The sequence below is a fragment of the Heterocephalus glaber genome, unplaced genomic scaffold, assembly GCF_053883595.1.
Source record: "Heterocephalus glaber isolate CG9 unplaced genomic scaffold, H.glaber_assembly_v1.0 deba00001689, whole genome shotgun sequence".
NCBI lineage: Eukaryota > Metazoa > Chordata > Mammalia > Rodentia > Bathyergidae > Heterocephalus > Heterocephalus glaber.
This window is the reverse complement of record NW_028258414.1, coordinates 1,081,821-1,370,178: the sequence shown is the minus strand read 5'-3', so window position 1 is coordinate 1,370,178 and position 288,358 is coordinate 1,081,821. Positions and strand designations below refer to the sequence as shown.

The window sequence follows — 288,358 nt, the reverse complement described above, 5'->3', positions numbered from 1 at the left end:
CCCAGTGTCCATAAAAAGATGAATGGGTAGACAAATTGTGGTATGTCCATACATATAATATGATACATGTAACAACTCTAATGAATTTCAGTTATACTGAGAAAAAGTACATGCTATAGAATTTCACTTATATAAAATTGTAAAACCACAAACCTATAGTGACAGAATGACATCGGGGTAACAGGGGGAGGCTGGGGGAAGGATGACAAAGGAACAGGAGGAAACAAAGGTGACCAATATGGCCATTACCTTGATTGCAGTGATAGTTATATTCATTTGATAAGTCAAAATGTCATACTGTACACTTTCAATATGTCCAGTGAATAGCATGTCAGTTATGTCCCATTGAAGCTCATAGTTTTTCTAGCTTCCACCTCCCTTCTTCTAGAGATAAGTTTCCTAAAATAACTGTCTGCACTCTGTGACTCCATTTCTTCAGCATTCTCGCCAATGTCACAAATCACCTCCTGGCTCTCAGATTCCTGGAACACGTTTTACTCTTTCTCCTTCTCACTGGATCTGACCCTATTGATTACTTCATCCTTCTTAAAACTCCTACTGTAAATTTCAAGGCTCCAGGCTTGAAATGTCAAATCTCCCCAGGCTTTTTAACCCAAGAATCTGTTGGGTTTTTCTCTGGGGCTAGAATTAGAATCAGGGTAAAAACCTTGCCACCTGGATTTCTCAGCAGTCTCTTAGGTCCAGCTTGTTCAAAACTGAACTTATCTTTCCCTCTCCCAACCCAGTCTCCTGTTTTAAATTCCCACTTTTCAAATGACAACACCATCCACCTAGTTGCCCAAGCCAGAAACTAAGTATTTGTACCTGGATATTTTTTACCCTCAAGCCAATTGGTCATGAAATCCTACAATATAAATACCTCCCACACCTTTCCTTTTCTCTACATACATCCTCATCCTGCACCCTTCAGCATCTCCCTATCACATACCCATCACTTCTGCTATTGCCTTTGTTGAAGTCCTTGAGTGAACCATTACTGTAGTCCCCCATGGCTTCCCCACCTGTAGCCTGTGTTTTTCCCCTTCTCTGAACTTCCAACAGCATTTTTCTCTAAGAAATCTAATTTTGCTTCCTCTACTTGGTTTACTAATGCAGGAAAAACCAATGTCAATATAGCAAAGACTAAAAATGTTTAATTACATTCCTGTTGGGCCTCCCAGGACATAGAGTTGGCCTTGTCTCCACAAGTTATTCCTGGAGGGTAGGGGCCATGAGAATGCCACAGAGGGACATGCAGAAATGTGCCCAGCCTCTGTGCCCTGACATAGTCATAGTGGCAGTGGGCCAAGTGGCAGGAACATGACCAATGAGTGATGAGTGGAGACGGGGGGAGCAGGGAAGAGGGTCTTGATATGACAAGAGGACTGAGAGCCAGAGACTTTGACCAGATGATGTCACTGTGATAATGGTCACCAGGAAGGACACCCAGCAACATCATTCTGTTCGCAAACCAAGACTTGCTTGGTGGCCAGAATTTAGGGTTAAAGAGATGATGGAGCAGGGGGAAACCTAGCTGTTTTGTCCCTACTGTGTAATAGACCCTTTAATTACATTTTATTAATCTCATGTAATTTTCATAACAAATACACCAGTGGAACAGAATAGAGAATATCAAAATAGACCCAGGCATATGTGAAAACTTAATATTAGAAATAAAATTCAAGATTAATGAGGAAAGAGTTTTTATAAATAATGCTGGGGGAATGGTGCACTGCATGGAGAAAAGAATGGTTTCCCACTTCCAACACATGTGAGAATTAATTCCAGGTAGATTGGCAAACTACTGTTCAAAACTGAAAAAAAAGAGCATACAGAAAAATAGTTTAATAATTTAGTTAGGAAAGTTTCTTTAAGACATAAACTCTATACTAAATAACTTGTAAATTCAAATGCATAAGGACAAAAACTTCATAGTACAGGCCAGGGATATAGCTCAGCAGCACAGTGTCTTCCTGGCAAGCACGAAGCTCTGGGTTCAATTCACAGTAACAAAAAACAAAAAAACTTCATAGTACAAAAGAGAAAAAGCTACTGTGGGTATAATCAGCAAAGTAGTATACCTGAATATAAAAAGAACTCAAACAACTCAATAAGCAAAACAAGTAGGCACCAAAGAAACTAAGAATATGCAAAGGTCAGAGGAAGCCAGAAAAGCCAGAAAATATAAAAACAACAACAACAACAAAAACCCTCAATATCAGTTAAGTGCAAAGTAAGCAAAATTCTTAAAAGTTTTAGTTGTCTGATTGGAGAAATGAGAACAGAAGTATTCTAGATGGGGCACTGAGTTGGTAATAACACTTTGGCAAATCTGGCCAAATCTAGTAAATTGGAAGAGGTGCCCACCTTATAATCCAGCACACAGCATCTACATATGCTGCGCTCCGAAAGATTCTGTGTGTGTACTAAAGAAGATGGGTCAAAACAGCCATTGCTGCAGTGTTTGTAGCAGTTGTAAAAATGGGAAACCATATCAATTAAAATGAAAGAAATAGGTCCATAGATATCAACAACGTTGAATTTCCAAAGCTTAAGTTAAAAAAAAAAGCAAGTTGCAGAATAATACCATTTATTTAAAAATGAATAGCATACAAAATATTTTATGTTAGTACTTTTTAAAGATTCATGGAGATCTAATTTACATACAGTAAAATTCATCCCTTTTAGGGTAGAAGTCTGAGTTTTGACAAACGTGTAGTAGCCCTGAAATGACTTCCACAGTCAAGACGTAAAACAGTTCCATCATTCCCCCAAAATGTAGCCACCTACTCCACTCACACCAGCCCTTGGCAACTGCTGTCTTGGGTCCCTAGTTTTGCCTTTTCTGGAATGTCATGTAAATGGAATCATTCAGTAGCCTTTTGCATCTTGCTTTGTTCATGCTCAGCATGATGGCTTTAGGATTCATCTATGCTCTTGCGTGTATGAATGATTTATTCCTTCTTACTGCTATGTATTATTTCATTGTGTGGATTTATTTATGCATTTAACAGTTGAAAGATGTTGTTTTCAGTTAACAGTTAAAAGATGAGTTGTTTTCAGTTATTGGTTATGATGAGTTTTCAGTTTCAACATTTAACAGTTGAAAGATGAGTTGTTTTCATTTATTGGTTATGAATCAAATCACTATAAACATTTATGTATAGGTTTTTGTGTGATCATAAGCTTTCATTTCTCTTAGGAGTGGGACTATTGAGTCATATGGTAAATGAATGTTTAACTTTGTAAAAAAAAAAGAAACTGCCAAATTGTTTCCAAGGTGTCTGCTCATTTTTCACCTCACAGGCAATGTCTGAGAGTTCCAGTTGTTCCATGTCCTCATTGTCACTCGGTTTTAATTTTGTTTTGTTTTCTTAAATTTTAGCCACCATCCTTCTTGTCCAAGTGCCCTGCCTTAGACATTTAAGAAAAATGATGGAACTCTCAGCAAACATTTTTATGGTATCAATTATGTTTTAAAAGGGATATGAAGAACATTTTCACCACAAACAAATGACATGATCCATGATGGTAGGGAAGGAAGTGCTGGGACCAAAGTACCCAAGGGTCATAAAAAAGCATGAGGCAAATTCTATTTTCTTGCATGATTTTTTACAAGCATCCATTTGGGAATGGAACATGCTGGATTTTCAAACAAACCAAAACAGTCATAGCTAATGAAAAATTAATTAACAGTGGTACACTGAAAACTTTGTTGAAGCATAGTGGCTGACATGTGTGTACCATTTTACAAAACTTTTCCTTCCAGTCAGACCCCAGGCTACTGTCTCCGAGTTTATGTAAGGAAAGACAAGGGCCAGGACCTCCTCACTTCTCCTGTGGGCCACTGTCACCCTGCTGCTGGTGTGCCTCTCTGCAGAGCCTCCCATGTACCTGACAAAAGCCTGGCTGTAGGAAAGAGAAAGTAAGGGAGGGAATAGAGAACTGTAATTGGGGTCTGACAAAAATAGAATGAAAACAGGAAAGAGAAAAGAACTGGCAGAGAGGGAGACAAAAATGTGGAAAGGATAGTACAAGAAATATTATTTCTCTGCACAGAAATCAGATACATAAAGCTCCATAAATCCCCAGGAATTTACAGATCGATTCTTCATTTCCCCTTCAGCTCTAAAACCATATACTTCTACAGAATGTCACATTTCCCTGTTATATGTCACTATGACCCCACTGCAGCAAAAGGTTTTCCTCAACCACCCAAGGGCTTAGGTTGTAAAGTGCATGCACTCCATACTGAAAGTACATTCTTGCATTAGTTATCCAAATTGTTTGAAATGAGGAACCAAATTTTCAGCTCCTATCTCCCTTTTTATCAGCAAATAGTAATTTAAAGCCATTTGCCAGGGCTATGGTTCCCGGGTGACAGACTATAGCCTATTAAAATTAATCCTGTCAGAAGATCCTTCTGCTCTCTCCAGTCCCACTTGGGCCTTGGTTTATGAATAGGATGAACAGGCGGCCCTTCCCACAGGGGTCTAGGGAGGAAACACATTAAAATGGCTGCCTGCATCTTTGTTTGCTCAGCTGCCTGGGAAAACCAGGACTAAGGGAAATGGGATTAATCAAGGGGACAGTTGCCCATAGGAAAAAAGAAATACAGACTCTGGTGAGAAAATCTCGGCCCAAAAAGGTTCAAGTTAAAAGAAAGAACTCTTTCTCTTCACACTTATATACATGGTTGAATGTTGTTTAGTAACAAATCTCCCAGTTCATGCCACTGCTGTGCATTATAATCATGATAGCGTGGGAAGAGATCATTTAGAAAAAAAATTACCAAATGTGTAGTTCTCTGAAATTTCATGTAATTTTTCTTTTTAATTAGCAAACTTAATGAAGAGTCTCAGTTAAATATGTGACTAATAATGATTGAATAATAAACTTTTGTAAGATTTTTTATATGAATAAACTCATAAACCAGAAATTTAAAAGTCCTTAAAAGAACTCATGTATTGATCTTTGGTACAGAATATATAACTATTGTAGCTAAGGTCCCATTTCTCAGTTTAGGTTATAAACTATTAAGATTTAAAGTATCTTCCCCTCTCCTCAGCTTATTTTATTTTCTCTTTACATGTTGGCTGAAATTCCACCAATAAAAAGATTGTTTGGTTAGAGATGGTTTTTTTTTAGGTACTGGGGATTGAACTCAGGTCCTTGCGCTTGCGCAGCAGGCAGCAAAACCACTGAGCTAAATCCCTGGCCCCCAGATTTTTTTTTTTTTTTTGAGGCCTTCAGTCTTTCCAGAAGGCTGGTGGTCTGTCAGTTGTTTACATATGGGCATGTATTAGTTCCAAATGTTTTTCTCATAAAAGCCCAGCTGAAGTAGGACCTACAGGAGAAGAGTAGAATTTAATAGGAGGAAAGGTGAGAAAATGGAGAGAATTTTGAGCAACCTAAGAAGAACAAAACAGAGAGACTATTACAACAGTGAGTTTGGAGTAGTAGGAAGACCACAGAGGAGTACATTTCCAGGATATGGAGAATATTTAGGGCAGGTGAAAAGGAAAGCAGGAGGATATCCAACCTTTGCTTAGGGTTGGTTCAGATTCCATGCTGGAGGGCACAGCATCCTCTATTTAAAAGGCCTAATCAGGGTTTTTTTTTTTTTTCATAAAATATCTAGTACATTGTACAGTACAGGGGTATCTCAGTTCATGAACTTGATTCTTTCCATGATTCTGGTTGCAAACCAAGTTGAACAAGAACTGAATCAAATTCAATGGTTAGGTTCCATGTTGACCTTATGGGGAAATCTGATTCACTTCTCATCCGATTCAGTTTGCAACCAAAACTGTGGAGAGAATTGTGTTTGAGAAACCAAGGTACCACACTGTATATCAAAAGTCTAGCTATGAAAATGATTTAATGAACAAAATGTGATCAGTTAAACTGTGTTTACGCTTTGTTTTGTGCTGGAGGAAAGTTTGCACATTTATGAGAAAATAGTAAAGGAGTGATATAAGTAATTTGCAAAGTCACTGTAATATGAGATTTCATAATACTCTTTCCTTTCAGGCTTTACTGGGAAGGAGCTGTCCAGTTCATCGAGGGAAAGAAGAAGCAGGTCTCCATGACACTGGCAGCATACCACTGTGCTTACTCACTGGGGTCTGCATACATCAGAGCTCACAAACTAAAGAAATAGGTGATCTGCAACAGACTAGTGCAGGAAAAAACTGGCTACAGCTGTCCTCTCACCAGACCTGGCCAGGATCAAGTATCTGGTCACCTTTCATTTCTGTCTTGCATTAAAAAGAACCAGATCAACAAGAGGCAGAAGGAGGACAGGAGAAGGGATGCCCATGGAATGGACAGTCAGGAGAATTATTCAGGGAAAAAAAAGTCCTCCTTGAATATCCTTCCCCCTGATTTGGGGGAGATGCTGGTTAACCACTGTATAGGAGCAATAAAGGTCATACAGCGTAAGGAGTGAAAGTAGTGATGGTAAAACTTGTCACCCCAGTTCACACAGCACTGACTTTGTGGTATGTGAGCAAACTTCTCTGGGCCTCAATTTCCTCCCACTGAAAATGAGCGTATTGAACCAGACAAACACCTAGAAGCCTTTCAACACCTAAATGATCCGATTCTAAGATGACTAATATTATAATACATGCTCGGGCAACATCTGCATCTATTTAAGCTCATAAATGATAAGAAGAAATATTTGGTATGCAGTAAACCCAGGAAGCAGGTGGCTTCCTTTAAGTAAATTCTCATCCGGCACTAAGGTTCCAGGTTTATCAGCCTTCACCTACTCTCTCGGTTGCCCATCTCTGTGACACTAGATAATGTTTTCCATCATCTAGAATTCTTGGGCTTAATTTAATTTTTATATCTAGGGAATGACAGCTCTGAGTACTTTAAAATTGTTTATAAGGTTTGAAAAACTCCCTGAATTTGTCAAAAAAACAGAAGACAAGCCAGCTATGATAAATGATGTGGGAAGCGCACCACTTCAAGCAGACGGAAGAAAAGGTAGCTCAAAGAAGAAATATTTTCTTGATAACACATAGAAAGCAAAACATTAGCTAATACAAGCCAAGGGTTGCAAAGGAGGGTCTTTGTCCATATCCAGTCTCCAGATAGATTTGTTCAGAGCATAATGTTTTTCAAAAGTATGATTTTGAATGACTCGGGGTACACAATTATTCACAGCCGATGGACCTTCTTCCGGGCCCCCACAAACCACTCTACCCCCTTGTCCTGCCCTCCTCGCCTCTGTGCACACTTGCTGGTATAAATGAAAAGTTTGACCCAACCTTCTTTCCTGGGAGGCTACTAGTAATACCATGGAAATTTCTCGATCACTAGTACAAGATTTATTCTTATTACAGGAAAATGATCTTTACCCCTAAACCTCACAAATTTCTTAGATAATTCATGGAATTAATATTCCTTCCGAATGTAAAATTTATCCAGATTACAAGGTCAAAATTGAATTTTAATTTACTTTCTACCTTAGCAGGACTCAGACTTCCATGGGGAGAACCAGTCTGTTTGTTTTGTAAATCAGACTGATAATTGCTCTGCTCCAAGAATAATCTTGCCACTTTGAACAATTCCTAAAGAATTATTTGCAACCAGCTCAAGCAACATATAGACGTTATTTACAAAGCTTGATTAATCATTTCTGTCTACAATAAAAGTCATTTCTAAAGGTCAAAGAAAATTATGAATCGTTATGATCACTTTGAAAACATTAACATCTTTACAACTTCATTTTATACTTTAAATTTCATACTAGGGATTTTGTGACAAAGAAAAGGTCAACTTGAGACAGCTCTAATTTCCTTTCCCCCAGCCCTCCAAGAAATGTTTAAATAAATCCGTGGGTACCATAAAGATATTTTATTTTAGGGTTGGCCTGCAAAGTGACTAGTGTAAGTTGTTTTCAGCCTGAGTGTGTTTTGTTTAGGAGGTGACAAATTAAGAGGAAAGAGGAGAATTAAAATATTTGCAAGATGTCATTAATCTCCAGCAAGAGCCTAGACTTGGGCCTCCCCCTACCTCCAGTTCAGAACTAATCCAGCTTTCTGTTATTTGGCTCAGAAAAGTCTTAAATCTGTAACAAGAGAGTAACTTCCTGTTCTCAAGAGCGTGGCTGCCAAAGAAAACATTTACAAGAAAAGTCCCAGGGCCAAAAAATTGCCTACTAATTATTTCTCAACCCTGCTCCCACCCCAATTCAGGAAGGTGAATACTGTAAATGCTATATGTTAAAACCCTAAAGTATGTGTTGAAAAATTAAAAGAAAACCCTTAAGAACTGTTTGCCATTTGTATATCTTTTATTGCATTTAAATTACATCAGTTTCATAGCCCTTGGGCATGAATGAATGTTTCTTATAATATTTTGTTCAGAATTCCACAAAGATTATCCTATAGCATTAACAAAATACATTATGGAAGTTTTTACCTAGTATTTTTCCAACTGAAGAAGAGAAACATGGATCCTGGCCTCCCAGAGCTGATCTAGCACTCCAGCTAGACCATGGTGTGGCACTGAGCTGGCCTAACACTTCACAAGGTCTGGGTATTCTCCTTGGTGATCTATCTATTCAATATAATCCCAGTCAGAATCCCAGGAGGGCTTTTGTAGAAACTGACAGACTGTAAAATTCATATAGAAATATGGAAGACCTAGAATATTCAAAACAATTTTGAAAAGGAAGAACAAAATTGGAGAGTCTATGCCACCTGATTTCATGGTCTATGATAAAGCTGTTGCCATCAGGATAGCGTGGTGCCGGGGTCAAGGCAGGCAACTAGGCCAACATAACAGAACTGAGAGCACAGACCTAGTCCTATGTCTCTATAGCCAATTGACTTTCAACAATAGGGCAAAGGCAATTCAGTGAAAACTGGGTAGTCTTTTCAACAATGATGCGTCTCACTCTGATCCCTTTGGTCTCTGGTCTCTCTTTCTAGAAACACATCTCCAGCCTCCCTTTTGGTTTTCCCTTCCCTGACAATGCCCAAAGGGTTATTCTCAAATTGCATAGGAGGAGAAGAAGACACACTTTATTTAATCTACTGTTTATCCAGCCACGTACCCACTATAGTCTGGATGTGATTTGTTCCCCAATGGTTCATGTGCCGGAAGCTTGGTCCCAGGGTGGCAATGTTTCAGAGGAGAGACCTAGTGGAAGATGGTTAGGTCACTGAGGGCACCAAATGTAGAAGGCATAATATAATTCTTAAGAAAATCTAGTTAATTCCTATAAGTTCAGGTTGTCCTAAAAAAGAGTGAACCTGGCTCCTGAATCTCTCTGGCTTCCTACCTCATCGTGTGATCTCCCCTTCACACAATCTCATGTCATGATGTCATTTGCCATCTTGTCTTGTAGCCAAGATGGTCCCCATCAGAGGCCAAATAGAATTGCCATCTTGGGTTTTTCACTTCCAAAACTTACAAATGAAGTAAATCTCATTTCTTTCCAAAGTACCCAGAATCTGCTATTCTGTTGTAGTGTTAGAAAATTGACTGATACTCCTCCTATTTTCCTTCTGCATAATCTTGTTTACCAGTATTCATTAGGTCTCTGTGACAGTTAACCTTGGTTGTCAACTTGATTGGCTTGAGAGCCTCCGAGGGGATTAGTAAAGCATGATTTTGGTGGATCACCGAGGAATACCCTTGTGTACTATACATGGTCCTTGGCCCTTTCCTCTCTGGCACTCTTCCTCTGGACTCTGCTTTCTCACTTCCATGTAGTGAGCAGCTTTGTTCTCTCATTGCCTACCACCATGCTGTTCCTGTCTCAGAGCCACTTGACATGGACTAAACTCTCTAAAACCATGAGCCAAATAAAGTTCTCTTGCTTTAAATTATGAGTGTCAAGTATTTTGTCCGGGAAATAGAAAAGCTGACTGATACAGTCTCTAATATATATACAGAAAGAGGAAATCCAGGGGTTTGCAAATATTTGAGGTTCAGCACTACCTTCCCATAACTACTAGTAACAATACCAAATATCAGTTATTGGCATTTCTCTGATGCAGTGTCAGGAAATTTGTCTGTGCTATCATGTAATCAGAAGAGCAAGTGCAATTCCATTTCCTTCAGAATCAAAGCTACCTACTGGGGAGCAAATTCTCAGAGAGCCATGGTCACCTGAACAAGGGCAGTTTAATAGCAGACCTGGGACTGATTTTAAGGCTCCCACAGTGTTCTGAAATCAGATAGGCCTGGGTGATTTGGGACAATGTCATATGTCTTTGAGTTTCAGTTTTCTCATCCAAAAAATGGAAATGATAATGTCTTCCAAGCAGGACTGTTATGGAGACTCTGTGCATGTACACCTCGTCCTACTCAGTAACTCCTAGTCTTCACTTTCCCCATTCAAGGCTCTTTCTGGAGTACTGCACTTTTCATTTGTAGATTTCTCCATGCTTACCAGAGTTTCAAATGGATTCCCTCCAAATGACAGATGTATCCTTTATGGAAAACTGCCCCAAGCAGCTTATACCACTGGAAAAACAAGAAATGGACATGACTACCAGTCATTTGATGTAAGGCTAAGAGAGGGCCAAAAACAAATGCCTATGGGATTCAGAGACAGGAGAGATCAGGAGGAGCTGGACTCACTGGAAAAGATCTTGGAGAGGATGAGAATGTTTTTGGTTTTTGTTTTTTTCTTTTTTGGTACCGGGGATTGAACTTGGGATCTTACGTTTTCAAGGCAGGCAGCAGAATCACTAAGCTAAATCTCCGGCCCAAGGATGAGAGTGTTGAGGCACATGGCTTTGTCATCACAGACCTGACATGCTCTCACTGAGCTAAACAGGGCCTGTGAGTCTAGGTGTCATAAAGAACAACATGGCCCAATGTGGCCTGAGCCAGGCAGAAGAGTCCTACCCTTCCTGTCACCCTCATCCTTGTCCTGGTGGCCACCCTCGAGTGCCTGGAGCAGGCAGATCACATTCACAAGACAGTGGGTGGGGCTCAAAGTGACACTTAGACCAGCTCAGGGCTCGGCCTCAGTAATAGTTTAGATCTAGAATGTCTCCCCAAAGCGTCATGTGTTCAGAGGTGGGGCTTTTAGAAGGTGATTAGATCATGGGGCACTGTACTCATCAGTGGATTCATCTACTGGTGAGCTCAGCAGCTGAGTGTACTATTAGGAGGTGGGGTGTTCCTGGAGGTGGATCACTGGGGTAGGGGTGATATGACCTGGAAGGGTGATCTCCCTATCTCTCCCCAGCTCCCCCTTTCTCTCCTTCTTAGCTGCCATAAAATGAGTGACTTCCTCCACCATGCACCTCTGCCATGCTGTTTCTGCTTTGGTGCCAGCTGACCGTGGACTGTAATGTGAGCCAAAACGAACCTCCCCTCCATTAAACTGCGGGTGTCAGGTATTGTGTCTCAGCCATGAGGAGAGTGACTGAGGCAGTGCTCCCTCCAGTGGGTGGACCTTGTCACACCCCCCACCTGCAAACACTTCCCAGATGCTGGTCCTCTCCCACCCTGGCCTTGCAATCTGCCCTCTGAAGTCTGCTCTACCTGAGTCTTTTCTGTCCCCAGGAGTGACCCTTGATTTGGGTCACTAAGCAGCTGCTCTCTCAGATTCCTGGATGCTGGAGGATGCCTGATCCTCTGAGCTCAATTGTTGTTTCCTCCTAGCTTCCCGGACTCTCTCAGGCCCTGGGGACACCTCCAGGCATGCAGAGCACACCTGCATGTTCCTGAGCTCAGGTATCCAAAGGCAATATCCTGGAGGAACTTTTTCCCGGACCATTTTGGGAGATAGGTTTGCCCCAAATAAGCAGTTTTCCACATACTCCATTTCTCATTCTCAGTGTTGGAAAAGGGCTCAGGAAATCACATTCTCGTCCTGTTGATGTTTGAATGGACACAAATTTCCATAAAACAAATTGGACCATATGCACCAAAAGGCTTAAAGTTCACATAACTTGGGGGCTGGAAGTTACTCTAGGAATTTATCCTGAGGGTAAAAACAGGAAAATGTACAAAGTCATGTGCACAAGACAGTTCATCAGAGGACTGCTTTTAAAGGGCTTAAAAAGGGAGTAGGCAACCTCCAAAACTCCAACATTGGGGGATAGGTCAATTAAATCATGGTACATCAATGAAAGATAGTCCAATTAGCTATAAGAAATAATGATATGGATTTTATATATGAATATATATGTGCACATAAAATTATTACAATAACCAAAAAGTGGTTATGAAAGTATGTAATAATAAGAAGTAGCATTTATTAAGTGCTTACTATGTACCAAGCACTAGTCTAAGAATTGCCTGAGGACTAACTCATTTATTCTTCACATCAACTCCATTACGAAGAACTGTCACCATCCCCACTTTACTGGGCTCAGCTGAGCTCTGTGAGTGACCCAGGCACACACTAGTGACAAAGCTCAGGCACAGGAACTGCAGAGCCCACATTCTTGAAATCTACATGATTATGCTTCTCAACAGATTTATTTTTTAAGTGAAACAAAACAAATCTTGTGTGTGTGTGTGTGTGTGTGTGTGTGTGTGTGTATAAGAAAGTCTGGAAGGACTAGAATGAAAATAACGAGCATTATTGTAGGTCTTTATTTTTAAAAACTCTCTTACATACACTACTGTTCTTCATTTTAGTGAGATAAATTTATCATGTAATATACCTCAATTCTACATGATACACATTGTTATGGTTTAGACCAAAAGTGTACTTCAAAAACCTTGTGTTCAGAGGTGGGAATTTTAGGAGTTTGATCATGAGGACTCTAACATCATAGGTGGACTGATCCATTAATGAGATTATAACTTGATAGTCTTATTGGGAGATGATAGAAATGTAGGAGGTGCAGCCTAATTGAAGGGATTGGGTCATAGTCATGTGACCTCAGACATGTATTATCCTTGGTCTCTTCTTCTCTGGCTATTTCTCCCCTCTCTGCTCCCTCAATACCCTAAGCAGCTTTGTTGCATGACCCCCTTCTGTCATGAGGTCTTACCTCAGCTCAGGTCCACAGCAAAGGAGCCAGTCAACCATGGACTGAAATCTCTGAAACTGTGAGCCAAAGTAAATCTTTCCTCTTTAAAGTCTTTTTCTTGGGTATCTGGCCACAGTGACCAGAGCTGGCTAACATACTCGTGAGCATGAGGGGTTGGTGTTGCTCTTTCAGACTGAGAATCGGGTCAGCAGAGGTAATTTTGACGAAGGATCTAAAAGGATCCTGTTTTTTTCAGTTTTTGTCTGTACAATGTGAGAACTCTCTTTAATAGTCTTCCTGGATAGTTCAAATGCTGTTTAAGTCTCCACATGCTGAAGATACAAATATTCCTTGTTTAATGACCTACTTGTTTAACGACTGTTCAGACTTACAACCAAGGCACACTGTTCAGATTTATGACCTGCATTCGGACTTAGATGCAGGAACATGAGTGGCAGTGAGGCTTTCTGGTGGCTTCTTCTACAGTGTACTACTGTAATAGTTGCTGATTGCACTGTTCAGTACAGTACTGTGGTTTTATTTTCTGTTATACATTATAGTACTATATGCAAGAGTTATGCAAATAAAAACAAAGTCATCAAGCTGGAGTTTCTTTTGACCATTTCTTTGTTCTGAATATTGTGATGTCCATACTATATACAATTCCTCATTTAGTGACCAATTCTTTTAACAACTTAGTTACAGAAATAGAATTCCACCGTTAAACCTGGAGTGTTTGTACGCTTAAAAATACAAAGGCCCTGACTGTAGAATGCTCTCTGGCATTCTTTAAATATAAAACCTCTAAATTTTTCCTGTTTATTTTTTTCCCTCTTGCATGAAAGACAGAGAGGAGGGCACGTAACAGTGCTGTCAGAACTGTTTTCACATCTCAGCTTTAGTCTCTTGGAAACCGTTCTGTAAATCAGTGCATTTCACTTAGAAACTGCTTCTATGTTAAGTGATTAAATTTCCACAACACACGAAAGGGCCTGGGGCCTGGGGTCCTCAGCTTCTCTCTGAGTCCAGTGTCTCTCTCCCCTGCTCCTCCTTGGGGATCTCAGCACCTCTGCAGGTGAGGGTACCCGTGAGCCAGCAGCCCAGCACACAAATCTCCAGTGTGACAGTGGCCACTGTCTGGGTGCCAGGGCAGCATCAGACCCCGTGTGAGTTACCTCCTTCATGCCTCATGTCAGCTGCCAGGCAAGTGAGATGGCCTAGGTTTGGAGGATGAAATTATATTCACACAGCTTTGATGCCTTGCCCGAGGTCCCAAGCCAAAGTTTAAGGAAAAATTTGGTTCTAGAATCCATGTTTTCCTCTTTACACTCTGCCCCGTCAGTGATTTATTCAACTCAGTTGCTTTGCTTGTTTGCTTTTTCCAAAACGGGGAAAATAAGGGGCGCCTGGGAAAAGGGAAGGGGAGTTTTGTTTGTTTGCTTTTAACTCTAACTCTTTATTTCTTTCTCAAGTATTTAATTTTTATTCGTCCATGTTTGCAGTACACAATGGGAAGGAGATGTTCAAAAGGAAAAACTACTTTTGCATTTTGATCATGAATGTATCTTTGTCTTTTCAGAAGGTGTGTAACTAAACACATTTCAGGAAATTAAAAAAGAAACACACACACAACCCTGTGGCTTATTCATGCTTCTGTGGATCATTCCTGAGCCCCATCTGCTGTCTTCTACATGGTCATGGATAAAACACAGAAAAACAACATTCGTAGAACAAAATATACAGTATTTATTAAACAGAAGTGACATAGGTTACAATATCAAAGTACAGCATGCATGAACAGATTACTCATTCATTTAACCAGAATACCAATTGACACTGAAAACATGAAATGATTAAATTTCCACAACATACAAAATTTTCTTTAAGTTAAAGTAAGAATGCAAAAAAAAAAAAAATCGCAGGTGGAATAAATACAGCGATTTCAGCTGGCCCGGTAAAGGCATAAGGCACAAAGTAAATCAAGGGAGTAGCACACCAGAAGGAAGCTTGTCTGGCCCACACAAGTCTTTAACCAGGGCTCCCCCAGCCTCACACAGACCCTGAGGACCAAGAAGAGAGCACACTGCACGCTGGAATCCTTCCTTCCAGGCTTAAGGGTCCCCAGGAACCCAGCTTCTCTCAGATAGGCCTCTCCGTGCCAGAGAAACACTGCCTCTAATACTTTTATGGGTAAACAAAACCTAAACACTGTAACGAACTATCTTGGGGTGAATAATGTGAAATTTCAAATGAAATTTGAAAATTGCCCTTTTCCTTCCCAACCAAAGTCTAGCAAAACAGAAAATACTGTGAAATCCTATTAGGACTTCAGTGTCTACTGGCAAACAAATAATGATGTCCACAGCAGGATAAGTTGGTTGGGTGCCTGACATGTGACCCTGTCTGCCTCTCCCTTGCCTGTCTCTCCACCTTCCCAGTCCTTCTCGTCTTAGCAGTAGATCACAGCTTCAACAATTTCCATACTGACTTATGCTGTGTCTGCAAAGAAGTGACAGTCACCCTTTCCTGACCAAGATGCAGGTTCCTGGGCCTTTGTCTATTTATTAAAAAGTGCGTCTGTCCCATGTAGCCACGTGCTTAGGTCAGTGTCTTCTTTGAAGTCAACTCCAGTACTCTTGTGTATGGGGTGTAGCTCCGAGAAGGCATTGTCATTTCACGGGTCCTGCCTGGCTGGCTGGGAGAGGAGAAGAGGCAGATCAGGAAGATGAATCAAAACCCTTATATTCTTCACAAAGTAAGACAACTGAGAAATGGCCTTTCAGCCCTTAAAAAGAAGGTAATAATGCACTTTAAGATTTAATTTAAGCATTTAAAAAGGGACCTCCATAGGACTGGTTTAGCCCCCCATCCCCAATTGTATGCTGAAATCCTGACCCCTAAGATCATAGCATTAGGAGTGAGGTCACGACATGAGAGGTGATTAGGGCATGAAGGCACAACCCTTATGAGTGGACTAGTGTCCTTATAAAAGGAACCCCAGAGATCCAGGTGTAGTGCTGCACATCTATAATCCCAGCACTTGGGAAGCTGAGGCAGGAGGATCTCTGAGAGTTCAAAGCCACCCTGGAACACATAGTGAGTTCAAGATTAGCCTGAATGACATAGTGAGACCCTGCCTCAAAAAACCATAAATAAACAAATAAATAAATAAATGGAACCCCAGAGAGATCCACCATCCCATTTGACATGTGTGAACACAAGAAAGTGCCATTTAGGGGCCACAAAACAGAGCCTCACCTAATGCCAAATCTCTTGGTGTTGTACTTTGGTCTTGGACTTCCTGACCTCCAGAATAGTGAGAAATAAATTTCTCCTGTTGTAAGCTTCCTAGCTTATGATGTTTTGTTATGGCAGCCCAGACAAAGATAGGACTGTCATTTTTAAAGGCTATACTAGGGATCAATGATTCAGAAAAATGTGTAAGACATGCACTCAAGAAGCTTGTAGTTTGGAATAACTTTAATACCATGTGTTAGGTACCACAGTACAGACATGAAGAGCTGTGCTGCACACCCTCCACTCACCCTGCTGTTCCTCCTTCCCACCTGGCTTATGCTCTGGGAAGCTGACCTGCAGCTCACACCAGTGGGCCCCTTGCCCTTTACACCCACCTCACTCTGACCAACCAGGAGATGGAAGCAGGGACCCAAGAACAGGCGGCAGAGCAGTCAGGACATCTGTCCCCTCCCAGTTAGGCTGCCACTGGTAGTAGCTAACCCTACATTCCTCTTCCAAAGTTGCAGTACAGCTCTGCCCTGGCTCTCTTTTGCTAGCCTTCTCCCCCAGCATTTTAGTGTGGTCCCCAAAGCTGGAAGCTTGGTCATCTGCATGGCAGTGTTGAGGTGATGGAGCTCTTAAGGAGTGGGGCCCTATTAGGTGCTGTCAGTGGGAATGGTCAGGTATCATAGGGGCAGATTTGTTCCTGAGAGAAGGTTGTTATAAAGAAAGTGAGTCTTGCCCATCTTCAGCCTCTTGCTTCTGGCCTCAACATGTGACCTCTGTTTCAGTTCCCCATACCTGCCCACCACTGTTAGGAGGTGAAATAGATATCATGAAAATTATAACAGGAGCACTGGAGGTGAAGTAGCAGGAAGATATCTGGGAGGTAGAATTTATAGGATTTGATGACTAAGATGGAGACTTATCCCATGGATTTTTTTTTCCTTCCTGGTTACATAATGACATTTCCCAGCCTCCCTTGCAGTTAGGTGGGCCATATGACCAAGTGGGCAGAAATGACCCACATTACTTCTGCTTTACCCTGTACAAACTTTCCACCTAATCCTCCATCTCTCTTTCCTTTCAGGAAGAGGGTAAAGCAAAGGATTCAGGAAGCTTCCAAAGCTCAGGGGGTCACTAGTCAGAGGACGCCTGGGTCCTGAGTGTCTGTGTGGAGTAAGACCCATCCCAAGCTGCCTTGAACTATGATATATGAAAAGTTAGTTTTTATGGTGCTACATCACTGGGATTCGTAGGCTGTTCCATACCACAGCCATTCCTTATCCTAACTAATACGATGAGAAAAAGCATGTGAAATATGAGAGTCAACTTCCTTCTTCCTAACTTCTTGGGTCTAGTCATTCACAAAGTGATCCAGGGTGCATCGGAAGCATGGGGGCCAGATGTTAAACATCATATGCACCTCCCAGGAGAGTCAATGTTTCTCTTCTATGCTTTCCACCCCCGCAGACACCTTGGAAATGACTGCCATACAGAATTCTGACGCTCAATGGGAATCACCTCTTATTGCACCCCGTGTTCTGTGCACTCATTTCCATTGCTGGGTATAATTTCTATGAGGGTGAAAAATCACATCTCGGTCATCTCATGACCTCAGCAGTTCACACAGGCTGCACAGGGAGCTATCACTTCACATACAGATGACAATGAGAACCAGGTCGAGTGAGGGACTTTTGACGAGTGAGTGGTCGGTGTCATCTGCCACAGAGACTAATGAATCCATGGGATTTGGCATCTCCCTGGACCCTGATGACCTGACCAGGCATTTTAGGAGAACAACAGAGGCAGAAGCCAGATGGTGATTTGTGCCAACTCCTGTGAAAATTCCACATAACAGAAATGGTCTCTGGTGACAATATCCTAAAAGCCCATAAAATGCAGAAATATTTATAAAGGTGAACCTCTGGGTTTCAAAAACAGGCACTCATATCCTAGCTCTTTCAGAAAAGAAGTGGGGTATTTTATGAAGCTGATCACTAGGAAAAAATAGGACTTCAAGAACACAAATAATTCCAACCACAGAGCTGAAATTCACCCATTTTCTTTAACACAGTCAGGTTACTTTTAACATTTTATTAATCCACAAAGGGGCAGGATTCCCCTAGGGGAGGCAATAGCAGAATCAGAAAAGAAAGCTTTGATAAAATGCTGCTTTGTGTTCTGATCTCTACAACAAACATAGGAAAACACAAGCATTTCAAGGCACTATGTCCCAGGCACTTATGACTGTGTGGAATATTTTCTTCATCAAATTGCACCTTAAGACATGATTGATGAATTTACTGGAAACCATATTTCAGTTCTCTAAGGGGAAGAAGAAAAAAAGTCTCTTTTCTTTTGGACTTTCACTTTTCTCTGTAAATGAAGTCTACATGACCTGAAATAGTTCTCAGTGGCTCTAACCAACATGCACCACACTTTTCAAACCAAACTCTTGTTTTCAAAAATAAAATTGGTGTTTCAAAGCCCCTGCCTCACAGCTGCTCCCCTCTCTCCTCACTCTGAGATCCTTACTCCCTAGAAATCCATGGAATCCTAAGCCTGGAGGATGGGGAGCAGGTGTCAAGTGGGGGCAGGAGATGGCCCTGAAGAGATGACAAGGGAAGACCAGCCTCAGACAGGCTGGTGGCAGTAGGAAAGGGAGGTCTAAGGTGAGTCATGAAGCAAAAGGACAACATGGAAGGAGCAACTGAGTTTCAGAGAAAAATAATCCTCTGTCTCAGAGGTGACTGTAGGATGCCAAGCTTAGTTTACTGAGAAGTGGCAGCAGCATCCACAGAAATAGGAACACGTGGGCATGGCGCTGGGTACTCTACCCTTGGTACCTCACTGGTTCTCCCAGCCTACTTCTGAGGGGATCCCTACCACATCTTCCTTTCAGGATGAGGAAGTTGAAACTCTCAGAGGTCAAGAAGGAAGCAGGAGGCAGATCTAAGACTCAGCTCCATATCTAACTTCTAAGCCAGTATTCTTAACGACTTCATGGAAATGGTGAGCAGGAGGATCAAGGCTACACTGGCTGGGAGAACCCATCGGGTGACAGTGGCAGGAATTGTGTTTGAGAGCAGTTCATACTGCCTTGTGGCCCATCCATGGTGAAGCTACAAAACCAGACACAAACATCTGTGACCAAGACAAGAACCACAGGAGGTCCTGTGGTGGGGACCCTGGAGGATGAAGAGGAACCATCAAAGAAAATGGAGGAGGACAGGCCAGGCAGGCAGGGAACGAACCAGGAGGGAGAAATCCCACAAGCACCAGAGGCAGGTCCTGTGTTCTGCTTAGGAAGAGCTACTGAGTGCTATGGGAAGATGGCTGCAAGTGACAAGTGCAACTGACCAAGAGCTGACCTGCACCAGGCACTGCTCTAGGTAGGTCCCAGGCTGGGGTAGCTCGGACATGGACAGAAACCCCGGTCCTCACAGGGCTTGCATTCTAGTGGGCAGTGATAATAAGCACACAGAGGGAAACGTAAGCAAGGATCACTTCTCCTACAACTTTCACTAGATAAAAAATATAACGCAGATCTGCTGACTAAGCCCCAGCTGAGAGACATGCATTCATCCTATGTTTACTGGACAAGAGCTTAAGCCAGATGCCATGGTTTGGATGAGTGTGCTAAAGTCTTGGTCTCCAGGATGATACTCACAGTGTCCTAAGGTTTTAAACCCCTGGGAGTTTGACGAAGAGCCTGATGCCTAGAGAAGAACACTGTGCTCAATTAGACTATCAGCTCACTTCATACGGTGACCAGTTACCACCAGGAAAATTAAGCTAATAACATTATCTGAGCATGCTCACATTCACTTATATTTGATACAGAATTTTACACGTAAAATCAGAGTTTGGGGTTTAGTTAATAGCCATCAGAGTTAATTTTTATTAAGTGCTAACTTTAGTCCAGTTATCATGCTAAATGCTTTATACATGTTTTCATTTAGTCCTCATAGCAACCCAGAGAGATCTGAACTATCATCTTCTTTCCCATTTTAAGCATGAAAGAGCCAAGGATTCAGGGAGGTGAAGTAACTTCCCCAAGGCTGGGGTCAGGAGGCAGCTGGTTGGGCAGAGAGCGCAGGCAGCCCAAGACTCCCCAAAAGGACCCTGCTGAGCTCTTCATGGGAGAACAACTAGGAGTAAGAAGCAGGCACTTCGTGTAATTGAGGCTGAATCAGCACTTTTATTGATCACAAATATTCTGAAAAAGGCTATTTTAAAAATATTCTAGAAAGCACCTTTTAATCCTTTATTACTTAGATGCAAGTATGAAGTCCAAGAAAGAACCACGAATTTTGTTAGAACATACAAAATTCAGTAACTCTGTTGAGTATTTTCCAGTTCAGGCATACTTCACCGAGATGCAAAGGCCTGGTCCCTACTCTGGGGCGGGGGGGCACTTTCTCTCTCTGGACCTCGATTTTTATATCTGGAGTTCCGATTTGTTTGTGATGCTCAAGATGCAGAGCAGAATGAACACTGACCCTCCTGGGTGGTTGTGAGGAGGGAAGAGGTCCCCCAGGCCAGCTCCTGCTCAGCCTCCTCCGCCTCAAGCACAAGCCCGACCTGGAGCCCCACTGGGAACCAGACAGTTCCATAAGGACCCAGGGGGACTGGGGGGCCACTGACCCCGCCCAGGTATCTCCAAAGCTCCTTTCTCCTCACCACCGGTACCTGCCTGTGAGCTTCACATAATAGGCACTTCATAAATAATTGTGAGGAAGCGAACGGAATGTTCTTCTGCCCCTGCAGAAGCGCGCATGTGTAGTTCTCATTTCCTCCGCTGACCGGCTGAGGCAGTTAAATCGCTAAGAGGGCTCCTGGGGGAAACCAAACGTTACGTTTATGGAAAAGCTGCTTTTAGATACTGGAGTGGCTTCCAAGTTCACCGCGGCCATAAGTTAAGGGTCTGTCAGCACTTCCATTATGAAAACCACTTTGTGGTTTCATAACTTCGCCATAAAAGTTTGCCTTGGGCGGTACTTGGGCATACAAATTGAAAAGCTAGTTTTAAGCCAAAATTCGGGGATTAGAAAACAAACAATTTATTGGTTTCAGACATAGTTTTGTACCCGTCTTAGCCAAGCAAAATTTATTATGTGGGCAATTAGAGTGGACTAAGCCACTTGGTTCTTGAAAAATAAAAAGGAGGGGAAATGGCCAAAGTATTTATATTTTAAGAGGAGCCACTGAACACAACTGATTATTCTCTTTGGTTATATCTGTATCATGTATGCTGTACCACATATGGATGAGAACCAGAGTTTATGTATTCCTTTCTTTTCTTAAACATTTTTCTGTTAATTGTATCAGAATGATAAAATCGCCTTCTTTTTACTAGAAGATGAGCAACGTGAAATGAGAATATTGTCAAAGAAAGAGCTTGGTGCTGGTTTGGGTAAGTTATTTGAGAACAGCAAGTGTCTCATTTTAATAAAAGCAACAACAGCAGCAAAAGCCATCAGTAATGAATTAAAAAGGTAAAGTCAGGAGATGAGGTCTTCCCATTAGAAACGCTGAGGACCTCAGAAGTCACTTGGTCAAATCACAGACTTTACAGATCAGGAAACTGCGGCCCCATTAAGAATGACCTGCTGGTCTGGGCAGGCTGGAACCAAATATTCCACCTCTCAGTTTAGCCATGGGCTCATCACTCCTCCCCTCAGATGGAGACACTCAAGTTTCCAGGATTCAGTTTTTCCAGACTGCTCATAACTAGCACAGTACCCAGAAATGTCCTGCCTGTAGAAAAGTCCCCTCCTGCAACAGGACACACAGGCATTTCATGACCCCAATCACCTAAATAATAAGTGATGTGTAATTAGCACCCTTGTAGTAAGTTTGTTTCATGATCCCTAGGGCAAGCACACTGCATGCACCTAAAAACAGACAGTGAGTCTTGGAGGGCAGGTTCCTAGGTCCTGCCTCGCATCTCACTCAGGAGGGACCCAGTCCTACCCCAGGAGTAGAACTGAGCAAACCAGGCTGTCACTGTCACATGTGTGTGGGTGATGGAAGCACATCATTTATGTATGAACCACATCCCCTGCTCCCGAGTACTCTGCTACAGTTCTGAAGACAGATGAATTTGGCTCCAGATTTAGAGCCTGCCTCTGCTGTACCATGAAGGCACCTTGTATGCCCTCTCACACAGTTGTCACATGTCTGTCTGTCCCTCCAGACTCTGCTATGGGCAGGACCCACACCTGTCAGCAGCCTCCCGTCTGGGACAGGAAGGTAGTTATGGCCATTTGCTGAATAAATGAATGAATAAAGAAATGCCCACACTCACTGATGAGATCAGTCTCCCTCTGGAGTGGCCTTGCCTGGCCCTCCTTTCCTACCCACAGCCCCTCCCTGCCCAATGCAGCTGTTCCCACAAAAACCAGTCCAAGCCCTCAGCAGCTACCACTTAGATCTCCAGAAACATTCTTGGTAGAAAGAATGCAATTCTGTTAATAACACCCCGGTAAAGTATTTTCTTAAGTCAAAGAAGAATTTGAGTGAGAAAAACAGGAAATTCCTAAATACCTGGGTAGAAGATCACAGCCCACTCCAATCTCTCTGGTTTCTACTTCAGTCTTTGGCTGGGTTTCTGTTAAATAATCCAACCTGCTTTGAAGTTCATTATTCTGGAGAGGAGGGAAATAGTACTTTTAGTAAACCAAGTATGTTTCCTGACAAATATGCATAATACAATTTATATGTATTATCTGATTTCCCCCATGACTTTATCACACATAACTCCTTATTCAAACAAAACAATGTATTTGTTGAGAACTAATGCAGCAGAGGTTGAGGCAATCAAATCCATATAGTTTCTTGTTTGTATGCTTACTGTATATTCAATTTTACATAAGTGAAATTTTATATAAATGAAAACAGCATATCTTAGTATCCACTATACATGCATATTCTAGTGCACTTACTATAATGTGCTTTTTCTTTGGTCAACAATTTGTTGTAGATATCTTTCTAGTTTATTAGAATTAGTTTCTAATTAGTTTATATTACATCAATACATTACATCAGTAATTAGTTTAATTGGTTCACCGCATTCCATTGCATGAATCTCATTGATAGGAATTTATTTAGATATTTATCGCTTCTTTGCCATTATAAACAAGGTCCAGCTCAACTCTTAACACTCTCTCATTAAAACTATAAAATGAGTGAGTCTATTAATTTAATTTAGTGGGAAATACCTCTATAACTTAATAATTCGTATTTCATATGTGTGGAAAATTCAGAATCTCAAACATATAAAATAGAACAAGCTCCTTGGGACTAAAATTAGCATTCTGAACAGTTTTCTTTTTCTTCTTCTTTTTTTTTTTAGGCCAGAAGCAAACATTACATAGGTGGATGATTAGATGCTCAGGAATTGAAAATTTGTCCCATGAGGAAAATGAACAACAAAGGAACAAGAAAGTTGAGGATATTGAAATGAAAATAGATGAAGTGATGGTATCTTAAACTTAAAGGGCAAGAAAACTTTCAGGAAGAAGCTAACAATGGTTATCTTCCTGTATTGAGAATTTCAGATGCCTTTTTGAAAATATATACATATACAATGATATCTATGAATAATACATATATATTAATTTTTCAAGAGGTAATGACTATATCTATCTTCCTGGTGAATTCTTGATGAATGACAAGTAGGAGATACAAAATAAAATTTATTGAATAAATAAATGCTTAGATACTTTTACAATTAGCATATCATTCACATAACTAGACAATATTAAGGTATTTGCTCCTCCTCCTCCTCCTCCTCTTCTTCTTCTTCTTCTTCTTCTTTTTGTAGTACCAGGACTGAACTTAGGACCTTGCACTTTCTAGGAAAGTGTGGTACCACTGAGCTAAATCCCTGGCCCTGCTTTTTCTACTTTTTAATTTGGAGTTGAAGCTGAGGCACTAGACCAAGACATTAGGTAGCATGTGGAAAAGTAAAAGTTCTATAGAAACAGTAGCTTGAGCTTTGAAAGAAAAAATGAGAGTTACAGCTCAGTGCCCCCCCCGCCATGAGTGATGCCAAGCAGCAAAGCAGTAATCTCCAACAAGCCTGTGTTCTATGGCATTAAAGGTCTATGGATCCCTTCTGATAAACAGGAAGTAGTATAAACACTGTGGATCCCTTCTGACAGACATAAAAACTATGGATCCTTTCTGATAAACGGGAAGTGATATAAGAGAATGCATTCCAGACTCCCAAGCAGCTAACAAGCTCTGACAGATCTTTGGGCTCTGCATCTACTGCCCCATTCTCAGTATAGATGCACGGTGCTGGGTTATTGCAGGGAAACACTACTGTGAAGAGGTTGGAAACTCTAGCAACCCCATGGCCTTATTGTTTCTCAGTGTAAAGACTTCAGCCATGAGATTTCACAGAACACTGCATCTACGACCTACTGCAAGGGGGCATAAGAGGCAAAGTTAGCAAACGTGCCCCAGCTGAACACAATGAATGGTGGACATGTGTCCCCAAATCCTTTCTTTTATTTCATGGGAGCACATCAGCCACCCACAGAAACACAGCAATTTTTTTAAAGTATATTTATGACAATTTAATGCAATCAGCAAAAAATTAGTGTGCATCAGACAGTACGTGAAATTAGGTGAGAAGAGGTAAGTTAAAGACAACACTTCTGGACAATGCATAAATCAAAGAAACATCTCACAGAAATTAGAAAATATTTTGAACTGAGTGTTAATGAAAATATATAATATTGAAGCTGTAGGACACTGCTGAAGGAGAGCTTAGGCTCTAAAAAGGACATTTATGGCTCTAAGAACAACAAAATGTCTAACATCAGTTACCTAAAGTTCTATCTCAACAAGCTATAAGAAAAGAGCAAAGCAATCCCAAAATAATTAGAAAGAATACCTTACCAAAACTCAGTGAAACAGAAAACAGACAGGCACAATAGGAAAAAAATCAAGAAAGCCAAAAGCTATTTTAATGTCTCAGAAAATCAGTAAAATAGATAACCTTCTAGCTAGGCTGATCAAAAAAGAGGGAAGAGGAGAGGAAAATGGAGAGCAAAGGAGAGGAGAAGGGAACGGGAAAGAAAAGGAAAAAGAAAGAATTTCATATCAAATTCTTAGAGGAGGGCTGGGGATTTAGCTCAGTGGTTCCACTGCCTGCCTTGCAAGTGCAAGGACCTGAGTTTAATTCCCGGTACAAAAAAAAAAAAAATTCTTAAAGGAAATGACAGGAGCAGGTCTCTGTGACCTTGTAGTAGGCAATGATCTCTCAGAACACAAAAAGCATAAATCATAAAAGAAAAAAATGATTAACTGAACTTTCATAAAAATAAAAATCTGTCCAATATTTACCAAATAAATGAAAGGAAAGCAAGTTTACAGAATGAAGAAATGTTCATGGTACATATATCTGACAAAGGACTGGATCCCAAATAAGAATTCTTGCCAAGAATAGAGATATGGCTGGGGGTATTACAATCCTCAACTTGAAACTATACTACAAAGCTACTGTGATAAAAACAGCATGGTACTGGCAAAGAAACAGACCTGAGGATCAGTGGAATAGATTAGAAGATGCAGAAACAACTACAGATATGGTCACTCATCTTTGACAAAGGAACCAACCATCCTCATTGGAGAAAAGATAGCCTATTTAATAAATGATGTTGGAAAAACTGGATTTCAACCTGCCAAAGATTAAAACTAGACCCATACCTATCACCATGCACTAAATTAAGATTTAAGTGGATTAAAGATTTAAATATTAGGACAGAAACACTAAATTTGCTGGAAGATAAGTTAGGTATAACTCTTGAAGATATTGGTATAGGAAAAGACTTTATGAACAAAACCTCAGTGGCATGGGAACTTGCACAAAGAATCAACAACTGGAATCTTATCTTATTAAAAAGCTTCTGTACTGCAAGAGAAACCACCAACAGAGCTAAGACACAACCTACAATATGGGAAAAAATTTTCAGCAACAGTACCTTAAACAAAGGATTACTGTCTAGAATATATAAAGAACTGAAAAAAAGCAGACCCACCAAATTCAAAGACCCAATTCAAAAATGGGCATCTGAAATGAAGAGACATTTCTCAGACAAAGAATTAAAAGCAGCAAATAAATATATGAAAAAATGTTCAACATCACTGGTCATTCGAGAGATGCAGACGAAAACAACACTGAGATTCCACCTCACCCCAGAAAGAATGGCTGCTATTAAGAAATCATCTAATAACAAATGCTGGCAGGGGTGTGGGGACAAAGGAACCTTTCTCCACTGCTGGTGGGAGTGCAGACTGGTGCAAGCACTGTGGAAATCAGTATGGAGATACCTCAAAGAACTAGGCTTAGAGGTCCCATTCGACCCAGCTATCCCCCTGCTGGGTATCTTCCCAAAAGAATTAAAAAAATCATACCACAGCAATATATGTGCACCCATGTTTATAGCGGCACAGTTTGTAATAGCGAAAGCTTGGAAACAGCCCAAGTGCCCATCAACTGGAAACTCGACAAAGAAAATGTGTTTTTTTTTTATAAAATGGAGTACTTCTCAGCCATAAAGAATGAGAAACTAGAGACATTTATAGCTAAATGAATGCATATTGAGGCCAGCCATCCTCTTAAGTGAAATAAATAGGACACACATGTGTAAATAACAAATAATTTCTCTAGTGTGAGAAACTGAAAGTGAAATTAAAGATACACATGGATGAAATGGCCTAATCTCAGATCGTGATTCCATTGTGTGTCATATGACTGCATCGAAATTTAAATTAGGGAGAAGCTTGGCTTATGTGGAGTCTGCTAACTAACCAGAGTTTTTTTCCAGATCATTATTTGTTCAGTGTTGGTTTAGGGGATCTTTCTGAAACAAATCACATCTTCTGGTGTCTTGTTGGTGCTTGAGGTGCTTTTTTAAGTTATATGGAAAAATGCTTAAGTGCTTTTCAGTTTTGTTTTGTTTGAGTTCTACTGTATTTGAATATTATTGTAGTTTTTTTCCCCTTGCATTGTTCTTCTTTGAATGGTTTTAATTTTTTGTATGTGTGTGTGTGTTTGATAATAAAGTTATTTTAAAAATTAAAAGAAAAATTCTTGCCAAGCATGGTGGTGCACACCTGTAATCCCAGCACTCAGGAGGCTGAGGCAGAAGGATTGCCTTGAGTTCAAGGACAACCTGGGCTATAGAGTGAGTCCAAAGCCAGGCTGAACTACATAGCAAGACCCTGCCTCAAAACAAAGAATTGTATAATCTATTAGAATTCAATCAAATAGTCAGTGTAATAAAGGGTAAAAGATTGGAACAGATACTTCAAAAACAAGACCTATAAATGGCCAATAAGTCATGAAAAGATGCTCAGTAAGAAATGATGCTGAATATCACTAGTCACCAAAGAAATGTAAATTAAAACCATGATCAGATACCACTACACACACCCTGGGAAGGGTACATCTTCCAAAACAAGATGAGGATGTAGAGAAACTGGTAAGCTCAAACTGTTAGCAGGAATATAAAAAGCTACACCTACTTTAAAAAACTGTTTGACAGGTCTCTTAAAAAGAAAAATCTACTCCTACCCTATCTCTCAGCTACTGCACTACTAGGAATTTACCTAAGAGGAAAAAAGACATATATATACATGATGACTTGTACAATAATGTTCATAGCAGCTTTATTCTCCAGAGTCCTGAAGTGGAAATAACTCAAATGTATATCAATGAGTGAATGGATAAATTGATGTATTCAGGGGATGATCAGTACTCTGCAATAAAAGGACTGTACACAAATTAGACGTGTCAAATCATTATGCTGAATAAAAGGAGCTAGGCACAGAGCAGTCATACTGCATGATTCCATTTATATAAGTCAACACATCTGCAGTGACAAAAAGTGACACAGCAGGGGGTGCCTAGTGGGTGTGAATAAAGAGACAGATACAAAGGGAAACTGAGAACCTTTGGGGGTGACAGACACATTCTGTATCTCTATTGTGGTGGCTGTTCACTGGTGCTACTAGGCATCTCTAATGCAAAAATCTTCAATCCAGAATGCTTAAAAACCTGAAACTTTGGGTTGGGGAATTAGCTCAGTGGCACTGCACCTGTCTCGTAAGCACAAGGTCTTGAGTCCAATCCCTGATACAAAAAAAAAAAAAAAAAAGGAAACTTTTCAGCACTGGTATGCTCCTCAAAAAGTCTCAGATTCTGGAGCATTTCCAATTTGGGATTTTTGAACAGGGATACTGAACCAGTAAAGTCTATGCAAATATTCCAAAAATCAAAAACACTAGGACCAAAATACTTCTGGTCCCACAAGTCTTAGATACAGGATACTCAACTTGTGTACACTTTCAACAGAAGCAGTTTATTTGTATAAATTATGCACAATGAAGTCAGTAAGGAAAAAACTAGAAGGTAATGAGAGACTGAAGTCTGGTAGCTGAGGAACACAGAGAGGGAGGAACAGATAGCGGACATACTTTAAAATCAAATCAATAGGACTTGACACAGAGTAAAACAAAGAACACCTGCTTCCCAGCCTCGAAGACCAGTGTGGAGTGGTGGAGAACCACAGGACTGCACACCAAACCATAGCCGTTTCCTGCTTTCAAATACCACCACCTTGTGTCTGCACATAAAACGGATATGGCCCAAGGACTGGGAGGCTCATGTGCCTCCCAGGAAGGAAGAATCTGATGTGGCTCCTTTGGGCATGTTGGGGAAATAATGTCGCAAATGTATGGCGTTCCCTCCACCTCCAGCTCCCCTCTGGCTCAGGGGAGCAACGGGCCAGGAGCCGTAGCACACATTAAATAAAAATTGTGACCAATAAAATATATATGGGAGTCCTGGTGCCTGGTGCTGCAGCCCCAGTGTCACAAAGGAAAATCAATGACAGTCCTAGGCACGCATCACAGGCATGCTGAGAGGTTATGTGCCACACAGCACACGTTATGTATGCAGGATGAACAAAACCAAGACGTGTGACTCCTCTCCTCTGCCACGAACTTTGCTGTGAGTTGAGGATTTTCAGCAGAGAAAAGTGTGATGGAATAGGTTTCAGAAAGCTGATCAACCTCATGAAGATATGCTTGTTGTTTTATTTGAGAAACATTTTTAGTATCAGAAATAGAGAAATTTCTTCTCCAGAAGGTGGGTAAACAGAAACACTGTTATAAATAAATTTTAAAAAAGAATGGCCATATTTTTGTTACTGGGAAGATTTTAAATCAGTTGATGAAAATGGAATCTGACAGAGCCAGGCAAGAGTAAGCTTTTAGGAATCTAGTGTGTCTCTCTGAGATGTGTGTGAGTGTATGTGTGTGTGTGTGTGGTGTGTTGTGTTTATGTAGAATCTGATAACTTTAAACACAGGTAAGGGGCCAGGCATGTAGTTCGGAGGTAGAATGATTGTCTAGAGTACACAACAGCCTGAGTTCCACCCCGAGAACCACAAAAACAAAAAATACAACAGCAAAACTACAGGTAAGAGTAAATGATAAATCTAAGAAATGAATTAATTACTTCCATATTCTCCCTTTTAAAAGGAAAGAAAGGTCTTCAACTGCCAGTCATGATGTTGGGAAAAGCCAGGCCTTTCCTGTGAACCCAAGATCAGGTACAGAGTTTTCTCTTGGGCTGTCTATTGAATGTCCTCAGATGATTTGGGGGAAAAAAACCAACAAAGTTTTCAAACTCTAAAAATAAAAGTAATGCAGAGATGATCCAAGTACTCTGCTGCCCTCTTGCCCCTTGTAAAGCTGAAGTAACAGAGCCTAGTTGTTAGTGGTATTATTTGCCCACTGGAATGGCTTGTATCTAGATGTCCTCTCAAAGCCTCATGAAGTCATAGGTGGGACTTTTTGGAGGTGGCTGGATCCAGAGCATGTGACGCTGGGATCAAGGATGTGATGCTGGGATTAACTCACAGTGTGATGCTAGGATTAAGGCTGCCTCACCCTGGGTGTGAGTTCTACCTACCCTAAGGGTGGGTAACCTGGATAAGATATAAGGGACAGCAAGAGAGTCACTGCTTGTTGCTTGCTGCTTGCTACTTCCCTGATTTGCTGCCTTCTGCCTGCTATGAACAGTTTCTCCTCTGCAATGTCCCTGTGCCATGCCACCTTGCCTTTGAGCCAGCTAACTATGAACTGAAGCCTCTACAAACTGCAAGCCAAATAAACCTTTCCTCCTTTAACTCTGGATATCGAGTATTTTGTCTCAGCAATGAGAAAAATAACTAAGACACCCAGCATCCTGTATGGAAAATGGCAGAATGTAGCTAAGAATTTAAGTCTTCAAAATGCCAATAAATCAAGAAAGAATTATCATTTGTCAATTTTTCACACTATATCAAGCACTGCTCTAAATGTTTTGCATACATTACTTCATTTACTATTTGTAAACCTCCTTTCAAGTGGTGTGATAATACCCATTTCACAAACATTGAAACTGAGGCTTAAGAAGGTAAAAGTCCTAAGACCAGAGCAGGAGCCAGGATCTAAACCCAGAACCCTTAGCTAAAACTGTGGAATCAAATGAATGGATATGCTAGTAAAGTTTTAATGGTAGGATCTCCAGGCTCCATGGAGACTGTGAGTCTGTGCTCACAGATCCCCTCCATGGCTAATCTCAGCCCACTAGCCAGGAGGAAGCAGCTCAGTGGCCAGGGACCCTCTGTGCAGTCCTGAAATCCATGGCTTTGAAAGGAGCAGGGTGGCATCATTCTGGGGGACAAGAGGCCTGTGTGTAAGACGCAGGCACTGCAGTCCAGACGTGAGCTTGCTGAGCGGCCCAGCCTGAGGGACGCTGGCTCTGCCTCGCCAGTGGACCTCTGTCCTCTCCTCCCCTCTTCTCCCCTCCCCTGCCCTCTCCTCCTCTCCTCTCCTGGGCTCTTGGGCCCTGGCCAGGACAGCACTCTGGATCTCTACCATTCATTCCTAAGGCTGGTGCTGAGCCCGGGAAGCACAACAGGGAGTGGAGGAATAGACACCAGGAAATACTCAGCTTCAAGATACTGAGACTCTCGCACCATGAGCCTGCTACCTGTGGGTCGTGAGGGGCTGCTGGTTACGACTGCTGCCAAAATGAAGACCCAGAAAACAGGGCAGCTAAGGGCAGCTCTGGATCCAGGCTTACTCATCTCTACCACCACCTTGGGTGCATCCTAATGTCCCTGAACCTCAGCTTCCCCATTTATAAAACTAGGCAATATAATCGAATCGGAGCATGTCCCTTTTAATAAAGAGGAACAATGATAAGTTAAAAGTTGAGTGCTTAGTATGTATTAAGCACTTTCCGGATATTTGTATTTCACTGTCTCACCACAGGGGTGCAGCGAGGTCCCCATTTTATGATTATAAGGAGTTTTCTGCAGCATCACTCAGCCAGTAAGCAGCAGACCCAGCATCCACACTTGGGTGAGTCTGATCCTACCCTGAATGTCTGCACACCACAGAACACATGGAGAGTGACTAGCAGTCCCACCACCCCACTAAGCTCCCCGTAAATGTTGTTTCCTCCTCTCTCCCTGCTGCACTGCTATCTCCAGGGCCCTTTGCTGGGGAGGGATGCTATGAGGGGCAGAATCAAGGACAGGCACTTGGCAGACCAGCTTTTCATGCTGTCTTCAAAGGAAGAGGCTCAATGCCAAGTTCCTAGTAAAAAGCCATTAGGAACAAATAGATTTTGGCTTCTCCTTCGATGAATACCTAACCTCCTAAGGTTCTTCCAAACCCATAATTTCTATTTCTGGAACCTGTGCAAAATCTCTAAATGACTTTCAAAAAGCCAGAGAGTCAAGAAAACTAAATATCCTAAAGTTTTAGGACAAATTAGGTCAGCTGTAAGATGTGTTTACTCAACCTATAGAAGAGCACTGTATTAAGAGTCTATTTTTCAGTTGGGATCCTGCATTTACTAAGCGGGTGACCTGGGCAAGACCACTTTCTCTCTGCCTCTGTTGCTCATACAGAAATAATAATCCTGTCTTGCCTCTCTTAAAATTGCTGAGAAAATCACATGAAGAATGTACATGAAAATATTCCCAGATTGCAAAGCACCATACAAATGTGGGCAATTGTCCATGCTACTTATCAGATTTGCTGAGAAAATTCTTCACAGAGACAAAGTAGAGCCAAAAAGCAGAGTCGAGCAGCAAGCTGGAGGGAGGAGAGCGAAAAAAGTGAAGCAAAAGGAGCCACCCGAGCCTCATGCACAGAGCTGGCAGTTAACCTTCAATCAATTTTACAAGGCCAGGAAAGTGTCATAGTCTTAATTACGTGTTGGTGGCAGGATCTGCCACATAAAACGTAATGGCAGAGGACACTGACAACAGAGCCACTGTTCTTACCTCTCCCTCCAAGAAAGATATCTTCTCTAGAAGCTGCAATATTAAGAGCTGTTTCTGTTGCACCTTCTTCTTTAATGATTCAATCTAGAAAGAAACAAATGGAAATTGTTAATTAAAAATGTAGACTTGAGGCCCCTGGGTGTCATTTGAATGGAAACTGCACACAGGTTCTCCATGCTTCTTGGAACCACCTGATCTGAGATGTTCTATGAAAGGGATTGCTGTGGCCGAGGAAGTAAGAATCAGGATCCATCCTATTAGGATGATTCAGCCCAGCATCTCCACTCTGAGGGTGCTTTGTGACCCTTACTAACGTCCCAGAGACAACCTAGGGAACATGCTTTGAGAAGTGCAATTACAACTTCACAAAAAATAATTATTTGGCTTGAATTTATCAGGCAGCCTGCATTTCAAACATCAGTTCTGTTACTCCTGTTGGTGCATTCAGATCTGTTCAACCAGGGGCCAAAAGGTTTGGATTGGGGAAAGGTTTGCTGCAAGTGCTAATGAAGTTCAGAGGGCCACAGACTCATGAGGCTTGAAATAATGAGGCAGAGCTACCTACAGACCCACCCTGGGCTGCCACCTTTGATTATACACTGTGCTCCATCTTGGACTCTCCTTGCCTTTCCATTCATACATCATGTTTTCCTAGTCGAACCAGACCAGGGTTCTTGTGTTGCGTCATGTCTTTGAACAATGGTGAGAGCAGTGTGTAGGTTCAGGAGCAACACTGACTTTCCAACAATATTTCATGTTAGTGTTCAGCATTCACACAGCAGAAGAGCACAATTCGTGTGGAAGGGAGCCTAGCAACATCTAGAAAAAGTACATATGCATTTACTCTCTGACTTAGCAATCCCATTACTAAGAACACATCACAAAGATACATTGGCCAAAATAAAAAATGACTTGATGAAAAAAAGATGACTTGGACACAGAGTTTTTGTGTTTTAGAAAACACAAAATAATGCGAAACTCTAGCAGTTAAGTGGCTGGTTCAACTGGCCACATCCTAAGAGTGGTGACTGTAAGGCTGCTCAGACACTGAGGTGAAAAACATACATTGACTTACATGTAGTGCACTAGTTTGGGTGTAAGGTAGGGACTTATAAACACATGTATATTTGCATATGAAACATAAAGACAAAACCCTAATGAGTAATAGTTACCAATGGGTAGGGGGGAACTCAGGTGGAGAAGATGGAATCAATGAAAGGTCTCCCTTGGGCCAAAGGTAGGACAATTTGAGCACCCCAAAAATAAATGAATGTGACTGAGTAAAACACATTGAATATGTAAATAGTGAAGAACATGAGTATTTCATAATTCTTAGGAAAAAAAGCGACAACTCATTGTATACCACTGGAATTGACAAAACATCAGCAACTGAAGAACAAAAAGAATAAAGCATTCATCTTGCCTTTCTTGTATAGGCTGCATTTTGGGACTGTAACAATCCCTAGTTTATGAGGGAAAATTTTTACTTTACCAAAGAATTCCAGTTAATCAATGAGAATGACAGAGTAAGAAAATTATGCCCTTGCAATCTCTATGAAACACTGATTCAACCACCATCATCACAGATGAGACGCTGAGGGTGGGAGCTGATGAGGGGCATCACGGCTATGTCCTGGGCTATGTCACCACCTGCTCCATTCATCATCAGCGTCCCCCAAGGGGGGACAAGCCGTCAGCGCCTGCTCCAAAGTGACTCAAAATGAAGCACACAGCACCACCACCCATGAGGTATTCTTGCCCTCCCCCAAATAAAGCTTGAGCTAATCAAGCTTCTAGAGCCAATAAGGGAATGAAAAGTCAGCTCCAGAATGAGAACTGTCTAGCATACCCTGGACATGCTTGATGCTGTCAGGACATGGGAAGTTTTTCAGGATAACTGACACAGGTCCTGCAGTCAGTGGCCCCACAGGGGTAAAGCAGAGGGGGACAACAGGGGTGGCGTATCCTAGATTAAGACACGTTAGAATTTAACAACCAAAAGCAATTATAATGTGTGCCAACGGGAACAAAGCATCAAAAAAAAACCACTGGAAAATTTTATTACAGACTGGCATTAAATAAGACCACAGAATCATTGTTAATTTTATTAACTGTGATGATGGCATTGGGATGATATTAAAGTTTACATTTTAGAGGCACACAGTGAAGCATATAAGAAACACAGGCAGAATGTCTGAGTATTGCTTTAAAATGCTACACAGAAGAAAGAAAAGAGGGAAAAACAGGAGTAAGTAAAGCTAATACGGCACACACAGTCTCGCTATTTGTTGCACGTGGGTAGAGTCTATTGGGCTTCTTTGATTATTCTCTCTGTTCTGAGAGCATGTGACATTTTCACTGTAAAATATTTTCAAATTCCATGTGGTATCAAAAAATATAATCCCCTGATTAAAAAAAATCAAACCACACAAAATAGAACATAAGAAATACACTGATGAAAACATGTCCATTGATAATAATTAAATAAATTACCAATAAAAACATTAACGAGTTACCCTTTCATAATAGTAAACTTGGCCCCAACTGGAGACAAAGAGAGGCCAGTGCAGGGCTGGAGCAATGGACATGCCACAGTGTTGCAGGTGGTACTGTAAATTAGAATGACCCTTACAGCGATTTAGCAATAAATATTAAGAGCCATAAAGCTGCTCAAACCCTTTGACCCACTAATCCCACTCCTGGGAATTTATCCTAAGGATCTAATTCACACATAGGAAAAAGGCTGTATATATAAAGATGTTCTTGCTCCCATTATTTATAATCGAGAGAAAATGGAACTAACCTTAATGTCAAGCACTAAAGGAATGAGCAGTAAATTGTGAAATATCAATCTGATGGAGTATAGTACAGAAACACCAAAAGCAAAATAGATTGCAAAATGGAAAAGTGTTTATTTACCAAAAGGTCTCAGGGTACAGAAAAACAAACGTTTGCCATGGTGAAAGCAAAAGCGAGACGAGGGGTTAGCTAAATGGAAATAATTCTGGGTTGAAAGGAGATTGCCGGGGGAAAGAGTTCGGGTGAGTTTTCTACAGTTTTATAGGAATAAGTTTCAAACGCTCCTTTTCCTTTCCTTTCTACAGTATTAAGATTTTAACTGACTTTTAAAAATCTTTAAATGACAGCCACAATAGGCACTGGAATTCATTAAAAGGTTCCAAGATACTGAGGAATGACATTTAACCAAAAAACATAAAAGGTGATTTCACTGCACAGGTTTTGAGGTTGCTGAAGGACGCGGTGACTTGTGAGTTAGAGAAGGCAAGCGAGGTACTTCAAGAGCACAGGCAAGACCCACTCACAGGAGGATGTGGACAGGATGCTGCTCATTGCTGTGCCCTGGATTTTAGCTTAAAAATACAGTCAGCCCTAAAATACAGGGGGTGGTGCATTCTTGGATTCAAACAGCTGATTTAACATATTCAAATTAAAACCTGTGTCTGTACCAAAACGTACAGACTGTTTTCCGGTCATCATTCTCTAAACATAATAACAACTATTCACGTGGCATTGACATCAGGTATTATAAGTGATCTACAGATGATTTAGAATACATGGGAGGATACCCATAGGATTTGTGCTAGCACTTGGTCATTTTGTATAAGGAACTCAGATTTGGTCACCGAGGAGTGTCCTGGAGCCAGGATCCACCCCCATACAAGGAAGGTCTGTAAATCAATACAAAGCAAAGACACCAGCAGGAAGGAGCTGCTGGTAAGCACTGGTAAGGCCCCTGCTTTGGGGCGAAAGAAGAGGCCAGGAGGAGGATTTGGGGTGCAGACACTCTGACAACAGCCTAATGGTTTCCGGCAAATGATGCTTCCTGAGGCGCCTGTGTGGCTGTACTGACCGTGCACGCAGTTGTCCCGTCCTTGAACGTTTCTTACAAAGGCATCTTGTCTCATAATCTGTGACCAGGTCGGACTTGTTTGAATCAGAAGGAAAGTGTGTTCGGCAGAGCCTAGCCCCACGCACCCTCCAAAGGGGCCAAGTCTGAACCCCGATGTCCACTCCCAGCAGTGCTGCCCCAGATCACATCCCATGCCTTTTCTCATGTGAGGCACCAGTTTCTGAAACAGCACACTCTGGGTCTGACCCCAGGCCAGTGACATCTGACTCCCAACTCCAGCTCCTCCTACAGTGTCCAAACCACACGTTAGTATGGAAAATGGTGTTATTTCTGACTACTCTAGAAAGTCTTGAATATTGTCCTTTGTAGCACCAAGTACCTGAGAAGCGCTCAAAAGTGAGCTACTATTTATTATATGACTGTAAATATTCCTCATTTAACGACCCACCTGTTTGACTGTTGGACTTACTACTGAGGCGTGCTGTTGGATTTATGAGCACATTCAGACTTATAACGCAGGAACACTGGGCCGGGGATTTAGCTCAGTGGTTTTGCTGCCTGCTGCACAAGCACAAGGACCTGAGTTTGATCCCGGTACCAAAAAAAAATAATAATAAATAAATAAAGTAAAATAAAATACAATGCTGGAGCATGAGGGACAGTGCAGCCTTATAGTGCCTTCTTCTACAGTACTATAATTTTTGCTGATTGTGCTGTACAGTGCAATGCCGTAGTTTCATGTTCTATTATACATTTATAATACTGAATGGAAGAGTTATGCAAATAAAAGCAAAGTTATCAGGTTGGAGTTTCCTTGGACCATTTCTTTGTTGTGACTATTGTAATGTGCATGCTATATACAATTCCTCATTGAGTCACTAATTCATTTAACAACCTGGTCACAGGAATTGAACTCAGTTCTTAAACGAGGAATGCCTATAGTGGCATTTCTCCCTCTGTAGACTGTGACCTCCTGAGAGTGAAGACCTTGGTCATCTTTGTATTGTTCGACAACGAATGAATCAGTGAGTTCAATTGTCCATCTTTACACAATCCATCACTTTTGCCCCTTTTGCAGGGGCAACGTGGTGTGGAACAGGCTCTTGGGGACCCAGCTGTACCAAGACAGCCTTGCTGACTCTGTGCCCTCAAAGAACTCCTGCATCAGGGGCCACTTCCAAATCCAGGGTTCTGCCCAGCTAGTATGCAAGTGAAATCCATTAGGCACCTCTGCTGTCGCTTCTTGATGTGTTTTAAATTTGTAAATCTGACCCTCTGGAGGTTTATTTCCTCTTTGGGAAGCTGCAATTTGTCTGGCTGTCACCAGGTGGTGGTAAATGACCTAGCTTACTGGCTCAATTCAGGTTGCTAATAAGTACTAAGTCGGAAGCACACTTTCAGGCCTCACCTGGGTGATTCACACATGGACGTGATCTTGTGAGACAGCTAAGTTTAAACACTACACAGCTATGTAGCAAGACCCCTTCATAGAACAAGGGAAACGATACCTTGACGAAATGTGGACCCTTTTCACCAATGTTAATAGAATTTCTCTAATTTTGTCCTGATAAGCATGTTTCTTTGGCACTCAAACTGAATGTATGTTCTGGGGCCTCACAGATCATGTAGGATGTTGAGTCTCTTAAGACTCTAGGGTGGCTGGATTCTTAAAAAGGGACAGGGGAGTGAAAGTTCTAGCTTCTTAAAACCGATGGTAGCTTTCTTCTCTTTAGCCACAACTGACTCACCTGCTCAGGAGGCTTGAGATAAGCACACAACACTGGAGTCGCCTGACTGCTGACCACACAGTCGTCCAGGCCCCAGAGATGCTGAGAAGTCTGTCTTTTACTCAAAAACCCTCAGTGTCCCAACCTCCGGTGTGGCACCTGAAGTCTATGGCCTCAGTCCCCTGTCATCCCACCTTCCTTTTCTGCCCAGTCTGTCGTCTAGTAAGCCCCACACTTAGGCCACCCTGTCCTCTGCACACGCTGCAGTCCTGCCTCCATGACCGTTTCAGTCACCTCCTAACTTGCCTGGCTGGCTTGTCTCTAAACCCGGGAGGCTACACCTGTGCCACTGCTTTACCCCCTCCCTGCATGGAATCCGGAATCCCCCTATCAATTATCTTAAATAAAAGATCACCCCTTTTGGGAGGTGAGTTCACCTTGATGTATGTGCACAGCCCAGCATACCACCCAGTTTATAAACTGCTTTGCAAACAGACTGCTATCCGGAACGGATTCTTCCCAACTTGTCTCAAACAGAGCTCTGTCAACCAGGCAAAACAAATTTGTACAAAAACTTAGTGAGCTTCTGTTTTTGATTGCATGCAACCCTGGAAGTTGTGACACTTCTCAACCTTCTGAGATCCCCCCCTCCCCAACACACACTAGGAATGCACAGAGCAGGGCCACTTCCACTTCACGTTAGACGTCAGGAAACAATACAGCTCTACAGTTAGAGTTAGGTCATGTGTACTCAATTGTACAAGACTGGGGAGACTAACTCAGTACTGAACACCCTGGGCTGTGAAGAGAAGTTAATAAGGAAATACCACAAGTAAGCATTAAATATTAGCGGTTATATGGGTTGTTCAGAAATTGCACTTTGAGTATCATTTCTCTTCTTTTCTTTGTGCAATTTTAGTACCAGATCAAACCCAGAGGCACTTTACTACTGGATTACACCCACAGCCCTTTTCATTTTTTATTTTGACACAAGGTCTTGCTAAGTTGGCCAGACTGTGGCCTCAAACTTGCCCTCCTCCTGCTTCAACCTTCCAGAGTGCTGGGATTACAGATGTGCATCACCATACCCAGCTTGAGTGTTTTTCTCACCAGCTGGGAAACGATAACACACAGAAAACAGCTGTCTGTAAAACAAATGACATCCTGAGGCTGGGCCGACAAGGTGGGCTCACCTGCTCACACATCTTGGCCACACACTCCCGCCCCAGGAGGAAGGGAATAAAAGGGGCAGGGAGAGGGGCTGTAAAGGTGGACACAGGGGGCATGAATATGATTAACATATACTACACCTATTGAATCCCAAAATGTGAAACTAGGGGGTAGGGTGGTGCGAGAGGTGGGGGGGGAAATGATTAAAATATGTTACGTGCATGCTCAAGTCTGCCAAAGTGAAACCGTTAACCTGACAACCACTGTACACTAACAAAAAAGTGGGGGGAAAAATCCAAGAAGGGCTATGTTTTTAGTGTGTCCTCCCTGAAAAGTCTCATAGCAAAAATATACAAAAAACAAAATGATAATCACATTTTATCAAACTGTTTAAAATATTGTAAGGGAAAGAATTCAGTTTTTTAAATACAGACTGCACAAGTTAATGACATCATTGTTCACTTTTCTTTGAAATTTGTTTTATGTGCATCTTAATTTTAGGAAAGCCTGTGGAGGCCCACAGGTACACATATTTGAGATCAGGGTGTGGGGCTGCTTGTGTATACTCCCAAGTCACAAAATGCCACACATTCATGACCAAAGTCTCCCAACCTCTGTCCCCAGCACCCGCTCTACCATGCCTTCCTGTAAACTGTCACTTACAAAAACTCCCTACTTTGAATTGCAATAATGAAGAAAAATAATTTGCCTCCCTATTAGATGAACAATTATCAGAGATGTGTAATGGCCAGTCAATGTCCCTAAACAAAATGAGACTATCCAGGTTATGAATGCTAGGTCAAAATAAAGAAGTAGGGTACTTTACTATGAGCTCTTGGACACTTTTTAGGGGAAATTTATGTTGTCATATTTGAAAATTTGAAAAATTCACAAGAATAACTCAAAGATCCCCATTATCGTTTGCAAAACTCCTCAGGATCCAGTGAGAGCTGGATCTCACCAGATCCAGCTGATGGGTGGGGAAGGAACCTTCCTGAGCTCACATAGCTTCCTGGCTTCTCCCTTTACTTCCTCTCACCCTGCCCAGGGTGTGGCCCAACCCAACCTACTGATCCCTCTATGATCTGGCAGGCAGCTGTCTGTATTTTCCTCATCAAAATAGGATTTGTGTGTGATCCCATATATCATACTGAAAAAAAGATAATTGATATATTATATTATATTTATATATATATATATATATATATATTCCCCTTAATTCTATTTTGGAAGTGTTGTAATGCTATGATTTCACAGTTACTGTATTTTTAAAGTTCATTCTCCTTGACAAAAGCCACCACAAAACTATAAGAATAAAAATAACAAAGCTTAGCTTCTTTTTAAAAAGAGAAAATAAGAATGGATAGAAAAATATGAAAGATCAGAATCTGCCCCACATTAATGCAGCAGGGAAGAATAGTTTAAGAAGGTCGAGGGACAGGGCACATTACCTCATGTGTGGGGAAGAGAGGGGAATGAATTAAGGCCACAACAAAACGAAACTGAGAAATTGCTAAATGAAGCTCTGAGTGGGGAAAATGAAAAATCAATGAAGGAATGGAGGAAAAAAGGTACATTTTTCATCTTCATGATGCTTGATTTGGTTTGTGGAAATTCATTTTCAATTAATGCGTCTTGTGGCATTCAGCCAGGCTAGATAGGAACAAGGCTCACATTTTAATCAATTTTTTCTATTAAGCTTGAAGTAATATATAATAATAGAATGGCATTATTCAAAAGGATCGGTTGAAACTGGCTTCTGAGGTAAAATCTAATTTGGTTTGATTTCTACCTTATATTAAAGGGAACCCAACTGTTCTTTAAAGCAAGGAATAGCAAGTGCTCTGGTTCTCCAGGGTCCCTAAAAATGACTTGGCTATAAAAACGTCAGGGAGGGATGGATAAAGTGGACTCCCTGAGTGCATTCACTAGAAGCGAAGGAGAAAAAAGGAAGAAAGAGAGGGAGGGAGGGAAGAAGGAAGGAAAGGAGGGAGGAGAGAGGGCTGAGTTAGCTCTTGATGCTCAGAAACAGCCTGAAGTGGTCACCCCCACTTGACCACTTCACCCCCACTTGTCACCCCTTTGCCCCTCGACAGCCGCCTGAACATGGGCCAGGCTGAGACCTGGCCCAAGTCAGTCCCTTCCTCCCTGAGGCCAGGCCTTCGCTCACACCCTCCTGCTATTCTAAGATGCCTGTGCTTCCCTGACAGGACTCCAGAACCCTGTAGTACTGCACTGGAAGTGAGGAGGAGTGGAGCCGGAAGTGAGCAGCGAGGCCAGAAGGAGTGAGATGGAAGTGAAGAGCAAGGCCAGGCTGGGAGGAAGGCTGGCGCATGACCCTTTCTGCAAAAGATGTGCAGGGGCTCTGATTCCCCCCGCTGTTTTTTTCTCCATGACTTACGAGGCAGGTGGAAAGGAGAAGTAAGGATGGAGCAGATTTACTCCTGTGCTTTCCTCCACAGACACATCTTCAAAGATACCATGCCAGGCGCTGAACAGTCCTACTAGGGAGAGAACTGTTCACAACTGCATGAAGCTGGTGATTTTTAAAAGTGGTATTTTCAAAAATGTTCCCAAAGCTCAAGTGCCCTAAAATATTAACCCTCTTCTTCCTGCTTGCATAGGACCCATGCCAGAGGAGACACTTGGGGCTCAGATCTGATTGGCCATGTGGAGCCACTAAGGAATTATTAGCACAGTAATTTTCTTGGTGTGGCGTTCCACCCACCACAATTGTTTTCTACCTACATTTCCAACATCTTCATTTACCTACCATTCCCTCCTACAGTCCTAACTAGATTAATGCTCCCTGAACTCACATGTTCTAGTCTCCATGTCTTTGTTTTTATTTATTCTATATCTTATCTAGTATGACCTTTCCACTCATTCAATCCCTGCCTAGAAAGATCCAACCCATCCTGCAAGACCCTGGGAAACCCTTCTCCTCCCTAAAGACTCTCCACCCACACCAGAATCAGTTCATACTCATAGGCACTGTTTTAACAGGCACTTGGCACATATGCAATCAGTAGGTCTTACATCCACCTCTGGGGAGGGACTACTGTGAGCATTCTCATGTTATTGGTAAGGAATCAGAATCTTGGAGAAGAAATGTGATTTGCTCACGATACAAAGGCAGGACCAGAGGCAGGATGCAAAGAAGGATTTCATTCATTCGGAGCCTATGAACTGAGTCACAAAGGGTCATCACTGATCACATTTTGCCTTGAGTTCTGATGAGTTTAAATGTCAGCCAGAAAGTCCTGAGAGGAGGAAGTAGTGTTCCACAAAAGGCATTTCTTAAATGTTTCCTGTGTCAGCAGAGATGAGTTTCCCATACATTGTACCTGGCTCCTATACACATACTCCCTAACTCACAAGGACTGCACAGGGGCAAGGGGTCAGGAACAGTCAAAGAAACTGTTACCAGGTTTTGGGGCACTAGAGTCTCCTTTCAGAGGTGGTTCAGAGATTCTTTCAGTCATGAGCAAAGAATTGGTCGAGACAAGCCCAAATGGTAGTGAGATTTTATATTTATTAAGGCAGAAAAAGAAAGAGCTCTGCTAAGCGAGTTTGGGCCAAGTAAAAGTAGGAAAAGAAGTATGCTCTGCAGCATGAGAGTGGAGTACTGTGAAAGAATGCAGTAGCCAAGAGCTCAACTGTGGCTGTCCTTTTGTATCTCCCACTCCTCAGGCTGATGTCAGGTCTAGACTGTCCTATCCAAAACTGCTGGAGTTCTCACAAGATGTCTATGTTGCAAGGCTTTGGGAAGTGTTCTGTGCATGTGTCCTGGAACTGTGCAATTAACAGGCCACTTCTACTTCCCCAGCCAGTCTGCCATGCCCTAATCTCCTGCCTCAACATGGCAAAGGGGAAATAACACCAGGTTGGCAAAGATGACACGAAAAAATTAGCAGGCAATGATATTGGAGAAACAAGGTTTCCATGACACTCCCCCCCTTCAAAGGAGCCCTACTCATACAATATACACAAAAATAAATTCCACATGGATTATTCTTTATTTATCCAAAACTATTTATTGAGCATCTACTATATACCAGTGAAAATTCCAGGTGTTAAGAGATACAGTCATAAACAGACAAAAGTTCCTGCCTCCTAGAGCTTACATTCTAGTGGAGGGGAAGAGACAACAAATAACATAAACAGGCAAAAAGGACAAATAAGTGCTAAGCAGAGAAAAGTTAAGGGAAGAACAGAGAGTGGACATGTAGGTGGTAACTAAAGACCTAAAGATGAAAAACAAAACTAAAACTATCACAGAAAATACGTTTATGACAAATAAGACACACAACGCAGCACAGAAACATTGATAACTGTTAACGCTACTAAAATTTAAAAATTATGTAAGATAAACCACAAACAAACAAACACCACTGAGGAGACAATAATGTCAGCCAAATATTTTTTGATGATTATATGAATACAGAGTTGGTACAAATCAGCAGAAGGAAAGACAAACAACCTCACATAAAAATGAACAAAGAATACGAACACAAATTCATAAAGGAGGACACCTGAGTGTCCAATGACTTTATGAAAGTCATTCGTTCTCACAACTTGTAATGAGTAGTGACCAGGCTGACGCAAATTAAAATTAAAAGAGTGAAATGCGATTTCATAACTGACTGAAATTATAGTCCACACGGGGCCACGTGGTGATGAGTGTCTGGAAACCTCTGCTGTATAAAGAGCGACTGTGGCAGTGGCCTGCTCTGGAGAGCCACGGCAGTGCCCGGTGACGCTGACACTGCGTCACTCCGCCCCCTGGCGGCACCCCTTCTAAGTGTGCTTCCTAGTGAAAGACTTGCTGGAGACATGTTTCCCTGTTTGTGGGAGAATAAAACTTTGAAAATTAACTAAATGTGTATCAATAGGACTACAGATTACAATATTTCCAAGTAAAAGTATATTAGCTACTGAAATGAAAAATTTAGATCTGTATGTAATAATATTAAACTAGGAAAAAAGGTAAATTGCAAAATATCGACAATGCTACTTGTTATCTAAATTATAAATTAAAATTTATGTAAATTTTTAAACACACACTAAGCTATATACTAATCTCTGTGGTAGAAGCATGAGGTAGAAGAAGGAGAGGAGCAGAACTGGGCAGGAATAAAATAGAACAGCCTCATCTTTAACCTGTAATATTTTCTTTTATTTACAGAAAGCAGAGAAGGGCACAAGGGGTTGTGTTTTCATTATTTATAGGGAATAATGAAATATAATTTTCTGCACTTTAATTTCCTTTCATATTTAAAAAATAAGAAGAAAAGGACAAAGCCTGGCTTTGAACTCAAAGATCTGTGTGTGAACCCAGAACCATGATTATTTGCTGAGATACTGCCGGCTACTTATTTATTTATTTATTTTTTTGTACTGGGGATTGAACCCGGGTCCTTCCACTTTGGAGGCAGGTGGGGGAACCACTGAGCTAAATCCCTGGACCCAGGCTACCTATTTTTAATGACTCGAAGCCTCAGTTTCCTGCACTTCAAAAGTGGGCAGATGATGCCTCTGTGAAGGTTAATGTGCATGTATGAGCTCTGTCTCCACAGCCCTGAGAGCAGAGGCCCACTCAGCACTTGGTAAGGCTTTCAACACCAACTGTGCGGCCTCACATACTTTCTAGGGCAGAAACTGGGCACCTGGTCTCTGGAAAAATGCTCAAAGCCAATTAGAAAGCATTTCAACAAAGAGAATGTAGGTTCAGTGACATTTCCCCAAAAGGGTCCTTCTCCTAGAAAGGACAGTTTGGGTGTGAGTGCACCCATCAATCCCTATCATCAATAATTCCTGCAATAATTCTTTCTAGAATGCATAGAGTGGGGAAGGTGGACAGCACTGTGTTCTTTCAGATACCTTCAAAGACTTCATTTTAGGTAAAGAATTTGGGTTTTAAAGAAGTGACTAGCATCATGTTAACCACTAGAAAATGAAAGTAACACTTTCACGTACTATGCACAAATTCTTCCTCACACTTTTGCAGAGCATCTCCTCTGGGGGGCGCTGTGAAGCAAGATGTGGGCTGCAGAGTCAAGGCTGGGGGTCCAGTGACCGCAGGGAGGGAGGAGAGGTGCGGTGGGGAGACTGGTGGGGCAGGACTTGAACACAGAACTCAGGCTTGGCCGGCAGTAGATCTAGTTAACATGTCACAATGTGGCCAGGAAAGAGTTAAACTGAGGCTCACCAGCAAAGGCAGAGCAGAGAAGATGGAGATGGGTCGGTGGAGGAGGGGAGCCAGCCTCAAGATCACCAGAAAGCCTGGGCCGGGGACTGGGGCAGGGAGAAGGCACATGCAGCGCAAGCGCATGGCAGGTAGGAGGCGCTAAGGGCTGTGTAGATGCTCTGGGCTCTTTGCTCACCATCTGCTCCATAAACCCTGGTCTCCAGGACCAGAGGAAACTCCAGGGCGGAAGACAGCACACCACCCCTGCCGACTCACACCAGTGCCCACTCTCTCGGAAGGTCAAGGCATTCGCTAACTTCATGTTATTCTACTTTTTGAAATACTAACAAATCCATTCCACTAGAACAGATGCCAGAGACATTTCCACCAGAGACTCAAAAAACACCATAGGAGTAAAGCAATCCCCAGAAACAGTGCAGGTCACCAGGCCAGGGTACGATTTAGAGAAGCAATTTCCCAAGCTGATGCCATCTCCCTGCGGAACCCAGCAGAGTGTGTGAGATCTGCATTTAAGCCGAGCACCGTGCCCACAGTAACAGCCCCCTGTGAATGCGGAAGATTACTCATCACTTCCTTTCCTTCCCACTCCCTATTTACTTAGGCTGGGCAGAAGCATCAAAATGAAAGACCAAAGGCAAACCTCAACAGGAAAGGACCCACATACCCACTCTACCATGGACACGTGCGGGAGAGGAGAAGGAGCCATTGTCACAGGGACCCACCCCACCAGCCCCATACCCTGGCTTGTGGGCCAATGCCACCCTTGACTAGACTGCCGCTCCTGGTGCCTCTCCCAACTCAGTGAATTTCTGAAGAAATACCAGCATGTGTGGCTATGGAGCAAGACCTCTACCAAAACACAGATGCATGGAGTGTGTTTCATGTCAATGTATTTGAGCCAAATACACTTCTCGTCATGAAATCGGTTGAACTGTCCATTCAGTGACAGAAGCAAATCAAACTTCTCCTAAACAAGAAGAACAAGAAGTTGACCAGTGGTGCTGAGATCCATTCAGAAAGGAAAATCTCAGGGCCACCGTGCTCTAAAATACATATAATCAAACCACACGGACACTGGACTGCTTATTCGGGGTGTAGGGTGTGGTTCAGGACAGACCCCTTCCGTCTTGGCACTCATGTCCTTTGTCCTCTGTCACACTATCTTCTAGCAGAAAGGCTTCATTTTCCAGGATCTTGGGCCAGTCTCCACTTAGCACTTTCTGAATTATTTTTAGGCATAATTTTTCAATACAGTTCTTTCTTTGCAATCTAGGAAACCAAGTTTCTAAAGATACAGTGTGGGAGGGGCTGGGGATTTAGCTCAGTGGTTCCAGTGCCTGCTTCACAAGTGCAAGGATCCGAGTTGGATCCCCGGTACCAAAAAACAAAAAAGATACAGTGTGGGTCTTTACGTTCTCTTGACTCAGCATTTTGAGGCTGCCCAAGTCGAGTTACCATATATGGGTGTTTTCACAAAGCAGGGCCCCCAGTGGCCAAATCTTCCTGTTTTGTTCCTCAGTAACACCTCTTCCCGCAGTAGAGTGCACATGCATTCTTCTAATCACGAACACCAAAAGGAACTGCTTCCACCCACTGCGGGCTACCGGGTTATCATCTTCCAAAGAGCCGGAGACTAAATCTGGAGAAGAGCTCGTGCGACATGATCTGGAGACAGTTCAATTGAGGGAATTAGGGCTGAGAATTCGGGGCTCCATGCCTTCTCCCTCCCCCGCATGGCTGTCAACACAGGGCATCTGGCCAAAGGGTACTTTTGTTGGTTGCACATTTCCACACACGAAAGTTTTAAAAATGAACTGTGTGCCAGCAAGCGGAGGAAGCATTCACAATGGGAGATTAGAGGGGGGTTACATTTAAAAATCTCTTTCTCTGTGAATGTTCTACTCAAGAGTCTGATGGTTACAGAGCACAGAAGAGAAACAAAAACAACCCAAAGGTCCCAAGGGAAAAGGGGAGCCCTGTGTATTGGTCAGGACAGCAACTAGCTACTTCTGCTTTTAGTCTCTTTCCTTTAGGCATATATACCAGGAGTCCATCCATTAGTGGTAAGAATAGCAACAGAACCTAGTATTTACTGTGTATTTACTATATTCCAATTAAGATGCTAATGTTTTATATATTATATATCATTGAAGTTCTATCAAAAACACTTATCTGGTGGATACTGTTATTAATCCCATTTTGTAGATAATTAAATGAGTAACTTTCCACAACTAGTGATTGTGAAGTTCATGCTCACAGTTATTCATAGGCCATCTCTCACCAAATGCCCCCAACGGTCTCTACAGGCAGGGATGCGTGCAGACTTGAGGCCTGCAGTGCAGCGAGAAGGAAAGCTTTGTATGCTGGCCAAAGAGCCAGAAGCTCAAAGCCTTGCCTCTCTGAGGAGCTCCTGGTCACCTGTCCCCTGACCCAGTTCATCTCCCAGAGGTACAGTCACTTACGATGATAGCTCTGTCACCCTATTAAGCCAGGGCAGGGCAGACAAGTGCACACACGCCCAGTGAGACGAGGACAAGAGAGCCACCCTCGGTCTGTTAGGGGAGGTCCCTGACTTCCACAGGCTCGGTGTGGGCCGGGCTCTGTCCCACCTCCTCCTCCTTACAGTAACATCTTCCCTCTGTCTGCGTAGCATCTAGGAAGACTCCACAGTCTGGATGCCACCAGGCCAGAGCATCATTAAGGCTGAGCTTTTACAGAATCTCCTGGGGCCCAGTGCCAGGGGCCGGAAAGGACTGAAGGTCCCCTGTGAGGGTCCTCCACAGCCCTGGACTTGGACACGTGTTCCCCTGTCAGTGCTCCTGTTCCTGGGCTGGCCCTGGAGACCTTCTACTCCGAGTCCGCCACAGCTTTCCCTTCGGTGCAGGAGCTTGCAAGGGAGGCGGCTGATTGTACTAACATGAAGCCAGCAAGAGAGCCGGGATTCCCTAACTGAGAATCCTACCACACACTGGACCACTTGTGGTCTTAAAAGCACAACCGCAAAGACCCCTGCACCGTCTGCCTCCTGCTCCTCTGCCAGGCTCAGGAAGATTCCAGTGCACAGCCTGGGTGGAGAGGCACTGATGAGAAAATCAATCCCGTGCACCTTTGCACTTATTAAACATCTCTATTACAAAGAGGGAGGAGCACACTTGGTTTCTGCAGCAGCAGGCGGAAGAAATAATGCCTCCTCAGCTGCTGAAAAGCAACTCCCTCAGAGGCTGTCTCTTGGAAGACACATTTACCATATCACATGCAGTGATGGGAGATGAGAAGAAAGACACGATGAAATTCAGAGACAACAATAAATTACTACTATCCCGCTGAACAGTATCATTGCCCATTGGCAAAAATGTAAATCCACCCACTGGAGGGCAAGTAATACTTTGCTGTCTCCTCCAGGTCAGTGTCCCCTCGATGGGAAGGCAGCAGGCTGGACCTTGGTGAGAAAAATAAGGAGGCACAAATGGCCCTGTGGACATAAGAAGTCACACATGTGACGCAAGGTGCACTGCTCTGGCCTCAGGATCCCTCCTCCCAGCTCTCTCGGAGCCTTTCCTGGCAACCTGAAAAACGCCAACGTTACTGCCGTATGACAGGAGGAAGCTGTCTTTGACATCTGCCACACTCAAAGGCTGCCTTTGTTCTGGGTCAAGTTTGCCTCTCTCCCTGGGTAGCAGATGTTCACAAATAAAACTATACCTCTAAAGTGTGCTTTCCAAAGTTCACACTGCTCAGTTCAGTAGTCTGGACCCAAGTGATGCCGAGTGCTTTAGCTTTAACTTTGCTAATTTTGCTCATTATGAAAAGCAATGCAGTTATAGCAACAGGCACAGCAAACCAAATGGGAGAGAGTTCTTTACATAAAGTTATCAGGCTTCCTCCGTGTAGTGGCTCAGCTCACAGAACAAAAAGTTTTGGAGGAATTCTAGAAAATATCTAGCTTGACTCCTCCATGAGAAGGAACACACCTGAAACGAAGCCTAAATACCCCTCCAGGGCAGCTAGTATTGTGAATATTTTCTAAATTTTGAGCAAAGAGCTGAACTTTTCTTCTTTGAAAATGCCACCCAGTGGCTCTGGCCTGGCTTTGCATCACAACACAGCACAGAAACATTTTCCCTCTTGTGCAAGATGGTTTTCTACAAGGTAAATTCAGACCTTGTGTCCCGCCTTGGCCACATCCTGCCCAACTCCTCTGCCATTCCTGAGTCACCAGCGACCTCCCCACGGGACCAGCGGTTCCTGTTCTGAATGTGCTCCCTGTCAATGTCCCTTACCCACAGTTGCCATTTTATTTATTTATTCATGTATTTATTTATTTATTTATGTATTTATGTATGTATGTATGTATGTATTTATTTTTTGGTACTGGGGATCAAACTCAGGACCTTCTGCTTTCAAGGCAGGTGGCAGAACCACTGAGCTAAATCCCCAGCCCACATGTGTCATTTTAAAACAATGGACTCCCATAAATGTCTATAACCTCTGAGTTTTTTTTTAAAACCATCCTTTGGTTATAGAAGTCAACACAGAATGCCGGACAGACCTAATAATTTTAACCATATGACTGAGATCATTTAAATTCAAAATAAAAAGTCTCTTTAAATTTTAATCTCCATTCATTGTTAAAACCCAGCCAGCCGCTAGGTGAGCTCAACCTGGGCCTTTCCAGCCAGCACCACCAGAACTCAGAGAAGTCCGGGAGAGCTGAGCTCACACGTAGGAAGCAGAGCGCCCACTTCACCCCTCACACACACACACAGTTGGCCTCCGTATCCATGGGTTCCACACCTGCGAATTTAGTCAACCTCGATCAAAAAGTATTTGCAAAAATTAAAATTGTATCTGTGCTGGATATGTACAGACTATTTTTCTTATTATTGTTCCTTAATTCAGTACACCATTCACATAGTATTGACATTGTATCAGGTATTATAAGCAGTCTAGAGATGATTTAGAGTACATGAGAGAATCTCGTGGGGTAAATGCAAATACTTCACCATCTTACATGAGGGACTTGGGCACCCAAGGATTTGGTATCCCTGGGGGTGGGGGTGGCCCTGGGAGCGACACCTCCAATACCAAGAGACAAAGAGTCAAAGAACTCTGTGTGTGTGTGTGTGTGTGTGTGTGTGTGTGTTCCCCCACTTCCTTCAAATTGGCATATTCACTATATTCTGGAAGGAGGATACAAAACACAGACTTCTAAATTTCTCTGAAAATGTCTTTTGTTTCTTTATTTTTTGTTTTTCGAGACAGGGTCTTGCTGTATAGCTCAGGTTGGCCTTGAACACATGGTGACCTCCCTGCCTCTGCCCCCCGAGCACTGGGATGGCAGCCATGCACCACCACACCTGGCTAAAAATGTCTTTTAAAAAAGTCTCTACGTCTTGTACCAGAGCCTTAAATCCTTACAGCTAAGGGTTTAATAGAATCAAGAGCCAGTCCATGTGAGGTTCCAGTCAATGGTCCTCTAGCACTAGACATGAGTACAACATACACTTTCCTGCGGAAACGCAGGCCCACAGTGAAGAATCCTATGGGGAAACAAGAGGTGGCCCTGGCCCCAGGCATCACGTGTGAGAGGCTCAGAAGCTCGGGCAGCAGCTCCCGAGACACTGTGCCAGGTTCGCACTCCCTTGAGGAGACGGCATCGAGTGCCTGTCGGGGCAGGACGGCCACAGCGAGGCTGGCACTGCTCCTGCCTGGGAGGACCAGGTGGGCTAGGTCTGCACTGAGCCCGGCTGCACCACTGAGGCCTGTGTGAGTCCGTGTGGGACATGCACAGCCCAGCTCGGAACGACCAGGCTTCTCTGGGGACGAGACTTTACTGTGTCTGTCTATCCTGCACCCGACGCAAAAAGCTGTCCCTTTCCCTCTCACAATTCCCTGACTGTAACCACACCGCACTCACATCCCCAACATTTTTTATGGATTAGTGCAAAAGGGCTTTTGGGGTGCAAACGTGTGTCTGTGTGATTCTAGGGACTGAATCCACTGAGCTCCATCCCCAGCCCTTTTTCATTTTTCATTTTGAGACATTTTCTATTTTTCATCTTTTATTTTGAGACAGGGTCTCACCAAGTTGCCCGGGCTCAGCTCCAACTTGCAATCCTCCTGCCTCAGCCCCTCAGAGGGCTGGGGTTACAGGTGTGAGCCACCTTTTGATCTTAATTATCCTTTAATCTTTTGTATCTCACAAGTATGAATTATTTATTAGAAGTAGAAACACTTTTGATTGTAATCATTTATTAAGGAAATAGATATCTTTTTAGAGTGGTGCTCACTGCTGCCAATGAAATGCTTAATAAAACGGACGCCTTCTCTTTTCTTTGCAATTTAGAGAACAAGGCCCAAAGGAATTCTTACAAATCTGCTAGTACTGTCATTTTTCTATCAGATTTTTTTACTGGATTTTTTAAAACTGAGCAACAAACCTACATAATGTGTGACTAGTTTGGTCACAGCACAGGTTTTCAAGATGAGAGCGAGCGAGCGAGAGAGAGAGAGAGAGAGAGAGAGAGAGCGCATAATGACAGTCAATGCTTTGCCTCTTAGAGAAGCATAAATGTTCCAACTTACCTGCTTGGAAAAAACAGAACAGGATAATAACCCCAGGAACATCGCTTCGTTTCAGGTTACACAGATAAGGAGAGAAAGGGTGTCACAAAAGAAAGAGGATGAAGAAGAGACCAGAGAGGAGAGAAAGGAGAGTAAAGCGGGCAAGGGAAGGGGACAAAGTCCCCAGGGCAGCAGTGAGAGGCCCAAGACAGTGACCTTCTCTCATTCCACCCTGCACACCCTGAGCAGTTGCCACCCGTGCAGCGTCAGCCCCAGAGAGGCCGTGGCCACGAGCTGCACTTCCCAGCCGTGGTCTAGAGAAGAGCTCCTCTAGGGCAACCGGCAGCCTGCACGGGGCACGTGAAGGAACCCCCTTTGGCCTGGGCAAGCTCACTCGCGGACCACAGGGGAGCGGGTAGAGCGTCGCTATGTTCCAAGGCTGAGGTCACAGGCGGGCAGCAGTGCCAGCCTCAGGCCTTGCCGGGCACTTACCTCCTCAACCATCTGCTTGACTTTCTTCTGCTGGCAGTGCACCATGTCATCCAGGTGTCTGATCCGCTCTCGGAGGCTGGCTGAGGCCTCCTCCAGCTGCTGATACCTAACAGGGGGAAGAAAAGGCAACTGAGTCGTGCACCCAAGCGCCCACACCAGCAAGAAGGTCCCGGCCTTGGAGAAATACCGCCAAGACCAGGAAATGAAACTCCAAGACGCACTCTGCTTCCTGTGCACATGCTAGGCATAAAGGAGTCAAGTCTCCGCCCTCACAGAGCCTCTCTCCCTCCCGTGCTTGAGTTGTATCCTGAATAAGAACAATTACTGTGCTTTTCCAGGGGTGGAGAATGTTTTCACCCACTTACAAGTATACAAGGCTCTCTTTCGGAGTTGCTAGAAGATTAGAACATCCAGCCAGGTACTATGATTAGGAGAACAGAGCAGAAGGAATTTAGCAGCACAACAAACATCTGAAACCCAGTGCCAGGGTCTTGGAAAACCCGGAGTTGCAGCTGCTCTGTGAATTGTTTATTTTGGATGAACGAGGAAGAGGCCAAGAGACAACTGCATCGAAACAGTGGCACGTCACGAGACATTCCTTCCTTCTGTCTTAAAGCAGCACACGCACTTCTCTGACTGTGCTTGGGTCAATGAAACCAAAGGACACAGCAGCTGGTCCTTCCGCTCTGTGGGACGCCGGCGGGGCGCCCTAGAGGAGGGGTTGGTGCCACCTCCCAGCTCTGACCCTCAGCACTACAGTGAAATCCAAGACTCCAAACACCCCGGAAACTCGCAGTCCCACAGGAGCAAGGGCCTCGGAGAGACTGTTACTCCCCAAGGTGCTCCAGTCGTCCAGCGTTCACTTGAAAGACTCAGTGCCTCGAATTCCTTGAAAAGTCAGTTTACTATGGCCACATTTCCCACCGAGGTTTTACATCCTCATCGCCAAAGGCAGGACTTGCAAACAAAACACATTCTTTTCAATTATTTTCCAGGACACGTGTTATTAACTACAGCTGCTGTTTTCCCAACACCCAAGGTGCATCCTGTGGAGCTCAAGGTTATGAAGAACTGCAGGGGACTGGACTTTCACAACGGCCCCAGAATTCAGTGCGTCTCCTGGGCCAAGAAGGAGCCACAGGCAGGGAGAGGTGGAGTCCGCTCGCGCAGGAGCCCGCCCCACCCCAGAAGCTCTCAGCCCCCAGTCACATCCGGGTATGTTTCCAACCAGTGATGAGCACATCGGTGAAAACGCAAGGTCCAATTCTCCCACCACACCAGGGCAACCCACCCGCTACATCCACTCCCAGACCAAGGGCCCTGCATCCTACCTTTCCTTGTCAGCCTCGGGAATCTCCCCGGACATTTCTGTCTCATGCTCCAGAAGCTGCAGTTGCAGCTGGTGCCGCTCCTGAAACAGATAGATACAGGGAGATCCCAGAGAAGCTGGACAGAGGAGGTCTGGACCAAACAATTCTGGTGCTCGTGAGTCCCAGTCTATACGACACCCTCCAGTCTTTACACACCCACCCAGTCTCCCACAGCCCAGACCAATTCAAAGGGCAAATCTGTTAGAGGGCATTTACAGATATATTTATGGATCCGTGTCAAACACCATGGGTAAAACCACATTCAAGATTTGCTAAAAAATATTCCATCACCCTTGACTCAGGTATCTTATGAAAATGTATAGCAGTTCTAAAAAAGGCTATAAGTCAGTAGCCTGTGACATTGTAGAATTCTTGACTGTTACCTAAATCATCATAAAAGAAAAGCTCTGAAATTCTGACAATGTTCTATATACCAAGCTAGTGGTATTTACACATTGTGGGCACTTCTAAAAAGTGTACTATGGTCTGAATAATGATTCCCTAAAATTATCCACATCAGAATCTCTGAAACTTGGAAATATGCTATTATACATAGAGAAGCAAACTTTGAATATGTGGTTAAGATCTGCAAATGGTGTATGGAGTGGTATCCTGGGTCTTTATTTGAAGAAAGGCAGTAGGTTAGATTCAGAGAGAAGATGGAAGATCCTACAGTGCTGGCTCTGAAGGTGGAGGAAGGGGCCACAAGCCAAGGAATGCAGGCAGCCCCGAGAAGTTAGAAAGTCAAGAAAAGAGCTTTTCCTTTCAAGTTTCCAAAAAGAATCCACCCCAGCCAACTTCTTGATTTTAGGACTGCTTGCTTCCAGAACCTAAAGAGAATAAATTAGCGTTGTTTGAAGCTACTAATTTTGTAGTAATTTGTTACAGTGGCAATGAAAATATACATGTATCAGGCTCTGCACTTTGGATACTTTTATTGTATATATGTAAATTATTGTATATATGTAAATTCAAAAGTTTACCCAAAATTAAGAATCTGGATGATTATCTATGGAGAAAATGGGAAAATATTAATTAAAAGTGCAGTGTCCATCACCACTGAAATTGTGCTAGAAATACAGCATAGATGTTTATGCAATCAGTTTCCTTAAAATGGAAGTTTATCAAGTCCTGTCACCGAGAGGAGTCCTGCCTCAGCTTTACACTTAGAAATTCTCCACAACAAACCTTTACAAATTACATAGATTCCAAACTTCTTTTCCACCAACCTATTAAAAGCAACTCTTTGGAAATTTAACTACCACTACTTCTGAAGCATAGAGGTGGCACCCAGGGGAAAGCCAGGCTGGCCAGGAAGAGCATCATACCACTGAGGTGGGAAGAAACTGACTTGGGTTTTGCTACTGTTTTAAAAATCGCTACAGCAGACACACATTCTTACAGTCTGGCCTGGGCAGGAAGTTTTTCCTGGCCTGAATGTTTTGCCAGTTCTCATCAGCCCTGAAATGAGGGTGACAGCTCTTTCACAAATGGGTGCTCCCCACCCCCTCAAAAAATGCCATAAGGCAGTTCAAGACCTAACTGCAGCACATTTAAAAATCTATTTTTTTAAAAAATTGAGGTGCAAGAAGTATTGGGTGTGCACTGCACAATCATTTCTTCCCTTTGGGTACACCTGTGAAGCCACCAGCCAGACCCAGGATGACCTGTTGCCCCAAGGCCCCCAGAAGGTGCTCTCCTTAGAAGATGTTCACTGATAAAAATAAAGGTGTTTCCAATACAGTGCTCAGTAAGACATCAGTAAACTGAGGTGTGCGATGGAGAAGCCAATCAAAGGACAGTTTGGCTTCAAGCAAAACCCCCCAAAAAGGACAACAAGGTACACACACTGCTGTGTACACAGAATAGGACCGAGTTCTGGCCAGATCTTTGCTCTCAAAGGTTATCCCTGAAGAGGAAAGAATATATCTAATCCTAGCTAAATACAGAATATACTTCTCAGTTGGGCAAGGTAGCAAACACCTGTAATCCCAGCACTCTGGGGGGCTGAGGCGGAAGGATTGCAAGTTGGAGCCAAGCTTAGGCAACTGAGCAAGACCCAGTCTCAAAATAAAACTTAAGAGCTGAGGAGGTAGCTTAGTGTGAAGGCCCTGGGTTAAACCCCCAGTAGTATGAAAAAGAAAAGATTCCTCCAGCCTAAATGGAAAGAAAGGTTTAGAGACAGGATAAAAGTTCAATCACTAGAGAAAAAGCCAACAAGATTTGAGGCATCTTCCGTGTCTCCTAAGTGCTGGCAGAGTCAATATCACCGCCTCCTGGGGCAGCATGTGGAGTTTAGCAGGGACAAACTAGAAGTTTCAGAACCCCAAGGGTACAGAGAAGATCAATTATAAAAGCTGCCACTAGGGTACAGTCACTTACGCAAGCTTATAACAAAATAAAAATAAATGACCTAGATCTTTGGCTGGGGCCAGGTCCTGCACTCAGCACTTGTGAGTTTTTCTTATTTACTATCTTTTTTTGTTTTTGTTTTTGTTTTTTGGCACCAGGGATCAAACTCAGGACCTTGCACTTTCAAGGCAGTCACCAAAACCACTGAGCCAAATCCCCAGCCCTAGTTTTTCTTATTTACTTCTCACAAAAGCCATCAGAAAGAACATTATTAGCATTTCACAAGAGCGAAACTGGGCTTGGGAAAATGAAATAACTGCCATTCTAGAAAGAGGGGCGAGAACAGAGCCTGGGTCTGCCTGACGCTAAGCCCCCCGCTCTGGCCACACACACAGTCTCTCTGGAAGGTGCTGCCCCAGCAAAATTTGCCACCCAGAAAGCGTGTTGAACTTAACCAGTGTCTTCTTAGAAGCCACTGGGAGAACACTTCCCCTAGGTCTCCACCAGCACCTCCAGCTGATGCCATATTAGCGCTAGACGAGCCACAGCCTGCTTCTCGGTAAAAGGGGTGGAGGTGAGATTAGAACTCCGAAGCAAGGATATTCCATACAAAGGGCCCCAGTGATCCTGGAAGCTGTACACATGGAACTTAATGGGGTTCCCATGCTGGTCAGAACCTTGTGGGGGGCATAGAGGGCACTGAGGCAGACATCAAGGGAGTTACAGCATGCTCACGATATTGCCGCCCTGACAGGTCACCTCTGTCTAACTGGAGAGCCATTTCTCGGAAACGAGCCACAGCTTTGGCCCTGAACTCCGGGGACCTCTCCCGGAACTCATCTGTCAGCTGCTAGATGTCACTATCCTTCCTGATCTCTTCCCTCTCTCCTGCCTTCTTCCCTTTCCTCCACTTCCTGCCTAGTTTCCGACTCCTCCCTTTCTCTAGACTGGTTTTATCATCCCTGCCTTGGGTCCCAGCCTCCCACACAGACAGGACAGAGCTGGGTGTTCAAGGCAACCCAAAGGGGCCTGATTACTCAACGGCAAGCCTGGTGCATGCCTGGGCCCTGAAGTTTTAGGATTTCGTAAAGAATTTCATATGGAATATATCCTTTAAAAGCATGAGAATAGGGGAAAATTAGAACTTTGTTAGACTTCTTCATATTTTATAGCTCTTTTTAAAAAAAATTGCAAACAGCCTAGAGGAATCAGAGCTGAGGGCTTCAGTATTTTCTGGCAGGCCTGCAGGGAACTGTGGAACACAGAGGCGCATTTCAAGGAGAAAAAGTGTGACATGTGTCACCTTTTCCATGCGCTTGATGAGCCTGTCCAGCTCCCCGATCTTCTGATCTTTCTCCTCGAGGCTGATCTCTGCTGCTTGCATCTTTTTATTGGCCTCTTCAATTGCTTTCAGAAAACTGTTGGTTTCTTCCTGCAAAACAAACATACTCTCTCAGCACGGGCCTTGCTAAGCCATGATCGCCCTTCCAAAGCCTGACCTCAGACCCCAGAAGCGCCTCACAGACAGCAGATTCAACTTCCATGATTCTGGTCTCATCTATGAATGAAGACACACTGTGTGGCTTTTTAATGAGCCTGACTACTTTTTCTCCCTTTTTCACCTTGAAACTTTAAATCTGAAAGGTGTAAAAGAGTCTGCAAATGCTTAAATAACATTAAGTAGATGTCCCCATATTCGCAAACAGTGTGAAGGGACTTAGTGGCAGATCAGCAGTGGAATGAGAACGTCCACATCTTTCCCATACTCACTCCCAAGAAAGCTCAGTCAATCGTCAAGCCTCTAAGGACATAGCGATCCAGATGTGGAGTCCCTGCCTACCAAGAATGCGTGCTGCTCTGGCTTTAATGCTGGGTATAACAATCCCACATCCACAGCAAGGAGCCCAGGCAGTCTGTCAGAGGACAGACACTTCAGATGTATAAAAGGCAGACCTGGGGCGGTGGCTCATAGAGAGCTTGGATGGAATCCGAATGAGAAACCAGGGGTTTCGGGTAGAGAGGGGAAGGGCACGGCTGCAGACAAGCCCTGCTCAGAGCAGAAGGGGAGGCAGGAGGGAAGAGCGGAGCCAAGTGAAGGAGCAAAGGAATGGATTCCCAGATCCTCAACCATTTGGGAGCCCACAGATCTCCCTCAGAGCAAGCCCTACTCCCCATGTCTCCCATCGGCGTGGCCACTACGCACCAGGAGCGCCTCCCTCTCAGCGCTGTGCCTCCTCTGCTCCTCCTGCAGCCTCTCCTCATACTGGCTGTACAGCTTCTTGGTCATCTCCCTCATCACCTCGGCATTGGCCTCCTGGGAGGATTCCACCTGCAAGGAGACTCATTGCAGTGCCACTGCTCTGGTGGGTCCCAGGATGACCCCCAGCCTCCCCCGGGACAGCTTGCATGTGGACACACGGGAATAGGAACCATCATCGAGGCCTGTGGTCACAAGAAGCAGCAGGAACCTGCAGCAGGGAGCATTGGAGGAGGAAGGGGTGCATGCAGCCCAAATAAATGAAAACTGGCACCACTGTACACCAAGCTGTTAGGATGATCAGGACAAAGGTGAGCACAGGCATGGATTTTTCAAAAGGTAGAAACGGAACTTTGCTTAGCAACCCCATGAGCTGCCCTGGCCAATCCTGCACCTAGGTCAGAGTTCAGTTAAACTTATAAGAAATACAGCCTCATCTTTGCCCACCCGTGAACCCTCCCAAATGGCAGGAAGCACTCCAACCTAGCAGGGACACTAAACCGGGCACCGCTGGTGGTGTGAGCAGGTGGAGACTGGGAGGGAAGGGTCAGTAGAGCTAGGTGGGCGGGGTGCCCCTTCCTGCCCACCCACGACCTCACACGAGGTATCCAGGCCACTGATTTCACGCTCTCATCCCTTTCTCCAATTACTGCTTGCTCCAGAGCTGAGTCTGCTGAGCGTGTCACCTCCGGATAAGGGACATGTCCTTCAACCTGAACAGGTTGGTAGGTTTGCTCCCAAGATGTGACAAGTCTCTCTTGACCTCTTTAAATGCCTCTTATCACTAGGCAAGTGCAGTGCCAGCACCGAGAAACCACAAGATGGAAACTCCCAGGTGGGGCTATCATTAGCAAGAGTCCCACTCCGTTGACACCACACACAGGCTGTGTGACATAACCTGAGTCCCTGCAACTATTTTTTAAACTTGGAGGAGGGACTAAGAGGAACAGGAGGGGGCAGCCTGTCTAGCTCCATGGGTCAGGATGAAAACCAGAGGCTGGCCCTAGAGACCTGGCCATCAGATTGCCTGGTGATGTCCCTGATGTCTGGGGACACACTGCCCTGCACAAACAGGAAAGCCCGGGCAAACACAGAGCAGACGTCCAGAAAGTATTCATGGATGGAACAAATCATAAAGCACCTATGCTGAGGAAAAGACTCATTAATTTCAGACTTTTTCAGCAACAACCCTTTTTAGTTTAAGGCTCACCTCATGAGATTGGCCACAAAGGGTAAAAAATATAATGAAAGGAAAAATGGAAGAGCCAACCGGGGGAGGAGAGAAAGGAGGAGGACAGAAGAGCGAAGGTTGGCAGGAGACCTTGGCTTGCCCAGCACACCTTCATCTGCAGCAGCTGATTTTCAACTTGCACCGCCTCCAGCTGCCTCTGCTTCTCTCGCAGCTTGTCCATGGAAGCTTCGTATGTCCGCTGCAGATTTCTGATTTGATCCTTAATGTTGCTATTTTCCAAAGTAACATCCACAAGGGTTTTCTATTTTCAATGAAAATAAAACCAAAGCCAGAGTAGTGGTGTGAGGGAACATGGCCAGAGTCATGCCCTATCACGCCCTGTCAGGCCACCACTGCCCCACCTAGGGCCTTGTGGTTTCCCACGCGAGGCTTCCCATGGTGGCTGAGAGATCTGTATCCCTGTGGGCCAGCAAACCTCTCCAAAACCTCCCACAGCGGTTGCCAACACCACATGCTACTGCTTAGGGGGGTTGGAAATGGATTAAAACGGACTCTTTCCAAGGAAAAAATATGCATAAATACATCAATTCACACGGAAAAAAACAGGTTTGGAAAGAGTATAGTACAGTCCCACTAATAAATCCAAATAACAGTTTCCACAATGTGCGAGAATTATGAATATTTTCTTCTTTGTTTTTCCCCCTCTATTTACCACACACAGAATAAGAAAAGATGAATTTCATAGAATGATAATATCCCTGTTTTTTCCTTGGAAGGGTCATCACGGCTGTACTTGTGGACTGCCTGCTCCACCCGGGACAACATGGCAAAGCCGCCACATGCTTTATCTCCCTCCCAGGTTAGAAGCATCACCAAAGGATAGAGTTGGTGACTTGGACAAGTGCCTGGGAAGGGCCAAGAGCCTGTGGATTATCACTCCAGGCCACCAAAAGGGATGAGTTTGTTTACATTAATAGTGCTGCAATTTATTGCTTCATTTTCCAGTTGGTTAGCCCTCCTAAGAGAAATGGCTTGTGCAAACTCCAGCACCCACGACTGGGTACTGAGTCAGGGCACCTGCACCACCTCCCCAGCTCATCTACAACTTCAAACCAGAAGATCTGGAAACACTATCTTGTTAGATGATCAGCCAGTGCCCCCTCCTCAGCCCCTGTGTGACCAGTAACAAGCCTCTGGCTCCTAAGCCTACTGGAGCCAGAATAAGGAACTGTTGGTGGAGAAAGTTAGATATTAAAGGAAGTACCAAAGCCATTTGGAACCATGAAGTCACAACATGTGAGCTTCCAGGGGCTTTGGAAGGCGGCTCCCTCTGCCCAAGCCCCTCTGGCTCTGTAAGTACTTAATACTCTGGCGTCCACACAAAAACCCACAGTGACCAGGAGACCAGATTCCTCTCATCCTGGTTTGCCACCAGCCAGACCCCTGGTTCACATCACTGCTGTCTGCTGGCCTTGGTTTATCCATACAACAAAAGGTCAGAAAGCATCTCAAGAGTCCTTTCTAGTGCTGATATTCTGTGAAATCAAGCCAAGGGTCTGGTCTCTCTGTCTATAAAAATGAACATGGTAGAATGGACAAGCAGAAGAAGCTAAGGTCTGCATGAAAAAGAATCCTATGATCTTCAAACAGTGACTTAATTTTTAGTTAGTTATAACTGGATGGCCAGGACTGAGAGCCTGGACTATAACTAAGAATCGGTGAGAGTGCCTGGGTTAGGGCTGACTCTATGCTAACAGCTGACCTCTGGGATAAATGCTTGAACTGCTGGCCAGATAGAACATCTGAAGAAGATTCCAGAAAATACTGGAAAATTTTTTTCTGGGGAAGAAAATATAGACACAGTACAGATACCAACCAACTATGGACTCTGGTGGGGTTAAGCCCTCCATGCTTGCTGAGCCCCCTTTCTGATCAGGGGAAGGGAAAAATAAAGGCTTCTGAATGAGCCAGAGCCAAAGTGGGTCTTGGCCTGAGGCCATGGGGAAACTGGCATACACAAAGAAAGCAGGAAAAGCCTCACCACACACGGGCATCCCAGACAAACCAAACACAAGACCCGCCCAGACCCACTGCGGATGAAGGCCAAGCTTTGTCACTGCCACAGCTACGATATCAGCTGTTGATGGAAAATACAAGGTTCTAGGGGAGTGGACAAGCCCAACAGGAAAATCTGTTTACTTATTCCTAAATTATTTATATAGAACCTGAAAGGATTTTAAATAGTTCATGGACATTTTAGGAAGGCAGTAAGATGACAAGACCCAAGTAAAGTTGGAGGGGCAGTGAGGATTGTTTATATACTGGGAAAGTAAGCCAAGGAGAGCTATTTCAAGGAAACATGATGCTTTGTTGGAGACATCTGCATGCTCAGTAGATTGGAAGAGAAAGAACCATTTGTATGGTTAGCTCTCAGCAAATCAAATTAATGAAAGAACATTCTCTTGAAGTAGGTTGACAACACATCTTTTCGAATGTAGGATGCTGGGTCTTTCTGTTTCCCTGTCTGGTATTTCAAGACAGTCTTCGGAATACAGGAATACTCATGATTCTTGTTAATGCCAAATAAATTCTAAATTAAGAAAAAGAGCTTACCAGCCTTGGGAGCTACTTGCCATGAGGGGGTATAGATTGTCTTGAGGTAAGTCTGTCTTTTTTGTGACTGTGTGGAATTTCCTGAGCTACTAGGGATTTAGGGAGAAGGATGCTGATGTGTTGCACTTGGGGCTTCTCCACACAGGGATGGGAACCATGCCTGGCACTGCCTGGCTGCTCTCTTACAGATGGGAACAGCACGTACTTGCAGTCCAATGGAGTCCGACGCCAAGGCCGAGTTCATGGCATTGAAACTATCCAGGGCAGAGGACTGGGTTTGGATGTGGTTCTCTAGATAGTCCTGCCGAGCATGGGAAACCTGGACAGAGGAGGAGACAGTCACTCAGAGCCAATCCACACACCCATGGCAACCTTCAGTGAGGCAGGAGCTTCCTTCTGACAGTAGCTAGACAGTAGCTATGTCCATATCAACTCGACTTACGGCAAGCTTTTTTTTTTTTTGGCGGTACTTGGGATCAAACTCAGGACCTTGCACTTACAAGCCAGGCACAGCGCCACTGAGCTAAATCCCCAGCCCAATTTATGTCAATCTGTATACTAAAAGCCAATGTCTGCATGACCCAGTGAAGAGAAAAACATAAATACTCTTCCTGTGGGTACTATTCACACAGTACCCACAGGGAAGAAACAGAATCGGAGAGGACAAGTGATCTGCTCACAGAGACATAGCTCAAGTGGCACAGCTAGAAAGAGATAAGGGCTTCTGCCATCTTGCTCTTTGTATGGACCACTGGAAAAACGTGCCTTGGATTAACACAGTTCTCAAGGGTTCTTTTATTACTGCTGCCTTGTTGGGCGTGTGTGTTTAACAAGTGAGAAAGTTTCATCAGAAGCCAATCTTGAGTTAGACTTCAGCAAGGGCTGGGATGGAAAGTCTGGGAGGCCACAGGACTAGGGGTCCTCAGGAAGGCCTGAGGTGGGCCTGTGAGGTGCCCCCTGTTGGTGGAAGAGGGAGTGAAACAGTAGACCAGGCAGGAGCAAGAGGCCCAATGTCCTTCAGGACCGTCTAGGGCAGTAGCCCAGCTCACCTCATCCATCTAAGAACATGGGGTGGTGCAGGGGATAAAGAGACTGGCAAGGAGTCAGGATTCCAGGGGCAGCTGGAGCATGAGAAAATAAAGATGTGTGGGAGACAGTGATGGAAGCAAGGGGCAGGGTCTTGTTTACCCTGCTACTGCAAATTCCATCCCTGGGCTTTGAAGGCAGTCATTAGTGTCTGTCAGAGGATGGCAGGGTGGATCTCTGTGACAAGGTGAGACTGTCACCGGTCTCCTCCCACATTCCAGTGAGAATGGGCCAGGAGGGCATGTTTACATGCCCCAGTCCTATAATCAGGCCATAGGTCTGCACAGACAGATAAACCACAGCCCAGCCATAAACTGAACTCTTAGACATGGAGGCTGTCACTGCCCTCTTTCTTGCAGATGTTGGCTCTTATGGGAGGATGTCACATATGCACAGTCTCTTATCTTTGAGATTCTTAATAACATATGTCGTTTAAGTCCCACAAGCATTGGCTTAGTTAGACTAGAAGAAGCTTATTTTTCTTAAATTTCTGAATAGAAGTACACTGACATGGTGCCAACATTTAAAAAGTATTACAGGTGCAGACGGAAATAAACCTCCCTTTCTCCTCTATCACATCGGCCAGGTTATCACCGTGCACATCTGCACCCCTACCCTTTCCCTGAAAATAAGACCTACCGGAAAATAATTGGCTTTGAAAACTAGAGATCGAAAGTGCCAGCCCCAAATCCCTTGCCATCCCTGCCATTACTGTTCTCTTGCTGGGTGGCTACTCTGTAAGGAGGTAGGGCTGACTGGGGCTGGCATTTTTCACCTCTAGTCTTCAAAGTTGATTATTTTCCAGCTAAGTCCTATTTGGGGGGAAACGCAGTAGTTAGGGAGCCACTGTTAATCACTTCCTGGATTAGCCTTTTAGCAACTTTTGGTCAAACAAAACAAAATACCTTGAAATAGTTATTTTCTCCTCCTGTTTTATACAAATGGTAGCAAACTATACATATTTTTCTACAGTTTGCTTTTTCATCTACTCTGTATCTTTGAAATCTTTCCCTACCTGTTTTTGAACAGCCAGGTTGCTCTTTCTTTTTTCAACTGTATGTTTTCTATTGGAGAGATATAATTTACTTTCCTATTCTTGATGGACATTTGGATTTCTAATCTTTTTTACTATCATGAAAATACAGCAATAGATTAGTTCATCCCTCAGTCATTTCACATGTGGAGAGTTTAATCTGTAGAGTAAATTCTTAGGAATAGACGTAGGGGGAATGCTTTGAATATAAAGAAGATTATAATTGCCATAAGTTTTTCTTTTAATAATAAACTTCAATGTATGACAAAAATTCCCTCCATTCATTTAAAATATGGCTCCATTTATAAAGAAAATTATACACTCAGGCATCTTTAGGTACCAGCCTCTGAGAGGAAGTCCCAAGTTCTGCCATCCATCCATCCACCCACTTTGCCACTGAGACACTGACTTACGGACAGTTCCTGGGTGAGCTGTCGAATCTTCTGCCTCATTTCATCGTAGTCTCCATACATGCGCCTCCTTACTTTTTCCAAAGTGGCTCTCACCTACAGCCCACAAAAAAAAATGCTATTAGGGATCATTATGTTATTATGACATTTTCACACCTGGTGTCCGAGACTTTGCTAATGAGACAAAGCCCCACAAAAAAATATATTAAAAATAATAATCTTGTAAATGAAGGGTGAAGGTCACTACTGACACCTACTTAGAAAGCAATTATCCAAGTAGCAATAATTATAAATAATAATTATATATACCTATAATAATGAATATTAGTTATCCAAATAATAAACTCTGAAGAAAGAATGGTTTGTTGAAATTCACCTGTCACTCTCCAACCAAACTGGGCAAGGCCTATTATCCCTTTTCCTATCACATTTTTATAAGTAGAAAGTTTCCTATAAACATGTGGCCAAGAGAACCAAAACCCCTAAGAGCAAACAGCAGCCTTTAATTTTTCCCTGTGCCGGCTCTGATAACCAAAAAACAACTAAATGCCTAGAAAGTAAGGCAGTGAAATGTGTTCCCTGGAGGGTTCACAAATTCAAAAGTCAGTCCTTCAATAATCACCAATAGTACAGGAAACACTAGTTGTGAAAAGTGAAGGGAACCCTAAAACGCTTCTCCACACAAACACAGTTCTAATAACAGGACTTAAAAAAAATTTTTAGCCACAACAAGGAACCTTACAAACAGACTTTGTTTCTTCCTGTCTTCTGGTGTCCCTAGATGAACGAAGTTGGACCGGTTTGCTCCAGGTGTGCCCCAGGATTCCCAGCTTAGATGGGCTTAGGGCTGCAGTTCGGTGAGAATGCAAGTTTTTAGGGACAGTGATGGGACACCTGATGATGGAAGTGTGTTTGCATAGCAACATCCTGTTTTGAATCAGACTGGATATTGGTGGACAAGTAAGGGGGGAAGAAGAGAGGAGTGAAGACCCAGCCTTTCCTAGACGGATTCTAGTAATAAGAGTTTTCTTTCTTGCCATCGACTATAAACATTTTGGGAAAATGAGGCAAATTCATCCTAGGCTGACAGAATGACTGTCCTCTGCTGTCCCACGCTGGGCCCTGTGCTGTCACCAATGGGCGTGGGTGGGATCTTCTCACTGGTAAACACTGCAAGAACCAACATGGCTAGAGATTCGCTCACCAGGGAAAGAGCACAAACAAACCCACAAGCACACTTCAGAATGAACAGACCAGGGGTGGATCGGAAGCCAGTTACAGAAGGTGGGACCTGAAAATTAGCTTTAAATTGCAGATGACAGTGGAGGCTGGTAATTTTCTAGGTCAGAACCAGCCCTGTGACTTTGCAATGCGTCACCCACAGCTGAGAATCAGCCTGAACCTGCTGTCTTTGTCTTGGGCAACTTGTAACTTGGGCTCTATGTGGACGGTTGACCTCTAAGGCAATCCCATGCTATTTGGAACATATAAATGAGGAAAGGATGAGCATTTCCTTGAGAAAAATACAGGAGGCATAGAATGTCTGTGCTGCAAAGAGCAAGCAGGAGTGGAATATTCTGCATGGTTATACTCTCTTGGGAGGTACAATAAACAGGGATTTGAGGCCAGCAGTCACATTCTGTATGTGTAGCTTTTCCACATATTTTTTGCTAAGAATTTATTATTTTTACTTTTTAAAATTCAAGAAGAAATGTTCTTCTAAAACCCATACAACAGCTAAGAAATGTGGCTTTGCACTTTATCTGCAGACCCACAAAATGAAATGCGGTGCGCTCTAGAGTTGCAGGTTTTCACCTTAGGGATCAGAGCCCAGCTCACCCCTTACACATGAGAAAATAGAAGCCAAGAGTGGGCCAAGGTGACCTGCCAGGCCAGACTCAGAGCTGCATCTGGAAGCAGGGTCTGTGGACTCAGGCCTGGGGCTTTCCACTGCCAAGTCACAGGTCAGCGCGAGGGCCCATCCCCACCCCTGAAAGCAGCCCATTTCCTCTTTCATCTAACAACTTGGTCTGGCCAACAGGAGCATAGGTCAATCTAGGGCAGTGGCGGCAAATTTATGGCACGTGTGCTGCAGCCAGCTATTTGTTATTATCATTGAAAACTCTAAATGGTTCATTAACACTGATCTAGGGGGACACTGAGGGGAAGGAGGGAAAGGGATATAGACAGATATCAAATATTAGAAGAAAATGCTCCAAAATGTTAACAACTATAGCAGATGAATGGTGAGATTATGGGTGTTTTCTTCTTCATACACTTTCTCATTTTCCAAAACTTCCCAAAAGAATATGTAACTTAAAAGATAAGAAATATAATACTGAATATAAAGAAATAGCATTGATTGGCTTGGGTTGGACAACATCTACTGTGGTTGACTTCCTAGAATTCTTGTCGTTGGTCTGAACCAGTCACGTCTTCCTGTTCTTGCCAGTGATAGGTCTGGGGGACGAGGCATGTGACCAGCCCTGGCCAATAAGACATAAGGGGAAGTCTAACGGGGGAGAGAGTATCCAAAAGTATCCAGGGATAAGTGGTCTCGTCTCTTCCTCCAGACACTGACATATTTTCAGAAGATACCCTGAGCCTGAGACTGAAGAAAGAAAAAACCAAAGGAAATAGAGAAGTAGAACCAGAGTTTAGATATACCCTGCCTGCAAGCCTACTTACCTCCAGACTCATTGCCATAGGAGATAAATTTCCTTTTTGAGTAGCCTTTTCTGTTATGCCAAGAATATCCAGGTGTATACAGTTGTCCAAATTTATACATAGGTGTGTCCAGTGTAATGAGCAAAACCACTTAAGTGCCTCTGTTCCATACATGCAAGAAAGAAGCCATTGGTCTTCTAAGGACCCCTGCTTAGTAACATCAACCCTCAGAAGTTCAACTATGCCTCGCTGTAGAATTGCATCTGTACTTTTAACACTAATGTGAAGATATCTAAAAACACTTCCAGCTAACAGAACGCTAAGAATTCTCCCAAAATGCCTGCTATGTTCACATCAGTGCTTCCAATTCTACCCTCTTACATGTTACAAAAGGAGTATAAGCCAGAAATTGAAAACTCCTCAATGGCTCACATCTTTGATGTAGTTCATCTCTTCTTTCAACTGACTGGTGGACCAGCCGTACACCACCATTTCCTTCTGCTGGTTTTGATCTGATCTTCGCACCACACCATAAACCACGCCCTGAGGAAGTTTCCTGGTAGATTCTCCATTGCTTAGTTCAGGAGGCTAAAGGGGGTAGAAACAGAGAAAAAGCACAGTGACTCTGTAAGCCTCCTGGAAACAGCTGTGACAATGGGCGTACCTCGCGGGATTCTGCAGAATGGGCCCCTCTCTGGGTGCCTGGCTGCAGTGGCAGAGGGGCAGATACCTCGCCTGGTTTCTGCCTTTACCCTGGAGGCAGAGCACTTGTGCCAACTTCTGCCGCAGCCCTGCCCGCCAACCTTGTGGTGCAGCCGAAAAGCCCTGCCCTCCTGGAGGGCTCGATCTTTCCTAATTCCTACTGAGGTGCAAGGACTTGCATCGCGATACTCTAGGTGATGCTGTTTTTCTCCTTGTACTGGTTGGTCTGATGACTCCCACCTTATTTCTAAGTGTGTGGGCTGAAACATGGGAGGTTGAGATTGTCAGTCACCTGGCAACCACACTGTCCTCCAAGCACAGGGCTGACCTGGGGCCGAGTTCTGTTGAAAAGAGGCGGGGTTAGTACACAACCTGTTGTGACTATTCACGAAATAGTTCTGAAAAGCCAGACAGAGGCTATATGACTTGAGTCCAAAAGAATCTTCCTGTTCCTGCAAGCTGAGCCTTAATTACGTCAATTAAAGCTTGGATTGTTGTTGAAACGAAAATCCCCTTGAGAAAGGATGACAAGTCCAGGTCATAATACATTTGTCTGGAATGAAGGCTTGGGAAGCAGGAAAAGGGGAAATTAAGGTTTGGTGCCCACCCACAGAAGGCTGGAGGTGTTCCTGAGCACGTTCAATGTTCACAACCACTCTTTAACAGCGATTTGCTTCTCCACTTCCTGGCTGCAGAAACTGAAGTTCAGAGAGGTAAAAGAACTTGCTTAGGATTGCACATGTCAATAGCAGGCAGCCCTGTGGGACACTAAGGCCTCCTCCTCGCTGCAGGGTGCGTCTGACACAGGATGCAGGATATAGGGGGACAGAGTTGGGGCCTCCACAACATGGAGGGGTCAGAGACAACAAAGAAGCCAAGCTAAATGACAGGAGGCACCAGCCTCCTCCTGCCCTCCCCTGGGGGCGCCCTGGCACCTCAGTGAGACCCCTGCAGATGCCTGAACCCCAGGGCGCAGGGGGTTTTTGCTAACTTTTCAACCAACTTTGCACAAATTTTTTCTGTCTACACAAAATATTTTTTGACATTCAGAACCGTAATCTGCATTTAAAAATCATTCATTATAGGAGAATAATAAGTACTTTATGATCCCAAAGTTTGTAAACATCTTTTAAGTTTTTGTTTTCTGAGATAGTCTCACTATATATCCAGGCTGGCCTTGAACTCGAGGCAATTCTCCTGCCTCAGCCTCTCGAGTGCTGGGATTACAGGTGCGCACCACCATGTCCAGCAATAAACTTTTTTTTTAAGCCTAGAATAAGATACATGACAAATTATTAATAATAGTGACTCTGAAGAGGAGCCAGTGGGGTGGCACAGAGATGCTGGGGACTGGATGAATTTCATTTTTCCTTACACTCTTCTGGACTGTTTGAATTTTTAATTAATTTATTTATTTATTTTTTACCATTAGAGATCTTTATAAGGAAGAAAACATATCCATTGAATCCCCTCCTCTGCACCTGTGTAGGAGGAGTTAAGACTGGAGGGCCTGGGCCCCCACTCTTCTGGCAAGTGCTGGCACCATGACTCTGGCCCGGGTCCCACAGAACCCACCACCACTCCTGAAATGTGCTCCTAAGTCTGGAGCAGTGGGCTGTCACATGGCCCTTGGTAGCTAAAGGAAAACGCCAACCTCCTCACACACCCGGAAACAAAAGCTCCCTCGCCAGACCACAGACTCCACCCAGTTCCTGAAAAACAAGCCTAAACTGATGACAGACAAAGCCCCAGTCTGTGGAGTACAGAGAATCGGAGAGGGACTGGAGGGGGACTGGAGCCATGGACATGGAGACTGCTGAAGGCAAATTTCACGTTCCCACTTTTTGTTTTTTAAGAATGTATGTGTTTTAGTCAGGCACAGTGGTGCATGCTTGAAATCCCAGCCCTTGGGAGGCTGAGGCAGGAGGGTCACAAGTTAGAGCCCCGCCTGGCCAGTATACCTAGACCCTCTCTCAAAACAACAGCAACAATAAAAAATGTGTGTGTTTGTGTAAAACGTCCAGAAAGATGCAATCGAAACCTTACTTACCATTTCCTCAGTAAAATGGGATGTCATTTTCTCCTCTCAGTTCTTTTGTACTCTTTAACGGGGGAGGGCACAAAATCCAAATGTTGTTGACTTGGTAATTTTTTTAATTATTATTTTTAAAAAAGAAACCGTGAAAGTAAAAGTTGTTGAATTGTCAAGGTCTAAACGAGATACTTTGGAGCTCCTGGCCACAGCAGGGGAAGGGACGGGGAGGGGAAATCTATACGAAGACAGAGAAGAGGAGAAATGTTTGCTGTCCAGGAATTTTATTACACAAGTATTTTCTTTAGTCTTCATCGCAACTCTACTGTGTAAATACGATCTGAGGCTGACAACATTCAAGTTCCTGTCTTTGTCTTTCCAAATCTAAGTTCCTTCCTTATCTGCAGTGCACCCAGACTAGCTGAAAATCAGGACAGAAAACCCACTCCAGAGTCTCAAAGGGTAGGGATGCTGAGAGCCCAGCCTTCAGGTCCCAGGCCAGTCGGAGTGGCCCACCCTGCCCCCTGCCAATATCCTCCGCTCCAGGATGTCTGGGTCTTGTTTGTCTTCTTCCCCACTACAATCTTCAGCATCTGGCAGAGACGGACACACAATGACTTTCTCAGTAAATATTTGCTGAGTGATTGGGGAGCTTTAGGAGCTAGAGGTGGATTGGGGAATCACCCAGAGCACCTCATTTGGTCCAGAGCAGGGACATCTTTCTTTGTTCCTCTTAGATGGAGGGATGGTGAACTGACATTTACTCCAATCACAAAACTTGTATCCAGAGAAGCTCCAAGCAGCAGACACTGCTATTTTTACAAAATGTCAGTATGCTTCTAACCTAAAATTGGAGAATTTAGGAAAAATAACAAGAGCCGATATGTTTGGCAATGTCTGTGGCTGAATTTTTCTCCTCTGGTATCCTTTAAAATATCTCTCTGTAAGATAAATATTAATTTTTAGGCATGATAAAAGTATTGTGATAATATTAAGAAAGTATCTTTGAGAGTAACATGCAAAAATAGTTATGGCCTATGTATTTACTCACACAGGGCGGGGGAAAGCTACTGGGGCTGAATAAGGGGCACTGATTCACCACACATTTCAGTCTTCATTTTGTACAAGTTTGAATGCTCCATAATTAAAAGGGTTTGTTTTTTTTTTAACCCTCTTTACAGTGCTGCTTGAAATTTGCAAAAAATCGAATTTTAAAAATATATATGAAACCTATGACAAGCCTTCTGGGTATTAAACAACGTCAAGCAAATCTCCTTGAAAACAAAAGCCCTAATTGTAGCAGACGCTTCTGCCCAGTATTTGCAGGCTATAGCGGCACAAGCTTCTTGCCCCTCAATAACTTGGCTGTGCTACATTGGAAGTAGCAGGGGTCGGCTGAGTTCACTTCCAGTCAAGGTCAATGACTCCGACTAAATTTTTCCCCCTCTGAATTAACAGTTTGTTCTCTTCAGCAAAGATACGCTTGTGCCCTCATTCTACAGTCCTGCCTGCTTGGTACTTGTTACCAGCAGGTGTTCCGAGGCCTGCCCAGCTCCCCTCTTCCCACACTTGTAATGAATCAACACTGGATGTCCTGGGAGTCCTTTGTCTTTGCTGCCCAGAGCATGACTCGGTTTCTCTCAAGCCTCTGTCTGTGTGTCTTCATTTCCCTCTTTCCTATCTCTTGGACATTGTATTGGCTCGCAGGAGACCAGGACCACTGCAGGTAATGATCCCTTTCTGGTTCCCTATATCTAATAAATGCTGGAATGAAAAGAAAGTTATTAGTGAAGAAGGGAAAGGGGAACAACCAATCAAAAGGCCTTCTTCCACTGTCCCGAAGTGCCAGGCATTGAGATGAAGAACAAGCAAGTGATGTGACAAGCATGAGGGTATTTCCTGTGAGACTGTACAGCTAGAAACCTACCTCCAAGCTCATCCAATGGCACAGTTAGCAATTCCTGAGAAACTGGGATAGGAGGAGCAACTACAGAAAAGCAGCACCATCTCAATCCCTGCTGTAAGGGATTCACTGGCCCCTGGAGAGCCTGGATTAGTGGGGCCAGTGACAGCTGACTGTGTTTTCCAACTCCCGAATTAGAATATGTGATCTCACAACGCAGCAAGCACCACGAAGGCAAGGGCCACATCTGCCATGCGCACTGCCATATCCCAATACTTAGCACAAAGAGAAGCATACATGCACCTTTAGGGAAGGCAGATTAAGTATTTGGGGTTGGGACTATGCTGAAATATCTGGAGTGTCTGACCATCTGGGACACCAGGACTGATCTGTGCAAAGGAAGAAAATCCTTGGTCAAGGACTCTCGGGGGAATAAATAACAACAGAAACACTAACTAACTTACACTGCAGGCAGCCTAGGCCAGGAAAGCCCACCAGGAGCCAGGAGTCACACATCCAGGCTGCCAATGTGACTTGGGAAGACCATGACGGGAACTGAACTGAAGCAATAGATTAGGACATGGTAGATGGCTGGGAAAGGAGGTGTGGCCTGTGAACTGCAAAATCCCAGGACACATGTGCAGAACAGTTCCCCAAGTCCTGCGTATGGACCTCTTGCAACAATTCCAGCAGGTTTTTGATAGGATGGTCCAGACCTGAGGAGTGGGTGATATAAAAAGGGAAGCTGCCACTGAGCTCTCGGCCACTGTGCTCTCTCTCACATGGTGGTCCACCCTCAGGCTGGGTGGACTTCTTTCCCTACATTTATGTGGCCCTAATTGGCTCTACAGAGCTATTTCTTTTCCTACCTTTAGTAAAGGTAAAACCTTGCTACCGTTTGCACTTGTCTTGACCTATTTTTTGCTCAGGACCGAAAGAACCTAGAAACCATCTCTAGAAGGGGACTCCAGTACCCCCAAACTCAGTAACAGAATGACTTGGTGAAATAGAGGCCAAGTTTCTTCCTATACACCTTGCTTTGGTGCTTGTCCTTCCAGCCAAAGGGCAGCCGCTGCCCTGGCGCTCCCAAGACCTGGCCATAGGCATCCACTCCATCTGCCAGCACATGCAGGAATGCATGCCAGCCTGTCTGGCCTGTGGATCCATCTTCATGAGTCACTCGTCCAGTTACTACTCATGTGTGACATACTTGTGGCTTCCTATGACAAAAATGAACATTAAAGCTGAACCTGAGAGCTTTTCCACATCTTGGAAGAGAAACGGGAGAGGGAAGGCCAGCCTTGTATCCTCAGAGAAATGGAAACCTTTAGCTTATCAAAGCATTTATTATTTCTGACAATGTCACAGGCTGAATAGCGATGACTTCCTAAATAAGTTCATCCTCAGAAACAGACTGATCACCTCGAAAGCTTAGATGAGAAGGGAAAGAAAAACTTCTAGCCACGCTGAAGTCCCAGAAAGAGTGACAATTCTAGTGAAAGTAGCATCCCTGGACTTTACCTCAAGATACTTCTCTACTTGACAGCTTCTTTGCAGACAGCAGCTGCTGAGGGCTGGGGATTTAGCTCAGTGGTTCCTGTGCCTGCCTCGAAAGCACAAGGTCCCAAGTTTGATTTCCTGGTACCAAAAAACAAACAAACAAACAAACAAAAGACAATAGCTACCGAGGTTCAACAACCTCCAGGTAAAAGGGGAGAATATCTGGGAAAGGAAAAATTGGGGGAACTGCTTTTCTGGAACTGGGTGTGTAGGACACACCTTGGGTAACCTTGACTGATAAAATGTAAATATCCAAAGCAGACTTTGCCTGATAGGAGGACACAGGCTGACGTTCCAGGGCTACACCACTGAGTTACAGACCTACCTTAGAACTGCGAGTCTACTGTGGACTTGCCACGTGGCCCGTGCAAAGTTAGTTACTTTCCTGAACTTCAGAAAAACTGAAAATCCTGTGTAGTCCAGAGGCGTGCAAACAATATTCCTAGCTCCTTCTCAGTGTTAATGGATGGGGGAGCTTTCGGCAGCTGGTGTCCCCTGATCTGACTTTACGCCTCAGCCACTGACCTTGCACTGTCTGCAAATGGCATTCCATAGATAGCTACGTCAGCTCCACAGCCAGACATCTGGAAGAATCACTGGCTGTGGGCTAACACCTGCATTTGCTAGAAGAGGAAACTGAGGCCCCTGGAGATGACTTGATGGCCGGCATTGCCTTGGCAGGTGAGGGAGCCAGGCCTGGAAGCCCAGGCCTCTTCCCATCCTCCAGGCTGTTAGAACCATTCCTGGGAGGGCAACCACCCCCTCTGCTCCTCTGAATCATCTCAACAGGCTCCCTCACCTGGCAACGTCCCCAGTGTTGTATAAGCAAGCAGTCCTGCCACCTCCAGAACTGGCAGGCTGATTCACCCAGGCTTTTAAAGGAAAGGACTGTAAACCCCATGGCAAGAGCTTCCTCCTTGGAAGCATTTTACTGCTTATGAAAGTTCCTGACTCTCCATCTACATCACATTTCTGCTCACCCTCACTCAGGTTCTCAAGGCCAGAGAACAGCTGCTTTAAAAACAATAGGTCGATGAAGGGCACTCACAATGCTGGATGGTAACAGCTATTTTACAATACTGTCGGCTTCACCACCACAAGGACAGATCAGCCAAACCGGATTCCTTAAAATTCAACACAGAATGGTCAAGATCCTGTTTCAAAGCATGCATCTCTCATAGTGTCTCATGTGTTTTGTGTGTGTGTGTGTGTGTGTGTGTGTGTCTTTGCACAAAAAGAAACACAGAGAATAGGCTAGGGATGCTCTGGATACATATGTTTATAAAGTTCTTTGGAAATGATAGCTATTTAATTTCAAAATTACCTGTTACCAATTTTATTTCTAATGTTCAACAATTCTATAAACACATTCCATATTTTTCAATTTCACAACATAAAAAGAGTCCCAACAAACTATTCAACATTCCCCTTCTCTTGATTTTGAATATACAAATAAAAGCCCACAGCTACTTTATTTGGTTGCTCATATAATTCGAGGTGATTATATTATACAAAGAAACTTCTTAGAGGTTGAACAATATCCCCCCCGCCACCCAAAAGATATGTTGGATTCCTAGCCTCCAGCACCTCACAAGTTGACCTTATTTGGAGACAGGGCCGAGTTCAAATGAGGTTATTCAAGTGAGCCCTAATCCACTGTTACTGGTATCCTTATAAAAAGGGCGAAATCTGGACTCTGACAGACACATGCACAGGAGAACTCTGTGTGTCATGTGCAGACTTCAGTGACACAGTCACAAGCCAGAATTGGGAAGAGCCACCTGAAGCAGAGGAGGCTCAGAAGGACCCTGCCCCAGAACCTCCGGAAGGAACAACTTGACCCCAGACTTCTAACTTCCAGTGCTATGAGAGGATAAATTTCTTGTTCAAGCCATGCATGTGCTTTGTTGTGGCAGCCTGAGGTGACCAACACAAAATTCAGCCATCACACTCAAGAGCCATTCATTAAACAACTGCTCTGGACCAGGCAGGGAGCTGCTGGGCTCAGAGGAGACAGAATTCAAAGAAGCTACCTCTGTTCTCTGGATGCGTCTATGCCTAAGTGGATGTCAAATACAAACATTGCAGAAATGTGATCTGTACTTGCATGGTGCTCTTGTCAGCAGATGGTTGCATGCCTGTGCAGGAAAGGCAGCCTGAAGCTTCCTCCTCTGGGGAGGAAGAGTCGCCAAAGCACAGGGCAGCTAGGGAAGGTCCTCGTGGACCAGCAAGGCTTTCGCTGAACCCTAAAGGATGGAGAGGTCTTGGATGAGCTGAGAGATGGCAGGGGACATACTGCAGGCATGGTGAGGGCCTGGGAGGGGTTCTGAGGGAGGAGATGCCATGTGTCTGGTGGGGACAGACCAAGCAAGGGAAAACCAAGGCGATGTCACTGAGTTGGCTTTAGATGTGCTGAGATTGGAGCAAATGGGCCATCCGGATCTGAACCCAAACCAGCGATGCCTCGCCAGCACAGAGTCGCAGCAGCAATATTTTGGCATTTATTTGATTACCCTAATTATTCTACCTGGAGAGATGTCATGGTCCTCTTGAACCCTGTGTCTTAACTTGCAATTTAATGGGATGGGGGCCGGGGCCCAGGGTTGAATCTCCCAAGTAAGTAGGCTGTTTGAGGAAGAAGATTCTACTAAAAACAAACCATCTCAGAGAAGGGGGAGTCAGATCCTAAAAGAGCAAATATTTGTTTCTGGAGGAAAGAAAGGGAGCAAGGCCGAGGGACTCCCTGGGGTGGGGTGGGGTGGTCAGACTCCTGGAAAGGGGCAGGGAGTGAAGCACAGGCACTGGTGTCCCCGTTCCTCCCCCTCCCCCTGCCCCAGCTCCCCTGGCAGTGCTGGGGACCCAAATCCACATGGCAACCAATTGTAAGACAAGAGCCTGATTCTCACGGGTGACCAGGAAGTGGGAAGGTCCCCTGCTATAGCACAGGCCATGGCTGGAACATCTAAATTCGTGTGCCTACATTCCGTTCAGAGTCACGGTGCTAGCTAGAACTTTCTGAGAATCTATTCACAGAAATGACCCAGATTTCTCATTTTAAATGCTGACATTATAAAATATCGGAGCTCTGGTATGTAAAAATAGCACCGAGATGAGGCCTGGCAAGGAGGCCAGTGTGTGGGCTGAGGGGAGAGCACCTTCCTGGAGAAGCTGGCTCCAGGCCACATTGGTGCAGCTTTTCTGAGGTCAGGACTGTGCAGAACGGGGAGGCAGGGGCTGGACATAGCAGCAGAGAGAGGCTCAGATTTACACAGAAGGACGGAATAACATCAAAAAGATGCAGAAGGCGCAGCCCAGGAGGAAGGCGGGTGTCGGGAGCAATTCTACATGATTTGGGGGAAAAATCATGTTATAATTAAATCATGATTAGGGCCTAGTTTTCCTGTCTATAGGCCAGCTACAGCATGTCCAGATATAACTCCGTTTTTACCTCCAGTCACACCTAAGACCTCAATGGTCCCCTGACTTTGTGATGTTTTAGGGCAGGACTACACCAGCAGGAGACATCCTGGCAGGAACCAAATCTCTATTTGCATAGTTCCTCGTTGTTTTAGGCTCCTTGCTGCACCCTCTGAGTCAATTGCTACTTCTGTTTCTGCTGAGGTTCTGAATAAAGGTGTGGCGAGCTCCAGGTCTGGGGTCTTTGCTACCCACAGCGGCGTTGATCAGGCCAAAGCTCAGCTTTTTCTCTAAGTCTCACTTTCTGTCTATATATTAATTCATTCACCTTGTGCTGTTGTGGCTCACAGGAGACTAGGACTTACTGCAGAGGTTCTAATAATGTCCCCTTTCCCTGTTCACTACAGGAGGGGAAGCAGGACAGCTGCCTCAGGAGGGGAATGACTGGAGGAGAGAAAAGGGAGAGAGGCAAACATCTGGCATTTGGTCACCACCTCTCTAATGCCTCTTACAGGCACTGTGTGTGCCCGGTGTGTGTACTCACTCACTCACTCTTGCAGCAGTGTAATCAAGTCTCCTAGAGCAGTAAGGCAGCTAAGTATCTAGCAGCTCACCTGTGACTTCAGGAAGCAGACCCAGGCACCTGAGGCCTCCTGAAGAAGAGAAGTGAAAAGGAACAGGCAGCCAGGCATCTGGCTTACGAAGAGACCTCCCAAATACACTCCATGATCACACAGCTCCACACAAAGCTGCTGGCCCTGTTGTAATTGCCTCCAGCAGTGTCCAAACACCTTCGTGCAGCTGGGCAAAGGCAGCCTCTGGGGCACACCTTCCCAGAGCACACCTGCACCGTGTGGAATTCCTCTCTGATGACGCCAGAACAGGGACAGGAGGACTCTCAGCTGGCAGAGTCGTCCATGCTTCACCAGCCGCCCCCTGGCATCCCAGAATACTAAGCAGCTTCCATGGCAACACCAGAAAATAAGGCCCGGCCTGCCCTCAGCCAGCAGCAGCTCTCACAGGTCCTGGGACCCCTCCTGGAAGCCTCACTTTATTAGGAGTCAATCAAGACTTTTAAGGCTCCACTTCCAGATCCAAGCCAGCTCCAGTTCCCTGACTGCACACCGCCCCCTTCAGAGGGAGCAAAGTTATCTGGCCTGGAAGGAAGGTCGTTCAGAGCTTCTGGTACCTTGCAATTCTGTGGGCCCCAGGGAGGGGCGAATGCTTTGGAACCACATCAGAAGAAGTGAGCCTGAAAGAGCACCCTTGCTGGCGTGTGGACTCCCAGTGACTCACAGCCAGGACCTCGGCAGGACACGGTGGCTGACCAGGTCACTCAGAACAGCCTCTCAGTTCCCACCAGGACCTTCAAGTCCTGCCACCACCCCAGAATTTCAGCCCCAGGGAAACGCCACCCCACTCTCCTCCTTTCTACTCCAGCTCCTCTGGAGTGAGTCACAGACCTTACAGGAGGCATCAGGTGCATTCGCTACCCCAGTAGTGTTCCCCAAGCTCCTGGGAACTTTGGAGCTCTTCAGCACCCACAGCAGGATGTCTGTGGATCGGGGGCCGGGAGGACTTTAGCCCCCACCAGTGCCACTTTTGCCTCGCTTTATGTGTGGGTTCTGTACATAACACATTGATTAAAAGGAAGAAGAAAAGTCCCTGTTGCTTTACCAAGCCTGAAGAGCACTGTTCAGAACAAACAGGCAAATTGGTACACAACATGGTTATCACAGGTAACCATATGGGCTTCTTTGTGAATGCTTCGCTCTCCAAGGGGTGGTGGCCCTGCTAGGTCCTCTACCAGCCCAGCGTCAGCCTGGCCTCCAAGGCCCATGTCCTGTCACACACGCCAGCTTGAGCCGTTCCTTCAAAAATGACTTCCTCTAAGAGGCCCATGTGCCCAAAGCCATCAGCTCTAAAAGGGACAGACAGGGAAGGGTGTGCTGAGGGCAGAAGGCTGTCCCCCATCAGGAGGCCCCTCAATCCTGGCCATCACAGGGCCAGCAGCTAGAGTCCCACAATCGCACTTTCTCCATGGTTATGAGCTTTGACCCCAAACTTTTCCTTTGGTGCATGTTCAATGCCATGGAGAGAAGCTGAATGAATAGTTCAATTATATCATCGTAGTAACATAGCCATATGGAAGAAAATGACATTTATTCAATAATATCTACTATACAGTTGATATTCAAAATTGTATAATTATCCCAATGAGATTTTTTCATTTTTTTGGAACTGTGGATAGAACTCCGGACCTTGTGCTTGGCAGACAAGCGGCGGAACCACTGAGCTAAATCCCTGGCCCCTCCAATGTGCTTTTTATAATTTTTTTTTGACTCAAGATCTATTCAAGGCTCACTCACTATGTTTCAGGCTAAGTTTCCTCTGTGTCTCTTTCCTGCAGCTTATCATCTTTTCTCAAATAAGGCGGAATTCATGGAGTGGTTCAGGCCAACTGTTTTTGTAGTGTCCCACATTTGGGGTTTTTCTGATCCTTGTTGTTAATTCAGGTGGGTCTGTACTCAAGTGACGATGTGTGCTTATGAACCGCGTCACCTTGGAAGGAGGTGACAGCAGGCTGGACCACCTGGTTGCCAGGTCCTCTGCCAGGTTGCTCCACTGGGAGGTCCTCCAGCCCTTCAGAGCCAGTGCGGCAGCTGTTGATGATGCTTTGAGACTCACAACTTTCCAGGCCACCGTCACCTCTCACCAACGAGCTTCTACACCCAGGGAGGGGCCTGGCCAGGGGCTTCAGGATACAGATTTTCCTGATTAATGAGCTACAGTGCCATAAAAAAAAACCTTTGCTTCCCCCCGCACCCTGTTGCTCCCTCTCTGATTATCACTACAGTTGTGGATTTTATCACCATCATCATCATCATCATCATCATCATCATTCAATGTATCAACCTCATTAAAAGCTATGCATCTCTTAACTGAAATGTTTGGGACCAGAAGTGTTTCAGATTTGGGAGGGGTTTTTTGGATTTTTTGCATAGGCTTTACTAGTTGAACATCTCTCATGCAAAAATTGAAAATCTAAAATGCTCCAAAATCTAAAGCATTTTGAGTGCCATGTCAGTGTTCAAAAAGTCTTGAATTCTGGAGCAATTTGGATTTAGGATTTTCTGATTAGGGCTGCTCAGCCTGTGCTGTCATTATTCTTTTGTGGGGTGGGGTGGGGGTGAGACTGAGTCTAATCAATGTAGTTCAGGCTGGCCTTGAATTTGTGGCAATCTTCCTGCCTCTGCCTACTGAGTGCTAGGATCACAGGTGTGTGCCACCACACCCAGATCTCATTATTCTTTTTGATGCTCCTGTTTTTCCCAAGCTGACTAGACAGAGCCCTTTCACCCCACCTCCTGGGTCCTCAACCCTGACCTCACTGCTCTCTGAGGGTTGCCTGATGCCAGGCGTCCCAGGCCCAAGTTTCTCCCTACTTCTGCCCAGAACCAACATTCTCCAGGTCCTTTGAGCAAGCTGCATCCTACTTGTGAAGCAGACTGGCAAGCTTACCCTCTCTCACATTTCTGTGGTCACAGCTTTGCCTTCTTTCCTCTGCTCCCATCCTCTGGCATTCACCATCACAGCAGACCCTCTGCTCTTTGCCTTTGGTAGGAAGTGGGGAGCAGAGAGGAAGACAGGGACCTACCGGGCACTTAGGGACACTGTCACCCACTCACCAGCTGATGCGAAGCTTCCTTTAGCACTGGCCAAGGACTCACTGTGTTGTGATCCCATGTATGAGCTTTATATATCAGTTTATTCTATTTTATTTTATATTCATATAAAACAGTCTCATAGGAAAAGTACTACCTAGTCCCTTGCGTTCCTAGCCCTTCTCTTACCTATTTGTCACCATTAGCACTTACTGCTGCTCAAAGTACAAAATGTAAGTAACGCTTCTGTTCTTTTCATTCTCATCCCACTAGAGTATCTGTTCCGAGGATGGCAGGTATGTTTAAGTCCACAGCTTCGGTCACTATTGTCCTCTCGGAGCCTGGAGTTCAGTAGGTGCCCTCACTGCTCGTGAATGAGCAAATGGCTTGGCCAGGGCACAGGCCCGGGAGCGGCAGGACCTCCCACCCACTCTTCATCACTGCCCTTCAGTGGCACCCGCCCAGCTGTCGCTCAAGCCCCTCTCTGTGCTCCCAGACCCCTTATACTGTTGGGTCCGAATGGTGCAGTATCAGATCGCCGTCTGTCCTATCTGCAAAGTGGCAAGTCCCTCTACAGCAAGGACAAGGTCACGCTTATCTCTGTGGCCTCGGCATATAGCACAGGAGCTGGCACAAAATGTTTGTTTGTTGAGCTCCTGGCTCCAGCCAAGAAAGCACACACACCGCGGCCACCTCGCTGCCTGCGCCGGGCTTCCAGCCAGCCACTCCAGAGCTGAGGGAGCTCACAACAGGTCCCCTGACTCAACCACCCCGGGCTGCTTCAGCCACAGCTCCGGTCACAAAGGCCATCATCCCTGAGGCAGCGCAGAGCCAGTGTTCAGAGAACAGAGCAGGGGCGGAGGCTTAGCAGGCCCAGGTGGGGCAATGCTTGACCTCTAGGAGACAGGGACAAAGGTTGGGAACCCTGTTCCTCCAAGCAGCTTGGAGAGGGACAGAGGGAGCGGGTTAGAGTGAACAACACCAGGCATTAGAATGGCCTCACCTGCTCTTTCCTCACAAGCTTCTTTTCCATTTGCTCAGAGGCTGGGTTCTCGGGAGGCACAGTCAGCCGCAGTCTGCAGACATTTGCCTAAAAGAGGAGGAGAGGACAGCCCAGTCAGGAGGCAGCCAAGAGCCAGGTGCCCTGGGCTTCTCAAAGCCCGTTTCCCCACTTGGCAAGGGGACCACTGCCCCCACCACTCAGGAGACCAGGGGGCTGAGACCACCTTTGCCCAGCCCAGCATAGACACCACACCACCAGCCTGCTGCTCAGGCCAAAGAAATCACCGTGTGACTTCAGAGATTTCAAACATTTTTAAATGGCTCAGGTTCCACAGCAACATGTACAGAATCATCTCATTTCACAGGTGCAGGCCAAGCACAGCTAGAGGGATAGAGGTCAAAACATTCTCTAAGGCAGATTTCAGGAGTTTAGAGTAGGAAGGTGCCTTCCATTTGATTATGTATTTAACTCTTCTACAACAACATGTGGTTTTTAATCACAACTTCTTTTCATGTCACATTGGCAACAGCATCATTCGCAATATCCAAAAGGTGGAAGCTACTCAAGCATCCTCCGTCCAATGGATGGATAACCAAAGGTGGAATATATATATATACACACACACACACACACACACACACACACCACGCACACACACACCACGCACACACACTGTGGAAGATTATTCAGCCTTAGAAAAAAGAAATTCTGACACATGCTCTAATACGCTAGACACACAAGGGCAAATACTGTATGATCCCACCTACCTGAGGCAGGTAAAGTCAAATTTATAGAGCTTGAAAGTCTAACAGTGCGGGGGAGATATGGGAGTCAGAGCTCACTGGGTAGAGAATGTCAGTTTGAGAGGTGAAAGAATTGTGCAGATGGGTAGTGGTGATCGTTGAACACATTGTAAATGCACACAGTGTCACTGGACTCCACAGTTCCACTTAAAAATGACTAAGAAGGCAATGTTAAAGTTTTGAGTATTTTACAATTTTTAAATAAAAGAATAAAACTCAAATCAAAGCAACTTATATTTTCTGAATACAAACTAAAAGGAAGACAGCTGAAAAGGTACAGGAGACTAAGAACATAACAATTATAAATTGATAAAACATCTGACTCCCTAATTGGCTACACCACCATGGTTAGTTATTTGCTGCTAATCCTTGAGATTCTTGTGAGATTCAATTTACTACAGATTGTCAAGAGAGGGCACTGAAATATTGGAATAAAGGATCCTAAGTGATTTTTAAAAGTCTAGGGCTGGGGGTATAGCTCAGTACAGAGCACTTTCTTAGAGCCCACAAGGCCCTGGGTTCAATCCCTGGTTACAGAGCACATACAACAGTCTAAATTGTACTGTTTCTCTTAAAATACTTAAAAGCAGTGACACATACTATAAGCTGTGTGATTTATCAATATTCTATCAACAAGCGTGGGGGCTCTGAGTCACATGATTTTCCTGCCCAGTAGGGCAGAAAATAGGCTCCCATGATCTGCAGTACAAAGGGCAGGAACAATAATAATAGCTGATCATGTATCTAGCACTTACTGCATGCCAGGCACCTCCTAAGTGTTTGACACTCACTCATTTCATCCCCACTAGGACCCCAGGGCAATAGGTACTCTTGCCAGCCCTGCTTTGCCGTGGAAGACTCTCATTCTCTGAGGGGCATATGATGAGGAAATGGGAGCACTGAGGACACAAACCCACGGAGGTCTCCATGGCCTGGGCTCTTAACCCTTGTGTTCATCACCCATTGAAATGCCACAGGGTGGTGGTGGTGAACCTATGGCACACGTTAATTCCTGAAATCTCTAAACGGTTCACCATCGCTGCTACAGGGGCTTGACTCTTGGGAATGCCACTGTGCCCTTTGTGGGTTGAACTGTGCACTCCTAAAATTCATATGCTAAAATCTAACCCTAGTTTCTCAGAATATGACCTTACTTAGACATGGGATCTTTCCAGAAGTAAGCAAGTAAAAATGAAGTCCCAAAGGTAGCCCTAAAACCAAATGGCTGGTGTCATTATGAAAGTGAGAATCTAGGAGATAGATGACATGGGGGGAGAAAGCCTCATGAACACACACACAGTCATCTACAAGCTGAAGAGCACCTGAACGGGCTACACCCTCACAGCCCTCTGAAGGAACCATTGCTGCCAACACCTTGAATTTGGACTGCCAGCCTCCAGGACTGTCAGACAAGAAATGTATATTGGTGAAGCCACCAGGTTTGTGGTACTTTTTATGGTAACCCTACTGAAGGAACTCTCCTTCCGTGCTTAGCCCAGCCCAATCTGGTCAGCAGGTCACAGATCCATATTGCTCAACAGGCAACCTCCAAGCAGCCTAGACGTAAGGTTGGATGGGATCTTGAAGGACTCTGAAATCCTACCTGTCCGCCTATGAAGGAACCCTACACCCCACAATGTCCCTGACGGATAGGCACCCAGCCTGCAGGTATCATCCAGGAATGAGTATCTAGCGCATACCCAGCCTCTGTGAATGCTAGATATTTTTATTATTATCTAGATATTATCATTGTCCTATTACCCTACACATGCCAAAATGAGGCGCTGCTTCTCAGGAAAGTTAACAATTCAGTCAATGGATCTAGGATATTAGGTAAGTGATGCCTTTTAATTGGCTGATTGTTAGCCATGTAATTCCAAAAGGCCATCTGATTGGCTCATTACTCTAGCCAAGTGATCCCTAAGGAACTTTTGATTGACTGATTACCCAGTCAATAATTCCTAAGGGCCATTTTTTTGTTGATTTTTGGTACCGGGGATCGAACTCGGGACCTTATGCTTGCAAGGCAGGCGGCAGCACCACTGAGCTAAATTCCTGGTCCTAAGGGCCATAATTTTCAGAAAGGGAACAACAGGTATCAAATCACCAAGAAGTGAGGCAGCTTCTCCCTCTGATTGAACCCACTCTTCACCTGCTGGCCCCGAACACTGGTTTTCCTCAACTCTCCCTACACAGTGCTCTCACCCTGAGCTCTGTGTACTCCAGGGAAGATAGAGCCCAAAGGGAAGCACAATGCATAAAATAAAATGAACTTGTAAAATTAGACTTTTGATTTCAAAGCTATGTGGCAGGTGTGCAGTTGCTCGAGGCTCCACCCCAGAGCCCTGTATTACCACACTGTTGTCCACAGAGGTGCTTTGATGGGAGCATTAAAGAGCACTGTTATTATCTCCAAAATGCAGACCCACAGCCAACTGACTGTACATCAGCAATTTAAACCCAGCTTAGAAGAGACTCTCACACACCCTTTCCAAACAAAAGGCCCACCGTACTGTCACAGACAAAAGACGAAGCTGCAGAACAGAATGATAAAAATAATCTCATTTTTTTTCAAGTACACCCGATAATCTGGAAACACAACCAACTGTTGATGCTGCTTATCTCCGAGAAATGGGATTTCTCTGGTATTTACAACTGTTGCTTTTAAAATTAATTATCACTCTAGTTAAAGAAATAATAAATACTGAAAGAGAATGTTTCAGGGTCAGAGACCAATCCTTCCTAAATCCACAAGATAGTTTCAGGAGCAGCAGATGGAACAGTATAGAGTTCTAGAAAGTACTCTGTATTCCTAACAGAAACTCCAAGGAAAGTAACTCCAGCCCCACCCTCTGGGCTGACCCAGCATGGAGCCCTCCTTCTGTTCAGTCCCTCCAGCAGCCACCCCATGGGAAAGTCCCTCTGGGTGAACTCAGCCAGTGGGGCTTATCTCTGAGCATTTATGATGGTGCCTGAAACTCAGGTACACAATTCACAGAGCTACCCCAGACTGAGCAATACCTGAGAGGCAGATGGGCCACTTTATTCCCAGGGATTCCCACAGCAGCTGTCTCTGCCCTTGAGTTCTGAACTAGGCAGAGAATTACATCTTACTTACAATGGAAACCCCTGCTATTGGACCAGATAGGAAATATTTAGGTTTTGCAAGCACCAGTTCACTCCAGTGGATCAAAGCAGGAAGCTGGACACAGCATAACTCATAGCCAGTTGCTGAGAACTTAACCACTTATAAAATAGTTTGGAAAGGACATGTGGCTACCACAATGACAAAGAAACAGCTGTGCCCATGAGTGTTCATACTCTAGAAACACCCTCCAACAAGGTGACCAGGTACATGTAGCTGACTTCATGCAAGGTACTGAGAGGCCAAGCAGCCTTGTATTTAAAACGGGTGGAATTGCGCTTCCTGAGTATCAGTACGGTTCTGACACCTACTAGCTATGAGAACTTTGGCAAGCTACTTAATCACCACTGCTTTAGTTACTTTCATTGTAAAATGGAGCTAGCAATACTGTAGCCTCTAAGGATTGTTGTGAGGATTAAGTTAGCTAACATGTATAAAGAGCTTAGAACAGTTTCTGGCACATATTAAGGTGTCTGTAAGTCTTCTTTATTATTGTGGAAATATAGGAAGAAGAACCCTAGTCTTCACTGGAGGTGGGAATATATGGGAAAGAAGGCTCCTAGAAATGATACTTGAGCTGGGTACAGAAGGACTTTCCAGGTCCATAAGGCTTAGAGAATCCACCATCATAACAACAGACTACTATCAGGCAGGCCACTCCTGGCAGGCCAAAGGCACAGTTGTTGGCATGTTTAGAGGATGGTAATGGGCCTGCAACCTGAGCTAGAGGAGGAGTGGAAAATGGAGAGGTAGGCCAGTGCCAAACCCTCCCAATCCACAAGTACCACATGGAGAAGTACAAGCTCTGGCCAAAGACGAGAAATTACTCAAATCTTTGGAGAAAGAGGCTAACATTCAGATCTGAGGTCATTTCAGTAAATCAGCTGGCAGCTACTGAGTCTCTCCTGTATTCACTGCACTACAAAATGGGTGGAAGGGAAAGCACTGGGGAAAGATCAAGCAAGCTTTGTACCTTCTAGCTTTTATAGCCCTTATAATGTTTAGCATAGTACTCAGTGCTTGCTCAGTGAATGTCTGTTAAGTTTTTGTTTTGTTTTCTGTGTTGTTTTTTTTGGGGGGGGGGGTTGAATTAAAACAAAGAAGACTATATCTAAAACTCCTGGGAGATTCTTCCACTTTCTTCAAGCCAATCCCCTGGGAGAGAAAGCAAGGGAGGAGCAGACAGCATTCAGGCCTCTCCCACAAGCACAGGTACAACCAAGCCTTTGTTTGCAACTCAAAGCACTGGGGAGCTCAGTGGGTCCTCTGGGGCCCCGCTTCTGACCCCTCACCTGAGTACTCTGGGGATCCAGGTACCATCATGGGCTCAGCCTCTGGCATTTAGGCTCACCCTAGGAAAAGATCATCTCAAATAAAAAAGGGTTTGCTTATCAATTTACAATGATGAATTTCCCTAAGGAAATTAGCCATGTGCATTTACATTTATCCCTGGCATGCTCCCCTGACTTCAGATCCCTGCCTAGCTTCTCCTAACAACAGGAGGTGTGGCCTCTGTGAGGGGGTGGATTGGAGGTTCACTCTGCTGGCACAAGTATCCAACCTCCCGAGTCCAGGCTGCAGGAAGTGTGCCCATCTGGGTCAGCCCCTGCGGTCTGCAGTGGCCCTGACTTACAGCCTGGTAGCCTGGTTATCTACATCAGGGTGGGGCGATCTAGTGTTGTAAGGACCAGATAGGAAATGTTTAGGTTTTGCAGCTGAGTCTGAAAAACATTCTTAGCTTAGAGACACATAAAATAGGCCAGGGCCATGCCCAGGGGTAGTAGCTGCCCTCACCATCTACCTGCTTGGGCACTTTTTCCAGCTGAACAGTGTCCTGGGCCCTCTCTTTCCCATGTCAGGGTTGCCACCTTGGACAAAACTCTTCAGTAGGAGGAGCAACCTCTCCTCCCTGCTCTCTCTGGTTTACTCCTGTGCTGGGCACACAATGTGCCCGAGATGCCAAGATCCAGAGAGAAACCACAGGTCAGTGACGGTGCACAAAGCCACCAGTGTGTCCTGGAGTTCATACTCCTGGCCCTGCCCCCACCAACACCTTCCCCTCCCTCTCACAAGGCCTGAGGGACCTTTCTGGAACACTGATCCAGGAATGTCTGTCTCTCCAAGAAAGCTGTCAGGGAGGAGCAGTGCTGAAGAAGTGTTCTTATCCCTGGCTGTGCTCAGAATCACCTGGGAAGCTTCCTAAAAAAATACGGATGTTATTCCCTGATTTCACAGGTTCCCACAGAGCTGATCTGGAGTGGAGCCTGGGCACAGCTATTTAAAGCTTCCTGGTGATTCCATGCAAAACTGAGACTGAGAACTGAAGAAATGAAACTCCAACTATGCAACAGGATGAGGCAACCAGAATATCTGGAGGCCTTCCCAGAACCATCAACCTCCTCACCTGGCCAGCATTCCAACCAGCTGTCACCTGTTTCCTGCCCTGGTGGTCAGAGGTGCTGGGCTGGCTTTATCCCAAGCCTTCTGATCTGACAGCCCCATTTGCCAATGGAATGTTAACTGTGGCTTCCTCAGGACCCTGGTGAGACTCTTCTGTTTAAGCATCTATCCCACCAGGACTTCTTCTCAAATAGTCAGTCACTGGGAATGTGAACAAGCTGAGGGGAGGAGGACTCAAGACAGACTTCTCAAGGAGAGAACTCTCATCAGAGAAGAAGCAGGGAGAAAGGCACAGAGGCGAGGAACCACTCCAGAGCCTTGGGGAGTGGCAGTGTGGAACATCTGGGAAGAGAATACACGGGGATGGAGGACCGAGAGCCAGGCAGAAGGCCCTGATCCTCTGCACAGAGTGTGGAGTCTTTCCTGGGATCACCAAGGAGGCTCCAGAAACAGAGGAGCCAGGGAACTGGATTTGCATTTTAGAAAACTCAACTGTGGCCAAAAAAAAAAAAAAATGATCAGAGTCAGCAATGTGACTGACATTTAGGAGCTATCACTCATCTAAAGAGAGAACGAGGCAAACACCACTGCATGACTTCCCTTCGTGTTGGCAAAATCCTGGGGATACATTAAGATCACAACACAGGCAATCACTGAAGGACCCCAGGCTGATGCATCTGGACTTGTTCTCTAGTGACTCAGCCTGGGACACACAGCTTCGTGACTCGACTGTACAGTCAGCCCCCTCAGGGCTACTGCTGTGGAAGGGTTTCCCAAGTGACCAGACCAAAGCATGGTGGTGGACACCAGCCTCCAGATGTGGTCACACAGCAGAGGAACCACAACACATGCAGCCCTTCTGCAGTGCCCCAGGAACAAGAAAAAGGACTGGAACCCCATCCAGACCTTGTGGGGAACTAGCGTGGGACCTCCATAACCCAGGTTCCCCCAAGAGTCCATCCTACACTGAACACACCGTGAGAGGAGAATAAAGGCATGCAAGTTGGAAATTCGCTCCTGAACTCCTGACAGGCCTCTGCATGTCAGAGGCGGGCTCAGGAGGACCCTGGGGAGGACTCAACCTGTCTTCTGGATGCAGCAAGACTCTGCCCTCCCCCAGATTCCTTCTACCAGACGCTGAGGTCTGACAAACACCTCGCGTCCTTCCTCAGTGCCTGTAGGATGTCACAGAGCTCGAGGACACAGATGATTCTGTCTGCTGGGAAAGGAAGGAATGTGAACACCTGTCTGACCCTTCTGAGGCCTGGCTAAGGGAAATTCTTTGTTTTGAGCCAACTGGAAAGCAATGGGACATTGGGGAGCAGGAGCGGTGCATTTACCAGAAAGGAATGGCTGCCAGGCCCATTCTGGTTTTGAACAGAGGAAGTCTGAGGCAGGGTGAGGGCAAGCTAGAAGACAGCTCCATCCTGTGGCCTTTGGGGGCTTTCTTTGGTTTGGTTTTTCCATGCCACTGAGAGGCCATGACGCCAGCGACAACAGCCACCAACCTCTTATTGTCAACAGAGCCCAGTGCTGGAGAACACTCTTGACAGGCCTGGCATTGACCCCACCCTCGAGGGACAACTTGGACAAAGCCACAGGTGCCCTCAACCCGAAGTGCACAGCCAGGCCACACAAGCAGCCTTTCCTTGCAAAGGTTCACACAGCAATTAACTTCTGTTGACAAAATTCCTTTCAAAATCATGTTGTAATGTCAATATTTTTAAAAATGCCCCCTCCATTCCCCAAGGTCATCATTCTGGCTGTGGTTATTCTCTAAACAATGTATCTCCCTGCTGTTGCCATAGATAAAACTATTTTTAGTGCACAACTGGTTTGAAGGCAGATTTTTTTTTTTAATTTCACAACTCCTGCTGGTTGGCATCCATACACACTTCTGAGTTTTGTTTATCAGCTAACAGAAATTACTCTCCCTGCCTGTTTTTCCCCCTTGAGAGATGATTTCAGATAAGAAGGAAGTACAGTTGCAGGTGGCATCACTGAGAAGATAACTGGTGACAGTCTGGTTGGCCATACTGCCCTTGGCCGCTGACTCAAAAAGCTTGTGCTCGCTGTCCCTTGTCACCACCGATGCTGGCTGGCTTGGACTCCTGGGCCAACATAGCCTGGTCTCCCCCACAGCCATTAACTGGCTAAGGCCTGTGCGTGAAACAGAAGACTTATTTTAACAGCCAGTGTGTCCTGTTCAAGGTCATCAGTTGTCCATCATCAGAGACAAATGAGAGAACCCTACAGGCCTGATGAAAATGTTGCAATCTCAGGGACACTTTTCACGATGATCTGTTCAGCTTACAATTTATTTTCAAGGCATTCCATTCTTCTTTTTCTAAAAAGTATATGTGTGTGTGTGTGTGTGTGTTTTCCCCAAAGCAGGTCCATCACGTCATTGTCATACAGCCATGTCAAGTATTGCATTTAGATGAATGGTAGTTTCTCCTTTCAGTGTCAGTTGCCCTACAAACTGTTGCTCATGCTGCAAGACTAAGCTCATGAATGCCCTGCAGTGAATACCTGGAGAAGAACCTTTTAACTTCACAGATCTCTAGGAACACTCTACCTCACAACAACAGTCACAGCACTGTATGATGGCAGTCTGTGACAATATCTGTCTCCACAGGTAGAATGGACCCCAGTGTCCAGCCCTGCACCACTATCAGAGATCATAAATGCTCAGTCAGTCCATTAATCAACCAGTGGATCACCACTTCCAACACTCTGCACCCTTCAACACACACACACAGAGCACTTGCGATATTTATAAATCATGGGCAGAGCAGGGAATCATAAAGATAAGGCAGACTCTAGAACCTTTAGATATCCTCTTTACAGAAATGTAGCAGTGTGCCCAGGACAGCCCTGCACAGTGTGACTCACAGCCGGAGTCCTCAGGTCCAAGGTATTTATGCAGTCTTCCTCAAAAGGCAAAGCCCTCTCAATAGTGCCACAGTGTACCAGATACCAAAGCACTTAGCACTAAAGAAATACTCAAAAGCAAATATTTGAGGGGGGGAAAAAAACTTCAAAATGTTCCAAGGTATACTAGCCATGCCTGGATCTACCACAGTCCCACATGGGCCACCCCAGCCAGTCCCCGGGTCTAGAGGGAGCTGGACCCGCTCCAGCTTGGGGCTATCATTTCAGTGCCTTTATTCTTTCTCCATCAAAACTTTGCTCCAATCAACAACGATTTATGTAAAAAAAAAAAAAAAAAAAGGGAAATACCCACATGAGTGAGGCTAGGCCTGTGGCTGGAAACCCACTTGGACCCAAGTGAATCTCACTAGTGAAGGAGGCAGAGAGGGAGGAAAGCTGTGGGAATTCCAAAGTCCTCTCAAGCTCCCTGAAATTGATGCAGTGAATGACTGGACATCTACAGTCTCATGAGCCACAATGTCTGGTATGTGCGTGCATGCACACACGAACACACGTACACCCACACACACCCTATCACTTGGCCCACACCCAAGAGTAACACACACCTTTCTTCTACAGCTAAAAAAAGCTTACTAGAGGGGCTGGGGATTTAGCTCAGTGTTTCCGCCTCCTACCTCAAAAGCACAAGGACCTGAGTTCGATCACCGGTACCAAAAAAAGAAAAGAAAGCTTACAAGGTGACCACTGTCTCACTTTTGGCTAAAGTATGTAAAAGCAAACAAGCATGGGTGTAAGACTAGCAAACAGACAGGAGTCCAAAACAGGACTTGGCTTTACCGGAGTCCCAGAGTGGGCTTGGGTTTGGAGTTAACCACCAGTGCAGATAAACCTGGAGGAAACTTGGCTAAGGCAGTCTGGATCACAGTAAAAAGATGCCAAAGGATCGGAAATGAACACCATAATAATGTAAAAACTGAAAACCCACAAGCCAAGAGCCTAGCAGTGCGCACTGAGGCCCTGATCTTTGAAGGAACAAGGAATGTGTAAGATGCACCCTGCAGGCACCTAGCGATTCTTTCACAGAGCAACTGGTGAGGTGGGGAGGACACTGCAAAGACCGCACATAGAAACAGCTTCCACGGGGAAACCTCCGGGCCCTGCTTCTCAGGGCTTTCAGGACCAGCCTGCTGCCAAGGTGCTCGGGGATAAGCCCAGGTCGCTCGGGTGTGAGCGCGCGTAGCGGGCTGCTAAGCCCTGGTTTGCAAACAGGCACCGCGGGGGCAACACCAGCTCCAGAATCAGTGATGCCCTGTCACCAGTGGATGCAGGACGCCTCCTTCCTTCCAATCCGAGGAAGGAGGAAAGTTTGAATCTTAAACAATCATCACTTGTGGGTCTCCATTGCTCTTTAATCCAGTGCCACCACCAGCGAGGGGACAGAAACAGGAAAGAGTAAGAAGCTCTGGACTCCAGAAATCCCCCCAGCCCGTCTTGCAACCGAGTTGGCAAGGGGACAGGAGGGGACAGAAGCGATAAGAGGGGACAGGAGGGGACAGGAGGGGACAGGCAGGATGCGCAGCCAGTGGGAGTCAGACCGGTTGGCTCCTCCGCTACTCACCCGCCTGCTGGGCGCTCCGGACGCCTGGGCGCCGCCGCCTGAGAGCAGGGTGACGGTGGATGTGGAGCGCAGCATCCCGCAGGGCTGCCGATGCGGGCGGGCACCAGCTCTCGTTCTGGGGAGAGTAAAGAGTGCGGGGCTGCGGAACGGCGGGGGCGGGGCCGGGAGAAGGGACAGGATTGGGGCGTGGTCGGGACCGGAGAGGCTGGTTAGGGGCGTGGTCGGAAAGAGGAGGGGCGTGGCCGGGGGCCGGAGAGGGACGGTGTGGGCGGGGCCTGGCGGGCTGAGGGGCGGGGCCTGCACTGGCCAGACCCGTCCCGCAGCATTTTCTCCCCGGGGCACTGACGGGCCACGGGTCCCCTTCTGGCTCTGCGACTCCGTGGCAGTCTGGGAGGACGAGTCTGGACTGGAGACCCGAGCTCGTCCCATCCCTGCCCTAGCTGTCCCCAGCCGTCTCTGCCACCCACGGGGACACTGGGACCTCGCCCTGTGCCGCTCATTTGAAACTTAAGAGTGTCTGTCATGTCCCTCCTAGGCCCAGCGCGGTCAACTGGCCCGGTGCTCTGGAGCGTGCACTCCGGACGGATCCGCGAAGACAGGGATCGGGGGGGGGGGGGGGGCTGCATTAGGAGACTCACAGGGGCCTGGGGACCAGGGGTCCCCCCAGAGGACGGGACTGAGCTGCAGCCAGAAGTGCAGGAAGAAGGAAGCCAGATGAGCTTAGTGTGGTGCTCAGTGGTTTCCGCTCCCACTGATGAGCACATTGCTTATTCTGCCCGAGTTAATCCTGGGGATGACACTTGCTTCGGAGTAGGCATCACTGTCATCCTGTGTCCACATTTTGCAGGCGAGGATGCTGACTCACCAAGGGACAGTTTGACACAGCAGCTGGCTGCACAAAGCAAAGCTTATCTGAGAACCCTGGTCTGATCCCAGGGCCTTGGCCTGTGCCTGCTGGGCCCCAGTAAGGCAGGAAGCTGTTCTGGGACAAAAGGAGGCCCTTGTACAAAAATGGGAAGGAGGTGAGGGAAAGAAGGTATGGTGTGTTTTTTAGAAACCATAAATATCACAGTGTAAGGCACCAAGGGTGGAGAAGCAGAAACAGGGAAGTGAGGCCAGCCCATCAAGAACCTGGAGTGCTTAACCTGGCTTTTATCCCTCAAAATGTTTTTCAGCAAAAGAAGAGAGAGCATCTCCATTCACCCTTCAGAGCCCAAGCCATCCTGAGCCAGCAGCTCTTTGAGACCAGGTCTTCTGTCAGCATCATCTGTGTGTGTACCTGTCCCCTTCCCCCCGAAAGGCAGGTGCGGGGCCTGACCAGTGTGATGCTCAAGGAATGTCACTGAACAGAACTCCAAATGATCCTGTGAAACGTGCTCCTTCTGCAGATGACGATGCTGTGGCCAGTGTTTATAAATGAATTCCAAAGTCATCCAGCCTGTTCTTTGTCATCCCCAGAACAGCTGTACCTGTGCTCTAAGTGCTTTTCATTCATGTCTCATCCAGTTCTCACAATGGCTCCATGAGGTGGATGTTGTTGTCACCTCCATTTTGCAGATGACAAAACTAAGGCCCAGACACTTTAGGTCAATTGGCAAACAGCTGGAACTAGACATCTACTCTTCTAACTCCAAACCTACCCCTTTATTACCACATTCCTTTCTTCATCTTCCTATTCATCTACCTTTTCCAAAAAGAGGTTCTTGAAAATTTCCTCTCCATTCTCCTTTCACACAGCCCCCCACTCATAGTAGCGTTCTGTGAGACTAAAACCTAAGTCTACCTTGCAATGAGTAGTGGCCAAAATGTGGCTGGTGAAAGCCACTCGGAATTAGAGACATCTGTGTAGTCACCTCTGGTGAAAAAAAGCTAATGATTAATGTTGTTTGTTCCTCCTTCTCTAAGTAAAGGAAATGGGCTGTTTTTCAGATAAAGTCAAAATAAACCTGACATCAGAAATGTTTACTTATATCATGGCAGCCACCATGTGACCACCCAAGATGGAGTCAACATTTGAGAGGAAGAGTGGTCCGTGGATCCATTTTTCCTCCATCCACCCATCTTTTTCATATTGTTAATAGTATAATACTCGTCATTGTAGTCCATCTCAAAAGTAACAGATTGCTCACCACCTTGTGAGCACTGCATGGAAACTGGATTGTGTTTGCACTTGTGTTTTCCAATCTCCAGAACATGTCATCGGCATGTGGTAAATGCTCAGTAAATGTTGGATGAGTAAAGAAATGATATTACAGAGCAAGAGTATAACTCACTCATGCTCAAGCAAAACAGAAACTAAGATGTGTCCGTGTTGCTTCTAGGGTAGACTAAGGTCTTCAAGAACTTTGCCAGCCCAAGCAGCCAAAGTCCCATACCATTGCAGCCAAGGTAGCTCCCCATACTGGCTGTCACCAATGGGTATAGGTGGCTAAGCAAGTGCCAAGCTCTGTCTTATTCCATAGTCCCTCCCTACCAGGCCAATACTGGGAAGCTGAGGTCACAAGGAATTGCAAGAGAGAGGGGAGTAGGAAGCCCTGAAAATGAGGAAGCTGGAGAAAAATGGAAAATAGGAAGAGGTGTAGGATCAAGAAATCTATGGAAAGGTAGATCAAGAATGGGGTAGGGATAAAAAATTAAGTCATAGTCACAGGTTTCAGCAAATAGTTCTGTAAGAGGACAGTACAAAACAAGGATTAACTCTTCAAAAGAGAAACCTAGGCTGAGGACTCCTGCCCAAGCCAGAAGTCCTCCAGAACCTAAAGAACAGAGAGCTGGGACAGGCTCTGGTGTGGAAAGTTATGTTCTCTTTCAATACTCCCCATTTGCTCCAGGGGGAAAGAAAAGACACATATGCCCAGAGATATCCTAAATGTTTTGATTTAAGTACAAAGGTGTAGAGAATTCCAGATGCCTTGCCCTTTCTTTTCTTCAGGAGGATGAAACTCAGGACCTTGAGCCTGCAAGGCAGGTGTGGCGCCACTGGGCTAAATTCTCGGCCCTGGCCCTTCCTTTTCTCAAAATCAATTGCTGAATTCTATTTCTCTCTCCCATCCCAGTTCCTAGAATTCTTTCATGTCTTCCAGGTCTCTGCTTTCTGAATTGCCTTGTAGCTTTCTGCTACATCCTGTCAAAACTCTATCAGTATCTTTACCTGAGAGGCTCAACAGGACTCATTTCTCCAGCAAAGTCCCAGACAGCAACAATTGTTGTTATTTCTTGGCAGAAATGATCAGGTATTGAATCGCTTGCTGAGAGGACAAAAATAAGTGAGCTGGAGCCATGCCAGGGCTCCTGATAGTTTGTGCTGTCTGCGTGCTTACATCACGGAAGCATCCCTTTCTCTTTCTTCCATTCAGCTGTGACAACATCCCAAAGTCCTGGCATATTCCCCTGTTCTGAAACCACAGAGAGTGAACTCTCACAATGAGAAAAGGACACATTTCCAGCCCAAGGTCAAGGGTGTTGAATTACAAAGTCCTCTCAGATAGAGTAGAAACACTTGTATTCACAGCTCTGAGAGGGAGAGAACAGGGGTAGTGATAAGGAATTCAGACAGAGAGGAACCCAATACTCAGGCTTAGGCACCCAGACCCACAGAATGTCTGAGCCTGTCTAGACACAGGGATGGGCCTGCTGCTGATCAACGCACCCTGGGGGACTGAAGCTCACTGCAAACAATTCTGCAGGTTCACCAGCTGACCAATGAACAATGGCACCTGGCAGAGTAATAATAAGTCAGTTTGTTGAGCAAATATGTATTAAGCACCTAGTATGTGCTGGGCACTGGATATTAAGAGACAACTGAGACCACCCTGCTTTCTAGGATTTCCTGATCAAATTGGGAAGAGAGGTATGCACTTAGAAATAAAATGCTGATGAACACTTACATGGCACTAGCAGTGAAGCTTAAATGTGCTGATTTGTCTTAGGGTTTTTGAGCACATAATGAGAAAGGTACCATTATATCCTTGTATTCATTACTTTTCTATCACTGGGACAAAATACCTGACACCTGCAATTTAAAGGAGGAGAGCTCTATTTTGGCTTGATTACAGTGGAATCAGTCTATGGTCAGTTCACTCAAAAACAAAAACACTATAGCAAAGGATAGCTATTAGCTGCATGGCATTCCAGATGCAGAGAGATGGCAGGGAGGAGCTGGTAGAATAAACACTTCTGGGTCACCACCTCCTGGTGACCTACCTGTTCTGACCAGGCCCCACCTATGAACAACACAATCAGCTGTGAACTCATCAGGAGACGAATCCACTGATGAGTACAGTGTCCTCACAACTCAGTCACCTTCTAAAGTTCCCAACTCTAAAAGCAAGACTTCGGGGAAACATTATAGATCTAAGCCGTAAGAACCCCCTCTTTTTGGAGATGATGAAATGGGCTCATGGGGAGGTAAAGTGACTTGTCCCTGGTGCTAATACTAGTTGGGAGTGGAGCTAAGGGCTGGCAGCAGAAATAGTGGCTCAGAAGGGCTGGAAAATGCATGGTTGCTGATACAGCTTGAACTTTGGGGCGGGGGGATGGCCAGGGGCAGAGTAGTGCAGGGTTAGACTGCAAAGGGCCTCTGGCCAGCTGAGCTGGACTGCAGGGGCTAAACTGTCGAAAGCCACTGAGCAAAGCAGTGACCAGGCCTGGTTTGCTTTAAGAAAAATGCAGCCAGCAGAGAAGGGCCTGGGTGGAAAGGAGAGGCTGTGGGTTCTGATATCATGTTGATTTGTTGTAAAAAAAATGTTTGAAGCGGGAGATTCGTTTTGTTTTTTTTTTTTGGTACTGGGGATCGAACTTGGAACCTTGTGCTTGGGAGGCAGGCGGTGGCACCACTGAGCTAAATCCCTGGCAAGGTGGGAGAGCTAGTGCCAGTGGAAAAGAAAAGAGAGGGTGGATTCAAAAGACAGGCGGTTAACAGAACTTGGGGACCAACTAAAAGCTGGAGTATTTTGTGACTTGTAGGTCACCTGAGTGGATATCCAACAGTACTTCTGCAGATCTGAGGGGAGGGAATCAGCCAAGCAAATGCAGGGAGTGGAGGATGAGCCATTCCCTTCTCAGGTTGTGACTTTTCTGTGCATCAGACACAAGGAACAAACCCCAAGTCCTAGCGGAAGGCATCAGTCTGACTTTTCCAAGTAGCTACCCTATATCCTCCCAAGTAAGACCTAATCAGAAAATAAGCCCTCACGTGATTTTTTTTCATGATGCTCATACTAAGCCTTACCCGAAAAATGAGCCCCAGTTAAGATCCTCAGCCAGACAGATACATTTAGTTCGTCCTTTGTAACACATGATGGATGTATTGAATTATAAAATAATAATATATAATTAAATATAAATAAATAGTATTGTAGACACTAATACTTAAAACAAATGATAATATAAATTATAGTAAAGTATTTGGAAATACCCAGATGGGTGCCTTTGGATGAGAGGTAAACACCTTTGTAAATAGATGAACTTAACACTTATTGCACTTGATAATGTATATGGCTGGGTCTAATATGAATCTTCATAATTCAATATGTTGTGTGCTGTAACGAACATACTTAATGCCCTCATGTGAAATAAAGAAACATTTTCTAAATTTTGGTACCTGTAAATTTTCATTGCTTTTGTATGGACCATGATTCTTAACTGCCATCATTTTTGTTACTACCTCTGTCTCATAAGTCTTCAGTTGACACTTGATTTAATGGGAACTTTATGACACCCAGGCTGCAAGAGGTTGTGACTTGGGTGAAGAATTCATGAGGTAATATCACTGACAGCTGTGTTGCCAATGCACTATGAGGAGCCTACCTGGACAAGAAGTGCTCAGGGGCTGGGGATTTAGCTCAGTGGTTTTGCTGCCTGCTGCACAAGTGCAAGGACCCGAGTTCGATCCCTGGAACCAAAAAGAAAAGTGCTCATTTAAGGAGAGTTCTATGGCTGGAGATGAGACATTGGGGCCAATGGCTCTACAAGAAATGGAGTGACAAGAAATTCAGGTTAGAATTTGAGGTTCAGAGAATTATTTGATGTTCCAGAAGAAGATGACATGACTGTGTTTGAATAAATGTAGATTTTTATACATAAATAAATGTATATTGTCGTATGTAAAAAATAAGACATCTGCTGAAAACAAGCCTTACTGCATCTTTTGAGCAAAAATTAATCTAAGACCTGGTCTGTTTTTAGGGAAATATGCTACTGCTATGAGATTATACTAGAAAATGCTTAAATGCAGAGGCAGACATCTTATGTATTTATTTTCTCAGAAAGGCATCCTGCTGATTGTCTTTAAGAGGAAGCAAGCTCTACCTAAATCAAAATAATAATACAGAAGAGAAGGAGCCCAACATGTGAGTAGTGTTAGAGGAATCGGGGCCTTCTCGCAAGGCACGGCCAAGGAACAGCTCCCTGGTGGCCCATGTGCTTCCTGGAGTAACTTAGATTTGCCCTGAAAGCTACGGCATGGGTTGACTGATTAGTAATCCCACCTGGATGAATTAAACTCTGAGTCATACCTGTATTTTAATGCATAGAAAACTTGGATAGCTAATCTAGGAAGAGGGATTTTCTTTTGGCATTTTTGCTTTTAAGAACAGAAGGCCCAGGTAAGATGGCATACACCCGTAATTCCATCACTCTGGAAGGCTGAAGCAGGAAGATCACAAGTTCAAACACAGCCTTGGCTTTATAGTGACTTAGCAAGATGCTGTCTCAAAAGAAAGAAAGCAAAGAGAGCCCTGCGATGTCTGCGTCTGCATGGAAAACGTGCTCTGTATCTGTGAGCTGTGACCATCAGCTCCGGGGGCTTCTCCCAGAAACAGAGTCTCAGCCAAGGACTGACTCACCTGGCTGCCAAGCTGCTCTCTGCAGTAACAGGACACTCCCATCCTGGGCAGGTAGGAAGTGTGAACAAGTGAGGGAACAAGCTTCGGGATACTCCAGCTCCACATGATGCCGATGCCGAGGCAGCTCTGGAATGCAAATGGCGCCTTTTCCAGGACAAAGGCCCAAAGGCCGGGGCATTTGCACACTTGTTGGTCATTTTACCTCAGTTTCCCTGGGACCGGGTGGGAGTGAGTGAAGGCATATGTATTCTCAGGAGCTTGTGGTACTTCACAGGAAGGAAACTGCACATCTGTATAAAAATCCTGTGGAGGCCACTGGTACAGACAAGTAGCACCAAAGGACATGAAAGTTGGGGAGCAACACACAGGGCAGGGGAAGAGGGCCAAGGAGGTCTGAGCTGGTACCGTGCCCACTACATCTACACACTGTTCTATGTACCAACCTGGACATCAGAGTAGACGCCCGTGGGTGTGTACTGCGTCGCTTCTTGGAGTAAAATCTCTGAGTCAACAATAACCATAAGCCACGGGGTAGCCCACAGAGTCTGATACGAAATGGAATGGATGTAGACAGTCTGAGTGGGAAAGAAGAGACTGTGGCAAGCAGCAGATCTGATACGGTGAAATCTGGAGGGAAAACCCACTTCTGGCCCTAACCTTGGCTCCCAAATCAACAACCGCACACACAGGAGCAGCCAGCCAGCTCAGCAGCAGCCTGTGCTAAGGAATGGGAGAGGCTTGGTTTGGCCAGCAGCTCCTGAGAAGCCACACTGCGTGATCCAGATCTCATCTAATGTCAGAAGAGATTCAAAGGAAAAAGCTGGATCCAGACAAGCGCATAGCATGTGGTGCGGGAGCAAGGTCTGGGTACCACAGAGTGATCCCTGAAGGACATGACCCAGGAGGTGTGAGAACTGGACACTAAGTAGCAGGGGATGTGGGTGACAGACCTGGGGAGAAAGTCACCGGAGAATAACAGACACAGGGGTCCACGCAGGTGATTTCACTTCTTAAATGGCTGTCACTGTTGCAGACGGCAAACAGTAAATGAAAGCTACAGGGAGACGGATCCGGCACCATGTAAAGCACAGCTGTATCAGCCAGAGCAGCCAAGGAGAAAGTAAAAGGACAGCATTTGGGAAGCATGGTGGTGATGGGAAGGGCCACTCGGGAGCAGAGAGGGCTTCCTCATCTCTGGAACAGAGCTCTGCCAGCGGCCCCCAAGCCAGACTGCCCAGCGGCCCTGGCCCACAGATGTTCTCCTTCAGTGGAACTGCACTCTGTACTCTAATCAGCTCCTGCGCTTTTCCCTATGCCATCGTCCAGACCCTCAGGCTGAGGTCCAGACATCTCATCAGGGATGACACAAGAAGTTAGAGGCACAGGTGGCGAAAGGAGCAGAGAGTGGATGCACCTGCCCCCTTCTAGTTCCAGAAGTCTAAAGGGACCTCAGGAGTCCAGGTCTCAGGTCAGAGGTACCAGGCTGCGCAGCGCGGTTGACCAGGGAGCCTGGACTTGGGAGCCAACCAAAGAAGGGTTTCCATCGGGGTCCACCACTTTCAACTCAAGGGTCTTGGGCTAGGATCTTCATTCTCCAAGTCTTAACTTCTGACCTGCAAAACAATAGTAGTACTTCCTAGGGCCTTATCAGATATGAACTATATCGTGATAGTATCCCATAGTCCTCAACAACTAAGCCCTTTCTAAGGAAGCCATGAATCCTCAGCTCTGTTTTGGGGTAATGCTAAGTGTCAAGGAGGATAGAACACTTGTTTAGATTCAGAGCAATTTCCTTAAAGAAAAAGTATTAACTGCACCATATCAACGCTAATGTACAATATTGCCAAAGAATATAAGCCTTTCTTTTCCTTTCCTTGGTTTGCTCTATTAAGAGATTAATACAGGAAACTTATCTGCCCCCAGCATGTAAGAAAAGAATCACACAACTTTAAAACAAAGAAGCATTCATTATTTTAATCCTAATGAAACTAATAATATTCCTTAACACTGTTTTTCTACCTTTATGCCTACTGAACTTGTGCAAACAGACCTCTGTTATCCTTGTTGGGCAGGTATACAGTTTACTGTGAAACTCAGGATAGGAGCAGTTTTTCTCAAAGTTCAGGTTCCTCTGCCCAAGTACCCCCCTGATCCTATGCCATAGCAGAGTCAGTCTGATGCCCGTGGTCACTTCATGCTGTGCCTCTGCATGCCATTGGGAAAGCTGTTCCTGCTGACACAGCCAATGGTCCTCCAAGGGGCTGTGCCTCAAAATGGGGCTGGGTCCCCTAGGGGCAGGGGTGTTATTCCTGATCCACACAGAGCCATGTGGGCTGGGCAGGGGGTCTTGCTCTGAATGTAAGGGGCTGTGTTACTTTTGCACAAGTCACACCTCCCCAAAGCTACCTGTCCCTGCCAGAGGTGTCCCAGGCTTAGTTTGTGGGGACCCCTTGCTTGTACCAGCTACACCCTAAACCCTTGCACTGTCCTTCCTTCCTTCCCTTCCTCTCTTGCCCTCCATTTTCCCTCTCTGGCTTTACCTTCAAAATGTGCCCCAAACCCCAGCTTCCCTTCTCCTCTACCCCCACCCTTCCCTGAACACTCCCAGTGGTCTCCTCACAGAGTAGCCTGCTCTGCCCCAGCGGGGACAGTGCCCGGAGGTCCTTTAAATCCTGCCATTCCTCTGCTTACAGCCCTGCAGTGGCCTCAGAACTCCAGGGGAAGCCCAAGTCTGTGCCCAGGTTTGGCCTGTACCTGTGTCCACTGAGGCCCAGGGTCTCCGAGGTGGGGCTTAGTCTGCTTTGTCCATTCCTCTAAAACCAGCATCCACAATAGCCTGGCACAGAATAATGTCTAGCTGATGGTTCCTGAAGCAGTTGTTTGTTGGTTTGTTTGTTTTCTGTGTTCCCGGGGCTGCAGTGCACCCAGATCTCTCTCTCCCTCAAGACCTAGCACTCTTAGGTACCATTACTCACTGACTGGAAGGATTCGGCCTCAGATCCAACCCTCATTCTGACCAGCTACCTCTGCCTCCCCACCCAACAGCAAGGCTTCTCTCTCCCTCTTCTTCAAGAACAGACAGAATCTCTCAACAAGTCCAGACTTTAAAAACAGAAGGACCTGCTGATGTGAACCTCCAGGAAAGGCCCGCGTACAAGGGAACAAAAAGGCTTGGGGAAGGAAGGAGGAATAAGGAAAAACACCATCAGTAAAAACAAGAGACAAATCAATCATTCTGTCAGTTGTGTGTAACTCACCCTAACACTCTGCGACACTCACCCCTTCCCACAGCCCCAGTACCTCCTGAATTGAGTGTGCCCTTGAGATCACTCATCATTCAAAGGGACACCTGGTGTTGGTGCCCCAGGCAGAGGTGGAGGAGGGGCTAGGAGGCTGCCGCTGCTTGCCTGATATGTGCACCAGGGAGCGGGTTCCAGCCGGAAGTGCCCCACCGCGACTTCATTAGATGGTCATGGAGCTCTTCACATGTGCCACACTGGGGAGATGGCCCTGCTGTGGTTCTGGGGTGCCCTCAGGCCAAATGGGAGGGTGGGTGTAGGGGTTAGAGGGGCAGGCAGGGAGCTCCAGGATCTGCCACAGCTACTGGGGTGATGAGGACCTCAGGCTTGACTGCAAACATGCGGGAGGTATCTAAGTAACTCCTCGGTGCAGCCCAGACCTTTAGTTCCCATAGTTAAATAAAATTGACAGAATCAAAGTTAAACCCACACAGGATGCTCCTTAGAACAGAAGCCGTCGAAAGTACAAACGCCACTGTCCCTGCCTGAGTCTGAGCATGGTTTGACCCTCTGGAAACTAATGTTGAAATTTAAGCCCCACTGTGGGGTACCAAGGGGGTAGAAACTTGACCCAACTGTGGTGTTTTGAGGTGGGGCTTTGGTGGTGATTGGGATTAGATGAAGTCACTGGAGTGGAGCCCCCATAGTCCAGCACACCCACGTGCCCTCTTCCCCTGCCAGCAAGAGGGCTGTCACCAGCTGTGGCCAGCTGATCATGTGAGAAAATAATTGTTGAGCCCAGAGAGCGAGCTTGGGGGACAAAGTCCCATTTCTAGACATGCCGGCCAAGGCTGAGAACTGCAGCCTTCCAAGGAGCAGGGCGTGTGCAGTCACCAGCTTATCAGAGGTTAGAGTACAGGGCTGAGGGCTGTCACCTGTCACATCGAGTACCCTTGCTGCATGTCGGCTTCCCTTGGGAGAAGCGATGTTCCCAGCCAGCCAGCACCCGCAGGAGTGACTTCTGCAACACAGGCATTTATCTTGATCTTGGTCAGGGGAAAGCAGCTGGATTGGATCTGGGGTGAGCAGAGGAAGGTGGAGGATTCCGGGCAACTGGTTGTGCCTGGCCCCAGCAAAGTGGCTCCCTGGGTACGTGCCCTTTGGGGAAACTGGGTGGCCATCTTCTTCAACAGCATTTACTATCTTATAGCCAAGACACCGGAAACAGATGACTAAGGCCCTCAGGCATGCTTCACCATTCTTAATAGGTGTGATGCAGAGACCCAGCTAGGGCAAGGGAGACCAATGAATGGAGGCCAGGAAGTGGGGCTTTGTGCAGCCTGCAGTCACAGCACCCTGTGGGGCTTTCCACTCCAACACAGTAAGCGAGGGCCTTTGGACTGGACTTTGGTTGGGTGCTTCTTCATTTGTTGTTTAGCTGGGTTGTCGATTGGCATTTCCTCTAAATCTGAAGCTGGCTGCTCTACTGGTAGGGCAGGGCACAGTGCCAAGGGTCAGAGTTGTCAGCGAGATCCTCTATTAGATACTCAGACTCAAAGGCAGGAGGAACCCCCGGACACGGCCTGCACTCACCTCCATGGCCACCATGGACTGTGTTTATGTGCTGAACTGGCCATGGACCTCCAGACCTGACTTAGCCTGGGTCCCCCACAATGCAGACTTATGTGTGGAACCTTTGGGGGTGCCTGTAGGAGGCACCGATGTCCTGGAATGAGGAACTGAGCCTGGATAGGTACAGAGGCCTCGAGCAATCCCACAGGGAGCCCTGGAGCTGGTGGCCATCCAGAGTCACTCTTGGTGGAGGCAAGGAAGCTGATCTTTCATCCCCTGTCCAGTCCCTGGACTTGTGCTTGCTCTGGACAAGGGTCCAGCAGCTCCTCCAGTCTCCAGTCAAGCACAGTTCTTGTGAGCCCCTGGCATCCACCATTCCCTGCAGCCAGGCAAGTGAGACAGATGAGGGAAGCACCTGCAGTACCCAGCACAGGGCCTTTGCACATGCTTCACCCTTCACAATGATGACTCCTTTATTGAGAAGCCTCCCTGCTCCAAGCACTGCTGCTGGAATGCACCTTCCCGCATTTCCTGTGTAACCAGGAACTTCTCACAGGTGGGACTGCCTAATCATCTGTGTTGTACTGGAAACTCACATAGTGCCTGGCAAGAAGGGAGGAAACGGAAGAAGCTGGAGAAGCGCGAGGCCTATCCTATGCCCGCCTAGAATGAGAGTAGTGTTTCCTTCCTGAGCCTCAGTTTCACAATCTGTACATGGAGGGACCTGAACCCTGCCTGTTAGGGTTACATGGATGGCATCAGTAAGACACCTGGCATGGGTCTGTGTTTAATAAAGAGGCTGTCTGCTGGAGCCTGGACTCAGGGTCCTCTTGGCAAGGCTCTGCTCAACCAGTGCATGAAGGGAGAGGAAGAAAGAGTCATGGGAAGCTGAGACCCAGAGTGGACGCCTTGAGGGAGCCGTGGGCCCTTGGCCACTGAGGGGTGTTGGGCTGTAAGAGGCTGACGCGGGGATGCATGGTCTGGCTGGATGGCTGGGAGGATCCTGAGACAGACCCAGAGGCCAGCTCAGCCCGAGTCCCATTTTAGAAAAGTCCTCGCTGTTCTTCCTCACCTTATCTTCACGAAGATCTCTGTGGATGCTGCCTCCGTGTTTCTTATCTGCCCCACAGTAGGCCCGGTGGAGAAGCAGGAAGACATCGTAAATGCAGACGTTTCCTCCACGCGCTTAGCCCTCAGCACAATGCACTGATTGCTCTGGCATCACAGCAGTGCCCACACGGGATCCTGGAAATAGGAAACAGCCTTATCCAGGGATCGGAGACCCGGGTCCCCTGCATCCTGTCGCCCACGGGGCCAGCCAGACCGGATACCCTGCTGCAAGACCACCCTGTCCCCTCTGTTCCCTCTGTCCCCTCCCCCAGCAGAGAGAAATGCTTTCCTGTCCTGTGTGTTTGGGGGTGAAAGGGGAAGGTGTCCCATGCCTGGACGCTTCTAACTCTGCAGCTGTCCACGCAGATTTCAACACAGGCTCCCTAACAGGACTTGGCTTAATGTGTTGGTTTACTGAGGGGACTTTCTGTTACCTTATTTTGCTTAAAAACCTACAGGGGACAAACACCTCTAGACATACCATGAGTAAAACTTCTTGGAGTAGTAGCGTTTGTTATCAATACTTGAATAAAATCAAACCTCTTCAGTTCAGCTGGCCCAGTATATCGTTCTGGTTGGGCAGTTTGTAACGGAGGAGGGGTCAGAAGAAAGCCTAACTTTGGCCAATGAAAATAAATTGTTCTACTTGGTAGAACTACACATTTTCATTCATTCACTCCATCAGCCAACCATTCTCTTACTAATTCAGGGCATGCCCATTTTGCTGTACACTTTCAATGTGCCCAGTGTTGTCCTAGGACTGAAGGAAATACAAGGCTGTGCAAGAATCATGCCCTACCCCACAGAAGCTTATGGTTTGGAGGCGAATAGAGGAGAAGGGGGCTGGGCTGCACGAAAGAATTACTCAGTTGTAGATGGAGGGCTGCAGTAGAAGAAGTGAAATGGAGTAACAGCAGGAAAGGTGGATGGCCTGTTTAGCCCTCCTGCCCATGCACGGTCTTCATGGTTGCTGTGAATTTTGCCACTGAGTTTTATCCTGAAGGCACTGGGAAGCTGCTGAAGCATTGTAAGCAGAGGAGTCCCATTAGACCCCACCTTAAGTGGCCCCTCAAGACTTTGAGCACACAAGGCTTGGAGGAAAGAAGATGGCATATTCAGCTGTCCCTCCGGGCATCCATATGGGCTGCCCAAGAGAGAATCAATAAACATTTATAAAGAATGAATGGACACATGCAGATGCTCCAGAATAGCAGAGGAGGTGACAGGGTGGGAGCAACTGGGCCTTCCTCAAGTCTGAAAAGGTTCAGAATTTCTGCAGTGGGAATCCAAGGGATAACTAACAGGTGATGGATAGACTACTGCCAAGCTGCTCAGCATCCTCAGCCACTCAGCATCACATAAAGTGGCCAGAATTGAAAGGACAATAGAAAGTGTTGCTAAATACAGGAAAACTGGAGCCCTCCCTGTAGCCAACGGGAAGCTAAAATGTTGCAGCCACATTGGGAAATAGTCTGGCAGTTCCTCAAAAGGTTAAATATGGACTTAATGTAGGCCCCAGAGATTGCACTTCTAGGTATATACACAACAGAAATAAAAACATAAGTCCACTCAAAAATTTGTCCGAAAATGCTCAAAGCAGCACTATTCATAATTGTCAAGAAGTGGAAGAAAATGTCCACAAGTAATAAGCAAATATGCAAAATGTATCATTATTTTCAGCCACAGAAAGAAACTCTGATACATGCTACCACATAGGTGAGCTTTGAAAGAACTGTATTAAGTGAAAGTCAGTTGCAAAAGATTACATATTATATGGTTCCTTTTTTGGGTTGGGGGGGTGTACTGGGGATCAAACTCTGGACCTTGAGCTTGCGAGGCAGGCGGCGTAACCACTGAGCTAGATCCCTGGCCCATATGGTTCCATTTATAGACACTCCTCATTTAATTACCAAGTTCTGTTCCTGTCACCAGGCTGTTAAATGAATTGGTCGCTAAACAAGGAATTGTCTATAGTATGTACATCACAATATTCAGGGCAAAGAATTGGTCAAAGGAAACTCCAGCTTGATGACTTTGCTTTTATTTGCATAACTCTTCCATGCAGTACTGTAATGTATAACAGAACATAAAATTACACTATTCTACTGTACAGTATGATCAGCAAATTTACAGTAGTGTACTGTAGAAGAAGCCATCATAAGGCTGCACTGCCTGAGTCATAAGTCCAAACATTGACCCTCGGTAGGTAGTAGATCCAAGCAGTCATTAAACAGGTAGGTTGTTAAACAAGGAATATGACTATGTATGTTAAATATCCAGAATAAGCAGATCTAAAAAGGACAAAAGGTATCTTAGTGGTTGCCCATATCTAGAATGACTTGAAGGAAAATGAGGAGTGACTCTGACTACCAGAGAGTACGGGTTTTCTTTTCAGAGATACAAACATGTTCTAAAGTTAACAGAGGCAGTGGCTGCACCACTCATAAACAGGTGAATCGAGTGAGTTATAGCTCAATAAAGTTACTACCAACAGAACACACAATGGCACGCCCATCCGTGGACAGTTTTCCATACACACACTCTCACGTGATTGCCAGACCATGGGGAGTTCCATGGGGGAGCAAGGATTGTGACTCAGATGTCAATCAGGCTGATTCTTTCACTTCCTGTGTGCAGCCCCAGCGGTGGATGGAAGAAAGCAGAGAGAAACAAGAGTCCTTACTGACTGACAATAGCCAACGGTTGCTCAGCACATCTATGGACCAGGCCACCATAGAAAGTTCCTACCGTATCATCTCATTCTGTATCAGATATGTTTATGTCCATATAAAATACATAACAATACATATATTGCATCTTTTCCAGTGAGGTGGGTGCTCTGGTAAGCCTCAGTTTATAAATGAGAAAACTAAGTTCCAGGAAGATTAAGTAACGTGCTCGTGGTCTCACAGCCACCGAGGAAATTGTGGGGCACCACCTGGCCCTGAGCCCCCACTGCCTTGCTTGGGGTTAGGGCAGAGTGGAGGCCGGGAGGGGCAGGTGGGATGTAAATGTGGGGAGAACCCACACCCCTGGTCTGTCCACGAAGGTGAAAAACTGGTTCTGTGAGTGTGTGAGGGTGTGCAGAGCTGCACTGACTGGACTTGTGGTTATGATTCCGACTGTGAGTTCTTGGTGACGGGCTCATTTAAAGCACAGTGCATTCCAACATGTGCAGGAAGTGCAGCTGGACAAAGAGCAAAGGGTCGGTCATGGGGTTTTAATGGTCATGACAGGTGGTGGAATGTTGACATATTCCAAATCTCAAAATCCTATGCATCTCCGAGGGCTGTGCATGGCAAGGACATGTGTCTGGGGGCAAGTTAAGCAGGACTGTCCTAACAGCCAGGGCTAGACACACAGCACAAGTAAAAACCAGGACCTGTTTGCAGTTTCTAAACTTACCATCACCAATGGCATCTTTCAGTGACACTCTCCAAGAACAGCACACTTGAAGGGATTTTGTCTATCCAATTACATTTTAACCAGTAACTGTTTTGACATTTCCATTAATTGAGGAGGTTTACAATTGCCAGTTTGAGCTTCTGCTTGCTGAGACCACCAGCCGTGCCTGTTGCATTGCTATAAGCCCCACGCCAAGCCACCATCTCATCGGCCACAGCAGCAACACTTGGGGAAACACTGTAGGGTGTCTTTGTCAAGCTCTGCAGAGGGATACCGTGGTCCTCAGAACCCCACAAGAGCACCTCCCAACCCTGGAGGGCACATGGGACCTTACGTCAGCTTTCTGCCCTCTCCTGTCTCCTGTGGTCAGGCCGGCCTGTCAGCACACAGAGGAGCGTGGGGCCACTGTGGATGAGGGCCAGGTTTGGGTTGCTGGGGACAAGGTGAGGCTAAGGCATTAAGACTCGTATATATCTTCCCCCAGCTTTCTGAGGTGGTGCCAAGCTGTGTGATTTTGTTTTCCACCTCCCTCTCACTCCTATGCTAGGGATTAAACCCAGGGCCTCACACATGCTAGGCACTGAGCTACATCCTCAGTCTTTTTTACTTTATGTCGAGACAGGTTCTTGCTAAGTTCCCAGGCTGGACTTGAACTTGGCAACCCTCCTTCCTCGGCCTCAAAGAGCTAGGATTACAGGTGTGCACTACCACAACCAGATAAAAAGGCAATCCATTAGATCTACACTGAAGCCCATACTGTTGATATCCAGTAGAAGTAAAATGCAAAGCATTTTTGGGAACTTAACTTTGCTAATGGCTCCATTTTCAGAAAATAACAGGAAACTGGCAAAATTAATTTTAGTAATATATTTTATTTAACCCATATATACAAAAATTATTTCAACATTAAAATTAATGTTACTATTAACATAAAAATTATGATGAGATACTTTAGCACTTTTGGTACTAGGTCTCCAAGATTCAGTGTGTGTTCACACTCACAAGTCATCTCAGTGGGCCTAGATTCCAAGCTCTCCAGAGCTTCGTAAGTTGAGGGGCCACACTGCTAAAAAGGAAAGGAACCATAGTAGAGACCCTATGGGAAAACTGAGACCCTCACAAGGCCCTAAGTCAGTGCTGTCCCTGCCCTGTTTTGTTTCAATACAAGAAAGTGGCTTCCCATAAAGATGCCCACAAAGGTCACCCAGCCCCGCCCCCTACCCAGGGTGTGGCTGCCTGTGGGTGGGGCTGGAGTCTGGGGTCACAGGAAGCCAGAGCCAGGGACCTAGACGCCACTCAGCTGATGGAGGGAAATGGGCTCTACCTCTCCGAGGAGCACCAGGGCGCCCCCAACACTTCCCGGGTTATCTCATGCCCTCCCCAAGTCTATGTCTACCTGTTCTGTCCAGGCAGGCTCAGCAGCAGGAGAATCACAGAGAGGCCACGGAAAGAACTTCCAGGCTTGCTGCAGTGCCCCAGCCTCAGGTCCAAGTTCCCTGCCCTCGGGCTCCGTGACATTCCTCCAGCCCTGGAACAAGTTCTCCTTGGCACCTGAGATAATCTCAGTGTGTTCTGGATGCCTGCAGCCACCCGATCCTGGCAGCTCTGCCTCACCAACGCTGTGGGCACAGTCCTGGGCTCAAGTTGGCCAGGAACCTGAGTCTTTGTCTCTGGTTCCTCTAGGTGGCAGTGGGCCACTCTAGGTTTCCTCCACCTCCCATCAGCATTTCCAAGGATTTTGTTAAGTCCGGTTCCAGACTGTTAGGAAGAAGAGCAGAGGATCCCTCCACCCTGCACCTGCTGATCTGGGCAGACCCTGAGGCTCTGTGCTCAGGGTCCTGTGGCCTCTGTCGCATCCACTCACATCTGGAGCCCTGTCTCTCTTCCTGTGCAAGCCAATCTGCACATGAGCATTCCTCTGCATTCCCATGCCCCGTACCAGGCCCACACGTTGCTATTTAGTGCTTGCTCCCTCTGTCCTAGCTCTCCCAGGGAATCCTGTCATTCCAACTCCCTCCTGCATATACATCTGCTCTGCTGCTGACACCTGCATGCAGGACAGAAACAGCCTTCAAAAGGGAAAGGGACACTCAAGACTTGAAATCCACACAGTTAGAGATTTAGGAAATGGACTGATGCCATGCACATGTTTCTTGGGAGCTCCACCTGGTCCCAGAAATACAATGGCCAGCAAAATAAACAAGAGCATATATACACTGGCAGAGTTTGTAAACTGTTGAGTCAATGTACATCACAAATCAGCAATTGGCTCTAAAGAAAACTGAACTCTAAAGACAAATAAAGCCAGGTGCTGTGGTATATACCTGTAATCCCAGCACTCTGGGAGGCTGAGGCAGGAGGATCACAAATTCAAGATCAACTTGGGCAACTTAGCAACTCCGCAAGAATTTGTCTCAAAAAAAAAATCAAAAAGGACTGGAGAGTAACTCAGTATGAAGGTCCTGTGTTCAATCCCCAGTACTGCAAGGGGGAGAAGGAACAAATAAATAGTAAGCATTTATTTTAAGAGGCAAAAATGCATTCAAATAACTGATTGTACAACTACTGTCTATTAAATTTATTAAAATGAAATCAGTTATAATCTCTTAAAATCCTAGTAGTTCTCCATGCTTTAGGATGAGAATTAGCATTGACATGTCCATGTTTCCCACCCCATTCCTGCTCCACAATTCCCTTACCTACAGGGTGGGAGTCCTTTTACTCTTTTAGCTATTTATTCTGGTATTTAAACAGCACATTTTTACGACTATACAGTAAAACCTTGGATAGCAAGTGACTTGTTCTGCAAGATGAGCAAACATTTCTAATAAATTCTAACTTGATAAATGAGTGATGTCTTGCAATATGAATATTACATGACACCAAATGTCACATGATCACAACTGAGCCACTGGTTCCTTCTCTTTCTCTCTCTCCCCCCCTCTCTCTTGCTGCAGGATTATGGGTGATTATCTCTCAACAGCCAGAGGTTATGGGGGAGATCTCATCTGCAGAGGAGGGGAAGAAAAAGACAGAAATCCCTCACTTCAAACGAGATTAGGGAGATGTGTAAAATGTAGGAAATAGTGCAAAATTTTGTAGAGAAACACCACCTGAATAAGGCTGTAGCAGTGCAGGTGATGAATCTATTTAATGACAGTACAATGTCACATTTCCATGAAATCCTCAAAAGGAAGCAAAAGTAAATGTCCTTGGATATGTTCCTTGTGAAGTTGCAGGAAAAGGAAAAGATTCCACTGAGCCAACAGATAGCAGTGATTCCACTAGTGATAGTGAAAGTCGTCCTGACAATAGCCCTCCTCTCTCTTGTCTCCCTCACACCAGCCACAAAGATTTTCAAAGGTAAATGCAGGTTAATCTGTTTATTTTTCATTATATTTTGTATTTTCTTTTTTATATTATATTATATTACAGTCCCATAATCATTTTATATGAATATTTTGGGATTATGGAACAAATTATCTGAGTTTCTATTATTTCTTATGGGAAAACTTGCTTTGATATACAAGTGCTTTGGGTTGCAAACATGTTTTTGGAGTGTTATTCTTGCAAACCAAGGTTTTATCCAGATTTGGTTTAATTTTAGATCTTGTCTTTGACTTTGTATGGAAGGTTTTGGTCTCAGAGCTCCCTACTCACCCAGATCCCCATTCTCTAAACAGATTTCTCTAAATCACTATTTTGGTTCATTCAAAACTCGGAGCTCACATCCTACAAGCACGTGGTTATCACTCACAGTTAGGCCAGGAAGTACACTATATAATAATGTTTTCATTATACAACTTTTCTCTATAAACTAAGCTAACAATTGTCACCTTTTTTTCATTTTTTAAGCTTTCTATGGGCTCACTAGGAAACCTTTACTAGCTTTCTTTCAAAAATGGCAATCCCTCTGTGGACCAAATCCATCCGGTTGAAGAGCAGTGGCCCCTCCGTCCAGGAGACAACCTCCACCACCCCTGGACAGCCCAGCCCAGAAGCTCCTGTCCCTCCTGGGTAGAAGTTCTCCAGCCAGCCCTATGGACAACCTGGGGCTCCACTCACTGTCATTCAGGGGATTTCCTGAGTTTATCTCCTGGAGTGGACTCGCTGCTTCCGTCATCTTAGGAGTTTTTCTTTTCTTGGAAATTCCCTTCATTATGTCCAACACACCCAAGGGTCAATAGGAATGAAAAGTTTCAACACTTTGCATTGCTGAAACTGTCTGGATCAATGGTTTAGATTTTTACAGAGTTCCAGGAATACAGAAATAAATCTCCCATTTTTTCCCTTTTGCCTACTTTATTAGGTAAACATTAAAATGAATCCAAGTTCTGATGTAAAAACAAGCACAATGAATACTCATGATGCTCTTACATTAAAGATTCTATATGGTACCAATTTTTGAAACAAAATCTCATGGATAAAAAATTAATTGCAAAACTAATAAAGTTCCAAATTAAGGGAAAAAATTAGATAAGTATAAACTATTCAGGAAGCATTAAAATCCTGCAAACTTCAGCTCAAATGGCTAAAGCACTTTATACCTAACCTGGTCATATAAATAGTGTCCAAATTATTTGTGTAAGAATATAAAAAGTTACTTGATAGACTGGATAGCTAATTTAAATGTTTCAAGGAAAGTACTCACATTTACTTGCTATAACAGTTTATATTCATTTCAATTACATAAGGTATCATTAGGACTTTTTCCTTTAATATAAAGAATAAAAAATAGAGATAATCTTAGGAGATAACCTAAACTTCAGGAGACAAAATAAAAGTAATCTTAGGAGATAATTCTCAGGTGCCAACTTCAAAACTGATTTTACCAATGAAACTCATCAAATGAATTTTCAGCATTCTTTGGTTTCTACTTTCTGAGCAGGTTTCAATTTACTCAGATTTTCAGTATGATAGAATATCCTTTATAATGATTGATAAACTCACCTCAGTTTAATGAAACTCATATTACTATTATTCTATCAAGACTATGTGCAGAAACCCCAGAATAGTCACTTACTCAGACTATTTACCAATGCCCAAGTGCAAACTGGTTCCTACACAGTAATTTGTGTGTTGTCAATGATCCAAACAATCTAACAGTAGCTCCAGTAAAACTTGAAACTTGCCTGTTTAGAATTGGACTTCTGTTAATATTTTTCAACCACCTGAGTTTCTAAAGTGACAATAAGTGTATGAGATAGCAATGGAATTAACTGCTTTACAACCATCTAGTTAAATAGGCTGAAGTTGTAAAAGGGAGCATTGTGTGTTTGGGAGAAGTCTGTAAGGCTTCTAGGGCACCATCTTCCTAATGATCTGCGTTACTAAACAGATTCTGGCTGAGACCACGTGAAGGAATGCTATCTTCTCTTTTCTTCAAGTGTTTGGATTCCAGCCTTAAATTTTCACTATTTTCCTTATCAGCTGAGCATGAAATATTAATAGTTGCTCCTGAGTTAGTGTCTCCTAGTGATGTATTCGGTTTTGTAAATTGCAAGTTAAATTGAACCTGTGGTCCTGAAATTGGGTGGATGGTGTTCTTGGTAGGGTATTGGATGAGGAAAGGTATTCTGGAATGCAAATGCAGAGGAGATGGTTAAGCAATCCCACAGCTTGGGTAAGCAAGTCTGTTATCAATCACATTCGTTCAGGTTAGGAGAGAAATTCCACATCTGATTGTGTTGCTGCTAGAATGAAATTTCTTTATCTCCACATCATTTCCAGGTGAAAGTTTTAAGGAGAGGTGTGTAACATGCTTAAAGGGGTTTATCTTTACCACATTTAAAAATGGGGGTGAGTTATCCAAAATAACTGCTGGAGAAATTAACTGTAGCAAAAACCTTGGGATTTCTTTGACATGTTCTTGAGCACTCTGCTGAAAGAGATCTATCAGTTTTTGTGGGAAAGCTAAGAAGTCTACCAGAAGAACTTGTTGGAATTTTAATTTATATTTCCTCAGATATAACAAGGTTATACAAAAATAGATAAATAACAGATCTGTATCATCAGTCAGACGAATAACTGAATCCTCTCTGTGAACTCGATTAGAAACTGATGGTAGTTCTGTGCTCACTCTAACACTTAATCTCAGCATGTAGAAGTTTTAGTTCCTAGTCAGCTGGCTCCAAGGCAGGGTGGCATGGCAGAGGGGCATCAAAGAGGAGAAACAGCTCGCTGGGTGGCAGGCAGGAGGTGGCGAACCAAGTCTCCCAATCTTGAAGGCAGAGCTTCGAGGAATTTCAGCATTCGGTGCTGCTTTCCTTGAAGTCTGACATGGGTCTGATCCCCGATGTGCTCTTCCTGCCCCCCAGTAGAGTTTAAGGCCTTCGTTGGTTCCTGGTGATCCCAAAGTTGATGGTTCTGTGTGTTGGTGTGGGTGTGTTTCACACGCTGTACGTGGCATTCCATGAGCCCTTTCCATTGTTCTGTACACCCACATCTTTCAGACCTGGAAAAATTTCATCAACCACTCCCTTTTCCCCCAAGAAAACTCTATTCCTTCTCTATGGGACTCCTACTATTTGGAAGTAAATCCCTCTCCACTGCTTCTCTAATTTTATTATGTTTTCTTCCTTTTCTCATCCATTCATGTTGCTATTATTATTCAATTCTCTGGGCGACTTCCTTAAATTAACTTCGTTTTCTAACTTTTTAATTACTCTTGTGCTCCAGAACTTTGATATGTGAAGTGCTCTTTCTGTTCTCCGTGTGTTCCCTGGTAATGGCTTCCTGTGCCCGGTTTTGTGTCCCCAGAGGGCCCATGGGCCCGGCCCATCAGACTGTGTTGGGGATGTCTGGCAGGTGTTTCCTCCTGCCTAGTTTGCCCATTTCTTCCCAAGTTCCTCACATTTCACTTTGTCTTTGTTTTTGCCTGTGTGTGATATTAAAGGTTTCTCTGCAGTGTCCACTCCTGTTGGAGCTGACCGGCAGCCCTCCATGTGGACAGGGCCCTTGGACAATGGGGCTTGTCAGAGGACACCGGGCTGGCCCATTCACCAGGGGACTTCCCACTTTCACATCCACATGTCCTAGGCCCAAGCCAAGCTCTTCCCCAGAAAGGCGCCTCCAGGATTCACTTGGAAGATCCAAACTGGCCACCAGCTTAAGGGGGAGGGGTGCAGCTGACTATCAGCCTGCAGACACTCACCAAGTCCCCGTGCGGCATGGTGCCCTTGTCCTTGCCTGTGCTGCTCCCCAAGGAGCAGCTCGAAGGAACAAATGTCTCGACTTCTGCCAGAATGAGAGAGAGAATCCAATGAGATCAGAGTCATTTTAGTACAGTTAGAAACAATGGAGCTGAGGGGATCACTCTCTTCCAACCATTTAACTCTATGGCCATTTTCCTTCCCTTGCCCTAAGAAAGGTAGAAAATCAAATAAGAAAACCCCAGATCTCTGGTGCTCTAGGTGAGAGAGCACAGATGTGTTGGATCTCCTAGCCTGAACTTCAGTCACCTTCACCCTACTCCCACCTCATTAAGGTTCATGAGTATGTACTACATGCCATGCATAATTAAGATCAGAGTGAATTCTGGAACAAGCATGTGTGTTAGGAGCTCCTGAGACGACACTTAGAGATTCCAGGGAGGCACCTGGGTTGAGATGCATATCCTTTAAATCCCCAAAGCCTGATTTATCGTGGGCTGCCGTTGCTGTTTTCATGCGCTATGACCTGTGTGCAGTGCTTTTGCTTTTCTGTCACCCTGGCACCATTTTTCTGTCTGTGCTATATCTTTTGTTGGCACAGACTTGTCCTGAGCAAAACTTCTCATGATTTTCAAGAAATGTAACTGCTTTCCACTTCCAGCTGGGTGTACACGTGTTGTTATGGTTTGGGTCTAGATGTCCCCCAAAGCCCCATGTGGTCATAGGTGTGGGGCTTTTGCAGAGGTGGCTGAATCTAGAGTGTGTGATGATGGGATTAAGGACGTGTGATTACTAAACCAGCACACTGATTGGTTTGGCACCGCCCTAATCCCAGTAGTCTGGATAAGATACAAGGGCAGAAAGATGCTGTTGAGGTTCCCTTGCTGCTTTTGCTATGGTGTGGGTGCCATGAACTGTTTCTCCTCTGCGATGCCCCTCTGCCATGTGTCACTCTGCCTTGCAGCCAGCGCATTATGGGCTGAAACCTCTACAAACTAAGAGTTAAATAAACCCTTTACCCTTTAACTTTGAGTGTTGGGTATTTTGTCTCAGCAATGAGAGAAAAGTAACTAAGACACTTGGCAATTCTTTGCTCCTCATACACAAGAGCCTGGACTATACCTGCCCATTACATAGCAACAATTTAATTTATAAATGTTCAATAAATCCTGTTTTCATTCCTCTCACACCCAAGGTTCACAGGATTCTGTCTATCCAAACCGCACCCCCACCTGCATAGTTCTGCCATTCTCTGATAAGTGAAAGTACTATTGAGCATCTCTTTCCAACTGCTCAGAACTTTTTGTTATTACTTACTTTGCCATTCTCTTTTATCGTTGTTATTTTTATGCTTTGGAAAATTTCCCTTAATATCATTTTAGGTGAGTTTCAAGAGTTGCAGACTGGTGCAACCACTGTGGAAATCAAACTGGAAATACCTCAAAAAACTAAGATTAGGGCCAGGGATTTAGCTCAATGGTTTCGCCACCTGCTGCACAAGCATAAGGACCAGAGTTCGATCCCCGGTACCAAAAGACCCCCAAAAAACAAAAAAAAAATCCTTAGAATTAGAAGTCCCATTTGACCCAGCTATTTCTCTGCTGGGTATTTTCCCAAAAGAATTAAAAGGAAGGCTCAATGGTAAACATATGTGATTAACCTGCTGTATTTAACCAGAAACTTGCTGAGCTAAGTCATGTCTCCAGGCCTCCTGTTCCTCATCTGGAAAAGACTGCCAATCATACACACCTTACCGGGCTGGTTTTTTGTTTTTGTTTTTGGTACCAGGGATCGAACTCAAGACCTTGCACTTGAGAGGTAGGCAGTGGAACCACTGAGCTAAATCCAGGGCCCACAGGGCTGTTTTAAGAATAAAATGAGATAACGTTTATAAAGTTTGATCCATACTTTCTAAAGCATATTATGTGCTCAGTACCCTCTTTCCCTGAAAATAAGACCTAGTAGAAAATAATCAGCCTTGAAAACCAGAGATCAAAAAGTGCCAGCCCTGATCAGCCCGTCCTTCCCTTCCCTGCCATCACTGTTCTCTTGCTTGGTGGTCACTCTGTGAGGCAGCTAGGTCTTATTTGAGGGGAATATGGTATATAGTGATTGCTATTTCTGGTTACCAGGTACATTCTGAGAAAAAGGCATACAATGCAGAAAAAACTTCAGGTGATATTAAGACAGAACTTCAAAAATTCATAAAGGATGAACAGGAAAGTAAATATCTGTCAAAGATTCTTCTTTCCATACCCATACAGTTCTAAGAATATGGCAGGTAGTCACAGCCTGTATTATTTCACATACAGTCCTTCCTGGAAATGGTAGACCAGAAGAAATGGCCTCTGAAATGACAAAGAAACAATGGATCCCTGCTGAGTAAGTTAGGTAGATAACAGGGAAATGGGAAAAGGTAGTATTGGCAGCCATGGCTCCTGGGTATTTGCAGTGTGTACTCTCTAGATCAGTAGCTTATTGGAACATTGGGACTCTCTCCAAGTGATACAATCTAGGAAAGAACATGCAGAGGGATGGATTGTGCCAGAAAGTGGTGTAGGGGAATATAGCAGGGTATATTGGCATTAGAGTTGGAAAATAAATTTGAATTTAAACGAGGACCTTCTTGAATCATAGATTAACCACAAGCTGACATGAACCAGGATTCTGAAGTGCTCATCCTTCTAGAATCTTCTAGGAAAGCTGAATTTTAAAGGGAAATCTTTTGCAGAATCTGGCATCTTTCTATCTAGGGTAAATAGATGCAATAAAAAGTGAAAACCAAGAATGTTTAAAAATTCATAAACTTTAAGGAGGGGAGAGAGAAAGACAGACAGACATGGTTTCTCTACAGGGAAATGATGCATGCCTGGCCATTGTCCAAGGAAATTTCACATGTACAGTGATGCCACTGTTGGAGGAAAACAGTTGTAGGCAATTTACAGATAAAAAAGTATAACACTGACAAAAGTCTTTTGCAAAACCTGTTCTTTAAAAGGTGAGTGGTGTCTTCTCAGACACAGAACTGTCTCTCAGACAAGAGGTCAGGAGCGCTCCTAACAGCTGCCCTTGTGAAGCCCAGAGGCTCCAGATCCTAGGCCTCACACCAAGCATGTGTGCGTGTGTGTGTGTGTGTGTGTGTGTTAATTTCAGTCGATAACGTGTTCACCCCTAAGGGAAACAAAATACTTAAGCTGAAAGAAAAATTGCTTACCTGCAACCAATCTTAGCTCTTTCACAAATGACCTATGTACAAAAAGGAACATTTTCTGGTTTGGACAGGTAAGTTCCTCCAATGATCCCAAGCTTATAGCCTGTCCAGAGAGAGGAGTCCTCCAGTGCCAGATGAGAGAAATTCACAATCCATTGGGCTTCACTGCAGATCTGACTTTCTCATCACTATGGATTCATTTACATAGAGGCAAACATCAGGACTCAGTGAGTCCCCTGAAGAAGGCCAGTGTCTTATCAGCCATCACTGTGCCTTAGTGGAGATTTCTTCACCATAGTAAGGTCCACACCTTAGGAAGCACAGAGCATAAGGCCCTGAAGGAAAGGGAGGTCACACGGTGCTTTGTACATGGTGAAGACCTGTGTCAAAAGGGTGTTACATTATTGGTCCTAAGCAATGGGATACTGAGTGAAACTGTGAGAGAAGTTCTGTACTGAAGACATGAGGCCCACAGATCAGCAATGCCAACAAAATTCAGTGCCAGTAGGAAAACTCAGTAGCAAAAAGAGACAGTTGTGTAACACACACAATCACAAGGTGTGAAGGCCGGCTCTACCTTCTGAGAGCACCAAGGTGTGCTGGAACCTGCTCTGTGCTTGGGTCAGGGGGCTTAGGACCCCCTGGTTTCTAGAGCCTGTCATGGTAACGACAGTTAGAATGTAAGGATCTCTCACACACTACGGTGGGATGGAGAAATTATGCCGCCACTTTGGAAAACAGCTTGGTAGCTACATAAAAGGTTAAACTAGAGTTAGCTTATGACTAGCAATGCCATTCTTAAGCATATACCCAAGGAAGTTGAGAACATGCATTCAAATGAAATTTTCAAACAAATGATCACAACAACATTTTTCATTGTTGCCCTCACCACATGTCCAAGATGAACAAACAAAATGTGCTCTCTGGTATATTTATGCCATGGAATATTATTCAGTTTCAAAAAGTAGTAGAAGATACACTTGAGTCATTTGTAGGAAAATGGATGCACCTTGAGACCATAATGTTAACCAAACTAAATCAGAGACACGAGCTTAAATGTCACATGGTTTTTCTTGTATGAGGAACCCAAAATATGAATAAAGAATAAAATAAAATTTAGATAATAGGAAATAGAGGGATAGATCTTTCTCAAATGGGAAGAAGATCAAGAGATAGAGGGCGGAGAGAGGTAGAGGTGAGGAAGAAGATGGAGAAATAATTGATTGTGTTATATACACGAACCAACTCCACACAAGGAATGTCATCGCTATGTACTATAAAAATGGACTAATAAAAACAGTCATTGAGGACTGCTGCCTGCTACCACAGGGATGAGTCTTGAAAACATTTTGCTAAGTGAAGAAGTCAGACACAAAGGGCAACATGATGTAGGATTCTAGACATCAGAAATGTCTAGAACAAGCAAATCCATACAGATGGAAACCAGATGTGTGGGTACCAGAGGCTGGGGGAAGAGGAAAGTGTGGGGTGACTATGGAATGGAGTTTTTTTGAGTAATAAAACATTTGGAAATTAGATAGTAATGGTTGTTGCACAGGTGATCAAACTATAAGGTGAATACATAATTTTTTAAATGCATTATGGTAAAAGACACATTGCTACTAATCCCCCTTGAAATACACACCCTCACTTTGAACATACTTATGCCATTATTCTTGCCATTTCTGAAGCAGTTCTAGTTCTGTTTGTGTCTTTACAAGGTAGGATCAAAAATACAGTGAATGCTGCTGCCGAGTGCAGCCAACAGAAAGACAGGCTTGTAGAAACATCACAGTGTGTCCTCATCTATCTTATTCACTGCATCTAGCACTGTGTTACTTCTGGCTCTTCCCCAAAGTTAAAATGACCATGAAAAGTAAACGTTTTGAATCAATTCAGAACATTGAGGCAGCCAGGACAGTGCAATAAAGGACACTCACAAAAGAGGACTTCCAGCACTGTTTCAGAAAATGGCAAGAACAGTGAAATAAATGTTTAAGATGGGGGGGGGGTATACTGAGGGGAATTAATGGCAATATATTTTTTACTGCAATAAATTTTTTAAAAATTTAGATGTTCACCATATTTTTCTTTCATACCTTGCAATTGTGAATGTGTTAAGAACCAATGTAGGGGCTGGGGATTTCGCTCAGTGGTGCCGCCACCTGCCTCACAAGCACAAGGTCCTGAATTTGATCTCTGGTACAAAAAAAAAGAACCAATGTGTTGTACACTTTAAATGGATGAATGATATGTGAATTATATCTCAATAAAGCTAATCTATATGTTATGGCTTATATCTAGATGTCCTCCCAAAGCCTCATGTTCTTTGGCAGGTGGGGCTTTTGGGAGGTAACTGAATCATGGGTGTGCTGCTAAATTATGGCTGTGTGATGCTGCAGCATGGATGTGTGAGACTGGATTATTCCACTGAATGGTTATGCATGGTCTGGGTGTGGGTAATGGCCTTACTGAAGAGGGAAGACCTACTCTAAATGTGGGTGGCACCAACCAATAAGCTTGCAGCCTGGACGGAATAAAAAGGGAAAGAAGGAAGTCTCACTGTTGCCTCCTACCTGCCATGCCATGAGCTGTTTCTCCTCTGTGATGCCCCACTGCCTTGCATTTATAAAGGGTAGTATCCAGAATAGTAACATTGTGTTTTGTTCAGGAGAAAGGGTGGATTTAGCTGGCAGTTTTGGGGATTCAGAGTTATAGGGCCAGCACTGGCTCAGCCTTGGAAAGGGCACTGGTGGTGGCACTTTGTGGAAGAATGTAAATAGGGATAGGTGGTTACTACCAGGGGGACAAATGGTCATTTCTGGGGGACAAACAGTCGCTTCTGGGGCACATCTAAGAACCTCTCATCAGACTCCATTTCCAGCATCTCCCAACAGTGTCATTCTGTGCACCAAGCCTTCATCAAGGACTTCTGGTAGACCCCGAACAGCAGCCTTGTTGAGTAAAGAGTCAATGTGAGGAAAGGGAGAGGACTTTATAAGCACCACACGGTCCTGAGGCACAGCAAGGCTATCACTTCCATTATCAAATGTAGTTCTGAAGGCAGTGGTTGTGTACAAAAGGGATGAAACCACAGAGAGCCCCAAGGAAGGACAGGTTGAGTATAGGAGACCAGAGAGAGAGGACTGGATTTGGCCTCAGAAGCAAGGGATCTGGGTGTTCCTTCCCTGCTGGGTAATTGGGGGAACAAGGGCTGGCCAGACGTCCTGCTTCTGGGAGGTCCTAGGAGCTCAGGCTGGCATAGCTCTGAGGGGTGGCACAGGCCTTGCAGATGGGTACCCGGTGGGCATGGTGGGATGCTATCTTCCTCAGGGGGGCACCTGACTAATTGCAGTGGTGTGGCCTGGTCAGGGCTGGTCTGCTGAGGCACAGTGGGCAGTGGGCAGTGGAAGACCCCGCAGCCACAGCTTGACCTCCACTGTGTGGCCTGCAAGGCTCTTCTCAGGGCTAATCACCTCACCCCAGAGAGCCACAGGGCTCTGACTCTTTCCCATCCCTTCCTGCCGCATTGTCCAGATGAGACTGTTGATTCCCAAATCCAGTAGTCCATAATTAGTATAAAATACCTTTCAAAACTTAAAAAAAAATCAGCCAACCAATCTTTGTCCCCCCAAATCCAACAACCTAACCTGACCCAGACTCAAGCACATTTGTCTCTTTCCTTAAGGAGGTGTGGTGCAGTTCCTTCCTATCTCCTAGGTCCTTTCTACACGTATTAAAACCCTGTTTCAAACAGTGATTGGACGGCTCCTCTTCCCTGCTGTTTCCCAGTTTGACCCAGCACGCTGTCTGTCGTGCAGTTTCTTGCCAGTTTTGCAGTCACCGTGTCACTCAGACAGGAACCTCTTGCTCGTGACCTCGAGAGCTATCAAATCTGTTCCCCTCCTTATGGGACTTGAGAAATGTTGGGGGGGAGGGGGCTGGAATGGCCACATCCCCGAGAAGGAAAGAGGAAAATCAAGTCACGGATCGCTCTTTCCTACCGGGAATCCTTGCCCCTTGAAAACCTGAATGTTACTGTTGGTCCGCGCTGTTCCTGGGTATCAAAGATCCGCGTTGCAGTAGCAGAAATAGCCCATCCGGAAATCTCTAGTTCTCTGCTCTCTGCTGCCACCCAGAGGGTGCATGGGGGAAGATCAGGTAGGAAGTCCCCAGGCTCTTTCCGGGTCCCCAAGGACGGCAGCGCCTGCACAGAGTTCTGGGCTGTCCCTGGAGATCTGGGTGAACAAGCTCCCGAGTTGTTCTGGCGCACACTCCAGCCAGAAAAGAAGAGTTTAAAAATCTGAGGGAAACTTTGCAACAGAACCGACACAGGATGACCTAGGAACGGAAAAGCGATCCGGGCAAGGCTGGGAAGACACGCCTTCTGTCTCAGTCTCCTCTGGGCCCTCCAGAGGCCGACATCTCCCCCTGCTGGCGACTGCAGCTGCAGGCAGCCCTGAGACAGCCCCACCTGGGGACCAGGAGCCCTCAGGAAACCCCACTCCTGCAGCTGCCAGTGACACCTGCATAACAGTGCTGCCCCCCCACCACCACCACCCAGAGCCTGAGCCATGGCCCAAATCGTTGGCATTTCCGGAAGATGAAGCCAGCACTGTGGACTCTCACCTAGGCCACTCCCCGCAGTTCCTTCCTCCCTGCTTTCCCCCAGGGTGCCCGTGCTTTGGTGGTTTCAGCCGCTGTAGATCTGCTGTATCAGGGACACATGCCAGGCTGGCATCAAACTGGGGCGAAGTTTGAAAGAGAAAGTGAAAGGCAGCGGGAGGCGAGGGTATGGGATCCAGGGCTCCCTGGGAAAGATGTCTGAGATGCAGGCCATATCTGCCAAATGGAGCAGGAGACATGAAAGCCTGGAAGGGCAGACAGGAAAGGACAGTCCACCTGGTAACCCAGTGCCAACAGTGACAGCCTGGGCTTGAACACACATTCTGCACCTGTTTGGGCTCAGGGACTAGGGCCTTTGGAAGGGCCAGGCCTCGGACAGCTCTCATCTTCTTGGTGGGGGCTCCCTCCTGTCGCTGACCCTGCAGTCATCGGAAAGCAACTAAGCAGACAGCCTTCCTCAGGGACTGCGAGCCCCAGGATCTGGGTCTACTCCTGCTAAGCAGTTCCAGAGCAGGTTCCTGTATTGTAGAGCAGGTGGGGACCTTGTGAGGGCTCCCACGCATACCTTGCCATCCTGTGCAAATCCATCCAAGTGGCCTTTATTTACTTTTCTGAGTGTCCAGTGGGGCACTTATAAATTGCAGGGCTAAGACGAAACACTGAGAAGCTGCCTTGGAGGAAATGTGCTAGGAGCAGTGGTCACCTTTAACAGAGATGGGAGAAACTGAGGCAGGGTGGGGACTGTTTACTCTATTGTACTGTATGCTACTTAAGCTGGGAGTGGTGGCACATGCTGTAAACCCAGCAGTCAGGAGGCTGAGGCAGGAGGATTGCAGGGTTTGAAAACACCCTGGGATGCATAATGAGGTCAAGGCCAGCCTGGACTACGTAGCAAGACCCTGTCTCATAAATCAAAAATAAAATTATATTCTCCTTTCAAAGCACACTAGACCTAAATATATAGAAATTAAAAGTACAAGAATGGACAAATCACAAAATTCTATTTTATCTTATAAGGTAAACCTCACCAGCAATATAAAAATATAGCAATATAAAAACTACCCTGATGAAAGAGGTTCATCATCAAATCTGAGAGAGAAAAGTAAGTAGAGAAACCACCATACTTGTATATTGCTGAGTCTATGCAGATTGGTAAACCCCTCTGAAAAGCAATTTGGCAATGTTTATAGAGACATAAAGATTTCTTCTTTTCTGTTGGTAACACAATAGCTCTCATTTCTGCTCATGTAAACAAGTCAATAACTTGAAATAAGGAAAGAAGCTACAGATACACATTTGTAGGAAGGTAGAATGTGGGAATCCTAGACTCTCATAATCTAAGGATGAGCAATTAACTGGTGGGACTCAGTGGGATGTTATGTTGCATTTTTGAAAGTGATAAAGATTAATAACAGGAAGCATGCCTACTCTATAATGATAAGTGATGACAAAAGCATCCGAAATTGGGTAAACATTGTAATCGTACCTATGTTTTAAAAACTGCATTGTCAAAAAGACCACAAGGAAATGCACCAACATACTAATAATGCTTGCATTCACATTCAGTTGGTGGGGTTATTTATTTATTTTTTTGGTACTGGGGATCTAACTCAGGACCTTGAGCTTTCGAGGCAGGCAGCGGAACCACTGAGCTAAATCCCCAGCCTTGGTGGGGTTATTTTCTAATGTTTAGTAGAACAACGTATTTTAAGTGGAAAAATACATCAATACGGTCTATTTTTCAGTTTTTCTCCCTGTCAAGCAAGAGCGTACAAGAGGCCTCTCAGCTGTTGAGGTGTTGTCTTCCCTTCAGGAACTTCAGGCTAGGACGTGCAAGCTTCCATTTCCAACGCATTTGAAGAGCTGCTCCCGAGGTACAAGGATTTCAGCTATGGTGCTGAACTTATGAGTAAAATCCACAAATGTTCACACTCCAATCACCATGGCACCATAGACAGCAACTAGCACCCCGTTCACCCTGCCCAAGTGATGTGCTCATCCCTCCTCATCCATGCCACCTTCTAAGCCAGGTCGTAGAGGTAGCAGCCAACTAGGAGCAATGGACCATTCCAGGCCACAGTTGAGAATTTCCAGGGAAGATGGTCTGTTCGGGACTCCCAGAGAATACAACCAATAGGGGAGGAATGGGGAGAGAAGAGGAAGGGAAGAAAGATTATGGTAATCGCCTTATGTAGTTAGAGGGGCTGCGAATTGTGACCTTCCATCTGCAAGCTGTGATTCAGCCCAAGTTGAAGTCCTGAGAATGAAGAGCAAGAATGGCTGAGGGCAGGAAAAGAGATGTGGCAGCTTAAGTGGAGAGCGAATTTGTCCTTTTTGTCCCATCAGGGCCCTCCACAGATTGCATGAAGACCACTCACAGTGGGGAAGCCACCCGTTTTACTCAGTTGGCCAACTTGGGTGCTAGTCTGTTCTGGAAGCAGTGTCACAGGCACACCCAGAAATGATGCTTCATCGGGTGCCTCGCCTCTCCTAGTACAATCGAGCTCACACATAAAAGTATCCACGACCTGGAAGATGCCACCACTGTTCTCCAGGGAGCAGGACCTTAGTCTTTGTGAGTCTGGAATGAGATGTACGAACACCTCAGGCAAGCTGAAGATGCCACTTCCCGGACTAATCATTCAGTGTTCTCTCAAATCAACGTTCCTTCCTGTGTGTTCACCATATTTAAAGGACACGGGGAAAGCAGTGCTCGGAGGTGAAGATGAAGAAAAAGGTTCTCTGGGGGAAGCCTTCAGTCTCTCCTCCACTGTTCCGGGTGGCCCAGGTCTGGTCCATTTCAATTCAGCCAAACTCAGAGCCAGGACCATCCTCCCTGCAATGCAGTTTCATCATCAGATCACTACTTGAGGGTACCCTTGAGGTCCCCCCAACTCCTCAGAGCAGCTAGGAGTGTAAAGGTCCTGACTTCCCTCAGAATAATCTTTTAAAACAATATTCAGCCTCTAAAATTACACTCCCAGTAGCATTTGAGCATCTTGGTGGAATTTTGGCAACCTATCAAATAGCTCTGAAATAGCTCTCCACTGGGTCTGGACCTGGCCCTGCTCCGTGGTACTCCTCTGCAGGCCCTCCCAATACACAAAATCCCCACAACCTGAATCCCACTACATCTACCTTCAACTTCTTTTTAAAAACTCATTTGTTATTTTGTTTTTTAAATTAACATATAAGCTTTATGCTTATTTAGGAAGTACAATATTATACTTCACAATGTGTACAATATAAAAGGTCAAATCAAAGCATTTCCATCTCCTCAAATATCATTTCTATTTCAAACTCTTCTTAGCTACAGTATTTTGAAATTTGGAATTAATTAAATGCATGATTAGTGATTGTATAACTAAATAACTACGATTAACCTATCATGCTATCTATCATTGGAATTACTCACCCCTCTTTGTTTTAGGACCCATTGTCCACCCTTTCTCAGTTTCCCCCTTCTTTCCCTTCCCAGCCTCTAGTGACCTCTGTTCTATCTACTTCTATGTGATCTCCATTTCATCCTTCCAGAGGCTGAATAATACTCCACTGTATATACACCGTATTTTCTTTTTTCCCTTTTGTATTGGTTACACAGATTCATTGGTTTCATTTTGGCAGATTTGTCCATGCACAGAGCATGCGTGGATCATTTTCACCCCTTCTATATCTGCCCCTCTCCCTGTCCCCTACCCTAGTTTCACAATTTTGGGGGTGGGAGGCTCAGTGCATATAATATATTATGCTCATATCCATCCCCTCATCACCCACCCTCAAACAGCCTCTCCCTCCCTCTTATTTCCTTCCTCTTGTCTAATAAAAGTCTCCTTTCTACTTTCTTGTCATCTTTTTTAGATTCCACATAATAGAAAGAACAGGTGATATTTGTCCTTCCGAGTCTGGCTTATTTTGCTCAACATGATGGTTTCCACATCCACTCATTTTCCCACAAATGACAGAATTTTGTTTTTCTTTATAGCTGAATTAGACTCCATTGTGTACATATACCACACTTTCTTTATCCATTCATCTCTTGATAGGCATCTGGCTCCATATCTTGGGTATTGTGAATTCTGGCACAATAAACATGGGTTTGCAAATATTCTTATAGTACATTTGACTCTAATTCCTTCAGGTATAGAGTGGTATAAATGGATCAAATGGTAGCTCTACTTTTTTAAGAGTCCCCAGATTGATTTCCATAGTGGCTGTGCTAATTTACATTCACAACAACAGTATAGAAGGGTTCCTTTCCCCCAATCCTCACCAGGATTTACTGGTTTGTTTTGTTTTTATGTTCTTGATGATAGCTATTCTGACTGTGGTGAGATGGAAACTCAGTGTAGTTTCATTTGCACTTCCCCAGTAGCTAAAGATGTTCAATATTTTTTCATATACTTATTGGACATTTGTAGTTTTTCTTTTGAAAAATCTATTTGTCCATTTATTGATTGAGATATTTGGTTTTGGGTGATAAGATTTTTGTGTTCTTTATATATTCTAGATATTCATCCTGTGTTGAAATGTAGCTGGTAAAGATTTTTCTCATCTGTGATTTCTCTTCGCTCTGTTGATTGTTTACTTTGCTGTGCAGAAAGTTTTTATTCGGTGTAGTCTCATTTGTTGGTTCTCACATTATTTCCTGTGGTATTGGAGTCCTATTCAGGGAATCTTTGCTTTTGACTAAGGTTTCAAGGGTTTCCTGTACATTTCCTTTCAGCAGTTCTAAATTTCAGGTCTTATATCTAAGTGTTTGGTCCATTTTGAATAGATTTTTGTACAGGATAACACATAGTAATCTAGTTTTCAATCTTCTATGGGTGACTATCTAATATTCCCAGCACCATTCATTGTCTTTTCTCCAATGTATATTTTTTACTCCTTTGTCCAGAGTCAGGTGGCTGTTGTTGTCTCGTTTTGTTTCATTGTCTTCCATTTTGTTCCATTACTCTACATGTCTATTTTTGTGCTGGTACCATGTTACTTTTGCTACTATGCCTTTATACTGCAACTTGAAAGCAGATATTGTGATGCCTTCAGCCTTGTTTTTTTGTTCAAGATTATTTGGCTCTTCTGAGTCTTTTGTGTTTCCATATGAATTTGAGGATTTTTTTTCTAGTTTTGTGAAGAATATCATTGATATTTTACTAGGGATGGCATCAACTCTATAGATTGCTTTTGGTAATATGGCCATTTTGACAATATTAACTCTGCCAATCCATGAACATGGGATATCTTTCCATCTTCTGATATCTTCTGCAATTTCTTTCTTCTTTTTTTTTGGTCCTGAGAATTGAACTTGGGTCCTTGCACTTGTGCAGCAGGCTGTGAAACCACTGAGCTAAATCCCTGGCCCAATTTCTTTCTTCTTCACTGTTTTAAAGAAAAATTTTCATTGGAGAAGTCTTTCATCTCCTTGGTTAGATTAATCCCTAGATATTTTATTTAATTTGAAGCTATTGTAAATAGAATTGTTTTCCTTATTTCTTTTTCAGCTAGTTCAATATTGGTGTATAGTAAAGCTATTGATTTTTAATGTTGATTTTATGTTCCACTATGTTGCTGAATTTATCAGCTCTAAAAGTCTTTTGGTAGAGTCTGTTGGGCCTTTTAAATATAGGATCATATTATCTGGAAACAAAGATAATTTGACTTCTTGCTTTGTATCCTTATTTTTTTCTCTTGCCTATTTGCCTTAGCTAAAATTTCAAGAATTATATTAAGTAAGGGTGGTGAGATTGGAATCCTCTCCTTGTTTCTGATTTGAGAGGAGATACTTTCAATTTTCCCCATTCAGAATGATGCTTCCTATGGGTTTAATGCGTATGACCTTCACTATATTGGCAAATGACCCTTCAGTACTTAGTTTCTTTAGAGATTTCATCATGAGGAGATATTGAATTTTGTTGAAGGATTTTTCTGCATCATTTAAAAGGATCATGCCATTTTTATCCTAGATTCTTCTTCTGAGGCATATTGCATTATTAATTTGAAGATGTTGAACCATTCTTGCATCCCTGGAATGAAACCAACATAGTCAGGTTATATGACCTTTTTCAGGTGCTGTTGAATGCAGTTTGGGAGTATTTTATTAAGAATTTTTCCATTTATGTTCACCAAGAATATTGGTCTATATTTTTCTTTTCTTTTTTTGTATGTCATTGTCCATATTTGGTATCAGAAGATGTTGGTCTCATAGAATGAGTTTGAGAGCATTCCTTCCCTTTCTGTTTCATGCAATAGTTTGAGGAGCATTGATTTTAGCACTTTAAAGTTTTGCTAAATCCAGCCATGAATCTCTCTGGTCCTGGGTTTTTCTTTGATGGAGACCTTTTATTACTACCTCAATCTCACTGTTTCTTATTGGTCTGTTTAGGTTTTTTTTTTTTTTTTTTTTTTTTGGTACCAGGGATCGAACTTGGGTCCTTGCGCTTGTGCAGCAGATGGAAATGCTTAGGTTTTTAATATCCTCTTGGTCTAGCTTTGGTGGGTTGTATTTAGAAGTTTATCCATTCTACATTCTCCAATTATTAGAATAGCATTTTCAAAATCATTTTATAATAATGCTCTGGATTTCAGTGGTGTCTGTTGTAACATCCACTTCTTCATCTCTAATTATACTTTTGGATCTTCTTTATTTTTCTCTTAGTTTGGCTAAGGGTTTATCAATCTTGTTTATCTCTTCAAATAACCAATTCTTCTGTTTGTTGATGCAGTGTAACATTCTTTTAGCCTCTCTCTAATTTCAGCTCTGATTTTTATTTTTTTAATTCCTTCTATTGGGTTTGGTTTGTTCTTGTTTTTCTATGACCTTTAGATGACTGGGTTATTTATTTGAGATTTCCTGATTTTTTTGATGTATGCATTTATAGCTATAAACTTTCCTCTTAGAATAGCTTTTGCTGTATCTTAGAGAATATGATATGTTGTATTTCTGTTTGATTTTAGAAATGTTTTAACTTCCTCCCTGATTTTTTCAATGACCCATTGATCATTCAAAAGTGAACTGTTCAATCTTCATGTGTGTGCATAATGTCTGTAATTTCTCATGCTGTTGATTTCTAGCTTAATTCTATTCTGATATAATAAATGGAAAATTATTTCAGTTTTTTATATTTATTAAGGCTTGCTTTATATTCTCAAGTATCTATTTTGGAGAATGTTCCAGGACCTGCTAAGAAGAATGTGTGTCCTGTAGTCATTGGATGAAATGGTGTATAGACATCTGTAAAGCCCATTTGATCTGCAGTGTAGTTTAACTCTGATGTTTCTTTGTTCCCATTTTGTCTTCATGACCTATTTATTGGTAAGACTGAGGTACTGAAGTCACTTACTGATATTAAATTGAGAACTACATGTCTATTTATGGTGAGTTGTGTTTGCTGTATGAAACCAAGCTCACCAAAGTTTGGTACATACTTATTTACAATTGTTAAATCTTCTTGGTGGATAGTTTCCTTTACAAATATGCAATGGCTTTCTTTGTTTTGTCTGACTAATTTTGTCTTGCAGTCTACTTTGTCAGATATGAGTATAGATACTTCTGTTTGCTTTCAATTCTGTTTGCATGGAATGTTTTTTCCATCCTTTCACATCCAGTCTATGTACAGTGGTGCCTCATTTCATGAACTTAATTCATTCCACAATTCTGAAAAAGATGGCCACATTCATGCTCATATAGGAAAGATAGCCACAGTCATGTTCATCACCCAGTGCAGAGTTTGCAAACAAGACCAAAATTTTACCAAATGCTTCTGTTTGCAAAACAAATTGTTCAAAAACAAAAGAATTCATGAACTAAGGTACTACTGTGTATCTTTGCTAGTGAAGTATGTTTATTGAAAGCAGCAAAGAGTTGGGTCTTGTTTTTAATCCAGTCTGCCAGTCTATGTCTTTTAATTGGAAGATTAAGGCTGTTTATATTCAGAGTTATTATAGAAAGGTATATACTAGGTCCTGTCATTTTGTTGCTTTTCTAATATTTGATTCTTTTCTAATCCTCAGTAGCACAGTTGTTCTTCCTCTTTTGTGTGGGGGATTCCTTTAAGAATCTTATGCAATCCTGGCTTAATGGTCATAAATTTCTTTAGTTTATTCTAATCTTGGAAGATCTTTATATTTTCTTCAATTTTGAAGGATAGCTTTGCTGGATATAGTAATCTAGGTTGGCAATTATTTCCCCTTCAGGGCTTGGACACTATTCCATATTCTCCCAGCCTTTAGGCTTTCTGAGGAGAAGTCTGAAATTATTCTGATGGGTTTGTCTTCATAAGTGACTTGTTTCTCCCTTACAGCTTTCAATATCTTTTCCTTGTTCTGTACTCTTCTCATTTTTACTATCATGACACATCAGTAATCCTTTTCTTGTATGTACCTGTTTAGGTTCTAAATGCCTCCTGTACCTAGATGTCTCAATCTTTCCCAAGAGTTGGGAAATTTTCTATTATTACTTTATTAACCAGAGCTTCTATGCCATTAGTGTGTACCTCAGTGTCCTCTTCTACACAAAAAAATCCATAGGTTTAGAATCCTGTATGAGAATTCCTGGAGGTTTTATTCTTAAATGTTTTTTCTGTATTAATTTGTACATCTAGATTCCTCAATCTTATCTTCAAGCCCTGAAATTCTGTCTTCTACATGGTCCCTCCCACTTATTGGTGTCTTTTCAGTTTTGTTTTTTTTTATTTCACTTATTAACCTTTTCATTTCAAGAATTTCTTTGGTTCTTCTTCTTTTTCTTTTTTTTTTTTTTTTTTTTTTTGTTCTTTTATTGGTACATTTTAGGTATACAATTCATTTACATTTATCTTTGGGTGTTTGTACCTGTACATGATCTATCTTGGTTCTTATTTTTTTCCCCATTACCTGTGCGCCCTTCACCCCCTCCACCCTTCCCCATTTACATAGATTTCAATTCCATTTTTTTTCTTTTCTCATAGTTTTTCCTTTCTCTCTTTTCCTTTCCCCTTCCCCTCCCTTCACTCCTTTGTCTTTGGACATTTTTTCCTATTTCAAATTATCAATTATTCATTTTAATCATTTTAACCCTTGTTTACACTATCAGTTTCTCACACTAGAGAAACTATTTAGTATTTACACATATGTGTTCTATTTATTTCACATAAGAGTATGGGCTCAATATGCATCCATTTAGCTATAAATGATTCTAGTTTTTCATTCTTTATGGCTGAGTAGTACTCCATTTTATAAAAAACCACCTTTTCTTTATCCAGTTTCCAGTTGATGGGCACTTGGGCTGCTTCCAAGCTTTAGCTATTACAAACTGTGCTGCTATGAACATGGGTGCACATATATCGCTGTGGTAGGATGCTTTTAATTCTTTTGGGAAGATACCCAGCAGAGGAATAGCTGGGTCAAATGGGACCTCTAGTCCTAGTTCTTTGAGGTATCTCCATGCTGACTTCCACAGTGGTTGCACCAGTCTGCACTCCCACCTATAATGGAGAAGGGTTCCTTTCTCCCCACAACCCCGTCAGCATTTGTTATTTCTTGATTTCTTGCTAGCAGCCATTCTTTCTGGGGTGAGGTGGAATCTCAGTGTTGTTTTCATCTGCATCTCTCCAATGACCAGTGATGTTGAATATTTTTTCATATGCTTATTTGCTGCTTTTACTTCTCTGTCTGAGAAATGTCTGTTCATTTCAGATGCTCATTTTTGAATTGGGTCTTTGAATTTGGGGGGTCTGATTTTTTTCAATTCTTTATATATTCTAGATAGTAGACCTTTGTCTGAGGTAAAGCTGCTAAAAATTTTTCCCATATTGTAGGTTGTCTGTTAGCTCTGTTGGTGGTTTCTCTTGCAGTGCAGAAGCTTTTTAGTAAGATGAGATCCCAGTTGTTGATTCTTTCTGCTAGTTCCCGTGCTGCTGAGGTTTTGTTCATGAAGTCTTTTCCTATGCCAATGTCTTCAAGAGTTCTACCTAACTTACCTTCCAGCAAGTTTAGTGTTTCTGTCTTAATATTTATACCTTTAATCCACTTTGATCTTAGTTTAGTGCATGGTGATAGGTATGGGTCTAGTTTTAATCTTCAGCAGGTTGAAATCCAGTTTTTCCAACACCATTTATTAAATAGGCTATCTTTCCTCCAATGATGGTGGTTGGCTCCTTTGTCAAAGATGAGCTGGCTGAGCATGTCTGGAGTTGTTTCTGCATCTTCTAATCTATTCCACTGATCCTCAGGTCTGTTCCTTTGCCAGTACCATGCTGATTTTATCACAGTAGCTTTGTAGTATAGTTTCAAGTTGGGATTGGGGTACCTCCAGCAATGTCTCTGTTGCTTAGAATTGCTTTAGCTATTCTAGGTCTCTTTTGGTTCCAAATGAATTTTTGGATTTTTTTCTCTAGATCTGTGAAGTATATTGTTGGAATTTCAATTGGCATTGCATTGAATCTATATAGTAGTTTTGGAAGTATGACCATTTTCACTATATTGGTTCTTCCTACCCAGGAGCAAGGGATGTCTTTCCATTTCCTTGTATCCTCTTCGATCTCTTTTTTCAGAGTGCTATAGTTTTCAGTGTAGAGGTCTTTTGCTTCCTTTGTTAGATTCATTCCTAGATATTTCATTTTTTTGGATGCTATTGTAAAAGGAATTGTTTCCCTAATTTCTCTCTCAGTGAGTCTGTTATTTGTGTACAAGAAGGCTATTGCTTTTTGAGTGTTGACCTTGTATCCAGCTACTCTACTGAATCTGTCAATTAAGTCTAGAAGTCTTCTGGTGGAGATTTTTGGATCTTCTATGTAAAGTATCATATCGTCAGCAAATAATGACAGTTTAACTTCTTCTTTTCCTATCTTTATTCCTTTTATTTCTTTCTATTTTCTCATTGCTGTGGCTAATGTTTCCAGAACTACATTGAACAGGAGTGGTGATAGTGGGCATCCTTGTCTTGTTCCTGATTTTAGCATGAAAGTTTTCAGTTTTTGACCATTTAGTATGATGTTGGCTGTTGGCTTTTCATAGATAGCCTTAATCAGGTTAAGATAAAGACCTTCTATTCCAATTTTTTTGTAGGGTTGTTATCATGAATGGGTTCTGGATTTTGTCAAATGCTTTTTCTGCATCTATTGAGATGATCATATGGTTTTTGTCCTTGACTCTGTTAATATAGTGTATTACATTTATTGATTTTTGTATGTTGAACCATCCTTCCATCCCTGGGATAAATCCGACTTGCTCAGGGTGTGTGATCTTCTTGATGACCCTCTGTATCCTGTTTGCCAGTATCTTGTTGAGGATTTTTGCATCTATGTTCATTAGGGAGATTGGCCTGTAGTTCTCTTTTTGGGTTGGGTCTTTCCCTCGTTTTGGAATCAAAGTAACACTTGCTTCCAGGAATGAATTTGGAAATATTGCTTCCCTTTCAATTTCCTTGATGAGTTTAAAGAGTAATGGCATTAGTTCTTCTTTAAATGTCTTGTAAAATTCAGCAGTGAAGCCATCCAGACCTGGGCTTTTCTTTGTTGGTAAATATTTTATTACATTTTCAATTTCACTCATTGTAATTGGGGTGTTTAGAATTTCTATATCTTCTTCATTTAACTTTGGCAATTCGTATGTAACTAAGAATCTATCCATTTCTTCTGTGTTTTCCATTTTATTGGAGTAGAGGTTCTCAAAGTAGGTATTGATGATCCTCTGGATTTCTGTTGGATCTGTTGTGACTTCATCTTTTTCATTCTTAATTGCATGTATTTGTGCCTTTTCTTTCCTTTTTTGGATAAGGTTGGCTAAAGGTTTATCAATTTTATTTATTCTTTTAAAAAACCAACTCTTTGATTCATTGATTTTTTGTATTGTTCTCTTAGTCTCCATTGCATTGATTTCTGCCCTGACCTTTATAATTTCCTCTTTTGTACGAGCTTTGGATTCGTTATGCTCTTCTTTTTCTCTTGAGGTTCTGCATTAGGTTATTTATCTGAGTTTTCTCTGTTTTCCTAATATGGGCATTCACTGCTATGAATTTCCCAAGTAGAACTCCTTTCATTGTGTCCCATAGATTCCTGTATGTTGTACTGGCATTTTCATTTACTTGTAGAAACTGTTTTATTTCTTCTTTAATTACTTCTGTGACCCATTGGTTGTTCAAAAGGGTGTTATTCAGTTTCCATGTGTTTGTTGGGGTTTTGCGGTTTCTTATGTTATTGGTCTCTAATTTTATTGCACTATGGTCTGATAATATACAGGGGGTAACTTCAGTTCTTTTACATTTACTTAGACATGTCCTATGTGCTAACATGTGGTCTATTCTGGAGAATGACCTGTGTGCAGCTGAAAAGAATGTGTATTCCGATTTTGTGGGGTGGAACACTCTGTAAACATCTATTAAGTCCATTTGTTCAATAGCTTGGTTCAGTTCTAGAATTTCCTTGTTAACTTTTTGTCTAGATGATCTGTCTATTTGTGATAGTGGAGTATTGAGGTTCCCCACTACAATTGTATTAGTGTTTATGTGGTTTTTCATGTCTATTAATATTTGTTTTGTATAGTTGTGGGCATTTGTATTTGGTGCATATATATTTAGGATTGTCATCTCTTCCTCTTGGATTGTTCCTTTCACAAAGATGTAGTGACCATCTTTGTCTCCCTCAATTAGTTTTGGCTTGAAATCTACTTTGTCTGCAAATAAGATTGCTACCCCTGCTTTCTCCTGGGTTCCTGTTTCATGGAGAACTGTTTTATATCCTTTTACTTTCAGTCTATGTGTTTCTTTTTGAGTTAGGTGTGTTTCTTGTATACAGCATATTGCTGCATTTTCCTTTTTAATCCATTCTGCCAGTCTATTTCTTTTGATTGATGAATTGAGTCCATTAACATTGAGGGTTATAATTGATAGATATTGATTTATCCTTGTCATGATGTTTTACTTTTGTAGGCTCTTTTATTTCTTATTTTTCCCCCTTTCCCTTTAGTGTCTTACCTTGCCTGGTGGCTTCCCTCTGTTGGGCTTCATGGATTTGTGACCTTCATTTCTTTTTTCTAGGGTATTGTTTAGAATTGCTTGTAGTGCTGGTTTGGTGTTCATGAAATTTCTCAGGTGTTCTTTGTCATGGAAGTATCTAATTTCCCCATCAATTTTGAAAGATAATTTTGCAGGATACAACAGTCTAGGTTGGAGGTTATTTTCTTTTAGGGCTTGAAATACTTCAGTCCAGGCTCTCCTTGATTTGAGTGTTTGTGTTGAGAAGTCTGCTGTGATTCTGATGGGCTTTCCTTTGTAGGTGATTTGTTTCTTTTCTCTAACTGTTTGTAGGATTTTGTTTTTCTGTTGGGTTTCTGGGATCTTGACTGTTATATGTCTAGATGTAGATTGTTTTTTATCATGGCTAGTTGGAGTTCCATATGCCTTACTTATCTGTACATCCAGTTCTCTACCTCTATCTGGGAAGTTTTCTGCTACTACTTCTGTGAACAGTTTTTTTTTAATGTCAGTTGTGCTTTCTCCTGTTTTTTCATGGACTCCTAACAGTCTTATGTTATTCTTTGCATCATCTAGCAGTTGTTGGATTGATTTCTCATGGTTCCTTACTATTTTTAAGAAATCTCCATTTTCATGGTCTCTAACCACGATCCTGTCTTCCATATCTGATATTCTATCTTCAGATTCCCTTATTCTGCTATGGATACTTTCAATGGAGTTTTTGATCTCCTGAATATCTGTTTGAATCTGTTTCATAGATTCCATTTCTTTCTTATGTTGGGTGATCATAGTTTTCATTTCTTTCTTATGCTGGGTATTCATGGCTTCCAGCATGTTTCTGAGCTCATCTATCTTTTTTATCTGTTTCTGTTCTAGAACCTCTAATCATGTCTTTCACTCTGCTCACCATCCCTGTAGATATCTGAGAGATTATTTCTGCTTTGAATTTTTCTAGAGCCTCATTTATCTGTTTAGTTACTTCCTGTGCTAACAGTTCAGGGTATTCAGGTGGTTGGTTATGGGACTTTTCCATCTAATTTCTCCCAGGATTTACCCTTGGTGGGGTGGAGGTCTGAGTTTGTGCCTTGCTTAAATGTCTTCTCATTTTTGTTTTTGGTACTGTCCTTGGTTTAACTCCTGGGTTGATAGTTTGAAATTGCTTATTGTAGGTATCTTTGTTTCTTGTAATTAGAACCCTTATGGAATGATTGCTTCTCAGAGGTGTCTTCCAGATATAGCTGGTCTTTAAGTTTTGAGTCTCTAATGACTCTAAGGCTATCTCATTTTCCTTATACTAGGAAGGTTCATTGACTAGATCAATAACAACACCTTAGCCCGAGTGATACAATCAGCAACACCACTCCATCAAGTACATCTTCGAAAATGACATTTTGTGGTAGCTATTAATCTATCACCTTTAGCTGTGTGAATTAAATCAAGATCAAGGAATAACCCAACATATAGTGAGTAAACTCTTCAATATAATAACTTTACCCTTTGGGATGGGGAGTTAGAAGGGGTTGGGGAGGGAGAGACAGATGGGAAGAAGGATAGGGGAAGGTTAGCAGTGTGGCCAGAGGACACAGGTGAGAAGGAAAAAGAGAATAATAGGAAAATAAAGAAGAACTCTGAATGAGGACCAAAACAGGGACAAAAAGGGAAGATGAACAATGTGGGAAAGCGAGAGAGTGAGTGTAAGAGAGAGAGAAAGGAAAGAGAAAAGAAAGAAGAAAAGAAAAGAAAAATAAGGAGAGAAAAATAAATATTTGCAAAGAGTAGGAAAAAAATTAAAGATAAGAGGAGCAAAAGAAAAGAAAACAGAAAAAAACAAACTAATAATACTAATTTGGGGAATAAAAAAATAACAGTGAAGATGGAGGACCTCTTTCAGGGTATGTCTCTGCTGTCACAATAGACAGCGTGGGTAGCAGTGTGCAGTTATAAGTCAGTGAGTCTCAGCAAGCTAGCTGCAGACCCATGAGATTCAGGCAGATTTCTGGCTGCAAGTCCCAAGTTGAGCTCCCTGTCCTCCTGTAGGGTTGAACTCTGCAGAGTTGTATTGCAGGTTCCAGCTGTCCTTCCCCTGAAGATAGTCCCAGTCCTGATGAGAGGTGAAGATGACTGCAACTTCCCCAGTACAGTGGTCTGGTGGTCCGGTGTGCTCTGCGTCTTTGTAGTGTGGAACCAGGTGGCTGTACAGAGAGGCCAGAGGAGCGGGGCGGGGGCGGGGGGGTGTCCCGTGGATTGCTCAGTGTGTTCTGGGCGACTCACGACCTTGGTATGGTGTCCGCAGACCTCTCTTTGGTTCTTCTTAATAAACTTTCTCTCTTTGTTGGATTGCTCCTTCATATTCTGTATTGTCTTTCCTTAACTCATTTAGCTATTCATTAACTCATTCAGCTATTCATTAATTACTTCTTTGAAGTAATTAATTATTCTATAGATCAGTCTTTTGAATTCTTTGCCTGACATTTTATCTACATTGATATCTTTGCATTCATACTGGCAAACTGTGGAAATTTGGAGGAGTGATGTTGTCTTGTTTCTTTATGCTTCTTGTGTTTCTATATTGAGATTTGTGCGTCTGTAGGGATAAATCTCTTCCATTTTTGAATGTCTTCTTAGTGTTTGTGTGCCCTTCTGTACATCTCAAGTCAATACTGTCTCCACCTAACTTTATGGCATGTGGGCTTGTGAGGTGCTCCCACACCCTGATCCAGAGGCCCCTCTGTCCATATACCCCCAAAACGCAGCACTTGTCCATGCCAAGGCATATCACTGATTATGTTGGCTGATGGGAAAAGCAAACAGGCCACCAAGTTCTGTGTTGGAAAGTAGGCTACAAGGGGAGAAGGTAAACAGTCTAGACTTTTTGCCAGCACTTTCATACCCAATCCCCTTAGAAAACCACAGAACTGTTGTGGCTTCTCACCACAGAGGGTTAGAACACCACGTCCTTCACAGACTGAGCTTGCCACTAGTCTATGACTAGTTCACTCCCTCTCTACAACTGTTTCTTGTGGCCAACTCCCTTCCACCAGCCACTGTGATAGAGAAGACCCCAACAACGTGGAATGTAGTTGTTCTGTGACTTTTAATTCCCACAGTAGCTCAGTCTTAAACAATAAACCTTTCCCAAAATCTTGGAGGTTTTCTTCATTCTTAATTTTTTATTTTAACTTTTAATTTATTTTGTCTAATTGTTATCTTTCAAAGTATCTGTCTTCAAATTCAGAAATTACTTCTTCTATTTGGTCTGGAATGTTACTGAACCTTTCAACTGTATGTTTTTTTTACTTACTGAGTTTTTTCAGTTCTAAATTTCCAGTTTGTTCTGTTTCATGATCTCTGTCTTTGTGCTGAATTTCTCATTCATATCATGAATTGTTTTCCTAATTTCATTGAATAATCTGCCTGTATTTGCTTGTATCTCATTGAATTTCTTAGAGTCATTCTTTTAAAGTCTTTATCAGGTATTCTGTCAATGTCTTTTTCTTCCAAGTCTGTTGGAAGAGAGTACTGTGTTCCTCTGAAAGGACCTCATTACCTTGCTTTTTCATCCTTCTTGTGTCCATACATTCATATTTGCATATCTGGTATGTCAGCTATCTCTGTCAATTTTCTAAGGTGGTTTCCTCCTGAAGATGTGTCTTAGGGCATTGGTTTGTTAGGCATCATAGTGTAGACTCTGCCTATAATGTCTTAAACTACAGTAGATGGCTTTGAGTTCAGTGCATGCAGCATGGTTAGAGAACCCACCCATCCCTGAGGGTCATACAGTGTTGGAACACTCTTGTGGCCAGGTAGGTGCCGTACACGTAACAGCAGGCATGGTGTGCCCACTGGGTGTCCACTGCAGCAGTGGGAGCAGTGACTCAAGGACGTGGAGCATGGTAGACGTTTCCTCAGGCACTGCTAGGGAGAGATGTGCTCTCAGTGGGGCCCTCTGGCAATGGCAGCTGCCATACTATGGGCATGGAGTATGGGGATGTGACCCCAGGATCCACAGGTGCCAACACTGCTGGTGTGGCAGCTTTCAGCATGGTTGCAGGTGCCCAGGGGTGCAGACCACAGGGAATGTGTCCCTAGGCCACACTTGGGTGGTGCTGCTGGTGGCTAAGGAGATGGGGAGGTGCCCGTGTATGGATGGCAGGGAGCACATCTGCCCTGTAGGAGGCAAGCACTGCTGGTAACGGGGCTGGGGAGAGATTTCCTCAGCTCCCTGGTAACACAGCCACAGGGGTAAGCAAAGGAGCAGCAAGCATGTGGACCACAGGGGTGGCCCCAGCACCCAATTTCACACCACCTTCAGTAACTGCAGAGGTTGAGCTTTTGTTTTTAAAAATTGCTGAGTACAGTTTGTAATAGCTAAGGCTTGGAAACAGCCCAAGTGCCCATCAACTGGAAACTGGATAAAGAAGATGTGGTTTTTTTATAAAATGGAGTACTACTCAGCCATAAATAATGAGAAACTAGAGACATTTATAGCTAAATGGATACATATTGAGGCCATACTCTTAAGTGAAATAAATAGGACACACATGTGTAAATACCAAATAGTTTCTCTGGTGTGAGAAACTGAAAGTGTAAATAAGAATTAAAATGATTAAAATGAATAATTGATAATTTAGAATAGGAAGAAAAGGTCGAAAGGGGTAGAGGTGCTGGGAGGGGAAGGGGAAAGGAAAGAAGGGAAAGGAAAAATTATGAGAAAAGAAAAAAAATGGAAATGAAATCTATGTAAATAGGGAAGGGTGGAGGGGGTGAAGGGCGCATAGGTACTGGGGAAAAAATAAGAACCAACATACATCATGTACAGGTACAAGCACCCAATGATAAATGTATACCTAAAATGTACCAATAAAAGAATTTAAGGGGGAAAAAAAGTGCCAAGTGTTTTGCCTTTAATGTCACAGTGGTTCTTGAATATCTTCAAACCACTGTTTAAAAAAATAGCTATGTAATTTATGATGTATATATGTAAAAATATTAAATAGTAAATGGAACATACACACCAGACTGAGAATATTGGTTTCCTAACCCTAACCCTAACCCTAACCCTAACCCTAACCCTAACCCTAACCCTAACCCTAACCCTAGCCATGCAGTGGAGGAGACAAAGCGAGTGGGTTATTTCCTGCAAACTCCTGTTGCAGAGAAGGAACCTGGTCTGGGAAGGTGTGCAAGAGTAAACCTGGAACCCATGCTCAGCAGAACCAGAGTCTGCACTATTCCGAAGCAGAGGGGGTGGCTGAAGATGGGTTTGATGGAGTCCTTCATTTCCAAGCGGTGGGAGAACAGATAGGGACATGGAAGAGCCAGGAGTCCCAGAGGGAGCTAGGGTGCTGGTTTTGTAGGTCCCATGCCTAGCTCTGTAGGGAGCCCTATGCCTGTCTCCAAGGCACCTTGAATGCACACCCGGCAATAGGCAGGGACAGAAAAAGTAAGGTGGCATCAGCCAGAGACAGAGCTGAATGGGCTGGCATATCAGATGGTGTTTCCAAAGACAGGCAGGCATTCAGCAAAAGCCACCCATTTCATCTTAATGTCCAAGCACCTTCCTAGAAATCACGCCTGTCCTGGAAGGGCCAGAGGGACTCAGAGGCCATTGGAATACAGTGAGGTGGCTGGCAGTGTGCAGCAGTGAGAGAGGCTTGCAGAGACAAGAGAGAGATGTCTGCCTTCTCTTTGCACAGGTGGTAGGTTCCAAGTGCACATTGCCACAATCTTCCTGGTATGCTGTCTTCCTGTTTCTGAGGTGCCTTATCCTGCTTGTGGGACATATCTGTTCTTGCTCTTCTCTTTTCTTCACTCTTTCCTTTTCTTCCCTTACTTTAATAAAAGTTGCCTTTACCTCTTCTTCAGTTGTCCCGGTCAATTCTTTTTTTTTGGTACCGGGGATCAAAGTTGGGATCTTTCATTTGCGGGGCAGGCGGTGGAACCACTGAGCTAAAACCCCGGCCCCTCTGGCCAATTCTTTGGGCAGGATAAAAAGAAGCTGGAACCACAGACACTTCGCCATCCAGCAAACAATTCCCAGATGAACAGCCACATGTAGTCCTAAGTCTGTAAGCTCTCTGTCCCGAGGGATTTCTCCCTCCTGGACTCAGGTCAGCCCCCGACCCACATACAGGAGACAGAGTCCACTCCCCGTGCACCCACTTCCTCACTTAGCAGATTATGCTGCTACCTCCAGGGAGGCAGCCCACCATGGCCAAGCCCAAGGCTTCCGGACTTAGGTCCAATACACCATGGTACCCTGGGAGAGAGGTCCGAGTCATTCACCCAAGGCTGATTCCAGACTGTGGGGCATCTCTGAATGTGAGGCCAACATGACATAAACCATACAATGAATGAAGATTATTACTGCATTTTCTCACCAAGCAGCCTGGGGTTGGGCAAGCAAATGTTCCACGAAAACTGCCCAAACCCGGCCTCACTGACATTGTTCAAAGACACCACCCAGAGCAGCCTGGCTACTCAGCCAGGCCCGGAGAGGTCATGTTAGCACTGCAGCAGGGAGCATCAGGGACTGCCCCATCACAGCTGCAAGTGGCTCCAGAAGCTCGTTAGAGGAGCAGCTGAAAGTCTGCCCCAACAGTTCACAAGGTTGGTAGCGTCAGAAGTTCTCACCAATTTCCACTCCTTACGATGCTGGCAGTGGGAACAGAGGCCAAAGCCAGCTATTATGTGACGGAGACACCTCTAGAATGTGTAGGTAAAGGCCTTAGGAGCCCTGGGGCAGGTGGTGAACCATGCAAGGTTGGTGGGGGCCACAGGCTTCAGTCTGGCTATGCTGTTCTGCCATGTGCTCTGGCAGGGTCCGTAACCCTCTGTACCTGGATTACTTCCCCTGCCTCTGCAGCAGGTGCTTGGGGTTGTCATAATGATCAAGTGAGTCACCACATGTAAGCGTTTAGACAAGACCTTGTTCACAGTGAGTATGTGCTCAACACCCCAGTCTCAGGGCCGTCCACAGTCCCAGGGAAAACTGTGTTTAGGCTTTGCTCAGCATTAGCACCTGGCTGTCACTGGCTACTTCCTCCTTATATGACCAGCAGCGGTGACCAGCTTCTCCAGGGCTCAGCCTCCATGCATGCCAGTGTGTCTGCCTTTCTTCTAGAATTGTGTTTGCAGAGAAAACCTCTGGGATCACATTCTTCACCTTTGGGGTTGCTGACAGTCTGCATGGGAACCTGACCGCCCCCGCCCCTGCACACAGAGCTTTGTTGGGGTCTTTCTGAACTTCTCAGTCACCTGTCCAGTCTGAGTAAACCCAGCAGAGCATGCATGCCAAACTTTTCTTCTCTCATGGAGTCTTAGCCTGGGCCTGGGGTCTTGTGACCTTCAGCACTGTATTTAGCAGGTCTGATAACAGAACCTAGGTGGGCTCACTGCTCTTCAAATCTTGACATTTCTGGATTTGCAGCTGTTCAGTCCCTGATAGGAACTTCCTGTCAGGTTATGTTCCTCTATATGAAAATTTAGAACAAAAAAACTTCCAATGACAGTCTTCCAGCAAAGATGGGCTCGTTGTTAATACCCACTAATATCTGTGAGGTCTGAGAAGAATGTGCAGACTGTGGGGGAAGTGAGGTGCGGCCCTGGAGGAGGAGGGGCTTCTCCTGCTGATTCCGGGCCTCCTGAGCACATTCTCTGTTGGTCTGAGGGACAAGTGTCCCTCAATCTTACTCCCACCCAGGTGAAATTGGCAGGGGAGCCAAACGCAAAGTGGAAAATACAGCTTCAAAAGCAACTAATACCAGAAAGGGTGACTTTCCTTATAAATTATAAAATGATGGCTCAATATACCTGACCTCTAAAGAAATCAAACCAGGGCCGGGGATTTAGCTCAGTGTTTCCACAACCTGCCTTGCAAGCACAAGGTTCCAAGTTCAATTTCTGGTACCAAAAAAAAGAAATCAAAGAAAATGCATGCAAAAACTTTGAGCACTTACTCAAACTAGGGCACCTGGTTTGCATTTGGGATGTGCTGTCCACTTACAGTGAGGGGGACCACTGGCTGCAGGAGCTGGAAGAGGAGCCCCGTTATACTGAAGGGGTACAGGCAGAGCTCTGGGCAGGAATTGGCGGCCAACTGCAGCTGCCCAAGGGGCTTAACAGAAGTCACCCAAGTCCCCAAAATGCTGCAGGATGCAGTGGAGAAATTCCCCAATCTCCACCTGCAGCCTGACCAGAACAGTCCCCGAGGAAACCCAGACAGATTGGCGTCCCAAACACAGGGCAGGCGGAGGGTGGATCTCAGGACGAAAGGAATGGTCACCACGCACCCCTCCTGTTGGGAACATGCTTGGGTTTCCTGGAAAACCGAGCCTGTGGTGCCCGCTATGAGACTGAGCAAGACTGAAAGCTGTAGATGCAGGAGAACCCACAGGAGGCAGGTTAGAAAAAGGATGCTTAGGGTGCGTTTCACCCCAGTTATTAACACTGGACAATGCTCCCCAGTTTGCCATCTTCTGGAATGGGGAGTTCAGGTTTCTCAGAACTTCTCATCCATCCAGGCCCATCCCTTCTCTCAACATTCACTGCTGACCGCTCCCCACCCTCCTCTTTCAGAAACTGGGCATGGGGCTGGAAACACCAAGTTCTTCCTGCAGTAACTCCTAGCCATTTGCCTCGGCAGTTTCTTGGAGGACACAGAACCAAGCTCTGGAGAAAACGGAGTGCAAACAATGGGAAAGTCGAGATTCCAGTTGGGTGACACAGTTTATTGAAAGGAAATCTTGCTGTATCCAGGTATTCACTTACATGGAGGTACCCACAACGAGAATGTCTTTTCCCCATGACAACAAAACCATCCGCTGAAGCAAAACCCAAGTACGCGAACAGGCATGGTGGAATGACACTCCGAAGCAGGCCCAGAAATTATAAAAGATATTTGATGATTGTCTCTTCAGCATTGCATTTGGCCATATATTTTTTACATTTTTTTTCTTTTTAACCTAGCTAATGAAAATACTCTTGAGCAGGAGTTAGCTCTTCAAGCAATAAAGGAGAGAAAAGTAGGTATATATAACGTATGTATATATGATCAGAGATTGGCTGTGAGTTCAAGCTGGGAAGGACCCGGGACCCTGCTCATCTCATCTCATCTCATCCCAGCCAACACCTGTCAAGGCCAAGGCCATGGGGAGGAGATGAGCAGGGCCCCAGAACACCTCTCCAAACCCCAGTCAGTGCCCCTCCTGCCCCATCGTACTGCAGGCCTCTGGACGCTGCCAACTGCACTGTAGCCACTCTTTCTAGGGTAACAATGTAACCATTTTCAATGGTGTCCTGTCTCTATTCAGGGGCCCTTTGCTTCCGACAGCCACCTTCACAGCTACCAGGAAGAACAGGCAAGAATGAGAAGCAGCTGCTTTTTCTTCAAGCAGACCGGATGCTCCCTCCCCTGGTTCTGGGCTCGCTAAGCTCTTCCCTGGGCTCTAGTTACCCCTGTGCGAGGCCCTTGTAGGGCTGGCTTCCTGGCTTCCTGGCAGGTGTTTGGATATGTGGAAGCAACAGGGAAATGAAATACATTCTAAGGGTCCCAAGGAGCCCTGTAATTGTCACATCCCCAAGAGGGCAGAGGGCTTGGGGCTGGGTTCTGCGGTCCTCAGCGCTGCGTCAGCTTGGTTATTGCTTGTCACCCCCTCCGCTGACTGAGCTCGAGGAGGACGGTTTTTACCCATGTATTCACTGCTGCCTTAGCACCAAGGCTGTGCCTGCCACACCACAGGTGCCCAACAGAATTATTACACGGATGAATGGCTAAGGGAGGGCTTCCTCCACACCCTAAGAGTGAGCAGGGGCCACAGCCACCCCTAGGGGTGGTGAGGGGACAGTGACCCAGGTGGTGGCAGAGGAAAGCTTTGCTCTCCAGCTCCAGATGCCCACCAGTCTCTGCAGGCTGCTGACTCTGCATCTTGTTGACCAGCTCTGGGACCCTAAGTGGGACCCATGCCAACTGTCGTGGACTTCTGTGGCCCACAGGCCACAGTGTGAGGGGACACTGCAGAAGCCATCTTGGTTCATTGCTACCTCCCATGGTCCTCTCCCTGGCCACTTCCCTCCTGAGCTGCCCATCCAGCACTGGGATACCCAGCATCTTCCGAGGTTATGGCCTTCCCCCCAGGCCTGACCCATTCCGAGTCCCCTTGTGCCCAGAAGCTGAAAGGAGACCTCCAGTTTGCAGACACATCCCACTCTTCCTTCCCGAATATCAATCCAGCTCCAGCCCAACCCAACCCTGATCTACACATCCCCCAGCTTTCAAGGACTTTTCCGTCTACCTTCTCATGCCAGTCCCACACCCATACCTGCTGTTCACCTCCTCTCCCCTCTCCCTTTCCCCATGACCTTACTGAACACCTCCTTGATCAGCAACAGTGGTTTACCTAGGCCACCTGAGCATCTGCTCCCAGTACAGGTCACTGTGATTCTTTTTTTCCAACTCTGATTTCCAAAGTGGCCTATAGTCTATCTTGCCTCTCACCTCTGCTTTTGAATAAAGCCCAGTAGCTTTGGGTTTTAGAAAAGAATACTTGTTATAGGTGTGTGAGCTTTACAAAGGCTGTGGAATGTTCTGAAATGGAACAGCAGCAGTCCGTGTGAAGGTCTGCTTTACCATATGTACATCATTCCCTTTCCTGCACTTGGCTCTGAAGTAGTGAGTAGCACTTTGGACCCTCTCTCTTGGCAGGAGGGGGCACAGCTGTGCAGAACAGGGCCTTCATCCTACCAAGGCACATTTCCCCAAATGAGCCAGTGGGTGGTGGCTCCGCTGCCTTGTTCTAAACCACAGTGGCTCCCGGTGGAAGACACTGGAGACACCAGGGAGGGCTGTGAGCTTGAGAACTATGTGTAGGGGCGGCCAGGGCCCCCCACACTCCACTCCCCCTGCTGCCTCCTGCTGGCCAGCTGCAGAGTCCTGGCAGGAACCAAGGAAGGGGGTTAGATCTGGCTGACCACAGCGCTGTCCCTGGGGAAGGTGAAGCTCAGCGGTGCTTCATAGAGGCTCCCGCCATCGGTGCTGAGGTCGTCGTCATCATCCATGTCATCCAGAACTTTACTCGGCAGCTTCTTAAGTCTGCGGAGACAACATAAGCACCGTTCCTGGGCTGGGCTCCTCTCTGATGTGGGATGGAGTGGGTCTTGGATTCCTGGCCTCTACCCCACTAGGTGCACATAAGCGCATTCACTTAACTGAATCCTTCAGCTCAGCAAGCTGGGGTTGACAGCCTGGACCAAGATCAGTATTACTGATTTCCGTTTCTGCCCAAACTCCAATATGGCTTGGCAGGGTATTCATCTGATCTTAATTCAAAATTTGGATATCTTATTCTCCAAGGGTTAAGTGCAATAATTTCTAAATTTGGCATGCATTAAATTCATGTTGTAGTAAAATGTTATCTATTCTGATGCCCCTTGAATGTCACCCCTAACGCTGGCCTTGGGGCCAGCTTCCCATGAATAGGTCTTGTGTGGTAACATCCTCCAAGGCCGGGGGACTCCTATCCATCTGTAAGAGCACCACTTGGGCAGCCAGCATGCTGCCCAGTGCACCACCAGCCTCCAAGAAAGGCTGACTCCAGGGCTGAGTGTGGGCCTGATCTTGGCCCTCAGCTCCACACCCCTGGCACTGGCGCTGGGGAGGGAAAGGGACCCATCCAGGCCCTGCAATTCCCATCCTTACTACTGGGCAGGGGTGCTTGGGAGATCACAGTCCTCAGGGGGACAAAAATTAGAACTTTCCTCCCTCAGATAAAAGGAGGGTCTTAGCGATCTATCTGCTCCGATTATGTCCACAAGGACAATCACTGCCCAGCTGATCTTGCTGTGAGGATGGTGCACACGAGACTCAAGACCAAGCCACTTTCATCTCCAGGATGGGGTGGCCCAGAAAGCAGCAGGGAGGAACTGCCCTAAGACAATGGACTAAAAGCATCAAGCACGCCTCAAATGCTAAGGGTTAGCAGGTAATCGGCCACGTGGGCACCAGCTTTGCTCACCTTAAGTCCTTCTTCAAGGAGCTGAGCTGCCCCTGCAGCTGCTCATTCACATCCACCTGCTCCTCCAGCTCCCTTTGCAGCTTCTTCTTAGAACTTTCCAGCCGGTCGATTTCCTCCTCGGCCTCTTCCACCTGCCGCTTCATTGCTTTCAAGCGCAAGCTCAGCTGCAGCAGGAAAGAGGGCAGGCTGAGGGTGAACCAGGCCCAGCAGCAATGCCAGGGACTCAGCCACCTTCTCCCTGGTGAGCCAGTCTCATGGTTTCTGAAAGTCAAGTTCAGCACTCGAGGGCTGTGCAAATTCCCCATTCCAGGAGGAGAGGGGGTAAGCAGAGAGGAGGAAGTGGCCCAGCCTAACTCCACTGCCAGCCTCCCTGCCCCAGCCTGAGACGGGACACAGAGATGCCTCACCTGGTCCTTCTGGTCTGTCAGGGACAGGTGCTCGTCATCCACCTGCATCACCAGCTCCTTCACCTTCCGCTCCAGCCTGCGGTTGCTGAGCTGCAGACTGGCCCGGTCCCTGTAAGGGGTGGAGGCAGACCAAAGCACCTCTCATCATTCTCAGCCCTGCAGGAGGCTCTGACTGCAGAGCAGGGGGACACCAGCCTGGGTGCCTGTTCAACTTGAGCTTAGGGTCAAAGAAAAGGACTACGTGGGAGGAAAGGTCAAAACAGGCCTTGAGAAAGCAGTGATTTGTTAAGGCCACAAGGCCAGCAAGGAGCTAGGCTGGACCCGAACTGTCCTGCATTCGTTTGTTCTAAGGCAGAATTGACAGCCAATGTTTGGGGTCTACCCCAGTCGACCCCAGCACACCTCCCTCAAAGGCCTACGGAACACACATCCTAGGCACATGTGAGACGCCCTTCCAGAAGCTGAAGGGTCATGAATAAGAACTAAGACTGGTCACATCCACCCTGGTGCTGGTCCTCAGGCTGTATCTGACAGCTCGCTGCAGAGAATCCTGGGTTTGGGAAGGAGTGGCCACTGGGTCCCTTATCCTCCCACCCACTGTGGGGGACCTGCCCCATTGCTGTCAGGTGGGCAGTGGCCTCTGCCCTGCGCAGCGTCAGCTCATCTGAGAGGAGGAGGAAGGAGTGACAGTGAGCTCACACGTGCTCCTCTTCCCCCCAGGCTGCGAGGACGGGAAGGGCTCCCCACATGTGAGCACTCTGGGGGCGGCCGTGCGCACCTCTCCTCGCTCTCCAGTCGGTCCTCCAGCTCCACGATCCGGGCCTCCATCTGCACCACCAGCCCTTCCTTGCTGGACCTGTAGGAGCCTTCCAGGTGTCCAATCCGACTTTTCAAGTCCTTGTTCTGGAATCAGATGGGGACTGTGAGGGTGCCGTGTCTGTCGCGCACTCTGTGCAGAGCCAGGTATGTGGGTGGAGTCTGTGACAAGGCTGCTTCTGCACCAGGGTGGAGAGTAGAGAGTCTGGGGAGCCCAGGGATGGGTCAGGCATGCCCTGGATTCAGGTCCTAGCGGGTCTGTTCCCTTACAGCCTGCATAGACTCTTTAGTGTGTCCTGGGAGCCGCAGTCTTGTGCACCGATTCAGGGAATGATTCTCTTTTGTTCCATTTGTACCAGAACTCAACCCTCTCAGGCCCTACTCCAAAGCCTGACAGAGGGAAGCGGGAGCTCATAAGGTCAGTGCCCTCACCTGTCTCTCCAGGGAAATCTTGTCACACTCCAAGTCTTGTCGCACAGCTCGCTCCTGAAGAAGCTCGTTCCTCATCTGCTCCATCTATAAGCACAGCAGAACCCTGGGGTCAGAGGGGGTTGCTCCCACGCCTCTGCCCCGCAGTGGTTCCGGGGGCTGAGTTCCAAAAACCAAGCCCAGTCTTCCTCAGGTAGGCTGACCTGGAGGGGGCTCCTCATGCCACCTTCCCCAGGTGCAGCAGGATCTATTTCTGAGATACTCTTGGCTTCTCAATGATCGCAAAGATAGCAACACAAACGACAATCATCGTCATAGCTAACTGCAGCTTCAGGTTGAACTGCACCCTCCACGTACACACACAAAAAGGATGCACTGATATCCTAACCCTCAGTACTCCCAGACTCCTAGTGTGACCTGAATTGGAAACAGGGCCTTCATGGAGGCGACTAAGTCAAAATGAGGCATGAAGGTGGCCTGATCCAGCCTGGCTTCTGTCTTTACAGGAAGTGGAAGTCCGGGTGCAAAGACAGGCATGCGCAGAGGAAGCCGCCATGGGAAGACAAGGGCAGGGAGCAGAGGAGACTGGAGTGATGCATCTACAAGCCAAGGGCACCAGAAACCAGGAAGAGGCAAAGAAGTGTCCTCCCATGGGTCTCTGCCGGTATTGATTTCAGACTTCTGTTCTCCAGAGCTCTGAGACAGTAAGTTTCTGTGTCCTCAGCCTCCGAGTTTGCAGTACTGTTACTGATGCCTGCTTAGCCCCCACGAACATTATCCTACTGCATTCCTGGAGCCACCTTCAGCAGGCACCATCATCCCTGCAGAGCTTGTCAGCCTCTGGCTCGAAGGGGGTTAAGCGCCAAGTTTGCCCAGACTGAAAATGCTTGCAGGACAAGGAAATTTCAGTGCTAAGACTGGGAAAGTCCCAAGCAAATCAGGATTTGTAAGTTACCCAATGGGCTTGAGAGGTACAGAACTGGGATGGGGGAGCAACACACGACAGAAGAGCTCCTGGTGAGCATTTCTTGGCCACTGCCACATTTCACTGTGCTACTGTAGGCCTGACAGGGGCTCCAGATGATGGAGGGTGTCTGTGTTGGCAGGAAAGAAGCCTCACCAAAGTCATTGCATATCTGCTCTCCAGTCCCAGGGGCTCTGCAGGGTTGAAATGAGTCAAAGCAGAGGCCGTACCAGCATCCAGAACCAACCTGCAGAAAGTGGCCTGAAAGCTACCTCAGATTTCGGGGTGGCTGGCATAATAAAATTACACTCTCCTTCTCAAGGCTGGATAAGAACTTCCGGGGTTCACCATGCCCAAGAGATGCACATAAAGTCCTAGACACATGGTCCTGGGGAGCATTTGAGACAGGCTCACCTGGCCTGGCATCAAGCTGACTTTTTGTCACCCGTCCAAGCACCTTAGTGAGCAAAAGATAATCTCACGTCTCCCCACCACCGGCGAGCAAGGACTGTGGGTCCTGGGAATCGTAAGGACACTGCCCCGGGCTAGGCTTAGGCCTGCTCCCCGGCTACCCTGTCTGTCCTCAGCCTGTGCACAGAATGACAAGTGGCATGTTGTGTCCAGTCCGGAGCAAGTGACAGGGCATGATAAGCAAGAAGGCTGGCAGGAGAGGCAGGGGCAGATGAGGAGGCCTCAGGCGGTGCAGGAGGAAATGGGGCCAGTGATCCTAGGTGAGGGCTTATCTGTGTAGTTAAATAAAGAAAGCTTGCACTCCTGAATTTCTGACAGGCAGCCTGCTAAGTTATGAGGGTTCAGAATTTTACAACAGCAGAAACAGAGGGCCAAGAGAGTAACAAAAGTTAATGGAGGCAGCTGGCCTTCAATCCAGGCCGAGCCAATCCACTGCCTACCCTCTCACCTGTTCTGTATCACTTGAGGGAGCCACAGAGACAAAAGGATTCAAATGGAGTTCAAGGGCAAACACAGCTGTACCATAAAAAACCAAAGCATGGGGAGGGAGCCAGGGTGACTGAACACAAGTGTCCTGTGTTCAACTATTAAGAGGAGTCAGGGCTGCAGAGCAGAAACTGTACTTGGTGGGGAGGGAAAGAGAAAGCTGAGAGATGCTGGAGACGCCACACAGTGCAGAATCAGACAGGCGACCCACAGAGGACAATGACGCATTTGGCACCTGCAACCCCTGCTCCCTGCCAGGAGTGGGGCACCAGATGCTGCCAAAGGTAAGGAGGAAAGTCCCAGAAACCCCACTCATAGCAGCAAGCTGGCAGTCCTAACCCAAGGAGAGTGCTACCATACTAACAAGTTTTAGGTCCAATTTTGGGGAGCTGGGTGGTCTTATGGTGACTCTTCTGCCCCAAGAAACTTCTCTCTCTGGGCCTCTCCCAGTGCCCGGGATCAAACTAACACCCAACCACAGCAAGACACCACCTTGGCTTTGGAGCCAACAGCAGGATGCGTGACCCCATGGAGTAATATACAGCCCCCTGTGGAGTTCAGGACAGCAGCTGCAGCAGCCACAAGCACAGGTTCCCCCTGTGTGAGTAGGGAATATCTCCTCTCCAGCCCACACCTTGGGATGGCAGCCACTGCTGCAAAGTTCTGCCTTCACTTGCACATATCCATTGCAAGCCAGGGAAGTCCTTTGTCCCTCTTCCCCTGGCAAGCACTGCAGCTCCAGGAACCCTCTTACCAGTGGTCCTTGCGCTCTCTTGGTGGGCTCTAGGGAAGGTCCCCTTCCTAGCTCATGGCCTTAGGATGCTGCTGCAGGTACAAAACTCCTTAACATCACCCAACTTTGTCCGTCTGTGTCCCCAGGGATGAGGTGAAGAATGCATCTGTGTCCTTCAACTCTAGGACTGTAACTACCAATGCCACTGACCTCATCCCTGCCAGAGCTTTCCCATACAACCTAGAGACATTCCCACCCACACCTGCAGCTGTAGGACCACAGATACCAAAGCCACAAACCCTCCCACTACCCATCCTCAACCCGCAGGACTTAGGAAAGGTCTCCTCCATGTCCTACCACCAGGACACCACAAGCCCAAATGTTACAGATGTGCCCTGGAGAGCCAAGGGAGCACTCCCTCTACAGCCCACAGACTTTGGACCACAGTGAACCAAAAGCCCTGGAACCATCTGTGCTTTTCCACTGAGAATGCGCAGAAGACATCACCTGGGCCCCGCACTTCCACAAAAGCAGCAATATACAATAGCCCAGGGGACCTGGAGAAAGTCCCCTCTGTGTTGCAAAACCTCAAGTCCACAGTTACCAGCACCAGGACCCATGCTCATGGGTGGGACATGGGAAAGGCCCCCTCCCTTGGCTCCACAAGCTGGCTGCTGCTGCCACAGCACAGAAGTCTTCTTCATTCTAAGAGGGGAAGATCTCCACATCCTGCAGCTGAGTGGCTATGACTGCTTGTCCCAACAAATGCAAAGTATACAAATACATAGAAATTTAATAACATGCTCACAAATGGCCAATGGAGGACTGAAGAAATTAAAAGGGTGTCATGGTTGTGATCTAAAATGTCCCTCAAAAATCTCACTGTGTTGAAGCTTGGTTGAAAATATAGGACCTTACATCAAACTGATAAAAGCCATTTATGACAAACCTACTACCAACATTATACTAAATGAGGAATTCTAAAATCAGGAATGAGATAAGGAAATCTACTCTCACACTCCTGTTCAACACCATATTCTAAACTTTAGCCTGAGCAAGAGAAAGAGAAACAAATAAAGAGAAAAGCAAGAAAAAGAAATAAATGAATGCAAATAGGAAAGGAAGACATCAAATTATCTTTACTTGCAGATGATATGATCCTTTACATAGAAGACCCAAAAAACTCCACCAGAAGATTTTGAGAGCTAATAAACAAATCCAGCAAAGTGACAGAACACATAACCAACACACAAAAATCAGTAATGTTCCTGTACAGCAATAATGAACCACCAAGAAAGAAATCAGAAAAACAATCCCATTTACAATAGCTTCCAAAAAATTTAAATATCTAGGATTCAACCTAACCAAGGAGATGAACAATCTCTATAATTAAAAACAATACTACTCTGAAGAGAGAGATTGAAGAGAACATTAGAAAATGAAAAGACATCCAATTCCTGGATAGGCCAAATAAATTCATCAAAATGGCCATATTACCAAAAATGATCTATAGATTTAATCCAATTCCTATCAAAATACCAACAACAGGGGCCGGGGATTTAGCTCAGTGGTTCTGCTGCCTGCCTTGCAAGCAGAAGGATCCGAGTTCGATCCCCAGTACCAAAAAAAAAAATACCAACAACATTCTTCACAGAACTAGAAAAAAACAATCTTAAAGCTTAAATAGAACCAAAAAAGGCCCAGAAGAGCCAAAGCAATGCTGAGCAAAAAGAGCAAAATAGGGATATTACAATCCTATATTTCAAGTTATATTACAAAGCTATAGTAATAAAAACAGCATGGTACTGGTGCAAAAATAGACATGTAGACCAACAGACTAGAAGACACAGAAACAACCCCAGGCATACTCATCCATCTGATCTTTGAAAAACAGATGGAAACATATGCTGTACAAAGGATAGCCTCTTTAACAAATAGTTGCTGGGAAAACTATGCAGAAAAATGAAACTAGACTCATATCTTTCACTCTGTACTAAAATCAAATACAAATGGATCAAAGACCTAGATATAAAAACAGAAATGCAGAAACTCCTGGAAGACAAAATAGGGAAAACCCTTGAAGACATAAGGCCTCAGCAAGGATTTACTGAACTGAACTCCAATAGCACATGAAAAAATACCAAGAATCAACAAATGGAATTATGTTAAATTTAAAACTTTTGCACAGCAAAGAAAACAATCAAGAAAGTGAAGAGGCAATCTCTCAGAACAGAATTTTATTTTATTTTGGCATTACTCCTCAGATGGAGGACTAGTATTTAGTTTTTTAAAAATCTCTAAAGAATGTACTCCCCCAAAACAAAGATCTCGATCAATAAATGGGAAATTGAAATAAATAGGCACTTCTCAAAGAAGTACAAATGGCTAATAACAACACGAGGAAAAAAAAGCTCAGTTATCCTTAGCCATGAGGGAAATGCAAATGGAAACACCTCTGAGATTCTATCCCACTTCAGTAAAAATGGCTGTCAACAAGAACACAAAAGTTGGCAAACATTGCTGAGGATGTGGGGGAAAGGGAAGGTTGTTGGTAGGAATGTAAACAAGTTCAATCATTATGGAAATCAGTAGATTCCTCAAAAAAACTAAAATTAGAAATTTCATTTGACCCTCTCTTGGGTATTTTCTTCAAAGAGTCATACTACAGTGATACATGCATATCCATATATACAGCAGCACAATGCACAATAGCTAACCTCTGGAAACAGCCTAGATTCCCACCAACAGACTAATGGATAAAGAAAATGTGGCATATATACACAATGGAATATTATTCTGCCATAAGATGGATGAGTTTGAGTCATTTGTAGGAAAATGGATAGATTTTGAGACCATAATGCTGAGTAAAATAAGTCAAACACAAAAGGTCTGACTTATGGCATGTTTTCTCTTATATGGAGAAACCCAAAATATAAATAAATTTAAGAGTAAAAGGAGAGGTAGAAGGAAGCAGGGAGTAGACTTTTTGGAGATGGGGAAAGAGGAAAGTCATCAGCATTGATCATGCCATTATATATGTGTACCAATTTCCCCAAAGGAATGTAATTATTATGTTTGGCAAATATATACCAATAACAAAACAGAACAAAATTCATAAGAAACTACCAAGGACAATTATATGGTTTTAAAAAATTGGAAAACATAGAAGAAATTCCAGCTGGGTGTGGTGGTGCACACCTGTGATCTCAACACTTGAGAGGCTGAAGTAGGAAGATCACCTAGAGTTCGAGGCCACCTGGGGTACAATTTTAAAACTATTCCAAAAAATTAAAATGAATATAACTCTACCAAGAATGTGGCCAGCAACACCCTGATGCTAAAAGCAGATGAAGACACAACCAAAAAGAAAAACCACAGACCTATCTCCTGGATGAACAAAGATGCAAAAATTCTCCATAGGATACCAGCAAACTGAATTCAGCAGCACATAAAAAAGATCATACAGGGCAGCAGGGCACTCAGTGCTGCGACACCATCTCTCTGAAGAGCTCTCGGATCTTGAGGCAATCGATCTTCAAATGAGTATTGTGGTTATTCATATATGGGCAAAACATGTTGTGCAAAAGATAAAAATGCATTTTTCCCTCTTACAGTATGGAACCTCAAGGTCTTTGTGATAATGGAAACCAAAAAACTGATTGGTAAATTGCTTCAACCAGCAAGACCTGTTCATCATCTGACCACTTCCTCAGGAGCAGTGTTGCCTTTCAACTTTCAATGTGAATATCCACGCAACACCCAGTGCTTACAAAGTGGAGTTAACAGATCTAAGGTGAATAGAAAGCAAACCTTTTCTCCAGGTCTTAATGAAGAGCAGCAGCATCAGTCTCCAGTGAAAAAAGAGAGAATTACAGTAGAGATTTCCTACTGAAGCTCTCAAGTGTTTGCATCTGCAGAAAAAAACCAGACTTTCTGCCTGATCATTCCATTGTACTTCAAACATGAGAAAACAACCAAAGTTTTAAGTAGCATTCTAAGAACAGATGAATTTGAAGATAATGAATTATTCATTTGGGCACCAGCAGATGAAGTGGACCTAGTAACAGTAACTGTAATTGACCATGAAAATTTAATTTATTTTAAATTTTGATGGTTGGCTGTTTGGCTTCTCCTAAAATGAGAAAGATATTTTAAACTAAAAAGAATTTTCTAATCAGATTTGTAAACAGTTTCCTGCAAAAATTGGGAGGAACACTGGAAAATAGGAATTTGGTTAGTGAAGTGGGAAGACTGTATTTATAATTTGCATGTTACTTGCATCTTTTGTTTTTCATGAGTTGCAATAATGGAATGGAAATGTATGCTGTAAAGATTCTCAAATGTGAAGTATTTGTGACAGTGTACATAATTTCTCCTTTCTCTTAAAAGTTCCTTTTCTATTTCCCACTGATTTCATACCAGCTCATGAACAGGTCATTATGTTCTCTCTAGAGGTGTAGAATGATTCAGGATGTTCAGTACAGAGCTATCAATGATAGTAGGGAGAATATTTAAATAGACATTTCTTTTTGAATATATGATTGTTTGGTCTCTTAAATTTTTGATGATAAACACTGTCTTAGATTAATAATTACTAGAAGAGATTGACATTGTGAAAAAAAATAGCAGCAAATGAAGTTGAAAAATAGTTACTATTTTTGACACTGATCAGACCACATGAACAGGAGTTGAACAACTGCAAAATAAAACAAATATTTTTATTTACAAAAGAGGAAAAATTTAGGTATGTGCATATAATTGAGGTGCATTAAGTTTCAATTCTATAATTTCTTAAAACAAGAACATAGGTAGATAAAGAAATTTGGGGTTCAAACTTTTAATTCCTAGAAATTTTATATATGTCTCCTACAGGTTTTAACTGTGGGTGTTACTGTTATAAAAATAGGATTTTTTTTCAGTGTGTCAAAAAATTGCTAATATATAGGGAAGTATAAACTCTCCCTACTTCTATTCTCTCAGATCCCTAGATCTTTTGGCAAGGTATTCATCACTTAGCAGAAAATTTATTTCTCACTGAATGTAAACTCCTAAAACAAGTACTTTTTTTCTCATTAGTTTTTGGGCTTGTTATCCAGATTCACCTTTTAGTCTATGCTAGCTTTCCAATCTTTGTCTTTGAGTGCCTTCTTTTTCAATGCTCTGTTTCTCAGAAAACAGGATTTTTTAAAAATAGAGATACCTGTAAAATTTTTGATGACTTTTAAAATGGGATGTTTATACTTAGGACTCAATTTTTCAATTGTTTGCCCTACCATTTTCCTTTTATACTTTAAGTTCCAATTCATATATATATATATATATATATATATATATTCATATATATATTCATATATATATATGTGCATACATACATATGTGTGTACACACATATTCATAAGCACATACTCTCATAAATATATACAAAAATATATGTGTAAGAACTGGGGTCAGAATTACCATTAATTAAATTGGGTTGTTTCATTATTTGCTTACCCTTAAATTCATTTGATTCTAGTTTAAAAGATATGATAGAATTTATTCCAATTTGCAATCCAGAGAGCTTTTCCATTTGGTACTATTACTGGGCAGAATCCTGTTTTTAGTCATACTATCAAGTTACTTTGGAAACTCCCTTATATTCAAAAGACTTGATGTACTTTTTAGAGTTGGGTACCGAAATGGACTAACCAAAGAAATATTCTGACTGATAAAAGTTGTACCTTTGAAACCCTTTATAACTGTTTCCAAGAAGAGTTTGTTGAAAGTCTTTAGGTTTCAAAGTCTTCTGATCCTTACTATATGTAATCAGAGTGAGACTGCAAAGACTCTTACCTGCTTGGCTTTGTACATATGTTTTGTACATAGCTTGTTTGAATAATCATTGTACATCTCCATTAATGTTGTTCTCTCTTTTGTATATATATTAAAAGTATTGAGCTAGGAAAAAAAAAAGGGTCATATAGCATTATCAAGTGGAATTCATGCCAGGGGTGCAAGGGTAGCTCAACATACGCGAATCAACAAATATGAAAGGTCATATCCATAAAATAATAGACAGAAACCATATGACCATGAATTTTCATAGATGAATAAAAATCATTCGATAAGATTAACATTCCTTTATGATAAAAACTCCTAACAAATTAGGTATGGAAGGAACATACCTCCAAATGCTAACAGGTATATACAAAAATCCAACAGCCAATATCATACTGAACGGGGAAAAGCTGAAAGCCTTTCCTCTGAAATCAGGAACCAGACAAGAATGTCTACTTTTACCATTCTTATTTAATATAGTACTAGAAGTCTTAGTAAGAGCAATTGGGCAAGAAGAAGAAATAAAGAGCATCCAAATTGGAAAGTAAGAAGTTAAATTACCCATGTTTGCAGATGACATGATTTTATATATAGAAAAACCTAAATATGCCATCAAAAATTTGTTAGAACTTATAAATTCAGTAAAGTTACAGGATATAAAAACCAGTAACATTTCACACACCAAAAATGAACTTGCTGAAAAATCTCATTCATAATAGCTACAAAAAATCTTTAGGAATAAATTTAACCAAAGAACTGAAAGATCTCTATAATGAAAATTATAAAAACCGATGGAAGAAATTATACAGAACACAAAAACTGGAAAGATATCCCATGTTCATGAAATGGAACAATCCATATTGGGGTGTTTTTGTTTTTGTTTTTGGTACCGGGGATCGAACTCGGGTCCTTGTGCTTGCACAGCAGGCAGTCGAAACCACTGATTTAAATTCCCGGCCCTTTGTTTTGTTTTGTTTTGTTTTTTTGGTACCAGGGATAGAACTTGGGTCTTTGCGCTTGCGCAGCAGTCAGTGAAACCTCTGAGCTAAATCCCCGGCCCACAATCCATATTGTTAAAATGACTGTACTACCCAAAGTGATCTATGGATTCAATGCAACTCTCATCAAAAAACCAGTGATTTTTTTAAAAGATAAATAGAGAAAAATAAATCCCATAACTCATATGGAGCCACAAAAGACCTGGAATAGCCAAGTATTCGGGGGTGGTGGTGGGAGAACAGCAATGCTGGAGATATCACAACATCCGCCTTCAAAACTATAGTAACTAGAACGCGCAAGGGCGCAGGCGCATGACCTGGGCGCAGGGCCCGGCAGCCGCCGCTGTCTCTGCCCTCGGTACTCCGCGGACTTTCTTCCCCTAGCAGAGGTCCCAAAGTGAAAAACAGACCTATTTGGAAGTAAGGAGGGAAATGCATTTAGAAGACACCACCGGTTTCTGTCCAAAGGAAGAAAGAGAAAGTGAACAAACATCTTTCAGCGATCAAAATCCCAGGCAAGAGCAGAATGGGGGCTTTCACAGCTCCTTCTGCAAGCTCTTTGAAAAGAAAAATGGGAACGCAACTGGTGAAGATTTCTGTGGTCCTTGGGGCTGGTGGTGACATCAAAGCTTTCCCATTTCCAGGTCCAGTGGATCAGAATACAGGGAAAAAACTAATGAGAATCCTTCAATGGATCCTTCACCTACAAAACAAGATTTCTTCAGAAATCGACTTGCTCTTGCAAATGACCTTGACCAAGGAACAGCTGTGTAAAACATACTTAAAGTTGTATTCTCAAGTGGTAAGATGAGGATAAAAAGCTTGTATATATCTGTGCAGGAATATATATACTGTTGTATAAATCCCCGAGGAAAACTAATATAAATACATATGAAACTAAATCAACATACAAGACATTGAAGAGATGAAGATTAGTCTATGGTTAGGACCTCACGTTTTGAACTTCAACACTTGGGAAAAGGGAAATGAAGACTTTTCACATCATTATAGAAAAGCACAATAAATTTGGAGGAAAAATAAATGTTTATAAGAACAACAACAAAAAAACTATAGTAACTAAAATAGCATGGTATTGGCATAAAAAGTTACACAGACCAATGTTAACAATGTAACAAAGAACCAGAAATTAATCCATGTTCATACAGCCAACTGATTTTCGACGAAGGCACCAAGAATATACCGTGCAGGAAAGTCTCTTCCATAAACGGCACTGCTGAAGCTGGATGTGCACAAGCAGAAGCACGCAACTGGCTCCCTTCCTCTCAGTGCACAGAAATCAACTCAAAGTGGATCAAACACCTAAATGTTAACCCCGAAACTAGGAAATGAAGAAAATGCAGGGAAACTAGTTCAAGACATTGCCGTAGACAATGACGTTTTGTAAATAGGACCCCAATGGCACAGCCACAAAAGTAAAAATAGGCAAATGAGATCAAACTAAGAAGCTTGTGCACCACAAAGGAAATAATCAAGAAGATTAAGAGATAAACTAAAGAATGGAAGAAAATATTTGCAAACTAGTCATCCAACAAAGGACTGATATCCAGAACACGTAAGGAACTTAAAAAGCTGAACACCAAAATAATCTAATTTAAAAACAAGCTAAAGAACAAAACACTTCTCAGAAGAACACATACAACAAGTACCTGAAAAAGATCCTTTCACTAATCAAAATGGAAACCAAAACCACAGTGAGACATCATCCTCACCTCCAAAGAGCCAAAAAATAAACATGGGCACAGATGCAGAGAAATGGGGACTCTTACACATTATTGGTGGGGATGAAAATCACTATAAGAATTCCTCGAAAAGCAAAAAAAAAACCCCAAAACTACCATATGATCCAGCAATTCCACTACCGGGCGTATATCCAAAGATGGTGAAATCATTATACCAAAAAGATACTTTCACTCTGAAGTTTATTGCAGCTTTGTTCACATACATTTAAAAAAATACAGAATCCAAGTAGATGCCCCTCAGTGGATGTACGGATAAAGAAAATCCAGGATATATACACAATGGATCACTATTTGCTCATAAAAAAGAATGGCATGCTGTTGTTTGCAGCAACTTGGATAGAAATGAAGTGATTATGTTAAGTGAAATGAGCCAGGCACAGACAGACAAATACCACACTTTCTCACTCATCTGTAGAAACTAAGAAGTCAGTCTCATAAAAAAACAAAATGGAACAATGGTCACTAGAGATTGGGAAGGGCAGCAGGGAGAGGAGGACAGAAAGAAGTTTAATAAGGGGCACCAAAATGGAACAAGAACAATTACTTCCTGTTCCTGAACAGCAGGTAACTATTGGTTAAAACAACCCATGATACATTTCAAATGACTAGAAAAGAGAAGCACTAGGTTCCCAGCACTTAAAAATGATTGATGAAGAGATTATTACCCTGCTTATTTCACATTCTATACATGTGTTGAATGACCTTAATATACCAAATAAAGATGTGCAAATATTATGTCTCAAAACACCTCTAAAATGCAGGAGGGCAGCCCAGTCTCCTTACGGCATCCTTGTAGAGCACAGGGGGAAATCCCAGCAATGCAAAGGATCAGGAGGTACTCACAGGAGGAACACTCCTTCGCCATCCCGTTCTGCTTGCCCTGAAGCCTCTGAGAATCACGTGTCACCCAGGGCACTGGACTGGTACCTGTAACTGCTCCTGGGCCCAGGATTCAGGGGTAATGAATGCAGGTGCACATCCCAGCTCAGAAGGTGCTTTCTGTGCCAGCCCATGGAGCCCCACACTGGCAGGTCACAAGAAAGGTCAGGCCACAGGACTTCACACCCTTGGGCACTGCCTGGCACTTGAGCAAGGACAGGGGCACCTTTCACTGCAGCAGAAAGCAAATACACAGACTAGAAGCCCTGGCCCAGCTCTCTTCCTGGCTCTGCCACTCACCTGTGTGTGACCTTATTCATCTTGCCTCTGAGGTGTGGGTTCTTTGTCCCTAAACAAGGAACTTGAACAAGACAGTCCATAAGCCCTTTGGCAAAGGCACCAAGAACATGGCCATGAGCAGTCCAGGGTGAGATGTCACCGTGGAGAGATGGTTATGGGTGAGGGCCAGCAGAAGGGGTATGCTTGGGAGAGTGGAGGGCCCAGAGGAGAAAGAGAATCCACGGCTCAGGGCACAGCCTCCTGGAGCTCAGAGGCAGGTCAGGGCAAGAATGAGAGAGAAGGAAGCGGGGACTGAGGATTCGAGGTCACAGTGCTGGGCTCAACTGGGGGCTCAGGATAAACCCTGAGCTTAAAGCTGCAGCCCCTGGCCTCAGTCTAGCTCCCTCATGGCCACCAGCTGGAAAAAGTCATGCCACCAGGAAGCAGCGGTCCCTGCACAGAGGACCTCTTGCAGGCCCGCCCTGCCCTCCAGGGCCTCTGCAAGTTCAAGGCCTCCCTGGAGAGCCCCAAGCAAATGGTGACTCACCAAAGGAAAGAAGAAAACCAAACAGCAATTATTCACGTCCCACCATACCATCTCAAAAGACGGATGTGGAAACGGAAGTGTAGGATGAATCAGGGTGAAGAACCATAAAACTAAACAATCACCGGGATTGGGCAATTTTTGAGTCTTTTGGCAAACATGATAGGGTTCCTTCAATTCTTCGAAAAGGACTGATGACAAATTCTAAAATAAACCCACCACGTGGAACCTTAGACCAGGAATCCTACGTGGTGTTACGGACAATTCCCTAAGAGATGATTTCGCCACAGCCAGAAGTGCTCTAGGAGTCACTGGTTGGCTGTGATCCTCCCTATGAGATTCCTAGAACTGGCCCAAGGACTAGGAAATATCCAAATCAGATTCTTCTACCCTGAAAAAACAAATTGCCTGGCCTGGATAGTCTCCTGCTTGGGACCAGGGAGCTAAACTTGAAGCTGGAGAAGTCTTTCTTTACATAGCATTGTACTTTGCATGCTGTTCGCTCTTTAGTTGTATTAAACAGACCAAGCCAAAACTTCCCAGTCAAACTAAAAACAGAACAGGGGTGGAGGGCAACAGTTTACCATGGCTGAACTGAAAGACAGCTAAACCCTGGGCATTTTGGTCGGAAATAACAGGATCGGATTCCAGTGGGCTTTATGTCAGAGACACCCATGAACTGAGCCAGCCCTCAGGGTTAGAAGCAGTTGCCTTTTGGGTTAATGAAAAGCCAGAAATACCACATTTACGACTGCTAATTGCAATATTTAACTCCCTCACCTGTGCTTATCATTGGGCTGTGGAGAGTTGGCAAGCGTACGTACACTTCTGGGCTGGTATGAAAAATGATAATCACAAGAAAGTCACGGTAAATCAACTGTACACGCTGGGTTTTGAGCAACTGGCACATTACAAAGCAGTTCTGAACCCAGGATCATTTTAACGAAAAGAAGAAAGCCCACTTTGATCTTTCACGAGTTTCCTGTGAAGGACACTTGTTTGCAGTCCGCTTGACTGACAGCTGCATGAGGAGCAGTTCCCGAAAGTGACTGCCGACCCCTGCAACTTTATGCCCTGGGATTTGTCCTGTGGTTGTCAAGGTAACGGGGCAGCCTTGCCCAGCCCTGGAAAGGCAGCAATGTTACCAAAGCCTGAGCTGGTATTTTTCCTTGCCGGCCAGCTGCCTGGGCTGCATGAGTCATTTTTTCCACTGGGCTGAGTCCTCCTGGCCTGCATGGCCAACTGAATGCAGTGCCTCTTCCCATGTGGCCCCAGCTTGCTGACTGTCTGTCCTCAGCCACCAAGGCTCAGTGGGACCCACTGGGCCAGAACAGCAGCCTGCCGGGCACATCTGGAGCCCACCAAGCTTGCCATCACGCGGGCAGTCAGATCTCATGCTCATGAAGAATCAGGCGAGGATCAAGTGAACCTAAATGCTCACCAAACACCATGACACTATTTCTAACTTGGGAATAAAGGCCCAAATGCACTTGTTAGCGGGGTATCTTTGAGACTCTTCCATAGTCCGATCTGGGGATGGAACCAAGCCGCGGCCCCACCTCTTAGGAGCAGTGTGACCATCGCTGTCACCATCACTGCCCCTCACAAGCCCTGAACACAGCGAGAAGGCACCTGAGGGACCAGCCTGGTGCTGGCATCCAGGACCGCCTCCCTACCGAGGGCAACTGTCAAGATTTTTGTAAAAGGGGCAGAAAAATGGATTTGTTAGGATTTAAACAGCTCTGCTGCTGGTGAAACACCCACTATTTAACCAAATTTTCTTCAACATATCCATCAGTCGGAAGTCTTTCTGTCCATGGTGAAACTATTTGGATGGGAAAACAGATACTCCTCACCTTGGTTTGTTTTTATTTTTTATACAAAAGAAGATATTATTTTATCAAATCCAAACCCATTCCTTTTCATTCACATCAGCCAGACTCAAACACAAAGTCCAAGGCTCCAAAAGGTTTGAAAGCTTTCTCTCCATCAGGATTCCCTGAATCCATCGGTCTGAACAATGCTGTCTTGGGTACATAGGCAAAGGGGAGGCCAGAGAAAGGCTGGGAACTCATAAATAATGTGGCCAGCAAGTCCTGGGTGTGAAATATACACACAAAAAAGAGAAACCCCAGAGACATGAGAGCGACAGAACACCTGATCTCACAGCTGCCTTCTTCCCCGGGAACAGCCCTGTTTCCCATCCTTACCCCACCTCCGGCCACATTTATCTTCTTCAACACTGTGTGTCTTTCACTGTTGTGCCCAACAACCTTCAGTGGCTTCTCACTGCCTCGTGGATGGGGCTACTGAAAAGCCTCAATCCACCATTGCAAATTTACCTCTTTTCATTCCCTGATGGAAACCACAAACATACTTGCCCGCTCATTGGCCCTCAGTGTGCCTATTCCTGTCTGCCAAGTTCCATTCACGTCATTCATTCCCTCTTAGATTCCACGCCTGCTCCTGAGTGGGTCTGCAATACCTTGTCTTCAAAGCTGACCCCAAGCCAAGCTTCCTCTACTAACTCTTGCCCGATGGTCTTTCCTCGTGTGCTTCTTGGGTTTTCCCTTGCTTTTAGTACCTGCTGTTTTTTATAGTTAGTTTGCCACTTATTAAGCCTGATCCAGCTCCTCAAGCCCTAGCACCTCCAGGCCAGCAACTCTGTAGCTTTCCTGCAATGCCACCCACAGAAAATCCTTCACATTTTGCAAGCACTGGGAGACACAAGGCTGCCCTTGGCATGGAAGGGCCCAAGGCCAGCTCTGCAGCTGACCACCATGTGATTCCAGCCAGAGCACCCAAGGGCCCTAGGCTCCAATCCCACATCCCTCACAGGTCAAGTCTGGAGAGCTGACCTCAAAGTCTCGCCGGATCTCAGGCTCCACTTGTTAATATGCTGGAGAAACTGTGCTGGTTCCCCACCCAAACCCTCCCCCTGAGACTAGAGAGAAGGGTGAGAGATGGGGGAAGAAATTGTAAGAATTCAGAGTTTAAGTAGAGAGTTGTAAGCTTTAACTTTTTTTTTTTTTTTGGTACCAGGGATCGAACTCGGGACCTTGCACTTGCGAGGCAGGCGGTGGAACCACTGAGCTAAATCCCTGGCCCAAGCTTTAACTTTTTAATTGAAAGACAGCAAACAAAGACTGAAATCTCCCGTGCTGGCAGCCTCTGGGAGTCGAGGAGTCTTGCGAGTTCAGCCTTTGAGGGCAGAGAAGGGAAAGTTCCCTAAGTGGTTTGAAGTGGCTTCACAATCAAGGCCAGTCTGTCTACACTCAAAGGCCTCCTATACTTTAACATGGAGAGGCTTAGCTAAACCTCAGCTTTGAGAATCAAATCCTTTCCAGGGGGCAGGTGCTCTGTCAGCCCGTTTCACCCTCACCAACCAGGTGGTGGCAAAGACAGCCTGACCATGCAATCACGAGCGGCCCCGCACCTCAGGGGCTTTGTTTGTTGTTTTACCAGCTCCTACATCAGTCTGAACATGTTGCTCGATTTGTTCAAGTATAACAAACTGACTTTATCGTCCCTTCCTCAGAGAAGCAGGGAGAAGGAAGAAAACTGAAGGAGGAAACAGAGCTAAAGGGGAAAGGGGGCTACAACCATCTGCAGAGCTCATCCTTGTAGGCCCATAATTCACACATGAGTGACTTAATAAAAGGCGATTTGTAGAAGGCGAATCAGACACTTTGAGTTTCATAAAACCTTCTTGATGTATTTCAAGGTTAGAATTTAGAAAAGCCTTCAGAATCTCCTGGATCAGCAGCCTCATTTTTATAGGTTTGGGAGGCTGGGGCCCTCTCGAGCTCCCAGCAGCTAATGCAAGAGCACGCATGAGCAGGACCCCCACCACAGGGCCCTTCCAGCAGCCCAGGTTAGCTCCCCTAACTTCCTCCCTGGACGTACTTCAAGTTCTTGGCTCAGTGCAAATACTCTCAAGCGTGGCCACATCATGCAGAGCAGTCCTGGTTCCCAAAACCTAAGTGCTTGTCCAGGGGAGAAGGAAGGGACCGGATATGAAGAGATTTCAGGCAGCCGTCCCAAGCGGGCCTCCGTGTTCCGGTTCAGTGCATCTGTGTTTTGGTTTTGGTATAAAACACGGGACTGGAATTCTGTTTCAACTGCCTGGGTGTTCCTAAGACAACATACTTTCCCACCACCCCTCCCTTGTGCAAAAGTCACAAGAAAGGTTGGCAAAACAAATTCCTGGTCACTTCTGTCGTTATGAGTGCTCATGGGATCCTGGAGTGCTCTATGGAAATGAGGCTGCCTAGCTAAGCTGGCAGGAACTCAGAGCAAAACAGTTTTTACTCCATCAGGTGAGAGAACTTAGGAAACGTGGAAGAACTTTGGGGAAAACACCAAGTTTGAGCTCCCTTCCGGGTTCCGGCTTTCAGGAAGGTCCCTCTCCCATTCTCTGAAGTTCTGGCCCCAAGAAGCTTTCATGCCATTCACAAACCTGGGGTTTGGCTTGGAACTTCCTTTATAGTCAAGGGCACAGAGGCAGGAGGAGCACACTCTTTTGTGAAGAAACCTGACAATGGGAGACATAGGCAGGTGGAAAAGAAGCCGGCGATTATCTTCAGCTCTGAGCAGGCGCAACCACTCACAGTAGTGTCATCCTAAGAACTGCAACCTCCAGTCCTCGTCACCCCGAATGGAAGGAAAGGTAAAGTGCATGAATGAGCAGGAGGCAGAGCAGACAGGACAATAGAGAGGGATAGATTTTGCCCAAATTACTGGAATTTGAGAGTTTTCATATCAATCTTTTGCCAGATAATTCCCTAATCTAAACCAGCATCACTCCAAGGTTTTGTTCATATTTTTTTAATTAACAAAGTGTCAGTCCTAGTCAAGAGAAGGTAGAGGGCCTTTAGACACCTGCTCAGATCAAGAGAAGCACAGGAATGGGGGCTGAGGCTACAGGGCAGATTTAAACTGCCCCTCTCCGCCCCGTATTGTGAGTCTTGTCCCAAAGTGGCTTGTGTTTCTTTTGTCACATGGTTTGGGCATGCATGGGGCACAGAACCCAGCTGACCATGTCACCACTTTCTCATGACAGGACAGCCTGCCCGCACTCACTACTCCCGGTACACCCCAAGTTGTTCTGCAAAGCCACTTGGTCAAGAAGGGGAGGCAAAACCCAGAAACCCTGGGAGGGTCCCGAGGAAGCAGCTCGGGAAATCAGTTCTGTGCTCTACAGTGAGGATGTGGACAGCCCCTGACTGCCTCACAGCATTGTCATGAGGATCAAATGTAAGGGAAACTCCTTATAAAACTGCAAAGAAAGCACCTCCCAGGAGATTCTGTGACTGTGTGCTGGACATGCCCTGGGTGCACACAGGGCTGATTTGCTTGTGAAGTTCCTCCAGGGAGGGGTGCAATGTACATTGTGCTTTCCCTGCACCTAACAGAGCCCCAGCCGATGCACGTCACACAACTGCTTGGTGAACTAAAGGTTCTGAAGGCCTCAGCCCTGACCAGAATACATTCCCTGGTTTTTCTCTCCTGGCAGCCCACCACAGTGAAGACGACTCAACCTCTGTCACTTCCCACATGGCATGAACCGTCTCTCCCAGCTCTGACTAAATCCTCCTGTTTAACCTCTCACATTTCCTTTTTCACACGGGACAGTCATTCACCAGTCAGCCTCTGTACAGCACCTGCTCCCTGCTCCGAGTGATCCTCTCAGACAGCAAATCTGAGTTGTTTCTTTCCTCTTCCAGCTCCATCTCCAGCTGAGACACCTTGTCCTATGAGAAATCACATACACAGGTCACTTCGCTTGTGCTGAGCATTGCCCTGTGGAAGGAAAAGTCCATCAGTGAAGGCGAGCTGAGTGTCACCAGGCTTTGGGAACACAATGTGTCTATTTCTTACACTGCCCAAAGCAGTTGTGTTAAAAACCATGTGTTTTATTGCTTTAGTAATGTAAAAATGCAGTTGTGCATGTAGAAAAGCCACTTAGTAAAAAGAAGAAAAAGCACCCCAGACCCTAATATAAAAACTAAGGCTATTTTGGCATGTTTCCTTCAAATCTCTTCTCACCCTATCAGTCAATACTTTAAAAAGTTATACGTAAGCCCCAGACCTGCTAAAACTCAAGGCGGGGCCTGAGAAACCAGCCCAGGCACATTTCAATAAGCGTTTCATTCTGGGGGCAACATTTTGCCTTCCTGCTGCTCAGAGCTCCCAAGAGCCCTTCTCCTGCAGGCATAGGAGCCACCTCCTGCACCCGCCTCTTTCCTGGGAGCACTGGTGGGCGTAGATGGTGGTGGCCAATTCTGATAAATCCATCATCACCACGTATGAATAACAATTTGTCTTCTTGCTGATTCCCAACTTAATATCACTAAGTGTTTAAAGGGAGAGTTTCAAAGTAGCTTCTCATATGAAGAAAGAATCTTCCAATCAAACCACTCCACTTGACACCTGGAACTGTAGGCTTTGTGCCTGTTTCTCCTGTCATGGGCAGAACTGTCAGAGGTCTGGGTAGACCCAGAGCCACAAATGCAATTAGCAATTCTGGGCAATTAGCATTCCGGTCTTGCAACCTAAGCTTGCAGAATTTGTATATAAATATTGACTTTGCAATTGCCGAAGTTGATTGACAAGTGACGGATGTCTCCACAAATGCCCAAAATTAAACTCTTAGAACTCATGTGAATGACAACTACCTGCAAACAGCCTTCCCTGCTAGTGTTCAGAACCTATAGGGACACTAGGAAGTGTCCTACCAGGAACAGAGCCCCAAAAGCCACCTCAGGACAGAGCTGGGTCTCCCCAAAAGGTGCTGTTTTCTCAGGGGTCCCACTTCCTCCCAGGCCCACTTCAGCACAGTTAGAAATCTCCAAGGATCTGCAATAGCTGCACTCACGTTAAAGAAAATGTCTACTGCATGGAGAGCTCTTGAGTCCTGAGAATTAATTTGTTAAGTGCTAATGAAGGAACAGGCAAGACAGTAGTCACAGCAAGAGAGTCCTGCCAGCCACCTCTTGGAGAGGAAACACTCCCGAGTACCCTCTCAGCACCTTGCAAGCCAGTCTTTCTATTATTAATGGAGAAATATCTGAAATATTGCATGAGGCCAATTCAACTTAGCCATGCTACTGCTTCTAGTTCTTAAGTCAGCCAGAAGAAATGGTCTTTTTAATCAGAAAACTCGAGCAGGGTTAGGTGACAACCTAATCTTCAGCTAAAATCACTTATCAACAGGGCTCTCTTGCTGCCCCAAATCCATGGTGTGCAGACCCCAGCAGAAGCATCGAGGTCCAGGCCAGGGCTGATCACAGCAAGGCTCTTTTCTATCACAGGAAAACTGTCTGGGCCCTAGAAAAATCTACTTCTAGTTAACCAGGTTGACCTTAGCTTGCCTGAAAATGACCTCCCCTAAAGGGATCAGGACTAAGACATTAGCAAAACATAGCATCCAACAGAAAAGTAATAAAACTATAATCAGATTATTCTGGTCTCTAAAAGAGGCCCAGCTAATAACATCATCAAAAGTTGAAACAACACTCCCTAAACATAAATGGCTAAGTCCCCTGGAGGTTTTAAAACAGTATTTCTGTTTATTTGCAAAGCTGAATCAGGAATTCCATTGACTTTGAATTTAAGCCATTTCCCCCCTGGTCTTGAGCTCTGTCTGTCTTTTATCAAAACCCAGACAACTTTAACTTCTCTCCAAGTCTAAGCTTTATGTTTTAAGGCTCTCTATCTCTAAATTAGACTGGAGCACGTGCGTATGTGCTCGTGTGTGTGTGTGTGTGTGTGTGTGTGTGTGTGTGTGTGTGTGTTTGTGTGTGTGTGGCACGTTTCTAGTTAGTGGTTAGTTTCGCTTTTGAGAATTATTCTTTTTTAGAAGTTCAGGCAGATTGGCCAGGTGTGATAGTGCACATTTGTAATTCCAGCACTGGGGAGGCTGAGGCTGGAGGATCGGCCGTGAGTTTGAGGTCAGCCTGAGCTACATAGTGAGACCTTGTCTCAAAAAAAAAAAAGTCTAGGCCAACTGACTCCCAGGTTCTTCCTCTCATCCCCAGGGTCGCTGCTCCCAGCACACATGCTCCCAGCCCCCGCTTCTGCCAGGGCAGCGCACAGACCTCCATCTGCTTGACCAGCCGGCTTCGGTCATCTCGGAGGTGACTCCTGGCCTCCAGCTCATGTTCCAGGTCCTTCAGCGTTTGCTCCAGCAGCTGCTTTTTCGTGAGCGCTTCGTCCTGAGCCCGCTGGTGGTCCCGTATCTCCTCCTCCATCAGGCGCATCTAGGATGACATGAGTTGGGGGTTCTCAAGGGCACAGAGGTCCAGCAGACCCCTCCCCGCAAAGCAGAGGGGGCCATGTGGGCTCCCACCCTGTTGGAGATCAGAAGATCTTGAGCAAGTCTCACCTTTCTCTGGGCCTCAGTTTCCCCTTCTGTAAAAACAGGGCACTTTGCAGCTACAGGCAGCAACCCCATTAGGTTATAAATTCGATCTATTCAAAGCTAATGGGCATTTCAATATGCAGTAAGTCCCTGACTTAGAAACAGGTTCCATCTGGGAGAATATGCATAAGTCAGATTCATTCATAATCCAACAGAATGAGTCTTATACAGTACTCCTGTGAGAGTTTATAATTTGCATGTTGGTAAGTTGAGGACTTACTGTAACAGAAAAAATAAGAGTATCAGCAAACACTGTTCTGCAGTTCTTTTGTACTAGACATTAGTATATTTGTGTGGGTGCCTGTGCTCCTGGGTTGCAATGCAAGATGCAGTTCTTACTCTGGGTGCTGGACCTTATACTCGGGAGCCTCTGAACCAGCTAAGCACTTTTTCCAGGAGCAATTTATTATCAGTATCACATTGCCTCAAAAGAGGCTTAACATTAGGATAAAATAAAAGCTAAATGAATGGTCTCAAGGCAACTCTTGAACACAAAACCTGATGTAAAATGCACATTAGCTGATACCTACTGCTTTGTGGAAGAAAATGGTCTATCAGCCATCACAACCTCCAGTGTTTTTCACCCACAAGGTGGCACTAAACTCACAGCTGTGCAGAAACTACAAGAGACTGAACAGCCTGAAATTCTCTAGGGCCTGTTTGCAACTTCCCGGCACTCCCCAGGGACCGGCCACTTCCGCGAGCAGCATGTGTTTCTTAAACATCTGGACAGGCACATAGGGTGCAGCCCAACGCTAGCTCTTCTGCCCCACCCTCCCAGAGATGGTACAGGGCATGGGGGAGGCACAGTCTTTTCTGACAGAAATCATCAGGATTTATCCCTTTCTAGAGTGTGGAAGCGAGGGGCAAATGCCATCATAGAATCCTCCCCTTGGGAGGACAGAAAAGATGTTCTTGATAGAAAAGCTGGGGAAGTCAAAAGAGTGTAGGAAGAGCAGGGCAAAGCAGGAAATGTGTCCTTTTGGAGGCAGACAGGATACCTGGCATGTCTAGGCCAATGGCCCAGCCTTGGAGAAGTCATTTCCAGAGACCCAAGTCTGGTCTTGGTGGTGATGGAGCTGAGCCTGCGCAAAAGCACAGACTGAAGATCAGCCTGGGGCAGAGCCCAATGGGCCCTTCTCTGGACACCCACCTCGCTGGACTCTGGGCCATGAACGTTTTCCATGACTCAAATTTCCTCATTTGCAACACTGGCATGATTATAAAAGCTGCCTTAGAGAGCTGTGTGAGAATTGAATGATTCCAGGAAAGAGCATAGGATCCAGGGTAGGAAAGATTGACAGGAAAACATACTGCTCTCATTCCCTCCCTGGCGTCGTCTCCAATGACGAGGTGTCTCTCCCAGCACCTAGCATGGTTCTACTTCTCAGTGCCCAGTCGGTCCCTCCTCACACCTAGCAAGGGCTCTGTCGCACTAACAGCACTCTACAGGGACATGCAGAAGAAACCAGCTGGTACAAGTTGAGCATCCCAAATCCAAAAATCTGAAACCCACAACTAAAAAGAGGATTTCAGATTTTCAGATTTTAAAATGCTCAACAAGTCTATGCAAATACTCCAAAATCTGAAAAACTGAAACTTGAAACATTTCTGGCCCCAAACACAACAGATAAGGGACTCACTTTGTTTAGTGTCTCGGAACAGCTTACCCTGAATCAAAGGTAAGCAATACCTTGTGAACCCAACCCACCAGTGCTACCTTCAGGTAGTTAAAACCACCCTCCACACAACAAAGACTGAAAGATGATGAACTCTAAGTCTTGATTCCTAAAGAGGATCTTCATCAGAGCTTTTCTAGCGCCATGGGGCAGAATGAATAGTAACACGGCCATTTCTCTTCAAGCAAAGGCAGCAATGCTTCCAAAACTGTGTGACCCCTGAGCTTTTGGCAAGGACGAACCTTAACTCGGGGGTGAGGGGCACAGATGAGCTTGAGCTTTTCAAGGACCCAGAGTGATAAGTGACTTGTTAATTCTCCTCCGTTTTAAACAACTTCAGGACTTCTGCATCTTAATAGTTTCCTTTCAGAGTCAAGGTATCCTTTCATTTGGAAATAGGATCTCACAGGGCTGTGCTACAGAGAAAAATTTAGGAAAGGCCAACTTTGTTTTTATTATAGGGAATCTTTCAAAAAATATATCTGCGGTTTGATAAACAATGCTGGTCTCCATCTGGTCTTAGCTAATCTCTCTCGACCTAGATTATCTAAGGAGAGGATCTCTTTATCTCTAAGTTTCCTTCCAGTCCTAAGATTGTCACCAGACCACTACTCAAAAAGCAACAGGGGGTGCTCTTCATGGGTCACTGTGACACTATGATCTTCTGAAGTCAAAACAGACCAGGTGTTCGCTGGTGTTCTGGCAAGTATCTGATCCCCTCCACCCCTTTGCTGTAGAAATAAAAATAATTTTTTTGATGCTGACGAGAACTGTGAGTCAGTGTGCTAGCATCTGTTCTCACTGAGAGAGAGTCCTGTATCATCTGAACCCCAGCCAGAGCGGATCTGTTATCAGGGTCCTTTCTAGAAGTCTGTAATAAATAGCCATTGTTCAGCACTGATTCAAGGGCAATGTCCCTTTGATCATCAAAGAAATTAAAGATTTGTTTTTTTAAAGAAAATTTGTTTTCCTGCGGAATCTTAGTGTTCTTGGCAGTTTATGCAGAAAAGTTTTAAATTTCAAAACAGTTTTACAATTAAAGAAAAAGAGATGCTAACATTTATGAATGTCCAGGGTGTACAGACCCTGTGCTATATAGTCTCACTTGTTAGCTCAGGTAATTATTAATTTGCTAATATTTTGTATATTTTTACAGAGGTAGAAACAGATGCTCAGAAAAACGGAGTGATTTGCTCAAGGTCACCAGCTGGTATGAGGTACAAGCAGAAATGACCCTTCACTTTCTCTTAAAACAATCAAAAAACATTCTTTTTATTTTTCTGTTTTTTAGAGGTCATGATGAAGGGAGCTAACGTTTGGGTTTCTTTGCTCTATTCTTGAACATAAAACCAGAAATAGGTTTGAATAGCTTCCGTATCTATACACTCCAAAATATTTCTTTCATTCCCTATTATTGTCCTGAAAAGTCTATCCACCCTCATCCCATTAAAAGTCCAAACTTTCAAAACTAAGTGGAAAAACACATCAGTTACTACAATTCCGGCTCTAGGAGTGAGTTAAAATAAGAATGCATAGAAATCATTTGGGCACAGCTGAGCACCTCATTCCTGCCCCATAAATGGCAGCTAAACTTTTTAGAGAGAAAATGCTGGATTGGTGAAGAAAATGGTCCAGTTGAAGTTGTATCCACTTCCCCTCAGAGTTGGTGGGTTTCTGTGTCTTATAATTCTACCTGCCCATCTACACATGGAGGGCTAAGAACGAGGGAATCGAGCACAGGAGCTGTCTTAAGAATCTACTCCCAAGACCCTCACAGAAGCATTTCACCTCATCCTGCAGTTTCATGGCGGCCAGGTGGGAATTTTCTGCCTCAACGGTTTTCTCCTTCAACTGCCTCTGCACTTCCGCGAGCTCCCTGCGATTTTTGTCCTTGTACTCATCCAGCTGGTTCTGGAGCTCCAGGGTCGATGTGCGAGATGCCTCCACAATGTCGGCCATCTGGAGGGGACAAGGGTGTGAGTCAGCCCCGAGATGCTCCATCGGGGGCGGCGAGCTGGTGGGAGCCCTGTTCAACACAGGATCGTCTCTGCTCTCCTGTCCCTGCAGCCCCCTCCAGGCCCTGGGCCATCCCCTCCGGATGTGGCCACCTCTGACTTGGCTGCAGCATGGACAAGCGAACAAGCTCTTCCTCTCAAGCTGGACATGGTCCTGGGGTCAGAGCCCCTCTCTGCCACCTACCATACATGACTGAGCATGGCCTTAGCCTCTCTGGACCTCAGCAATGTCCTCTTGGGAAATGCTGACAGCATAACATCTACTTTACAGGGTCTAATTAAAATAACACAGATGGAATTCTAGTTAGAGGCCAAAAAAAAAAGGTAAAGAGAGTGGTGCCTGACATGTGTCACAAAATGGCAGCTTCTAGGAGACAAGTGAACAGAGGCTGGCCTTGAACTTGCGATCTTCCTGCCTCAGCCGCTCAAGCAGCTGGGATTATAGGTGTGTACCGCCATGCCTGGGAACTATCGGGTTCTGAAACCGACTTTGGTGCTCCTGGATAAGTCAGACAGATGCAAGCACAGACTGCCCAGCAGTGTGGACTTCAATTCTGGGAGCGTGGGGTAAGCATGTGCTTCCACACCAGCCTTCTGACTACTATCACAAGGTGATTCTGGGGCCAAGACTCCACAGGGTTCTGGCCTTTACCTTTTAGTTTCTATGTGGGACTCTCAGCAAGCCCAAAGGGCTGCTTCAGAACTTCTGCAAATCCCCAGAAGTTTTGCGCTTAGACAGAAGCCAGGTCTCCTTGGCTTTCACCAGACCTCCAAGAGCCTGGGTCCCAACAGGGCAGCCCACCTCATCCCCTCACCTCCTTCTGCAGCTTCTCGATGGTCTCGCCGAGATGTCGCCGCTCACTGTCCATCTCATTCTTTAACCTTCTTAACTGCTCCTTCTGCTCAGTCTCATCTTGCAGCTTCTTGGACAGCTGCTTCTGCTCCTGGATGGTCCGACTCAGTTCTTGCTGCAAACAGCAGAGAAAGAACAGTCCTAGATACCAGGTCAACCAAGGAACAGGTCGCAGAGGGATTTCACAGCATCATCGAGAACAATCTGACTTGTTCCCTCAGTGATAAGGAGGAAGATCAGAATAAAGCCCACTGCAGACACATCAGGACCTTGTTGGTCCTGGCATTCATTTAAGAACCAAAAAGGACATTGATTTAGCCAATAACACCCACAGGAATTACAGGGATGCAATACAGAAACACAGTACCGAGCCAAGGTTGTTGGGGTCAGGGTTCAGAAGAGCGTCAAAAATCTGAATGTGTGTGTTCAAGAACTGAAGTACAGTTAAATTCTAGAACAACCTAAACCTGCTTTGTAATTTACATCCTGTTATTACTACTTATATCTAGATGGCCCCCCAAAGCCTCATGTGCTCCTAGGTAGGGCTTTTTGGAGGTGGCTGGATTAGGTAGCTGTGTTGCTGTAATTAAGGGTATGTGGTACTGAATTAGTCCACTAATTGGTTTATCACAGTACTGGGTGTGGATAATGTGAAGGCTCACCCTGGGGGTGAGTGGCACCATCCAATAAGCTTATAACCTGGATTAGATAAAAGGAGAAGGAAGGCTCACTGCTGCTCCCACAGCCTGCTGCTTGCTGCTTGCTTGCTGCCTCCTGCCTGCTATGCCTTTGACTGTTTATCCTGTGCCATGCTGCCCTGCCTTGAAGCCAGCCAAGGATGGACTAAAACCTCTATAAACTGTGAGCCAAAATACACTTTTCCTCTTAACTTTGGGTGTCAGATATTTTGTCCCAGCAATGAGAATAGTTATTAAGACATCTATGATATTCAGCTCCACATCTTATATTCTAGAATTCACGCTGCCATGCAGATGGTACTGAGAGTTAAAATAGCTAAAAATGAATCTGTATGGATAGAACACTGTCCCATGAGTCTGAAGTACACCTAGGTAAAGGAGGCTATAATCAAAAGGAACCATGAGTTACACTCAGACAAAAAGAAAGGAATTTGTACATCCACAAGTTGGCAAACTTGATGAACAGAAGGTATAAAATGGACGAGACACCAGTCAGAAAAAAATATACAGGGGTAGTTATGCAATGGACCAGTTATGCAACAGACTAGTACTTACTACAAAACGCAGCCATCTGGCATTTCTCCTGGCTCTGTCAAGCCCTCCTCTCACTATGTCACTGAGACATATGTCCTTTAAACACACAACTCTGAAACAAAATCCTAAAATGTCTTAGCAGGACTCTGGCGGCTTCTTTAAATGGCTTAGTATTGGCCCATTGGCTTGAGGAAATCAAGAACGGGCACAGCTTAGAACAGAACTGAATACAGGTTTGTACAGCAACACATAAGGCCTACCCAGGCTGGTGTCCCTACTGAGGCTGCAGAGGACAGTGGCTGATATTTGTACAGTGCGTAACAGTTTATAAACTGCTGTCACATGCAATATCTCAGGGATCTTGAAAATACTCCCCAATCACCTCAGACTCTCCTGGCTTCCAGAGCTTAGGACAGCTTTGCTCTGCCAATCACATGAAATGGGACCAAAAGCCACCTGTGGGGGCCTTCTGGTCCCTGGGCTCTGCCAGGCTGGTTCTGCTTTGAGAGCCAACCAGCACCACAGGGCTGCTGAACTTAACTGCTGTAGAGAAGCAAGGTCAACAAAAGCTGCTGGGGAAGAGAAGGTAGCAAAAGAAAAGTAATCAGAAGGTGGGCCCCACCACCATCTCAGCCATAGCTGGGTACACCTCAGAGGCAGGGTCAAGCCCTGGGGTTTCTGTTTGCAGTTTTATCCAGAGCTATTAGGGGTCAAGGGTAAGGAGAAAGTTATGGTAACACCAAGGTATGACTCCAACAGTGTGGAAGAAAATTCTTAAGAACTTTTATCTCAAAAATTTAATTTCTTGAAAACAAATACAGAATGTCAGCAATGGGTCCCTCCAGACCCTTGAGGATCCAACTCAATCCTGCCCCTAGATTTTGCAGCCTCCTTTGTCTGCCTCTTGGGTTACAGTCACAGGTGTTCCAGGCCAGACAAGCCAACCCCAGCCCTGTTTAACCTCCATGTGGCTTCTGTATGTTGGCCTAAGCCTTTGCCCAGGCCCTTCCTCCTGACCCTTGGAGATACCATAGTCTCACCCATTCTGGGCCTGTGGCCCCTGGTGCCTTTACAACATACACAGTGAGAAGGACAGTTTCTTGCCCTAGTGCAAGGTAGTAAGATCAGTATGGGCAAGGAGCAGATTTTCTACCTGGGAATGTCACCTAGGCCAGAGTCACTGTTAACCCATGATAGTAATTCAGTGGCTAAAACTACTATTCCCATTAAGTGGTCTGTGGGCTTCCTGGGGGGTACCCCTAATTTAAAATGAAGGTTCTAGCCCTTTCTGATGAAATTCCCTTTTCTTAGAGCACAACCCACAAAGTTGTCTTTGAGAGGTACTGGATCATCCTCATAGGTCCCCAGGTTTAGAAACCCCATCTAGACTAAACAATGTTCCACCTTTTCAGTTATTTAAGAAATATGTTCCAATAAAGTCACTGCTGAGAAAACATGTCTGAAATTCACATGAGAGGAAGAAATCTGGCAAATATGCATTTTTACTCTTTAGGGGGGGCAATGTTGAGGGAAATGCCTTGTAGCTACAATGACCATTTCCAAGACCCACAATACAAACCTACTAGCCCACAGTGGAGCAATTACTTTTGCAAAAAAAATTATCAGGTTTGAGAATCCTAGGCACAAAGTTAGTAGATGTATAGTGAGTACCCTTGAACTTGGGTCCTGTTATGCCTTATTTCTAGATGTCCCTCCAAAGCCTTATGTGCTCATAGGTGAGGCTTTTCAGAGGTGGTTGGATCTCAAGTGTGTGAGTGTGGATTAGGGGAATGATACTAGGATTAAAGCTGTGTGATAACTAAATTGTTTTAGCATAGTTCTGAGTGTGGATAATGGAAGGCCCATCCTAGGTGTGGGTAGTACCAACTAATAGGCTTATATCCTGGATGGGATAAAAGGGAAAGGTAGAAAGCAGGCTGCAGCTTCACTGACTCCTGCCTACCCTGCCATGGACTGTTTCTCCTCTACAATGCCCCTCTGCCATGCTGCCCTGCCTTGGAACCAACTGACTATGGACTGAAATCTCTACAACTGTGGGCTAAAATAAATCTTTCCTCCTTTAACTTGTCGGTGTCAGATATTTTAACCAAGACAGGACCTTTATTAATGGATACAGAGTCTTCATACAAGATGACTGAGTGAGGCCCCAATTTACCCATATTAATAATAACCAGCCAGGGATTTAGCTCAGTGGCGCTGTGCCTGCCTCACAAGTGCAAGGTCTTGAGTTGAATCCCTGGTACTGAAAAAAAAAATTAATAATAACCAAGGTGCAATGAGTATATGCATGACCAAGTAGCCTGATGAGAAAGAGGCTGGTCTCTCAGAGGCCCTGCAACGAAACAAGCTGGGGCAGCAACGGGGGGGGGGGGGGGCCACTGCCACTCTCAACCTGTCTCCATACACAAAAGCCCAGAGCAGGGGGAATGTGGGACAAAGAGAAAAGGGACCTTACTTCTGCCCTGAAGGGTCTGCGGCTTCCCCAGAAAAGGTCTCTTCACCTCCCCACTGCCAAAAGGCCCTTGGAAACAGAATCACAGACATCCTCACCTTGACCACAGAGCATGGGCTGGACAGCAGCTGAGCCCTGGACCAAGGGGAAGATCAAGCACACTGAGAAGGATTCCTTCATGTCCCTCTGTCACATTCAGACTGTGCCACAGCAAATCAGGTATAAATTCACTGTGGTATTTAGCAACCATGAAAAGAAATATATTTACCACATATGAAGGTGTGCCAGATCGTCAAAGGCATGAAGGTTTTGAAATATAAATTGGTGTGTGGAAAAAACACCAGTTACTTTTTCCTTTTCTGCAAAGATTGAGTCCCTTCTTTGCAACAAGCTTTAAGGACAGAGCCATGGAAAAACATTATTAAACAGGGGCAAACTCTCAGGCTTCCGGCTTTGAAGAAAGCAAAATGTTTCAGAGTGAGGCTGCACTTTTCACAGCTCGCTCAAGACCAGTTAACTTAGGTGCAGATGGGGACACTGTCAGGCCAGTTGCAAACTCTTGACAGACCGTGCCACCAGGGTGGGCAGCTACATGACACACTCTGACACAAGGGCCCTGCACAAGCTGCAGGTCAGGGAGGCTTCCAGGGCCAGGCTAGCAATCATAGGTGGGGTGGGTGGCAACAGCAGGAAGATCAGCAGACCCTGAGGCCATCTTCTGAAAATTCTAAACTGGCTGGGAACTACCTCTACATGTGGGAAACTTTCTCATTTGGTTAAAGGAGACATCCATCAAGAGAGGCTCTACAACCCATAGCTGTGCCCTCGCTGGGTGTAAACATGACACGGAGGTGCTGATTTTTGTCCCTCTTTAGTACAAATGTTTCTCTCTAAGTATCCCCACACTAAACCCATGCTTTGGCGGCTGGTCGGGGAACAGTCACCATCATAGCCTCGACCAGCAGCACAGTGAAATTACCATCATAAAAAATCAACCAAAATCAACAAGTCTCGCAAGGAAGACCTAGATTACAGAAGGATCAAGAAAGAAATCTAAATCAAAGGCCGCCAGACTCTGAACTCTTTAGGCAAAAACAAACTCCCCAGCCGCACTGAGAGCAGGTGTGGGCCAGGACTGAGAGGCTCCGAGCTACCCTCCCCAGGGAGACAGAGCTGCACTCAGAGGAAAGCTGGGGTGGAGCATTCACCAAGCCCAACCAATTCTTCAGGGGCACCGTCCCCACTATTCTAACCCCACAGACACAAGGCCCCACTCTCTAGACTGTAGCAGTCTTCTCTGGCAGCCCTCAAGGCCCCTGGCTTTTACCTTCTCCAAAACTAGTCTGCGGGTATTTGAGTGCTGCAGCAGGTAGAAGGAAGGACTTACCTGGGCCACACAGAGGGCGCTATGCAATGCCAAGGTAAACCTAGTGCAGGTTTTCTAGAATGTATTTTAAGGGCCAGCGATTTAGCTCAGTGGTTCAGCCGCCTGCCTCGCAAGTGCAAGGTCCAGAGTTCGATCCCCAGTACCAAAAAAAAGTATTTCAAGTAATCTCTTAAACTCCAAATGTGAAAATCTCATTTTCTAAGAAGCTGCTGGTTTGGAATAGAGATAGCGATTTCTGGGAAGGGACTTCCTCCAGCTACCTTTAGTAGCCATCTTGAAGGGCGGCACTCTGCGCAGTGCTTTTGCCCAGAGGAGAAGAGAAATTGGCTTCGACCAGAAAGCTGGCCACAGACTGCCTCAGAGACCAGTCTTCCGGCCTTCTCCTGCAATCCTGTTTTATCTCCAGAAAGCTGTCAAGCTCTCCTGACTAAAGACCAGGTTTCTGACCTTGGCACTGACCCTTGGGTTGGATAATCCCTTTTCCTGTGTGGGTGCCATCCAGTGTTTACAGGACAGTCAGTGGCACCCCTGGCTCCACTTACTAAGGGCCAATAGCCTCTGCCCAGCTGTGCTGGGTAAAATGTCTCCAGACATTACCCAATGTCCTCCGGTTGGGAACAAGCCACAGCTGGATAGTTCAGTGATGGTTATTACCGCTGAAGAGGAACCCCATGGGAAGACAGGACTGGCCGCCATATCCAGCTGTCCCTCGTGAGGGAAGAAGGCCACAGTCCTGAGTGTTTACCTGAGCATCTGCCAGCTCACTCTCCAGGGCCCTTCTGGCTGACACAGCTTCTTCTTCTCCCTTCCTGGCGTGTACAAGGGCCTCCTCTAGCTGCCACACTTCACCCTACAAGGAAACACAGGGTCAGATGCCAGCTGTGCCTACGAAGCGGACTCAGCTGAGATGAGTGTGAAGAGATCCACAGACTCGGGGGCTGTGGGCCCAGGATGACATGTGGCTGCAGAGCCCCTGGATGTGGGCACCTGTGTGCAGTGCCACAGGCCAACTTCTAAACAATCTTCAGTGACTTTTACAAAGGCAAACACCTGGCCTCCCTGGAGCATCAGAACCTGCAGGCATTGGGCAGACTGGGGTACAGGCAGTTCTGTGGTTCTGTGGACGGAGGTTCGGGGGGGTGGGGGTGGGGGGCCCTTGTCACCATGATACGCATCTTTCACACTTCCTGCTTCTGGAGCACCAGCAAACTAGTTGTTTTGCTAAAACCTGTGTAACTCCAAAAACATCAACTTTGTGTTAAAAAAAAAAAAAAAGAATAGTCCCGAGTAAGAACGGGCCTGAGGGTGGTGTGTGGGAGCCTCAGCAGCACCTGGGGCCCCAGGGAGCCTCAGAGGGTGAGTAGAGTCCTGTGCCCCAGATATTTCCTCTGCTGGCCTCACATCTCTGCTCCCAGGCCTCTCACCCACAGCCTCTTTGAAGGACATAGACATGGCTCGTGGCCCACTTGAGATCACCCAGACCTTTCCTATAACGGTTTGCTAATAAACCGTCCCCCTATGAGAGGAGACCCAACCCGGACGCACAGGCCTCACCTTGCACTTCCGGAGCGCTTCCTCAGCCTGGGCCTCACCACCTTTGCCGTCCTCCAGCTGCGCTTGCAGCTCGGCCACTCTGCACTCCAGCTCCTCAGCTCTGCCTTGCAGCTTCTCCATCTCCTCCTTCAGCGCTTTTTCCCGCATCTCAGCCCCCACCTGAGTCTGTTCTGAAGTGTTGCTCCAGCTGGCCAGGACTTCGACATTCTGTTAAAAGCACAGAGTGGTGAACATGGGAACGGGACTCCACAGGCTTGCCCCAGGCGCTGAGGCCCTGAGCAGGGCTCCTGCTTTTAAAAATGCAGCATGCATCACACTGCAGCTCAGTGATAGAGCTGTGTTCTGTTCACAGGAGGAACAAGGCCTGGGGTTTGATCCCCAATACTACAAAAGCACTAAAAAATAAAGCTTTAAGAATGCAGTGTCAGCCGAGTGTGCTGGCACACACCTGTGATCCCAGCACTTGGGAGAGTTCGAAGCCAGCCAGGACTACATAATGAGTTCAAGTCCAGCCTGAACTACCTAGCGAGACCTATCTCAAAAAAAAAACAAACAAATAAAAAGAATGAAGTGTCATTGGAACACAGCCATCCTACTTGTCTAGGATCATCTATGGCTGTGTTCAAGCCACAAGGAGCAGAGCCAAGGAGTTGTAGCAGAGACCACAAATGCTGTGGTCTCACTAGGCCTAGATTTGCTGTCTGGCTCTGTGGGACAGTTTGCCAACCCTTGCCTGTGCTGAGTCCTTTGCAGATCTCCACCGTGTAATAACTAAGGGGTGGTGCTACTTTCATCACACTTTACAGAAGAGGAGATGGGGGCCGGGGATTTAGCTCAGGGGTTCCACCGCCTGCCTCGCAAGTGCAAGGTCCTGAGTTCAATCCCCAGTACCAAAAAAAAAAAAAAGAGGAGATGGAGAGTTGGGTAGATGAAGGAGCTTGTCCAAGACACTCAGGAGGAACTGCATCCTGGCAGACTGAATCACAAGCTGGGCTCAGCCCGTGCTGTGGGCAGAGCCCCTACCAGAAGGTCTTGATGGAGAAACAGAAATTAAAATTTGCTTAAATTTCACAGGGCCAGTGAGCTGTAGGTACTGTTGTCTGAGAATACCTTGTGCTGTACATGATTCCCAACAGAAAAGAACAGCAAGAGCTGCAGGTAGCTCACCATCGATTCCAGACACAACCCGTCCTTGTACTGAGCTTAGCAACTTGACGTGACGATGATAAATAAATGTTCTGACCAGAGCCACTTTTCCCACTACCCAGATGTCCAATTCTGTACCTCTGAGAAGCCCACTGGAGTCACAATGAGGTCAGCTAGCTGTGCTGGGAGAAAACCAAGGTGCCAATAGCTGATCAGGTCAAGGAAAGAAAAACCCTGGATTGCCCACCCCTGCCCTAGAGCTCCCTGGAAGAGACAAGAAAACAAACCGACAAGTACCAAGACAGGGTGGTGTAGCATAAGCACAGACATAGACTTTGGACTAGGACTGAGACCAGACACAGAGCTTTTTTTTTTTTAATTTTTTTTTTTTTTTGGTACCGGGGATCGAACTCAGGTCCTTGTGCTTGCGCAACAGGCAGTGAAATCACTGAGCTAAATCCCCGGCCCCGAGACACAGAGCTTTATGTCAACAGCTTCTCCACAAGGGTGCCACAGAGGGCCAAGGGGGAAAGCACGGCCCTCCTCAGATGGCAGTGGGACCACCAGACAGTCACACATATGAAGCAAGACTCCTTCCTCACACAGCACATGAAAACTAACTCAAAATGGACACCAGACTTAAAGGGAAGAGGAAACCCATATACCTTTTGCAAAAAGTGTAACCCAGGGCCTCATACATGCCAGGCAAGTACTCTGTGACTGAGCACATCTTTAGCCCCCAAAAAACCTCTAAAAGAAAACATAGTAAATATTGTGACCTTGGGTTAGGCAAAGTCTTCTTAGCCACACCACCAAGTACAAGTAAAGGAAGTAAGAGATAAATTCGACTTCTTCAAATTAAAAACTTCCGGGGTACAAATGATACCATCAAGATGATGAGAGAACAAGAGAAAACATTCACAAATCATATGTCTGATAAATGACTCATACCTAAAATATATAAAGAATTCTTCAACTTAATAAGAAAATGAAAAGGAGCTGGACATGATGGCCCACACAGGTAACCCTAATACTCTAGGAGGCTGACACGGGGGATCCAAAGTTCAAGCCCAGCCTAATCAACTCAGAGATTTATCAAGACCCTGTCTCAAAAAATAAAAAGAAAAGGGCGGGGGTGTTACCTTAGATTAAAGCTCTGGGTTCAGTACTGCAATAATAATAATAATAATAATAATTAATAACCCATTTTTAAATTGTCAAAAGAGTTGAGACATTTTTCCAAAGAAGATATATTGAAGTTCAAAAGCATATAGAAATATGTGTAACATCAGTAGTGACAATAAAGGGTCTGTCCAGTGGATGGGCAGATCCCCAGCCTGCCCCCTCTTTCCCCACTACCTAGATATTTCATTCTACACCTCTGAGAAGCCCACTAGAGCCATGTAGCTGAGTTACAATGAGATTAGCTGGCAAAAGCAAATTAAAACTGCAAAGAGGTGCCAACTTATACCCACTTAGGATGGCTATAACTAAAAAGATAGCAACTATGCTGAGGAGGATGTAGAGAACTTAAACTCAAGCACTGCTGGTAGGAATATAAAGTTGTATAGTCACTTTGGAAAATGGTTTTGGTGGTTCCTCAAAACATTTAACAAAGATCTCTATAAGCCAATGACTTCACTCTTGGTGTGTACCTAAAAGAAATAAAAACATACATTCACCTAAAAACTTGTATACAAATGTTGCATAGTATCACTATTCATAGTATCCAAAAGTAAAAACAACCCAAATGTCCATCAACAAATAAATGGTCAAATAAGATGGGGTTCATATAATAGGATGTTATATGCTAGAATATAATAGAATGTTGTTTAGCCACAGAAAGGGACAAAAACACTGGTATGTGCTACAACACAGGTGAACCTTGACAACATTATGCTACCTGCAAGAAGCCAGTCACAAAAGACACTATACTGACATATATATGCAATCCCTATGAAAATAAATCTACAGAGACGAAAAGTAGCTTAGTGGTTGGTCAGAAGATGGGGAAGGTGCAGAAAGTACTGCTAATGTGTATGGGATTTCTTTCGGGGGTAATAAAATGTTCTAGTGTTGACAGTGGTGATGGCCATACAACTGTAAACATACTAAAAGCTAGATTGCGTACTTTACATAGTTGAATCACATGTTACATAAAGCATATCTTAATATACCTGTTTTTGAAAGAAAACAAAAAAACAGAGCCCAGGAAGATCTGGAGGGTGGTGGAGAGAGATGATGTTTTATCCTAGTGGCCAGGCAGATTGCTCAAGTGTTAATAAGAGAAGAGGAGATTCAAGATATCAACCCAAAACTCTGAATAAAGCAAAGAACACTTACACCTGTGGCCACTGAGTACTCATCAGGAGCCCAGGAACACCAAGGACCCTGACAACCAGACCTGGTTTAACCTGGGCTTGGGCCTAACCAGCCCCTGGCATGCTGGGTTCAGGCACCTGAAGTGTACTTTGATATTCAGAACTTGGTCTGCAAGCCTGTGGCTCACCGCACGGCTGGCAGGGCTATTCCAACCCCAACTTTCACCCATGGCATGTGCTGTCTGACTCCAGGGAGCCTGTGCGCCGGAGCGCAGCATGCTTTGATTATTTGTAGAGTGATAACATGCTTTTCTCTAAGTCATTTGCAGTGTGGTGACCCACATTATGCATACAAATAATTTAACATAAGCCTCTGGTGGCAAATTTTTACAGAAATACTCTGCTGTCCTCAACGAACCTTTGCCCCAAAACATACCCAGTTTACTATTTTATATATAAAATCCAAGAACAAACTTCCCTTTCCCGAAACTTTACCTAATTTACCTGGAATCTTAAAAAAAAAAAAAAAGTCACCTTTGTTCAATGCAAGTATGACATGCAAATTCTTCTCTGTGACTTCCCGGTGAAGGAAAGAAAAAGAGTCCCAGAACCCCCAAGGTCTCCTGACTCTGAAATGCTTTAGTCTATGCATCATCTTTTCCAAAGGCTGAAGTCTGTCTTGCACCTGTGTCAAAGGCAACAGAATCATAGCAGGACCAGAGTTGGCAAGGATGTTCATATATAGCAGACCACCAGCAGGGACACTGTGATCCCATAAGGCACTGGTGCTATGTCTGTAGTGCTCTGCACATCATCACTAAAGAAACCAAACAGCACGCTTTCAATTCACTTAGCTGCATCATACCGTTTGTGTAACGCTTACATTTAGAAGTTTGATACGAATTTTCTCCTCAGTGTTTTACCTGTTACTCACTCATGCAGGCAGCCACAAGTACTTAACAAAATCAACTCCAATTCCTCTGCCACCCCAGCAAGTCGGGTGACACCGCACTAGGTCATCACCACTAAGGCAAAAATAGCAAATATGCTATCGTCTATTGTTTTTCAAGATTGAGCCATCACTAGACATTGCACTAGGATCATTTCCTCACCTCTCGGCAGCCAAGATTAAAAGGTTTGTTACCACAGTATGTGGGTGGTTGAAGAAAGGGGTATTTCTCATCACCCGTTGATAATAGGTGCTCCTGGAGGGCAATTTACTATCAAAATTATAATGTACCTTCCCTTTGCCCCAGCAAACTCTCTTCTAGCCCAGCAGCCCATTTGCGTGCAATAAAAAAAAAAAAAAAAAAAAAAGAATGTGAGGAATAAGCAAGGGGCGGAAGACACACAGCATACTTTTATGTGTGTAAAATGTGGGAGGGAATTAAGTGTATGGAAAACGTCAAGAGATTCTTTCAATCACAAACCATCTTATAATTTTTGAATTTTGTTTTCTTTTTTTTGGTGCCAAGGATCAAACTCAGGACCTTGTGCTTTCGAGGCAGGCAGCGGAACCACTGCGCTAAATCCCAGGCCCTTGATTTTTGAATTTTGAACCATGGAAATACAACATGTAATAAATATAGAAAATAACACACATTTCCTTCTAAGAGACTGACTGTCCATGGGTACAGCATCCTCCATGGCCAAGTTCTCCCCTCCTCCAGCCTCTGGAAACCCTTGTCCGGCCTACTCACAGGCGCTTCTGGGCCACGAAAGATCACAGAGCCAGGGCCCCGAGAGCAGCTGTACAAACAAAGCAGAGGCCAACTCTCCCACGCCGGCTCGGCTCAGGCAGCTCACCTCTCATCGCAGATAACGAAGTGGAAATGGCCCAGATGGCCCAGACTTGCAACTTCCTCCCAGGCACTCCGAGGTAGAGAAGTCCTGCGTGGGCTGATGGAGAGACCCCGAGTGCTGTGACAACTCCGTTCGAGACTCTGGTTTCTCCACAAAAAACGTCCATCTTGCCATCCACACCGTGACGTTTTCTGTTCTCCACCACATCTCTTTGTGCTAAGGACGCTGTGTGTATGATATCCCAGGAAGTTGCCACTCTTACTCTGTGACATTGCCGAGTACCCTCCTTCCCCACCACCTAGCACTCGAACATGGGTCCCAGCCCAGGTAACATTCACCCGTCACCTCCAGCATGGAGTTTTCATCTTCGCATCTAAGAACGCCTCTCTAATAGCAGAGGAGTGCGGTGCGGCTGCCACTTAACCTGGTCCCCACCTGTCATGGGGTGAAGCTGCTGCTCTCATCATTACAGTGAGTGTCTGGCTGAATGAGACCACTGCTCCTCTGGGCGCCATGACTACTGTTGCCAGGCCAACGAGACCCCTATGTGGTCCCCAGAGGAAGAGGCTCAGTCCAGCCTCGCACTGTGGTTCTGAACCGTACCCTGAGCTTCGGGCCTCCATCTGCACACCTCACCAGCCACAGATCAAGCCTACATGATGTCTCCAACGAGACCTCAGAGATCTTCTAATAGTCCTTCCAGAGCAGCTGAGCCACACAAAGAAGGGGACCCCCTTTGTATTTTGGGGTGAGTCAGGTTCTTGCATGACTAATGCATTCAAAATACAGGCCCATTTCCCTCCCAAGGTTGATCTGGTAAACTGATGGCAACTAAGAAAGAAATTCTTCCTAAACAGGCAGATGGCATATATGAATGTATTAAATCCCCAAATTTCTACTCCTTTGAGCTAATTTCTACTACTTTCTACTTTACCTTTAACCATGTGCTCTAATGGTTGATATAAAAGGACAGAGAGGTAATAGATCATTGTAACACACACACACACACACACACACACACACACACACACACACAGAGCAAAATCCCAGTCTTTGCCAGGCACCACTGCTGAGTGCAAATAGTGACTGCGCATTTTCATGAGTTAACGCCCACACTGAGGAATGTTCACACTGGCCCCTGAAACCACAGGAAAGAGCACCCCCGTGGCCACTTCTGAACGTTGCCTGGTCACAGGGCTGACACCTCATACCGCCTCGGTCCCGATGGATAACAAGTAACCACATAGCCGAGGGCCTCCCACCTCGTCCCCATGCAGACATCTCGGCTTTACTAATTAACAGCCCTCTGCTATGCTGGCTCCTGTTTCCTTCTGTCTCCCTGTTTTGCTGAATAGTGAAAACACCTGGAGCGTGGAGGCCAGGAGTCCAGGGAGGGGAGGCTGGCCAGTTGGTTCCATCTCACCAGCAACCCCGCTTGGCAGGGTCCCCCTTGAGCAGCACTCCAGGGTCCCCAAGTCGGCTCACCGGCAGTAAGCTTCCTGCCTTCTCACCATGACGGTTGCACACATGGGCTGCCATCTGCACAGTGAGGGTCACGGATTAGTGTCCCCTCCTCAGTCTTAGTGTGTGGGAGACCATGGGCTTTGTCGTCACCTCCCCCACCTGAGCAACAGCAAACTCTCCAGCCAGAGGGACAGCGCTATTTTGGTCGTGAGGGGTTCCTGTCACTCCTGGGATAGCTCTGGGGAAGGAAAGGGAGAGGACGGTCCAGGCCGCCCAAGGGCTGCATCCTCCCTCTCAGCAGACGGGAACCCAGGCCTGCCTGGGTCACACACACTCAGCCACACTTTCGCTTTATGTTTTTAATACTAAATTATTAATTTTAAAAATTCTTACAAAATGTTCCCCAGTTTCTCTGGGTCCTCTCAGTCCCCGGGAGATAAAAAGACCCCCAAATTACCTCCTACCTATAAGGCACCATTTCCCTCCCCGTGGGGGCCACAGCCTAAGCTAACCTCGTGACCAGCACAGAAAGGTTCTGCTTAGAGAACCTAACATTCCCCGCTGTGCTGCAGCCTTCAAGGAGCTGAGGCCAGGGAAGGGGCTCCACCCCGACACCCCCACACTCCACAGCTCTGCGTCCCCAGGAAGAAATGGGGGTGGGGGGGGAAGGGGTGAGACTCCTGTTCAGATTAACTTGGTCACAGACAGACCACAGGGCCTCACAAATGTTTAGGAACCAGCTCACCGTCAGCACACACGTCAAACAGGTTGAACAGGATTTCTGAGGAAGATAAACCAACAAGTTTTCCAGATCTGGATGCCCCAGTCCCCAGTCAAAGCCTCTGTTCTGTACAGTTCCCCTTCCCACGAATCTTGTTATTTGTGGAAGCAAATCCTCACACTTTCCCATTTTGCTACCATACGCCCCATAATTGCTGAGGATCAAGGCTGAACTATAGAAACTATGCTATTTTTAAAACTTAAATAAAAATGCTGAGACCAAGAACTCTCAATCTGATAGTCATTTCCATAGGTGCCTCTTTTCACTTTCAAACTAGAACAAATTCCATGTAGAAAACTTTTCCCTTTCCCCCTCTACCTTCATGCTGCAAGAACACTGCTGAGCAGGACTGGAGAAAGAACAGGACTGACATTGGCTGGCGGGGAGGTGACACGCTGAGCCAGTGCTCTGAGCAAGCTTGGAGCCCGAATCCTACCACCCGAGACTCAGACGCACAGGGCTGACCTTTTTTCCTCCTTCAAACTGGCCGTTCCCGGGACACAGTCACAGCTTCCTGCTGGGGTCACAGCCAGCTCCAGCTGACCAGCAGGGCAAACAGCCCAAACCAAAAGTACCGCGATGCAGGGATGGCTGCCTGCTCACTTGAGGTTATGTCCCAGAAACAATTCCTTTGAGTCACAATTTGGTCTTTCTTAGAAGCAAGGGTGTCATGCATGGATCCATTCATTGAACACATTGAAAAAGGAAAGGAAAAGTGCAAAATGTCAAAGCATAGTCACTATGTAAATAGCAAACATGTTTAGGAAGGAATTACTCTGCACACCCAGAGGCTATGGAGCACAAACCACAGACTTCCTCTTAGGCACTGTCTCCAAGAAGGTGTGGCCACTCGCTGGCTCCATCCCCTCAGATCCACTGTCTCCCAGCCAGGCTGTGGGCTCAGCTCCCACTCAATCCCCCCTGTTCTGAAAGAACGACAGAATACCACCTTATCCCTCCAAAGAGCTGGGAACGACAGAGGGACGGAGTGACTGCATCCAATCAAAGGAGTCTCCAGGGCATGCTCCAATGTGCTACAGAAAGGGGAGCCCCAGGTGCTGGTCACAGGCACCCACTCCCGTCCCACGGCCCACGGAGACCCACACAGCCTACAGAGATAAGGCCCTGAGCCTCTTCCTCCCCTGGAGCCAGCAGGGCTGTAACACAGACAAAGCCTGGTGGAGCAAGGCTCGGCTCACATCCTGGCTCTGCCACCTGCCAGTCAAGCACCCCTGCCAAGCCACACTCTCAACTCTGAAAAGGCAGTGACATTGCTACCTTACAGAGTCACGGCGGATGGGTGTGATGTGTGTGAAACGAGCCACATCCGGTCAAGCATGCAGTGCACACCAAAGCACCATGGGGACCAGCTGTGAAAGCAGAGCGGTTTCCTGCTGTGCAAGCCAGGAAGCGATGCCACCTCGGGTGGTACCGGTGCTCAGCATCTGTGGAGGCTCCAGCACAGTGCTGTCCCAGGTGCCAGCTGCCTATCTTTGTGCACCCCAACCTAGCCCTTCACTCTGAGTGCTCTATGTGGCCCCAGAACACCAAGGCACCCACTCCATGTGCATGGAAGGCCCAGTCCTTGCCTGCTCTCCAGGAAGCCACATCACAGGTTGCCATTTACTGAGCCAAAAGTACTGGGTCTGCCAGATATGGTGGTGCATGCCTGTAATCCCAGCCTTCTGAGGGGCTGAGGCAGGAGGATGGAAAGTTTGAGCCCAGCATGGGCAACTTCATCACTTAGCAAGGCCCTGTCTCAAAATAAAAACTAAAAAAAAAGAAGAAAGGAAAAGGCTAGGGATGTAGTGCAGTGTGAAGGCCCTGGGTTTAATTACCAGTACCATGGCGGGGGCGGGGGGGGGGGGTCCAGCAGGTCTGCCAAGGGACTCTGACCTCGGGGAGCTTGCATGCCAGCCTGACCTCAAAGACACCCACAGCAACCCAGGTGACCTGCTGAGTTAGAGAAGCCCCCCTCCCCCTGGACACAGTATGCAGACAGAGACATCCTGGAGCCAGCCAAACAGGACTGGAAGAGATCACTGCTAGGCTCCTGCCCACTGAGCATTGAGGGTGCACAGAGCCAGGCAGCCCCTTCCAGCCCCAGCCCTGATGAGTTCCAGTGAGGCTCTGGGGAGAAACAGCCCACACAGCCTGAAAAGTGCCGTTTGCCACAAAATCCTGAGTCAGTGAAAGCATCTCAAACTATGCATCCTGGCCTTGAAGGGAGGAGCCTGGAGGCTGGTGGGGAGCTCTGTGCTGGACCCTGTGACTGTGTGGCCTAAGGCGAGGCACAGCCTCTCTGAACCTCATTACCACAACCTCCAGAGGAGACGGGAATCCAATGAAGGACTAAAATACCACATGGCACAGACTGTCCACCCTCTGGGAGGGCACAAGTGGAATGAGGCACAGCACCGTCCCTGAGGACTTTACAGTCCCATGAGAGAGTTAAAGGTGTCCCCAAAGGAAACAGAAGTCATCACCTGTCAAAGTGAAGCTCTGGAGCACAATGGTCTCATGTCCCCGAGGCCATGGCCAGTCCTGCCGTTAGAGTAGCTGTGTGTGCACAGCAGATAAAGGTTCTTCCCTCTCTCTGCCTCCTGAAGTTTCCATTTCTGCAGAAAACAGACCTGGAGAGTCACTCCTGCATTCACACTGACTCCAAGTCACAGAGTGTCAGCCCTCTGGTGACACCAGATTCCTCAAGATAAAACCCTAACTGGAATTTCCAACACTCACCTCACCTTCCCGATGTTTGTCTGAGAGGTGAGTGGCTGTCGAGGGGCTGGAGGCACCCTGCTTCTCAAAACCTTTCTGTACCCCAAGCGCTCTCAGCGTGAGAGCTTGTCCTTCATGCCGAGCCGAGGCCTGGATGCCTGCAGTGCTGAGGGGCCCACCAAGCATGGTGTCCTTCCAGCGCTCGGCCTTTCAAGCCCACCCTCAGACCACCCTACCTTGTCTTAAGACTTTCCAGAAGCTCCCTTCCTCACTGACATGTAGCACCAAGTCTTCCCTCAAAGTCTAGGGCCCTATATCAAAGCAATACTCCCCGAGAGTCTAGCCTATCACCACCCTGAATGCCACCTAACTCCTGCCTCATGGGACGAAGTTCCCCAGTAAGTGAAAGTCAGATCCCTCACAGAAAACTGCCTCGGGAGACCAAAGATGAAACGTGGGGCTTGAACTAAAGCCCAGCAACTAAACAAAGCTTCAGCACCCTCAGCTCAGGGGCCCAGCCGAGCCTTCCCGGTCTCCTACCCGAGTGACACTGCAGGAACCTGGAGACAGTCAGTCCTGCCCCGCCCCTTCTACGGCTGCCAGGCCCTTCCCTCTTCCCTTTCACCTAGGTACCTGCAGTGCCGCTCTGGGCTCTGCGTGCTTCCCAGATGGCTCCCAAGCTCGTCTCTTGCCCCAATCCCTCTCTAAGTAAGTGAGACCTTGATTTCCCAAGACAGGAAGACAAACGTTGCCTTCAGCCGCACTTCCTCTCCTACACCTCTGTCCTATGGCCACCAGCCCCACTCACACTCACAGGGCTGTACCTGGGAACCAGATCAGCAGCCTGATCCCCTGCCTGTCCCAGGTGAGCACTACCAGAGGACAAAGCTCTGGGCCAGGCAGCCGGAGCACCACCCGCTGAGTGCGGCCTGTGGGCCCTCCCACCTCATCCTTCAGCCCCCCGACAGGGAGGGACCAACTATCACAATCCTTTCCTTCTAAATGAGGAAACAAGGCACTGAGAGGTAAGGTGATTCATTAGGCAGTTGCTACACTCACAAGCAAAGGAGCCCAGATGCAGCTTGACCAAGAGCCAGCAGGCTGGAAGATGGACTGTGAGCAGCACCTGCATCTGCCCGCTCCTACCCAGCCCAGAGCCCAGCACCCAGCACCCAGCAGGCAGGAACTCGGCCAAGGTTGTGAAGTGATCAGCTCCACAGAGATTTCCAGGTGTCAAGTTATATGATGGTCACCAAGCGCACAGACACTCCAGACCACACACTTTATTTCCATGTGTGTGCGCATGTGTGTGTTAAACAGCTAAGACACACTATTTTAGTGGTGTTGTGAGCTAAATCAACTTTTGTTAGCTGGCCTGAGAGCCTAACCCCAATTTATAACAATGTCTCTATGAAAAAATTCTTTCACTTTCCAAACACCCTACACAAAAATAAATTTTTAGCACCTTCTGTTCCTAAATTGAATACTCAATTAGCAGATTCCTTCATTAGGATGCTGTTTAGTTTGACATTACTAAAAACTCTGTCCTGAATGAAGTCTCCTCACTTTGCCGTACCTTTGCCTCAGAAACGATGCCTAAATTTCAGAGGAATGTGTGAATTGAATGCTAGGTATTTTTTTTTTCAAATAAAGGCTCCATTCTCAATCCAAATTTTTTGCCAAAGTACATAGTTCTCTGGGAGTCTCGGGTCTTGGCAGTTGCCCCAATCATGAAGTGAGCTGCTCCTGGGATGACCGGAGCTCTCGACGTGGAAGGGGCCACTCACTTTCCAGAAAAGCCAAGTGGGGCCTGGAGAGCATATGCAGCCCGTCCAAAGTCACCCAGTGAAGTTCCCGCCAAGGCAGGGACCCAATGGCCGCAGCTCCAACTCTCTCCCTCATCAGATATCATCTTAGCAGAACCACACCAGTGGAACACACACCTCTCTTGCACGCCCAGGAACTGAGGGCTCCCCACATGTCCCTCTGCTTATCCGGCTACAGCAAAACACAAGAGCACTTCTCTTTTTGCTTTCTGCTACTGACAGTGGCTGCCTGCCAAGGGGAAGGGCGTGAAGAAAAGCATCTTACAAGTTTTCGCCTCAAGTCTAGAGAAGCACCCCATGCACACTCCCTGGGCCCAGTTTCCCACCCACTTGCATCTGCAAAGCCAGACCCTGCAGCTCAGCACACTCCTGGCCACCCAGCCTCCAGAGGACTCTTCCCGAAGGACCCTGCCGAGACAGCCCTTCCACCACGGCGCTCTCAGTCCAGAGCCCCGTATGACCCTCCCCGCACCACCACACTGAATCTGTCCCAGTAGCCTGGCCCCACAGCTCCTTGGTTGACTCTGATTGCCCAGTCCCACTCACGCTGTGACCAGGCTCTAGGTCAGGTGCTGCGTCAGGCTTCTCAACCCCAGGCCTTCCTGGAACATCCAGAACCTTCTGTGGAAAGGACCCCAAAGGAGGGATTCTATAACACGGGGCTCATCTCCAAAGACTCTCACAGAACACAAGAATCGTGGTCATATAATTCTGGGAAAAAAATCTTATTAGAGTCCTAGAGAATCACAATCCATGTTTTGTCCACATAGTAAATGCTCTGAGAAGCCCTATAAAAAGCAGAGCCATTTAACTTGGTACGGGGAATTCTCAAATCTGTCTCAGACCTACTCTCCTTTCTCCAGCTCCTCTGCCTTCAGGACAGTCCCAGCTGCCCACATTTCCTTCCTGGACAGCAGCACGGCCCCTCACTGGTCTTTCCCTCTTCGCCCTCTCCCATCCATTCCCCACACGAGGGCAGGAGACTATTTGGAATCACAGATCAGGTCATGCTGAAAGGCTTCAGTGGCTTTCCATGACGGCGAAACAAACAGCAGACTGTCACTTGGCCCATAGGGCTTTGCAGGCTGCCTGCCTTCCCAGCCCCACCTTCCAACCCACTCCCTCTCAAGTTCCCACCTACATCACGCTCCGTCCCACCTGAAGGCGCACACACATCTGCTGGAAGACTCCCCCGCCACGGCTCTACCTCATTCGCTCCTGCTCCATCTCTCATTACCCACACTGGCTCAACTCCCAGCCCTTCTCTTCCAGGAGCTTTTGTCACACCTGCACTTCTTATTGACTGGTATGGTGTTTCCCTCTTTCTCTCCCACAGAGCACAGGCTCTCTGAGGACAGAAAGCACACGTCAATTTCTGCTCACCAGGCTGAATGGTTCCTGGCCCCAGGTAAATATTAAAAAAAAAAAAAAAAATGGTACCACTGATCAATCTGAAGTATAACTGTGGTGACAATGAAAGGACAACGTGCCATGTCAGGTTCCGTGGTGGAGAGCTAATCCCCTGTTATGGGAGAGGAGGGAAGGGGACCCCTCTCCTGGTGGAAAGAGTTAAGCTCTTCCCACAGCACAGAGGGAAGGAAAGCGAGAACAGAGAGGTGGCCACAGCACGTGCCAAGGTACTGGGGCCTGGGGAGCGGGCTGCCTTCTGGTTTCTTCTAGACCACGGGGTCTCCAGTTCTCGAGGACAAGGAGAATGGCATCTGTGTTCCTCTGCCTGTCATGAAGCGGGGGGCCCTGGGAACAGGGACGTGCCCACTCCGGGGAGGATTCCCGCCCACAGGAACACTAAGGGCCCATCCCATGCGTGTGTGGCGCTGACCCACGTCTCTGCTGCACACACACGTGCTTGCCGGTCAGGGTCTTGAGATTGAAGCCAGCACCGCAGACTCTGCAGTGCCTGCCCTGTGCTCAACCCACCTTCATGCTCCAAACCTGGGGGACCCACCTGTTTCTGGACACTGTGGACCGCTCCTTAATCCCAGTCTGAGACTGCTAGCAGCCATCCCCAGCAATTTTCCTATTTACAACACATAAGACCTTTCTGTGGCCTTTGGCTTTGTGGGATCCAACTTTAAGCTTGTAAGTGTCTGTATTCTTTTCCCTACTGGAAGCCGGGAGACACAGCCAGATGCTACTCTTGGAGCATCTGACCCCCGAGCAGCCTCAGGACCAAGGCCTTCCCTGTTCCCACCCCACCCCCAGCCTAACCAGGCCTGTTCTTTGTTCCACAAAACAAACAGCCAATTCCGCCTGCCAGGGCAGACAAAGTGCACTGGAGCAAACAAAGAGGCCTCTTGCTCAAGGTGTGCTTTCCCGCTGAACAGACGCTGTCCCCAGTGCCCTTATTTGATGTCACCAGATGTACCGGGCGCCCACAGGAACCCACCAGAAGGTTCCTACTCCTGGCCTTCTCTTCCTCGGCCACCCACCCCGTCGAAGGTGGAGGGGCACGGGGGCGCTGGAGGCCAGAGGTCCTCTTATTCTCAGGTCTGCTACTCTGTTCTGATTGCTGACCCACAGGCGGTGGCTCTGACCGTCCCCTCCCCGAAGCTGCCCTGCACGGAGGCCACAGAGAACTCTCAGGGCTGGGTCCCTCAGCACCCTGAGCACCATCTCCTGGTGCCTACGTACGGTGCGCTACACACTGTGCTGCCAACAACCGTGAGTGTATTGTCTCCCTTCGGCCTCACTGCAGCTCTGTGGGCTAAGCCCTGTTATTATCCCCAATTTACTGATGAGGAAACTAGGGCACAAACCTGTTAAGTGACGTGCTGCAATCAGGCCGGCGGGATTCAAGGTGAGTCTGATGCCAGCTCACGCTTTTACCAGTAAAACATGACCAATGTGATACTGTATTAAAAAGCACACTGATAATTAGCTAGAGCCGCCAACCTCTTGAGGGCCTTGATAATTCTTTCTACAACAGATGCAGTGTGGAGGAGAAGGCCGTACTTGACCCAAATACCAAGCGCAACTCTCAATCTGCTCTGTAGCTAATTCTGTTGATAATTATAATAGTTCTCTTGGAAAGAGTCACATTTTGGTTTCAAGACCCTACAAAGAAGAAAAGAGAGCTACTTGGGTTTTGTTTTTATTTAACGTGTTTGTTGCTTTTGTGAACCCATCTGGAAATGCTCTGGAATTACTCTGTGAACATTTTCCCTGACAATACACACTTCCCTCCTCTGTTCCCTCGCTCATTTATCTCCACTCCCCAGAGTTCACGGGGGCTCCATTCCACAGTCATTCCCCGTTATCAGTTTTGCTTTGACAAGCAACACTTATCAGCATTTTTAAGACATTCTTGGCCTCTGGAAATTTGCTTTCATTTTTCTGGTCAATTAGTTGCTTTATGTGCTTCCAAAATTATGGTTTCATATGAAAATAGATGCCTTCCCAATTCCCTCACGCTTCACATGGCATTAACTAAAATTACAACAGATCAGGGACACTAAAACTTTATTACAGTCGATCTCCATCAGGGAACGTTATGCTGGTCATAACTCAGATCACAGAAAAAGCACCTCTCAGGACAAGGTGGGTTAGTTCAATGTTCCTTCTTAGTGCTTACAAGAACCTCCCCCAAGGTGTTCATCAAATATTTAGAGGCGAAAAAAGAAAGATGGCAATGCTTTTTACATATCCCAGTACCACCATCCTTTTCTTTCTTGCCTTGGGAGTATTCCTAGGTCAAAAGGGCAAAGTAAGGCTATTCTGGGGGAGTTCTCACAGGTCTAAAGCCAGATGTTCAGGTTTTACAAAAAATTGGATTTTAAGGAAACAAGCAGGGGATAGGCATGAGGAATTTGTGACATAGAAGGGAGGCTTTTTCACAGACAGCTCAGAGCACTCTTAAGGTCTGAGGACTGCCAGAGGCTTGAGTCACTGTACCTTGTAGCTCAAGAGGAAGCTGATAATGCAACCACCACCAGCAGTGGGAGCACTTGGTAGTAAATAAGCCGGCTGGGAAAGCTAGGCCAAGGAGCCGCAGAACACAGCCCAGCTGCTGGCAGCTGCCAGTTCTGGGCTACATACAGCTACATCAGTGGGTGCATAGGAAAACTTCCTGCAGAAACTAAAGGAAACACCCATGGGCTGAGGACCACAGAGTATGGCCAGGTGACATGAACTGATTCTCTACCCTACAAAGCCCCCACAAGGATGCAAAGAGAAGTAAAGATTTGCCTTCGAGTAATTTCTAGTAGTGGTGATGACAACTGTCTCCATAGCTCCTGTCACACCAGAAATGGGTGATAACATCCTAAGAAAGGAGCAAAGAGACAGCTATTGCACAGAGAGGAGAAGAGGGACCACGTCTGGCTTCAGAGCATCACACACGAAGCACATGGAGGTATTTAGAGGGACAGCAAGCACGCCAGGGTCTGAGCTCATGCCTAGACAACTCCAGTTTCCAGGGAACGCGCTTGGCCAGGCTCTGTGGACTGGGTGCCAGCTGTTCACTGAGCACCGCTGCACATGGCTAGAGTCCAGGAAGAAACCGAAACATACAATCCAGTTGTGTGGAATGGAAAATGTAACACAACCATTTATAATTAGTTTAAAATGAAGAATCAGGTCCATTCAGCTTAAAAGAGAAAGAACAGAAAGTTCATAGGATTAGGTCCTTTGCCCAAATAAAACCCATCCTTCTTCATGCTTTTACATTTTATGTTTCTATTTCTAATGGCCTCGTGTAAGTTTATTATAAGCTACTCCTAAGTGAGGGGTGTTAAACGCTGCATCCAGGTGCAGGGTTGAGGAGGCAAAGGGTAAAGAACAAGGCAGTGAAACTTTGTGCAGTGGCAGTATCATAGTCAATGAGGTTTATCCGAGGCACGATTATTGCTAATTGAGAACAAAGCAGTGGCAGAAGTGATTATTTCACACCCAAGACTCACAGAACCAGAGCAGGGACCTAGACACAAAGAGAGAAGAGAATTCCGTGGCTTTGTATTTCCATACTGAATAAAGCCTCCTGGCCTCCACTTAGGAATACAGCCATTCTCAGTCCCACATCTCACACATGATCCAGTTACAAATACTCATTCCATGGCTGGGCCTTGAAAATAAGAAGTGTCTGAATGAGCCTATAAATGCAAAATTTTTGAAATGGCAGGGATGCAGGCTCATAAAAATGATGGTCTGGAGCCTTGGGGATCTAGTCTTTAAGTGACTTTCAGGTTTATATTCCTCCTCACAGACCGTGAGGCTACAGCAGTGGCATGTGACATTATCATCGACTACACAAATTTAGGGGAGAAGCCTGGTTCGCTCGGAATTCTAGATCTTGTCTCCATGATCTCCTTAGCGCCAGTGCCTGGACCAATGGCACATATATAGTTGGCGCTCAGTAAGTACTTTCTATTTGCTATACAAAGTTACCAAGTACCTCCTACACCACAGCTGCTGGAAAGAATAATACAGAATTTAAGAAGATGTGACCTCCCTGACTCCACTAAATCGTACATAAGAGGCTTCTACACATCTGACAGCACATCTGCTTACACACACAAGTGTCTCTGTGCTCCTCCCAGGGAAAGGAGCTTGAGGGTCTTCAGAAGTCCTACTGAGCTATGGACCCTCCACTGGGCACTGTAAAGATGAAAGAGAAGGAAACAGCAGATGTCATTTATCTCTTCCGGATTAATCAAGTAGATTTGTAATCCATTGTTTCCATCCACTGAGGTCATTCTGCATCTTGGGTGTGCCATTTAGCACTTGGGCTGTCTGCCAGCCTTGGGTCACCTACAGACTCCATAAGTGTGTCTTCTGTCGAGAAAAACAAGTGAATAGGACAGGCTGAGAGTCCCGTCACTCGTTACTGGGAAATTCCTGCCACATCTGCCTATGACCCCAGTTTCCTGGCCTGGTAACCCCGTGGAAAGGAAGGGAGCATGAGTTGAGTGCTTCTGACTGGAGTTTTGGGTGACTTCTAGGGGTAGTCTCTCTCTCTTTAGATCTCATTTGAATTTTTAATATTTTTCAAAAGAAGGACAAGAGGATTAATATGACAGAACTTTAACACCATTATCCTCACTGCAAATCTGAAACCATGAACTCACTATTAAAAGCATTAATTCTGGTTTAATACATTTACTTTTCCTTGCCTTGTTAATTCCTGATGTGGAATCAGGCTTCAGAATCCTAAAAGCTCGTAAACTCACACAGGACAGCCCGACTGGCTCCTGTCTCCCACGTGCAAAACAGATGTGACCTCATACTTCTCTACAGGGAAGGAAGTCAAATTGGGAAACTAAATGCCCGTCCCTGGCAGCTGTCCACATCTCTGGGACAATGATGCTTCTCTTTCTGTGAGAAGTAAGTCTGAGGCACCCAGAGATGTCGGGGGCTTGTCTGGGGCTCGGTACCTACCTCCTCTCTCTGCTCAGGAGTACCCATACCCCCAGGCTAGGACAGAAACTTGGGTTTAAATTCCAGAGTTATATGTCAAGCAAAGCTTTACTTCCTTTGAGGAAATGGTATATTTTTTTCCCCTCGTGAACAATAGAAACCATCATTGTGCTGCTATTTCCTTTTTCACTCTGACCACCAGGAAATTCAGGACCCAAGTATCTAATTCACCTGCCGGGTCTTTCAACAATGCAGCTGGGCTTCGTTTTGTCCCTGTTCTCCCCCAAATTGGCTCTATTTAAATTTTTTTTCCATAATCTTTCATAAATATGTTTACTTTCCTATTTGTGCCTTGAGAGCAGTCTCAGATCAAACCTATGCAGAAATGTCAGGGTGTGAACAAACCGAAAGCACTCTCTGAAGGAGCACCTGGCGACCCTTAATCTTCACACTGTGCTCTGAGCTAGGGCTGGATGCAGTTCTGAAATGTCCGTGATGCCGCTGAGGCAGCAGAATGAGCTGGACCTAGCTCATCTTTTGTACTTCACCCCTGCGCAGTGGAGGCGGAGCAGATGAGGCCCTCCAGGTCCTCTACCCTCCCCCATGAAGAAGCCCGCTCACTGCCAGGCCCGGGTCCTGGAGAGACATTGGGCTCTAGTTCTGATCATGTGTACCCTCCATGGTCACCTTAGCAGAGGAGGAGCCCAAAGTGAGAAAGCTTTAGGTGAAGAAAGAATCTGACGGGAACACAGAGGGTGAAGGGAGTAGGGAGAAGGAGGAGGAGCCTGGCACCACCAGGTCCGTGGGAACCTGCTTGGGGGCCACCTAGGTATGGTTCATATCTGAATGCCCACCAAAGCCCACTACACACAGAGGTAGGGGTTGTGGAAAGGGATTAAATGATGATGGGGCTACAGTTGGCTTGGCATTGGAAGGCGAGGCCAGGAAAGCCAGGCCTCTAGCGTGTGAGCTGGAAGGGACTACCTCCCTCGCTGTCTCCTCCCTTTGCCCTCTGCTTCCCTCCTGCCATGACATGAGCAGCTGTCCTTGCTATCCCTCTCTTCCGTGCTGTCCTTCCCTGGAGCCAGCTGACCGTGGACTGTTAACAGTGTGACCGAAATAAACCTCTCCTCCTTTAATTTGTTGGTGTCAGGTGTGGAGTCCCCCAGTGAGAAAGGGACCAAGACGTACTTCTACTGACATCGTCTCTGTGATGGCTTGTGTCTCGGTGCTCCCCCTCAAAGACTCAGGCGGTGCTGGTTGGGGCTTTTTCAGAGGTGGCTGGATCTAGAGTGTGTGATTGATTCATGGTGCAATGCTGGGCTCAAGGGTACTAACATTAAGGGTGTGAGTGCCACCGGCCCTAAGTAATCTACAAAAGATAAAACGGGCAGAAAGACACTGTTGAGGGCCCTTCCACTGCTCCCTTGTTGCTTTTGCTGTCTTCTACCACCATGAGCCGTTGCCCCTCTGCCATGTGCCACCCTGCCTTGGTGCCAGCCCATTAAGGACTGAAACCTCTGTGAACTGTGAGCTAAATAAACCCTTTCCCCTTTATCTTTGGGTGTCGGGTATTTTGCCTCAGCAATGAGGGAAAAGTAACTAAGACACTCTCATTATCACCTTTGTGCTCTTCTCTTAAGTAGACAGAGTAGGGGATTCTTCTTCTTACTCCAGCCCCCGGGAATATCTTCCTCTTGTGCTCTCACTACATCTCCATCATTGTGGGGACGTGTGTTCCTCTAGGTTTTTATCACAGGTATCCAAGCCTGACCATGACGACAGGATCTCAAATGCACCAACACCACAAAGCTTTGACGTCAGAGAGGACCCCAGAGGTGTCGATCAGCACCCTCCCTTGACAGAGGAGGATCTGAGAGCAAGGCCTGAGGTCACCCAGGTTTCTAACAACACAGTCACAAAGCCATTGTGAAGAACTTCTGTTTTTGTAATTTAATTTCATTTCCATTTTTCACTATTTCAAGAACATATTGTTGCCTATGTATGAAACTCCAGTCTACAGTAGAGAAAACGCACCTACCCCTGAATATGTCCGGGTATCCAATTACCATCAGCAAGGCTGCATACAAAGCAGGATTGTAGATGTGCTGATTTTACCTTCAGACATCCAGAGGGAAAACACTCTTTTCATTTTCCAATAGCTGTCTAATTTTCCTCACAGTCTCTCAAGTTTTCCTCACAATCTCTCACCTACTTAGGATGGCAATAATTTGACCTTGCACTTAGCATTTAGCAATATCTCAGTCATTCTGGTTTTAAAAAGTCTGTGGATAAATGCTCTAACTCCCTAATGTCCAGGGCCAAATGCAAAGTCTGAGGAACAACTTGTTAAGTGAGAGGTCTGGCAATATTTCAAGAGGAGCAAAACAGTATAAAAGCACTTAAATGTGACAAAAGTAGTGTCCTCAACCAACAGCAACGAGACCACTGAGAACCACAATAAAAGACTCCCACCTGCAGCATATTCAAAAATTAACTCAAAATGGATTGTAAAATTAAATGTGAGCATGAAAACTATTAAACTGTTAGGAAAAAAATAAATTTTCATGACCTTGGACAAAGCAATAGCTTCTTAGATGTGACACAAGTTTTTAAAAATTCAAAAATAGATAAAGTGGACTTTGTGAAAATTTAAAAATCTTTAGCATCAAGAAAATGAAAAAACTCAAAGAACAAAAGAAAATCTTGCAAATTAAATAATAAGATACTGGTATCCACAAATATTCTCCTTCCTCTCAGCACCCCCACTGTCCAATGGAGTATGTGGTATTAGTCTTCCTGGCTGTCATGCAATTTAAGAGTTCCTGTGGTTGTGCTGATAGGAAGGCATTTTAGGGCTGCGGGCTTGGCTCGGTGGCAGAGCACTTGCCTAGCATGTACAAGGTCCTGGCTTCAACTCCAGTACCATAAGTACATAAAGAAATAATTAAAGGGCCAGGGATTTAGCTCAGTGGTTTCGCCCCCTGCTGCACAAGCGCAAGGACCCGAGTTCGATCCCCAGTACAAAAAAAAAAAGAACTAATTAAATAGTATTCTAGGTCTGCCCACTGAAAAGCTTTCCTTGACTAACACTGGCTTACATCCAGAAAGAGTTGAACTGGGCTGGAAAAACTAGCACCAAACAAGTAGGTTTTGTTTGTGGAACTTCGAGCCCGGCTATAGGTCTACAGTTACTGAGCCATGTACGAGAAGTTCTACTACACCCCTTCCAGTGGAAATGTACAACTGGCACAAAATTCACTCTCTTCCTTAGGGTCATCAACTCTTCCAAGTGCCCACTGGGGCTAGCCAAATTAGGGCCTCTCTTGTATGTCTGTAGACACCCATTCTGATGTCCTCCCAAACTCAACAGTCAAATTCATTAAGGATGAAATGGAAGTCCTCATCCCACCACCACTCCAAGACTTGGACCTCCAATACCTACATGACTCACCCAGTCATTTGGTGTAAAACCTGGTGATCACCTGTGACAATGTGTTCTCTCCCATTCCCACCATGACTGTGAGCAGAGATTTCCGTTAAAGGCTAAGATGATAAAAGTGAGGCAGAGGAAGAATGGAGACGTGTGCTTGGGGGAAATCAACCAGACTTGCTGATAAGAACTGTCTACTTCTTGCAGGCGAGCCCAAGGTCTGTGTTGCTTTCCAACCCTTTTTCTCTTTCTTACTGTTATTCACCTCTTCCTCTCCCTCTACTACACCCTCCCTCACTCTGCAATGCTAATGTTCCCTTTTTCAGAGACAGAACAAAGTCATGGCTTCCTACAGTTTGGCTTCCATGTTTCTGATGGGTAAAATGATAGCGGAGAGGTAGGGAAGATGAACTAATCCCAAGTTCTTTACCCACATCTATTAGCTGAGCCCTGGGAGAGATAAAGTTGCTGAGTTCTTCGAAGTTGAGCCCAACCCTGCCAGGGAGCAGCAGAAAGGCACCTGATTCAACCAGGTCACCACCTCAGTATGCCTGAGTCAGCCGGGCCCTGATTCTGACTCACCCTTGCTTCTGATTCCAGTCCGCTGACTCAGCTACTTGAGAATTCCAGAATTCTGAGCCTCCTTGGCTGACTTACCTTGGCAGACCCTTTGGCTTCTCTAGAAGGTGACAGCCAGGCTATTAGGAGAACTTGGTGAGTCTGGGATGCCAGGAGAGGAAGAAGGTGGCAGAGCTCTCCTTAAACCTTCACTCAAGGGGCTGTGCTGCTGCCGTTAAAGGGTATGCGGACACTCCATATATGTTTACTGAAAACATCCTCTAACTATATTGTGGGAGATTAGCTCAGTGGTTACACTGCCTGTCTTGGAAGCGTAAGGACTCAAGTTCGACCCCTGGTACCAAAAAAAATATATATATATATATTGTGGGAGAGGAAAATATGGGCCAAAAGTATAATCTAAAATATGTATTTATTTTTGGTGTCTCATACAGTTATACATTGTCCAAATCATTTTAAAAAATTTTTTCTATCATTTCTTCTTACTAAAGCAACTATAAGATAGAAAAATTCCACAGAATTGATTTGAATAGGAAAAACTTTCATTGGCAAATAATATGACAGGTCCATATGCTCAACCACTTACTTTTAACATGCAAATGTAACCGGATTTGTAAACCACCAAAAGGGATGCATCCTATTTCTTTATATGATGTAACTAAGGCTGGGAGTGATTACGTCTAATGATACTTCTACTGCCAAACAAAAGTACTTATTTGTATCCCTGAGGTTGATCTGTATTTTACTATTTTTAAAATCTCTTTCTAGCAAAATATACATTTTTCAAGAACCTATGAAGTATATACCAAGATAAACTAAATCCTGAGTCTTAAAACAATCTCATCAAATTTAAAAAAAAAATTGATCCAGAGATTTAGCTCAGTGGTTCCGCTGCCTGCCTCACAAGCGCAAGGTCCCGAGTTCGATTCCCAGTACCAAAACAACAACAACAAAAAATTGAAATCATGACTGTGTTCTCTGAATAAAATAGAATCAAACTAAAAATCAAAACAAAAGAACAAGACATTAAGAAATCAAACAACACACTTCTAATTAACCCATGAGTCAAAGAAGGTGCGTCAAGAAAATTTTTTACCTGAGTAAAAATTTAATAAAATTTGTAGCACTAAATGTTTATATTGGAAAAGAGGAAATGTCTAAATTCAGTATCTAAGCTCTAACCTAAAGAACCTGGAAAAGTGAGCCGGCAATGTAGCTCAGTGGTGTCACGCCTGCCTGGCAAGTATAAGAACCTGAGTTTGATTCCTGGTACCAGGGGAAAAAAGAAAAAAAAAGTGTTAGCAGGAACCTGGAAAAGGAAGAGAAATATAAAACTAAAGCAAGCAGAAGGAAGGAAATAATAAAGATAGGAGCAGAAACCCATGACAAAACACAGAAACAATGGAGGGGGAAATCAAACAAAAGGCTTATTTTTTTTAATTATCGGTGAGATTGACATACATCTGGAAAGACTGACAAATGAAAAACATAAAATCCAAATTACCAACACGAAGAATGAAATGGGATGTATCACTGCAGACCTTGCAGGCACCAAAAAGATAAAGAAATTCTATAAATAACTACGTGCACACACTAGATAACTCAGATAAAATGGACCAATTTCTCAAAAAATAAAAACTACTATACTTTATGTAATATGAAATAATTTGAATAACCTCATAACTATTAAGGAAACTGAATTCATAACTTTGAAACCCCCAAAAAAGAAGTTTCCAAGTGTACATAATTTCACTGGATAATTCTACTAAACATTTAAAAAACAATAAAAACCAACTCAACACAATTCTTGCAGAAAACAGAAAAGGATGTACTTCTAAACTTATTTAATGATGTCAGTATTACCTGAACTCAAAACAAGATCGATAGCACCCCCAAAAAAGAACAAGGTGAAAAAAGGAAAAGAATTACAGACCAATGCCCCTCATGAGCATGGAAACTAAAGTCCTAAACAAGAAAGTACCAAGTAGAATTCAGCAGTATATAAAAGAATTATACACTATGCCCATGCGAAGTGTATTCCAAGAATCCTACGCTGGTTCAATATTTTTAAATCTGAAGAAAGATCATATGGTCATATCAATAGATGCAAAGGAAGTGTGTGTATGTTGGCTGGAAGTGCTGGTCGGTATGCTGGGAAGAGCAATAGACCGGCTATGCAAAAGCTGGACCAGATCATCAATATGCTCCAGGAGGCTGGGGCGGGAGAGAACAGCTAGGCTTGTACAGCACTTTACAGCTCTTGGCAGGGAGCAAACACCTTTTCTATTTCGGAGATCAGCAAGCATAACCCTACAGCCCACCTGGAAGCTAATGTAGATAACTCCAAAACAAGTTAAGAGTCTATCTTTGATTATCAGGTATCCTTAACAATTTAAGCCTGTCCAGCAGCTATCTAGGACTTTTAAGCTGACTGTCCGCAGCGCAGCACCAGCAACCATGGCCCTGGGGCCAACTCCACTTCTAGGATAGCAGGGAACAACATCTGCAGTGAGAGGGCGCCTCCAACTAAAGAGCCTGCAGAGGCAGCAGTGCTGTTGACTTTACACAGGAAGTGGAGCCAGTTTAACCTTCTCAAGGTGAAGATTCAGAACTGCTTCAGAAAAGAGAGGCCCTGGATTTACAATAACAACTTAGTAACTTATCTAGACTCCTCCTCAAAATAGAAAATTTTTAAAAAGAGCTGAGGATGTAGCTCAGTGCAAAGACTCTTGATTTAATTCCTAGTACTGAAAAACAAAACAAAACAAAAAGCCAAGAAGTTATTTCTGGGCCCCATTATCCTGTTAGTTAAATGCCAGGCCAGGTTCTCACTCCTTTCTGCCAGCATTTTGTCACAGTCAATGCCAGTGGCTGCACGGGGCAGAGTAAATTATTAACCCTGGTTTTGCACTGGGCCTGAATCAGCCGCAGGCTCAGCACCTGCTGGCCCACTTCTGCCAGCTCCGGCAGTAGGAAGTATAAGGTACTGCTTCTGGCCTGAAGATCACCAAACAGACAAAGGAAGCATCACTGCACTGGGTCCCCAAGGACCCTCTGCTCACAACAGGATGGCAGGAGGAAAGACAGTGGGCAGGGCAGGGCCTGGCCTCCTGGGGTCTCCTAAACCAAGCATTGAAAGTACCCTGAGAAAACATGGAGGAAAATTCCTCAACCAGGCAGAGCAGTCCCTGGAGATTAGAGAGCAGGCAGCATCCAAACTGCACTGTTCTTCTGGACTCAGCGTGGGCTGGACTCAAGCTTGGAGTCGTGATTATAAACCAACTGACTCAAAACACTCCCCATGGGGACTTTCCTGGACAATCCTATTGCCTGTTTTCCAGAGCTATTAATGCCTTGGTTCTTACTTCAAAGACACAAAGAACTTGATGTTTTCCAACCACATTCGCTGGCATCGTTGTTCTCCCTGACCTGTCATCTAGCCAACCCCCTGGAGCAGAGCAGATACCTTCAGCTTCTTGGAAAATCCAGGGATGGAAAGACAAGGTTTTAATATCCTTCCACACCACATCTGCCCAAGTGCTTTCAGACCCCTCTCTCATGCCACCTCTTCTGGGCTCTGTCATTTATTTGCTTGACTTCTTTATACCCGCCTTGTTCCAACAAAGACTTTAAAGCATATCCAGGCTTTTTCCTCCTAACTGCAAGTGGGCTCAGAGTTTCCCTAAACCCAGGCACAGCCAATATTTCTTCCCTCTGGACCACACACTTGAGAAACATGTGCAGAAATCTAACAGCTAAAACGGAAAGGAAAAAAGGGTAAAAGTCAAAGGAGAAATGTATTCCCTCACCCTCTTCTCCCCTCATCTACATCCCAATGGAAAGACCATCCACAACTTCAGAATTTCCCGAGGAAAGGAACACGCCTCTCTAGCCCCAACTCCCACTCACCACTACTCAATCTTACTTCATTCACTACTGTGAAAACTGTAGCAATCACCCTGCACCTTACCTTCTACTTTGTCTCTCATGAAACTAACCTAATGATGCTGGCTCAAACGAATTCCTTCCCCCAGGACAACCAGGGCAGAAGGATTTTTCCACTGCATCTGACTCTGACTTGTTCTCACACCCATTTCCAGAATCCTGATGTGCAGTTACCATAAACACATGACTTACTCTGCAGTTCAAAACTCACTAAACCACATCTAATCACTTCAGAGATGACTATTCACTACGCTAATGATTTCCATTGTAATTCATCTGCCACCCATAATATGCCTAAATCCATTTGCATCTGTCCAAGACCTCAATCAGACACGCACTGAAAAATATTTGCTGGATGAATAAATATGTGAATACAAATAGTATTATTTACTATTAGGATAAGTCAAAATGTTCTGTTAGCTATCTATTGCTGTATAACAAATTACCTTAAAACTTCACAGTCTAAAATTACAACCATTTATTATTTCATGGAGTTTATGAGGTAAGGAATCTAAGAGTGACTCAGATGAGTGGTTCTAGCCCAGAGTTTCTGATGATATTGCTGTCAAGATGTTGGCCAAGGCTTGGTCACCTGTGAGCATTATGGGGCAGGAGGCTCTGCTTCCAAGATGGCGCACTCAAACATGGCTGTTGACAGATGGCCTCAATCCCTTGCAATGTGGACTTTTCTACAGGCTGCTTGAGCATCTGACAACATGGAAGTTGAGCTTCCAGAGACAGAGATCCAAGAGAAAGCAAGGAAGAAGCCACTATCTCTCATGACCTAGCAACAGCCGTCATACCCTGTCATGTCCATAACACCCTACTGGTTACACAGACCAGGCCTGTTCCACATGAAAGGGGCTACAGAGGAGTAAGAACACCAAAGTGTGGATCTTTGGGAGCCAACTTAGAGGCTGGCTAAGATGAATGCCATATGCATTCTGATTTACTTTACCATTGCAGATATTCCTTCTTCCATACTGCTTCTTATCTAATGGATTTAGAGCTTATAGCATGTTCCATTTTCTGCTTAATGTGATAAAATAGTAATGCCAGAATTTTCCACCAAGTAGAAATCTGTTTAATGATCTTGGCAAATCATTGGAAAGCCATCCATCAGGCAGAGTTTAGAGGATCAGAGAGAAAGTATAACACAGATTAAGTAGGATTTCCAGTGATAAAATTAAAGCTTTTTCCCTTTCAAATGTTAAAGATTCAACTGTTTGGAGTGTTACAGCAGCTGCTGTTGTCCTTGGCTATGTCAAACAGCCCCCTGCGGCACTGCCGGGGTCCACATCTAGAGATGTGCCTGGCCTGGGGCACCCAGCAGTGACCACAGCTCCTCCCTCCCTCACACTCCTGGCCCTAAGCAGTGTCCATGGATGGCTCAGACATCTCAGAATATCCATCCTGTCTGGGAAGATGGGCAAGAACCCACCCAGCAGGCTTCTGTGCAGGTCTGACAGCACTCCCAGCACTGGCCCACTGGAAGGAATTCATCAGGCACAAAATAACTTCGAAAGTTCCTCCTACAAATCCTCATCGCCATCCATCCTATGAGTAGAGACCACTGAAGGATAACTGTAACCTAACACATCCTCCCTCCCTCCAAACATCTTTGCTGATTTCCATTACCTTTAGAAAAGAACAGAGCCCTTCGGATGCCCCACTCTGGTCCCTAGCGGCCCCACTTCACCTCCCACCAGACTCCGTCCAAGCACAGCCTGGCCTCAGCAGTCTTTAGCCAGCATGGAGCGCGGAACGAGAGCCCTGTGTCTGGGCTGGTTTCTCTGCCTGGACCATGCTGGGGCTGCTTTCTTTCTTGCACGCTAGTAAATTCCTGTCCATCCTTTAGATCACTATCATTTTCCTCAGGAAGCTTTTCCTCCCTCCCCAAGAACTGCAAAGCATTTATCACAACAGAATTGCACATTTATCCCTGAAGTTATCTAAATAATGTGTGTCTCGCTTTATTTTTGTGTGTTTTATTTCTACAACACATGGGAGTAACCTGGTGAAAAGGAATGATCTGTAGATGTCTGCTTAATTAATTAGTGACTATGAAGGAATGAAGATTACAAAAACAGTATCAATGACCCATTCCCAAAGGCTGAACATTTTTATGGGCTCTAACCTTGAGGCTGTGCATTGCAAAAGCCCCCCAACTTTGTCCCCCTTTGCCACAGTGGGAAGCAGGCAGGTGCTCTCCCCTACCCAGGAGGTGCACGGGCTCTGTCCAGTGAGGACAGGCCTCACGTCTGGGGCTCTTCCTGAGGCCAGGATAAGGCTCTGTACCTTCTTCTCCACCAGTTAAGTCTCCACACTTTCTCTTTGCACTGCATGGGAATGTGCTGATTTTCTGGGTCAGCTCTGGGTACTCTGAGAGCCCTGTCCTCAGTTCCATTGGAACTGCTGGGAAACACCAGCCCATGTGGCCCTGCCCACAAGGCTCTGGGTGCGGTCACTGGAAACTCAACATCCCGCATCCCCACATGAGGAATCTTCCTACTGAATTTCTTCAACACCTTCTTCCTTCCCTGTGGTACTAAAGCCAAAAGGCTCTCTACAAAACAGCAGCAGCTAAATCCACCTACCCAAAGTCACAGCAATAGACCTAGAAGGAAGGGTCCCTCTATTCTGTCATCTGCACCAGGACAGCTAGAAGCCCTCCTCATAAATACTTTATCCCAGGAGGACCACCCTCTGGGAATCTCAATTATTTGGTTTTTTTGGCCGGGGGGGGGGGGGTGTCCCAGGCTTGAACTCAGGACCTTGTGCTTGCCAGGCAGGAGCGCCACCATTGAGCTACATCCCCCGCCCTGAGAATCTTAATTGTTATCTAATGGATTCTTTAAAATAAGTAAAAGGTATTTTAACTCTTCCCCAGGTCAATGTTCTTCCTTTGTCTTGCATTTAGGCAACTGAAACTGTGTAACCACTTTAATCCTAAAGCTGATACAAACTGGATACAAACCTAGCAGATCTTCAGAGCACTGAGGGCCTTGGAAAGGGAAAGTTCCCTTTCATTTCTATTGGGAGGATGTGGTACGCTTGCCATGTAGCTGTCTCCCTCCTACATTTTGCTAGCTAAAGCAATAAGCCTGTCCTGATCTCCTATCCTGTACAGACCTCAACCACGGTGCCTATAATTTTGTTGTCATTTTATTTGCATATCTTTCTCACCTTTAAGGTCATAAAAGGTTCGTGAAGCTACAGACCATGGCTTGCCTGCCTTTATGTTCTTGGTGACTAGCCTGGTGCTGGCCCATAAAACATGCTCCAGCACTTAATGATGTAGGAAACAGAAGAGCAAAGGATGAATCCACACACCTACAACTCTCTAAAGCCCATGCCAGGTGACTCTCGGCAGCTCAGCTAAAATGCCAGTGACACCCAAGGGTGCTACATCTTCAGAGATCATTAGAAAGCAGCCCCCAAAGTTTTCCTATGATTTAGTGACCTTTAGGGCATGTGGAACACCTGGCATCAGAGCCACAGAAAGGGGTGCTAGACACACTAGGCCTTGCATTTATGTGCTTTTTAATCAATACAGGAGGCAGAGAGGGATGTAATTATTAAAGAGCCATTTTGAGACATGTAGACAAAACTAAAGAGATTTTTATTAAGTGTGAATCTCGCCATGTCCCTTTTGCCTACAGAAAGACCTGTGCACTTGAGGCCTGCATGGGTCTATAAAGAGACATTTTCATTTCCTGGGTATCTGACTGTAAACTTTAAGCCTTCTTTGGTTCTCAATAGCTGTCATTCACAGTAGGTTGATTATTGGAAGTTAAAATGCAGAGGAAATGAATTTTTACAGTTTCCCTGGCTAACCTGGCTCCCTTCAAGAAGATAGAAATGAGATTTTACCCTGAATTAGTCATGTCTGAGGGAGGCAACTCAGACAATTGATCCTGAGATTAGCACTGGTTTTCCCTTGTGAGCCTCTGCAGAACTTACACTCAAGAATCTGTGTGGAGATTGGTGGGAAAGAGGGAAGGAAAATCTACAAGTAATGCGGGACAAAGATATCAAGGCATACACTCATTTCTACAAAACTCTGTGACATTTCCAAACCACTGGGTGAAAAACAAAGTTGGATGACAGTGTTTAAGGAGGGGGAAAGTAACAATATTACTGAATTTGAATAAAATTCCTAAAGGTCATCATAGAATATGAAACATGGGGATAATGTTAGAATTCACAATATGAAGAGACAAGATAAAAACACAAACATTACTCATATCCATAGTGCGACCCCAAACAACATTGCCCATGGGCTCTCGAGGCAGTGCGGCCCCTCCTGAGCCCCTGCCTGAGGCTCGTTCCCCTCAGCCCTTGTCCAGCTCACACCAATACAAAGCAAGGCCCCCTCCCCTTTAGGCCCTTACTACAAAGCTAGTATTATCTACTGTTCCCTCATTGCTTACCACCTCAATAGTCTCCACAATCTCATCTACCCTATCTTTTCCATCTTAACTCTTAACATATTTTCTACTATAGAAAACTTCAAACATTTGCAAAAGTAGAGAGAATAGTATCATTAACTCTTCAATACCCCTCGCTCCGTTTAAGCACTTACATGGTGGACGTGCCCTCCACTCCCTGCTCATTTTCCCCCAGAATGAATTATTTTACAGCAAATTCCAGAAAGCCCATCATTTCATCCATAAATATTTCAGTATGTTTCTTTAAAAGAGAAAAACTCTTAACAACACTAGTATCACAACCTGCTACTATCATTCTTAATATCGTTAACACAGATGGCTTTTAAATGTTCCCAGTGATTTCAGATATTTTTTGTTTTTATAATTGGGTATATTTGAATAGAGATCCAAACATGGTCCACACACTGGATCCTGGTCCCTTCCTCTTAAATCTCTTTTAATCTGTGGCCACCTTAACTTCTTTCTCTAACAAGGCCCAGCCCAGACATGTATCTCTTTCCCACCTACAAGGCATCCTTTCACTCTACTCCAGACCCAGCATGTCCTCAGCCACCATGCTGCCACCTGCAAACACCGAAGTCCAGCTCCAGTATTGTTTTCTCCCTGAAACCCACCCTCAACTGCCACCAGCCTGCTTCCCGAGCACGAGCCATCAGAGTCTCCTATGGCACTTTATCTAGACCTCACCTATAACCTACCTCACCTCCAAACTCCTGGCGGGGCACATGCTATCTAACTTCTCTTTCTAGGCATCAAAGACCTTAGTACCATACTCTGCATCTTCCCTCCTCTCTTTGCCCTCACCCACCCATTCTTTTATGAGCTATGTTTCAGGCATTCTGAAAATGTCTAATGACCCCAAAATTCTATTTTCTGACCCCCAAATATTAGTGGCTCTTTTACCTTCTTCAAAATATATGCAATTAACCCTTTCAAGATAAATGTTAACAAGGGCCGGGGATTTAGCTCAGTGGTGCTGCCGCCTGCCCCGTAAGCGCAAAGTCCTGAGTTCGATCCCTGGTACCAAAAAAACAAAAAGATGAATGTTAACATTATGATATTGCTCTTAACGGACAATTTACTTTCATGAGAAATCATTTTACTTCAGGAGACCCCAAAACAGTCTAATGCTCAATCCTGGGATTGTTGGGGACTCTACAGACATCTTTCCCTTTGTCTGTTCGTCTCTCTAATACACAACACTTACCACCATCCATTAAGCACCAAGCCCACTGGGGAAGTCAAGTGGGAAACAAGGACAGTCACCAGCATGACTGGAAAGATAAAAGCAAGGACAAATTTTCCAACAACACCAGGTGGGTAGAAACTGTAAAATCCAAGAAGCAACCAGGTAATTTACCGAGGGAGCTGCATTTGACCTGAGCTTCCTCTCAGAGAAACAAACTCGAGAAGGAGGATTTTTCCCTTGCAAAACCTGGAAAAGCATAAAGGACACATAACAGAGTCAAAAGTATGTTAGGAAATAAGGCACCAGAGTACTGACTAGTGCTTCAAAAGAATAGCTGATAGACAGCATCCCTTTTCTGACAGATGCATTTCTCTATAAGAAGGGAAGTAACACCGCCCGCATCATAACCCACACCTCCACTGCCTGCCACTGAGTTCCAGTCCCTTCTGCTGAACAGTGTACCCGACCTGGCCAGGCAGTCATGAATTCCTGTCCATGCAGCGATCATCTGTTCTTTAAAAGCTACGGCTGTTCTGGTCTCCAAAAAACTAGTAAAAAGTATCTATTTGGAATACCTGCAAAATATTCTTAATATAATTTGACAGACTTCACCAAATGTTCTAGTAATTTAAAACTTTTAGTGCTCAAGCTTGGGCCAGGATGAAGTGCTTGTTAGATGGCAATGATAAAAGAGCACTTTAGAGGTTTCTTGGCTCGTGTTAGTGGCAAAAGTTAGAAAAACTGCTGGGAGGAGGTTGGGCAGCCTCCTCAGACCTATCAAGGAAATGAACTTTTTAATGCAATTTTAGTTCCTTAAAGAAATGTCAGCTTTTAGTCACAGTGGTTGACAAGTCTGTCCCCTGGGGCAGGGGAAAGGCTAAATGTCAGGGAACAAATTACAGAAACACTCTTTACCAGATTAAAAAATTATATTTGATTCCTTCTCCAAATATTTAATAGAATACTCTTAAAATTCTATTCTATAACATCATCATGTAATAAAGTACCAAAAAGACAGCACTGTCTACTGAATGGACTTTTTCCATAAACTATACCATTTAGACTCTTTCAGCAGCCATCTTTGGAAGCAAAGCTAACAGGAAATAACACATTCATGAGTCTCTTCAAGAAATGGCAAGGAAACTCAAAAGCAGGACACAGAGTAAAGCCGAGTTCTCTAAAAGACCTCCCGCACCCCCACTGGACCAAACCCACCCCAAGTCATCCAGCAGGTGCTAGAGACTCCTGCAGTAGGTTCCAATCTCCTGCTCAGTATGCAACATAAGGCTACAGAAAAATAATACACTAAAGACAGAAATAAGAGAGAAAGCAGGGACTGCCAAGGATAATGCTGGGTCCCCAGCAAAAGACCCAGATCAGTCACATCCACTGACTTTTATTGTTCATCAATTGGGGTCAAGGTGAGCTACCTGTACAGATGTGTGGCTGATGCAGTTACTATGGAAATTAATGCAGCCAAGGCTTTAAAGAGAGGACACAAAGCATTTTCAAATTAGAAACAAGATAGACAAAATATATGGTTATGATAGGACATTGTCCCTCCCGTTATGAAGGCACTAACTGTGGGAATGGAATTTGGGTGTGAATTACTCCAATTTCAGCTGTGCATGTTATCTCACGTTAGTCCCACAGCTTCATGGGCCATTACTCCGGTCTTGGCCATGGCCATTATCGGGGAGGTCATGTTGACCTATGCACTACCGCAGTGCTCATGAGATGCTTCTGTGAGTCACACAGCTTCAGTCAGACTCACTTCTTAAAGTAAGCCAATTGAGGGATTTAATTTTACAGCCTGCCACTGCCCTCAGCATGCTTTGGGCATAACCAATGTTGCAGCTTCCTGTAGCAGGGACTCAATCCCCAGAGGGAGCAGCTTTGGGTGACTGTGGCCAGGTCCTGTGCCGAACCCTGGCATGTGGTCCCATGACTACTGACCAGCAGATGGGCTACAGAGGGTCTATGGGATTTTTAAATTTTAAATTCAGTTAAAAGTTGAAGATCTCATGCCAGCATCAAGATTATCTGGCTTCTCTTTAAAAATGGAAAGATCTAGCAACAGGGGAACAGGGCAGTCAGGTGGAAAGTGGGAGGCAGTTGCTCTCTACATGTGCCAGGAAGGGAGAGGACCAACAGAAGCCAGGGTTTTTAAAGGTGGGGTCAGGCAAGAACTTCATTACCTACCATGTGGACAACTCAATGTGGGGAATCATACAAGTCACTGAAGCAGAGGCCACCACGATCCAGCTGTTGAGGGAAAGGTACTGGCAGCAGAGCAAAATGTGGCCCAGGGCAAAGGGCCTCTGCCAGGACACTCTGGGTGAGCCCTTTCACGTCAGCTTTCTGACTTCTCTGCCATCCACACGTCTCAACCAACCCGAGCCCTTTCCCCAGACTGATCCAACTTCATGAATTACACAGCAAGAAGGCTGAGCTAGCACACAAGGGTCACCATGCAATGCCTCAGTCCTCCTGAGGACTGCAGTTCCTGATAGAAGAGGTTCTCTCACTACCTGCTTCCTTCCTCACCCATGCACACATTACAGACCCAGGAAGGATGCTGCTGCTCACTGCTCTCACTGCCCACAATGAGCCCCCCAGAACATGTCACATGACCTGGGGCTTTGACACAGGGACCGAAGGGGTGTCAGAAAACCGAACCCCAGACAGGGAGCTCACTGCAAAGACCTGGTGGGGCACCAGCACGTGAAGGCCACAGCAAGGACATCAGGCTGCCACACAGCAAGGGAACGAGAGGCAAAACAGATGAGGCCCCTCAAAGCCATGATTAAATCAGTTCTGCTTTTTTCCCATCAAATTAAATCAAATCTCAAACAGAAGCTAAGATAGACAAATCAACAAGAGGCTTTTTAAAAGTGTCTCAAAGTTGTCATAACCCTGAACAGACTATTTCCCAGACTTGTCACTGTTAGAACAAACAAACCCATCTCTCACTTTTTGTCATTTGTGATTACCATGACATAATTGAAAATCAGCAAGGCACAGTGGGGCTTGGGGGGAGAAGGCTCCTAGCGATGAGCTGTCACTGTGATTTTCACGGAATAAACAATATCAAGAGTTCTTTCTTCAACAGTTTTAACCTATATGTTACAGAAACTCTGAAAATCTTACATTCTGTAATTCCCCCTCTTTCCCTAAAGATGTGATGATATTTCAAAGCATTTCCCCCTTCCAAACATAGTTCTTCTCTTCCACAGACAACATGCGGCTTGCACCAAAAGACTTCAACATAATTTAAAATATATTTGCAGAAGCCAAGAATTCAATTACAAGAAAAATTATCTTGGAAGGGTTTGAACAATTCAGCCAATTGGCCCATTTGTGACTTTGCTGAGAACCTGAATTATTGCACAACAGGCTGCACACGGTCCCAGGGTACAGGCCAGGTGGGAGTGCGCAAGGATCCCAGACACCTGGGGCCTGTCTGCAGCTCTGTCCTTCAGCAGAGTCACACCACGCCCGAGGCCTCTGACTTGACCGCCGCCTTCCGCTCTGCCAGGCAGGACACAAGTCAGGCCGCACAACCTCACCTTCTGCAACCGCATTCAACCCATGTCCTCCTGGTGCCTATAGACTTCAAAAGTCACCAGAACCATGAGGCTTATGCTTTTTTGGCAAGCTCTAGTTTCATGAGCTTATAAGAATGAGTCTCACTCTGTAATTAAAAGGAAAGAACCAGCCAGCACCAGTGTGAGAGAGGCGGTCTCGGCCCTGCCTCCGTGCCCCAGCCTCACTCTGCACCCCATCCCGACACCCTCTCCTCCCTGCCACGGCAGACTCACCTTGGTTGCCTCCTCCACACTCTCCCTCAGGGCCTGCAGCTCCATGTCGTACTGCTCCTTCAGCCTGTCCATCTCCTGGTCGTGGCTGGAAACCTCTTCTTTCAGGGCGCCCTTCAGGGCAGTGAGCTCACGCTCTCGCTTTCTCAAGAGATCTTCCAGCTCCTCTTTGGCAATCAGCAGATCGTGAAGGTCCCGCTTTGCCTGCAGAAGCTCCTGAAGAGATGAAATGGGACGGAGGAGGTGAACAGTGGACATCTCTGCAGGCGGCTCCACCAGGGGCCTGGCCAGGCTCTCCTTCCTCAGACCAACACCACTCTACACCATGTCTGCCTTTCCTGCTGCCCTGCTCGGCTCTCATTCCCCTGGACCACTCTGTCTTAGCTTCTCTGAGACATAATGTGAGGTAGAAAGGTGAGAGAGAGTTAACTGCTACTGCTGTGAGGGACCGCCTGGCCCTGCAGCTCACTTCATTTCTGTGTGATGCTCTGCTGTCCTTGCCATGATCCCGGGCGTGCTTCAGCTACATGGGGCCCACTCAGACCTGCTGGCCTTGCCTGCTTCCTACCCTGTGCATCCCTCATAGTCAAACCCTCTGCCCACACTCCAGGTCCCCTCTCACCCAAGAGGAGCATGATATTCACATTTTCTCTTCCTTCATGGCCAAGAATTCACAAGGAAAGTCACCCAACCAGGGAAACGGGTTCTATTTCAAATCCCATTACCTCCACCAAGTGCCGGCCAAAGGCTCGGCCTTCCTAGTGCTGCAGCATCTTCATCCCAGAATCCGGGTGCTGCTCCAGCTCAGGGCTCCCCCGCATCACTTCTCTGTCTCCACTCTCCTTGGTATTCCAGGCTGACCTCCCACACAAGTCCCTTCCCAGAGAAGTGAGTGCCCCCGCCAGGCTGCCCTGAGATCTGACTCCACCAGTTGTCTTCTTGACGTTTTGTTCTTTCTCATTCCCTTGAATCTTGGCTCCCAACAAGCCCTGCCACCAAACCTTTTGAAAATATCATTTCTGCTCACAGCCTCTAGGTCATGACCACTCGCTCACCCCTTAATCTCCTCCTATGTGGCTGCGAGTCCCTGCTGTACTGAAATAGCTCCTCCAAGGTCATGGCGAGTGTCCCATCTCCACTTCCAAAGGCCTCCCCCGTTCTTGATCCTCCTTGCCCTTCACCTCAAAGTTCTCCTCTGCCTGGCAGTCCAAAGACTGCACACTCTCCTGTCTGCTTCTCTCGGCCCATGTTTTCCATGAGGATCTTTTCTGGCTTTTCTCTCTCTCCTTCAAAAAGCTAAGATGATCCCCAAGAATGCAACTTTGCATTCTTTATCCTCCTTTGGCAAGCTCAACCAAACCAGTAATTCTACAAAAAAGAACTCAGAGCCCTTGATCTGCAATCCTTCTTGGAGTTCATTCCTGTACCAGCACCACCAGGGACTGCTGAACACATGCACCTGGGCCTCCCCAGCACCCCGGTTCAGGAGGGCTGCAGTTTTAGGTGAATTCATCCTGTTCCTTCGCTTCCACTTCCCGTTTTTATTATTTCTATGACTATACCTCCTGCTTCCTAAACACCCAACCTCAGGAGCTGAGCAACAACTTTGACTTTCGCCTCTTGTCCTTGTTCCTAACAACCAAAGTTATTTCTGTAACGTTTTAGATGCTTCCTCTCACCTCCTCAGGTTAGGTCCACATCACCTCCTACACAAATGCTTTGCAGGAGGCACACACCTGCCCCCAAATCTAGTCTGTGTCTGTCAGCTGCAGCCTCCATAATATCCATGGACATCCTCCAGAATGAACCTCCTTCCCCTCTGTCCCACCCCTCTCTGCCTTTTGGAAAATCTCTGAAGACCAGGATACAATATGATTTTCTCCAACAAGTCTTTCTTAAGTCTCCTCCCAAACACCTCTTACTTCTACTCTCTGACACTCTTGACTCTTTACCTTGCATTATGTTTCATGATTTTTTTTTTCTTATCTCCCTTCCTAGGCTGTCAGCTTTTTAAAAGATGGATGTAAAACTGGTTTCTCATATTTTTGATGCAAGAATCACAGTGTTAGGAGCAAGCATTTGTCTGTTCTGGGAATAAGGTAACATGTGCAGCATGGCAAGGGTCTGCCGTGTCAGAGTTCTAGACCCAGTCCATCCCCTGTGTGGCTCTGAATGAGAATCCATGCAGTTCTCAGAGTCCAAGAGATGGAGGGAGGGGAAGAAAAGGAGAAGTAAAAAGAATTAAGACGTGTTATATACATGTACCAACTTCTCACAATGAGTGTGATCATTATATGATTCAAACATGGAATAATAAAAATAAATTAAAAAATGAACACCTCCTGTTCTCTTGGGGACCTTGGCATGCAACACGATAAGCTGCCCTTCACTCATGATATGTGTCCCTGCTGAGAGTACAGAAGCATTTCAATCCATCTAAATATGACTGACAATGAAATCTCTCCATGTTGTCTAGGAGATGTGGCTCCACTGAACCAGGGCAATCCCAGGACAGAGCCCAGTACATAGGCTAAGACTCAGCCATCCAGAATCTACCCAGCAAACACTGATGAGCTCCAATGAATTGTCCAGACCCATCGAGGTAGCTAGGGTGGCTCTAGTCTTCTATACCAAGATCTCACCAAGATACACCCTGTGCTGATATTCGTCAGAGGGGACGCCGGCTGTTGCTAGCTGGGTGGTGAGGACAGAACCCCCCCTCCAGGGCTTCCTGGAGCCTCCTGCCAGCCTCTCAGAGCAGCCTTGGGACTCTGACCTTATTTCCTGCTCTGACTCTCACACACTTCTCACTTGTTTGGTCGACAAAGCAGTTCCTCTTCCCACACTTATCTTTTCCAGAACATATCTGTGTTTCTGTTTGCCATGGGGGAGGCCATGGGTTTCTGGCCCATCCTACACCAACAGGCTGTTATCTGTTGCTTAAGTGAACTGCACTGCACAAATCCAATCAGATTACACCTTGCCCTATCACGCAGTAGCCCTTGAGGCTTTCCAGAGCAGAGACCAAAAGGCACAGGAGGTTCCAAACACCTCACTCTCCATGACCTCGGGGCTTAACTGCATCAAGTCAAAGAAGGAAAGAAAAATACAAAACTTCACAGTGTACATAAACATCAGGAGATGAACGTGCCTCTTTGGAGATTCCAATCCAGGAAAACTTTGGCTCTTTAGAATCAGTGCTTCCTAAACCTGGATGTACTCAGTTCCACATGTGACAAGCAGTCAGGAGATTAAAACAAACAAACAAACAAACAAACCCTAATGTGCATGCCTGTGTGTTTTGGAGGGGGACAGAAAGGTCAGCTATGTTTGATACTCACTGCGTAGTAAGAAACACGCTACTCATTTCCGAAGATTCAAAGAGATGACTCTTTGAGGAGATGAATATTACTTTGGAGCTCTGAGACCCTAACATGTCCAGGATCCCACAGCTCACAGACAGGCGAGCCACAGTGGTGACAAGATCGGATGCCCGCTCCCTTTCTCTCCAGCATACAGCCACCACCACCCAACCACAAAGCCACACACACAGGAGGTAGACAGCAAACACAGGCTCTGGGGTTTGTCAGGTGTAAACAGAGCAGAGCATGGCTTGGACATGCCTGTGGGGAAGTCCACCTTTGTAAACCAAAGCATAGACTCGTGACTAGAACCCAAAAAGCTAAGAAGGAAAGAAGGCAGGAAAGCGGCCATCCCAGCAGCAGCCCGAAGAGACAGGCACCTGTATTCCAAACACTGCCTAGTCTTGGGTCCTCCACATCAAAATGGAGAAAACATGGGTCAGGCCTCTTTTGCACAAATGCTTCCCCGAAATCCTACAGGGTCCCGCTCTGTCCTGGGCTCGGTGAAGAGCGAATCACAGGTTTTGTCCCACAGTGGTACCTGACCGAGAATCCTATAATCTTTTCCTTGAGAATGTTCCAAAGTGGCTGAGAACCATGACCTTTATGGTTGCTTCCTGTTCACATTTGCAGAATGTTTGGTAACATCACATCACGAGTAGTTTATATTTATTTTTTTCTTAAATTCTTTTATTGGTACATTTTAGGTATACAATACGTTTACATTTATCACTGGGTACTTGCACCTGTACATGATGCATCTTGGTTCTTATTTTTCCCCATTACCTGTACGCCCTTCACCCCTCCACCCTTCCCTGTTTACATAGACTTTGTTTCCATTTTTTTTTCATTCCTCATAATTTTTCCTTTCCCTTCTTTCCTTTCCCCATGTGCCCCCACCACCCCTACACCTTTGGACCTTTTCCTATTTCAAAGTATCAATTATTAGTTATTAATCCTTTTAGCCCTTATTTACACTCTCAGTTTCTCACACTAGAGAAACTATTCGGTATTTACACATGTGTGTCTTATTTATTTCCCTTAAGAGTATGGCCTCAATATACATCCAGTTAGCTATAAATGACTCTAGTTTCTCATTCTTTATGGCTGAGTAGTACTCCATTTTATAAAAAAACCCACATCTCTTTTATCCAGTTGCCAGTTGATGGGCACTTGGGCTGTTTCCAAGCTTTAGCTATAACAAACTGTGCCGCAATAAACATGGGTGCACATATATCGCTGTGGTATGAGTCTTTTAATTCTTTCAGGAAAATACCCAGCAGGGGAATAGCTGGATCAAATGGGACCTCCAGCCCTAGTTCTTTGAGGTATCTCCATACTGATTTCCACAGTGGTCGCACCAGTCTGCACTCCCACCAACAATGGAGAAGGGTTCCTTTCTCCCCACACCCCCGCCAGCATTTGTTATTGGTTAATTTCATGATAGCAGCCATTGTTTGTGGGGTGAGGTGGAATCTCAGTGTTGTTTTCATCTGCATCTCTCGAATGACCAATCACGAGTAGTTTATACCTATCTGAAAGACCTCATTTCTGAGCACACACTGTCCCCGGATTGATACAGTTTCACAGCCACAGGATTTCTGTGACACCAAATGTTGCCAAATGCCAGGAATAAGACATCACAACACTCCGACGAGGGAGGCTCCATCTCAGTGTCACAGGTACCACTGAGGACCGACACTGGGCCACGGGGAAGCCCCTCTGTCGTTACTGACCCATTACCCTCAGAACCGTGTGTTCACTGACAAAGAAATGGCTGCAAACTTGTGCCATGACCTTTTCTGTAACATGAGTTAAAAAATAATTTGAATAATCTGAACCATCAACTTAACTACAAATTTAAAAACTGCCCTGTTGTTGGTCAATTATATGACTTACCTTAAGAAAACAGTATTTTCTAGTAGTTTGTCCCTTTTTTTAAAGACAGGATCTCACTCAGCCCAGGGTGGCCTCAAACTGGAAGCAATCCTCCTGCCTCGGCCTCCTAAATGCTGGGATTACAGGTATGCACCACCATGGCCAGCCTCATTTTTATAAACGATTTATTTTCCTAGTGTTATTTTACAGATTTCATATAGATGCTTTTTAACAAAATGTGAGATACTAATGGAGATTTCTGGGCAGGATAGCCCAGTGGTAGGGCACATAATTAGCTTGTGTGAGTCTCTGAGAATAATCACCGGTACCAAAACTGAGAATCATGAAAGCTCTGGCCCATCAGGCAGGCCGCTGCACAAAGTATGGGGCCTGCAACCTTTTTCTGACATTAAAAAGCTTCAGGTTCTATGTGTTTAAGAGGTTGTGCTAAGCCAAAAGCCACGGAAAACTTGGCCACAGTATAATCTGTCATCAAATTCTCCCAGGCCAGTTTTTATTAAGATATAAATAAATTGAAAGTGACAAGGAGATGGGGTCTATTTTATTAATGCTGTAGAAACCATAGACCATGATTTAAACACTGCTGACAAGTCAGAGAGAACCAGTAAAAGCAGTCAGGGTGATTTCTTCCCCTTCCAGAGGAAAGAAAACCACTTAGGCCTCGATGCTAACTGTGGCCCAGCCCCTAAATCCTCCTGCAAAGAGGTGGCGGCAGATGACTTAGCTCCTGTTAGGAAAGGGACAAACAACCTGGAGCCAACAACTCCAGGAACACAGTGAAGGAGAGATGCGCCTTGGGCTGAACATTCAACACCAACATGGAAACATGTGTCCTTATCCAGGGCACGGATACAAAGAGCCAACAAGCTGCCTCATTCATCAGATTGTGTTCAGTAATACAAGTCAGTATGTTGTGTTTGGACTTGAAGTATGCAGTTTGTTTTAGAATTACGCCTTTTTGAAGGCATGACTTTTCAAAGTAATTTAAACACTGAAAATTATTCACCGGCTACAGCATTTTGTACTCTGCTAGGCCTGAAATGGGGGAAAACCACAAAGGTGAGGTGCTCTTTAATAAGCTGGTTAGAAGAAAGATAAGTACTGAAACAGCAAGCATCAAGTGGGCTAAAATGGAGAATCTTACTGCAAGAGCAGTTTTGGGTTTTGGTGATTGAGGAAAATTGGCAACTCAGGAGCTAAGACATCTTTTCCTTTTAGGGCCAATGAAGTGTCCACTTAAGGAGTCCGCCAATACAACAGAGTCTTATCTTCCATTTGACTTCATGTGTGAAGCTGTACAAACTGAAAGCCAGGAACTCTTCGGGGATGCCATTTCTGAGACTATCCTCAGGAAATTTTTTTGCATGTAAAGATAGATGTAAAAAATGCTCCCCACAGGATTTGTTCATAATTACAAAATAAGAAAAACATAGAACTGTAACTGAGATTGTGGACTGTCATCTTAAAAATAACTCGGAAGGTAGAATAAACAAGGAAAATGTTTTTGACACGTTAACTTTGAAAAGCAGGTACCAAAAGTGTAGCGGCACTCTGGCTATCCCCACATAATATAAAGATGGGTGGGCGAAACCTGCCAATGGATAGGGAGGCAGACAGAAAATGCTGAAAAAAAGTACTCCCTTAGATATGAAAATGTATGCGTGTGCCTTGTTTCAAAATTTCATTTTAGGTTATAATACTTCACAGATAAATACACATATTTTCCAAGCCCCATTCTACATACTTTGCCCTTGTAACTCCAAGCTCTAAGGAAGGTAGGGCTGTTAGAAGTGGCAGAACTTCTAATTTGTGGTGGGGTTTACAGAATCATCTGATAAAGAGAAAAACCAGGGCCAGGGATTTAGCTCAGTGGTTCCCCCACCTGCCCTGCAAGTGCAAGGACCCAAGTTTGATCCCCAGGACCGAAAAAAAAACCCACCAGGTGGCGAGGAAGGTTTCACTAGGGGCCAGAGACAGTTCTCTAGAAAATGGCTCTCTTCCACCCATGTGAAAAGCAAGTTCAAGTGCCCTTGTGCTCTGTGGCTGCAGCTCTCCTGTCAGCCCTGCCAGGTCACAGGGACAAGAAAGGCCAAGGTCTGCACAGGAGGAACTAAAATCCTTCCTGGGGAATTATTTCAAAAATAACCCAGGAAAAGGAGAGAGAACAGCTGACAACTGAGACTTAAAGAAGGTCCAGGAACTTATGAGACAGAGACTTTTAACCCCAAGAAAGGGAAAAGAGAGCACCTACGCCCTAAGGGAAGGAGTAGAACATGAAATACTGACAAGGAGCCTTTAATTGTTACTTTCTTTGTGGAGAAAGGGGAGGGACCTTTGTTCTAAATCATATATCATTTATTCTTGGGTTGTTTCTACACGAAAGCTTATAAAGAAATATAAAAAAAATGTCAAAGTGATAATGTCACAAAATATCAAATATTAGAATGGATGTAGAGATAAAAGGTCTAGCTTTTTTTCACCCTAAGATAGATAGACAGACAGACAGATGGATGTTTTGGGTTTGTTTGGTTGGTTGGGTTTTTTGTTTTTTTAAGACAGGCTCTCCCTATATAGTGCAGGCTGGCCTTGAGCTCATGGAAATTCTCCTGCTTCAGTCTCCCAAATACTGGGATTATAGGTGTGCATCACCACACCTGGCCTGACCCTCAGTTATATTTATTCCCAACAAAATGTAGATGATCGAATTCAACATTTTTTCTCTCTAATCTTGTCATATCTTATACCTCAGCAGGCTGATAATAGACTAAGGGAAGAGAAGAGGATCTTTGACAAACCCCATAATAATTACCAAATGCTAAGTGGAGTGCAAAGAGTCAACCTTATCTGCTGACTCACAAATTTAAAAGAGAGAAATATTCAAGGTCTCTTCTGAGCAGAAGGCAGATGGGCACCCTGTGTACATAGCAAATAGATTTACTCATTCATTCACCTCCTCCATCATAGATCCATCCAATCATCCATCAAATATGTGCTGACTGCCACATATCCCAGGCACTGTAGTAGCCATGGCAAACACAGTGCTGAGCCTCATGAAGCATACAGTCTTGTGGGGCCTTAAAAAAAAATTAGGCATTAATACAATCTTTTTTTTTTTTTTTTTGGTACCAGGGATCAAACTCAGGTCCTTGCACTTGCGAGGCAGGCACCAGAACCACTGAGCTAAATCCCCGGCACAATCTTTTTTTTTCTGGTATCTGGGAATCAAACTCAGTACCTTGTAATTGCCAGACAGGCACGGCGCCACTGAGCTACATCCCCGGCAATTAATACAATCTTAATATTTGTCCATAAATGTCATATTTATAAAGTATTCTTATCCAAAGTTTAACCTGAATTTATCAGTGCTTAGATTTAATTTCCAATTTGCTAAAGATATGGGGGATAGTAGAATAAGTTAATGGACACTATAAGGAAACAATCAGGCAAGTCTAGAAGGTGGGGCAAAGCTCTGGCTTCTTGAGAAGGTCAGCAGGATGGTACAGAGGGCAAGGAGTTGGCGATGGGGCAGGAGGAGCTACAAAGATAAATGAAACCTGAGGTACTTAACAGGAGAAGCACTTGTGAATCCTGATTGGATTCTGGCTTGGAGTAAGAAAACAAATATAAAATATGCCTGGGGGACAATTAGGAAATTTTGAATAAGGATTATTAGAAGTATTATTACTGAATACATAATAAAAATTAATTTTTAGGTATAATAATGGTATTGCAGCTATGTAAGAAGATTCCCTCATTCTTTCAAAGATGTATGATGAAAATTTTGAGAGTGAGATATGCTGCTGTCTGTAATTTGCTTTGAAATACTTCAGTAAACAAACATAAATAGAGGGATGAGTGGATAATAATTAAAGTTAATATGACAAAATAGTGACACCGTTGGATCTGTGTTGGGTGTTGATGTACCATTCTTTTTACTTTTCTCTGTGGTTGAAATTTCCCCAAGACAATGTTTACAAACAATAAGCTATGGTGCTCTCACTGAATCTAACCACAGGAGCATGCATGCACTCTGTCTCCACCCCATCCTCTCCAGAGATGGAGCCAGTTCCCAGACCCACAGCCCCTCACCTCGATCAGAGCCGCCTTCTCCCTGTCCTCTGAGTGCTTGGCACTGTCCAGTTCATCATGCATCTCTGAGAGCTGGTCCTGCAGATCCCTGATCTCAGTCTGGTGCTGTTCCCGCTCCATCTTCACCTGGAAGAGCCTGACAGGAGAGACAACCATCAGATATTTTGCTCCCCTGATTCTGACCTTCAGAAGCTCACACAGAGGGAGCCAAAGCCCCAGGAAGCCTCCAGGTCTCCATCCTGAACTGAACAAGGAATCTCCAGCCTGCAAGGACCTCTGGTAAGAACGAATCTTCCCAAGACATCAGATGAGAACTCAAACCAGCGAAATGGGAAAGGCTATGAGGACACTCTCTCCCCAAAAGGAAAACACAGGGTACTAGAGTTTAGACACTGAAGATGAGAAAATCACACACACACACACACACACACACACACACACACAAATTGTTCATATTTTTTCACCAAAGTCACCATATCCTGCTCTATCCTGGTACTGTTACTCTAGAACAAGAGAATTAGAAAATTATGGCCCATGGGCCGATGCAGTCCATGCATGTTTTTATAAATGAAGTGCTAGGGAACACAATCATGTCCACTCGTTTGTGTACTGCCGTGACCGCATGCACGACACACTGCCAGGGCTGAGTGGCTGCACAAAGACTGTTGCAAAAACAATCTGACAAGAAAAAGTTTGCCAACCTCTGGTCAAAACCACACCTGCAACTCCTGTACCTTTTTAGTTTGGAAGTTCTTTATTATACCCTTGATTTTCTGATTGTTTTTCTTACTAATTTATTTTCTGAAATTAATTTCTACGAAAGTTTTATTTTTATTGTTTTTAAAGTTTTTATTTTACTTGTTCATGTTTGCAGTTCATGTAGTTTACAATCGTCTTGGGGGATGGTTACATGTACATATTAAAGCTTGTTTCTTTTTTCCTTAATTCTTTCCCTTTCCCTCCCTCTCCCTCCTCTTCCTCCAGTTCCCCTATCCCATTTTTTCCCCATCCCATTTTTTATTCTTGTTGATATTATTTGTTTTATCTCATGTTATAGCATATAATGTTTATATTTATTAGGGTATTAGGTTCCTGTACATAGCGTATTTTTATTCTTCTCATTTCCCCTTCCCCTCCTCCTCACCCCTCTTTCTTGCTACCTTGGACCACTTCCTTATTGTCTATCGATGTTTTTTTGGGGGGGGGGTGTTTTGTTTGGGTTTTTGGGGGGGGGTACTGGGGATCGAACTCAGGACCTTGCGCTTGTGAAACAGGCGGCAGAACCACTGAGCTAAATCCCCAGCCCTGTATATCAATGTTTTAAAAGCAAAAACTCCACCATTACAATCACAAGGGCAGCTAAATCTTTATTACACAATATCCTAGTCTTCCTGACTTTCTCCCTCAAATCCACTCCTGCTTGACCTTCCACTAAAGCCTCCTGTCCTATCCACAGGGCTTCAGAGCACTGTGCATTTTCAGACCTTGGTTTTAGATCCTTTGCCAGAGATAATACGATGGCAGCCAGCTTGGACTTGACTTTCCTTCTCTATGACTGAGGCATGCTGGGAGACCAGAAGGCACGTGCCACATACTTGTTGGAGGCAGAGCCCAGGCTCCTGACACCTGTCCTTAAATGCCTCTCCTCAGTGTCCCCACTTCTTATCCACCTTCTATGAGATCTATTTTAAGGAGTGACACTTTACAAGACTACAAAGAATTTGAGGAACTATCAGCCTTCCCATGTACCTGCCTGCAGATGTCACCCACTTCACAGTTTCACAGGGATGAGAGGGAACGGAAGGGCATGCAGTCTCAGTAAACATCTGCAGGGCTGGGTCCCCAGGACAAAGGTCTGGCTACATGCGATGTGAGGACCCAGGCAGGGCAGGGCTGGAGCACTCACTCCTCCAGGCTCTTTCGAAGCTCAGCCTCGCTGTCCTCCAGGCGCTGCTGTAGCGCAGCACTGTCCTCCACCCGCCTGTCCAGCTGGCTCCGCACTTCTTCCAAGTCCGCTCTCAGGCGCTCTCTCTCTTCTTGGATGTTCTGCTGGTTCTAACATGAATCAGTATGATTTTAAAGTTCCTCCACAGCACATTAACATGATCCCATAGAATCCCACTTCTAAACTCCAAGGAACTCCTTTCTGTTGCACTTACAGTATTAAACAACTTAATCGAATTATATACCTAAGGTATAAGAGAGAAAGAATATTAAATATTTAAATTTATATTAAATATTTATATTTAATGAATTACAATGCTCCTAAAAAACTAGTGAAACTATTGTACTATTTCACATCTTTTATATATGAGTATGATCCTATTATGGCTTATATCTAGATGTCCTCCACAAAGCATCATGTGCTCATAGGTAGCATTTTTGGGAGGTGGCTAGATCATGGGTGTGTGATATTGCATTATGGGTTCATGATAACTAGATTAGTCTACTGATTGTTTAGCACAGTAACTGTGGATGGTGGGAAAACCCACCCTGGATGGTAGGTAGTACCACACAATAGGCTTATAGCCTGGATGGGATAAAAGGGAAAGGGAGGCTCACTGTTGGCTATGTCCTGCATACCATGCTATGGACTGTTTCTCCTCTGCCATGCTCCCCTGCCATGCTCCCCTGCCTTAGAACCAGTGGACTATGGACTGAGAGCTCTACAAACTGTGAGCTAAAATAAACCTGTCCTCCTTTAACTTGTGGGTGTCAGGTATTTTGTCCCAGTAATGAGAAAGTAACTATGACAGATTTAAATATATATGAATGTTTAAATTTTAAAAACTTATTACAGTAAAAACTACATTGCCATTTCCAGTACCCCCCCCAAAAAAAACCCAAAACAAAACAACTCCCCCAAACATTGATAGACAAACCCCTCAAAATACTCCCTCTACTTTAAACATACTTATCTCATGGTTCTGGCCACTTTCTAAAGCTGTTCCAGAAGTTCTCTTTTGTGAATGTCTTTATAAGGTGTGATTAAAAATACAGTGAATATTGCTGCTGAGTACCAGCTAACAGAAAGGAACACTCAGAAATACATCATAGTGTGTTCAGTGATCTGGTGCCATGCACTTCTAGCTTTTCCCCAAAGTGAAAATGACCATGAAAGGTAAATGTTTAGAATCAATTCAGGAAACCAAGGCAGCTATGACAGGGCAACAACAGACATTGTCCAAGCAAAGAATTTCTCTATGCTTTGGTTACTTAAAAAAAAATTCTTTGGATACCAGCAGCCAAGTACATAGGAATTTACTCAGTGATGAAAGGAATGTTTCTTTTGGAGGAAAAAAAAAAAACGGTTTTCACTTCACCTGAACATCCCAATGTGCTTGAAATATTCTTTACCTACCAAGACTGAAATGGAAAAAATAAGAGGAAAACCAGATACCTTGACCTCTAGTTGAAGTTGCCGCTGAAGTTCAGCCACTTCTGAGGTCAACTTGTTTTTCTGTTCCAACAGATCTTTGACTTCAGATGAGGAGCTAGATGTCTGCAATTAATTGCAAAGATATTCTAATATAAATGTCCATGATGCCTTATTTCAATTCTCTTCCCCCAAATGTAATCAGAGGAGTAATACTTAAGGCATAACACCATCTCAAGACTCAGTTCAAATATCAACCCCTACAGAACTTTCTCTGAATTCATAGGAAGTTAATCATTCTGGCCCCCTGGAGACCCCAGTGAACTTTATTTTACATCATTTACCATAGTCACAAGGATTATTTCATCAGATTTCTCAACACCATTCCAATACAACTAAAATTTGGATAGGTGATACACTTGTTGGAGGTCCTTAAAGTATTCTGTAGAGCAGTATGAAATATGAAGGTATTAAACTTAGTATAAGCAAAACTTATGAGCTTTTCCACAATAAATTCTAGATTCCAGGCCATAGAAATCACTGATTGGGCCAGGGATTTAGCTCAGTGTTGTCACACCTGCCTCACGAGAGCAAGGTCCTGAGTTTCATCCCTAGTGTCAGAAAAAAGAAAAAAAAAAAAAAGGAAGAAAGAAATCCCTGATTAAAGAAAAAAACAGCCACAAAACCTTTTTATAAGTAAACTGAGAAAGAAATATTCACTTTTCTTCATCAGTGGCAGAACATGGATTAACTTCAGTGTTTCTTAGGAGCAGTTTGAGAATTACTACCTTAGGTTATATACTTTGAAGCCATGTTGCATTCACCTTCATATCTACAGAACCCAACACTTCTCTGACATTCAATAAAATCTCAGTTAATAATTTCTGGAATTAGGGCTGTAGTCATGATAGAGTAGCTGACCTCAGATTTACCCTTCCAACAAAAACTATGAAAGCTAGACAAAATATATAATTGTTTGCAGGCACCAAAAGCCAAATAACATAGGACTATAATCTTTAAAAGGGGAAGAGGTCATGCTGCATTGTCCCTAGGCTCTCCCTGACCACATTTCCAAACCATAGTACAGTAAAATTTGAAAAGCCCAAACAACATTGTTTGGAAATTACAAATCAAAACAATAAGACATTAGTATGCCGTGATCAGAATACCCAAAATCCAAAGTACTGAAAACAACAACTGCTGGCAAAGATATGGAACAACAAGACTCTGTTTCACTGATGATAGAATGAAAAACAGTACAGCCACTTTGGAAGTCTGGTCACTTCTTACAAACCTAAGCATGTTCTTACCATATGATCCAGCAGTTACATCGCTTGACATTTACCCAAATAAGGTGAAAACGTCCATCTACACAAAAACCTGTACATGAATGTTTACAGAACCTTTGTTCACAATTGACAAAATTTGAAAGCAACCGCGGTGTCTGTAGTAGGTTAATGGATAAACTGTGCTATTATTACTCAACACTAAAAATAAATGGGCTGTCGTCATGCCATTAAAAGGCATAAGAGAAAATGCACATTACTAAGTGAAAGTGGCCAATATGAAAAGGCTACATATTGTATGATTCCAAATACATGACTTTCTGAAAAAGGTAAAACTATAGACAGTTAAAAGATTCCTGGTTGTTATGGAATGGGGAAGAGGAAGGACAAATAAGCAGAATGTAAAGGATTTTTAAGACAGCAAAATTACTCTGTACAATACTATAATAGCGGATACATGTCATCATTCATTGTTCCAAACCAAAAGAAAGTGCAATACCAAGAGCAAACGATGTAAACCCTGGACTTCAGGCCATACCAATGGATCAGGGCAGGTCCACTGATTATAAAAAATTACCACTCCGTGGGAGGACATGTGTAGGGACAAAGAAATCTGTACTTTCCACTCAATTCTTCTGTGAACCTAAAGCTTCTCTGACCAAAAAAAAAAAGTTTATTAATTTAAGAGGGAAAAAATCCCAATGGAAAGAGGCAGCTCACTGATGAAGGAAACGGACCCTGGTGTTTAGAGATGGTAAGTAGAGAGATTTCAGGGTTAGGGAACTGAGGAGGTGAGAGCAACATAGAAGTAGCTCCAAAAGTCTAGAAAAAAATACTCTTCGGATCCTTGGATGGTTCCTAAGCTGTATTATGAGCAGGGAAAGATGCAGAAAGGCCCGTGGAACCAAGCTATAAGGAGGCAAAGAAACCAACAGAGACTTCACAGATGGTACAAAGCTAGGAGGCGCTAGGGTTCCAACTCAGCCAACATAGAGAAATCCTAGTGGACATGCTGGCATTCATTTGAGAGTCAAGAAAAGGACAGGGACTGAGCCACAGGAATAAGGGCAAAAGCTTAATTCGACCCAACCGCAATAGCAATGGCTAAGACAACCAAGCACATGGTGTGACAGTCACCTGCAGATCATTTAAATGACCAGGAAAATTCAGCCTTCTTGAGAGAGAGACGATGCAATCCAGGACACCTGTAACTTGTCATCCAGAGCTGACCCAGATATGGAAGTTAGCAGATAAGGACTTCAGAAGAAATACAGAGAGAGAATAGCTTTTAAACAGAGGAAATCATGGATGAAATGATGATTTCCCATACATACTTAGATTCCATAAATATAATAAAGTAGACATTCTAGGAGAGCCACACACAATATCTGAAATTTAATAACACCTTAGATGGTTCTTGAAAGAATCAGCCTTAAATGAGGATAAAGAAGATTCTTTTAAAGACATCTTAATAAGTCTTAAAAGAAGACTAGCATAGCCAGAAAACAAGATTATTGAATTTGAAAAGTCAATAGAAAGTATACAGACTATCTGATGCATCAAAAGGGACACACACACACATTACACACACACCCCAAAACCTCCCCCCAAACACAAGTACACTTACACACAAACATGAACAGGGAACGTGAGATATGCAGGTTATCATCAAAAGTTCTAGACACATAACTAGAATCTGAGAAAAGCTGAGAGAAAATGGAAAAGAAGCAATATGCAAAGAAACAATGGCCAAGAAGTTTCAAATGTGATGAATGCCAGCAACCCATCAATTCAAGAACACAATGAACCTTAAGTAGGGTAAATATAAGAAAAACCACATTTAGGCACATTATAGTTAAACTTCTAAAAATTGAAGATAAAATATTCCAAGCAGCCAGAGAGAAAAGACACCTCATGTTCAGTAGGACAACACTAAGACAGACACCTGGCTTTCCAGTGGGGCCCTCAGGGCCAAAAGACCAATCAATGCTTCTAAAATCATAAAACAAAATAATACTTGCCAAACGTTCGTCAAAAGTGAGAGTAAATGGAAGATATGCTCGGATAACACTGAGCAGAAAAGTACTGCAGGATACAGTAGGAAAATTCTCCAGGATGGAAGAAAACAGTCCTAAATAGAAACACTGGAGTACAAAGCAATGAACAGCACTGGAAAGGGAATAAATCTAAGTGAAAGATATGCGAGATCTTGACAGAACACTGCTGGGAGGAGGTGAAGACATAAACAATTGAGCAGAAAGTTCACGTTCATGAACAAGAATACCGATAATGTGAAGATGTCAGTTCTACCAAATGTATCAACACATTCAGAACAATCTTGATCAAAATTCCTAAAGGTTCTCGCTTCTTCTTGGTGGAAACTGACCAGTTGATTTTAAAGCCTATATAGAAAGACAAAAGACCTAGAATAGCCAAGGCAATCTGGAAGAAAAATAAAGTTGGAAGATGAACATTACAGTACTAGATTTCAAGGCTTATTCTAAAGTTCTGGTAATTAAATCTTCATGGTTCTAACACAAGGAGAGGCCAGGCAACCAACAGAACAGAGCAGAGGCTAAGTGTTAGAAAGGGCAGAATAACCAGAACCAGACTGCGCAGCTGGAGGAGGTACAGTATGAATTGCTTCAAAGGCTTTCTAAAACCACTGGCAGTATTTAAGAGCTAAACCTAGGCCTACTTTATGACCCAGCAATTTCACTCCTAGGTTTATACTCAAGAGAAATGCATGAATATGTTCCCAAGAGAAACCATGTACAATAATACTCATGGTGCCTTTTATCCCAATACCCCAAAACTGGAAATGTCCACAAAGAAGACAGACTACAGTGATTACTAACACAATGGAAAACTCCAGATCAGTAAAATAGTTAACTGCACGAATACAACATGAGTGATTCTCACTGACACAGCATTGAGGAAATGAAGCTGGATGAGCAAGAACACAAATTGTCACTTTTTATTTATATAAATTTCAAGAAAGGGAAAACTAATCCAGGTGACAGAAGTTAGAAGATGATTACCTCCAGAGAGAGGGGTGGTGACTGACTAGGAAGCCAGGAAACCAGGGTGGTGGGAATAATGACCTTTGATCTGAGTGGTATTGGCATGGATGCAAACCTACGTTAAAAATTCACTGAACTGTGCAATTAAGATTTGTGCAACTTGCTGTGTATTGTACTCCAATAAAACAATGTAAAAATAAATATCTTCTGAAGACACATTTGTTGCCTGAAGTTATATCCAAAGCCCTGTCCCTGTGCTAGTAGGGATTACTGATCTATTACTGCCAGCAAGACTGCCATCCCTCACGCTCTGCCTGGGCCTGCAAGCAAGTAATAAAATAAGCTTATTTTAGCTAAACTGGCTTCTTTTTGATGTTATATTTCCAAACTGAAGAGAAACATAACAAAGAGGGACACAATTAAAGAGAGTCTATTAGAAAATATCTCTGATCTGAGTGTGAATATTAATGGGTCTCATTTTTCTTCTTCCTTGGAATAATAGGATGATGTTCTCCAAAGGAGTTGGCTAAAATCCCACAGTAAAGTGGTTAGATAACTGCAGCTATGGGAGAGGAAGAGATAGAAGCAGGAATCAAAGCTACAAAAGGCAGCGTCTTTGCTCGGATGTCGAGGAATACAGATGTGGGTTTTATGTGATAAACTTTCCACCTGTCCCATGGAAGGGATGAGAACTGAGAAGCAAAAACACAGGGCTTGCAATTTTCTTAGGCAAAATGAAAACAATCCCTTTTAGAAATCTGAATCCAACTCAGGGGAAGAAATCACACCCTGCTCTTTCCCAAAAAGAAAAAACCCACCCTGCTTTGCCATTTCCCAAAATGGCTTCAGTCTGTACCTAGAGGGCTCTGACATTCTCTCCTACGGAACTGCTTAACAGGCACCAAAGAGATAAAACTCCAAAACCCCTGCCAGCAAATAATCAGATGCAGAAAGTGAGATAGAGAGAAGGGGAAAAACTTGTGGGCAATTAAAGTCATAGTTGCCTCCTTCCTTCTTCTCATCCCTGCTCGGCTTGGCAGCAGCTTCTTAACAGCTCTCCCTTGCTCTAATCTAACCTCTCTCCAAAAGCTACAAAAGGAACAAACTTTTACAAACACAATGGTAGTCAGGCCTGTGTCAAATCCACCCACAGTAGCCCATCCCCTTCATGGAAATGGGAACTTCCACAATCTCCAAGGCCTTCCTACCTGGCTCTTCCTCCCATAGCTGGCTCTATGTTCTGGCTACATTAATGACCCAGTCATGTTCCTTCATGCTTCCCTTGACTTAGAACACCGTGCCTTCCTTTCTTCTCACAGAGAGGTCTACCGTCTTTTGAGACACCATTAATTACTGTCACTGTGTCCAGGAGGGCTGCTCTGACTTCCCTGGTGTGAGCAGGCTGTGCCAAGCCTGTCACCCACAATGACAACTTTAACATTAAGGCCAAAGACTGTGTTCTCCCCAGGAGAAATCAAGTAAACAAGAAACAAGAACCATAGTGATGATTTGGACTGAAGAGTTTCGCCAATAACTGCTAAGGATTTTAAGGGCTATGTAGAGCTCCTCAAGTCCGTATAAACAAGCTACAGGACTCTGAGATTCCCCATGGGAACGGTGGGGGTGTGCACACAGACATACACATGAGGCATGGTCCTGATGGCAAAGGAACATGAAACACAAAAGAATATGTAAGGCCTAAAAATGTCCTCTGTGAATGTTTTCAAAGCTGAAAAGCAGCTACAGACAGACTTTCTACTCCTGGCTCCTGGTACAGTAGCATTTCCTCTTTCCCTCCAAGCAGAACTTCCCAGCAGGGAAAGGGAAACTATGCTGCCAAGAACTGAGTCCTAACAAGTGGTGTAGGATGGAGAAGCAAGTGTTCTGCTCTCCTCTTTAAAGTGCTGCTTTGTTTCAGGGCACAAACTGTGCTAGCATATGGTAGGTGTTTATCAAATATGAGATCACCCCCCAAAATTTCTAAGCCCCAATTCATATTCAGCAAGTCAATTAAACAGGCAGCTTGGGAAGAGCATTTGGTATCACCCCACTTCTTCCCTCCCTGGGGGCCTGGCTTCACCAGTGTTGGTCTTTTTTTCTTTTCTTTTCTTTTTCTTTCTTCCTTTCTTTCTTTCCTTTGTTTGTTTGTGGCTTTTTGAGACAGGGTTTCACTATGTAGCCCAGGCTGGCCTTGAATTCACTATGTGGTCCAGGTTGGCTTCGAACTAGCAGCGATCCTCCAGCCTCAGCTTCCAGGTGCTAGGATTACAGGCTTGGCCACCAGTATTCATTCTCTTCACACCTGAACCCCCAGCTCAGCCCAAGCCTGCTTACATTTACCTTCCAAATTTACATGTAGCAAATTGTGAATTCTCCACCCATACCTCATTGCATTTTTCCTATACTTATCTTCCCCCTTTAAATTTCACCAACTATTTATGTCATCTGTTATATTTTATGTGTTATTTAAATAAAATATCTTAAAACATCTCTGAAAAAAGTATAAATTAAAAATACAGGTTAAGTATCCCTTACCCAAAATGCTTGGGACTAGAAGTATTTCAGATTTGGGATTTTTTTTTGTTTCAAATATTTGCATATACATAATGAGATATTTTGGTGATCCAAGTTGAAACATGAAATTCATTTACTTCCTATAGATTCCCAATACACATAACCCAAAGGTAACTTTATACAGTGGTTTTCCCAACTTTGTGCATGAAACAAAGTTTGTGTTTTCACTATGACCAGACATGAGGTCCAGTATGGAATTTTCCAACTACGGTGTCATGCTGCACTGAAAGTTTTGGATTTTGGAGGATTTCAGACTTTTTGGATTAGAAATGTTTTAACCAGTATTTAAAGCACTGTCCTCTAGTTTAAGTGCTGCTCACTACTGCAGAAACTTCCTACTTACTGTTGTAAACAAATGCACAGAGAAAACAGGAGTTGTTTACTGCATTCCACAAGAAACACACTTGGAAAATACAAACTTCAACTTACTTGAGGATTCCCTTGGGCACTCCCTGCTGCTCGAGACTTTAAAGTCTGGATTTTCTCAAAGACCAAGTTGACTTTCCTTTTAGTGGCATCCTCATTGTCAGAGCTTCTGCAAAAAAAGATAGCAGAGAAAACAATAAGGGGCATGACCCCAGGTCTCAGAATGGATGGTGTGTTTTTCTTCAAATAAGTTGTTTGGGACAGGGATTTGCATTCCCAAATATGTGAGAGAGACATAAGCACATTCTAAATAAACTTGGAGAAAACATTCAGTTAAAATATTTGTTTCATTCAAATAACTCATATTCATTCCAAAAAGAATTCTTTTCTTTGTATCTCTCTCTCTCTCTCTCTCACACACACACACACACACACACACACACACACACACACACACGCTGCACCTTTAAATTGTACACTAGAACAATCTGCAGTGATCTGAACTTATTTAGCCTATGCTTTAAAAAATAAATCCCACCAAGCCAAGACATCCCCACAGTGGCCCTTTGTCTTGGAGTTCAAGTGTTTTCAACGTCTACCACACCCCTGGCAATTGAAAGATTTAAAATAAAATTCCTTAACTGGACACCACCCACTGCAGCCTGTCTCAGCAGCCTTTCTCCGAGGGAGGGAAAGAGCAGGCTGGAAGGAAAAAATTTAAAGAATTTTTAAAATCAAAAGTTCTTCTACCTTCATCTTAACATGGTAGAACCCTTCACAGGGAAATACTAATACGACGAGTTCTTGGCTAAATGCATCTCTAATTTTTTTCTTTTTTAACCAAAAGAGCCCCATGTTATATTTTGAGCCTGACTTGCTCTACCATCTCTGTGATGCAGACAAATAATCATCAGGCACAGTACAAAGCTGTCGAGTGTCCTGGAGTCGATGAGTGTTGGTGGAGAGGCTGGCTCTCAGTCACAGCAGGCTGAGGCCTTTTCTCTGATTAGCCACCTGATGAGAGAAACTGAAACAGGAGCTGCGTGGTCCTTATTGGAATTCCAGCACAAAATCTGAGCACAGACTGAAAGCCTGACTAATCCAACTCAGTCTGTGAGATAAGTACAGAAAACACAGCTTCTAAATGACCTGTATTGCCTTAAAAATAATGGGACCCAGGGCTGCTGGCCAGCATTCTCTGTGGGGCAAGCAGAAGCTGTCCCTCTTTGTAACTTCTCAGCAGGGCCACTAGGGCCAACATATGTGTGGAGGAATTCAAGATGGCACTGACCTAGCTCAACATGGGACAATCTCCCATCCTTGAATTTGCATTTGATCAGTCAAGGGTTGGTTTAAATATATACTGTATTCATGTTTGATATATGATGCCATTCTTTCTGCTCGCCTACCCCGGTTTCTACCTGTTCTACTCCAGATTTAAATGCTGGTATGAACTACAGCCATTGAGACTCAACCCCAGGGCAAGGGGGGTAAGATATAAATCCTCAGAAGAAGAAACCAAGAGTCCCCTCTCCACAGCCCCCAGAAATGTCAATACTTTGCTCCTTAAGGAAAATCACTCACCCTTCTTTGAGGTAATTATAAAGTATCTGCTTGGCCGTCTCCTCATTGGCTTGTTGGTTGAGCTCTTGCTGGCCCTTTAAGAGATCTGGTGTGGCCTATAACATAATTGTGTCTCTTATTAGAGCAGGAAGATGACATTTCCAGGCAGATGGCAACGAACAGGTACCTACTTTCCAGAAATGATTCTCTGGATAAACATCCTCATCGAAGCCTGCTCCAACATCGCTCAACTCTGTGATCTTGAGCAAGTTGCTTAACCTCTCCCCTCAATTTTCTCACTTAAAAATTAAATAGTACCCACCTTGACATGGCTGGTGCAATAAATATGAACAGATGCATACAACAAATAGTGCCTTGCACTTGACAGCCTTATTATCAACCGTATCGTTATTTTTCATTGTTACTATCAAGACACTGCATGTACCACATAGAATCTATCACTTTATGATTAATGGAGGTTAGGATTAACCTAATTTCTCAGACTAGAAATTAACCTAGTCATTCAATGTCATGAATAAAAATATATCTACATGAACCTAACCACCGAACCTCTGGGTAGAAACTAATTCTGCGGACTTATAGGTTTCACATGTATCATGTTTGATTTTACATAAAGACCACAGTGGAAACCTAGTGGTACTGAAAATAACCTAGAAAACTATACAATCTGGAGTAGGACATAACCTGACTCTTAAAAAAAAAATCAGATGTGCAATTACTGATTCAAGATTGAAGATGTGATCCTAGAGCCACTTGTAGAATGAGCACATCATTAGATCGCTGGAAGAAAAAAAAAAAAACAAACAGGTTTAATACATTAGTGTTACCTGAGTATTTGAGTTGGAAGAAAATGTCTTCATGGAAATTTTCTTGGCGCCGGAATCCGGTGAGGTTGCCACGGCCCGATTCTGCAACATCAGCGTGGCAGTGGCTGTTTTTATTTCATCCTCCTTTCTGGCCTGAGCTGGAAGGGAGGGTGCACAAACCACCACGGTGCCTTCCCGACCTCCTTTGTTTTCTGGAACTTTCCCATCTTTGTTCTGTGGGGCACCCTGGGCGCCGTGCATGGCTCCCTGCAGCTTGGCAAAGGCTCGGCCCATGCCCTGCTTCCCAAGGTACTCCTGAGCCAGGGACCTCTGGGGACACAGCTGGGACGGCCGGAGGAGGCGTTCACTGGACTTGCCCAGGTTCCTGCTGAACTCTGTCAGGTACTCTGAGTTACCCTGTAAACCAAAAGGAAACGCACTGTCCACGCTCCGGGACCTCTTCCTGTCATCTGGGTTGATTCTGTTTCGCTTCCCAGACCTTCCTCTTCTCTGAAGTCCAGGCTTTTGATCAAATTTTTCAATCAACTGATCCACACCAGGAATTGAGCCCGTGTCGATATCCCTCCCAGTTCCGGGGAAGAAGGGGATATACCTCCTGTTTTCGTGCCGGTTGACGTTGTCAGCATGGATGGCACATTCCTGATCATCAAGCAGAAACCTATACAAAGAGTTGGCTGAGGTGGGCGTGGTGGAGGAGGATGAGGACCTCCGTGAGCGAGCTCCGTCCAGGATGGGGCCCGCTGAGTCTTGTCGCCGGAAGGGAAGAACATCTGGCCTGGTTTTCTTGATTTCGCCGTGGGCCTGTGGGCTGAGGGTAGACAGGGACCTCCTGCTAGGGGAAAGGGCGTCCCCCACCCGCCCTTCCTTCATGCAGCTCTGAACATTGACACACACTGAGGTCTGCTTCTCAGGCTCCTCTGTGACCACAGAGCTGCACAGGCGGGTGGACTCCAGGGAAGGGCTGGTGGGCGGGGGGTTGCCAGGTTTGGAAGAACAAGCCCAAGGCTGCTTCTTGTTGTTAGCACCTTCTTCTGCCAAACCGTTCAACCCGTCGCTCTCGGGAGCTTGGAGATTGTGCAAGTTCAGGTCATTCTTGTCAGGGTCGTAGGGCTGCAAAAGCTCTGGGTGCCTTTGAAAGTTCAGCAGGTGGGAAGACTTCCCTGGGATGTCTTTTCGTTCTAGGACACTGTTCCTGCCCTCGTGGAGAGAGGGCTGCTTCGGGTTTCTGGGCGGGCTGGGCTGGGCGTATGAGTTCTCTGGGTGCGGTGGCTCTTCCATGCTGCTCTCCTTTGGTACAGAGCCGGAGCATCCAGGCAGGTCACTGATCATCGAAGATGGAAAGGAGGGCCCATTTTTTGAAAAAGGCCTGCCTGCTAGACAGTGCTCCGTGTTGTTGAGGACTATGTAGGGGTGACCATCAATCCCCTGGACTCTGATACTGACACCATAGGAGCCTGTCTTGGAGTGTGGGGAACTCCTTGTTTTCTTGGTCGCCTCACTTGCTAGTCGCAGGTGGACGCCGTATTCCTGCTGCACGTGTCGGTATTCACCAAAGTACAGCTCCATGGTTCCCTGTCCCAACTGCCAGGGAAGACGGGGTCAAAAGAGAACATTAAGTTAGAATTACATCTGTTTAAATGAAGATTAGGATAATTACGAGGGAAAACACCAAAGTTCAGAGAAAACAAGATCATTTCAATAGCAAAGCACTTCAGAACCAAAGACTGAGCGCTGCACCCTCCTGAGCCTGACCTGACCCAGCTGGCCTCTCTGGACGTTCCAGTGTCCACGCAGCCCTGCCCAGGGCCTGTTGTTGTCATTGGGCATAACCCTAGCCAGATGGTCACTGCTAATGGTTTAGTGCTTCTGGCACAGCCCCTTGATTCTTTTTCCAGCTCACTGATGCTCTGGTCACTCTTTTTCCTTACGTTGGTTTCCTCACACTTCATGCTATTTATTTTTAACCAGCAAGAGTGTCTCAGTTGCCAAGATTTGAGAACAAGGTACTTTTCCATGAAAATACTTCAGAGCTAAAGAGTTCTGATGCTCACCATTTTTCTTCTTCTCCTATACTTTTAATCTTCCCACAATACTTTCAGTATTTTTTACACACAATCCTGCTTTGAAATCTTTCCAGTGTTTGAATATAATGTCTAAAACATCTTAACTCTATGGAATCAGCTGTTTGTGAAACTAATGATGTGAGTAAGTGATTAAAAAATTTTTTAAACTTTTTCTTCTTCCCAAAAAGGTTCAAGTGACATAGCCATCTGAAAAATGTCATTTAAAAAATACAGTAAAGTGAAGGTGCAGTGCTCTTTATTTGGCAATGAGTCTTGATGCCGAGAATCACTGTCTTCATGTTTCCAGTGTGTGACCGCCCTGCCAATGCCTGTGTGTCTGCCACCATACAGGGAGCCCCTCTGTCCCGCTCTGAAAACCTGTAGCAGAGCAGGAGACCCAAGAGGGTCACAGACGGTGGCTCTCTCATTCCTGTCACCTGCAAGGACCCTTTTGAGATTTCTTTCCATTCAGGAGTCAATCTCATAACATATTTTCCAAGAAAATCATCTATTCAGTCCACAATTCCAAATTTATTTGCATTGTTTTGCAAAATACAAATCATTTCATTTCCTCTATCTCCATATCTAGTTTTATTTGCCCTGTCTTCTCCTGTTTCTGGACTGTACCAGTAGAATATATGTTAACATTTTAATTGCTGCTTCTCTAAAGAATCAGTTCCTATAGTTAACAAACATTTAGCTTGTTTCATTTTCTAGTTTACTGAGTTCTACTTTGATTTTTATTACAGTCGTCCCTGTGCCCTTCCAATCCACAGAGGTATATCTCAAGACCCGTCAGTAGATGCCTGAAGTTGTAGATAATACCAAATCCTATATACATACACACCTATGATAAAAATTTATAAACTAGGCATAGTAAGAGATAAATAGCAATAATAAGATAGAACAATTACAGTACACACATACTAAAAGTTATGTGATTATGGTCTCTCAAAACTTTATTGAACCTTCACTTTTTCACCTAAGGAAACCAGAATACAGCTTTTCTTTGGGATGTAAACACTGCCAACACCACTACTTTTGCACTTTACAGTCATTGTTAAGTAAAATAAAGCTTATTTTGACACAAGCATTCCAACACCACAAGGCTCAATCTGATAACCTAGAAGGCTGCTAAGTAACTATCAGGCACTCAGTGTATACAGTGTGGATACGCAGGATACAGCAATGACTCATGCCGGGCAGCATGAGGTGAGAGCCCATCCTGCTACTCAGAACTTTATACTTACAAGTTATTTTTGGAATCCCCATTTAATATTTCTAAGTGACAGTTTTCTACAGGTAACTGAAACCACAGATAAATAAGGATGACCATATTTATTTCTGCTTCCTTCTTTTTATTTTCTTTCCTATCTCTAACTTCTTAATTTGTATGCTTCATTTGTTCATTTTTGTTCTTTAATCACACAAATTGTGATATGTAACTTAGGAATTATGCTGGCTAGAAAAAGACTCCAAAATAGCAGCCTAAGACTTAAGATAGAATTTTTTTCCTCCAGAGATAAGAAGTAACTGGGCTGAAATAGACCCCAGGATGTTTTTTAGGAAAACCTCTTTTATTTTTCGACTCCTCTATCTCTAGCACATGGTAGATGCCTTATAATTACTGGTTAGCTGAGGCCAAAGCACAGATGCCAGAGACACACAGAATGAGTCGAACTCCTTTTTAGACATTCCTGGAACATACATCATCAATCCCTTATGTCTCCTTGATAAGAACTTAACCCTACTGCCACCCTCAGCTGCAAGGGAGGCTGGACAAGAAAGGTTTCAGCTGGTCAATGACACTCTCAACAAATTAACATTCTGTTAATAAAGAGAGCAGAACAGACATTGGGAAGGTAGCCATTTGCACCATGCTCATGTTTCTAGGACTATCTTTTTAAATTTTTTTTATTAAATAACTTTATTGTCAAACACATGCACATACAAAAGATTAGGACTATCTTGTAGAGAGTTTTGGTTTTGATTTCCTCTTTAACCCAAGAGTTGTTATTAAGAAAGTTTTTTCACATCCAGTATTTTGTTGTGTTATTTTGGCTTATGGGATCTTTACTTCTAAATGTTATTTATTTCTCCTCATTTTGTGGTCAGAAAATGAAGTCCTTACTATTTCTTTTAAGTTTATTGAGGTTTTCCCTGTATGCAAATATATGGATAATTCTTGTCAAAGCTTCCTAAGTGGCAGGGACAGTCTCCAGTTTAAGATATGGCATTCAAAATATACCCATTAGTTCAACCTTACGAACTGTTCAATTCAGTGATAGCACACACTTATTTTGTCTAACTTGTCATTGGGATTTAGGGACACACAGGCTCCTACAATAGCAGGGTGCTGTCCATTTTTTGTATGGTGTAAAATCTACTGACATCATCACCTCCCATCTTACAGACAAGAACAACTCTAAATGTGTGCATGTGTGATATTTACCATTATCTCACCAATTCCAATTATTTCATTATGTCTCCTTTGATTTTCAGTTATACTAATATTTTAAAATAATATTTAATCAAAATAAAACAAGATGTAATGAAAACCTATAACCTCCAACTTCCCTTCCCCAATCCCAAATACATTCTTCAGAGTAAGCTAATTGCAAATTTTGGCTGTTTCTTCTAGGACTTTCCTCCACGTTTCCCAATAGTGTTCCCAGGTGTGATTTCTTATCAGTCCTACACATGGTAGATGACACAGTGCACGCACAATTTCCATTTTGCTCCCAACTCCATGTTTTGTTCTGGTTTCTGAGAAATATGGCCTCAATATTTTTCGAACCCGAAGAACTTAATTTGTAATTTCCAATAGCTCTTTCCTATTCTCTGATTTACTTTTCTTTCACAAATGCTACTCTGACTTCATTTTTGTTTTTTAACCAGGGATCGAACTCAGGACCTTGTGCTTTCGAGGCAGGCAGAGGCACCACTGAGCTAAATCCCCAGCCCTTGACTTCGGATATGAAACAGTGTCTCCGTCTTACTGAGATAGCTGTAAGTTTCCTCAAAATAGATGTTTTCTGATTTGCTCCGTTCCTCCTCTCACTCTTCACTTGAAGAGTGAAGCAGACTGGAGCTCAGCATGTGTGTGTGGAGAAGGCTGAATGGCTGCTGAGCTTCCATTCATGTGGGGTAAAAAGCTGTTCCCTGAAGAACTTCAAGTTTCAGTATCTGGGGACATTATTCTTCTGATGCAGCTCAGTTTCTCCAGGAAAGAGAGCTACAATCCACTGCTGAGGCTGCACGTGCCTGGCTGCTGGTGACAGAGCAGAGCACGGGAGGTGCCCTTTGTCCAATCCCTGCACTGCTTCACCACCATTCCAGTCCCATCCGCGCTGCTGGTGTGAGGGAGGACAGAAACAGGAAGCTGCCCCATATCCAGGGTACAGAGAAGAATCGGACCCCTAACTGCTTGGGCTCATCTCCTCTGCCTTCTCCAGCAGCTGCCCCCCCCTTTCAGAGCCTTTCAGCAGCTCTGCAGGAGAATCACCCACTGCTACCCTTACCCACTGCAGGCCCCTTGGAAGAAACCTCTCTCTGCCAGTGCAGCTGCTACTCCTCCACCAACATCCCCACAGCCACTCTCGGCCTTTCGTAGGTTTAAACTTTGTTCCTTTACTGTCACTTGAGTAGTACTCTGAAGAGAGGATAAACTTTTAAACTTGTCCAGCTTGACAAGGTTTCTAACATAAAGCAGGTAAGGGATGCAGCTCAGAAGAAATCATATGCGTAGTATGCACAAGGCCCTGGGTTGGATCCCCAGCATATACATATAAATGAGTTTAAGGACAAGTAGAGCCACTGTGCCTTACGGTGATGAAGAAATGAATGATGGCTGAAACCAAACTGACTGCCTGGCTGTGTCCTGACCCCTTTTTCCAGGCAGCATTTGCATTTCCACCCTCCTCTTTAGAAACGTTCATATGTATCAAAGTTTATAAGAATTAGGGGGCACTGGGGCTCTCACACATGCTAAGCAATCATCTACCATTGAGCTACACCCTCGGCCCGATAAAAAAATCTTTTAAAAGGTGTTGTATACAAATAAGTTTATCCATTGGGATGCTTTTTGTGTGCAGTATTTACTAAATGCAGCTATTTTCCTCACCAATAATCTCTTCTTATGCTAACACTGACTTTTCGATGAAAATATTTCTTCTTAACATTTGTTAATAAAAGTCTGATCTAGGGTTTTATAGTCCTTTTCAATAGCTGCTGCTGCTGCTAGAGTCAACACTAATTACATTTCAATCTTTGAATAAGGCCACCTTGGTTTATTACAATCTTAGCTCCCTGTTGGTAAATTAATCCACATATTTGAATTTCATGAAACACCCAGAATTTACATTTCCTTGACAACAAACCTCAATCCAGTATTTTCAAGGACCGACATTTCTCAGCTGGGCACTGGTGTCTTAACCAAATGTGAATTTCTTTCCAATCAAAGTGTAAACACTGAATTAATTAATGAATTTCAGGACAGCTGTCCTGCACTCCTCAACCCAGAGCCATGTTTACAATCCTAACACACACCACAACCACACTTGCTCCATCTGGGATGGAGCCCAACCAGGGGCTTACATAATTTGGCAGTAAAAACTGATCAATTGCCAGGATGCAATATTGTGGCACTTGGCAAATAAAAGTGGTGTTTTGGAGTGGAAATAATGGTTTATGAAAAGACTGCTAAGTGACGATAATTGCTTTAGTTAGCAAGACTGATGAGTGTTTCTTAGTAACAAAGAGCTTAGCTCTGGGAAGAACTATGAACATGCCCCAGATGGAGACACTTCTGCTCTCAGGGCCACCACATGTGACCAATGTGCATGGGGATTTGTCACGTAATACTGGTGGCTCTGCACTCTGACCTCCAGTGGAACCTCCAGGGCCTGGGCGTACATTCACCAGCCAGACCCCAGGTCCCCACAACTGCTGCAGAAACCAGCCAGGCAATTTAGACCCTTGACAATGTGCTGTATCCTCTCCTCAGTAAAACCATGGTGCCCAAGCACTCATCAGGGACCCTGGCAAGGGGCCGAAGTGGGAGACTCCATATATGCTTGCTGTGAGTAAACAATTCTATCACATCATACAAGTCACCTGAGACAGAATCTAAAGCGAAGATGGGAATTCAAGGGGTCTCAGTGTGATCCTGAGCTTAATTCCAGCAAATACGATGTGAGCCACAAATCAAAATGCAGTTTCCCCAAGTGGGAACCTGGTGTCTCATTCAGAGGAAAGCTACTGCCAATCTGATGATGAACAGACTGAAACCTCTACACACAAGCCAAATGCTTACTCCTAATGGACATCCTGTGGGACCGGCAAGAAGGCGATTCCATGAGGGAATCTCCACATTAGAACTTCCACTAAAAGTGGAAACAGAAGAGTGGGAAATTACACAGAATGGATTCAACGAATTCCCAGACGACAGAAGAGGTGGCCCTACTTAATCTGAGCTTTCCATTTTATCTATGCTTTCTGTAGTGTAAGTGTAAGAAACTGGACAAACTTGCACAATTTCCAAAGAAATGTCTTTGCATATAGCCGAGCCTTTTTAGAGCTCCCTGGGAAAACCATTTAAAAAATAAACTTGAGGTTTGAAAATAAAACCGGAGTTCAGTATGGTTTGAATCTCTTTAAACAAGCCTGACAACCAAAACTTTCCTGTTTTTGGAAAAATACTGAGTGCTACCCCCTCTCCCCAAAACCACCTCCTACAAAAAGGCCATCACAAAGCACGACAGCCCGTGGGAAGGGTCCGCTTGCTACGAATGGAGGACCCGGAGACCCACAAAGAAGTCTGAAGGTCAGGGGTCACTGGTGCTACTAGGTTTTGGAGTTTTGGAGCCTTCTTCTAGAGGTAGTTTCTGGGTTCTTCTTGATCTGAACAAAGAATTGGTAAAGACAAGCGCAAAAACCAGCAAGGTTTTACATTTATTAAAGGTAGGAAAAGAAACACGGTCTAGAGAGCGAGTGCAGACCAATTAAAAGTAGGAGAAGTACACTCTGCTGGGTGGGAACTGACCACTGTGAGAGAGAGCACAGTGCCCAAAGGCTCGGTGGCGGCCATGTTTTGAGGGCTCCCCTCACTCAGGCTGAGGTCAGGTCTAGGTTGTCCTATCAAAAACCAGCTTGAGCTCTTGAGAGAATAACTGAAGATAGCACTTTCTGATTGCTCCCAGGTGCAGGGCTTTGGGATGTGTTTTTCTGCCAACTTCCTGGATCTCTGTGATTGACAGGTCACACCCACTTGCTTAGCTGGTTTGCCACACCCTAATCTCCTGCCTCACCAGCACTGACCATCAGACTCATGTGTCAGGCCCTGGGTGCCAAGCTGGCTTTTCAAGGGCATCCTCATTACTGTCTAGGGTCTGCCTCCTCCCTTCCCCATGAGTGAGACTCAAGCCTCCCGTTCTCCTACCCAATGGTACACAGATCACTGCTCTAGTTACAGTGTCCATATGTTCCAAGTTTAATTTTTGAATTCAACAATATCTTCCATTCCTCGGTCTTGAAAAAATATATAGAATTCATGTCCCCAAAATTGCTTAAGATAGGTTCACTTCACCCTGAAATAGTTTTTCTTTTTTCCAATACAGGAGATTGAGCACGGGGCACGCTATCACCAACCTATACTCCCAGCACTTTGTACTTTTTGAGACAGAGTCTAGCCAAGTTGCCCAGGTTAGCCTCCAGCTAGCCATCTTCTTGCCTGAGCCTTCAAGTAGCTGAGATTACAGGCTGTGCCACTTCGCTGGCCCTGTGATTTCTCTGCAAAGCTGAGATACAGAGTGAGTGGTTCTGGGAACTGAGATAGGGCATATCGTCCTGACCGTAATAGAAACTGTTTCTAACACTGGGCTCAGTCAAATCCCAGCTGGAGACATGTTTTCCAGTCTCTAGGGCCAGGTTCTCAATGGTGAATTCATAAGGTAATTAGGAAAATGAAATGATATAATGTATGCTAAATGAAATTATAGGAATCTGGGAACAACAACAAAAAAATCCAGTATGGCATTTATGCCCACAAGAAAGCTGATTTTGTTCATAAAGTGCTCTTAAACACTTCGGAGGCAGAGGGGAAAAAAATCCACTTGTTAACCAAACAGTATCAACCACCAATACCCTGAAATAATTTATTAGCTAATTAAGAAATTAGAAGGCTGAGAATCTAAAATATGAAGCTATGTCCACAATGGAGATTTAATAAGTATTTGCTGGGTTGGGGCTGTAGCTCAGTAGTGGAACACTTGCCCAGTATGTGAGACCCTGGGTTCGATCTCGACCTCTGCAAAAAAAGTAATAAATAGTTGTTGAATGGATAAATGAACATCTTCATTTTGCCACGTGCATAGAACAGGTTTTGACCAGAGACAACAGACTCAGACTACCTGTGCTAGAGTTCACTATATGAAGCCTAAGCCCAAAACAACAACAATTGGTGAAACAGCATTTACCCTCTAAGCCCAAATCTGGCTCCAGATACCTCCTCAAACGCATCCTGCCAATCATGGCCAATGTAGACACAGCATAAAACCCACTTATCATACCTGACATACATTACCTAAACACACACTGAACCCTAAACACTCAAGAAATAAACTTCTCCCTACACCAAGTGGAGACTTCTCGGGCCTCTTAGTCTTGCTGATGAGGAGATAGGGCATGGCAAAGCTGGCTGGGGAACTGAGTGGAACCACATTTTAAGCTTTTTCAACTGATTCTGAGTCACAAGTGCTTGTCACCCTTGCCCGCCTGGATGGATCCTCAAAGCAGCCAGCAGCAGGGGCCCCACTGTCTCTACCTTCACGATGTGTGAGCTCCCACGGGTCAGGACTTCCTCCTCGCTCTCACCTGGTATTGCCTCTCTGCTTGAGTCTTTCTGTGTCTCTGCCCCTCCACTCTCTGGTACTGGAGCGCTGCAGACTAAACCACACCCCGGCACCCATGCGCCTGTCTAGCCCTGCCTGGAGGGTCGCACCTGGCCGTGCCTCCCACCAGCTACATCTCCAGCACCCAGAACAGTGTCTGGCAGAGGCCTGAATAGCAAGCACTGAACAAATAAGTGAATGGGCAGGTGACTTAACCATCTTGCATGCACACAGCTCCCTAAACTCCCTTTCAATATTTGAACAGTGTAGAAAGAAAGAAAGTCAAGATTTTCCATAACAGACAGTCATCCCTCAGGTACCTCCAGACAGTATTTATAACTGTTTAAAACCCTAGAAGCGGATCCACGGGTGTTCCTTGTCACTGCCAGCCTCCACATCAGGTGTGTGTCCCAAAACAAGGAAGCAGGCCCTGGGTTTACCGAGCACCCTCTAGGAGGTATGTGGATTTTCACTGATGCCAGGTACAACAAGCCCAATTCTCAAAACGTCCTCAATGACAAATTCCAAAGCAAAATATTCCCAGCTTTCGATGCTTCCAAGAGACAACGAGGGAATGCTGTCCATCTTTGTCCTCATCAGAGAAAAGGGTAAGGGCTCTGCATCATGAGAAAGCTTGGCTGAGTGACTAAAACTCCAAGTCCTGTGGGAAGCACCATAAGTCCCCTACCACCGTGTGGTATCCAATCACAAATCCACCAGGGCTCGTAGACGCAGGAGTCAGCTGTTTGCACAGGCTCCAGAGTGTGCTCTAAAGGACAGCCACCCGGATTTGCCCACAGAAACCTACCAAGTGTCAGGCAACGTGGCTGCTAAACACTGAAGATAAGTCTGTATGGTTACCCAAAATATTAATACAAGAGAAACTTAGCGGGTTCCTACAGGTGTAAATGCAATTTCTCTATGGCCAAGACAGTTACTATGCCCAAAGCTGACGGCCCTGGTGGAATGGTTCCCCAGTAAGTCTCCTTGTCTAGCTTGTATATAGCATGCACATTACAATACTCAGAACAAAGAAATGGTCAAGGAAACTCCAAGTTGATGACTTCGCTTTTATTGCATAACTCTTAAATGCAGTACTGTAATGTACAACAGAACATACAACTACAGTCCTGTACTGTACAGTGCACTCAGCAAAAATTAGTTGTGCACTGTAGAAGAAGCCACCATAAGGCCACACTGCCTTTCACGTTCCTGTGTCCTAAGTCCAAATGCAGGTAGTAAATCCAAACAGCCGTTAAACAGGTAGGTCATTAAATGAGCAATATCTGTAACTTAATTCCTATTTTAGACTTCCACAAGTTTGTGTGATATACAGATGTCTTTAAAAAAAACTCAAAAAAACCCGCAAAGATCTTTAGTATTCATTTAATGTTTCTCATAATATGAATATAAAACAATTCTAGTTTTTATGTTACCATTAAACCAAACCAAAATTGTACATTCAGTATAATTTTTAAAAACAATACAAATCAAATTCTCCACCCTAATTAAATATGCAAGGCAATGATAATTTTGCTGAAACTGTATCACCACACATGGTATGGGAGGAACTGCATGGCCCAGGTCCTCATGAGGTCATCACACACATGCATCACCTTCTACATTTTCTATAATATTTTTCAACCAAATGATGAAGAAACCTGTATTCAGTGCCTGTATTCAGTCTGCTGTGATATCACTGGGTGCAAGGGATTATTCACACATCCAGGATGTCTTGATTCTTTTCCATAGCACATGTTTGAAATACGATATACCCTGATGCCCAAATCATAAACACAAGCATTGGAATTGAGGGCGTGTACCTGGCTGGCGCCCTCTCAGGCAGGATACACTCACACTCCTGTTTTGTTTAATCACTAACAAGGTCTTACTGAGTGCCTAGCACGGTGCCAGGCACAGTTCTCCAGCACTCATGCAGACCAAGTCCCTGACCCACCGAACTTATGCTCAACACTAGGAAGAGAACAGCAGGGTCAGGAAGGGCTCAGGTGGTGGTGCAGGACCATCTCACACAGGGAGGTTTGAAAGAGATCTCGAGCTCTCTGCAGCCCCTGGAGCTCAAGAGAAACACAGAGTCCTGGGCAGATTCTCTGCATTTGCACCCTCCCACTGAGGTTCTCTCCCTGTTCTAGCACTTCAACACAGAGAAGAAAAAGAGAAAGACTGGACAAGAAAAGTGAGGAGCCACAGCCAGCAGGATGGGAAGAAACCAGAAGAAGCGAGAAGCTAGAGTAGGAAGAGGAGGAGCCATCGTGCTGCTGCCAAGTAGCAAAGACGAGGAGTAATCGTGGTATTGGGCAGAATAGAGCCCCAAGGTGAGCTCAAGGAGAAGAACTTTGACACTGGAGTGGAAGGCAGGGAGGCGGACGGGGGGGGGGGGGGGGGGGGCGGAGCTAGCCAGAGAATGGAGTAAGGACAGCCCTTCCAAGGAAAGCTGATTATCACGGAAACTAAAACACAAGAATAAAAGGCTGTCAGGGAAAGCTTAGCTGTCTCCAGGCCCACCCTCCACCCTCGCCTTCCGCCCCGGGAAGAAATCTCCAGGAATGTGCTCGCAGCCTGGTATCTGTGCTGTAAGGACTCTGAGCGGCATGGGCGCGCAACTCTGTGGAGTATCATGGTGATTTCTTCCTCTCCGGTCGCTGCCTGTTGACTGTGATGTGGCTAAAATTCGAGGGTGTGGCAAACGCAGCTAAGTAGGTTTGATGTGTGCTTAATAAAGTCCAAGCAGCACAGGGAAATACCCTCCACCCTGGGTCAGCCAAAAAAGGCATCCATAAGAGAATCCAAAGGTAGAAATCTGAAGCCATCTAACATCCCTGACTGCCTGACATGAGCCACTTTCAAGCCCCTGGTCCCAGGGTTACCCCCAAGCCTCTGCTCCAGGACCCACTGCCTTTCCTGCCAGCCTCTCTCGCAGCCAACCACACAACAGTAGCACTTCCAGCCCACCTCCCTCCACCTGAAGCCCAAACTGACGCGGGCGGGCGCCATGGCAGGCAGCAGGGGGCAACTCTTACTTCACGGTGATAATAACAGAATTGACTCTTTTGTATCACTACATGTTTATAGTACACAATGATCCATTCATGGGGGGCTTGTGCATGTATATAACACGTTTTAATTCTTGATTTTGTTCCCTCCCTGCCTTCCAACTCTTCTTCCCCTCCCAATTTATAAAATCTCTATTTTTTCCCTTCAATTCTTGTCTTTAAATCCCCTTTCCCTTCCTTCTCGCACCCCCTACCCATTTCTTGATCCTCTTCCCATTTGAACAAGTCTTTTCTACTTCCTAATATCAGTCCTTTTTATTCTTTTTTTTTTTTTTTGAGACAGTGTCTTGCCATGCAGTTCAGGCTGGCTTTGAACTCACTATGTAGCCAGGGTGGCCTCAAACTCACAGCATTCCTCCTGCCTCAGTCTCCCGAATGCTGAGACTACAGGCATGCGCCACCACACTGGGCTTCTCCTTTTTGTTCTTTTGTTACAGTATACTTTGGGTTTCTCAAATAAGAGAAATAATGCAATACTTAAACTTGTGTGTCTGATTTATTTCACTCAAGTTTATGGTCTCAAGATGCATCCATTTACCTGAAAATGCCTCAAGTTTATCCTTCTTTATAGCAGTGATATTCCATTGTGTATATATACCACATTTTCTTTATCCATTCATCAGTTGATGGCCACATGGGCTGTTTCCAAGATTTAGCTATCATAAATTATGCTGCTATAAACATGAATATGCAGGTATCACTGGGGTATGATGACTTTAACTCTCAGGAAGATACCTAGAAGGGGAAGAGCTGGGTCAAATGGAACGTCTAGTTTTATTTCTTGAGGACTCTCCATATTAACTCTTAAATATGCTTATTGTGTACCGAGTGTGCATCAAGTGCCTTTACACTGAACATTAACCCACCCTGAACTGTAAGGTGCACATCGTCCTCTGCATATTAACCCAGCGTTGCCCATTAACACACTGCAGTTTGGGTAGTTAACCGATTACTGTGTGGAAAACTCCAAAGAAAAACAAATATGTAAACATCTCCCTTTTCTCCTAGGGGCTCCTTGATAAAGGTTTTTCTTGTGAAAGCCGAAGAAGTGTCTCATTTAGTTTCCTGGACAGTGCTCTCATGGGAGGCTCCTGAGTCACCATGGTGAGGTGCAACAAACTAGCCTGATCTCCATCCAACTTCCTGTGGGGGGCAGGAAGCAGACTCTCCTATCCAAACAAGTGTCAGGTTGTTAAATGAAACAGGCAATAAAAGTTTAAAAATCCTGGACCGGAAAAAAAAAATCACTACAAAGAAAGGAGAAAAAAAACCAAAGAGGAAAAGGAAAACACACAAAAAGGAGACAAAGAAAGGAAATCCTTGCCTGGCAGTTAAGGGTTTAACAAAAACAAAAACAAAGCAAAAAAAGTCCCCAGGCTCCAGAGTGGGGGGCCACACATTTCCCTAGAGCTTCAGGCTCTGTTACCTACCAGAGACAGACAACTGTGACTTCTTGGTGAAATGTGAAGGAGTCACAATCAGTCTAAAGAAGCTAAAAACACTAAACAAGAAAGGAACAACAGTAAAAACCCAGCATCAACATCAGGAGAAAAAAACAGACTCAATTGAGGAAGCCTTCAGCTGAGTCCTCTGCCCAGTCCCTCCCACACCTGTGCTCACACCTGTGACCTCAGCAGGAGACCCTGCCTGCCCGGCCGCCTCACCTCGTGGGTGTAGTGAGTGCCCATGAAGGAAGGGTATGATCTGTGCTTAATGAAGACCACCGGTAGCAACAGCACAGGGAAACAAGCTCCTCGCTGGGACCGGCGAGAAAGGCATCCGAAAGAGAATCCAAAAAGTAAAATGTCACTCTTTGTCAAGAAATGGCCTCAGAGAGCGGGTGAGGGGAAGGTGCTGGCTTAAGAGGGTTGGGAAACGAGCAGATTAAAGGCAAAGGACCCATACAGAAGTGCTTTGCTGAAGCTGATAAAGTTGCTTTCTATAGAGGGATGTGTTAATCCTGAAGCCACTGTACCCGTGCAATAGACACTGGGTGGTGGGAGCCCTGCTTCTCGCTGTTGAGTGGGAGGTGATAGACATGTGGGGGACATAGCTGATGAACGGTGTGACAGTGAATTGGAGCTGGAGACACTGGGTGTGCGGATGGTTACATATGGAAGTGTGTGTGTGTGTGTGTGTGTACATGCAGTAGGGCACACACATACCCTTCCTTGCTTTTAGTCAAGATGGCCAAAAGTAGCAGTTCCCCAGTAGCAGTGACCAACTTGGCACCCAGATCTTGCTTTTGAACGCCAATAAGTTCTCCATAAAAGGAACCAGGGCCCCTCAAAGAAGTGGCTGATTCTAAGACCAGGGAAGGAAATATAAAAGGTGAATCCAGAGCAACTTATAGTGTCAGAAATTAAAGAAGTGCTTAAAAACAAATACCACCCACAATGATGCAGTTATGTCCAAGGGACAGAAGGGCCAGCTGAAAGACCTCCCAACTGCCAAAGCTAGAACCAAATTTAGTGGTGCTTAATTATAACCCAATGTATAAGATACACTTCCATGAGTCCACACTTAGATGGGTGAATAAATACACAAATGGGGAAGATACAGACAAATCTCTCACACAGAATGCTAGAGAATTTAGGTGTTCTTCTCTCCATAAGGGAAAAAGAGCTTAACTCTTCACTTCTTGGGTGTGGGCCACACACAGTGACTTCCTCCCTCAAAGTACAGTATGGAAAGAGGAAAAAGGGAATAACTATGTGGAGAAATCTGACAAGCTTGACCTCAGCCAGGCCCCCATCGAGACCTCCATCAATAGGAGTACATCACGCAGTGACACGCACTATGAATAGTCAAGGTCATCCAACACAAAGCAAGTCCCAGCAATCATGACAGCCAAAGGAGCTTGAGGAGACAGCTAAACGGATGGGATCCTGGGACAGGAACAAATAACCTAAAAACTAAGAAAACAGGAATGAAGAATGGATGCTAGCTAATAATCGATCAGCGCAGTGTTACCTCAGTTGTCAAACTCAGCTGGTTCCAAATTCAAGTTTGTACACTGAGGAGTTCAAGAACTGAATATATTTTTCCCATAAGAAATAACAGAAAACCAGGGCTGGGGATTTAGCTCAGTGGTGCCATGCCTGGCTGGCAAGCACAAGGTCCTGAGTTCAATCCCGGTTATAGAAAAATAAATAATAAAAAACAAAATAACTGGTTCTGAAGCCCAAAAATTACACTTATAAATTCATTTTCCAGGACTTTGACAAATTTCACAGTGATTTGTTTCTTTAACTGTATTATAGCTTTCACTGTTTTCCTCTTAGCTTTACTGCTGGTATCACTAACTTTCTTTGGAGCCATGGTTACAATATTTTATGCAAATACTATAAAGCACACACACACATACAAAAAGCATGCAATGATGAATGTTTGAGCGCACTGATACAAGCACTATATGTTGTCTGGGTGAGAGCAGCGCTTAGCCTGAAGCATTGCCCCTTTGCGTCCAACATGAAATATGATGCGATCCGTGACTCACTCTCAGCCCACACAGGATTCTTCAAGTCTGATTTTCAGTTCGACTATCAAGCAAAGTTACAAACACCGAGCATACTTTTTTTCAGACTTTGCTGTTTGAGTAGTGGAAAGTTTGAGCTTGGAGCAATTCGACAACTGAGGTACCACTGTATTTGTTCATTAATTGTAATAAAGTAGATGTATGATGTTGGTAAAAGGGAAAGTTGAGTATAGGGTACAGGAGAACTTACTGTTGTGCCATCACAATTTTCTTGTAAATCTAAACTATTCTATTTTTAAAAAGGAAAACAAAACAAAATCAAAAAGTCCACCAAATAAACAAAAGAAGTCAGAGCTGTGGTCAGCATGGTCATTCCAATGAGGTGGGCAACCTGAACAGGACGGGGTGACTCCTGCCCTTCAGAAGGGCACCTGGCCGCCAACCTGGTCAGGTCTCAAAACACCACTGCTGGGTTACACCTCTGCCAGGAAGGGCAGGGCCAATGGTCCCCAGGGCCTGGGGCAACACAGGGGATCACACGCCAGGGACCGGAAGAGAGCCTGGGCACAGCTGGAATCTCATCTCCACCACGATAACTGATGAGCTGAGGACAGTTTCCCACAAAAGAGTAGAACTAAACTAAAATCTGCAGGCTGCATCTTGCTAACCAAAGAAGAACAAGCAGAGCTGGACAATCGAGGAGGATGTACCTTCCCCAGAGGCCAGAGCCCGGGACAGTTTAAATGGTGGTGACTGGGTAGCATGTGGGTAAACTCCCCCCATTCACCCCTGCCGCTTCTCCAAGACAGTCCTCTGCCCTTCGCTTCTCCATCTCAGGGGCAAAGATATGCTTCTCCAACAGAGAAATGGTAATTGGATGAAAACCGGAGAGCTGAGTTAGTCACAGAGCAGAACAAGGGAAACCAAATATAGGATGGGGCATGCGGGAGGGTTAGATCAGGAAAGGAACAAGAAAAAAAATGAGGGATGGATGGAGGCAATTATGCAGAGAAAATGTCAATCAAATTGCTGGGCCTGTCGTGGGAAGCCAGCGACAGGAAATGCAGGCGGGGGTGTTACTTTGAGTGAACCCAAGGGATGGCCAAGGTAAAACATTCTTCAATTAGCACCACCTTCCGGAAGTACCCTCCTCTCCCAACTACTCTTTTTTTTTTTTTTTGGTACCGGGGATCGAACTCGGTTCCTTACGTTTTCAAAGCAGGCAGCAGAACTACTGAGCTAAATCCCCGGCCCCAACTACTCTTCTCTTGTAATGCTTCTTCCTTACCAGTCACCTGGGTGTCTCTACGGTGTCCCTGATGGCTCAGACAACTAACTCAGGACCGTCACCTACTGAAATCCAGGCATCACCAGCAGTGCCCAAAGGCTCAGGCCACCTCCACTCCTGTGGGATGTGAACCCAGAGCTCTCACAGCCCCAAGTCACTTGGCTGAGCACGCTGTTACCCAAGGACACACAGCCAACCAGAGCCCACCACATTCCCAGGCCATACCCCCCACCTCGGCTCCTAACAGCAGCTGTACTTTCACGTTTATCTTGCTGTTTTACTTTAGTGTCAGTCTCCTCCATCAGACTGCAAGATCCATGAGAGCAGAGGCTACAATGGACTTTGCCCGTCCTTTTGCCCCCAGTGCTCCACAGCATGTCAGACATAATGCAACTATTCAGCAATTGGTTAAATGAATGAGAAACTTCTTCCCATTCATCTGAAACTCCCAGGAAGAAACAAAGACATTTCAGTGCTGAGTGACCAGTACAATGTTTGACCCTGGAGAGTAAGTAGGTGTCTGGCACTAATATTAAACAAATTAATTCATCATGTTTAGTTAATAGCACAATAATAAATACCAACCAGTCACCAAGTGCTGAGTACCGGGCTAAACACATTATTGTTTTTTCCTGGTACCAGGGATTGAACTCAGGACCTTGCACTTGCCAGTTAGGTGCAGCACCTCTGAGCTACATCCCTGGCCCCAAACCACTGCATCATTCAGCAAGTAGCAAGGTATTGCTCACCACCAGCTGGCAGGTGAGGTAAACTGAGGCTCAGAGGGGTTAAATCACTGGCAAGGTCGTACAGAGAGCTGTTCAGAGCTCTAAGTCACGTGTGCCTCTCTGACCTCAAAGCCCATCTTCTTCATGACTCCATGGGAGACAGATGTTGGTCAGGGGCTGGGAACACAACCACCATTTACAACATCGAATCCTTGGAAGATGCACCCCACCTCCAAACCATCAACTCAAAGCCAGACAAGCTTTTGGAGCTCATCTGGACTGCGTTGGGCTCCACCTGCAGAGGATTATAGTGAAAGGGCTGAAGATGTGGCTGCCAGGAAGCCAGCTATCTAGCACAGTCTGTGCATGCCCAGAGGAGACAAGTTCCCAAGGGCCTTTGGAGAGCTGGTGCTGATCAGGCACCTTCCTGAGCATCCCAGCTGTAAAACAGAAGGAAGTAGGGAGCTAGCTGTAGGCCCACACTGTAGGAAGGTTCCCTGGGAGGATGCTGGCTGAGAAACGAGGAAGAGCAGAGTGTGCAGAATCCTAAGGAGAAGGTGGGAATGTTCCTGATCACTGTGGAGAGAAACCTCTTCTACTTCCACAGCAGCGAGACTCTAAGCGAGTCACCCCCATAACTCTGATGCAGAAGGAGGGGATGGCAGTTTCCAGCTCAATGCAGGAAGGGCTTGGAAGTCATGACTCTCAGCCTCACAAGAAAAAGCCAAGCAAACTGAAGAAGGGCTGGGCCACACTTCATGGGGCCAACGTGGGGTTAATTGAGCTCACGAAGGAGGAAGCACCTTGTCAGCTGTCACAGAAAGTTCCAAACCTGAGTTTCTGTGGCCTTCTGAAACCCGCCCTCCGATACTTGGAGAGGATACAATCAGGGTGACAGTTGAGCCTTAGAGACCCAGTACAGCCACCACAGGGCCCTGGGGCAGGGGTCTTGGACCAGACCACACAGCTGGTTTGGGGAGGCATCCTTGGGCTTCTCCTGGGGTCTCTGGTTCCTGGGACAGTTAAGGGGGCGCACTCCAGGGAGCCCCATGGTGGCCACTGAGGGAGACCACAGCAGTGGAGGAGGCAGGAGGACAGAAACCAGCTGCTCTGCCTCCAAACTAGAGATGGCTGGGAGCTCACCACTGCAAGAGGGAGAGGCAATGGGGAAGACTTTAAGGAAGGAGGCATTTGCTACTCAGTACCTTGAATTGAGACAGATAATCAAGGGAGCAACAGGACTGTACTCCTCACAGAGGCTTTCTGGCAAATCCTGTCTCTTGCCTTTCTCAGCATGTAGAGCCCACCCACAATTCCTAGCTCTCCGTCACTCCCTCCGCCTCCAAAGCCACAGCCCAGTGTCTCCTCCCTGACCTAACTTCCATGCTGCCATCTGCTCTGACTCCAACCCTCCTGCTTCCTCTTCCCCTTGTAAGGACACCTGTCATTACACCGGACCTGCCCGGGTAACCCTGGCTACCTCCCTGTCTCCAGGCCTTAATGTAATCACACCCCCTCTGCTGTGCAAGGTAATGTATTCACAGGCTGCAGGGGGAGGCTGTGGCCACTTCCTAGGGGCTCATGGTTCTGACAGGTAGATGGGGACAATCACCCTCCAGAAAGGAAAAACACAAAAAGCCCAGACATTCCTCATTTAATGACGGAGTTCTGTTCCTGCGACCAGATTGTTAAGTGAATTGGTTGCTAAATAAGGACTTGTATATAGCATGCACATCACAACATTCAGGGCAAAGAATGGTGGAAAGAAGCACCAACTTGATGACTTTGCTTTTATTTGCGTAACTCTTCAGTGCAGTACTATAATGTATAACAGGACATAAAATTACAGTCCTGTACTGTACAGTACAATCAGCAAAAATTACAGTTGTGTATAAACAAGGTGTATAGAACTGTACCCAAAAAAGGCAGGTCATAAGCCTAAACAGAGCACCTTGGCCATAAATCCAAATAGCCGTGGGCCAGGGATTTAGCTCAGTGGTTCCACTGCCTGCTTCTCAAGCGCAAGGACCCAAGTTCGATCCCCGGCACCAAAAACAGAAAATAAAAACAAATAGTCGTTAACTAGGTAGGTCGTTAAAGGAGAAATATTTGTATTTCAATGTTCAGAGAGAAGCAGGGACAATACAAGAAGATGCTCTGTTCCCAGCTTCCTCAATTCCGACTTCTCAGGGCTGCTGCTTCTGCTGTCGATCCTATGAGACGCAGTTCGACTGCTCTTCAAATGCCCAGAGATGTTTTCCACTGTGCCTTAGCCCCGAGCCACACAACCAGTAAGTGGTAAAACGGGATTACTCCTTGCCTCTCTCACCCTAAATGCTGAGCCTTTAACTACGGGGTCCCAGAAACACAGGCAGTGCATTTTATGAGCTCATAGAAGCCAAACACATCCAAAGACCGGAAGGATGACCCGGTCTAGTGAAATGAGGCTTAATGCTGAGAATCTGGGTACCTGAACTCGGGCCCCAGAAGCCAACCATGTGAGTACAGAGTGAATGAGGCACGGACACAGAGTCTGTTCATTTGGACTATTCAGTTTTTGGCTTTTTAAGGCTTTGTGGCTTGTAGTTGACAGGTTCCCTGAAATGACTGTCAAAGGCCACTGTGATCTCTGGAAATGACAGATCAATATTCAGCATGGCAGACCCTCTGGAATAAGGACCAACTGCCCCAGCCGTTGCAGAAGTTCCAAGCACACGGCCTCAGAGGGATATGCAGGGAATCCCAGGCAGGAAGGGCTGGCCACCTACCCACAGGCCCACGGGCCAAGTGACATCACAGCCTGTCCCTGCTGACAGGGGCCAGGCAGCAAGGGCTTGGATGAAGAAAAGCTGGGCAGGATAGACTCAGAAGGACATGGGTTCAGAAAAGGGCATGGGCATGGAGAACAAGGTAAACTCACATCAAATATAAATACTAGGCGGGCTGTCATGTGAAAAGGAGATTAAACCTGCCCTGTGTGGCGCCAAAGGTTAGAACAGGGGCAATAAGTGGATGTGTGTTCTAATTCAATCTCAGGAAAGAAAGCTTTCTCACAGAGATGCCGAAAGATAAAACAGGCCATGTCCAGCAACAGTGCCTCCCCATCCAGGCCAGAGAGCAAACAAGTGTGGCATTGCTCACAGGTGGGTTTGGGAAGGGACTCATGTCAGCACCCCCAAAACCAGGTTCCTCCTGAATCTGAGACTTAGCGACCCTGTCGCACATTTGCTGGGTGGCAATCATCCCTCTGCTCAGCCAGAGAACATCAAGATAATCACACAGAGATAAGACAGAGAGGCAACTACTAGGAGGAACAGTGCTGAGGCGGGGAGAAGAAACAGAAGGAAGACAGAGCTCAGAGCAGATCTTATCCTGGGTGTTTTATCTGTGCAGAAAGCCGACTGGAGAATGAAGCTGCTCCTGCCCACGGCCAGGATGAAGGTGCCTGCCCACCCTACCCCAGCTCCAAGGATCCTCGCCTGGACCAGAAATAAGTGAGAACTTGACAGTGACTTCAGCATCCACCTCATCCCAACCAAATCCTCAAACCTTCATTGGCTGCCTGCTGGCTTGGTACCTCACACCTCACCTGCAGGAACCGCAGGAACCTCACGAAAAAGGTGCACCCGGTAGCCGGGCTTTGAACACCGCATCTGCAACTGTTGGACTATCTATGCTTCTGGGGCTTGGAAAGGGGTGGGATACAGCAGGAAGACTCAGTTGGCTGTCGCAACCTCCACACAGCAGCCGAGCCATGGCCAGTGAAGCCATCCAGCAAAGAGAATGAAGGAAGCTGGGGGCCAACAGCACACGGCAGAAACCCTGCCAGCGCTGGACCATTAGGTTCCCCAGGATGAAGACTACCAGCTCTGGTCCTTTCGGTGTAACGGGAGAGCGTGGGGATGGATGCCGAGCCAGATGGGTGATCAGGGAGCTCGACTGAGGAGCACAAGCTCATCCTCCACACCATGAGACTGACACACAGCTTGGGTCAGCAGTGCCTCTGCCCAGGGACAGGGTCCTCCCATGACGCTCTTCAGTGATACTTTGGTGATTTGGTTTCGTTTTATTTTGAGACAGGATCTTGCTAGTCCGGGCTAGCCTGGAACTCACTATGTAGCCCAGGCTGGCCTCAAACTCCCAGCAATCCTCCTGCCTCGGCTTCCCAAGTGCTGGGATCACAGGCGTGTGCCACCAAGCTAGTAATACTTTGATACAGAGAAGACATAGGCAATATCACCATCCAACATGGCTTAACTTTGATAAATTTTAGTAAAATCCTTCAGAAGCTGTGGTTTAACAAAAACAACTTGGTCTTTAGGGTACAGTAATAACTGTGTTCTCTAAGCTATTATAGTTTATTTTCAGGCTCATGCTAAAATACAAATATGACATATCTGTTACCTTGTCATTCTCAGGAAAATCTGATTTTCCCCATGGAATCTGACAGGACATAAACATGATAAGCTCCTCTTATTTTTCAAAAAGCCCAGGCATGGTGGTGCATGCCTATAATCTCAGTACTTGGGAGCCTGAGGCAGGAGAATCACCAGGAGTTCAAGGCCACAGAGTAAGAGCTGGTTTCAAAAAATTAAAAAACAGAAAAATTTTAAAAATTAGTTTAAAGAATTGCATTTTTAGCTCTTTAGCAAAAGTGAAAAGAAGCTAAAGAAGCACAAACACAACACATTTCCCACAATGAAGAACACCCTCATGTCCCATGATAAAATTAGGGACAGGGGATTAGCATTTTGAAAAAGCAGTTCACTGGTTCTACTTACAGTTTTACTATGTAATAGTCTGTTTCACAGGTTTTAGCAAATAATAGAGCCTCAGATTTGAACTGAGTTTTCTCTCACTCTCAGTGGTTATTACTGAGCCCCTCCCCACACATACACGGACAGGTGCACACCACGCAGCAGGGACAGGAATGCTGGCCTAGGAAGAGCGGAGGTGACAGCAAGCCTTTCTGACCACCCCGCCCTCCGTCTACCAGCCTAACCATCGGCCCAGAGGGGAGTCAGGGAAAGACAGCAGCCATGTGCCAAGGCCCAGCCTCCCTCATTCAGGTTGGAAGCAGAAAGCCAGGAACAGGGAATAAACTCCTCGAGGAAAGGACCACAGCTTGCAGAGCAACCTCCGTGAGGCAGGTGCTGCTCTGTGAGCCTCGCCTGGGCTCACATGAAGTTTTCCCAACAACCTGGGAAGGTGAGAAAACTGACACAGGAATGAGCTGAAGAAACTTGGACAAGGCTATAAGACTAACAGAGGATGGCACTGGGTCCTGACGGGGTCTGGCCCCTCCACAGTGCTCCCTTGTCCACTTGAGGGACCCAGGTTCTTCCTGAGTACCACACAGCATGGCGCTGTCTGGAAGCGCTAAGTCCCACCGTCAGAACCCCGCCGTCCTACACACAGGACCCCCTGGGCTGGGGCTTGGGCCTTGAACCCTGGCAAGTGGACGGAACCCACCACCTGCCCAGCCCCCGAAAGACAAGGTTCTGACCGAGACCTCACCTGGCAAAGGCGCTCTGCAGGCAACTTCCGTCCACAGCTCCCTGCTGGCAGCTGAGTCTTTCCCACCAAATGTGGTTTTGATTGGACCTGTTTCTCTACATTTTTCTCCAAAGAAAAATAACTCCCTGGTTAGACACAGAACCGCACAACCACACCTACTTTGTTTTATTAGCTTCCAATTTGCTTAAAAGCCCCAATAGTCCTGGGCCCGCTTGACAACTCCCTAAAGCTCCTCAGTCAACGGTCTCAGGGACCCGGGTGCCCCGCAAGCCCTTCCTTCCTCACGCACCACACTAGCAGTGACCACTTCCTGTTGATTCTCCCCCTAGCCTCCCCCAGCTTCTCACCCCATACCTGCACCCTTATTCTGACACTGTAGAGATTCCCCGTGATCTTTCAAATGTGCCTGCTACATCTGTACTTCAGCTTAGCGTTCACTCGCTGGAGCTTTCCTGTCTTCAAATAAAAATACAAGCACCTTGGCATGGTACTCAAGGCCTGACAATCCCCAGCGACACCGGGCTCCCTGGGCACTGTGGACCCACTCACGGGTCTCCTAAGCACTGCACTCCCTTGTTTTCTGAGCCTGCCTGGCCAGGCCTGCTCTTCCTCTTCGCAGGCCGGACTCCCCCCAACTCTCCCCTGGCCAGATTCCAAACCTTGGGTTTCCCACACACACACCAGGTGGCTGCATCCCTGGCACACACTGAGATTGGCCTCTTTGGGAGCCCTCATCCATCCCTGTACTGTCCAGTTTCCAGTGGTTCCCAGTGAGTGCACAGGGGCCAAGGAATGAAGCCACAGGGCCATCCTGAAAGCGTGGCCCCTCATAACGAAGGACACTTCGAAGGTCTCTGGCAATTCTCACACTGACGGAGAGAAGTGGGCCGACATCCAGATGCTGCCCCAGGATGGCCCAAACCTTCCTTCCCCACTCCCGAGGGTCCCCAGAGAAGGGCCGAGCTAGGTACACTTTCAGTAAAGGGACAAGGGACAAGGGTCTCTATCAGAGGAAATGATTTCAGTGTAGGTGTCGGCCAGGGGTTCAGGGCCCAAGGAGACCTAACTGTTTCCTTTCAGCAAAATAAACACAACAGGGTGTGGCCTGCTGTCTGCTGCTGCTGAGAGGCAGATTGCTTTCTTCTGGAACACCCCGCTGCTGTATGACTTCAGCGGATTCGGATATTTATTGGGTCACTCAGCTCCGTAATGTAATGTTCACCCCACCCTCACCTCCATATCCTCTGAAGACAATGAACAGAATGCTTTCTTCAATGCTTTCAGACATGAAACAAACTATCAGAAACCCTTTTTCAAATTTAAGCTTTTTAAATATCAAGAGAAAGGATTTGGGTGTGGGGCAGCAAAAAGACTAAATATTATTTTAAATCTCATCCTACTCTTGGCCTATTGTTCACAATTATCTCTTTAAACATTGTGAGAGGGTGGTAAAAATAGAAGCAATTCAGAAAACAAAGCAGGTGAGGAATCTCTTTTCTCATCATATTTGCTAAAAACAAAGGAAAAAGACCCACACATCAGGTTGCTATATGTTACAGCAAGTTGGTCAAGCTCGGAGTTCTCCCTGCTTTGAAGAGGTAGAAAACGATTCCGGAAGCCCAGCTCTGAGCACAGGGCTCAGTGACCACGTGGATTTCTGTCTGCAACAACCAGATGATTCCACAGCTACCAGTTTTACCCCCATCAGAAAGAAAATTCACAAGACAGGCCAGCTTTCCTAGGGGCCTGTGAACATTCCAGCAATAACCCACAGTCATAAATCTAAGTTACTATGCCCAAACACTGCAAGCTGTAGGGTACTATTTCATAAGCACCCAATATTTTAATAAATGAATGCGAAAACCTTTTTTGGTTTTTCAGAATGCGTTCAGAGCCCAACGCTACCAAGCACTCTGGGGCGTGAGTGCAATGCATTAGTAATTTTTTGGATTTTTGGAGCACTCCGATGTGAGTTTGGGTACTACACCACCAGCATGCTTGATGTTTCTAAACAGTTTTGAAGTGAAGATACCCCTGAGCCAGGCAAGCATCTGGTTTCACCCCAAGAGTCAGTTTCCCTCGTCAGGAACATCCTGCTCTCCCTGTGCTATGCACTGGCTACAGAAGAAACCCCAGGGAAGTCCTGGGCTGAGTCACTGGTCAGCACCCCATCAGAGTGACCCCTCAGGATGGCCCCAAAGCCACTCTGGGCTGCCCGTCCCCTGCTCCTTCTCGGGGAGCACACTCCCTCCCCCTCTCCATCGCTCTGCTGTGTCCCCAGGACACACGAAGCTTCACACCCCATGCCTAAGCGCCCTCCCTGCACCTGTGCCCCCCAACCCAGCCAAGCTTTGTGCAAGGCCAGCTTCTCCTTGCTTATCAGAGAAAGTTCCTGCCTATCCATAAAGAAGGCCTTTCCCATGCACTCACAGTCCACCTTATCTTGCCACACTGTCCCTCCCAGCTTGTCAGCTCCTGATGTGCCTTTATCTGCTGCGTTTATCAGCATCTCTCCCCACTGGATGTAAGCTGTCAGGAGCAGTAACTGGGGTTCTGGCTTTGCCGATATCCTTTGACATCTTTCTGTGTCTTCTTAGAGCCCTAGAAACAGGGACAGAGTGGGGCTGCAGGAGGGAAAGACCTGGGAGCACAGGAGGGTCCTATTAATGAGCAGCCTTCTAGGGGCCCAGCCTCCCACTCCTAGACCTCAGCAGGAAGATGCTGGAAGAGAGTCTTAACAAAGGGCAGGAAACCAAAGGTCACAGCTCCAAAAGCAAAAGCTTCACCTCAGGGTGACCCAGAATCAACAGGAGGGATGAGACACGCAGCCAGCGGGAAGAGAAAGTTTCCGGCGGCCCAGACAAGGAGCAGCGGTAGGGCTGTGTCACTGTGCACAATGGGGGAAATACATTGGGAAAGGGAAACAGGAGGCTTCATTTTGATACCTAATTGCACATAGCACTTTCCAGTTTAGAAAGAACCAGCACAAATGTGACTGCACTGGCTCACATAAAAAGAGTGAGAGAGACAGGTGTGGTGGCACACACCTGTAATCCTGGCACTTGGGAGGCTGAGGCAGGAGGATCACCATGAGTTCAAGGCCAGCCTGGACTACATAGCAAGACCTTGTCTCAAAAGAAAAAAAAAAAAGCAAGATGGTCAATCTAGTGACTAGCACCTCCTTTTATAGGTAAGGAATTGAGGCTGAAAAAGGAAAAGTGATTTCTTGCTCCGATCACATAGGAAGCAAGCAACAGGGCTGAACTTCAGGGTCCCATGGCTACAAGCATGCCCAGCCCTTTTGACCCCCAGCTTCAAATGAACTTAATTCCTGAGTCCTCTCCAGCTGCAGTTAGCAAGACTTTGTCCATGTTGTCCACCGTCTTTACAGAAGCAGGCTGCCCCTCCTGGGCTTCTCCAGGGACTCATCCCCTGGCCTCCCCTGGAAGAAATCCACTGCCCTGCAAGCCTTCCTGGGGTGCTTAAAAGCTGGAGTGCCTTGGCAGAGGTCACACCCAAGTCCTTAAAACAAGTTTCCCCCTTGGCTCCAAAGAGCACAGCCGGGTCCACTGCAGAACTGCCACTGGGAACATTTTTTATTTGAAAATGGACCCTTTGCAAAACTGACTGCTGTAAGGACCCGTATTTTTCAATAACCTTCTTCCAAATGTCATCACCTTTTCATAGAAATCTGGGTTGCAGAAAATCCTGACAAGTCCCTGCATTCTTCACTTGAAAACACCATACATTCTGATAAAGAAGAAAAAACCCTCAGCGTTTGTAAATCCAGGAAGATGCTGGGCTGCAGATTTGGCTCAGTGGCACTGCGCCTACCTTGTAAAGCTCAAGGTCCTGAGTTCAATCCCTGCTACTGGAAAAAAAAATCCAGGAAGATGCTCCAGAGGGTGCGAAATCTAAGGGGAGAGTGCTTTGCTGTGGTATCTGGGGAGAGCCAAACTGGATCCTTTCAAACTCAGCGGGGAGAGGGGTGGCAGGAGCTCAGCTGCTTTCCTGGAACTGCTGCGGGCACCCAGGACAAGGGACTTTCGGGTAGGCCTGGTAGTCAGAACAAGCACAGGGGAGAGGCGGAGAAGGATGGGATGCTTCCAGCAGCTTGAATCACCACCTCCAGCAGGCAGCTGAGGCTGACCACAGAGGAATGGCCTGGGTGCTCCCTGGGCAGTAGACATGGCCCAGTGGCCTTAGCAGGGGACATAGAGGTCACCCGTCCCTGGGGCTGGGCCTGGTCTGCACAATGTCACCTGAAGTCATTCTGGACAGAGCATCTGCCAGCCTGGCTCAAGCCACCCAGATGCTGCCTTTCAAGAACTTCGTATTTCTCTAATTATTTCCAGGAGAAGCAAATAGTCTAGAGCCACTGGGGTTTGAAGTGGAGTTGGCTTTTCCCACAGACAGCTGCGGCTCAGCCTCCACCCTTGGGTCCCAGGGGCGCACAGTGGGTGGCTGTCCTCATCCTTCCCAGTCACTAAAATCTGTTTTGAAATAGTGCCTGGGCAAAGCCAAGAATTCATTTGCCTCCCAGCTTTTGCTTTTGGGGATTTTTGTTTTTTAAACCTTCAGCTTTATCCTTTAAAGAAATACAGGGTTAAAGGAGAAAGCACTCCTAATATACTCCCGAGCCTGCAATAACAACAGCACTTTCTTCAGAGCACAGTTTTGGCCTAAAAGCTTCCAGGAAACCAGAGCCAGGCCCAGCCTGGCTGACAAATCTCAGCAGGAATTGGAGCAGCCTGGTGTGGCCAGGACCAGCTCAGAGGGAGGAAACTCCCACCTCTTAGATTTTCATTTGAAATGGACTTAAAGCAAAAAGGGGAGAGATCAGAACATCAGAAGTCTTTGAACTCTCCACCTGTGCTGTACGGTATTTAACTTGCCAATCACCAACAAGTAACCCTAACCCTCAAGACAGTATGGAAGGCGCTAAGAAATCAATCAATACCAATGTGTATCCATTAGGAAAACCCAAAATAACTTTGGTTTAACCAGTAAGAAAGAAGTGGTAGTGGACAAGGGTGGGTTTCACAGCCCCATAGTCTTCAGGCATCCAGGCTCCGCTTTCCTATGGGGTCCACTCACTCAGAGCCTAGCTTCCATCTCCATGGCTACCTCGCCATCCAAGATGGCTGCTGGGCTTTAGCCATCTTGCTTATGTCCTTAGCAGAGGACAGAGGAAAAGCAAAAAGGGTACCCTGTACATGCAAATTGTCCAGAGAAATTTCTCACAGGCCACACATAACATTTTGAATTTCACTGAAGTGAGCTGAAGTCCCTGTCCCACAGCCAGTGAACGGGGACCCAGGAAACATATTGCACACCTTCAAATAACCAGGCTGTGGCAGCTGAGGAGAGAGAACAGACACTGGATATATAACATTCTGCCTCTGCCACAGAATGCAGAGCGAGAGAATTTGAGGATAAGCCATTCTGGGGCCCTACTAAGTTTAAGAGCTGGTAGTAGAAGAATAGAAATGTAGGGATGGGAGCTCAAGTGACCCTGCTCTTCGGGGGCAAAAGAAAACTTCATTGAGTTGAAGGTATTATGAACAAGTACTGTAAAGAAACCAATTGAATTGAATTGAATTGAATTTATTTCATGAAACATTAAAGCTGGTAAGGAAATTTCTTGAGCACTCTAGACCCACAACTCCATCAGAATCATGAAGGAGCTTTCTAAAAATACACGTCTGAAATTCGCTTTTAGTAATTTTGATTGATGGTTTGGGCTTCGGGCCTTAATTTTGATATTAAAAACAATCAGGCATGGTGGCACAGATGCCTATAATCCCAGCACTTGAGAGGCTGAGGCAGGGGGATCGCAACAAGTTCGAGGCCAGCCTGGGCTACATAGTGAGACCCTGTCTCAAATAAAAAAACAAATAAAAAAACAAAAATAGATAAATAAATAAAGCAGTGACTTCATCCTTTTCAAATCTGACTGGGGTCCCTACATACTGTCAGGGGAGCCAGGACTGGCCTACAGTTCTCACTCATAACCCAGACCTCTGTCCGGGAAATCACCTCCAGGCTGCCAAACAAAGATCCGAGCTACCCCACAACCCCACCCACCCCAGGCTTTCAGCAGGAGATTCCTAAGTCTGCATCTGAACAAAATCTCTTCCACAAGGAGTCTCAAAGACAGGCAGGGCCCACCATCAGCTGGAAGAGGCCACATTCTCTTCTCTTCTTTGCTACCCAGCAGGGAGGCTCTGGATGCTGGATACACGACCTCCTTCCCCTCGTGGCATCCCAGTTACTTATTAAACCTCACGAAATGTAAATGATACATAAACCGCTGTTGTGCTGTGCTGTGTAAGGAATAATGAGAAGGAAAAAGCATGTCTGTGTTTAGTACCAGTGCAGTTCTTTCCAAGTATTTTTGATCTAAGGGTGGTTGAATCCGAGGTTACAGAATCTTGAGATTTAGAGCACTTTCTGTAGATGCAATAAAACAGAAGTGTGAGCTGCTATAGAAGGAAGTGAGGTGTCAGTGACAGAAGATGACAGAGGTACCACAAAAGCAGCTGTGAGAATTACAAGCATAGACACTCCCACATCTGTGTAGCATAGGCACAAGAAGACTCCCACACCAAGGACCATTAAGGATCTCTCTGAGAAATAAGTAAGATTCATAAATTTTATTTCATGCCTAGATTTTAGTAATTCAGGGAAATGTAACCATATTAATTTTTCAATTACAAAGCTCAGTGTTAAACAAGGCATAGTGACACAGACCTACAATCCCAGCCACTTGGGAGGCTAAGGCAGGAGGATCCAAGTTTGAGGTCAGTCTGGGCAACTTAGTGAGACCTCATTTGAAGGGCTGGGGGTGTGCCTTAGCTATTTTCTTATTGCTGATACAAAATACCCAAAAGCCACAAGTTAAAGGAGAAAAGGTTTATTATAGCTCACAGTTTGAAGAGGTTCCAGTCCACAGTCAGTTGGCTCTAAGGCAGGGCAGCATGGCAGAGGAGAAACAATCCACAGCAGGGCAGGCAGGAGGCAGGAAGCAGTGAATTTTCCTTTCTCTTTTTATTCCATTCAGGCTACAAGCCTATTGGTTGGTGTCACCCACACCCAGAGTGGGCCTGCCCATCATCCACACCCAGAACCATGCTAAACCAATCAGTAGATTAATCCAATTATCACACACCCATTATCCAGCCACCTCCCAAAAGCCCCACCTATGAATGCCAGAGGCTTTGAGGGGAGAGCTAGATACAAGCCATAACAGGGAGATAAGTAAATAAATATTAAAAGCTCAATGTTTAATCTTACTATTTCAAAAGCTTTGGAAATCAGGAAAATGAAATCAGGAATATGAAATATCTAATTGCCCAACATGCTCTATAATTAAGCTATTATTTTTTATATTGAATAAAGTTTTGTGAATTCTTATATTTTTAAAAGCCATTGGATTAAATATTCCTAATTCCCAAAAGAAATTCCTCCCATGCCCAAATTAATTCTCACTCTAGAGAACCTTGCCCTAGGTCAGTCCATCGTCCTCCACAGGAGTCGATGCTTTCTGCTCCTCGGACAAGACCAGGGGACCCCCACCCGAAGTTCGAGAAAGCACAGGATAAAGTCAGGACTGTAGAGCTGTTCTCTATTTTCTTCCCCACAGGATTTTACTGGCAGCAAAATCCCAGTTCTCCAGAAGATGAAGCCTGATTTCAAAGAACAAAGTTCTACTTCCCAAAAATTAACCAGTTAGAATTTTAGCAGATAATGCAATTTACCCAAATATAATTAGGATTTCAGGTTAAATTCAATATTCAGCAACAACAAAAGCTTGGGTTGAATGCACTTGAAAGAAACAGAGAGCAACTGTTTAAAAGAAGAGGTCTGTGTACCAAGTCACGAAGGCTTCCCATCTCCACCAGGTGCTAAGGTTCTAGTGAGCGGGGAAGGAGGTGTGGGGCACACGGACCTTTGGACTGAGCAAACAACCTCTAGGTCATGGGATGCCAGCCTGCTTTGCCAACATGCTCAGGTTTGAGGCTTCTGAAGCAAGGGGGATTTCTCAAACCTGCTTCATCCTGTGGCTTCCCTGAAAGGACACCATCCCAGGCCCCTGAGGAGCTGACCTCGCACTCACAGCAGCAGGTGCTGGGCATGGCAGGCATGCAGAAGTAGTGTCCCTTCCCCTTCCCTCTTCCTCCAAACACAACCCGAAAACGACCATAGTAGGCAAACCTATAATGTCCTCTGTCTTTATCACTGTACTTGCAGTTTGCTGCTCTCCTGTTTCATTATATGGGCATCCAAGTCACCCCTTCCACAGTCTTCTGCTTGCAGGAGACAACCCTAAATTTGTGTTTAAAAAATAAAAAAGGCACAAAACATACATATCCATATATGGGAGGGAGAAGAGAAAATACACCTGATATGGTTTGGGTCTAGATGCCTCCCCTCAAAGCCTCATGTGGTCATAGGTGGCCTTTTCAGAGGTGGCTCAATCCACGCTTTCATGACTTTAGAAATATGGTCATGCTGGGTGTGGTGGCACACACCTTTAATCCCAGCATTCAGGAGGCTGAGGCAGGAGGATTACCTGGAGTTTGAGGCCAGCCTGGGCTACATTGTGAAACCCTGTCTCGGAAAAAAAAAAAAAAAAGTCATAAAATATTCTCCAAAATAATGTACATTAAAGCATATACATTTTGAAGTCATGGCAAAAATAACTTCTTAATTCATGGTATATATGTTTAGTAAGTAGGTCACAGCCAGCAATGTATTCTCTCATTTTCTTCCTCATGCAGGAAAGATGTGTTCAGATGACTCATTTAAGTGGCAGAAGTATAAATTGTCAGATGAAGAGAAATAATATAGTGGGGAATAAGGGTACAGACTTCTCTCTTGCACCTCAGCTAGGGGAGCTCTGCTCCCTCCCTCCTTCCTCGACAAGGACAATAGGTTCCATGGTGCCTTTAGAGAAAGATTTTCAGCCAGACTGTCTCTCTTCCCCAAGGAAGCCACACTCTGTGCCATATGATGGCTCCTTCCTTGCATTCCTAGGAGTCACAAGAATATGGCCATGGCTAGGCATGGTGGTACACACCCTATAACCTGAGCACTTGGGAAGCTGAGTCAAGGGGATAGCAGTGAGTTCAAGGCCAGCCTGGAATACATAGCAAGATGCTGTCTCAAAAACAAAAAAACAAATAAAAATGAATATGGCCATAGCTAAGAACTGAGCCCATGTCCCAGAGTCTGACTTCTTCCTGAAAGACTTTAAGGACTGCTGCTTGAGAACCATGAACTGAAGCAGACAGCCCAGTCCTCTGACAGTGTCTCTATCCACAGATTCTACCTCAGACCAACACTCTGCAATCTCTGGGCCCTTCTGCAAGTTGCCTCACTCATTCTTCACATCCAGTGTCCACCACAGAGCCCCTGTGCACTCACTAGAAGTTTAAAAGGACCCCACCATGGCTATGCAGAGTCTGCTCCAAACAATCCCAAGGGCTGATCCCAGAGCACAGGATCTCATGCTGCAGGGCCAGAAGCGCAGACTGGTGTGAACCCAGCAATTCAGATGAAGAACTGCAGGCACACACCAGGTGTGTACAAGGACACGACACTATGAATAAGAACCAAGAGCTGCAAACAAACCAGAAGCCCACAAGCAGAACAGACCAGTCACTGAAGCACACAGATTCGACGAAATGTAAGAGGAGAGCAACGAATTTGGCAATGAGAAAGAACAAAATATTGCTCCAGGTGAATTCATGGAGGAATTTCACAAGCCCAGTACAAAGCAAAAAAGAGAAAAAAGCCATATGGCATGAATGACTTCACGTTTCATGAAGATCAAGTACTGTACGGCCCAAACCTACTTGTGGCCATTGAGCAGCGGTTCCCTTCACTGAGGAATCATGACCGGGAAGGGGCCCAAGGGAATGGGTGGCAGAGTCTGTCAAACTCAAGGTTTGTGTTTTCCACAGAAGAAAAAAATCTGGATTTGTTCCTTGGCTCTAACCACTTACTAGGATTATGGCCCCAAGGGAATGTCTTAATCTCTTTAAACTTCAGTTTCTACACCTGGAAAAGAAGGCAAAAACATCACCTGCTCCGGGGGACTGTGAGGAGAATTAAATTAGGTACAGAAAGTGCTAGGACGCAGTGTCCAGCATGCATCGGCGCGGGGTACATAAACTACGCAATAGCAGCAGCAAACGTCTACTGCGGCTGAGCTGGTGCCAGGATCTGTTGTAACACTTAAGCTCCTAATTACATCGAGATCCTGTCCCCCCAGCCCCAGCTCTTATCTACGACTCCAGGCCAGAAGCAAGGTCTGCAACCTGGGCAGCTGTGCAGGAGCGAGGGGACTCACCCCAGATTGCTGACACCAACTTTCCAGAGAAAGGAAACCAGCCGGGGCCACATATCAGGACTAATCGCAACTGAAGAGGAGAGCGACTTCTGTCTCAGAAAGCAGTGGCTGCATTTTGCAGGAATAGAAAGAATATTTCATTCCGGTGGAATAATTCATTTGAAACTGAGGAGTCATTTAGGTGCCAAAAAAGCTCATCTTTCTTCCCTAAGGAAGGAGAAGAGACAGCAAACTCTGTTAAAAGTGTTTCATGCTGACTAGCTAAATTTACTGTCCTTAATGTATTTCAGAGTTACAACTACAAAAAAAAAAACAAAGGAACTTTTTTTGTTTTGTTTTGTTTTTTGAAACAGAGTCTTGCTATATACTTCAGGCTGGACTTGAACTCACTATGTAGCCGAGGCTGGCCTCGAACTCGAAGCGATCCTCCTGCCTCAGCCTCCTGAGTGCTAGGATCACAGGCATGTGCCACCACATCCGGCGTACAATTTAAAAAAATTTAAAGCGTATGGTTGCTGAGAAAGCAACTTAAAATAGTTATGCGAAAAAAGACTCAAATAGTATCAGATGACTGTCAACACCTGCATGGTGGGCTCCAATTTACAAGATTCACCTATAGGTCTAGGAACAACTCACTTCTGGTAACTTTTCGCTTCAACTGAGAAAAGGTAACTGCAGAGGTTTGATCGAAGCCCCACTGTCTCCTACTTGTATCTTGGGATAAAATCTCTCCATACCTCAGTTCCATCAGTAAAATAGTATAATAATCAGATTATTATGAGAACAAAATAAGTTAATACATGTTAAGTACTTAGAACACTGCCACGCTTGGTAAGAAATGTTAGAGTGATTAGTTTAATGCTTTCTGGTGTAGATGCAGCACTCACCTAAAATGACACAATCTAATCACAAAATTCACAGATTCAGTCTGACTATGAACACCAGAGAAGACTGTGTGTACTAAGATGACATCAAGTGAAGCCGGGCATAGTGATGCATGCCTGTAATCCCAGCATTCCGGAGGCTGAGGCAGGAGGATTGCTGTGAGTTCAAGGACAGCCTGGGCTACACGGCAAGACCCTCTCTCAAAAACACACAACAAATGCTGCAAACTTTCCATTGCACCTTTGAGGAGCAAAGTAGATGAGACTCAAACATGGACTCCTTTTAACCTGTGGCAGAGGAGGCCTGGTAAATTTTTACATTTTCCTTCTATTGTAAGGGCTGAAATTTTCCATTTTGTTCCAAAGGAAATGATCTTACCAATGACATCATCATTGTCTGGGGAGAGTGGGTACCCGCTGGCCATTACTTAGGGCCAAATGCTAAAACCCAAGGGGACAAAAGTGAAAAGCAACTAGGTAGAAATGACTCCTGATTTACAAGAGTCAAACTCAGAGACACAGAACCCTCAAGAGTTATGAAGAATAAGAGAATTATGAAGGATGTCTGCACTCAACAATAGCTGCACCTACCCTCAACAATTAAAAAGCACACGTTCCAGGATACGTTCCTTTGCTTTTCTATATGGAAGACAAGTACACTTGAAACTCTTTCTCCCATAGGCACTTTTCGCAGTTTTCTAACACTAGCCAAAGATGTCAAAAATCCCTATTTCACAATTGTTATCTGTGGTTTTTTCCTGTTATCATAGTGACATAACTAAGATAGCAATTCTCTGATTAGTCCAGGGTATCAGAGAACTTTTGCTTTAAAAAATAACTGCACAACCTATACTTACTGAAAAGTAGGCTATCGAGAAACCTCTCTGTGGAAGCAAGCACCATATACACAGCATACACCACCATAAATCACCAAAATATGGCGGAACTTCCTATCTGTGATCTGCCCTTCATTGCAAAACCCTTGTTCAGCTTTATTTTCCAGAACTTGGAGCAGCAGGCATCAATATGAGGTGGATGACAAATAGAAAGTTTCACACTCTGATCAATTCCTCAGCAATGAATTAGATTCTGGGAACTCATGGAAAAAGTGGAAAATGACAGCCCTATTTCATTTGCAAGATACATTTCCAGCAGGATCTACCTTCTTGCTGACTTGAGCTGTTTGGTTGGGTTATGCGCTTCATAAAGTTGCGTTGGGGCTTGACATGAACATTCATTCATTCTTCAAATGCTGTGCCAGGTACCAAGGAGATTTTTTTTAATGACCTTATTCACTGCTGGATTTTTTCCCTTCACTCAGGTCACACACAACTACACAGCGCTCTGGTCCTCTCATAGCCAGGTTCCAGCCATGTCCTTGTCATGACCTCGGTTTCCTGTATGTAAGGGCTCCCTCCCTCATGTTCACCCAGCTGCCTGGTGCAGCCTCTCTTAAAAGTGTACACACTACTCCCCATTTCTCCTCATGTCTGTGAGTGAGCTGTCTTTGAGGTCCCTCCCAGCGAGCTGGGGCCAAAGACCCCAGAATCTCAGCCCAGAATGCCACACTCCTGTCCTAGCCCATTTTGCTGAGGGATGGGCAGTGGGTGGAACTCAGCCCCCTCTCAGCTGCTTTTACCTCTCAGTGCAGCTTTAGGCTGAGTGGCTGCACGGAGGGGACCCATCAGGAATGTCCTCACCCCACACCCACCCCCTCTCTGTGGCCAGTCTGGGTCAAGATGAGCTACCAATCTGGCCGGGCCTCCTCCTGGAATCTAAACCAAAGGATATTATTAAAGTCACAGGTTAAGGATCCCTCCTTCCACAGCGCCTCATTTAGAAGCTTGCAGTGACGTTAAATGTAAACACTTCCCTAGAATGTTTTAAAACACAGGGAGGTTTTTATTAAATGACTAAATTGAGGGCCACTTCTCATTGTGGAAAGCTTTTAAACTGAGGAATAAAAGGGGCCTGCTGGGTGTTTTCTGGACACTTGTTTTTTTAAAAACCTGTCACACTGTCACAGGGAAATGCAGAACAGCTCATGGGCCCGGGTGTGTGTTCCTGGGTCCATTTTCCAGCAGAAATGGAATTCAGGGAGACCAGGGGCCCAGGAAACTTTCATGAAAGCTTTCTGCCTATATTCACTTCGAGGGTCATTAGAAGAGAGAGTGGGAAAGTGGAAAAAACATGACCCCAAAGGGCCCAGATAAATGAAGAATGACACTGTAAAGCTAAACAGGACACAACCTGGGGGAATGGCAAACCCAATGACGAGGGGTCTTGAAGGACTTGGCCAAAAGACACCAGGAAGAAAGGGAGGAAGCAGTGATGGTGATGATGGAGCAGTCCCTGGATGGACTTGGAAAACATCATGCCAAGCGGGAGATGCCAGGCACCAAAGGCCACACACCGTATGAAATACATTTATAGGAAACGCCTGGCTCCACAGAGACAGGAACTAGACTGGTGGTTGCTGGGGCTGCAGGGAAGGAGCCATGGGGAGCAGCTGCTCAGTGGATACAGGGTTTCCACTGGAGGGGTTCCAAGAGTTTCGGAGTTAGTAAAGACTGTGAAACACAGTGGATATACTGAGCGGCACGGAACAGTACACTTTAGTTAGTTAAAAATGAAAATTTTATTTCATCTCATATGGATTTTACACTGAAAGAAAAGGAGCTCCAATCCGGAAGCAACCCCATCCTTAACTGAGCGACAGTGCACTTGCTATAGGCCAGAAGGAAGGAAATGTGCTCTACTAACAACCACTCGTGTGCTGAGCGAAGTGTCCCATGGCACTGTGACCTCCACGGCGACAAGTTCCTGCTCTTCAGGTGGGAATTTTGTCACTGTTACCATCCTTTTCCAGCTGAGGAAACTGAGGCACGAGAGGCTGAGTAGCTTCCACACACCCTCAGGGGGGTTTCAGCCATACTCACCACAAATTCCTGGACCCCTGAGCCACAGCCACTTCGGAGTGGCCTTAACTGAGCGATCACCTAGGGACTGGGGCCTCAGGAAAAACCCCTGCAAAGCCACTCCTCAGGCTGTGGGCAGCTCAGTGGCAGGGCACTGTGACCATGTGCAGGCCCTTAGTCCAATCCCAGCACCACCTTCAAGTGCCAGCAGCTGGTTGGTTTATTCCACAGAGCACGACAGGGACGGGGGAGACAGGAAGGCTGCTCTTTCACTGAGGAGAAAAGCTTTCAGGGTCCGTAGGGCCCCAGGCCCAGCTCCACCTGGGTCTTCTGCAGGGGCTGGGAACATCTACCCAGCGGCCTCAGGGGGTCCCTGGGCCAGCATGGTTATTCACAAGGAAATCGTGCAAGACTGAGGAGGGTAGAGTTGCCATTCCTGCTGCAGGGGCTCCCGCAGGGCAACCCAGAGGCGTAAAGGAAAAGGAAAAGGTGAAAAAGGAGAAATTTCTTTTTTTTTTGGTTGTTCGGGACAGTCTCACTATGACACTGAGGCTGGCCTCAAACTCACAGTCATCCTCCCAAGCGCGGGGACTGTAGGTTGCTATTTGTTCCACCTTACTGTATTTAAGAAAGGAGGGACCTCCATCAATAGGCCCTTTGATTTTAGATATTAAAGAGCTGCTGCTATTCAAAGTTCTGCCTCACCTGGGCTTCTCAGCCTCAGCACCGTTGATGTCTGGGGACGGAAGACTCTCAGGGAATGTCCTAAGAATTACAGGATGTTCCACAGCAGCCTGGAGCTCTGCCCACCCTGTGGCATGCAGCAACAGGATCACCAAGAATATCTCCACGTCCCCCAGGCAGCCCTGCCTGAAAACCACACACAGCAACGCAACCCAGAAGCTACACCCCTGCTTTACAGATGAGGAAACAAACCCGAAACAAAAGAGAAAGCTGTCCACAATGGCACTTCTCTTGATAGGCAAATAGGGCTTCCAATCCAAGCAGGTCAAACCTTAAAACTCCTGCTCCAAAGCGTCTGCCTTCAGTATGTCTGGGGTCAACATCCTCAGTTTCAACCAATTGTGGATCAAAAGTTTTGTTTTGTTTTTTTATTTTGCTTTGCTTTGTTTTGAGACAGGACTTTGCTTTGTAATTCAGGCTGGACTTGAACTCACTATGTAGCCCAGGCTGGCCTCAAACTTGAGGCGATCCTCTTGCCTCAGCCTCCCGAGCAGCTAGGATTACAGGTGTGTGCCACCACACCTGGCTCAAAAGTATTTTTTAAATGAATCTATACTGAACATGTACAGAGTACAGACTTTCTTCTTGTCATTATAAACTGTTTACATGGCATTTACATTGTATCAGGTACGGTAAGTAATCTGGGTGATTTAAAGTATAGAGGAGGATATAGAAGGTTATGTGCAAATCCTATGCCACTTTATACAAGGAACTTGAGGAATTATAGATTTGGTGTCCACAGATTTTGGTGAGCCACTCCCCATAGATAAGTGAGGGCCTGCACAAGACCCGGAATTACTTTCTGCTGGCTCTGGTATCCAAATGTCAAACCGCACCTGGCTAGAGTCAGGAGTGGTGGGCTGGGGACTCAGCAGCATTTGGTCCTCAACTCCAAAGCTGCAGGCTGAGACCAGCACAGTCACCAACAATGCCTGGAAGTCTGAGGGCCTCTTACTCAAAATAATCTGCCAGCTGGGTGTGGAGATGTCTTGGAATAATAAATACTTGAAGCAAATGCAAGCAAAAAACACCATTGGCCAAGAGATCTTGAAGCACATTTAAAATAGCATCATGCTTTCTGCAGAATTCTCCATCATTTCTCTGTGAAACACTGCCCCTCCCCCACACCTCGCCCTTCTTAACACTCATCTGCTTTTTGTTAGGAAATCACTGCTGGTGCTAGAGAGAGACAGATGAAATACGGAGAGGTCAAGTTTCAAACGGCTGACTATCTTCCATCCTTCTTTCCATGAGGGCTTACTGAGCACCTCTCTTCTGCCATGCACAGTAGGCATACAAGGTCCGGAAAGAATCTTCGCCTGTGTAGGTTTGTTTCAGGTCTGTGGGAGGCCACACACACGTACACAGGTGTGGACGGTGTCTAACTGCTGAAGTGAAGGCCACTATAGAAACGAGGCAGCGGCTGAGTTGCAGGAATAAAGAGGAACCAGAGAGCTGTGGTCTCAAGGCAGGAGTCCTCCAGAGCATAGCTCAGAGCTGAGGGCCAGGATTTGAACCCTGGATCCCACCACTGGGAAGCTGCACAACTTCCACTATGGCTTTGTTTCCCTCACTTGTGATGGCAGCTATTGCAGACCAGCGATAGGAAAAGCTCCCGGGTCAGGGCTGGGAGTATTTGTTACTAACACCCATCTAGGGCTGCTCTTTGGGGAGCCCTCCCTCGCCCCACCCTCTCTCCCTCACCCCCTTCGTCCGAGAAGTGAGGCTCAGGCTTGCAGGGAGGTTGGTCCTACCCGGGTCTGGCCAGGCCTAGGGAATGAGCCATCAGCTTCTAGGTGGCTCAGACAGCAGGGACAGTGAGGGCTGGGCTGGCCATATCGTAAACGAAACTCACAAGGAAAGGAAATCTCAAGTTTCAAAGCACCACCTCGCAGTTCCTTCGCAAACTGGTCTCATCTCTTATCTCTTAACTCTCCCTCCATTCTTTCCCTACTAGCTCCTCTCCAACTCCTAAAGTTTAGCAGTAATCCCCACTCTCAGGAACCTTTCCAGGTTTTTTACATTGGTTAGGAAACGAGAGAGGCTGATCTACTCTTCGGTGGCCACTGCATGATTTCGAATCACTAGTTTTAGTAAATAAAAAAGAATAAAAACATCATAGACAAAAATGATGGAGAATCTATCTTTTTTAAAAAAAAACTACTAATACAACTACAGAAAAGTACAAAGACGTATTTTATAAGTTGGTAAGCTATACTAGAACCTCCTCATGACTTTGAAAACTCAGCCATGTCTTTTTCCTTTTGTGTTTATTACTTTTCTTGTTGTTGAGACAAAATACCCAACACCCAAAGTTGAAGGAGGAAAGGTTTACTTAGCTCACAGTCTGTAGAGGTTTCAGTCCATAATCGGCTGGCTCCAAGGCAGGGTGGCATGGCAGAGGGCATCACAGAAGAGAAACTGTTCATAGAGGGCAGAAGGTAGCAAAGGAAGCAAGGGACGACCACAGCTCTTTCTAACCCTTATATCTTATCTTATCCCTTATATCGGCTACTTAGGGCAGGCAGCACTCACAGCCATTAATCCTAACACCCTTGAGCCTAGCACCGAACCATGAATCAGTCCCAGCCTCACACACTCTAGATCCAGCCACCTCTGAAAAAGCCCCACCTGTGACAGCAGGAGGCTCTGAGGGCCATAACACCTTTGCAGTCCAGTCAGAATGGCCCAGATGCTGAGAGTCTGAAGCCTGGGCTGCAATCCTAAAGCTCCACTCCATACCTGAGTCCCAGGCTGCCCTGGAAAATGGGATGAACCATCAGGTGCTTGGACACAGGACTCCTGAGAGGAGTCACAGTTACAGAAGATCTTCCTCTTATAGGGACTATACACTTGCAAAGGTAAGGAGAGGGCCTGTTTCACAGGCAACAAAGCACAGGACACAAAACCAAGGGAATTATCGAGGTCCAAACTAGAAAATCAAAATCCTCTTGCCTCAATCTTCCTGCAAAGAGCTAAGCAATGGTGACTGCATATTACTAACTAAGAGGCCCTATAGAAGGCAAACCTACAAAGCAATGTCCTGAACCACCGCATACTATACTGAAGCCAAGACTGGGCAGAGGCTGCCAGCCCAGCCCTGGCTCTGTTCCCACACATTCTAACTCCACGGTGACCCTCTGCTCAGCCCTGGCCATGTTTCCTGGAGCTGGCCCTTCGTGGCTGAAATCCGGTGCACCCACTGTAGCAGTGCCGGCTGGTCATCAACCTGCTCCAAACTCACCTTCACTAAGGACAGCCCTGCTTGGCCTCGAAGCCCTGGCTCCCTGAGATTTGAAGAGCTACTGGTAATTACTATGCGGCAAAGTTCTGTTTTTGTCACCAGCACTACAGGCCCAAGAATTGGATGTACACAGCTTCATGTACTCCAGAAAGCCCAGCACTGAATTTGTTTTTTGGTTTTGTTGGTTTTTTATTTTTGAGACAGGGTGTCACTATGCAGTTCAGGCTGCCCTTGGACACACTATGTAGCTCAGGCTATCCTCGAACTCCGGGCACTCCTCCTGCCTCAGCCTCCCAAGTGCTGGGATCACAGGCATGCACCACCACACCCAGCTGAAAACACAATTTCTTCATCAGACCTGCTTAGGAAGTGTGAGTGCAAAACACTTAGCTTTGGATTCAGACACACCCAAGCACTCTCCAACCTCAATTCTCCCACTTCCAAGCACTGTGGAGCCTCTACAGGAGCTGGTGCCTCTTTGGGCCTCAGTTTCTCTGTCTGTAAAAGGTCACTGCCACCTGCCTCTCAGGGACGTGAGGTTTCAGAGCAAAGAAAGTGTTGAACATGCATTTCCAGCCTGGCACTTGGAAGGCAGTCAACAGACAAACCCTAACTGCTCTCATAACCCGGGGGTGATTACCCAAAGGGACAGCCGCTTCCCAAGGGAGAACCCGGGTGAAACCCAGCTCCCAGTCTGCCCAAAGAGACCTGGGCTCACATGGCAATGGTGTGGCCAAGGGCAAATGTCCACCCATGGGCTGGAGTCACAGATGCCACCAAACCCCTCTGCAGAGGCAGCCATGCTAACTAAGCTCATGTGGTCAGCTACACTGCAGACAGGGTCCAGCCACACCCCCTGCGCACTTCCCAGCCCCATTCGGACCCTGTACACCAGACTGCTAGATCAAAATGCCCCGCCTAGAACCAGCCTCCCCTTCCATCCCCACCTCCCCTCAGCATGAGGGGTGCCTGCCCTTCCCTGCCCTCAAGCTAGAAAAATACTCACTATCAGTCACTTTACACTTAATGTAGGGACTCAGTGAAATAACTCTAATTCAAACCCTAGCAAAGTGCTTCAGATACCTGCTGTGCCAATCAACTGAAGAGGAATCTATCCAGGTAAGGCTAGAGATACTCATGGTACCCAGTAAGTCTGCTCATCTTGGATCCCCAACTTTTTACGACCCATGGTTAACAAGCCCCACCCCACCTCAGGCTCTTCCAAGTAGGAACCCTGTCCTACTAACCAAGAACTCAGCAGGTAATGTGTTCAAGAAGTGAAGAAAGAAATGAAATGAAAATCCCTGGTATGAACTTAAGAAGAAGCACTCTTTCTGCCAAGGACATTGGTACAGAGATGGAGATGCGGGACTGTGCATCAGGAAAGAAGATAAAGGGGTTCTGTTTCCATCGCTTTTCCATGGCTGGGACACAACACCTGACATCCACAATTTGAAGACTGGTTTAATCTGGCTCACAGTTCTAGAGGATTCAGTCCATGGTCAGCTGGCTCCAAGGCAGAATCGCCGTGAGCCACTCAGCTCTTGTACAACTCCCATCACATCTCCCTTTTATTCTTTTTCACTTTCAGGGTTTTTGCATTTTAACTTGTTTCATGATAACAGCAGTGTCATATGCCAGAATAAAGTAAGTGCTTGGTCATTCGGGGAAAATTAGCCAACTTCCAATTTCCCTTGAACTTTGTTTTTCTCCTCTGATGCCAACCCCTCAGCCATTTCTCTGCCCTTTAACACCAGGACCAGAGCGGGCAAAGAAAGGAAAGGCACAAGCCAGTGGGGCTTTTTGAAAAGGTCGATGACATCTCTTAGATAAATGAGATTCAGGGGGAAAGAGCTAACCATTAACCATCTCTCTCCCTAACAGTACAAGCTAATTAACTTGAAGACCCCCCAAAAGAGGAAGTCAATAATAGGGAAATCTAATCTTAATGTAAATCCTTAACACAAACCAAAGGTCTCTTCTGGGTACTATACATCTATCCCCAAATTAACACATTCATGACAGGGCCATACATGCATCTGGTGGCTTGTAGCACTCAATGGGACTGTCCCATGCCCCTGGAAGGGACAGTCATGCATGTACCACCAGCGGTTCAAGCCAGCGGGAATGTGTAAAGAAGCCCCTCCACCAACTCTTTCTTCATATTTTACTTTACTACTTTCTTTTGATCACTGTTTTGTTTTGAGACAGTCTCACTATGTAGTTCAGACTAGCCTTGAACTCACTATGTAGCACAGACTAGCCTTGAACTCATGGCAATCCTCTGACTCAGTCTCCCAAATATTGGAATTATAAACATGTGCCATCATGCCTGGATCTAATAAGTTTAGAATATTACAACTATTACCTCAAAGAGGGAAATGTTCAGTGAATCTCTTCAGGTCCACATTCAGATGCACTTTGGCGGGGAGGGGGTCCTTGTACTGCTGTGCCAGTGCACTTGTAGATAGCAAGAGCTCAAGAGCACCCTCAAATAAATATTTTTCGATATTCAAACATAGACAAGATTCACAAGTTCACAAACCATTCAATAACATTCTTCATTTTGTTGGCTGGTCCATAAAACAAAATGAACAAACAAAAAATCAACAACAGGGAAATACTTTCCATATGGTCTTTCCCCAAGGGTGAGAATTCGGATCAGGAGCTGCCCTGGAAGCCACATGACCCTCATCTCCAGGCCAGGGCATTAAGTAAGTCGAGGTGTTAAGATGACCCCAGCATGGTCATACTTCTAGCAGTATCTGAGAGGTCATGGTAGTAGAAGGGGGGGAGAAGAGAAAGACCATGGGCAGAGACATATAATTTTTTTTAATTTTCAAAATAATGTTTTCTTGACTCATTTAGGAGCTAGAAATGAACACAAACTTTTCTCCCCCTCTGGAGGGCACTGTTAAAAAGATGTCATTCCACTGCTAAGAGAAATACAGGAAACAGGGCCAGCTCCTCAGAAAAAAATTGAATCTACTCATCTGTGGCCAGGTAACGACATATGGGTGAGAAATCCAACACAAACATCACACTTGGAGGATGGCAGTGAATTCGCCGAGATCCCAGAGACTGTCGTGTTAATAACAAAGGCGCAGAAAACACTTTCTTAGTAAGATGTAGACGCTCACACTCAGTCAATACAAACATACAGTATGCTCCATTTCCCTCTCATTTTCAAGATCCCTCAGCAGGTGGCTGAGGCATCGCCTCAGATGTGCCCTGCTACTTAGGGCACTAATGAATTTCCTAACTCGCAGGATATTATTCTATCAAGAAATGTGCACTGTTACATCTGCGGGGCTTGATCACACCAACAAGAATACTTTACCTCACAAATGCACACATTAACACAAATAGCAGCCAGCAAGCCGTTAGGATCTCATCAGCTGTGCTTCTCGAAGGAAAATTCCCCGCATTTATGCAAAAACCACCTGGGGCGGGGGGATCTCCCAGAACTCACACGGTCCTGTTTTTCCTCCTTTCAAGCTGAGATCCTTTCCAAATACAAATCAAATCATCTGGTTCTCCCTCGCGCACAATCCTGTACTATAACCTTGACTCTGGAAAGGCTGCCTAGTTCCTGCCTCCTAGCCAGAAACTGCCAGGGCAATATTTACTATAAACAAAGGGAAGTTTTTAAGAAAGGCACCACCTGTGTCTAAGGTTGGAAAATCCCGACCCACAGGCTCCGCGGGTGAGCGCGGGATCGGCCGAGCCAGGCCCACAGAGCGGCTGAACAGTAGTGGGTGCCTGAGTCCCTCGGGGCTGCTCCCCAGTCCAACTCAGTCCGGATCCCCATGGGTGGGACACAGACGCGGGTATTTTTTAAACTCTCCAGATGTGCACCCCAGCTTGGGAGCCAGCGCCCCTTAACGACAGCGCAGTGTGTTCCGCGCGGGTCCTGGGCGCTGGAGGCGCACTCGGGGCGCGGGGTGCGAAGTTTCAAAGTCCTGCGTAAGTGGCAGCGTGACAGCCACGCACCTGCCTGGGGCCCAACAGTGAGGCGACCCGGAAAGCCCGGGGGGGAGAAGGCCCGTCCCGCGCGCCAGGCGCCCGGGGCTCTGGGGTCCAAGCCGGGTGCGCAGGGCCAGGGGCCGGAGCCATGGACCCGCGAGGAACCCGGGGCCTCGAGGCTCCGCATGCATCAGGGAGGGCGCCCCAGGACCCCGCCCCGGGACCGCGCTGTCCTCCCTCCAGGGCCGCGCCGCACTCACCGCCGCCCGCTCCGTCCCGCTGCGCCCGGAGCCTGGCCGAGCTGGGCAGGCGCCCGGAGGCCGGGAGGCCGGGAGGCCGGGAGGCCGAGCCCGCCCCGGGGAGGAGCAGGACCGGCACCGCCTCCTCCGCCCGCTGCGCCCCGCCCCGGCCCGGGCCGCCTCCTCCCGGGCCCTGGGCAGCCCGCCCGGCCGCGCTCTCAGGGCACCTCCCGGTCGGCGCCCTGGAGGCCACCGGACCCTGGGGCCGGCGTGGTAACCTGGCCAAGGTCGCGGGCTGGTGGTGGCAGGGCTAGGTTAGAGGCTACCTGAGCAGAGCCCTCACCGTCCGCAGCCTCAGTTTCCTCCGCTGCGGGGTGAGGAGCGGGGCGTCCGCACCACCGGCCGGGCCATGGGGTTCCCCGAAGATCCTGACGCCCGCCCCCTGCCAGGGAATGAAACTGGTACCGAAAGCTCAGTCGTTCCAATGGCAGCGCAGGACCTTAAGGGGGGAAGTGCCACTTCGGAGCCCAAAGGAGGTGGCGCGGTCCCCAGCATCTTCTGGAGGCCACAGGCAGCGCGGAGGGTGGGTCGGGCCGGGATGAGGGGGTCTGGCAGAAAAGGAGCCTGGCAGGATGGGCCGGAAGGCATCAGACACCTCACTGAGAGGCTCAGGTTAACCGTGGACGAGCA

The 288,358-nt window shown here is 45.3% G+C and overlaps 2 protein-coding genes, 1 long non-coding RNA gene and 2 pseudogenes across 6 annotated transcripts; 3 read left to right on the top strand and 2 right to left on the bottom strand.

The window, feature by feature from the left end:
* Window positions 1–14,691: 14,691 nt before the first annotated feature.
* Window positions 14,692–92,883, bottom strand: Myzap (myocardial zonula adherens protein). 3 transcript variants are annotated; one of them, XM_004855740.4, is made up of 13 exons: window positions 92,731–92,883; window positions 81,870–81,956; window positions 68,020–68,175; window positions 64,924–65,016; window positions 62,597–62,710; window positions 59,927–60,079; window positions 58,533–58,658; window positions 57,633–57,761; window positions 53,939–54,018; window positions 52,608–52,713; window positions 32,573–32,656; window positions 22,755–22,855; window positions 14,692–15,660 (listed from the first exon to the last, which is right to left on the bottom strand). In XM_004855740.4, exons 1-13 carry the CDS (start codon window positions 92,803–92,805, stop codon window positions 15,564–15,566), a joined length of 1,401 nt encoding a protein of 466 aa, XP_004855797.2. In that variant the 5' UTR covers window positions 92,806–92,883; the 3' UTR covers window positions 14,692–15,563. The 3 variants fall into 3 exon arrangements, with proteins under 3 accessions (XP_004855797.2, XP_087055216.1, XP_021092824.2); XM_087199090.1 differs by lacking the exon at window positions 59,927–60,079; XM_021237165.2 differs by lacking the exons at window positions 14,692–15,660; window positions 22,755–22,855; window positions 32,573–32,656 and adding an exon at window positions 38,824–47,216.
* On the top strand, window positions 21,013–23,901 carry LOC110344152 (uncharacterized). The gene is made up of 3 exons (XR_002386495.2): window positions 21,013–21,130; window positions 21,565–21,621; window positions 23,563–23,901. It is a non-coding gene; the product is annotated as an uncharacterized LOC110344152 (long non-coding RNA).
* Window positions 92,884–145,543: 52,660 nt separating the features above from the next.
* On the bottom strand, window positions 145,544–287,791 carry Cgnl1 (cingulin like 1). Of its 2 annotated transcripts, XM_004855746.4 has the most exons (19): window positions 287,690–287,791; window positions 241,280–242,860; window positions 240,453–240,547; window positions 238,932–239,037; window positions 231,644–231,745; window positions 230,150–230,298; window positions 228,244–228,379; window positions 218,897–219,109; window positions 183,045–183,251; window positions 182,236–182,340; window positions 176,361–176,513; window positions 175,319–175,489; window positions 171,529–171,690; window positions 169,093–169,182; window positions 150,502–150,585; window positions 150,032–150,156; window positions 149,254–149,362; window positions 148,847–149,010; window positions 145,544–147,924 (listed from the first exon to the last, which is right to left on the bottom strand). In XM_004855746.4, the coding sequence occupies exons 2-19, from the start codon at window positions 242,843–242,845 to the stop codon at window positions 147,789–147,791; spliced, it is 3,873 nt and encodes a 1,290-aa protein (XP_004855803.2). In that variant the 5' UTR covers window positions 242,846–242,860; window positions 287,690–287,791; the 3' UTR covers window positions 145,544–147,788. The 2 variants fall into 2 exon arrangements, with proteins under 2 accessions (XP_004855803.2, XP_021092828.2); XM_021237169.2 differs by lacking the exon at window positions 287,690–287,791 and having other exon boundaries at window positions 238,932–239,034.
* Window positions 156,793–157,142, top strand: LOC101702114 (uncharacterized protein C8orf88 pseudogene; annotated as a pseudogene).
* LOC147821820 (U4 spliceosomal RNA) lies at window positions 199,916–199,990 on the top strand (annotated as a pseudogene).
* Window positions 287,792–288,358: the final 567 nt, after the last annotated feature.

What these genes read in the sequence shown, in the direction of transcription:
- Cgnl1 (XM_004855746.4), bottom strand. Translation starts at nt 242,845, where the DNA reads ATGGAGCTGTACTTTGGTGAATACCGACACGTGCAGCAGGAATACGGC. An exon ending in GTGCCCAAGGGAATCCTCAA is followed by an intron (nt 231,746 to 238,931) that starts GTAAGTTGAAGT and finishes AATTAATTGCAG; the next exon opens with ACATCTAGCTCCTCATCTGA. An exon ending in AACTTCAACTAGAGGTCAAG is followed by an intron (nt 230,299 to 231,643) that starts GTATCTGGTTTT and finishes GATTCATGTTAG; the next exon opens with AACCAGCAGAACATCCAAGA.
- Myzap (XM_004855740.4), bottom strand. Translation starts at nt 92,805, where the DNA reads ATGCTGCGCTCCACATCCACCGTCACCCTGCTCTCAGGCGGCGGCGCC. An exon ending in AGATGAACTACATCAAAGAT is followed by an intron (nt 65,017 to 68,019) that starts GTGAGCCATTGA and finishes TGTGGGCTGTAG; the next exon opens with GTGAGAGCCACTTTGGAAAA. An exon ending in ATCAGCTGCTGCAGATGAAG is followed by an intron (nt 58,659 to 59,926) that starts GTGTGCTGGGCA and finishes GTCTCCTTGCAG; the next exon opens with GTGGAATCCTCCCAGGAGGC.